The following is a 277344-nucleotide window of genomic DNA, read 5'->3' as shown; positions in this document are numbered from 1 at the left end:
CTGCACTGAAGTACTGTGAACCAGTGTTGGGCTCTTTTTCATTCGTCCTATATTTTTATAAAACATTTGGACCCAATACTGCGGCTTTCAGTTCAATTACTAGAGAGAACAATGCTTTTGATTTAAAAAAAAAAAATCCAATAAATAGATGTATCAACCAACAGGAGGTCCAAACAAGCCAGTATGAAAACGCTGCTGCTGCTACCTTGCTGTACTGAACACCAGACTTCTAATAAAGGGATCTGCTGTGTTAGTTGAAGTGCTGACAGTGACAGAGCTGCAGATGGACCCTGCTCCGGTAAGGACCATGTAATGACACACTCGCAAGTTAAAGTCACTCTCAGCAGAAGCCATACTTCCTCGTCCGTCCAAACAAGATGATTTCTATATTCCTGTCCACGTGCATCATTGTTTATTTCGCTCTGACGGACAAGGCTCCGGCGCTGGTAGCACATGCTGGCTTCCATAAAAATGCACTGCCACTCAAAGGCCATAGTTATGACGTCACCCAACTGAGCCTGAAGCGAAGAGCGGTGGTTTTTCCTATACAATTGTTCAGTGGTTTTAAGGCTACGTTCACTGCCACTGAATCCGACGTCTTACAGCAGAACGGTTTGGAGTTAAGGAGCTCAAATGCCGCAGAGACTAGTCTTTCTGATTGATTTCACTCCACGTGAGGTTTCCACCACATTTTAGTCACATGACTGCCAAATGTCACAGGTCACCTGATCCCCACCTTCGCTCAGTTTCCGTCTTAACCTGCAGATCTGCTTAAGTGGCCAGACGATGACAGTCTGGCTTATTGAAGATAACACCACGCCACTCTGCCTCAGTGTGTGTGTGAGTGTGTGTGTGAGTGTCTTTGTATAGCTATACTTGTTTGGACCAATTCTGGGAAACACACCTGCTTGTGAGGACCTTTTACCGGTCTCCACACAGTTAAGCCTCAGTTTGAAGATTAAAACTTTACTAGGTCATTTATATATATATATATATATATATATATATATATGTATATATATATATATATATATATATATATATATATATATATATATATATATAACTTGAGTTTTGGAGGGAGAAGCAGCAGGACGTCAAATAAAGGAAGCATCTAAGGCTGGGGAAAGGGTTATGGCAATGAAATATCCCCACAAAACATAGAAACATGAGGTGTGTGTGTGTCACTTGGAGAAAAACACAGCTAGAAGTCATTTGAGTGAGTCTACAGGAACCAATCAATGGGATGGAAAAGGTTATTCTCTGCAGCTCCATTGATTCCGACTTCCCGCTGTCCAGAACCGCTGCTGGACTCTTGGCGCTCACTGCTTTTTAACGCCCTGTTTTGTGGTCTGTTCCTGTGCCGTGAAGCAAAAGCCTCATGTTTTCCCTGAAGCTGAAGGACGAATGTGACCACACTTGCGACAGCGCCACCTTCAGTCGAAGCAACTGGCTTCCATTCCGACGTCAAGAAATGTGCGTCGCTCAAGTGAGCAATTCTAAAAGCACTTTGGCTCAGCGTTCATGATGTTTTAATGTCTGAGAGTCCAGAGAAGTCAATAACAGCAACCTATCCTCCAGCATAAGTAATTCCTATTGACTCAAGATTTACCGTCCAAAACAAACTTGACAGTTCAAGTGTGAAGACTTGTTGGTGGAGGGTCTGCGGCGGGATCCCACCCCCTCCCCCAAATTGGACCTCCCCCTGTCAGATACTGAGAGTTCTGTTTTTAATGTTTTCATTAGGAAAGTGGGTGAACCAAGTGCACAGAGAAATTGCAGAGCTGGTGAGCGACCAGGGAGGACACAAGGGGAAAGGAGAAGAGGAGAAGAAGAAGAGCCTGATCTTCATTGTGGACTGCGGCTCGACATGACTCGGCTCTGCTGCTCCTCGCTGGGACTGCTCTTCTTCATAGGCTTCATGCTGGCAGGTATGAGATGTCTTCAGGGTCAGGGGTCAAAGAGTTATGCTGGAAATCTTCTCAGGGGATCAGAGCGTTAGCTAGTTTCACTTCATAGCAATGTGTTCGTTCCCCTGTAAGCTGGTGAACACACACTCTTAAGCTCCTCTGACAACGTGTGTGTGTGTGTGTTTGTGGTACACCGCCACATATGTTCCTCATTTCCCCGCAGCTCTGCTCACTCTTAATCTAATATTTAGTCAACACAGTTTGGGGAGTTGTCCCTTCATCCCCTGCTGCTTTCGCAGCCTGTGCGGCTTTGTTTACGTGGACATGCCACGAAACCGACAAGCATCCGGCGAGTGAGATCCGCCAGTGACCACCCGGGTGAGAAGCAGCGTGACTTCATATCGAAGGAATGGGACCGGAGAGGGGGAGCACGAAAACAAGCTTTCAGAGAGGAGAAACGCTGTCGTCATGGCTGCAGCGTGCTCAGTGACATGACACCTTGAAGATGGATGGATGATGGATGTTTGCCTTCAGTACATTGTGTTCACCAGCTCCGAGGAGAAGGTGATATGTTTCCATAGTTACAATCAGACATGTAGATTTACTTCTGTTTTCAGTGACCTGAATAGACAGAAACTCTGACCTGCAGCCATGGCTCAATTTTACGCCGCACAGAACTTGGAAAACTTTCATGCACATGATGTTCTCCAAGTCTCGAGGGAGTCCGTGTTCTGAATGTTTCTTGGTGTGTGAGACTGAAGCTCCCGCCCGACGCTGGCCAGTGTGCTGAGCACAGAACATGGAGGCCTCCTGTAACCAGATCTACTGCTGGCAACGCTGCTCAGACGGAGATACGGCTACATTCTTGGAAGCTCACTAGCGATTTGTGGCGAGGCCAGATACTGTTCTCTGCGCTCGATAATAGCTCATAAAGTTCCTGAGCGGACAAGATGGAGACGGTTTGATGCCAAGGCAGGATTTTATGTGAAAGACGGCGCTCGGAATGAAAGGCGTGAATCATCTTTCCTTTGGAGATATGAAAGTGTCTGCGGGTGATGGATATAGTTTCTGTGTGAGGTGGGCAGACAAGCGAATTGCTTCGATAAGAGATCAGCGTTCTGTCAGTTTGTGCTCCAGTTGCACCGCCACAGAGACGGAAGGATGCGGGAGTCAAGTCATGTCGTGCTGTTACAAATCTAGTTGCTGCTGTTGAAATATGTCGAAAAACAGATTCAAATTCCTCGACTTATAAAGCCTCAGTCGGCCTTAGAATCTGACAACACCTGAGTGAAGGCAGGGAATTTTCCATGAACTAACTTTGTTGTTGTGTTTGAAGGGGCGGAGTTGGACCGTGCACCTCGAGCGCTTCCCTCAGGTGCATGTCAGGATCACAGCAGCTTCCACAGTCGCCTGGACCAGGTGGAGAAGGTACAGGTGTCTCATCAGGACAATTGAAATCATCCCTTTATAATGTGTCCTGCTATGAGTCTTTGGCTCCTGATGAGTGTCAGGGTCAAAGTAAATATTATTTTTAACTAAACTAGAGGTCATTTTAGTGGAGAAAAAAAGAACAATTTTCGTGGTCTTCAGACTGAGCACTGGTCTCTTCCCAGCAGAAGGTGGAGTTGACAGTGGAGCAGCTGGAGGAGGAGCTGGCTGCTCTCCTCGATGTCATCGAAGCGCCAAAGTGGCGCCCCCTGCTGGAGAACACGGAGAAGACGATAGACATTCTGCAGGATCCAGCTGAAGTGCAGATGGCAACGTGAGGGATGGGATTCGAACCGGTTGATGTGATCGCTCGAAGACGTCGACAACCTTAATCCGGCAATGATTCAGCAGTATGAGTTCTACTACTAAAACTAGCAGTACCTTTGCTGGACTCACACACCTGGGTTTATTACTACCACTGAACTAGAGAACAACGTCCAGAAGGACAACGAGTCACTGCATTTCCTGAAGCGCTTCACTTCTGTTCACAAGTACGATCACGTCTGCTGTTATTACTACTTTACTACCAATAAAACTGTAATACTACCCTGACTTTTAAAGATGCTTCTGTGATAACCTTGTTTTTTTGTCCATTTGGTTTCATGAGTGAAACAAACTCCACGACGCTCAATCCAGGTTTTTCTTTATCAAAGCAGCAAAGCAGCATGTTGTCAAACACAAACGGAACACTTCCAGACTTTCTTTTTTAATACGTTTTTACAGCCGTCATAAATCTCGCCGCACAACACCATTATGCAAAATAGAATCACACTGGGCCAAGAGAGGAGAGGGGAGCAGCAGGAGTCCGTTCCTTCACCTCCTCAGGGCTTCGACGTGGACAGTGGAGGAGACGTGCTGTCGCAGGTCGCCGCGGAGCCTCCAGGGAGAAATGGCATTCATGAACACGTGAAGGAGACACTGTCCCATCCAGAGCCAGCTTCAAGGAACGAAGCCACAGGTTTCAGACTCAGAAGCTACGAGGAACTGGAGCTCAGATATTACACAAATAATTACACCTCAGCCTGCATCCTCCCACAGGTTCTGAAAGATTTTCATGCCGATTATACGATTGAGTACAGCTACAGTTCACAACACTCGCGCCGCGTGTGCATGCACTTCTCCAGGCTTTTGGCAGCAACAGGCGAATACTGTAAAGGTACATGCAGAGTAGCACAGGCAGTCTGAGTCGCTTCGGCAGATCAGGAAGATGCAGCTGGAAATCACCGTCCGGAATCTTAACATCAAGTCGACGGCTTCAGTGAGAAGATTAATCTCTTAATTCGATAAGAAGCTTTTGGAAAGTACACTCGGTGTCAGAGAATGAGTGACAAATTGATGATACACAACAGGAGCAGCGCGGCCATTAGCCTAGCTTAGGGAGCTACGCGTAGCTCAGGCTGTCTCTGGCTAGCTTCACCTAGCTTATCGTCAAAACTGGATGAAGGTGGAACTGCTTCGACACAAAGTTTCTAACTTTGTTCACGGTTGGACAGATGAATCTTTAGTGGCAATTATCCTGGCTTTGAATAATCTCATTTAAATTCATCATAACAGCTGTATAACTATAGCCAGACACTGGTTAAGCTACGCTAAGCTAATCATAGGGATTCGTAATGCAATAAGAACCAATGACAGTTCCTGAAATGTGTTGTAACTTTGTTTTCTGCAGTTAACCCAACACGATCGTAGAAATGATCCGTGTTGAGGGAGGAATGTTGGTTTGCAAAGAAAAAAGACGAACGCACTCTCAGTTCCTCGGCAATGATCATGTCAATGGTAGAAAAGCTTTGGCATCGATTGCCTACAAGTTGTGCCCGCACACTTGGAGCGAAGAGCGGCACGGACGGCATGAAGGATCCATTTCACACGGGCTCTTCTGCTCACGTCCCACATAAAACTGTGGTGAGTTTCAGTACCGACTCTATTTACATGTGTGTTTTTTATTTTAGCTTATTAGGCTAGTAAGGTTTCGAAGTGGACCTTTGCTACATGTTCGCACAACGCCGCGCTGCCTTCAGTCTGTTCTCCACCGCCCTTATGGCGGGAGAGGATGGAGTGTAGTCGTCTCGGGAAAACATCCACAGTTGAAGGATAGGACTTGTGTTTTCGGTTTCCATGGCAACAGCTTTAGCCGCTGAAGCATCGATCAGGGGATACAACGGCTGAAGGAATCTAACATCCGTCCTTCAAAATCAGCCTCTGAGACGCTGGCTGAGATTCGAGTGTCAGGTGGATGAATGAGCTTCTGGTTACCGAGGCAACAGGAACGTGACAGCCTTCACGGGAACCCGACTATGAAGTCGTCCATCATAGATCGACACAGACAAAAATGAATGAAAACTAGAGGTGAAAATGATAAAAACGGTGGGGAAAAAATTCCGCTTTTGCTTGGAGGTCAAGAGATTCAGTTTGAGTTTCAACACGGATTTGTGCTTGTGACTGTGAACATAGCACCAGTGACGTGACAGGCTGAAAAATAACAAAACAAGTCAACGGAGCACAAGAGGAAACCAAATAATAGTCTTTGTAATCGGGCTCCCGTCGCCACTTAAGTTGGCTGCGTCCTGGTTAGCTTCACCGTGACACCTCTTCACCGTTGAACAAGACTTTGACAGACCAGAGCCCCAAAGTATCTCCAACTGCTACACACTGTAATTCACACTGACCAACCTCCAAATTCTGTGTGTGAAAACCCAAAACTGGGCGGCGACAACAAAGCGAGGCCCTTCTTTGACCGGGGCTTCCCACTCAATACCCTCAGAAGCCTCCCACCCAGACCAGGTCGCGCTACTAAACCTCCGCTGAGGATAAACAAATGCTAAACCTGGTGTGTCGCATGCTCTCACACACCAACACGCACACACACACACGATGACAAGCCATGGTTGTGCATTCGGACATGTGTGTGTGAGAGAGAGAGCTGAAGACAGAGCACTAGCTGTGTTGAATTATTCAGGTGTCCCCGTCTGAAGGCAGAGAGGGAAGCCATCTCCACCAAAGATGGCTATTGCTCCGGATGTCATCGTCATCATCATGGCGGCGCTCACTTCCTGGTGTCATCGCTGCGCGGCAACATTGCATAGAAGTTTAGCTAAGAAATCTCTCATGCTGGACCCGAGCTACAGAGGAGTAAAGGAGACGACAGAAGCCGGTTTGTTTTCCGTGTGCGTGGCTCGTTCCGGCAGCTTCCTGGCTACGATGGAGCGGCGTGGTGAGAATGTATCTGTTGGCACGGACACTAGCGTGTGCCGGGGAGACGCGCGCGATGCTAGCAGCTGCCCGGGGAGGAGCACACTGAGCCGCACATGCTCAGCTTGGAGGACGATTCGGGTTCCGGCTCGGGATTGGGGTCCGGCTCAGGTGCGTCGTCGTCGGTGCCGGCGGCTTCGGCGTCTCCATCGCCGCTGGGCTCTTCGCTGCCGGCCTCACACTGGCCCTCCTCCTGCCGCCTTTTTAACCTGTAAACGTAAGATACAAAGTCACCAATAAATGCATAACTACCAACTTAATACTATTCATTAAGATAACTATTAATTAACATATTTATATTTTTATAAATATTTACCGTAATTTCCGGACTATAGAGCGCACCGTAATATTAGTCGCACCCACTAAATTTAAGAAGGACAATAGATCTTGTTCATACATAAGCCACACCGGTCCATAAGCCGCAGGTTCAGTGGTGCCGTCTGCGCTGCAGACTGGTCAGTGGTGCACCGACTTAAAAACAATTTTCAAACGGGATCCAGCATCGAGAGTGAGGAAATAGTTCAAACAAGCTGCGTAATATGGAGCGTCTTGATTTATCTACGCTGCTCTCACTATAGACAAGGTGCTGCTCTCCAGCCGGGATCAAGTCAGCAGCCAAAACCCGACTCTTGTGTTCACATCTTGGACTTTTGAGCCGAACGCACTTTGTCTGGAGACAGCGTCTCACATCTTTTATTCACATTAAAGCCCTCGAAATGCGCAGTTTTCCCCCCGCGTGCCCAAAGTTCCAACACCACTGTTGGTCTCAGCGGTTGCTTCTGGATTCCATGCCTCCAGGAGATCGACTGTGTTGATGGACATGCGGACAAAAACAGCACCTTTGTGTGCTTTAAGGGTAAATGAAAGGCCTCTGATTTCATCTGATTTCAGGCTGTAAAAATCAATATATTAGCCACAATGTTGTATAAGCTGCAGAGCTCAGACCACAAGAAAAAAATTGTGGCTTATAGTCTGGAAATTACGGTAGTTATTTTGTCATGATATTTGATTATATATGGGTAATAATATAATATAATATAATATAATATAATATAATATAATATAATATAATATAATATAATATAATATAATATCATATCATATCATATCATATAACATTATATTATATTATATTATATTATATTATATTATATTATATTATCACAAACTGAAACGAGAAAAGCACTCAGAGAGCACAGACCTCCGCCAAGCTGCCTATTACCATCCATTTAGTGACAGTTCTGACATGTTATTTTTTTCTACATTTATTGAATTGATGCATTTTTAGCATTTGAAATACCATTGACAGCAGTGATTAAAGATGTCGACGGCTCTAAGTAGTTCATGCGTTTCGAGACGTGACCCAATCGCACGTGTGCTTACTTCTCACGGTTGAAGATCATGAACTCCTGCTGCACCACCTCAAGGCACTCCTGGAGATAATCGTTCTCCTGCGGGCAGGAAACAGCTCATCATCCTCGTCGTCGTCATCCGCCGCAACAACATTCACCCGATCGACCATGTGACCCTGGCGGCCGCCAACACTTCCTTCTCCACACGCTCTCATTCTCTCAAAAACCACTCATGAATTGTTAGTGAGTTTCCTCAAATTGGATGTTCGGCCCCAGGCAGAAATAGAAGCTCATATTTCCAGAAGCAGCCGGGGCCATGACAACAGCACTGGAGGCTTCATAATTAAATCATCCGCTAACACACACACACACGCAGGCCTCCGAAATCCACGTCTGTTGGAGACAAACACCAACGCTGACGTTCGCTGATGTCATGACGACGGCTCCTGCTCGTGACTCTCACGCACGTGACAATGTAGTGAGAGGCAGATGAGAAACTGCAGGGAGGAAAATCGGTTGTTCCACCGATAATGTCTCCAGCTTGTCTCCAAAATTCTGAGACCTTAAAAGACTGTTACAGGTCAATGGGTGTTTCAACATAGTGGAGTTTTTTGGTGTGTGTCCCACCTTTTTAAATTGAAACTATTTTTGCCATAAATGTGTTTGACTTTTTACCCGTCAAGATTTTCATCCTCATATTGTGAGATATTACTTTTCTCAATTTGTTTGTTTAACTGGTAATTATTATTATTATTATATTATTACATGTTATGACATCGTATTACAGTACAAATTCAGTAACATAGTTTTGTATATAAATTTATGTCTCAAGAATTTTGTTTTTTCCAAGTTTGATCATTTAAATTTACTTAATGTGTTGTTTTGTGCTCAAAATTTCCAGCTTTCATCTCAGTTTTTTTCTCTCATTATTATTATATATTATAGTTTTTTTTACCCCCAACTTATACTATTTAATGCTGTGTAATTACATGCATTTTTTGTACTTTGGCAATAAATGTTTTGTATCTGGTTTCATGCTAAAAATTGGGACGTGAACATATACTTCAAAATGTACACAAGACTTGTGAAGATAGTGAAGATTGTGTTGCACAACTGATGCTTTTTTCTTGGCGTCATAAGAGCCATTGAGTGAGGGACACAGCCCTCATTTCAATCTGTGAGAACAGAACCAAACCAAAAAACCAAAATGTTTTGATGTTTTATAAAAGCAGAAGGTGGAACTGTGGCGTCACTCACAGACTGCGAGTCCTTGCTGTTGTCTCTGGAGCGATTCTTGGCCAGTCTTTTCTTCTTCTTGTGAAGCGGTCGGGACTCCAGGATCATCTCCTCCAGCTCAAAGGTGGGGTCGCAGTGGAGGCGACCTTTCTGCGGGTCGTTCGGAGCGGAGATACACACTCATAAATCAGCACACGCGCAAGGCCACACTCTGACGTGCGGCTAAACATGTACAGTCAGCTGCAGCTGCATTATTCAGCGGCTACACGTCGCTCATTAGCAGAAGTGCCAGCTTATGCTTTTCACGTGTTTATGGTATGTAATGCGTAGCGTGTTCACACGGCGGCGTCACGCTTACGTTTGGAACGAAACCAGCTTCCATCTTCTTTTCGTACACGGCGTCCCAGTTGATGTTGGCGAGGTAGGGAGCGGTCTGCATGTCCGTCAGGCTGGAGAAACGATGCTCTGGGTTCACGGTCAGGAGCTGCACACAGCAACACACACACACACACACACACAGCTCAGGGCAACGATATCGTCTTCAAAACCCACTTCCCACTCACAGTCAGACACTGCAGGAGGTGAAATCGACTCGGAAAAGTAACAAGCTCCCACAAATCACCCTGAAAATCTGAAGCTATTTTTAGCATCTTGAATTTTCCACCTCAGAAAAGTGAAGGAGTTTGTGAAGTGTTGTCTGATGTGTGTGACACTGGACCTGGCTACACCTTCAGTAGTCAGATTCATTCAGTGGTCAGGTCACAGACACATCGTTTTTTGGTTTGGTTGTTTGTGTGATAAGCCAACTTTTTTCTGATGGTGTCATTGTTATCTACTTTCCTGTCAGACTATTTCTTTTCTTCTTCTTTTTCATCATTCTTTCCCTATTTTGAAGAACAGAGACAATTTCCTGTACATTTCTTGACTTTTTTGGACTATTAACTTTCAACACAAAAAATCCAGTATTATTCTCGTGGTGTTAAACAGCTCCTCTATGTGGTAATAGTTCTGAAGTGAAGTGATTTTTTACTCCATCGTGCTCAAGTTGTGTTGCTGCCTCATGCCATTTTCAAGATTCACTTCAGTCACATGACTAGTTTCTCCGATGACTAATGTTTCACCCTGAACCAAACAAGGACAAAAAAAGAAGCTCATTTTGGGGTGCTTGGTTCTGACAAGCGTGAAAACATCATCGGGCTTCACACTGCAGGATGAATCATCTGTTGTGACACCACCGTTCAATCCCCAGAGTTTTGGAATTTGGCCGGAACCTCTCTGAAGCCATTGAGCGTCTCGTGTCTCCAGCCATGAGTCAGCGCTCTGCTAATGGGTGCAGCAGCTCTCGGCTCATCATTATTGTCCTTCATCCTCGCTGGACGTGGACTTTCTTCTTTGTTTCAAAGATTTCTGAGAGAGATGCGGCATGATGACGCCAACAGGGGGCGGTGTGGCTCAGGTCAGCGTCACTTCAGGGCTCATGGAGGGCGTAGAAGTGATCCAGCTGTGGCTTAGCCTCGACCTGCGGGCAGACCTAAGGAATGGTTTAGGTAACTCTCCTCCAGCAGGAGCCATTAGGTCCGACTGGGTGGACTCCAGATATGTTAATCGATTAGCAGCAGAGCGGAAGAGACCCACCTCGAGCGCACGCTCTCAGACTCTGGAATATCTTTCCTAAAACACAGCCGGGTACTTTTAAAAATATCTAGTGATGAAGCCAGTCCAAAAAACTGATGTGATTTTCAGGCAAAATAACAAGCTTCTAAGATGATAAAGACTCTAAGAAGTAAGGCACGGCACTGACAACAAAACAAAAATGGCGTCCAGTTTGTTATATTTTTGGTATAACTGGCCACACGACTGATGAGACTGACCTTCCTCATGAGAGAGACCAGGTCTTTAGGCCAGGCGGGGCTATACTGGACGCTGACGGTGCTGAAGAGCTGGATCAGAGAGTCCACTGAGTTGCTGGTGTGGATGTCGTAGGGTCTCTGGTGGAAACATGGAGTCACATCAGCAGAGTGACAACAAGAGAACGTGATGTAGCACGAGGACCTCACCCAGCCCCGCAGCACTTCGAAGACCGTCACCCCGAGTGACCACCAGTCCACTTCAAAGGCATAGCCGGTCCCTCCGCTGAGGAAGGACTGGAAGATCTCTGGCGCTGAAACACAAGAGGACACGACGTCAGCACAGAAGACTTTTGGAACATTTGATCTGAAATGCATTCAGTCAAGTGTCAACTCTGTGTTCGAGGGTGAGCGTCAATGTGGACTCAAGTCAGGACAGATTCTTCTTTAGGAATGTCACGTCATCATGAGCTCTACGACACTGTTTTTCATCCTTTTTCTAGCCACGGTACCCTCGATCCACTGACAAAAATCCTGGGGCACATCACCAAAAGAATCTGTGCTTAAAGTCCTATAGAAAATCCCTATTCATTTGTGAAACACTGTAGCTACTGACACTCGCTTGTTATTTTGCCAGGATATTTGCAGAAACAAATTGCAGAAAATGTCTCCAGAAATGGGTGGGCAATATAATTTACTAAAATAACTAAATAAACTAAATAACTGTTTGGATTTTATCACTTCTCTTTTGCATGGTTTTATTGTAGTCGTGAGTTTCTAGACAAATCCTTAGCTACTTTGCCAGAACTTGCGTCATAAAAACAATGATTCTTTCTCTCTTCACATTTTGGAGCACATTTATTTTGTTATGCATTTAGTTTTTTTGCCAACTTTTAAACCACAAAGCAAACTTTGACAGTCCATGAGTATCAATAAAGCTTTGAACGGAGACGTCACGTTAGCCGTTAGCTCTGCAATGCAGACAGTCTTTGGCGTCGTGGCTCTGACAAGGATCCCTCCCTCCTCCCCATGAGTTTGTTCAGCAAAGAAGATCGTCCCAATTTCTTCCATGAGCATCAGCGAGAAGCTGCAAACACACACTCTGCTCCAGATCTGAAGAGGAAACAGCGGCTCCGTCGGCACGGACGCACAGCTCCAGCTCATGAAATGAACTCTTCAATATCCTCTCCGTTGAGAACAAGAAACGCTTGTACTATGGTCGAGGTTTTCATTTCACCCATGGGTGATTTTAGTCATTTTCAGTAACGCTCACTAATAACTGCCATCCAACTCCACTCAGATTTTGCTTGCTCACTCATGTTTACCATCACAGGACACAAAAAAACATATAGCCCAGCATGAGTGCAAGCACCTAGAAACCTTTTTTTTTTGCCCAGGCAGAGGCTTGTGACCCACTGAAAACACTCCCAAAAAGTGGGTCGTGTCCCGCTAGTTGAGAGTCGCAATGCGATAATAACTTGCCATGACCGATAACAAAAGTAGAGCAAAAGCGTTGATGGATTTAAGTTCTACAGTCAACGTGACTCTCACCTTGAACAAAGTTTGTGGCTCTCTGAGAAGCAGGAAAATAAAGGTCTCACCATTCAACCAGGAGAAAGTTTCTCTCTTTGTCAGTGAGTAGGATGTTTGGAAACTGTATTAGAGTCTGAGAGCCTGAGTTGACGCCTGTTTAAGGAGCATCAGTGAGCGCTGGATTGATGAGCAAGATATTAACCCGAGCATCAGATCAGACTGGCGCGAACAATGATTTAATCTGCTGTTTGTCTGACAGTTGCAGAGAAGCGTGCCGAACCGTGTCACCGCCTCCGTCTTGACCTGGCTTCTTCACAAGTCTTTAGCTGCTCAACAAAGTAAGAAAGCAGAGTTCGCACGCTCCAATTAACTGAATTGCTTCTTCTGCTGGTTTATTTCGGGTAAGCGAGTGGAGACGGGAGGAAATATTTGAGAGAGTCCAACTAATTATCTCCACAAAGGACGGCGGCGTTATCGGTTTATTTTCTTTCTGCCTGTGAGTTTGCAGGATTAATGGGACAGAAAAACGGTGCGGGAACACAATCGATCGCCGCGCTGGTCGCTTCTAACTGAGGTGGAGTTGTGAGGAAGAACTTTGCAGTTCATACCAGCAACATTTCACATCTGTGAGGGTTGTTTTGATTCCCTCTCAACTGCTACATTGAAGTGACTCTTGTGTCAAGATTCCGCTTTTATTTTGGTCACTTGAGTCTGTTGCTTTCTCCCTCCTTTCTTCCTGTTCCTGTGGCACACGGCTGGAGCCATTTAACCCCTGCTCACCTGTGTATAAGAGCATCTGGACTCCAGCAGCGTGTACCAGATCTTCTCCTCTTCATCCCGTGGTAAATTGGCGCTTCTCGTTCGTGCTTGCTTTCTGTGCGCTTGTTTGCTAATTTTGACTATTCTGTCTGAAACCCTGGTGCCTGAGTTAGAGTTTAGTTTCCGTGTGTTTCCTGGTTTCTTTTGTGATTGACTATTTCTGTTCATTGTGCTTTTATCTCTCTGTTTCCAGATTTCAGTTTGTTTGATTCTCCCGGTTCAGTGACGCTTTCTGTTGTGGATTTATTGTTAATGATTAAAATATTGTATTTTGACTCGCTCCTGCAACTTTCATCACTGCACTTGGGTCTCACTCCACGTCTTGATACGTAACATCTTGCTGTTGATGTTCAGTTAAACTAATCCATGCTCATCCATGTTTGGAAAATGATCCATAAACTTCTCATGAACATTGTCTCTAAGTCTTTAACTTCAGTTTCTGGTCTCCTCCCATCACATTATTTATCCACTGTGATCTTCTGTTGACCCTTCAACAAGGACAGTTTCGTGCTTCTTTACCTCGTGGCTGTTGCAATGGACAAGGAGCCAACATTCCTGATGGATTGTGGTTTGTTCCCCACAACTGAAATTGGAAGCTCAACTTTGCAGTAGCTCAAAGAAGCAAAAACATGTCTTCCATTGCTTGTTCATCTCATTGTGGTTTGGTGATGTTTTTGGGACCAGCGAAATTGAAGCATAGTGGGTTAAATAGTTAAATGGAAGTCGAGAACAAGTGTGTCGCAAAACTCTGTGGCTGGTCTTCAAGACATCTGACTTCGCCAAAGTTTTGATGTTATCAATCTCATAACATTAATCCTAATGGAGGACCTCAAATGGCCAGACTTGGAGAGCTGCTTGTTTTGAACACATGAATATATATTATGAATATTTATACCCATGTATGGTTTGGTTCCCGCTAAGGCTGTGGCTCTTTCTCCGTCCTTGATGATGGTGGCAATGTTGAAGTCCGTCAGGTGAGCGTGACCTGTCAAGAAGAAAGTCCAAGTCACACTTCTGCTGGCTAAAAAAAGGAGAACATCTGTGATTTCAGGAACCAGACCAGAGTGTCCTTTTGTACCAGACACTGCCGTGACCTCTTTGAGAATCTGGGTCGGCTTGGAGTCCTCACGACAGAGACACCTAACTCACCTTGTTCGTCCAGCAGGATGTTGTCCGGCTTGACGTCTCTGAAAGAGACACAGAGGAACGTCATTGAAGCCGCGACCATCCCACTCATGCGGGGGATTTCCAACCAGCTCATCCCTTCCTCATGCTCACATGTTTGATGCAGTGGACCCTGGATCCTGGGGGTCAAATCGATATGGGCTTCTGAGATTGTTGACTTTAACATAATGCAATGTTGAACAAATATATGTTCGATTTGTTTAAACAAATCGCCCACGACTACGGCAGCATGTTGACATCTGCTCGCTGAGGCAAGTGTGAAGAGCATGCTGTGAGGACCTGAGGGTGCCCAGTCTGAGTGAGAGCTGAGACCCTGGAGATGAATGCATGATGGCCACACAATATTTCCCTCCACAGCCGATTAACACCACATGCCTGCCGTCTTCCTCTTTGATGAGGAGAATCCACTCTCTTGTCTTCAAGGAGAGAAACAAATCGGCGATGAAGATGAGCGCGAGGAAGGATCTAGCAGGTGGAGAGCTCTCTTTAGTGATGAAAGAACGCAAGCGAGGGAAGACTCTTCTCCAGCCTCCTTCATCTCATAAGACTAATTTTGCATCCGCGGGCCTGGTGGCAGCAGCTGACTGTTGCTAGGAGACCAGCAGAAGGGTCTTCCTGCAGTTGGCGCAACATAATAATAGCGTAGTATTCCGCTGTCACAAACTTACAGGGTGGAACCCAATTGTGGAGCCAGCGACGGCAGGATTACAGCCGCGGGAGCTGACAGCATTGTGTCGAGATCTGGGATAAATATGTCTGTTCTGTTGAGAGGTTTCAAATACGACAACCTGTCCACGACTGGACGCCTGCACATCTGACACACAGTCTGTCAAGAACGTCAGCAATTGTAACAAGTGAATTTCATAAGTGAAGTAACATCACTTCAATCTGTACTAGTGTTTGCTGAGTAAGAAGAAGTATTAATGGGACAGTATATATATTGCCATTGACTTGACAGCATTGTGATAGATACCAACTATAAAGAAGTTCCTAAAAAGAAAAAATGATAAAGAATGTGATGGCGCCCCCAACGGTAAAAACTGTTCACCTGTTGGAGCAGTTTTTAACATTATTATGGCAACACTTTCATTTCCAATATACTTAGCTTCCTTAGAGTTTATATATGAAAAAGAAAATATTTTTACAATATTTGGATATTTTTTTATATTTATTTTATTCCGAATTTTAGTTTTTCCAATTTTCTCAGCAGTTAGCATCAAGTGTATTTTTTCCCTTCTTATTTTCTTATTTTCTTTCTTTAAATTAGATGGACATGACTTCTGGTTCTGCTGCTGGTTGGACTTTTCCATGACAAATATCTTTGCGCTGATCACATGGTTTTCATGTTATTTTACAAGGTTTGTTTACATGTCTGGTTATTGAACACAAATGAAATCAGTAATTCTGAATTCAGAAATCAGTTATCGGTGAAATGATCAAAGTGGTTTTCAAGAAGCCCATGTGGTCAGTTTGTGTATTGAGCGTAGTGATGAAGTAGTTGCAGCAAAGGGGTCGACTATAACAACAAGTTTAAAACAGTTGAAAAACAACTTTTATTTTCATTTTTTTTTTTCTCTTAATTATGGTCCAGTATTTTTCAGCTTATAAAAGACAAACAGACATTTAAACAGCAGGGCCAAAAAGAGTTTTGAACAAGGCTCAAACACGTCTGCTGCCATCTGTGGGACCAAATCGGAGGTCTGGCAGGCAGCAGCTCTGACAGGCGACTGGCACGCTCACACTCAAAGCAAAGTGTTTTGGACCAAAGCGAGTCACCACGTGGAAGATGACGGGCGGTGACGACTGCAGAAACACACCAGAGACAATTGTCTTTGGACGTACACAGAATCTGAAGTGGTGGTTCTCAGCAGAGGCCCACGGAAGAGCTTTGATTTACCTTCACAGATTGTTGCTGTGGACAGTGAAAGCAACCTGCATCATTTCCACACCGGAGACGCTTAAATTGGACAGAGAGATGAAACACTCTGGCAGTTATTTTCAGGTGTCATAATGGATCAGGAGCTCTGCTGTTTGAGAGGAGAACGTGTGGCGGTCGGCAGGTCACTGGGCGAAAACACCCGTGATAGACGCTGTGTACTGTCGATAACCCTGTCATCATCACCAAATACACAGCATCAATTCAAACTCTACAGCGCTGTCTGCGTCAACCTTTAGGTAGTGGGTGTCGCCCCGAGCCAACAACAGTGTGTCAGGTGTCTGCAGGGACGTAGGAGGACCGCCGGCAGTCACCGAGCTTATTTTACCTCTCGCTTAGTGTTTAATTCATGGCCAACATTTCAGCTGCAGCCGAGGCTGGAGTGAATCTGGGGTCGGCTGTTAGACGCTTGAGTTCATCGCAAGAGAGGACGGACGTCGCAGAGGAGGCTCGGTTTGTTCTTGTGCTAAAAAATTCTAGTGTCGGTGATGTAGAGCCTCTGGTGGCTCCTGTTATCTCTCAATGGAATCTAAATTATTTTCTTTATCTGTGGCGTCAAATATGAGGCTCATATATCAGGATCCTTTATCCTGGTTCCATGTCGCCATGGTATAATGCGCACCAGAGTGAGCTTGGTTTTCTCTGCAGGGAGTTTGCTCTCTGTTTAAGAGAGAGAAGCTCAGTCGTCCAGGAGAGACTCAAAGTCCGACCGGGCACTGGAGAGGCGTTCAACTGGGGGAGACCCCGAACACACCAGAGGGAAGTCTCTTCTTCGACTGACCTCAGATCGGAGGCTGAAAACTGAAGGCAGGGTTTTATATGTGGATGCGCTCACCTGTGGATGATGTGCTGACTCTGCAGGTAGTCCAGCGCCAGCGTCATCTCGCACAGGTAGAGTTTGACGGCGCTCTCGCTGAACTGCACGTTCTGCTGCAGGTGGTAGCGGAGGTCCCCCCCCAGCAGGAGGTCCACCACCATGAACATGTCCTCCTCATCCTGGAAGGAGTACCTGGCGGCGCCGTGCAGAGGAGGGCGACAGAGTTGAGTGGCAGATCACTCAGTGGGGAGAGTCACATGCTGCGCAGACACCGACGAAGCCCAACGACTCAGACAGCATCACATGATCGACACACGTGCGGACAAAGGCTGCGACATGAACACGAAAGCCCATTCAGTCTGCATGCAGAAGTGTGCAATTCAGTCACTCTGAAACTGATTCACGTACTGGTTCTCAGCTGATGAGAAATGTGACTCACCAGGACTGAACTTAGTTACAGACTTCAGACGCTCTCAGATGTGTGGGACTCAGCGATCGCAAGAGTTCGAATCACTTCCTGTCCGGAAATTTATGACCAGTTGCTGGACAGAACAGCAACTAGAGAGTCACAAGGACTCGCTGCGATGTGGTGTTTCTGTCACATTAACTAATAGTGGGATTCACTGAACCACCTTCTTTCTAGTAACTTGTGTTAGTGTAACAGCGCTGGGCATTGTGGGATTCAGTGGAAAGCACGAGTGGGACTCCAGTATTAAGCACTTAAAAAATAAAAAATGAAAGCAACTTCCTGTCCAGAAACTAGGTGTCACAATGATTCTGAGTTTACTAACTTCAGACCAAGTCCTTGTCCACCCACTTGAGTCACATGACTCTAAAAAGTGTATTGTAGTAGTGACAACGTTTCTAGAAGACGAGCGAAATTTAGTGATACAACTAATCCCATCCACCAACTGGACTCCCATGAACAGTGATCTCATGAGTCAGACTGACTTCCTGTTGAGCAATTTGAGCCACATCACTCTAAAAGTGTGAGATCCTTTCTGCAAAATGTAGCGATACAACGAATCCCGTCCACCAACTCGACTCGACTTACTTCCTGACGAGCAATTTGAGTCATAAAAGTGTGAGATTCTTTCGCGTTCTAGTAGTCACGTCTCTCTGAGACCTGTGAAATTTAGCGATACAATGAATCCCATCGACCAACTGGACTCCTGTGAACAGTGATCTCATGAGTCACACAGACTTCCTGTCGCGCAATTTGAGCCACATGACTCTAAAAGTGTGAATTCTTTTTGCAACAATTGGTGATTCAACGAATCCCGTCCACCAACTCGACTGCTGTGAACAGTGATCTCATGACTCAGACTTACTTCCTGTTGAGCAATTTGAGTCACATGACTCTAAAAGTGTGAGATTCTATGACTCGTGGAGTGTGGGATTCACTAGCTGTTTTTTTCCGAGTCACTGCAGAGATTCAAGTTCAGTTGAATTGCACACCTCGAGCTTTTAAAAAAAGAATCATGCACTTATTCAAATGACTAATGAACGAGATGCGAGTCAAGAACTCCTTGCGGCCTCAAATGAAAGCTCAACCTGTGAGCGATATATACACAGTTACTGCTCTAGAGGTCACATCTGCAACGCGGCCAGATGGGTGAGCAAACTGTTTTGTGGAGGAGAATCTGGACTGAGCCTCTCGCTGACGGCCTCCGCAGCTTCTCCGCCGACTCTTTGCTCCTCATCAAAGCTGTTGTGTCTCTATGAAGCTCTCGGCGGCGGCGATCGCATTCAGGTGCAATTTCCTGCCTGTCTGAGAGTGGAAATGGAAGCCGAGTGAAAATAATTCCATTTCATCCTCAGATCGCAGGAGACACCGCCGCAGAAGAGACGAAGAATCCAATTTGAAGTCAAATTGTTTCCTGCAGCAACACAGCCGGAGAGTTAAAGGTATTGATCTGATCAGGATTCTCACCGATGGATCAATGACCACCGTCAGATGAAAACAGTTCAGTCATGATTTTAAAAACTTCCATTAAACACATTAAAAGTAAACTTTATTAAGATCATATTTTAGTCTTTTTAGTCATTATCACTGTTTTAATTACTTATTTTAGACCAGACTTTTTTTTCTAAAATAAAAAAGGAAAATATAACATATTGTTAAAGATACTCTTTAATATTTTTACTTTCATACATATTTCATGCTGTGCATGTAAATAATGGATTTATATTTTATTTGTTTCAACAAATTACCATTCCACATTTTTAAACCAAAATGCTATACTTTTTTATACATACAGTCACAAATAACCTCAACCATATGAGGTTATTTCCTTCTTTAATTTTAAGTTTTGTATAGTTAGTTTAGTTAGTTATATATAATTTTTCATTTATTTGTTTATTTTCCCCTGCAGTCTGTCTACATGATCTTAACATATTCCCTATTCAAGTTTTTTTCCTTCCTTAAAAAGTTTCTCAGAAAAAAAAGTTCTTTATTTATTTTCCCCTGCAGTCCATCTACATGATCTTAACACGATCAGTCAACCACCTGGTGGCGCTGCCTGCTGATCTGCTTGTGAAACACTAACCTGCCTGCACGACCAGCCCTTGCTTCACCTCACCTCATCCCTGTCGCCCCCTAGCGTTTGCCACAAATCTAACTTGACTGAATAATTCATGGGCTTTTATTTATCGACTTAAGACTCAAGCTTTTGATGAGTGTTTGTTTTCGCTATTTGGGATAAAAAAAATTACCTGGTAAGTGTAGTACCTGTTTGTAGCTTTGCTATTGTAGAGTAAGTTGTCCAGGCAGTCAACTATTATTATTTGTTGTTGTACCGTGGCAATATCACAAGAAACTACTGTGTAAAGTGTCTCTAAATGTGGCCAGATGGGCAACATTTTAAAAAACAAAATGTAATGTCCATGTATGTGGACACTACCATGAGACAGCCAATGTTTTTGTGGTGGCACGCACTGAAACCCAGACGCTGACCTCTGGCATCAGCCCACAGGGTCTCAGGTCTGTCAGCTACATCCTCCTCCAACGGTGTTAAGGTCTCCGGGGAGTCAGCACGGAATGAAAAATGTTGTGTCTGAGCGGGCAGAGCGACAGTCCTCACAGAAGGAAGCATGTCACACAAAACGGATAAAAGTGAGGCGCCCCAGCAGATGGCAGCTGCAGGAGGCAGCCCCGCGTTGGCAGGCATCCTCGCCGTCACCTTTTTATCACCTCATTGTCAGCGCAGCCTCTGTCCCGACACTCGCTATCTCCACCGCCGACATATCTGGGCCTCCCGTCACCGGCTGTTCTGGTTGTCACTTCCTGATGTTGGCGGGGTGACACGACTTGTCAGACCACAGCGGGCGACTTGGAGGAGGACGACTTTCATCACCTCCTTTTAGGGACGCAGAAGAAGTAACTCGCGTTTGAAGGAGAAGAGTGACGGGGACACGTCCGCCAGCATCCTCACCCGGGTCCCTGTGACACACACAGATGTCCGTGCACGGTACCAGAGCCAGACTTACCCCAGACTGTCCAGTAAGTTGAGCATCTTGCTGGAGGTCACAAGGCTATTATGATTATATAATGAATGATAGTTTGCTGTGATCCCTCTTTAAACTGATGCCCATGAAATATAAAGGACACCACACAAACTTTTTTACAATTTTCCTTGTTCCCTTTCTATTCTTTACTGTCTGTTGTACTAAGTTACGGCATTCATTTGTTGAGTCATACATAATCTATCCCTCTTTCAAGCATTAGTATCAAAATATTTGCTGACAAATCCCACCGATTCTGACTGGCCCCGAGTGTATCTTCTTTGAGAACAGCTTGGGAACAGACGTTCTGCTTCAGTGCTCAAGAAAACAGCGTCGTGGAGGGAGGGACAAGAAGGACGTGACAATGGAAAAAAGAAAATTACACTGAAATCTACCTCAAGTGTGTGACAGAAAATCAACACTTCTGAGTAGCACATTTTGCCAAACGTTCGGAATACGTTCCTTGCTTATTCCATAACGTTGGGTGTGTCTGGGGGAGACGGAGGAGCTTCTCTCACTTGCCCGCCACTCTACCTTCTGACTTGCTCGACACGTTGCAATCTGATCTATTTCTAGCGCAATTACATCTACAAGATCGATGTTAGCATTCATGAGTTCGACTGACACTCTGCCTCACTGATCTCGTGCTTAACATGCAACACTCTCCCCTCGGGTTATTAAAAGGTTATTAGCGGAAAGAGAAATCTCGGCGCTGAGTGATCGCCCGGCGTTACTTCCGCCTCCGATGAGCGGTGTTAGCGTTGAAAAGGCAGGAGGAGGCGACTGGCAAAGTCCAGTGCAGTGCAACCGTTGGAGTGACTGGGAGGAATATGAGCGAGCTGGAGTGAGAACAAGGAACAGGCTGAAATAATCAGGCCACAGTGACAAATGAGCCGGGGGAGGCAGGGAGGGAAGTGGAGGGACGGAGGAGAGGAAAACAAGAGCCTGTGATTCTGTTGTTGGGAAAGTTTGAGTGGCCTCAATAAAGTTTAAATGAAAGACTCAATCGTGTGACGATACAACTGGTGAGCTCCAGCGTGTCCTTTTTAAATGCCGCCCTCTTTACAATGACACCTTAAAGCCTCGGTGAGTCAGCGGCAATAACAAGAGGACGCAGCATTAGAGAAACAGTCCAGCTCTGTTGGGAATCGTCCTGTTGTTCGCCGTTTACGAGGATGATTTAACGCTGGGCCCGGCTTGATGTAACTGCTGACGGGGGGTGTAGAGGCTAATTTGTTCCACGGTCTCCAAAGACCTTGTTCTGTCCAGGCTCGAATCAATATTCCTAATGGAGGCTGGGCAGGACGCGGCACATCTATCCTGGCTCTCGCTCTTGGTGGATTATGAAGGGGTGGGGGTGGGGGCAAAGCCCACGAGTCGCCTACTTCGGTGGTGGCTTCAAGCTCATTTGCTGAGCTCTTTTAACTGTTGATGTGGCCAAGTCACGGTTTCATAAGGCAAAGGTGGGACAATTCTAGAATGTTAGACACGCCAACATGAGAGCAGGGCGGTTCGGATAGACTTGGGGACATGCCAGGCAAAAGAAGAGCGAGACAGAGGTTCAAGCGCTCGGTGGATGAGGACATTTAGAAGATAGATGTTTTAAAGGAGGATGATCAAGATAGGGTCAAGTTGGAGGATTTGCCAGGGAAACCCCCGATGGCAAATACCGAAAAAGAATGAAGACGAAAGGAGGAGAAGCAACATCAACACGCTCTTCTGAAGGGGAATTCATGCCTGGTTTAAAGGTCTTCTTAAAGGTCTGTGCTTTCTACTCAGTGCTCCAGTTGAAGGAGTCTTTGCCACAGTGGTGCCCCAACATGGGGTTAACACAAAAGTGTAGATAGGTGGGGAAACGGGTGTAGTGTGTCAGTAGAAGAAACACCGTCACAAGAAACACAGGGCTAAAAGGAGGAGTACCAGGAACAGGCATGAGAGACATTGGCTTGACTGCAAAGAAAAATCATCTTCTAACATGATAATAATGTCGGCCATTCTCCCGCCGTTCGCCGGCCGGTCAGTGGCGGTAAATGGTGGGTGAACCACCCACCGCGTTTCCGATCAACACCTCTTCGTGTGTTTCAGAAGGGCCGCCATCTGCTCTAGATTTTTATTTGGGTGGGTTATCTTTCCACCTCCCGTTACCTCACTTGCATATCGTAAGCATTGCTCATCAGCTTTCCAGGCAGAAAGCAGCCGGACATGAGAGAAGAGGATAACTGACATCAGCGTCCAACTTATCGCAACAGATACCCTTGTTCCTGAAGTCCAACCTCTGCTCTTTGGGATTTCAAACATTTGCGGGAGAACGCAGAAGCCGGTGTCTTTTCATGTGCGACAAATCCTTGTGTGGATTTGGTGGAGCAGCCAGTGATTCTTTCTTCCTCCTCCCGGAGTAATCCCTCCAATGTAACCTCCGCTCCTACACATCATATCTTTGCACCGTCCAGGCAATTACTGTGTGCTGCAACACCGGTCTGGCTTAACGCCGCCTTTCTTCCCGGCTGACGGGACGCGCGCGGAATCTAATGAATTTCCTCTGAAGGTAGACGCGCTCAAAAGCAAAACGTGCCTTGACAGAAAAATTGTGCCCGCAGGTTAGAAAAGAGGAGAAATATAAATCCTCTTAGTCGACTCTTCGTTTTTTGACAGAGCGAATCAATGCCAAAGACTTCTGAGCCTCACCTCCGCTTTCTACTTCCGCTCTGTGATTACAAGAAGCCTCAGTGCCTCTGACAGCTGTTTGCTGTGTTTTCCTGTATTCTGTCTAACTGGGGCTGACGCCTCTTCCAGCCTTTGTAGAAATACAGAGAAGGCAGTCAAATCAAAGGCAGAGTTTCGTTACAGGGACGTCCCTAGTGTGGGCGTAGTATTCCCTGGCTGCACTCAGGCCACGTCCGCTAATAACTGACAACCACGAAAGCCTGCCTAAACCAATAGTAGTAGTATAGGAGCGAGCACGACAACCATTGTCTGATTGTTATGTTGTACAGTACGTGTACTTTAGGAACAGTGCTCGGACATGGCAACCAAATTTCCAACCACCTATTGTCAACCAACTAGTATGGGACAATGACCTCACAGTTCAGGACCACACAGTTTTCACTACTGCCAAGTTGTTTTCATCATTCTATTTTGTTCCATATTTTGACCTTTCCGAAACTGAATTCCTAAACCAACCCCTTTCCTGAACCTAGCCGAGCCCAAACATTGGTAGCATTACCAATGTTACACTTCAACTGCTGGTTCACAGCTGACTGACTTGACAGCTATGCCAGTCTGCTGGGGGGGGCGGGTTTAATGTTAATGCTGAGTCAACATGACGGATCAAAGAGGCAGAATTGTTGTTATTTATCTACTCTGGAAGTATATTAAAAGCTAAAAAAAAAAAAAGATTTGGACGTCACCGTCACAAACATGTCATGGGGCAGCATAGCTGAGATGGTAGAGTGGTCGGCCTGTGACTGACAGGTGGCTGGTTCGATCCCTGCTCCTGATGTGTTTGAGTCCTTGTGTCCCTGAGGAAGACACTTAACCCTGGTTTGACGGTTCAGATGGTGCGCCGCGTCGCAGCCTACTGCCATCAGTGTGTGAATGGGTGACTTAGTGTAAAGCGCTTTGGTTGCTGGATAAGAATGGAAAGCTTTATACAAGTAAGAACCATTTACATCCTGTGCTCCATTATTGCAGTGTTTGCCGTTTTATCGTGGCACTATAGTGACATTATTCCATCACTATTGGAAGTTAACAATTTAATCGTCAACTATTGAATATGTTGAATAGTCATCACAGCCCTACTCTAAACCACACAATACATGTCCATTCAGTCTTCCTGCTCCTCTTAAGTTCTGTAGTTCCACCCTACCTGCACTCTCTTCTTCACCTCCCTTCATCTCTGCTCCTTACCTGCCGTTAACCTGTTGGACTTGCTTAATGTATAATCTTTAACAGAACACAGTTAATGCCGTTGCTAACTGGGCCAGTCTGACTTCCTGCAGGGCCTTGTTCAACTGTATTGGTGAGTCTTGGGAGGAAATATTAAGAAAAGTTTACTGTAAAAGTCATCATCTCCTCTGTGGCCTCTTGGGAAAATTAATAACCCAAGGGCTTCATCAGCAAAATAATATACAGCAAAGAAGCTGGCTAGCTAGCGTGCATTGCAATGAGTTGAGCGAAGAGCGGAGCTGCTGGAGCAGTCACTATGTCTTGTATATTAAATAAATCATCCAGATCTCGGCCGAGGATAAGCTCTCGCACTTTGTCTCGGTTCATCTTCTCCAGATCTACACATCATCAATCCATCACAGTACGCGTGAAAAACAAAATCACCTGGCAGCGTCGGCTCGACCGAGATAAGAACACGCAATATCATTGGAGCATTTACAGGAGTTAAGTGCTTGGTGTAATGCGCCGTGAACACTGTGCCAGGTCCCCAATTACATTTAGAAGCGTGTCCCGCTCGGAGATGAGCGTTGAATAATGAAAGCAGCCTGGATTCACCCACATATCCGACTCTGGGGAGGAGTGAGGTCATTTCAAACCGCAGTAATTATCAAATGTGGGCTCCACGGGCTGCCAGTCAAAAATGAAAAACCCAGTATTCTGCTTATTTTCCCAAGTTCTTGCTGGTTTCTGGAGGACGGTTTTGCCACTCAAGCATGCAACAGCATTCACAGGGAGCTATTTTAAGCAGCGTGAGCATGCACCTCTCCTTTCTCTCTGTTTCAGAGCAAATCTAGGGATGCAGACAGACAAAGCAACGCACATTGAAAGTGAAGAAATGTTGGATAGTCACCAGAGATTTACTAAAAAAACATGTTCAATTTCCTGAAGGATCTCAAGCTCTCTAAAGACGTTTCGGACCTCGTCTCGCTCGATGCACTGGTGTTTGTTCATGTACTTCATGGCGTACATCTTCTCCGTGTCCCTCTTCTGCACGATGCACACCTGCGGGGTGAAGGAGAATTTGTCAAGACAGACTCGTAAAAATGCTCACCATGACTGAGGCACATTTGAGCTGCAACCAGTGCTTCTATGCAAATAAGTTTCCACAACAGCCCACAGCTGTTGATTAACACAGGCGCTTTGTTGAGGCTGAAAACGTGTCGAGCGGCGTCGACTCGGCTTCCAGCCGCCAACCAAATCATCCTGCCGCATGTGTTTCAGGTGTATTTGTGAAGGTTGCTGGAAGGACGACGCGCCAGAAGGGTCTGAATACAGGTATGAAACGAGTGGAGAGGTGAGGTGGGGAAGGGCTGGGGGTCTGTGTGTGAGGCAGCAGCTCATCGATACCTTCACTAACTCATGAAGGTAATGAGTCATGTCCATTGATGTTTTACTTTCTGTCAGCCTCCGGAACAGCAGACTACATTCTCCGGTAATTCACTTGACTGAAGCTACTTTGCCTGGTTCAACCAAGAGAAAGAGAAAGCTCTCCCTCGATTTCTACTCTCACCTGTTGTCTGGATCAGTGGTTCTTAACCAAAGGGCCGGGGCCCATAGTTGGGCCGCCAGCGCATCCTAGAGGGCCTGCAAGAAGGTTTTTGGTTTTACACCTTTGGGCCGTGAGACGCTCAGTTGTAATACATGAGCCACGTATGGTGGCAGTAGTGAGTCACTGAATTAAATTGACAGCTGCAAATCTGTGATAGTTACCAACTATGGAGAAGTTCTTGAAAATAAAAAATGAAAGAAAGTGATGTCATTCCCCAACAGCAAAAACTGTTCACCTGTTCGAGCATTTTTTACAATTTTATGGTGATACTTTCATTTACACTTTACTTGTCTTCTTTAGAATTTATTGATGAAAAAGAATATATTTTAAAATATTGTATTCATGACTTACAGCTTTTCCAATTCCAAACAGTTTGCATCAAGAGTATTTTTTTCTTCTTTTTTCCTTTAGTAAATTTGAAGATGAAGATGACTTGGCTCTTCTGCTGGTTGGACTTTTCCATGACAAATACCTTTGTGCTGATCACATGGTTTCATGTCATTTCACAAGGTTTTGGTTTGGTTACATGTCTGGTTATTGAACACAAATGAAATAAGTCATTCTCAAATCAGTCACCACAGTCATGGATCACTTCTGTTCCTTGAATGGACAGGGTGTGCCCGCAGATCAAAAAGGTAAAGAACCCCTCACCTCCTGCCTGGAATCCTACACAGAAAGGAAAACACTGGAACACCAATGTATGAACACGCAACCCTGAAGGCTGCGTTCGGCGTCAGCATGGGACGCAAACGTCCACTTTCCCAACGTCAATATATTATGACATGCCATGAGAGTGAGAGTGCGCTGCTTATACTTTAGCTCAGTCGTCCAGGAGAGACTCGGAGCTCCTCCAAGAGGAGGTGGAAGTGTCTCCTGTCAGGGGGTTACCAGAATGCCTCCCTTGCAAGGGGTTCGATCATGGCAAACCCAGCACATGCTCAAGAAGGTTTGTCTCCCTCTTTCGGTGTTGCTACACATGAAGAACATGAATTTCCAGCTCCAGTCAAGTAGCAAACGTAAGTTGCATAGTGCTTACAATAAGATCTTTCCATCCAGTGAGGTTCTCATACCTGCGGTCACTCTTCTCCCTCGCTGCTCATCCCTGTGTTCCGAATTACCCACTGCTCTGTCACAGCCTTTTTTCCTCTGCCACCTTGCTGAACACCAAACCTCGGCCACTTGTTGCAGAGCGATCTTCTTCAGAAGAAATGATTATCAAGTTTGTTATTTTGGCTCACTTTAACAGGCATATGTCTGAGTGTACCGGGTCTGGTGACTTGTGAATGACTCAGCTCTGCTCAGGCCTCCTGGCAACTGAAGACACACTCACTCAAGTCTTCATGGTATTACCTGATGCGTCCGAGAGTCTCTCTTCAGACCTAGTTATACCTGTCCTAACAACAAATTTGAGAAAGGCCAGGAGGAATGAAGTGAATTTAATATAAAATTTCTCTGCTGCAGTACTAGCGCTGCAGGAGTTCAGAGTCGCTCCCTATGGTCCACTTAGAGAGCAGATCCTGACACGTACGTGAATCACAACTTCCTGCTGCAGTGAAGTTACACACATCTTAAATCAAACTCCTCCAAATGTCGGCAGTGTTTGTGGATGGAGCAGGATGAAGATGAAGCTCGTGGAGTTTGTTTCTGGCTCTTTCATTCAAAACCGAACAGCGATCGATAGAAATCCATGTGGAGCAGATGCACCGTGCAACACTCCTCAGGAATCTCTACTGAAATACAAGAGAAGTGAACACATGAACTCATGGTGGCCACATTGCTATACAGGCCATGGAGTCGGTTATCATGTCACAGTGGACTCATGACTCACTCTCATGTGAAACTTGACTCTTCAAACTGATATTTTTGTCTTGAAACTCAATTGTTATGACCACATCAGCCATAAAACATTCATTACGACACAACTACTGTTCAGCACATGCGTATCACTCGTCTTGGGTGGTCATTTCACGACAGCAACTCTCCTGATGAAGAGGATCAGAGAAGGAGAGGGAACCACCACCCTGTTAGAACTACACTGAGGCAAATGTACACGCCATAATCTGAGTTAAAGTAAGGAGCTCACCGACAACGGAAACAGGATAACTTAAATAAGAGTTAAAAAAAATATAGTCACAGAGTTTTTAAAAACATATATATCTAAGAGGATCGGCTTCAAAGAACAGGAGAAACTGACCGTAACATAAAGGACAGGACACAGACTCAAGAGGAAGTCAAACGCACCAACAGCTAAGCAAACAGGTTTCAAGATCGGAGTCACAGAGACAGACTATTAGAATAACCAGCACTTAAACTTGACCAGTACTCTTCACTTTGAAGTTGGACACTCTGTGATCCATGACCTTGCTAATCAGTTCAAAAAGAAACAAACAAAAATAAAGGATCTGAAGAGTCAGATCACTTACTAAGCAATTTGGTAAGTCAGACTCGATGTCTGCAACTTGGTATGAAGGAATCAACTCACTCCACATTCCTCAAGTGAACCATTTGCTTTTGAATAATTTCAAGCCAGAGTCAGACTTACTTCCCACTAAGACTCAGGTCACTCTACTATTCGATGAAAACACCTACTTTCCGACACCAGAGGACTCATGTAGAACAGTTGGACTCAGCAAAACAGTCTTTTCCAACCAGATTTGCTCATGAACAAATCTAGCTACAAGCGAGTCTCTATTCAGAACATGACCTACTGACACAATAAACCTCCAACATTTCTCAGATTTCATGTGTCTTCGCGGTACCCATGAAGATCATCTGTCAAAAAAAACTGTCAAACAGGAGCAGGAGTCACCTTCATCTTGACTCTTTTTAGTCAACAATGTCTGAACTCGGTGCCTCAAGCGTTTCTTCATCCCAGTTCTGCGGTTCAACCTCCAACAGACCCAGTTTCTGTTCGCCCTCAGCGAGGCCAGTCACAGCCATCTGCTGCACGCTAGTCATGCTCGGCTAAAAATGCAGAAAACAAGAGTCTTAAACAAAAGCCAGCCCTCCCTAAATATGGTTTCCTCCACGATGATGGATGCCGCGGGCACGATAACAGGATTTGGATAATGACATTTACTGTTCTGGGTCACACAACGCGACAAAACAAGAGTGACAGCAGTGATTCATTTTGCTGTTTTATGATCCGGCGTGGTGTCCTTCAGCCCGTGTCTCTGACTCACTCAATATTTGATACGGCTTCATTCACATGCAGCGCAGCGTTCAGCAGCACCTCCTGTAACTGTCTTATGCGCCTCAGTGCGACCGTCACTTCAGCTCCAGATGTTCAGCCAGCCAATGACACACTCAGTGTTGAGAGGGAGCAGAGCTGGAGCCCATCATTCCACTTGAATCTACACTTCAGCACATGACAACAGGACTGACACCGTCATCATGAATCTCATGGACTCAATCTCAGCTGAGCATTAACCCGTGAGTCACAGCTGTTCTACAGACCCATCGAGAGTCTTCAGCAGTAAACTAGGTTTGGTTTACTTCAGGTTTACAGATTTACTTCAGGTTTTAGTGCCACTGTGGACTTTATGGAAATACCACAACCCCACAGCATTGTGATTCTTGGGGGTTTGATCAACATAAAGCTCTTGTTTTAGCATTTTGATCATTTTCTCTTGTCACAAGTTGCTCTTTCTGATGTTCATTTATATGTTTTTATTTATTTATTTTCTACAATGGGCCACATTTTGAAGTATTTTCACTCACCTTGTTTTCAGTGCCTTTTAGCCTTTTTTAAATTTTAATTATTTAATAATTTTTTGTCTTGTTTTTCAATTCTGTCCATTGTCTAATTTTACGGTCCACTTTGTGCATTGATTTGTTTTTCAAATCATTGTTAAAATTAATGATTCAGAATTATGAATTAGCATATTTATTGTATTTTACTTCTTTATTTTACAGTTTATATATATATATATATATATATATATATATATATATATATATATATATATATATATATATATATATATATATATATATATATATACTTCTTTATTTTACAGTTTTTATATATAACCACATTTATTTTTTTTACCTCCTACCTACTGCTTCTTCTTGTCTGTATTTTATTATATTTATTTATTGTTTATTTATTTTTAGTCTAATGGCACACAGTTTGGAGCAATCTACAATCGACCATGGCAGCTACCGGGTCCCAGGCCCAGATGATGAGTCCAGCAAATCCACACAAAAACATGACAAAAATACCAATGAACAAAACAAAAAAGCTCAGAAAGAGCAGGAGCTGCCCATCCTGCAGGCACTTTCGTAGTATTGCATTAAATTCTTTCTGATTTTAACTGGTTCCTGTCCATTTTATACAGTTTGTTGTCTCCGTTTTGGGTTGCTTTTGTGAGATCAAAGCTTGGCAACAATTGTGTTTTATTTATCTTGCAATTGATGGTCCATTTATTTATGGTGCTTACTATTTTGATGGGACGATATGTGACAGCCTTGAGTTACTACCCATAAGTGAACCGGAATCTGTGGAGCTCTTTACATCTGAAGACCACAGATCTTTTACTTGTGCAGTGACTTCGCCAAAACATTTCCATAATTCATGTATGAAACTCAATGTGGCGAGAAAAAAATAATTTTAAAAAATGGCTTCAGTTATCTATTTCAGTCAACTGAACTCCTGAAACTTTAAATAATGATAAATCTCACGCGCAGCATCAGGAGATCAGAGCGTTGTCGTCAGAGTCCACCTGAAAGCAGAGCCAGTCCTCCTCAATAACCTGAACCTGTCAGTCATGCCATTTGAAGAACCTGAAAAAACGCAGTCAAGCAAGCAAAGCTGGCGATGAAAAAGAAGCAGTGTGTTGCCGTCTCCTGTTGAGAAATGCACGTCTCTCGCGCTCGGCAGCTATTGAGTATCGATTGCATCATGATTCTATTTTTAGAGCCTCTTTATTAATTGTGCAGAAAAAGGCTGCGGTGAAATATCACGCTGCCAGTCGCCCGGCCTTATCAGGAATCCCCAGGAGCCGGTCAGCGCCGCGCAATGACGACTTTTTAAAAGGGACTTATTCATATATTCATGGAGCGCATTAGCAATTCAATGGCGCTGAGCGGTTCCGTGTGGAAAGTTACAGTTTGGAGGTGAGAGGTGTGAGAATGGAGACGCTAACCTGATGCGTTCAGCCCCGTCTGTTTCCGTCCACCAAAGTGCGTTAATGGACTCGCCGACGTTATCTAGCGGGCGATAATGGCCAATTACGCCGTCGGCCAACTTTTCATTGTTTGGGTCTCATTAACAAACACCTGCTGTTTCAACGCTTTTCATTCAGAAAGGTCACTCAGCAAGAACGGAGCCGACGAGCGCCAGGTGCCAAAAGGCTGTCACTGGGAGTGAAGGGATCGGACATGAGTGTGGAGACCAAGTTAGGGAGGGCAGATGGTTGGGACATGAGGAGAGCAGAGACAGTTTTGGACCGAGAACGTAGGAGTTGAAGAGGAGGAAGACAGCCATTGAAGATGGACCATCTGAGGACCATCTAGACAGCAGCTAGAAGCTTATCTGAGTTCATCATAAGACGTGTCAGGCCTCCTAACTAGTGCCATTTCTACTTATTCTTTATAGAAAATAACATCAAGAATAAGTCATTTGAAACACCCACATTATGTAAGACACAAATGTATCTTTATTTTACCGTCCTGTAACCGACAAAGTGCACTCCATTTGGCTATTGATGCATAAGTTTATATCAAAATGTTGAATATTTTGAGGTAAATAAACATCTTCGATTTGATATGAAGTATATGTCAATATTATCACTATGTGGAGGAGGACTACACCTCAGACTTGAGCTATAATGTCATGAAACTGACAGTTTCTGGCTATTGCCTGTCGTGCGGTGTTAAGATGAAGCTTCATGGACTCTGACTTGAGTGATGTCATGCTGTCTGTGATGTCACAGTGTCTTCAAAATAGACAATGCAAGTGTTGCAGGGTGGTGTGTCAAACTGCAGGACGGGCGTAAATCATGATTTTTATATCAGAAAATTAAAAAATAAATAAGTTAGAAAACATAGTAGTATAAAGGGGGAGGCCCCGGGGCAGACCCAGGACACAGCAGAGGGATTGGTGGAGAAGTGGGGAAGCTCCCAGAGAAGTGGGAGGAGGTGTCTGCTGAAGGAATTCCAGGCCTCTTTACTTTGGCTGCTGGCAGATTATGAAAAAAACAACACATTTAAAACCGTGTATTAAAATAAGTCCCTCCATCTTGAAGAAATGTCATTTACAAGGTCAATTTTTCTAAAATCAAGTGGGATGAGATATTTTGACTAAAAATAAGACAAAAAAACTTGAGTTTTTGCAGTGCATCCTGACCTCAGAGGAGTTAAAGAAAATGGGTGGCGGTGTAATAAAATCTTCTTTCTTTTATCACTTTCATCAGAGCTGTTCCAACCTCGACTGACTTTTTCTCAGTGAACAGTGAAATCATCTCAGCCGCTGACGTGGATGAATTCAGCTGCCGATGCCGTTCAACGGCGTAAATGAACAAACACGCTGTGTGCCATTCATGGGTCGCTCACTTTTGTTTACGCTTCCAAGCCCTAAAATTTGTGCCTGGAAGCGGTTGGGATGACAGCGCTGGCTCCGGGTGGGAAGCTGTCACCACTCTGGCTGTAATCTCTGACCACCAGCTGCACACGGCACCTGTTTATCTCCCCTGAAGAGAGCGCTTTAGACACACACACACAGAGGGGCGCGGGAGAAGAAAGCGCATCGATTGCTCTCTGGGCTGTGTGAGAAGCTTGATGTCATTAAAAGCAGGAGGATTCAAAGGCGGAAAACGGGGCGCGTCCACAGATGAGAGCACCTGTCAGTCTCATCGCCGTCCTCAAACACGTCCTACTTTGCATCACAACAAATCCTGTTACTCATCCTTAATGGCTTCGGGCCCTGGAGCATGAAACTAACTTTGTTTTTCTGCCGCACAATCATTATTTAATCAGCACCGCGAAAAGACCGCGTCACTTATAACCCAGAAGACAGTTTCTCTCCGTCGAGCCTCTGAACACCGCTGTTAACAGTGTAGCAGAGCATCTGAACACAAATACAGATTCATGTTTTGTCCCTCTACTCATGCTGTTTTTGGGTCAGTTCGCACCCCCGTGGCAAATGGTGTCATGAGTGGGATGAGCCAAGCAGCAAGGAGCTTTTGTTTGTTCTGCCAGGGCCTGGTGACTGATCCCCCAGCTTTCACCCCTTGGAAATGAATGAACCTAATGAAAATGACGTCTCCTTTCAACAAGATTTGGTTGCGATTTATCGGGAGTCAGTCCGTTTCAAATTCAACGCCATTTCAGATCGTACAAGGCTGAGCTCTGGGCTCCTTCTTGTTTGACAGTTGACAGATAGACAAGACGCCCCTTGGACGATGATGTTTGCAGATGACATTGTGATCTGTGGTGAGAGCAGGGAGCAAGTGGAAGATTAGCCAGAGAGGTGGAGGTTTGCCTTAGAAAGGAGAGGAATGAAGGTTAGTCGCAGTAAGACGGAATAGATGTGTGTGAATGAGAGGGAGCCAAGTGGACAGGTGAAGAGATAAAGAAGGTGGAGGATTTGAAGGACTGAGGCTCAACTGTCCAGGGCGATGGAGAGTGTGAGAAAGAGGCGAAGAAGCGGGTGATGGCAGGATGGAATCATTGGAGAAAAGTGTCAGGTGTGATGTGTGACAAAGGATGTCGGCAAAAGTGCCGGCAAGGATGAAAGTGTCCAAAATAGTAGTGAGGCCAGCAATGTTGTATGGTTTGGAAACAGTGGCACTGAGGAAAAAACAGGAGGTAGAGCTGGAGGTGAAGATGCTGAGCTTCTCTCTGGGAGTGAGCAGGATGATGATAGGATCAGAGGGACGGCACATGTGCTCAGGTGTTTAGGAGACCAAGTCAGAGAGGCTGGATGGAGATGGTTTGGACATGTACAGAGGAGAGAGAGAGAGCCAGTCCATTGGTAGATGAAGATGTTGAGGTTGGAACTGCCAGGCAGAAGGTGGAGAGGAAGGTCAAAGAGGAGGTTGTATGTACATGTACATGTAAAGTCAACGTCGTAGTAACATTTGTTGCATTAAACAATCAAAATAAAAATCTGAACTCCAGCGAAGAGTCAGAGCCAATCAAAGCAAAGTTTTTACAATGACGAACGCATGAACAACGCAAACATTCTTTCTTTTCTTTTTTGCTCATAATATTCTTCCACAGTAGAGGACCGATCCACCATGTTAAATTTCCACAAATATAGTCCTGAACTCCTCCAACCTGGGAAGTACTTTTCACTCCGACGAGGAACCAAGGCTGGAGACGCAGAGGAGCAGATCCTCACTCTGAGTTGAAGAAATCCCTCATTATTTAATCAACTCTGCATTTAAATTTCATCGGATGTTGGCACACTTTCTCTGGCTGATGAATCTTTCATGCAGAAACATTTTTGTGTCAAGTCACTTTTTTGTGATGTTTTAAATTCTCCGAAAGACTGTGGGTCGGTGAGCAGAGCAAGGTAAGTATGGGAAGAAAGTGAAAGTGACCCTATTATAACTAGGGAACTAGATTTTAAAAAATTAATCTAGTTAACGAGAGAATTTGTGATTAATGGTACAAGAATATTTAATTTAATTTAACATTTTTCAACTTGAATGAATTTGGTATATTACTGAATGAGATGATGGACCCATACATACATTTAAACCACAAAATATTGTTTGTTTTGCATCAGTTTGACAACAGCACAATAAATCACCATGGTGGCTATATTCAAGTTTTTATATCACCTTATTTAAACTAAAGCTCTTTTAATGTCTTGAAAATATTTGTATAAGAATTTCAATGTTATAAGAATTTCAAGTCCATTCAGAGTGGTGGAAAGCCTCCCTGAACAAAAGCAAACAGATGCTTTTGTTTGCTTTTGTTGAGGGATGATTCCTCCATGTTTGTTGTTGTTGTTCTCATCCTAGCTGCCACATGTGTTGTGCATCCGTGGGATCAATGGAGCAGGAACTCCTGCACTGACAAAGGTTCCCTGTTGTCTGGAGAGCAAAATGTTCAATTAAATATTTTTTTTTGTTGTATCTAATTAATCGTAATAATGTTGTAATTACTTAATCATAATGAACTTGTTAAAGTCCCACTACTAATTTTAACATGTCCTTTGTCGTGATTTTGGGAGCTTTGTCTGTGAGTATGTTTTAAGAGAATGTTATTCTGCTGTTTTTCTGTTTTTCGAGACATTTTGTTGGTGTTAACAGCATGTAATAACCAAATATTAAATTCAATAGGACCAGGATGGATGCGGCCATCTGCAGGTTAAGCACTAATGAAACTACAGTGTCGCAGTCTTCCCTGGACATTTTCGACTTCCCTCCAAAGCACTGCCAACTCAAGAGTGCTCACGTTAATTTAGTGAGCCAGAAATGGGACAATCTGGCAGCATATCAGCTCTTAAAACGCGATTCTTGACCTCCGTGATCAGCCATCTCAGATGTACATCCTCGACCGCAGCTGCGTGAGCCGTCATTATTTTTGCATACAGCGCCATCAGATCGCTCGACAGAAACGGCGGGGGATGAGATTCACAAATTGTCAGGTGCCAGTGCTCCCTGCAGGGGAGGGAACGGTTAACCGAGGGACACCGTCTTGTTTCACAGAGTCAGGTAAAAAAACCTTCCATCAGTGGAGGGAACGCGAGCCGCCAGCTGCCCCGCCGCGGAGAACAACTCGCCGCCGTTAACAAGACGGCTCTGTCGGGGCGTCAGTCATGCTAATGGCTGGTTTTATCCATCACCACGACGCTGTATTGTGCTTTCACACCAGAGTGTGGCAGATTTATCTATCAAGATGATGGGGAGCATGATATGAGCCGGGCTGTTCCGCCACATTGATGAATATTTATCAGGTTTTTATTGAAAGAAGCAACTGCACATCAAACACCTTGAGTCAAGCACCTCAGTAAGCCTCTCATCTGTTATTGACGTACAGCAGAAATGGGCCATTAAATGTCCTAAGGCACCAGGTTATCTATTGTGACCGTTGAGAGGAGCCGACAAACCCAAAGAAAGGAGCGGAAGAGAAAATCTTTCCCACCAATTTCTGGTGTTTTATTTACTTTAAACCATATTCCATTTAAAGATAATCTCTGTGTTTCATACATTTCAAAATCTACTTTCAATTCTGATGTATTTTAAGAAAGAAGAAATAGTCGGAAAAGACGAACGATTAAGAAAAATAATCGAATGAGAAGTTATGTTTCAGTTGGATCATAATGAACAAAAAAAACAATGCACAAGACAAAAATGTCAGAGACAATATGAGTTTTATAGTTCTACTCTGACATCGGGAGGGCCACATAAATACAGTCAAAGAGCCACATTTGGCCCCCAAGCCACACTTTGCCCCAGTTCTGATGTACAACATGGTTCTTCTGAGTCACAGCTCTGACAATCTGAGCAAGATGTATGGACTACATCAGCCAGCTGATGTTCTTTTCTCGCTCTGAATAAATGCTGGTTTGTTGGTTTTAAATGAGCAATGTTTTTTTTCTGGGACGCACAGGGTCTTCAATGCAGAGGTCTCTGGACCTCATTACTCCTATTCAGATCAGCACTACCAGTCTACAGAACTGGTTACAAATACATGACACTAGTGGGATGAGGACTACTTCCTCAACATCTGAGCCCATGGTTCTCAGCAAAGGATGGACTGTCCTATCTAGGTTGGCAATTCATCCTCAGGTGGGAGAGTTCAAGGATCCTGAGTCTTGTTCATGTGTGAAGGATGGAGATGCACAGGTGGATCGAAGCCGCACCTTCAGTCATGAAGACTCGGTTTCAACCTGCTACAATGCTCTTCACTAACTGGTGGAGTTCTGTGTTCATCCAGGAGAGACTCAAAATGGAACCTCCAAAGAAGGACAGTTAAGATGGCTTGGGCATCATTTCCTGGACACCTCCCCAGTGCTGTGTTCCACTTGGAGGAGGCCCCGGGGCAGACGCAGGACATAATAGAGAGATAATGGGCCAGAAAGAGGTTTTCAGCAGACCTTACGAAACTGGACTTTTTGCTTTCTTCCAGGCAACTTTTTGTTTTTATGTCATGCCATTCAGTTACATACAAAGTGTGTCGTTGCACGACACAACAGATCCAAAACCGCTAGCTTCATTCCAGGACGGGCCTCATGAATGACCATGAAAACGCTATTTATTGAAGCGACTGGGAACGATTTCTGAGTGAGAGTGTTGGAGCGTGTTGAAACAACCAGTGACGTTATTGTTGACGGCAGTAGATCAGTGCACCCTTCATCATTTGGGAATGTGTGCGTCCCATTTCATCTGGTGAAGCAGCCTGACTGTGCTCTGCTGCTCAGGCTGAAGCCATTAGATTATTAACCAGCGCCACAAACCACAATCACTTAATAGCTTCATTGTTTCAGGCTTTTTTTTACACGCAAATACACGACGCAATCAGGTTTGTGGTTGGCTGATTGTGATAACGCAAACACAAACTGGTCAACAATTGTCGTACTTTTTTTGTCAGACAGTCAAGTGACTGAGAAGAAGAAGTCAAACATCAGCAGTAGAACATGTTGGACAGTCGTTTCCTGGACTCCCAGCAAAAGTGACAGCAGTTGTGTGGCAGCTTGTCACGGCACTGACTCACAGCAGAAGCGGTTTTGTGTGCAGAAGCAGGGGGCGCCGCATGTCATCAGTCAATATTGATGACGTATTTAAAGAAACCAAACGAAGTGACGCAACACTCTCTCCACAGGTGGGGAGGGATTGGCGCTGCCGCCTATTGTTTCAATTGTGAGTCAGTGTTTCTCAATAGTGTTATATTTTGAAATTTGGCTTTACTTTTAGTCATGGATTTCTTGTATGAAGGATCAACTTGACTCAAATGAGTCTTCAGTATGTTTGCGTTCACTCACAAAAAACAAGTACAAACATGTAAAGGCGACCATATCTCCATGGTTCATATTTGTCGTTGAGGCTCGATTTGCCCGGACCATTTCCCAACACACTCATCACAGCAAGTCCTCTCACTTCCTTCAGTCACACCTAATTCATCATGAACATCATTGGTTGTCCTCCTCTTCTTCATCTCCAACACTGTTGGTCCACCACTGTCCCTCCTCTCCACGTGTTCAAACTGTGTGACCTCTAACTTCGTCTCCAAACTTCTCCACAGGTCCATCTGATAAACTCATTTCTGATTTAATCCTTTCCAGTCACTTCCAATGGCAACCTCTGAGTCTTCGCTGTGGCTATGTTCATCCCCAGAGGACACTTGAGGGTTGTAACGTTCATGTGTCCACGTATGAGTCCATATTCATCAGGCAACTCTATCACCGTCCAGCCGTCCTCTCTGCAAAGGTATTAAATAAATTTTGTCATGAACTTGTCATGAAGACGTGGATTTACCAACTTACTAACCCACCTAAACCAACTCACCAAATGCCAGAAGTAGGTTTCCAAGAACCAAGTGCTGCAGCCACAGAAACACGGTAGTCGGTTCAACTGCCTCAGGCAACTCTTGCAGTGGAATTGTGTTATACATAACACCCGACTTTCAACCTGCTCGACTTACGTCTACCCACAGTATCCCAGCATCTACCTCAACAGTAGTAGCTATAACCCTCAAGTTGGCCACTTTGAATGGCATTCGACTTAGTAACGTCCAATCTGACTTACGACCGGTTGGTCGGAACCCGTCCCAGTCGTAAGTCGGATGTTATGTGTATTTTCTGTGTGGAGCCTGTACATTCTCTGGTTTCCTCCCACAATCTTGAGGTGAATTGTTGACACCAAAATGTCTGTAGGTGTGAGTGTGTTGGTGCTCTGTTCTCAGGTAACTGGGATAAGCTCCAGCCCCATGTGACCCAACATGGAATAAGAGAAGATGAATTCATATCTAGTGGAAAATATGTGATGTGTCAGGTAATACAGAGGAGGTACATTGGCCTAACTAATGAAAACTTCTCCTTTCAGAGCCAATTCCGACAACAAATCACCGTGTCTGTGCCGCCGAAGTTTCTATGTTTGATGTGATAATTGATTTGTTGTTGTAGTTAGTGGATGAATCGCTGTTTACTTGAGTTGAGTGAACATGTGGCGCCATTCCTCTGCATCGACAGGCCTGGCATTTCCCCCGGTAGCAACAAATCCCTGCATAATTCTCGCTGACTGAGATGTCAGCGTAATAATGCCCTGCTTGTATTTACAGAGAGAATCGAAAATCCTGTTCGCCGCTGTCATGAATCTCAAACGTCTCAGCAATTAGGTTGCGCAAAGTTTGGCTTGACTCATAGACGTCTGATCCACGACGATGCTCATTAGCGTCGTAGCGCGTCCCCCAGCTACTCGAACGGACAGCTGATCTTTGTAAACACTTTCATTTCCTACAGGCTGACAGCAGCCGCTGTGGTGCGCAGCACCTCCAGCGGAATGAAGCAAATGAAAGAGCAAATGATTCCGTCTCTCCACTGGATGACATGTTCATCAGACCCTGAAAAGTCTTTGCCTCGCTCCCTTGAACGGAGCTGGCTAGCATGTCAGCGCCTGCTTGTACGGGACCCTTCCTATCACGGCTCAGGCGCTCAAGTTCCTCAGTGTTGCCACAGTTACTTTGAAAAAGTAATCCGACTACTGATTACTCTCTCAAAAAGTAACTTAGTTACTTTACTGATTACTTGAATTGAAAAGTAACTAAGTTAGATTACAAGTTACTTGTCAAGTTACATTTGGTAGCTGACTACAGCTCTCATTGCCTAAACAATGTCTTTCATGTCAATTTTGAGGTTGGAGTTCTTGGGAGTCCAGTGTTTTTCCATGTTTGGGTCATTTTATAGCACAATCTCAGTTTTATGAATGTCCAGTCAATGTTTTACTTTGACACACTCTGACCCATTTGATCGAAAACCACTCACAAAAAGTGTAAAAAAACAAAACAATATATTGATATATTGCCATTTATATAATAAAATGTCAGGAATGCCCCATTGTTTTTTTTATAATTATTTAGCTTTTTTGCTTTTCTTAAACTACGAGGCAAAAGTTTAGTCAGTCTTAGTGTGTCACCTCTCCTGTTGGCCACCTGGAGGCAGCAGTTGCACTTAAGTGGCTGCTGTTACTCGCCTCTACGCTCCGTCGCGCCGGAGGATGATTTTATTTCCGAATTTTGAGAGAAAATGCAACATCAGTACATCACATCAGTACCGCTTCTTCCTGCACCACAGAAAAAAATAATCTATAAATGTCTGAAAACCTATCATCAGTATCATTTAACTTGACCTACCAAGAGGATTAAAAAAAAAAACTGGTACGTAGTTTTTTGAGTCCGCACTTTCGACACATTTGCGAGGCTACTTTATTTCGATCTCTTTAACCGGTGATTTCTGCGTGTTGCTGGACCCTGCAGGGTTAATACAGTCATCTAAAGCAGACAATAATTCAAAGTAGTGGCTGCATTTTCAGCTAGAAACGTGCATTGCTCTCCTCACGGCTCTGTTATTTACTGCCGTGTAGCAGGCAGCTTGACACGTGAGCTGGCCGCGTGTTGAAACCGTGACTGGCGTGTCCCGCACATGACGTCATGCCCAAAGACACGGATGAAGAAAGCGAACAGTTATATTTCGCTTCCGACAATGGCAACAATAGTAACGCACGGTGACTTAGATAAGTAACTTTAATTTGATGACTTTGTTTGAAATAGGTTGTGACATAAGACTAATGCATTACTAAGAAAGGTGTTACTGGAATGACTGAAGTCACTGTACAAACAATGGAACTGAAACTTATTCAGAGTGAAGGAAGGATGTCGGTGTTGTATTTCCGCTCAACTTAAAAAGTGGGAGTGAGGTTATGTTCTCCCTCCCTTCCCTCCAGCAGCGCCCCTCTATCCGCTCTTGTTTCTCCCACGTGTCTCAGCGAGAGGCTTCTGGCCGACTTGGCACTTACCTGACCTAGAAAACAGAAAATCTGCAGCCTGACGCCGTCCACTGACTTACTCTTTCCCCCTCTGTGTTGCAGAAGCTTCGTACGCTCTGATAACAGTTCCGAGATTCTAGCGAAGGAGCGTGGTGGATTAAAAAGGTAAACAACATGCAGTCCATTCTGGGATTTTAAGCGACTCTCAGCTTCACAGCGCGACATGAAAGAAGCCTTTTCGAGAGCAGAGCAGACGCAGCTAATGTGGATTTAATAGCTGCATGTGTGCACAGAGTTTGGGCAGTGGGATTAACCAGAGGGAGGCCTGGGCAGAAGGCGGTCTGAGGGCACAGTGTCAGGGCCATTGCATCTTCCTGATTTATAGCAGCAGAAGTTCAACATTTTGGGACTCACAAGGACAGAGAGGCCCGAGGGCAGCCTGCTAGTGTATGTGGCAGTCGCAACAAAGTCATCTGATACTCCATTATCAAGTGGTGAGAGTGTCTCCCGAGTCTGTCACCGTCTGTCCAGGGCCATGTGATGTCACAAGCGTACAACCCAAACCACCTCTGTCAGTCAATCCGAGACTCTTCTCACTCACTCTCTGTGTGTGTTTGCTGGAAGTGTAGCACCGTTGATGCACTACGCAGCGTCAGAATTTTCAACAACCTGAGAAACAGGTCGAGTTTATCGACTGCAGATGCAGAACAGCTATCAGACATATCCACCTCTATAGCTTCACTGACTGTGAGCAGAGATCGAGAAAATGTATAAAACTAAGTCACTGGCTATCAAATCACATTTTCCATCCAGAGACAGAAGGGAATATTCAGTCGCTAACAGGGTACGTCGGTGAAGGCAGTGAGGTTCTGGAGATGTGTAGGCGAAAATGTTGAAAATAGCAGGAGCTTTTGCAACACAGCAAACTAAATAAGAAAAATAGACTTACTCCGTAAAATGTCATTGAACCGCTGAGTTTGATTGCTCCAATTTGTTCTTATCTACGTAAAGTGCTACATAAAGCCAGTTCATCTGTCAATGAATGAAGTGCCAATAGGAACACTGTGCTAACAGCTAGCAACAATACGTTCTATGGTTGCTCAAATTGGAGAATCCATTTATGGTTCAACACCATCACCTGCAGCAGTAAAACAGCAGAGAAGTGAGGCAGGTTTCTGTTCCGGAATAGCATGAAATATTAAGATGTGGTCAGTCTGTTTTTTTGTTTGTTAGAATTTAGAGCAAATCTGGGCAAAGTGCAGCCCGGGGGCCATATGCGGCCCGATGCCTGTATTTTCGTGGCCCGTTTAACATCAGACTAAACCTAGAACTAATATGTCCTTTTTTCTGCCTTTTTTTTTTTCTTTCTCTTTTAGTCACCACCACCACTTAAGCAGTAAATATAGCATGCTCTAGTGTTAAGACAAAAAAAATCTTCTTTTCATCGGCCATTTTAGTGTTTTTCTTGTTCCTCAAAATACAGTGAAGGAATACTGAAAATATATTTTGAGATACATTACTTTTTTTTTTATCTTGAAAGTCTGGTCCACAGTGGATTTATATTCGAATTAAGTGCATACAAAATGAAATATTTCAATAAGTTTCCTGGCATATTTGCCCTTCTTAATATCTTTAATTACGTTTAATATTTTTAGGTTCACTTTGTCCTTGTTACTTAAGTGTGTATTTGGGATATTTTTCCATCATGTTTTGTAGTCATTGCTCTCTTTCTTTTGATGATGGCCACTCACAACTCTGTCCCTTTAGGTAATTCAATTGCCCACCTTTGATGTTGAGAGTAGTTCCCATGGCCATGAAGCGAGTGTTGTCTGTGTCAGAATGAAAAATGTTGATGCATGAAATGAGAAATGAGTGAGGCATGGACTGAATAGCAATATTGCTATATAACAGTCCTCTGACAAATCTTCTGATCTTTTTGTGAGAACTAACAACCTAAATCTGAACCTGTGTGAAGGTGGTTGAGCCCAAATCTGCAGATCACCATCGATGCGAGTAATTCAGCTTTAAGGGCCACATTAAAACCATGGTAACAGACAGGAAAACATCACCTCACGTAAGCTTAAGAACAGTTTTAAATATTAAATAATTTGAGGTCATTCCACGTATAATAAATTCACCCAAGAGAAACGTCAGCCTGGTCTGATAAGGTGAAGAACAGCAGAGCTGGGTCTGCGCTCTCATGTCCTGACACCCGCAATGATGACAGAAGAGACGGAGGAAACCTCATGTGAACCGTTACGGCTAAATGAGAGCCATTTTATCACCTTTCTGGATCCGATTTTAATCACAAAACGTCACATTATCCAGTGGGAAAACACTGGTTGCCGTCACAGTTTTGCAATTTATTCTCCACGGAGGCGCAAAGATATCAAAGTTGCGGAGGTGGAACAAAGCTCTCCCTAAAACTGCGAGTGAGGAAATGACACAGCCAATGTCTTCACTCATGGGGAGAAAAGTTAGGTTCATAATGAATGAACCCTTTCAAGATTTCAGCTATTCGCAGGTGGCCCGGGTTTATTTGGATTCAGTGGCTGTAGGGTTGTTAAAAACTGCTTTTCTCCCTTTTTTCCCCCAAGATAAGATACATTTTCATGGTGAGACCTTTAGCATGATTTCAGCTTTTGAGGTCTGAGAGAACAGGATGATTGAGGAAGAGAATCGTGTGGACTATACAATGTGGAATGACATGAATAAGCATCACATGATATATAAGAAGTATTTCATGTATTTACAGCGATCAACTTACACTCCAAAGATTCAATGTTTGTGCCAGTTGACAAGTCAATGTCTGAGTGTTTTGAAGAATTGTGGCAGGGCTTGAAACTGAACTTGAAGTGATACTTGGGCCTGAGTGAGACTCGCGCCCAAACATGTAAAACAACGCTGCACAACCTAACTATAATCATTTTGTCACTGAACGACACTTGTTTTCCATGACAACTGTTGACAAGCGGAAAGCACAACATAATAGCGATATTCCGATACAACTTTTCCACTTCCGATACGATACCGATATTGCAGCCTTGAGCATAGGCCGATGTTAATATCCACCTGATATAAGCATGAATCACACATATTTTTATCATTTGTTAGTCAGCAACAGTAGAAAAACGGACTTCTTCAATTGGAAACATACATTTTAATAAAATTTAAATCTGTTATTAGCTTGTCGATATTTCCATTAATATTTTGGAGATATTGTCAAGAAGTGCTGGAGAAGAAATATCGGAGAGTTTAGATGCAAATAATAAAATCTGATGCTTGTTTGATGCTTGATATCGACCGATATCCAAAATTGACATCCACTATTAATATCAGATCGGAACACCTCTACAACATGCAACATAACCAGGGATCATGTGCACGACTACGAAACACAGACACCGAACATAATCTACTTCTGAGCTGAAATTTGACAACTACGTAGTGCAGGAGCATCGTGGTGTTACCGCATTTGTCACGGTTTACACAGTATTTTGTGGTTGCAGTGCACTCTGGACGTCTTACAGCCATTAAATCCATCTGCCGCTCGAGTGGCTTTTTATCTCCAACCCCATAAAAGGGAAGTTTAGTCGAAGGACAGGTTGTAAACTCCACAAAAGGCAGGTTGTTTTGCAAATTCAGCTCTTATCTAAGCCCTTCCTCCGAGCAAGCACGAGGAGAGAGGAAACGCCAGCAAAGGTTCCATCATCTTCTGACCTTTCTGATGACACGACTAGTGTGTCGCTACCTCTGTGTCTGTCACCCTCCCGCCCACTTACTTCCCAAGCTTCTCCCTCTCCTAACAAGGGTTCTGCTCTCCGGTGTGAGCAGCTGAGCTCCTGTGTCACCTCTGACCTCTGCAGCCACCCATCCACTCTCTGCCACCTTTAGTTGTTTACCTGTCTATTTGACAATCTGTCAGTGGCGACGTCGCTCTCCCAGCTGAAACTCCAGACTTTAATGAGCCCACATGACGGAAATGGATGTCGCCTCTCCACTGAGGAAATGGAGTGACAAAGGGGGGCAGAGTAATGTGATGCCCATGGTGGGGGGGGGCGAGTGAAAGGGAGGAGAGGAGAGCAACAGGGGAGCAGGCAATTATCCTTAGTAGACGGCCATCCAGCCCGGTCGCAGGAGTGTAACAAATGAGCTATATCTTCCACTGCTGGGGAAATAATCGCACCATCTCCCATCACTCTGCTCGCCACCTGGGAGAGCAGAGATGCTTCCAAATATTAGAAGCCGAGCTCAGAGAGACGGAGCAGCCAGTGGGAATTCAAACAATGCCACGTTTTCTTTCCTTTCCTACATCGCTCTGCCAACACAGGTGTCTTTGCTGCTTTGCCCATCAAACAGTCGGATTTCTCCCGAATCAGAGAGAGAAAACGCACAAAAATACAACAAATCAACCAGACAACATGTCCACCTGCCTGGTGTTCTTCAGACCCAAACTTTGTTGGGGAAACTTTCGCAGCCTCACAGTGCTTGCTGGTTTTGACTTGACGGATAAGTGTCTGTCCAACAGACGTGTGGGGGGCCTTGAAGCGTCTGTCTGTTGGCAGACGCTGGAGGAGGGTGGAGGGGGCCAGCGAAGCCCTCTGTGATCCGGGTTGCTTTCCTGATCACTGCTACAAAACGGGGTGTTGTCTTTGCACAGAACCTCTGATTTCACCTGCTTTTTTAAAAAAAAAACTAGTTGGCATGCAGGGTGAAGGACAGTCTGGAGCCAAGCGTCACGGTCACGGCGGGAAGGAAGCTGCAGATGGTGTGAGTTATGCAGGAAAAATCGGGCCGATACTACTTATTTCTCAGAGCACATATTGATTTTCAATGAATCAACCGCAAAATGATTTATAAAGAAAACATGCCCAACACAAACATCATACATCACCAACCAGTGGAACAATGGAATGGAACTTTATTCTTATTTTAATTGAGTTTCTTGATATTACGATTCAGTCATAAATCATTATATTGAGAGTCCCAGCATGCATTGCAGGACCAAACAGATCCAGTGGCCTAGTGTTGGAACATCACATTTGCAAAAAACAAGCAGTTTGGTGAGAATATTTCTTTCTTTCTTTTTCTTCTATTTAATTTTTTTTATACATTTTCTTTTTTATATGCAAGAAAATGGGTCAACAGCAACACTGACCGGCACCAGAAGCTGGTGAGTCCTTCCTGCACCCGGTTGGTGGGATTTCTTTTACACTATGTGACCTACATTTCGTTCCTTCAGTTGTACAGAAGGTGCATCCATGATTCTAATAAAGGAAACTGAGATCACTTCACTGTCACTTTTGTTAATGCCAGTGTACAATGTGAGTATTGCTGACTTGAAGTGAATGAGATGGAAGTAACAGTATCTTCCAGAAGAATCTCCACTTGATTTTTTCTAAACCCGTTCAGCCCATGACAGTGACGCCTTTTTTTAAACCAACAAACTCACTAAATACTTCAAGCTTTGCCACTGAACTCATTAAAAATGTCTTTGAACTTCCAACATCAGCGCCGGGAACGCCGTCTCTTCAAAGCGTCGGGAATAAAGCAGACAAAAATATGCAGTTTTAGGCAATGTTAGCAGCAAAAACCTGGGTTGTAAGTGCTAAAGATCGAAGCTGAGGTGAAAGGAGCGAAGAGGCATGAGGTGTGTCAGCAGAGTGAAGAGGAGGCGGAGGAGGGTTCTTCAGAGCGCCTCTGATCTTCACACTGCTGCCTCCAAGCTGCCTACTGTGCAGGAGCACGTTCACTGCGCTACTGCAGGAGACACACACAGAGGTGACCTCACAAATCACAGCTGCTGTTGGGGGATTATTGCTGCCTCGACAACATCTGGGAGTTTTATCAACACCAGAAATGACACAACTTTCTCACCTAATATTTTCTGCATGAAGAGCTTTACCTTCTGGCTCAGCTCTTTCTTCACCATAACGGACTGCTACTCTTACTGGGGAAGAGCCTCAGCTGTAACCTGGACCCAACGTTCTTTTCTGATCGAGAACTAGAGTGTCAGACTTAGAGAAGATGTGTCTCATCACATTCTCACTAACTACAATTATTTTTTAGGGGACTTTTACATGTCTGGCCCCATGGGCAGAGCGTCACAACAAACAGATGGAGGTTAAGGTTAGTCATGGATTGGCACTCCTTTCGGTCTGATACTTTGTCTCACCTGAAATACAAAGCCACGGGCTTCAGTCATGGAGACCTCACCCAACACAGCCACGTCCCAAGCCCTTAGCCTCCATTTAAAAATGTATGAATCTACATGCAACATGGAAGACTGTCTCCGTCACCTACATTGAAAATATCCTCTATTTGAGTGGTCCCCAACCCCCGGGGCCGCGGACCGGTACCGTCCATGGATCACTTGGTACCGGGCCGCACAAGAAATAATTCACTGCCATTGTTTCCGTTTTGTGTATGGTCTGAGTCTGAAGGATCTTTTATTTTGAAAAATGACTGGATTCTCTCGGTTAAGCCTCGATCACTTGAGAGCCAAAATTTATCCCACATGCTCGCAAAATGAGTAGGAAACAGTTGTTTCTTTGCAAAGAGCCTACAACTTCCAAGAAGAACAATGTTTTTTTTACAAACAATACCAGGAGTCGTACTTGAAATATGGATTTATCGCGGTCATCTACCGTCACTCCCAGATGGGACGGTCTCATTGCAGAGAAACAAGCTCAGGGCTGCCATCGATTTAACAATATGGTGAGCTAAAATTTTCATCACTTTATATTCAGTATTGTGCTGTATCTGTGTGCTGTTTTGAAGGCATGTCTGGGCGTTACCATGGCGACCAGAGTCCGAGCGCGTTAGGGCACAGGTCGAGAGGAGGAGAGTATGTGAGTCTTAGTGGGCACACAAACACGCAGAGGCCTTATATGACTGGACAAAGTGGCAACTTCCAGGCCACGTTCCAATTTACCGATTCGCAGTGATAAAAAGGTTGGGGAGCGCTGCTCTATCCCTGAAACATTTGGAGCGCTTGATGAGAGTTTTTCCAAACTTTTCCAGCCACTTTGAAAGGTCAGCTCCAAATAGGAGCAGCGCTGGTGTTTATACTCCACTTTCTTAATCCTGCAACAACTTTCACAACAATGGACCTCGACTGCGTCCAGTGGGAGGCTGAATATTTGCACGCTTAAGTGTCCAGAAACAGCAGAGTGAGGCCTCAGCGGGCCAGGAACCACAGACAGGAGGACGTGGAACAAGGGCAAGCTTTAACCGGACGCCCCTGAGAGCAGCGCTCTGACAGCCGGGGTGTGTGTGTGTGTGTGAGTCTGAAGATGAATCACTCTCGGCCTCACCAGGACAAAGTTGTCTGACACTCTCACCACTTTTCCTGACTCAAGAACTCAGGAGGGATGGTTGGCAAGTGTCGGCAATAAACGTGAGCGTGTGTAAATCATTATCTCACGCTGGAAAACATTTGTCTCCGAAGAGGGGAGCGCTTCCGAGCCGGTTCCCTTCAGCACCATACAGGAAGTGACAGCAGCTCGGGGGGAACAGAGAAGAAACCTGGCATTAACATAAATTCACATGCTAATGTATTCGGCATCGGGCAATGACTTTCCAGAGAACAGAGGGAGCAGTTTTTGACGGAGCCTTCCTTCTTGAAAGCAGAAATCATTTGCTCAGACATCACCAGGAAACATTAGCGTCGCAATTGGTATTCAAAATAGAGATTAACCATTCTAATCCCTCAGTGTGATTCTGCTGCAACACACAAGTCGATATATTCCTCAGTTAATCTGATTACCAGAGTTTCACACCAGATCACTCGCAGCATAATATGGGACTATAAAAGCACAATGCAGCAGGTTTAATGCGATTCATTATCAGTGTAAATAAAGTTCAGTCAGTTAAGTCGCTTTTTTTTCAGATTGAAAATTCTGCTGTTGACAGCATGGTATTTGAGGAGGAAATTCTTTTTTTTCTGTCAATGTGTGACAATTGTTATGTTTTATTTTGTTCTTCCACTTCCTTTTTTTGTTAAGTTGAGTTTTCAACTTGACAAAACTGTATAACTGTGTGGACCCAGGATGACCTCTTTACAGTGACAGCCATCTATGCTCTTGACATTTTACATCTACATTTTTCATGGAATTTATTTTGTATTACCACTTATTAGTTTACTAGTTTAGAGCTTTTGATCTGTCAGATTCATTTCATGTAAACCTTTTTTTTATATTAGTTTTGCCGAGGCTGACTTTTGTTCAGTCACTGACGTATTTTATGGGTCCACTTTTTTCTGTTGCACTTCTTCGCTGTAGTTTTTCCACTGTTTGCCTCAACAGTTCATACATTTTTTTGCCACCCCCTTTTTGGATCACTATGACTTTATTAATTTATTAATGATTATTTCTTATTGAATTTATTATTGTCTTTGTGATTTATTCTTTTTCTATTTACATGGAGGTAACTAACACACTTCCGGACAGAGTCTGTTTAACTAGAAATGTGCGACATGAACACAAACTTTAGTCCATGTGGGGGGTCGGATTTTGTCTCAGACTTTTCTGGCCAAGTGTGTTTGGTGAACTGCAAGAGGACTGCCATGTTTTCCTCGAGGCAAATCAGCCCAAGACGTAAGTAACAACATAACCAGCAACCGACTCAACAGTGACGCCAAAACACAATCAGAATCAACAACTTTCTCACCTAATATTTCTGTGTTGAGAGCTTTACCTTCTGGCTCAGCTCTTTCTTCCCCATGACGGACTGCTACTCTGACTGGGGAAGAGCCTCAGCTGTAACCTGGACCCAACGTTCTTTTCCGACCGAGAACTAGAGTGTCAGATTTAGAGAAGATGTGTCTATTCATTTTTCACAGAATAAACAGTGGACAACGTAGAACTTTTTCACCTATTGACCAAGTGTTTGGTGAAGAATGCTTCTCCACATTGTTGATCGCAAACAACACAAGCACGTGCCCCGCGCAGCTGGGGCGAGTGAGCACTGGAAAAGTGGGACACAGCCCCGAGAGCTGCGAGGACAGAGGTGTGAGGTGGCACCGACTTCAGCCCTTCTGGGCAGCAGCGGCCTTAAAAGCCTGAGCAGTTGACATTCTTCTGCCTTGTTTCTGTGTCTTTACTGAAGGTGAACTTTATTAACATCCTTTTTTTTCTTTATGCTTTTGTTTATTCAGTTTATCAGTATTCAGTATATCAGTTTATGGATTCAATTCATCAACCGTCTCCTTTCAAAGCAAAGGTTTCTGTGATGGAAACATAAAAAAAAGATAAGTTTGCGAGGAACTTAATAATTAAAAAAAAACAGCAATATATATTAAAGTGAAAAGCCTTTTGAACATAAAGCTACTTTTCTCTCCAAGAATTGCCCTGAAAGTTAATGTGAAATGTCACTTTTCTCCGCGACACAAGGTGATGCCGGCTGCGGGGTTGAAAAGAAACACTGTAATTTGGTTTCACACGAGGCGCACACACCCGGAAACACACACCGAGGCAGACGGTTTTTATTTCCTTGCCGCTCTATTCAGCACAACTGCCGAGCGCGATGACAAATGCTGCCGCAGAATCGTGCAGCTCTGTAATTAAATGGAGATTTGGGGTCAAAACTCCCAACAGGTTGGCTGGTGTGAGATGAAAAGTAAATTGCTTTCCTCTCTAAGTGACTCCCTGCGAAGAAAAATATAAAACTTATTCATAACAATTATTAAAATGGGTGTGCGATACTTCCAAGGCACGTGACCTTTGGCGGTTTGCGCTGCAGAGATAATGAGGAAGCTGCGTAATTGCAAAAACACCGCAAATGAAGGTCATTCTTACCTTTCCGAAGCTGCCCTTCCCGATGGCCCGCAGAATCTGGAAGTGGTCAAAGTTCACTGAAAAGAGAAGAGACAGATAGGATCAGGAACATCCCTACGCCGAGGGAGCGTCGATAGACGAGTGGCACATGCCGACATTTGAAGTGAAATGAGGGTGATAATGGAGCGGGAGACGCTGACGTTAACTGCAGCAGACGGACAGAAGAATGCCCTCATTGATGAGAGAGAGGAAAGGAATTGTCGACAGTCATTATAGCCCAGCGGAAATCCTCCGCTATCAATAAATGGTTGAAGTCCACCACCCGCAGTTGTGAGCAACCATCGCTTTGTGAAGGCTCTGGAGGAAGGAGACGGACTGGGCTGCGTCCGTCAGTTGGCACCGTGTCTGGCTTGGTCTAAAAGACCCCCGTAATAGATGTGAGGACCACGAGAGGGTGCTTCATTCGCAGCACTTGGGGTTGACTTTCTTGAGAGTCTGCAACCATGTGACAAGTGCTTATGAGAGAGTCAACATTCCACCAATATTGAGCGTCAGGTTTTGCAGTATGTAACCATATCAAGCCCCATCTTAGCACGTCTGTTCTCATGGCACCACTCAAAAGGGAGAGCCTGACTCTTCCAAAGCTTACGACACACCTCAACTCCAGCTCCTCCCATTCAGTCAACCAGCTTTAGTCTCAGTGCGATGAATGTCCGTTCCTTCTAGATCAGTGGTTCTTAACCGAACCCCACCAGTTTCATATGCTCATTCACCGAACCCTTCTTTAGTAAAAAATAAAATATGATACACTAACTGCAGACTAGACTGAGGGGTGGACCTCTGCGGCGGAGGCTCCACCGAACCCCTGAGACCGACTCACCGAACCCCTAGGGTTCGATCGAACCCAGGTTAAGAACCACTGTTCTAGATGATGTGATGGTCTCACTCCAGGAATTCATGGAGGTCTAGGTCCCAAACGTGGCAATGGACTCCACAGCAGAGGGATGCCAGCTCTGACTACCACTGCTATTTGGCATCATTGCTGTTCATTAGGGATGGCGACATGGACCAAAAAAGTTATCGTGATACATGTTGTCATTTCGGGGGTAACGATAAATATCAGGATAAATACATTTTCATTGTATTCCATGTGTTGGACACTACAGTCTCTCTTGAAACTGTTTTATGATGAAACCTATTAGTGGAGTTTGTCTCCAACATCATGATTTGTTGTTGTTTCAATAGAATAGTGAACTAAGTGTAGAGATGAGAAACTCAATGTTTCAGGTCTCTGGTAGAAGCCGCTGGTGTCTGACAGGCTGCTCTGCCAGCTTTATTTAGGGGTTAAATGGAGCCGTCTGTCTGCTGTATCTCATGTCTCTGAACAGTTGACTTGAACTACGGACCAGTCTGGACACATTTCCTAGATACTACTGAAGAAACATTAGAAATCAGGTGAAGAAATTTGGTCATATTCTATTCATCGAAATCAACCCTTTCACAATTCTCTCTCCTAAAATGCTTGTTTTCCATGGCCTTATTGAAGATTTCACTCGTACTTAGACGCTTTAGAATTTGTTGATGGTCCCTAACTGATGCTGGGTCGTAGCATTAGCGCTGCCTGTGAGAGTGTGCCCGCGATCAGTGAACCCTAATGGGGACACGGAAGAGGACGCCGCCGCCAATACTGGAGCGGAGCTCCGTCCAATATCGAACTGTTTTCACCAGCGCAGCGGGAGACCTGCATGTGTTGATGTGAACCAAGGCAGAGGAGCGCGAGAACCTATGAGGACCACTCCATCTAATGAAATCAACACGGATCCAGAGACCAGTGTCATGATCAAAGGTTCCCTGGATTAAAAATAAAATAAAAACTACCACAGTGAACCAAAGCCCACCACACTCTCCACAACTGCCACACGGCAGTGTCGGCTGTCAAACACAGCAGAGCTGGAGATCGTGGCGCACCCTCACGGTCATGTTCACGTGTGCAGGTGTGTTTTTAGACAGCGGTTAGCAACAAGACAGTCTCTTCCAGGCTCTCTGAGTTGCTTTGTAATGCTAGCGTTATCAAAGTTTGCCGCCGTGCGAAGGCTAAATTAGCTGTCAGGGGAGCAGGAAACCTTCGACCGCGAGACTTGTTCGGAGATATGTCAGACACATTCCGAGGCATCAGCGCTCAGATATTTATTTAAACACAGCCAGTGGAAGAGACAATGGTTATCTCCTCTAAACATGATGGATGATGGACCGGTCCTCGTCTGTGGTTCCCTCGGAGCAGTTCCATCTCTGATAGGGAAGCATCGGACTACATTACTTCAAGTGGCTGTGATTAATATTTCATATCAACGGTGTATCCAGTGACAATGTGTAATTACAACGGCGGTGCAGATCATGATGAATCCAGGGGGACTCATCCAGTCACTTCTCAGCTACGATTCTGGCGAAGTGTCACACTTCAGCTGCTGTTTTTAGAGGCCACACTCGGCACCAAACCTGCACGCTAGCACACGCGACGGCAGCATTCGCGACTGCAGCATACGGTTTCTTTCAAGTGATAATTAAGAGGGAATATCGCACCTCCAGTTGGAACGTGGCTTCGTGGCGTCAGAAACGTGGATGTCAAATGACAGTTTGTCACTTTCTGCCAGCTGTTTTTACTTTTATTTTTCGGCTTCATGTCGCAGTCCAACTCTGAAGACGGGATTGTTGACTGGTCCAGCAGAGCCGACTCCTTAGCCGCGAGTCATTTGTGTAGAGATACTTGTGACCATGTGACCAAACTCAACCAAAATATCACACAACTCTGACAGAACTAATAATAATTCAGGGTTTTTTTTTCTGTTTTGTTTTCGCAGTTTGTTATCGTACTGTTTTCGACTTTTTCCTCTTACCATGCTTTTCAATTTCCTTTTATTTTTCCTGGTTGTGTTACAGTTTGAGGGGGGTATTTTCCTCTATTGGCAAGTGGTTTGTAGATGAGGTCTGTTAAAACAGTATTGCAGGGTTGACGAACCCGTGTCCTAGTTTTCAGAGGCCACTAGATGGCGCTCTTGACTTTGTTTCATTAGTTATTCAAGTCCAAGCATTATACAGCAGACAGTGTCACCTGGTGGCTTCTGAAGATCAGGACATTGTTTCATGAAACCTCATCGACCCATTACTGGTATTTCTGTTTCAGAGGTTCAAATGTTTTTCACAATTATAATTTTAATTTTAATTTTAAAGAATTTTTTTTTTTACTTTTGGAACTGATAATTATGGGCAAGAAATTCTATGACAGTCCTGAGCAACAGAACCAAAAATTCGTACTTTAAAAAATCTTAAAGATGTCAATAGAAAATGGAACTAGATTATAAAGACAGGACAAGAAAACAGCGCTGCGTGTGGTTTCAAACCAGCTCGATAAATGAGAACTCAAGGTAATATTTCTGCGATATTGAGAAGATTAGCTGGGCATTTAGGTGCTGATAAAGACCGACTCCCTCCTCATCTGCACACACACACACACACACATCTGCTGATGCAAAGTGAAACTCATCACATCTTCAAGTGATGCAATTGAGTCCAACTGGGCAGTAATGAGAGTGAAGGCTGCTGACAGCGGTCAGATGTGGAATGAAGGGTGCGCGGCGAGTAAGTGCACGTGTACCTGTCTGCCAGTGAACGCAGCAGGCCACTCATCCTGATCTGATCCAGCCGCCGCCGCTCGAGACACGGTGATCATTAGAGACCAAACTCACGCTGGGCTCCTGGTGGAAAAGCGCTGCGCAGCTGCTTTTCAAAGTTAAATCTCACACCGGCTTCTGACACAAAACCCACCAGCTCATCTCATCGAGTGTGAATTCCTGCTGCTGATGAGCGACTGGAATCTTCTCTCAGACTTGGTGTCCTTCCAAACACATCGCAAGTGAGTCACGGCAGAATGATGATAAAACTGGTGTTTTTTTATTTTATTCTCCATCACAAGAGAGATGAAGACTCAAGAGTTCATCCTTCTTCTTGTGCCCTTAATTCCTCTCACTCACTCTTGTAGCAGCTGGTAGCCAGTCATCCTCCTCTCCGAATGCTCTGATATACATGCTTTACTGATAACAATGGTGAAGTGTTCAATCCTGTCTAAATTCATCTTGTGATCTGGGGCCAAATAACACGGATTTGGTCCATGGGCCTTGGATTGCAGCTTTAAGTTTGTCACTTTTGTCGTCGTCACCACGGTGTTGGTCCTCAACACCATAAACACGGAATTAGGGGTGGGATTCGATTAAAGAAAATGGGCAATGGTATAAGAATATTTGCCAGAAGAAGCCACAATTGTCAATTTCAATGAATTTGGTATATAACTGAATCAAATGATGGACAAAATATTGTTTATTTGGCATCAGTTTGACAATAGCACAGTAAATCACAATGATGGCTATATTCAAATTTTATTTAAAATAAAACTCTTTTAGTGTCTTGAAGATATTTGTTTCAAATAATAAGAATTTCAAGTCCATTCAGAGTCGTAGAAACCCTGGTCATTGTGTAGCGACAAACATCCCTGAACAAAAGCAAACAGAGTAAACAGCTAACAGTTGAAGTGCCATTTCAAGCACTTTCCAGAACAGTCCTCATTTTAAATTGTCAGTACATGACCAACAATTCCACATAAGGTGGTGTTTCTACCAGGACTTCAGAGGTTTCAGTGCTTGCTAGAACATGTTTTGCATTCAGGTGGTATCGTAGGCTTGATGTGCTTCGGTGGTATGCAGTGGTTTCTTTTTGCACAAAACCACGTTCTTATCGAGGCTTCCATCAGGCAGTTTAATAATGCATAAACAAACATGACAAAATAAATAAAATATAAGGTAAGTAAACAGATAATACATAGATAATGATAAATTATATAAATAATGCATTGTATAGATGGATGGATGGATGATAGATAGATAGATAGATAGATAGATAGATAGATAGATAGATAGATAGATAGATAGATAGATAGATAGATAGATAGATGGATGAATGGATGGATGGATGGATGGATAGATAGATAGATAGATAGATAGATAGATGATAGACAGACAGACAGACAGACAGATAGATAGATAGATAGATAGATAGATTGATTGATTGATAGATAGATAGATAGATAGATAGATAGATAGATGGATGGATGGATGGATGGATGGATGGATGGATGGATGGATGGATAGATAGATAGATAGATAGATAGATAGATAGATAGATGGATGGATGGATAGATGGATAGATAGATAGATAGATAGATAGATAGATAGATAGATAGATAGATAGATAGATAGATAGATAGATAGATAGATAGAAGAATGGGTGGATAGATAGATAGATAGATAGATAGATAGATAGATAGATAGATAGATAGATAGATAGATAGATAGATAGATAGATAGATAGATAGATAGATAGATAGATGGATGGATGGATGGATGGATGGATGGATAAATAGATAGACAGATAGATCCCTCTCACGTTTCAGTCCCTCCGATTTCTCGCTCAGATCTTGCCGACGCTGACAGGTATGGGCTTCCAGGGACTCCGGCACTCTCCTCCCAGAGCAACACACTCAACCGATTAAACCTCATTTACCGGCTCAAACTAAACCACTATGAAACTAACAACCCCAGCAGCCAGCCGAGCCCTCCGCACCAGACTTCATCATCTAAAGGTCAGACTTGTCGGCTACACTCTCAGACGCACTTTGATGCGGGAAAATTCGAGAAGAGAAACAAGTGAGTCAGCGATTGAAGGTTTTGGAGCGTGAGCCTCCGACATGACAGAAAGCACAATTACCCGTCTGCGTCAACTTTTCTTGTTATACATCGATCCCCATCCCCAGATTCCTTGAAGCGTGAGTCATCGGGTGACGGGATGCAAAACAAAAGCAGCTCCATCAGAAGCGGCTCGCTGTGTGAAGCCGCTCTGGTGTCGTTGAGGGGCAGCGGATTTTGGGCTGGATTCCACACTGAGGATGTAATTAGTGTTGATACAGAAAAAAAAAGCCTCGGAGCTATAGACTCGGCATCAGAGAGCCTCTTCCCTACGGTGAGGCAGCAGAGCTCCCACGCTGAGAACAAAACCCATGTGGGAGACACTCGGTTCTGCTGCGCTACTCTGTCATTTTTAACTCAATGAACTCGACTTAGCCAACGATAACCTCAACAGGCAGAGTTCACAGCACGTGCTTCTCAATTATGTTCTGTTGCGCCCCCTGCAGGAAGAAGTTTTGCCCTCCCAACTCTCTCTGTAAATAGTATCATTTGTCCATAAAATTATTATAAATACACCTCTGCATAGCATTGTTTCCTTGTTAACATTAAAGAAACAAAATAAGAAGAAATAACTTTATTAACATTGCTTTTGTCTGTAACAGAAAAGACTTTAAGCGCATCAATTTGCCTGAAATAAAAAGATGGCACTGGGGGGCCAGTTTCCTCTTCCTGTTTGCTCAAACCATTTACTTGTTTCAACTTAAGGGCTCCTGTAACGGCGAATTTCTCCTTTGTGAGATCAATAAAGTCTATTTTATCTTCATAAAAAAATCATGAGAGGATGTGCAATTACACTTTATTCTAGTACAGCAAAAAAGTATGTTCCCCGTGGTCACATGTGCCCCCCCAGACCCCGGCTCCACACATTTGAGAAGGACAGGTTTAACTAAACAACACATGAGTTGTGAAGAGAAGTGCAGGTATTTTAACTCACTGCATGTCATATTGTTTTTATGAGCTATATATAATGTAACTCCTACCTGACTGCTCACACTATATGTGTCAAAATCGAGACACATTCCGCCTATGCAAGTCATTTCCTGTGGCCAAGAGGAGCTTGACGAGTGTGAAATATACGGCTGCAGTTAAATGGAATTCTACCATCACCAGAAAGGACATCTCCCACACTGCTGCGCGGTGTAGGACTTGCCAGTCACACCACGTCCAGGAAACATCCTGACACTTCACGTCTATCCACACGATGGAATCCATCTATTATTTCAGCCTGAAAGTTTATCATACGTTGGCTGGGCCCCAAATTGGCTGCTCTTCACTCAGGGATGCAGTGTTTCTCTTCTGAGTCCTTCCTGGATGACTCAGCTTTTCTCTCTAATAGTGCCATGTATTGTGCGATACGATATGTATCGCGATACAGGAGTTATGATACGACAGATCGCGCTATACTGCAATACTGTTTCAACAATATATTGTTATAAGAACCATCATTTAATGGGAGGAAATCAAATAAAGCAGTGCAATATGATGTGCATGAGAACAAGTGTGTTGTTATAGCGTCGGTCCAGTTACATTTTCAGTCAAATTTCACACTACAACAGAGGAATGAATCGCTCCCTTAATCAGCAAAATAACTCCAAAGAAGAGAAAAAGAAAATGTTAGTGTTAAACACGTCACAAATGCAGCGGCATATCCAAGAATCTATGTACAGAATATTGATATAACCAAGTTAAAAAATCAAGACAATATATAAGTCAGTTGAAAAGTTACTAACACAGTTTTATGAAACAAGAAGAATGATTAAATGTTGTGCGTTCTAATTTTTATTACTTTTTTTTCTTCAAATCTAAAAAAGATAATGATTTAAAGTGCTTCAGGATACATGAACCATTTGCGTTACGCAACACCAGGCTTTTAGCTAGGAGGCCGTCTGGCCGTCTGCATAATGAAATAAATTGACGCAAGATTCTCGACCGTAGCTTGGCCGCCAGATGCGGCAAGCTACGATCGAGAATTTTTTTTGTAGACGCCCAGACGCCCTCCTAGCTAAAAGCCTGCTCAACACCCAGACTCCTAGTTTCTCCATTTAGATAAACATTTTGTGTTTTCCATCTCCTGGTTCTGCCCTTGTTTCTGTGCCTTCTTCGGTTGGATCATTTTTCCACTTGCCACTTCAGCAGTCGCCTTTGTTCTCACAAAGAAAAAGATAAATCATCCCTTCACAAATACGGCCACAGATGTTGATCGCATTGGTGTATCCCAGCCTGCGAAGCGCTGGAGAGCACATCAGAGTCGACACAGACTTTCGCAGCATTTGGAAAACAACCTTGGTCCATGGAGTGAGCCACCAGAGTGTATTTTCCCGGATGTGTCAAAACGCACATATGTCCTCCGATAGCACGTAGAAGCTATCAAGTAAATGGACTGTGGGAGCCTGACGCCCATATGGCTAACGGATCATCACTCGCCGGCTCAGTTTCGGCACAGAAAAGAAGGAGTTGGTGAATTTGACGCGGCTCTCAATTGGCGGTGTAAAGCGGTCTCTTCTTGCTGCCACTGTGGGGATCCCATCATGCTGCCCGGACAAGTTCCGACACATTATCCACAGCTAAGAAGCAAAGGTAACCCGGCAACTCATGCTATGTGTGTGTGTGGGGGGGCCCTCAACTTCAACTTCAAGTGTTTGTTCACTTCTGTTGAGAGAAAACCGACAACTGAAAGTCAAATTTGAGTTGATTTGCACAGCAACTGGTCAGTAATCCCAAACTTCCTTTGGGATTTCAATGGCGTCTCACACCTCTTTGTGGACAGGTGATGATGATCCATTTAGTGTTTAACTATTCGATTTATTGAACTCAGGACCTTTGCTTTCATCACTAGGGTCACAACATCTCCGTCGCCTCTTTTGTGAGCTGACATGATGCTACAAACACCCTGCAGCAGCACAGTCCATCTCACCCGCCCCCCGCCCCCCACCATCACCAGAGCAGTTCTGAAACAGACCCAAAAGGTTTGATCAGAAATGACTCATCTTACAGCACATGCAGCATAACCCCCAGATGAGAGAACTGGATCTTACATCGAGGCTTGGGATGATCAGCAGCATGAAGTTGCTGACAGCAGTGAACCAATATCAGCTGAGCTGGCACTGCTGCAACCCTCAGCAGGTGATTGGTCGAGAGGTAGAGCAGATGTCGGGGGGTTGCAGGAGAAGTGTTAATCCGGCTCATGCACCTGTGACTTCATATGCAACCTGTTATTGATTCAGTTGAACTTTGACATCGGTCTTTATTGAAGTGGACTGGGGTTGGGAGAAGATGGGGGTGAGGGGTTGGGGGGGGTCTCAAGTCAAACACTCTCACACACACGCACACACTGATGAACTATTTAGAGACATCACCAAACCTCTGGGAGGAAACCAGAGTGCCCCCATGAAACTAGATTTATATTGTACTACGTACCAAAACGCTCGCCTCAAACGCTTCAGTTTTGCCACACAGATAGTCGGCGACGCCTCAAAGGGCCGTGAAAGAAAAGCAGTGAGAAAAGACGGTGCAAACACAAACTGAATGAAGCTCGGTTGATTACACGGTGAAAAGAAGTGTTTTGACATTAATGGCAGGGTGGAAGGCGGCGACGTTCATCTCCGTGAAACATGATGAATAGAGCCGGCATCGCGGCTCATTGTTGGAGCACAGAAGAACATGAAGGCAATTAGCCGTGCCGGGGTTATTAAGAGGCAGAACAAGGTGTCGGCTGCAAGAAAGATAAAAACTGGATCAGTATTTTCGATTAATTATGAACTGGGATGTAATTTTCATGAGACGTTCTTTATTAATCACAGCGCCGGCTCCAGGCGTGTGGAGGACACGGCGGCCATCTATCAGGAGAAGCCCATGAAATATGAGTTCCAGCCGGGGAAGGTGGCGCTCAGGCAACCGCCGCACGATCCTCCGAACAGATGCTTGGCACCTGAGCGGCGAGTCGTGAGTTGCTGTTTCTGCACCGTCGCTCTGCTCGGGGAAGAGCCGTGACGGAGGGCGCCTGCTGCACGTTCACGTCGCCCAGAGAAGAGCTGCAGATATTGAAACTAGAGGAATTGCTTTGTAAATATCAGCGGGGAAGAAGGGCTGTTTTTCTTTGAGCGAGTTCCGTGAGGACGGCATCCACACACATTAGAGCAGACTATATGTTGCTGTCAAGCTCATCTGGGGGGAGGTGTTCCCAGTGGGATGTGCGGTGGTGCCGCTCTGAGTCTCTCCTGGATGACTGAGCTTCCAGCTCTTTGAAGCACTCCAAACACGCCGATCTATCAATGCCACTGCTTCACACTGTGATTCCGCAGTGCAGACTTCTGAGTGGCGTTTCTCACGAACATGTCGGCTCACGATACTATGATGCTAGCTTGTTGGCCGATTCTTTACTCGCAGGAATATCATGTAGAAATTAAATTAACTCACTGAAGCGCTGCATGCTAATGTAGTTATTACATGACTCTGTTACGTTTTTTTGTGATTTCAAAACCACATCGATCCTTCAAGGCCTTGTGCGTTTCAAGACACACAACACGACATGCGTTGCATGAGCTCACGAGATTGTGAAGTGATCTCATAAGTTGCCTGACCTTTGGAAAGCCTTTGCTGAGCAGGCAACATGACAAAACTGCACTGCGGAAATGATGTCACAAAACTGTAACATGATCTTGTAAGACTTGCACGAACGTTCAAAAGCATCTTACGTACGTCGTCATATATAACATAGCTAGACCAGAGCGTAATAATGTTTTTTTTAATAAAATATTTCAAAATAGTGGTGGAAGAAATGCCAAAAACATTATCACATTTCTTCTTTTTTTTCATTTTTATTGTTATTTTTTTTAAATCATGATCTGTATTTCATCAAGTTTCTGGTGAGGGCAACCAATCCATTTCTGGTTGTTTTAAAGTTACAAGGATGACGTCACTCGCAAAAACTAGCCAAAAATATAGAGGTTTGCCAATAGTTTCTGCTGCATCATTTTTATTCTAGTTTTGGAGGGTTTCCAGACAAAATCATTCTCTGGGTATTTACATTTCGGAGAGCATCCACAAGGTACTGTGTTGAGTTTTAAGCCAACTATTAAAGAATGAGGTAATTCTTGATGCCCCCCGCTGAGTGTAGAGAAAGTGTTTAGTGGGAGCGCCATGAGCTGTATGGTTAATTTGGAGGAGTAATCTTGCAAAAGTGTAGTCAACTTGCTGGGCATAAACTGTGCAATTTCTTTTTTTAGCTCACAATATTCAGATGCTACTAACGCCGTACGAGTGAATCGCAGTTCACAAAGCACGGTTCTTGTTCTCACACTACATGAGGCGACGTTTGGAGGCGATCTGACCGCTCACGCTGTATACGATCATATAGGACTCGTGGGACCCTTGTTTTCGGAAATGCAACATAGAAGAAGATGAAGAAGTCGGAAGAACGTGAAACTAGAACACAACAATCAAGCGATCCAACAGAGAAACAGAGAAGCAGAGGGCGGAGTTTTGATATTCATTGAATTGATGACAATATAAACACTGCTTTAAATGAATCTCAAGCTGCTCTGCAGCCTTCACCTGGTCCATCTCTTCAGATGTCCAGGCAGGATGCACAACTCTAGTTCTGCAAGGATTTGTTCATGTCATTTAGTTGTGATGTTTTTTCATTAGAAACACACCAAAAACCACCACAATCATGAAGAGCACCAAATTTCACGTGGCATTAAATTTCAGATTTTAAAAAGAGATCATGATTCTGAAGGCACGGTAGCGCTCACAAGCATTTAACCCAAAACCTCCAACCAGAGCAACTGCTAAATCGCACATTACTTCTGTATCTACGTAAGTTTGCACATGTGTAGTGAGGCAGGTTGTGGTAAATTGACTCGCGACTGACTTCAGGAGGTGGTGTTAAACGCTACTTGTTATACCGTGTACAGTACATGGTGCGATCAGTGATCTCATAAGAGTGATGCCATCTTCCAAAAGCATTACTGCTCTGACCAATGATGGAGTCAAACTGCATGAAGAACTACATTTGAAGATCTCGCACGAGCAGTAGATGACCTTCTGAAGCACTCACACCAGTTCCATGATCTAACAGCTTTTCGTGTCACGTATAATGTTGCAAAAGTTTTATGTGAAAATGCCAAAGCACAGTTTACTGACCCTCAACCTGCTACAGTAAGAGCGTGTGCTTCTCAGCGTGTCCCGTAACCAAGTCGCTGAACTCGGGCTGTCACTAAGTATGTGGGCTGGTGCATGAAGACTCCCTTCAGGGTGATGACATCAGTGCATCAACGCATGACAGAACGAGCTAACGTCATTTAGATAACAAGTCTGAAAGCAGGACTCATAAATGTTGCACAACATGCACGCTGAAATAATAATAGCCGAGTCAAAATAAATACGTTTACAATACAGAGGCCTCCGACACAACAGGGAAAGTGAACTCTGAAATGTTAATGCAGAGTACATTTGGAGCGGGACCCACTCATCAAATCACACTAAGCGAACGCACCCTGCGCGGACGAGTCTGTTGGACCGGGATCAAAAAACCTCCTAGCATCGATCCCTTCCTGTACTGCCTTTGGAGAGTACGCCTCGGCTTCTAATCCAATCCCATGCTGTCTGCCTCTGCACTATGTTATCGGCCCTGTGTAGCAGCCATTTCTCAGATTTTGCTGACAGGTTTCCATTTGCATACGCCGAGCATGAAACCACAATGCAGCACTCTTTGGAAGCCTCCTTCATCCCCGGACCGCCGCGTCTTTGCTACAAAAGATGGCATCAAAGTGACAGTTTGCTATGTGGCTGGTGGTAAGAACCGGCCATGAAAAAGTGTTTTCTTTACTGCCGCTACTTCACCCTTGTGATTACTGAATATTTTATGGCGGTAGTAAGCCATATTTCATGGTGCGTAGTAGGCGAGCCGCCACAGGGACAAACTAGAGCCTTTGATATCGAGCACTGAAGCGAGAGCATCGCCAAACGGATGCAGGCCGACCGACAAAAGGACTTTAACTTGTAACAGGAGCTATTGACCTCCATCCCATACATGTTCCAGAGCTGCATATGGGCCATCATGAACTCGACCTTCCCCCGGTCTTTTTTTATCTGTATTGACTTGAGGCTAATTATAACATGGCGGAGGAAAATGCGGACGCGAGGCTTGGACGGCGATTTTTTTACGCTGCTTGTTTGAAGGCTCTCGCGGCTTGTAGTGAGCCTAATATTTCAGCAGCAGTCGGGCAAGCCTCCTCCTGCTCTTCTCAGTCAAGCACCTCTTGAACAACACACCATCGCAGTGGTCATTGGTTTATTATTTATGAAGAGTATCATTTACTCTTTATATACTGGATACACAGAGCTGTTCGTGCGCCATAACAAGGTGCAAGAGCAGCTGACAGGAAACTGCAGGACAGGCCTAAGACGAAAAAGTAAGAGCTATTCCAGGGAAATGTCAAAATATTGTTCAAAGACTTTGACTTGCCTTTAACAACACGACTTCCACGTTTCACTTTGTCATTCACTAAACAAAACGTATGGCATGTGTTTCACCTGTTATTCATTGTTGACGGTGGTGAAGTCTGTTGAAATCAGTGGAGTGAAGATGAGATGCGTCCGCAGCGTCGCTCACACACACAGACCGGGGCCACGTTATTGGTGGCATGAGCCACGTCAACAAATATAGACGTCAGATAAATGGCGCAGACATTTCTATCTACGTCACTTGATATTTCCAGGAGGATCAAGGATCTGTATCATGACGGAAGAATACGACGTAGGCCCTATGGGTTGGGCGCGCTGGAGTGGTTGAATAATCCAACGGAGAGTCGCACAAAGTTAGCTCCTCATTGGAAAGGACCGTTTAAGGTGATGGAGGTGTTTAATTCTGGGGTTGTTCCGGGGGTGACCTACCATTTGAGGGATTATGTTATGTTTGAAGGGTGTTTTGGGGGAATTTTGTAATGTATATCTGGGACTTGATGATTTATTTTTATGAGAAACCGGAACGTTTCTACTGGAAGGGGGGGGACAAATGTAACAGACGGCATGTGTTATTTCTTTCAGTATTAATTTGGGGGCTAAATTGTGTCTTGGGGGGAAGTGATGGGCTGGAAATGAGTTTGTTGGAAAAACGTTGGGGAGTGTGTTATGGTGGATGGTTGGCTCGTGTGTGAATAAAAGAGACGAAGAAACAAAGAACTATTTTGGGACTCTGCTGTCTGCTTCTTTCATTCACCATTGGAATTCGCTCGGTCACACTATGTTGCCTTTTTTTCCACTATTCGGTCGAATATATAGAATATAATGTGATGTCATATTCGTTTCTTGGTAAACAGATGGTGAGTCGACCTCCAGCGCCTCTTGAAGCTACCACAGATGAGTTCAGAACCATGCTCAACAGAGCGGCCCATCCCAAACACAATGTAATATTCATGTCATTTCTCTGTGCCATTAGATGTAAAGACAACAGCACACAAAGCTCTACAAAGACAACGTCTCCCTCCATATGTTGGTCTTATTTTCACTCCCTGTTCACTCGACACAAAAGAAGACGCCAAAGGGGGGTTGACACACAAGAGCGGCCACGACGCGCCGAAGGCCACGTTTGATGAATCTGTTTACTCAAATCACTATCATCAGCGAGCAGCCATCATCATCATCATCGGTTTCTCCTTGAACACTAGAAGACTAATACAGGCTAATTGCAGGCTCTCCAAACATCTCATTAATATTCATCGGCACCACACAGCTCATTGTCTTCAGAACTCCAGCGACGGATCCGGGCTGATAATCGGACCAGCAGAGGGAGGCGCACGTGAGAAGGTGTGTCAGTGCAGCACTGGTCGTAATTGAGACCTCGGGCTGAGCGCTGGCAGCGGAGTCACCCCACAGTGTTTACAGCACACAGCTGACGTGGCGTCTATTAGCTCGGGTTTGGACACTGTTGTGATAGTAGGTGCAGAAAACACAATGAGCAGCGAGGTCCTCTCACAGAGCCGTCTGGAGGGAAGGAAGGTACCGCTCACCTTGACTGGACTTTCATTCATGCAAGAGGAAAGACAGGCACTCAAGAGTTTAACAGGCAGGGAGAGTGTTTGTGCAGAGGAGCAGCTGCAGTATACTTCTGCTGTTGCTCCCTTCATGCGGAGCCGCCGCTTCAGAGGGATAACCTCATTGGTTGTCCTCCTCGTCTTCATCTCCAACATTCTTGGTCCAACATTGTCTCTCCCCTCCAAACCATCGCACACCCCCAACTTTGTCTCCCCAGCTTCTGACATAGTCTCAAAGCAAGTCACTATTTCATCAACAAGTGACTAACTAGTGACTAGTGAGGGATGTTCCGATCAGGATTTTCACTGCTGATCACCGATCACATGGATTGACAATGAATTTGTCATCAAAATTATGAGACCTTCTGTGTCCACGATGTGAAAAATGAACCATTAAATCATTTTAATTCACATGTTTAATATATCTTTTCAAGAAGGCAAAAAATAGAAAAACAATTCGGTCGTTTCCGTCGCCACGTAAACGACACCTGAGAAGGCTGGTCATGGAAATTAATGATTATTTCTTAAGCAGCCTGCTGCTGAGGAACCAGCTTTCATGAGCCTGGAAAACTCTTCATGCTCCGTCAAGTGCTGGAGCTTTACTTGACAGATTGAAAGAACCTCCACAGCAGACATGCTGCTGCTTAGTGAGTAGGGAGGAGGGAGGAGTGGACGCATCACAACCAGCGGGGCTTCATCAGAGCGCCGGCTGTCACATGTGGTTGTGATCGGCAATGACAGGTAGTGATCGGCATTCACCGATCACGCTGAAATCAGCCGATCGATCAGAGCATCCCTAATCATCAGCAAACATCATCCTTGACAGAAACTTCTCCATCACCTGCCTGTTACTCTCCAAAGGTCATGTTATTTCTAGTTCAGCTTCAAAACACAAGCTTTAGTGACAACTAAAAAACTAACTTTGACCTCCACCCAACGCCGGAGCCAGTTCTGTAATACAGCCTGTAAAGGACCAAGCTCTCATTTTAGAACAGGAGTGAATGAGGGTACGTTTTAGTGGCATATATCTGGTGACCTGAAAAACTACTTTTAAGATTTTTTTTTTTTTACATCTTCCAATGGGGGAGCAGGCGAATCTTCTCAGAGGGATTTCCCTGTTCAACATGACCTATTTTTATTTGACATATTGGTAAATTTAAAAAGATACACCACAATAACTCGCTCCAAAGATGTGGGACGTGAGTCTGATGGTCGAAAAGCACGATCATTGGCCATTGCAAACTCAAGATAGCGTAAATAAAACGGTATTCCCTGACAAACAGGCACCTCAGAGAATGAATAAAGAAATGAAACCTGCTCTGTACAAACAGAGAAACCACCATGGGAGTTGGTATCGCACACATAAAGCCTGTCAAGACAAAGAGTGAAGGACGAGAACACTTCAAAAGATGATACAGCGAGGGGACTCTGGCACGCGCGGCATTGTCACAAAGAAACATCATCTGGACCGTGTGAAAACTTCTGAGGTTGCCATGGCGATGTGCGCTTTTGTGTGTTACAGAGCTGCCACATCATCTTCCAGCTCCTGCATTTGTATAATGAATTCACTGTGATTCACAACTCCAGCACATTGTGTCTTCTGCAGCACAGAGACATGATGGTGTTCACGGACGCGCTCGTGAAGCCAGGCGTTCTCCTGTTGTCAACACAAGAGCACCATCAAAAAACACATTTGACATTTGCTGAACTCTTTTTCCTGAAGGCCTGGGGGTGACTTTAGAGGTGCAGAGAGGTCGGCGCCACTCGCCAACTGAGCGCTATCAGCTGTTTTATTTCATGACGGTGTTCCTGGTATTGTCACCTGAGTTGCAACAAAGGTGTAGAAGGGCTCTGTGTGAGGTGCCGCAGCCCTTTCTCTTGACAGAGAGAGACAAATTCTACAATAGACTTGTGGATCCAGATGGCAACCACCCAAATCTGGGCTCACTAAACTTTTTAAACTTTGACATTTGAAGTTGAATTTGGTATATTACTGAATCAAATGATGGAGCCATACATACATTTAAACAACAAAATATTGTTTATTTTGCATCAGTTTGACAATAGCACAATAAATCAGGATGGTGGCTATATTCAAGTTTTTATATCACCTTATTTAAATTAAAGCTATTTTAATGTATTGAAAATATTTGCATAAGAATTTCAATTTTATAAGAATTTCAAGTCCATTCAGATTAGTGGAAACCCTGGTCATTGTGTAGTGAAAAACCTCCCTGAACAAAAGCAAACAGATGCTTTTGTTTGCTTTTGCTCAGGGATTCCTCCATGTTTGTTGTTGTTGTTCTCATCCTGGCTGTAACGTGTCTTGTGCATCAGTGGGATCAGTGGACCAGGAACTCCTGCACTTACAAAGTTCCCAGTTGTCTGGAGAGCAAACTGTTCAATTAAATGTAATTAAATTTAATTTAAATTATTTTTACAATTTGTTTTTTTTTTTCCCACCACTAGCGCTAACATCTTTGAGTTAAAACAAACACAAGTGAAGAAAACATCTCTTGCTAAAAGGTAACTTTTTGAGTGCAAGCGTGCGTTTCAGTCACATAAAACCGTTTACGTCGAGTCACCATCCAGGCTGAGGATCAGAACCCTGGTCACCACGGCCCAGCAGACTTTGAAAGAGCGCTTCAGTAGAAGACGTCTGCCACACTTCTTTCCACTCAGTAGCTCATGTGAGCTCTCTATTTGAATAAGTAAGTATCCCTGCTCACTTCTGGAGGTGGAACCACACAGGGTGAGCGCATCACTTGTGAGTTCAGCTACGTGTTGCGCGCACTTAACTGGGCACACGGTGTTAAGTTAGAGCGATTCAATCAATGGGAGCATCATTTAGCAGAACGAATGCTCAGGAGTTATGCGGAGCCTGTAATGCTCCGTCGAGCAGACAGTTTACCTTCAGGTCTGACTCACTGTCTGAGAACGTTTGAGACAATTCAAAAGGAGCGTGTGGAGACGCAGTGAGCTCTGCTTTTGCAGGCCTTCAGACTCATCCTCTGACCTGCGTCTTCACAGATGAATGAGAAACACTCCTCCATCATCAGCCAATATTCAAGCACTTGAAATTGCAGCGATCGCTCCCGTTATGATTAATGGATGCTGCTAGTTAGCTTTCTTGGAGCGCTCCAACTGATGATGGGACATTATTCATAACCCACAAGGTCCTCGAGCAGGAATGCATATTTTGTGCAGATTCAATACTGCAACATCACGGTGATAGTGTACCAGCAGGACTGTGTGTGTGATCACGTCTGTCTCCAGAACTTCTCCTTCGAATGGCACTTGTCAGACCAGCAGGAAGTGACGCAACACGGCGAAGGAACGGATGCGTGGACTGGAAGACCAGACTCACCTTGTGATCGCTCACTGAAGGAAAAAGAACTATTGTTAGCGCGGTGGGAGGATTCTCTGAAGAATGTAGGATGAGGTGTGAAATAAAACTGTGATAGTGTAAATATACATTGATGTGTTATAAATAAACCATCAGAGGAACGGACGTGAGAATTCAGTGACTTCTGAGAAGATACGTGGACGGATGAAGCTGGTTACACAACCTGAACACATGCATTCTTCTGCACTTAATAGTCAGGTTCCCGTGGGGTCAGAAAGTAAAGAGGCTCAGAGTTCCCACTCCTTCCTCAAGATCTTCTTTGGGATCTCCAAGGAGTTCCCATGAGAACTGAAAGACCTAAGGGGCCTTCACTCTCTTGTTTTGGGCTTTTCATGCTTGAAAATCTACTCGACAAAACACACAATAATATTTACGTTTTCATCTTCCCTTGCATATGAAAACAAGATGGAGCAGCTCTGGGCCGCTACAATGTCGAACACCTCACGAGACAAGATGCCCAAGCCACCTCAACTGGACTCTCGAGCAGGAGCAGTGGCTCTTCTACCTCTGTGAGTGAGGCCACACACCCTGCAGAGAAAACTCATTTGTATGTTTTGTATTTTTTTAATGATTTATTTCTTTAATATATACTTTTAAATGATTATTGTTGTTTAATTCAGTCATGATATTTTAGTCACCAATATTATTTTCGTTGCAGCCCTTAATGTTTTGATGTTTTGTTTGATACTTACTGAGCGAATCTGTCAGGAATTACTACAAAATTACACCAAGGAACATTGCGTGGCTTAACACAAATCAAAACCAATGAAATAAATCCAATGTGATCGCATTCGATTTTGGTGGCTCAAAGCTAGGCCTGGGCGATATGAGCAATTTTCTTTTTTTTTTTTTAATCCATTCACGATTTTATATGTTGTTTTTTCAGCGCCACCTCCAGGGACAAGAGCAGACTGCAGCGCATCGTACGTTCAGCTGAGAAGGTGATCGGTTGCAGCCTGCCACCTCTACAGGACCTGTGTGTCTCCAGGACCCAGAGACGTGCAGGTGGGATCAGAGTCGACCCTTCTCACCCTGGACATGGACTGTTTGTTCCTCTTCCCTCTGGCAGGAGGCTACGGTCCATCCAGACCAGAACCTCCCGTCACAGGAACAGCTTCTTCCCCTCGGCCGTCAGACTGTTGAATTTGTGAACAGCCTTGTTGTTATTTTATTTTATTTATTTATTTATTTTTATTTTACTTTATTTTATTTTATTTTATTATTTATATACTTTTTGACTGCACGTTATTCCAAAACACTTTCCTAGTTAGTGGGCTCCCCACTGACCATGGCAATAAATTTGAATTCTGATTCTGATTCTGATTTTGATTCTGATTTCAGGACTGAAGACAGTTTTTTTTTTAATTAAAAAACACAAATATACACTAACTAAACAGAAATAAACTTGAATTTAGGAGGAAATGTAAACATACTGAATCATACAGTACATAAACAATTGCCAAACATTTTAAACTCCTTTAAAAATAACTTAAACAAGTTATTTAAGCTGTAAAAACACAGGGTTAGGGCCCTTACTGCTCACTTCTAGACTGCTTTAGCAGTTTAATCTCAGCAGCCAAATGTTAGCTTGTTTTGATATCGATAGCTTTGCTGGACCCGGATGGAACAACAGAACACTGAATTCAACCATCCATTCCTGGCATTTCCTGGATATTTCATTTCATATTTAGAGACATGAAAGCAAATGATGATATAACACCCCAAGGGGGAGGTAAATACGGCTTGTTTCTTGGACCTGTCCATTGGCTCGGTAACGCCACCTGGCTCAACACACTCGTGACTGATGCAAACTGGAGTGTAAATACTGCAAAATTACTCACCAAAAAACCCCGCAGGTCCTTCAGCAAGCATGAGCTAGCTAAGACAGAAACAGGATGACAAATAGTGTGTATGCAAACAGTGCCGGTGTATTTTAAGGAAAGGGCAAATGGGCACTGTGGCCCAGTTCTGTCCTTTCACAAGGCCTGGTTCTAGCAGAGGCAGGTGGTGTCCTGGCCCAGATTCACCTGTCTCTTGTCGGCTATTGAGGACGATCGGCTGAGCAGTAAATTCAGGCGAACGCTCACATGATCCAGTCACACCCTCCTTTCCAAGAGTGATTCTGCATTTCCTTCCTCGCTCCACGGACGTGCGTTTGTCTACACACCTGAGCGAAGCAGTGTTTGTTTTCGCCGCTCACTCAAGCACAGAGCGATGCTGGCTTGTTTGCATACACACTCCCCTGGAGTACAGCGGACAGCTGGAAGGGAGGAGTCTGTGTCACATCTAATAGTGTCACATTTCACTGGCCGTCCAGTTTGGAGCTTTGAGGAAATGGATTGGTGTGTGTGTGTGTGTGCGTCGCTGGCGTTTGCTCACAAATCTCTCTCTCTCACACACACACACACACACACACACGAGCAGGTCTGTGATTAAAGTCGCCTGACTGGATTTGGGATGATAACTGGGTCATATTTCAGCTCAGAAGCCAGTTTGAAGAGAGAATTAATAAACATCATCATCGATTGTTGCTGATCACAAAGTGAAGAACAGCTCACTGTTTAACCTCAGACAAAAAAAACTATCATTTAAAAGACACCAGGGGCTTTCAATGACTTTGACCTTTGACCCTTGCGCACAGCGATTACCCTCCACTTTGTTTCACTACTGTTCTGTTTTGATGTTGTGATCGATTATACCTGATGTAGCTTTTAAAATAAAATATGAGCTTCATTTTTAGATACAATTACTGTGGATTAAAGCAATACACTTGTGCCACATTTCTTCCACCTCAAGTACCTTCCATCCATCCATCAGGGAAGCTCTTCCCAGGCCATCATCTCAGCAGGGCGTCCTGGATTTGCCCCTGGGCCTCCTCCCATCATAACACCACAGAAGGCCAGGGAACATCTTGACAAGATGAAGAGTTTTACAATGTTTTTGGACCATTAAAAATCAGCCACCTCAGCTGTCTTCACTTGGAGGAGAAGGAGAAGTTTGTCTCTCCTGGATGACTGAGCCTCTCTCACAATATGAGTGAGTCCAGACACCCTGCAGATAAAGTCCCTGTTCTCTTGAAGGTAGAGACCACAGGTCATGTTAGAGTCAATAGATAGGTCAATAGAGAACTTTGTCTCTTGGCTCAGCCCTTTCATCACAGACCAAAACAGAGTCCTCAAGAGTGAAGACACAGCACAGATCCGTCTCCCGTCTTCCCTAACTCTAGAACACGACCTGGGGTAGAACCCCACCTCCAGCCTGGAGAGAACATTGAATTCAGAGGCAAACAGAACTATGTTGCTCCAAATGCCACTGACAAACAAGATCCTCAGGTCCAAAATACTCTCTGCATTTAAAAAAATCCATCAAGATTATGACCAGAACTGGTGACCATAATGATTGATGATGTTCACGAACACTTTCTGTGCATTAAGAAAAGTCAGGACTAGAAATAAAGGCGATATGGGATCAGGGAATTGCTCTAAAAAAAGGCTTTCACTTCACTCATCTTTTCAGCCAACATGAAAATGATGACTCAGCCTCTGCACATTTTAGGCTCGATCTGACACCCGACTTCATTCATAACTTCTACACACCATTGGTGACTCATTTGAAGTCTCTGCTGCGGGAACACAACAAGAGTGAGGGAATACCATGCCTAGTGAAGACACCATTCTTCCTTCCCAAAAGAGACAAATGCCATAAACAGTTCAGATTAAAACGATCTTGACCACTATGAGGTTTCATAATCTAGTCTGGGTTGGAGTTATAGTCACCACCAACACAATCATTGAGACATTGCCAACGTCCTGTGTTTACTGAGGTCAGCTCTCTACACAAACAAGCGTCTTGTCGATAGTGAAATCTCAACACAGCAGTGATCTTAAATAATTCAATTCCGTATCTGACCAAAGGCAGATGTGAGAATAAATGAGATTACTGGCCTGCAGCATGTAAACATGAGCGGTGGTTCCTCTCTGGGTAACTTCCTGTCTTAACCAGATTACACTCAGCTGTCTTGTCTGGTGATGAGAGCAGTGGCAGAGAGCTGCGCCGCCGTCCTCCGACGGAACAGTCACCTTCCTCTCACCTCATTCTCTAACAGGCTTCCCGAAGGAAGATCCAATCACACGAGTGAGCAGTTACAGGCCTTTAAATTCCTACAAGACTTCTTCATTGGCGGTCGCAACGTCTCCATGATCGGAACCTCCAGAGTGGGGGCAAATAAATCATACATAGTTTTTCATTCCAGGTCAACTGCTGAATTTCAGTGCTAAAAACCACTGCTGGCTCCAGAGGAGGATGGTATTTGGAAGGCTTGACTTCACTTCCACAACAAGTTCTGTCTCAATAGTTTCCTATTGAGATCACAGCTGCTCTCGCTGTGACCTTTGTGCCGCAAAGTGCCACTCTGGTCTCCCAGCAACCGTTGCTGCACTTGAATATCACACTGAGCAGATGAAGTTCTGAATACTGCTGGAAAAACTTTCATTTATTGATGACCCTGTCAACATCATCATGTAAGTCATTGACTCGAAGGCCACCACAGAGGTTTTTTTATGGGAAAGATCGCAGTTGTTATGACAACGCTGGAGCAGCACTTTGTACCAAAATGTATTATTTGATGTTGTGAAAAGTGACGGAGACTATTCAAGTCAGGTGTGTTTGGGGTTTTGGGTTGGTTATATGAAGCATTATCGATGTACAGTATGTAAGTGAGCAAGGGCACAAGAGCACCATTGACCAAGTTCAAAGCACCAAGACATCAAAGGACTTTCAAAATATTTAAACTATAACTCAAGCAGTTAATATGTCGGACATCCTGATTTGATTTTTGACTTTTCATTTCACCATAGTCGTCCATAATGAACTACTTCAACAAATAACTGCCTGTCTGATGAACAATTACTTCTGGTAGATAACATGGAACTTCAAAACCTTGTCAGTCACATTCTCCACTGTGAGTTTGTGTGACGAGCAGAATGGTTCTATTGCTAAAAATGTTGCCGGATTAACTTGCAAAAACCGTTCAATAACCCATTAGAACAACAAGTAATGCAGTCAGTTGCCTGGCCAAGAGCTCTTGGGAGAGAAAGTAGAAATGGATCTATCGCTGATGAAAACATGAATTGACAAAATCAAATCAGAAGATTTTCACTAAAGGCACGAACGTCTGGCAGGCTACATTCTTAACACATGAGGGCACAATTGAAAAAATATCACCAAGGACCGATATGATGGAGGCTGATAGCGATATGAAAAATGGCTCAAAAATGGCGATATATCGGCCAAACCGATACATCAGTCGTCCTCTAATGGCAGCCATAAAGGCTAAGTTTTACTTGACACATGTCGGTGTGTTCACAGAAGTTTCAGAATGGTTCGTTTGAATTTGTAGTATCGCATCAAGATTCAAATCAAAACATGTGATCATGTGAAATCCCCTGCAGTAACACCACTGGTGTTAGCTAAGCTAGCCGACAGCAGCATAGCCCATGATATTTCACAAGGAGAACCACATCATAATTTAAAGATTCTTAAGGTCTAGCAATTCCAACATTCGATTACTTGAATGACTTTGATTTTATTTTATTTACAATGCATTGCAAAACCACCTACACTCTCTAGCCCCATATTCATTTCAATAAGGATTTATGTTGTGCATGAAAATAGCTTTTACTAACTGATGAAGCCAAAGAAACGACCATGAAACATTTGATGTTTTCGTGTCCACAAGGACAAAACTAACTTGAACAGAGCTGGTTGTATTTCAAAGACATATTGGAGGAGACTTGATGTCATGAGATTTTTTGCTATCGAGGCAAAAGGTGTGAGTTGAGCGTCAGCACAAACACTCCCAACAAACAGCTCCAATAGCTTTACCCTTGTAATAATCCCTCACACACACACACAGACACAAGCGAGCGCGACCTTTCGAGACTCTTGTCAACTCAGCATCATGTCTCTTTGAAGACTCTGCCACTGGAGCTGCTGCAACAGCCATCACCTGATGAGGTTACATAAGACGGGACAGGCGGACTGACGCGAGGCTTCCTCATTCTGACTGAAGGAGTCGTGAAGAGAAAAAAAAGAGAAAGAAAACATCCGCAGGCTTCAAACTAACTTGATCCAGCAGTCGACTTTCTTCAATCTTACAATCCATTTGACCCTTCCTGATCGGTTGACTCGCAGGTTCTGGTTTAAACCTTGTTCAGTTACACCATTCTTTCCGCTCAAATGTTAGCAGAATTTACAGAATTCAGCGTTTCTTGAGGGCGTGCTGCCCCAACGCCACGGCTTGGTAACAGCTGCATCAATTTATTTACGGACCATGACGAAGTGGAAAACTACCTTTCCGATAAAATAGCTCTTTAACTTGCTCTTTTATTACATCAGCTCAAAAACTATCACAAATATTTCACATTTACATGTCAACGTGTCATTTCTCCCGCCTCTTTCCGCGGGCATTCATCCTCATGTCCCTGTGCGCAATGGTCTCGGATCAATGGGCGGGCACAGAGACATGGGCAGGCACGGTACATCGGGCTCTCAAGTCTGGGACGTCCAGCCAGTAGAAGAGCAGGCTACTTAAAGTATCAGAGCTGGTTTGTTTAAGAGCCGATTTATGGATTTATTTCATTTTATTTCTGTAAAAGGCACTCATGATTGGTCAAAATGTGCGTATACATTGAGCAAACTAGGGATCGAAGGGTGACACATGTACGTGGTGCAGCTGCAAGGGTACAGGAGTCAAAGAGATGAGAGACGGACCCTGGCTGTACCGGTATCAGGGACTACACGCTGGTCAAGTGAAGAGCTTGACAAAGAACTAAGAGTGTAGCCAGTGGAAGAAACGCATTTGTTGTTCATTTTCACCTCCACAACACAAGCAGGTAGCACTACGGTGGCCTCAACTGGACAAAATGTAAGTCTCACAATAGGCGGATTCATGAGATCAATCAATCATTCTGAGAAAGAATAAATAATATGGAAAAAAAAATAATAAAAAAGTTGTTTCTAGTTCGTTGTCAATGTCAAGATGGCCCACACAAGGTCACTAAGAAAATAGTGAATTTCAAAATAAGTTAGTGCAGTCATTGACATGAACTCCTTTTTTATGTGAAATATTAAAGTCCACTCTCATTGTCTAATTACATACTTATATATTTATTTATTACCTTTATCTGTGGTTCGAACGTATGAGTGTAAGTCAAATACATTTTTTTCTTATTTGTGCTTTTTCTTTACCGTATATTTGAATGAATATTTTTGCTTCAAATCTTGATTTACATTTCAGACTTTTTTGTCTTTTTTTGCAGTTCTGTTCTGTAAGCCGACCAAAAGTTATTTGGATACCAAATTGGCGAAAAAATGATCCAATATCATTTTTAAAAATTGAATCTTGAGGGTGAGGGTGTACACTGGTTTGTGTGGGAGGTGTGTGGAGGTCAGGCTTTTAGCTAGACGGGTGGCAACAGCTGCTGAGTCTTTATTTGACTCAGATGCTTGTTTATTTGTTGTTTATCAAGTTATTTTGGTACAAATAGATGTTTACAGCTTTCTTTTTTACAAAGCAAGTTGTTGGTTGTCAGTCATGGTGTGTCGAGAGTGAGCAGGGTTACGGGTAGGGGGCCGGGTTTTGGACGCCCTGTTTGAAAATCCTAGCTAAAAGCCTGGTGGAGGTCGGACCTGAAAGGGAGTCTAGAGTGGCACGGTCTCCCCGTGTGCAATGTGTCCGTGCCGGTGTTGAAAGTGGCACCAGTTGGCTTTGCTCCAGCAGCTAACCCTTCTGAACTGCTACGCCTGGCAAGTCTCGTCTGACAGACTGTCTGAAGGAGTAAAACAAGTCATCTATTTTGTCAGTATTCTGTGGATACAAATGTATCCATCACTTGTACTGTATTTCTTTCTCCACAGTTCTTGAATCCCCGTGAATCCCGAGGCATAAATGAAGCTCGGTGAGGAACACATTTAAATGCCCGGTGTAAACAAACCCCTCGAGTTGTTTCTTTCTTATTCTCTCTCCCAACACTGTCAGCCAGCTCACTTTTAATCTGTTTTCATTTGCATCTCACTTCCCATTGAACCATCTGTTCCACTAACAAGATGAAAATTCGTAACCGCTGACAACAACACAGGTTTCAGACGAGAAGAAACGGCGAGGTTTCACTGATTTAAGTGACGGGCTGCTGATGCGTCATCACTAAGTGGGCAGATGATGGAAACGCTCTTCTTGCTAATTGATGGATAAACTCAGCAAACCGCCTTCCACACTTCAACAGGCCTCATTTGCATGGTTTTACCTTCAGATGCGTCTGTGAAGCGGAGCCATAAAACACACATCAAATATTCATGTAGAATAAGAGAATTAACTTCACGGCCACCAACACAATAACAGCAGTGGAACAGACTGCGACTTGGCAATAAAGAAACCTCGACTGGCGAGAGACAAACTCACCAAATGCTGAGCCAAACACTCGCTCAAGATAGAGGCAACAGAAAAGTTTGGAGAAACTGGGCGGTTACACATCGCCTGCAGTGGTCAGTGTCTAGCAAAGAGGGTGGTTGCTTGCTTCAACCACGCAGCCAAACTAGTCAAGGTGAAGAAACCTCAGCTCCAACACCAGGCAGGAGTCAGAGAGCCAGTGACCAGATGGAGTCAGTGGGCCACAGTAGTTATGGCAGAATATTGGACGCTGAAAAAAATGATACAACTTTGACTCCCCATGAGCAACACGCCAGGGTCACTACCCTCAATGGCATCAGTGAGGCTGCAAGGTTTAAGGTGTATGCTCGTGTTCTAGAGCTTTTACTGCCCTCAAGTGACGCTGATCCAGATAAAAAGGTGTTGAAATAGACATGGTAGACACATAATAGACACATAATGGTGTGTTCCACTTGTGATCAGGACTAAGAAAATCCCCAATGTGGGACTGTCCAGCTGGGAAACTTCACCAGCCCCAAGTTGACATATGCAGATGGACGCCGCCGCCAATACCGAAGCAGAGCTCCGTCCAATATCCTCCAAAAGGGCCCTAAAGGTTTGTTTTGTTTCACACCTTTGGGCTGTGAGCGCCGCAAGACGCTCAGTTTGAATCCATGAGTCACATATGGTGGCAGTAGTGAGTCACTGAATTGACTTGACAGCTGCAAGCCTGTGATAGTTACCAACTATGGAGAAGTTCTTGAAAAGAAACAATGATGAAGAAAGTGATGCCGTCCCCAACAGTAAAAACTGTCCATGAAAGCATCTGTTGAAGCAGTTGTGAACATTTTGTGGCAATACTTTCATTTACACTTCAGTTATATCTTCAATGGAGTTTAAATAAAATATTATTTTTATTGTATAATTAGCCATGGTTTTATTATATTTATTTTATTCCGAATTTGATTCAGACTCAAGAAGTCTTTTGTACACCATGTCATCGTACTCTGCGACTCCTCACTTGGTGGGGAGGAAGTAGCAGGGTACGCTACGCTACACTACATAGTAATGGACACTTGTTCAATGTGCAATAACCGTCTCTCTGGTGCAATAACCTATTTTAATCTAGTTTAATTTATTATTTTTTATTATTTTTTTTATTTATTATTTTTATTCTCTGTGTGATGCTCTTCCTGACTGCATGTCCTTTCTTGCCTCTATTGCTGTCGGAAATGTACATTTCCTGGAGGGAGTCATCCCAAAGTGATCAATAAAGTCTAGTCTAAGTTTAGGTTTTTCCAATTTTCTCAACAGTTTGTGTATTCTTTTTTTTTTCCTTTTTTCTCTAGTAAATTTGATGGACACGACTTGCACCTGGTTCTGCTGCTGGTTGGACTTTTCCATGACAAATATCTTTGCGATGACCACATGGTTTCATGTCATTTCACAAGGATTTGCTTTGTTTACGTGTCAGTAGATTAAATATGGTTATTGACCACAAATGAAATCAAGAGTCATGAATCAGTTCTATAACTTGAATGGGCCCCGGGCCCATCTGTTCTGGGAAAGCTGGGCCTCGTGATCAAAAAGGTTCAGCACCCCTGTGTTCAGGGAAGCTGGAAGCTTAAATGAAGTTACTTGGGTTTTACATCACCAAGTCCTCTGATTGGCTGGAGTTGGAGAGCAACTGTGACTTTCAAACATGGACTTGACGTGTTCTGAATTGTTGTTTTGCAGCATTAAGGATGCAGCAGAAACTCCAGAGAGTGGGCATCATACCGTCGGAGGATAGTGCAACATGACCCTGACAGTCCTCCTCACCTACTGCCAAGGCCAATTACGGCGCCTCTCCGCAGCGGCAAGAGAGCGCTCGCTGCCAGCAGCCCAGCTGAATAAAAGCAGAAGGAGAAATTGAGAGTTTGTAACAGAGATGAAAGAAAGTGAGTGCTCAGTATTCAGAGCAAGTAATCAGCCATCTCTCTGCGTCTATCTTTATCCTCCACCAAATCTGCTTTCAATGCCTCATACACTTATCCTTGACAGGAAGAGCAGTCATGCACACACACACACACCCGTGAAGTTTATTGTCCACCGAAGGAATCTGCCGTCGGCTTAAACCGGGATGCTCAAAGTAAATAGCTTTATGGCGGGAGACGCCACACAATTAGCTAAGTCACAGTCGTGCGCACTCGAAATAATTCTGTCGGTGAAGAGGGCCAGAAGAGAATATACCCACACAGACACACACCAAGTGGAAGGGTTCCGTTGAAGGTGTCAAGTGGCCGGTCAAGTCTACATCTTTTTACACACAAATCTCAAGAGTTTTTAGGAGCAGGGAGTCAGAAATAAGAGCCTCACTGATGCATGTGTTTTCAACTTAGAGACAGTGAACTGCAAAACGTATTGTGGAGTGGATATTTTTGGGGAAGGAGACTAGATAATACCAGACTCACTGAAGAGACGTCCTGATAACTTGAAACAACTGGTGAAGAACATGGAACCACCCAGATCAAGCCAAGACCAGACTAACAAGAGAGCAAACTTGAGTCAGTGTCGCCCCCTAGGAGAGTCAGGGGTCCATCCATCATCTTGCTACCCCTCCTCCAGCTCTTCTGGGGGAGGACTAACTGGCCAGATCTACTGTGAAACATCATCTCTCATGTCCTGGGTCTGCCCTGGGGCCTCCACCCAGTTGTCCGCTTCTCAAGGATCCAGGTCCAGACACCCGTTTTGACTTGATTTACTTCCCTGACTTTTAATTCTTCGACCAGAAAGCAGCTAGAATGAGGACGGCAGTCAATCCAGCAGCCTCTCTCCACTCCTCACAGCCTGTGCCAAAGAAAAGAGACATCCTGTCGGCTACGCTCGCGCATCAACCTGACCGCTTGATTTTGTTTGCAGGCTTGCAGAGCCAAACGCTGCTCTAATATTCCCGCCTAATGCCGGCACCACGCTGGTTTCCAAGAAGCCGAGAGATACTGTTTCTCTCAGACCTAACAAGCTGCGAGACAGTGGAAGTGAAGCATCCCTTGCTCTGTTCTCACACTGTTGATCATCAGAAGAAGCTTCCAAAGAGAGAAAATACTACACTAAGTCTTATGAAGTAGATGAGCAATGACAAGAGGCCTGTGTACTGTATCAGTCCTTCAAACACTAGTGTGGGAAGCTGATTTACCGATACTGGACATGAACAGAGTCACTTCAACATGAATAAAACAACTGTGATCTGGCAGTTCAGGACCATTTTGAAACCAGCAGAGCTTGGGCTGGATTTTAGATTTGAGTCTGGGACCCGCTTCTGTGAGGGTTTCTGAGCAGGGTGGTGCCCAAGTGCAACATCTTGAAGGAGCAACAACCAGGCAGCGGAACAGTTCAGCAATTTAAAACAACAAAACACAGTTCACAGGAGTCCAACAACAGTCCAAATGCCTCAATTGTCCAAAAAACAAAACAAACAAAGAACCAAGGGAGTCAGTCAGGAAACTCTACGATCTGGCACACAAGACTGGAACTGCAATGAATATAAAGGCCGCCACCTTCAGCAGGTGATTCGAGATTAGTTCCATCTGTGTGCCATATGTATATATACTTGAGAAAACTGGAGACTATCAAAATAAAAGCAGAATAAAATGCAGATGAAAATGCAGAAATAGCAAAATCACAAAAGATAGCCGTGTCTATTCCACATGGATTCCGAAGTTTAAGCGTGTTGAACTTGAATCTACTCATGTGTTACGTGCTCTGCACTTTGGAGAATCACACAAGTGTTGTATGAGTGCGCCCACTCACTCCACTCACTGGCCCTGTCCTGTCAATCAGGAAGGCTTCAGCTGCCAACATGGGCCATCCATCACGCCAGAGAACACTGGCAAGCTCTCTGATGACGCGACCCGTGAGTGTCATGTCGGAAGCACCTTCAACACCGGAAGGACGCGGTGATGCTGTGCCTTCAAAAACATTGCCAGCTATTAATGTTCATTTAGATCTCCTTTTTCTTCTTCTTTCGGCTTCTCCCATCAGAGGTGGCCACAGCGGATCAACTTCCTCCATCTCACCCTGTCCTCTGCTTCCTCTTCTCTCAAACCTACAAACCTCATGTCCTCCTTCACCACCTCCATCAATCTCCACTTTGACCTTCCTCTCCACCTTCTGCCTGGCAGTTCCAACCTCAACATCTTCATCTACCAATGGACTGTCTCTCTCTCCTCTGTACATGTCCAAACCATCTCCATCTAGCCTCTCTGACTTGGTCTCCTAAACACCTGAGCACATGTGCTGTCCCTCTGATCCTATCCATCCTGCTCACTCCCAGAGAGAAGCTCAGCATCTTCATCTCTGCTACCTCCAGCTCTGCCTCCTGTCTTTTCCTCAGTGCCACTGAGGAAACCAAAGTTTCCAAACCATACAACGTTGCTGTTGTTAATGTTAATTTACATGTGTTGGGTTTTTATTTGACTGATATAGACGTCCTTCAGCGCTGTCACACAATAAGGACCAACAGTAAATAATAGGTGAAACACATACCATACCTTTAGTTTAAGGAATGACAAAGTGAAACGTGGAACTAAGTCATGTCAATCGTGTTGATCGCAGATTTGATGACGGTCCAAGTCTTAGGACCGCGACTCACATCGGCATTGAACGAAGCTGGCAGGTCGGGAGGCTTGGAGCACGTGCGGCGATGTTTATTGTTATGTTTCAAAGTTAAGCACAAGTCAAAGTCTTTGAATAGCTCTTACTTTTTTATCTTATTTCCTGTACAAACGATCCTCTCAATAGCAACTTGACCAGAATGCCGCAGTCAGTTTGGCGACTCATTTGTTGAAGGCTTGGTCAGGCCTGCTGTAGTTCATACAGTATGTTGTGTGGTCTTGTTCACGACTAAGGGAATGATGGGCACGGAGCGATAGTACCATTAGTACTATGAGTCAAAAGACAAGACTCTCCATTTCTCCTCTCACTGCCATAACTTTCGCCGTGACCACAAAAACAAAATCACAGAATGGCTAGTGCGGGGCCTTTAGGACAACTAAACTTTGGATGAAAACATGTCCAACAGGGGAACGTGCACTGTCTTCCAAAAACCTGCTTTTTATAGGATGCTGTGTGAAGAGGACGTTCACCGTCTCATCCACTGTGGTAACCAGGAGTGTTCCGTTGGAGCACAGCCGCTTCATCTATAATCACATCAAACACTCCTGCGAGCGTCTACGTGTCTTCCCGATGGCGGATGTGACTAAGAGTAATGACGGCGTAACGACGCAGACGCACCGACTCTTGACATCCTGAATCAAAATTGGAAGTGAAGCGCAGCCAGCGCGGTGTGACTGATGTTTCAGAGGTCGCACATAAGTGGCACCTGTCTGCTGCTGATGATAAGAGGTGATTGAAGCAGCCGCCCGTCTGATAATAAAGACCCTCGCCACCACTGTTTCTGAGCACGGATGCAGCGCAGGAGGCGCCGCGGAGGGCAGCAGAGTCCAGCACGCGTGGTTCATCTGAAGAGGGCCGATCAACGGTTTGTTCTGAAGTGGGGATTTATCAGCCACATGTGGAAATGACCTGCTGCTAACTGAAAAAACCTGAAAGCCTTTTGTTATAGGACACATTTATCATCCAGGAGCCAAAATATTGAGCCAAAGAACTCATGTAAGACAACAGTCCACAATAGGAATCATCAGACACAATTTACCGCTCAAAACAATCCGCTCACGATAACAGTTCTGGCGGGAAAACCCTGGTTCCATCATAGTGTCTTGTCGCTGCAGTAACTACGCCTGGAGGACGGAGAATGGGGCGATATGGACAAAAAAAGTTATCACGATAAATGTTTCTGTATGTGTTGGACACACTACAGTCGTGAAACTGAAACGTTTATGATGAAACTTGTTCGTGGAGTTTGTCTCCAACATCATCATTTGTTGATGTTTCAATAGAATAGTGAGTGTAGAGATGAGAAACACGTCTCTGGTAGAAGCCGCTGGTGTCTGACAGGCTGCTCTGCCAGCTTTATTTAGGGGTTAAATGCCGTCTGTCTGCTGTATCTCATGTCTCTGAACAGTTGACTTGAACTATGGAGCAGTCTGGACACATTTCCTAGATGCTACTGAAGAAACATTAGAAGTCATGTGAAGAAATGATAATTGAGTCAAGTTCTATTCTCCAAATCATGATCCAAACTGTCAGTCCTTTGTCTTGTGGGATGAAAAACCTTTTCACAAAATGCTTGTTTTCCATTACGTTATTGAAGACTTCACTAATACTTTGAGGCTTTAGAATTTGTCAATGGTCCCTAACTGCTTGTAGCATTAGCGCTGCCTGTGAGAGTGTGTCTGCGATCAGTGAAGCCTAATGGGGACGCGGAAGACGCCGCCGCAGCCAATACCGGAGCGGAGCTCTGTCCAATATCCAACTATTTTCACCAGAAAATAGACCTGCATGTGTTGATGTGAACCAAGGCAGATGAGCGCGTCAGAGAACCTATGAGGACCACTCCATCTCATAAAATAAACAGGGATCCAGAGACTCAGAGTCGACCAGTGTCATGATCAAAGGTTCCCTGTATTAAAAATACGTTTAAAACCATGACCGTGAACCAAAGTCCACCACACTCTCCACAACTGTCAAACACCGCGGAGCTGTAGAGAGCGGCACCCCTTCTCGGTCTCCTCATGTTCCTGTGTGCAGGTCCAAAGCAGCAAGTGAGCCGTTTGTTTTTATCGAATTTATCGTGAGATGCAGAATTGTCATGGTGGAGATTGTGTTTGGCGGTACATCGTGTACGTGTCGTGTACAGTGTATTTAAGCAAAAAAATATATATTTCAAAAGTCGGATCCAGGTGGTGTCGTGGCCATGTAAACAAACACTGCACCCAACGCAAAACGGTAGCTTTCAACACGAGATGCAGAGGCTGAAAATCACGCCCAGCTCTATTAACGCAACACCTGTTATGCACATCATTGACTTTGGCTCCAGCGACATGTGTCCACACTGCTGCAGGGAAAACAGCCGGGCTGCGACCAAGTTCCTGTCCGACTGACAGCAGCAAAAGTGGATTCAGTTGAAAGATCCAGTCAATTCACGCGTCACCTCCGAGGAGCTTACGCTCGACAAGCCTTCATGAAGGAACATTATGACCATGCATGACACTAATCTTGTTTTAAATATGCAATTAACTCCCAGACTTTAAACCGTTCCTTTTTAAAGAGGCTCAGCCAGACAGGAGAGTGGATCCTCCCCGTCTGCAGCAGACCTTCCTCTGGGATAATTATTTCACCGCATTTTTAAAAAAATTAATTTGGTCAATGAACTGTTTTACAAAAACAAAAAGCTCAGTCATCAGGAGGGACTCAGAGTAGAACCACCGCTCCTTAGAGAGGAGACATTTCAGCTAGCCAGGGCGTCTTGTGACGTCTCCTGGTCCACTGGGAGGAAGTCCCGGGGCAAACCCAGGACACGCTGAAGAAATCAAGTCTCTCATCTGCCTTCCACCAGAAGAGCTGGAGGAAGGAAGCATGGACCTGTGGAGCAGGCCATGTCTGGACTTGGTTGCAGTAACCATAGATAGCCACAAGGAGGATCTTCCTTTAAACACCTGTGCCAGCGCTAGCTTCAACCTCCAACAGCCACACCTGCTGCCCCCGCGACCCGACCTCAGATAAGTGGAAGAAAATAGAATGCACTTTTTTAATGGACCAAAACTTTACCTTACATAATAATAATAATAATAATAATAAGTTGGTTGTCCTTTCTGCTCTCTTTTATGGAAAGTTCACTCAGCTGCTGACAATATTTCCACCATCATGTAAAGTATATAATAAAGTATTTTGTTCAAACCATGAACTTTCGTTGATGCAAGACGCAGACCTTCCGACTGTGACGAGGTGTGAGCACAACAACAAGGGCGACATGGAGCGCAGACGTCAAACGGAGAAAGTTGTAGGATCTGCATCTCACCATCCTCCTTCTCGTCGAACACGGGTCTCTTCGAAGAACTGTTGGCTCCCATCCTCTTCTTCCACTTGCCCCAGTGAAACATCGATGCTCAGATCGCATTCCTCGCCTCTTGGAAAGAAACTAGCTGTGAGCGCGGGAGAGCCTCCTCCAGAGACGCCAGCGGTTCCCGCACATCTCTCCCGAGCCAGGTCCGTTAGTTCGCGTCCAAGCCGCCGAGATGTGGCGGAGAAACGGAGTGACAAGGCTCCTGGGGAGACGACAACATCAAGTGCCAAGTGGTGGGTGTTCGAGAGCGGAGGCAGCTGTGTTAGTTTGAGCTATCACTCGGCTCTGGAAGGGTTCGGTTCTTCCGTAGTCTTCATCAGAACCAGACTTGAGCTGGTCAGAGCGGAGAGTCGGAGCTGCGCTGGGGTAGAAGAGCATTCCGGAAGTAGATCACTGAGCCCACCAAAATAAAGGTGACGCACGCGCTTTAAGTTGGTGCGCATTCGTAGTATAAAATACCTTAAATTGTATAATAACTTTTTAAAATAATTGCAGCAGCAATCACTATTGCTGCCGCAATTATTTTAAAAAGTTAAAGTAATCTGATAACTATTTTCTCATAAGACTCACTGAGGAAGTTGCACCACTAGCATTCACGGTAATGGTTTTTGAAGTTATGGGATAACATTTAAAGTAGCCATTGTAATGATTCTGGTAGAATAAGAATGGTGTGTTTTAAGATTGTGTGCATTAATTGTGTTCCATCCATGGTTGTATGTTTTCTTGGAGTTAATCATCCAGTGTGATGGACAGAGATGGAGGGAGGTGAAGAAGAGAGTGCAGGCAGGATGGAGACGACCGTGACGTCAGAGTCAGCATCAGCGAGTGTAACAGAGAAACTTTATAGGGCAGTCGTAGTCAATGACAGGATGTAATATTTATAGACTCGGGAGTCAGAAGAGTCAGAGATGAAGGTACTGAGACTGTCTTTGGAGGAAAGGGCAACATTCTAAATGAGTATATTAGATGGACAGGAGTTTGGAGGCATAGTTTGGGAGGCCGAATGGTTTGGACACATATAGAGGAGAGGTAGAGTTGGTTGGTTGGGAGTGTTAGAGGAAGATAGCACATGTGAAGTACTTTAAGTGATAATGCTTAATGTTTTTGTTCAAGTAAAATGTGTATTAGTGGTCGGTTGATGGTGTTAGTTTTTATTGTTGTCAGTAAGTGTGTAGACATACACTATAATTGACTCTGTCCAGGCACTGTCAGTGGTAATGGTAGTAATAGTAACTGTGTTTGTTAATGCAGTCGGGAATGTACAAGCCATAGTACTGATCTTGTCACAGCAGTTTCAGACTTTTTACTGTTGTTCCTCTTCCCTCTGGCAGGAGGCTACGGTCAATCCAGACCAGAACCTCCCGTCACAAGAACAGCTTCTTCCCCTTGGGTCGCAGACTGATCAATTCATGAACAGCCCTTGCTCGTTGTACCAAAGAACTTTCCAAGTTGGCAATAAAACTGATTTCGATTCTGACAAAGCAAACAACCGGTAGTGGAGGTTCGAGTTTTATATTGAAAGTCTTGGCCGGAAGTGGCTAGGTAAACTAGTACCTTTACAACTGTGTTGACGTTGTTGAATCCCGAACTGACAGGAACGAAGTCCGCTCCTAAAGTGCGTTATTCCGATAATATTTCTCACAAATGGCAGCATGGAATACATGCATTTGTTTATACTTGTTTTCGTCATCAGCATCAGTCGTTGTAACTCGAATAAAAGTGTCGTTCTAACGCGAGTCATGTAGCTGTGAGCCGCTGTGGAGCCACCCTGATGACTCGTTCCACACCAGCGGCCGCAGCTCAACACTCACCTCCACCGTCAGTAGAGAGTTGATGGGAGTCGCTGAAGTGTGACGACAGGAATGATGGTGTTTATTCCTGCCTCCCGAGGACCGGCTGACTCAGTCAGTCAGTGCGGATGTCGATTGACTTGGATTCACTTGATCTGAGGACTTGACTTGATACACGGTGTACAGTGTGACGTCATTTATACGATCGTTTAGTTTTATCGATACATTGAAAATGGAAATATCCGCATTTTATAACGTGTAGATCATTGTTTTAATCAAAAGGTTTTTTTAAAAACTTGAGCAGAAAACAAATTGCGACAAAATAAAAATGCTTCAATAATAATTTAACTGAGAATTTAATTTAGTTTAAATAATTTCTTTCACAAATGACACAGAAATATGACTTAAATAAAAATACATTTCAGTTAAATAAAATTAAAAAATAGGAGAGAGGACCAGGACAATAATCACATCAAAATGTCACTGAAATAAAATATATAGATTCTAAAACTAATATGACTGAAATGAAATAATGAATTAAAGAAAGCAGCACCTTTGTTGAACGTCACAAAAGTTATGTCATCTTTGGGACTTCTGACTTCATGACGACCTGCTGTGGATGGCTGAAGGTGGCCCACGGGCCTGTCTTTCACTAGCGTCAGTCAAAGAAGCCAGAAAAGATGACAAACATTGCAGAAGATAAACTCAACACCAGCAACACAGGACGTGGCAGAAGACTCAGTGCTGCACACGAGTGTGTCTGCAGTCACGGCGACACAGAGCGGTCAGAGGGCTAATGTGGCCCCAGGATCCGACAGCCCACTGCCCTAAAAATATCTCTACAGCTGAGACTCCTGCTCCCTTGCCACCGGTGCTCACGTCCCCGTCCTGGTAATATCATCATCCACATGAGGATGATCGATAAGCTGCAGCTCGCAGGCTGACAGTGATCCCGGGGTGGGGGGGGAAACCACCCAGCTGCTGCACGCAAGACATTTACAATCTGCAGAGTCGGCATCTTTTCCAAATTCAATTAGCCACTTTTGTAATTTGGGAATCAACCTGCTGCTCCAACGTTCTGCCTCAGTATGAAACGCTGTAACTGCTGTGATTCATCGCCACGCCGCTCAGTTTGTTCCCTTCGGTCTGGTGATATCTGAATTATACTATTAAAGCTAATCTTGACTGGAAAACAGCCACCGCACCCAAAATCATTCTTCAACCTCCGACTGACTCCAAGTTTCACCTTACACTTCATTTTCTTTTCTTAGATAGACGGATGGACGGACGGCCGGACAGACAGATAGATAGATAGATGGATGGAATGATGATAGATAGATTCATGAGGTCATCTGTACGCAATCTGGTACGCTGAGCTAAAAATGATGGCAAAGTGGATGTTAACAACGCTGTCATCGGCTGAAAGGTCATGAAATAAAACGTAAAAACTGTCTCTGCTGAAGCGCTGAGCTCAAGAGGGCCATAAAAATAAAACACTTTGTTCAACTCTGTTGAAACCCACTTGCCAGGAAGAAGCCGACGGCTGAACCCTCGAGGGTTTTGTGCCGCCAGAGGGACGGGGGGCTTATATCTGGACCTTACTTCGCAAGTTGCTGGATCATATCTCACAGTCAGTGGGTTATATTTCTCAGCCACATCAGCCAAGGCAATGACGAAACCAACTCTAAACACATCCAGAGAGTGTCCTGGCGCTGGTCATCCCTGGTGAGCACAGGAGCCCAGGAGACCTCCTGACAAAAGCCACTTGAAATGTCTTCTCTCGGAGGAGCAGTGGTTCTAGTCTGAGTCTCTTTGGATGGCTGAGCAGAGAAAACTCTTGTGTCTGTGATGTTGTTCTTTTGGTCTCTACAACGCTGGTGATCACAGGTGTGAAACAGATCGATGGACAAACTGAGTTGTGCCTTTTGGCTCAGCTCATTGAGGACACCAGACCAGACAGACAGACAGCTCCACGAAATTCTGTACATAAAGATAATGAAGAAAAACCAGTGAGGATCAGTCCTCAACAATGCAGATCAGACCCTGACTCCAGTCACTTCAGAGTCCAGTGGTCGGTGTAAGTTAATAATCTTCAAGTCATTTATCATGGACATGTAAATCGCATCAAGCTTCCACAGACACGAAAGAGCAGAACAGACATGGGCTTGTAATAACATGACGTCAGAGATAATTACTTTTTTTTTTTTTTTTTAATTCACGTTTGACACACATAGGCCTCCAGTGAGATGCAATTCTGCTTCATTCATCATCGCTGTAATTCAGGATTTCATGTTTATTTTGCGCATGAGTTGAGGATTTTTAAATGGATGTAGGGGGTCGCTTCTGAGCCGCCAGGGGGCAGTAGAACACCACGGCTGTCACTCTGACTCGCGGCCGTCCAAAACAATACAACGATTTCTCAGCAAATAAAGTAAACATTTCTCAATGGGGAAATATAGCAAATTCACTGCTTAGTGCAGAACTGAAGTAGAAGTCTTTATCAGTGATCAACAGAAGAGGAACTGAAAACAAGTGTGTATTGCAAATCACATTTTTAATTGACATTAAATGAATGTAGGGTTGTTTTTTTTTCTTCGATTTATTATCTTTTTTCCTGACCTTTTTTGGTCCAGTATTAGCTTTTGGGAGTATTTTAGCATTATATTTTAATTGTCTGATCACGTTTATTTTGATGATCAAAAAAAGCTTTTCATTAAACTGTTAATCCAGTTTTACAGTAATGTTTGTTATTAATTCTGATAATAAATAATGTTCTTTACTCGCTGTTTTTATTTTTCATCATGATGGATATTGCTTGAAGGTGGTTTGTAAATTCAAGTTATTTGCGAGAAAAGTGCAATTTTATTTTACGACTTTCAGAAATATAAAATTAAAAGTTGTTTTTCTTTTTTCATTAATTTGGAGTCCAGCTGAGCATATATTTATTTTTGCTGTTATTATTTCACTAGATAAATTAATTCTGTAGATCAAAGCATTCTTTCTTTTTACCATTTATTACTTACTTATTCATTTTCCTTTTTCATTGTAAACAATATGGTATTTTTTAAACGCTGAAGACCAGACAAATACATTGATATCAACTTTAAGATACACAATTTATTTGGTTATTGCCTTTGTATTGCCATTTCAATTGCGCGTGAATTAGCGGCATCTAGCGGCGGCACCGTGAACGACTGCTGGAGGGACTCAGCAGTTCTCTTTGTTCTGCCAGAGTCACAGTGTTCGACTGCGAAAACAGACGAGGCGCGTGAGATAATTGACCGCAGAGCCGCCTGTTTGTCTGAAATAGACGATTGGAACACCGCGGGCCGACAACAACACAATTATTTGTGCTGTACGGCTTTCGAAAGCTATCACAACACGGCGCGCACCAACAGGCCTTCGTCCTGATCCAGCCTCTAAAAATCTCATGTTCGGGTCGAAAACAAATACATTGTGATCTAGATTATTAAGGATTGTTATTGTTCCCAACTGTGGACTGAAGATATCTGAGTGTTATTTTTTCCTTGGATTGTATTTAAAAATGCTGCTCTGTATTTTACCTCGGTGATCAGACGCCAAATGAAACTATCAGTGTTTCAGTCCTGTGTTTAAAGCCGTTTTTGCTCCACTGGTTTTGATCAGACGTCAGATTTTCTTGTGCATTTGTTAGTTTTCTCTGGGCTCAAAGCCATTGTATCATGATTAAAGATCTATCTGTGTCAAGTGGCCACGATCGGTGTTGTGTCACAGTGACTAATAATTCATTTTTAATACACAAGCATGAACCAAAAATAGTGGCATAAGTTTGAAATTATGAAAAAAAAACACACAATTTGGTTCATTTTCGGAGCCACAATAGGTCATTTTTATTACACTTAAAAGAGTAAAACACACTTTATACTACATTTAAGAGGCTTTTATAGGCAATGTATTACCTTGATCCCCCCCAAATAAACACATAAATCTTCAGCTCGGACGTCAAATGTGAAGTAAATGATAAGTTCAAGTCATTACAATAGCTTATCCTATAGTTTTCTACATGGACCACAGCTGTCCATACCATCTACTGCCCATAGCCGATGTAGTTGGGTTCAAACATCAAACAACTTGAATGAGAGGATCATTTTTAAATTCTGACAAATCTGTCAGAGAGCCACATTACGAATGATTTACAAGGGAAGCAAACCAGTATCCACTGTATTAATGTTAGAAACTCTTCTTATGCATCTTATACTTCTTAACCTCTTATAGATACCAAATATAGATCGACTTTATCAAACAAAAGATGATGTTCTTGTTGTCAAACTACGTCTGGTTCGTTTATGGTTCATATAGTGTTTAAATGCTGGTGTTGTTTTATATAACTTGGAATATGACAATGTCAATAACCGTGCTCGGGTGCTTCATGTTTCCAAAGCAGCAGCGTTGTACAGCGACAGTGGCGGCGGAGCAACCGATTAAACCTCTCCGTTTGTCGGCCAAAGTGTAAAAAATGAGGCATCAAAGTCGGTGAAAGACGGACAGAAAGGGAAGGCCTTGTCTCCGGCGCACGGAGCGTGATGTCAGCGGTGGCAGTGCTGTTGTAATTGCCTCGGTGGAGGGCTGATGGCGTCATTCCATGCCCCGCTGTAGCCTCCTGCTTCAATAGCGCAGGGCAGACGGATCTTTCGCCGACGCGACCGTGGCTCCCTTGGCCGGGACCGAGCACCGCCGAGCCGGATACCGCACCACGGGAAACATGGAGGCTGCGGCCGAGGAGCTGCTGGCCGGCTCTCGGGTACCTGTCACTATCGATCAAATAGTGAACGACACGCTGGTGGTGACGCTGACCTACCGGGACCGGAGCTACACGGGAATACTACTCGACTGCAACAAAAAGTGAGTTTTTTAAATTTCCTTCGTCAATTTTATTTGACAGAAACTTCAGCGGTTGACGGCGGCTAACGGCTAACTGGGCCTCGCTACAAAGACATAGATTGTAGCTGACAGGGCTGCTAACGAGTTAGCTCCCATGCTAACAGCACTGATTTCATGTTCCCTCAAATGTATTTGACAGTAAACACCATTTTATCGTTTCATCCCCTGCTATGGCACTAACCTCAGCTCCCTCTCATCCTCTGCTCTCGAGCCGTTTTCGTCAAAAAAAGGCGACTGTGGTTTGGTTTATATGTAGCTTATTGTTAGCCTATTAATCAAACACAGCAGCCTCAGAAGAAAAGCAAGGCCTGAGCTGCAGTTTATGAAACATGTCATTTGGGCTCGAATGCATCAGAAATATGAACAAGGACGTGTTGAGAACACTTTAGCTCACCTAGGAGTGATGGAGAAAAGCTGTGGTTTGAGAGAGACTGCTGGCCCAGTCACATTCCTATTTAGAAACAATGGACCATGACATGAAACTCTTGAAAATGTTACATGAGAGATGTTTTGTCAAAGTGCATTTTACTCAGAGGATGATAACTCCTCCAGAACATTTGCAAAGAGCTGATCTGGTAGCTGACAACATGAAGCTGTGCTGTTGATTCCATCAAGTCCAAAAAAGACATGCACTAGTTTTGTCATCAGTATCATTTTCAGTCACGTTTCACTGTCCTCCTCAGTCACAAGCGCCGTGCTGCCGCTGTGCACCGAGTGTATAAAGTCAGTGTATTTGTTGTTGTGAATATGGCTGATTGATTTTTCTTCATGTCTCTTCTTGTGCTGGAAAAAACCCATCCTAAAGGGAAGGCCTGGAATAGCTGAAAATAGGCTTGTATTTCAGGCCTTGTCGCCGATAAGCACATCTCCTTCCTCTAACCGTTCCTGTCGTGGTGCTCTTGGTCGTGTAATGATTTAATAAGCTACACTGGGCCTGGTGTAAAAGAGTGACAGCTGGTCGTCTGCCGTGTCCTTGTTCTGTGCTTCACTTGCACGGCCTGTTCCTCATCATCCGTTTGAGCACCGTCAGTCACTGCGACTGGCAACATTTTGGCTGCACAGAGAGGTGAGAGGCTTTCGCTTCACCAAGGGAGTGTTGTTTGGTGCCAGGTATTACTCCTGGGGTGCTGTGCCAGCTTCCCAAACGCACACCAATTAATAATCTCACCTCACATTAAACCCTTGTCTAAAACAAACTGCTGTCTCCTGGCTCCTCGGGTGTATCTCCGAATCCCAAATGATTCATGGAATTGTTTTTGTTCAGTCAGATGTTGTTGAACGGGGGAGGCCTGGGCATCCTGGAGTCCTTTGTGTCCTGCCTAAAGCAGCCCTGCCATTTTATAGTTGACTGCCAAGCACTCTTAAAAAGACACCTTGGCATTTTGACCGACGTTGGGTAGATTTGGATAGAAACACGAATCTTTCACCGGCATGATTCAACTATGAAAGCCATTATCTTGCTGCAGGCAGTGGGACAGATAACTGCTTGCCTGCTCGCTTGTGTTGCAGTTCCCATCCCCCACATGTTGAGGATTTTCAACATACAGGTGACAGAGTGCACAGCGTCAGTTTGTTCGCCGTGAGAAGCTCCACTTACAAGTTGTTTTTTTTATCTCAGCCTATTCATGAATCTTTTTCATCCCGTCCCTTCCATTTCCATTACAAAGTGACACAACATGAAAAAATACTTTCTTTTCTATCCCCTCTCTGCTGGTTTGCAAAATCATCATTGAATTCTGTTGCGTGCACATTACGTTAAGAATGTCTGCTAGAGTCCAACTCCAAACTCAGATCAGGTTCAAATTCATTTATTAATTATTGTTCTTGTGTTTTTCATTTAGGACTGGACTCTTCTGTTTACCGGAGTTCACCGCGAAGCCAGGGGACTTTCCAGTGTCCAAGTCAACATGTGAAGTCCCTGACGTTTTGAGTGAGATGCCGGTCCCAAAATCTCCCAGCCAAGCTTCTCACAGACCAAGGGACGAAAACACGCTCCCCGAAAGTGATGAACTTGCAGCGCCCCTTCCGTGCCCGGTGCCCACCCCAGTACCAGCTGGACAAACTACTTATCCTCCTTATTTTGAAGGAGCCCCGTTCCCTCAGCCTTTATGGGTGCGGCATAGCTACAGCCAATGGGTACCACAGCCTCCACCGCGACCAATCAAGAGGAAGAAGAGACGGACACGAGAGCCGGGCCGCATGACCATGAGTACAATCCGACTGCGGCCACGACAGGTGCTTTGTGAAAAGTGCAAAAACACGTTGAATAGCGACGAGGACAGCAAAGATGGCATAAGCAACACTAAACCATCTAGAAAAGAAAACACACTACACAGTGAGGACGACGCCGATGATAAAGATAATCCTGCTAAACTGTCAAGGAAGGATAACGTGGTCACACCCAAGGACAATAAGAGGCGTGAGAACGGCGCTAGCATTGACAGCAAACGCTGTAGAAAGGACAAGCGAGGAGACTCTGAAGGGGAAAAGTTCCTAGGAGGTGACGTTATCCCTCACAGTCCTGTCATAAAAATCTCCTACAGTACTCCGCAAGGAAAGGGCGAGGTCATGAAGATCCCCTCGAGAGTCCACGGCTCAGTCAAACCCTTCTGTCCGAAACAACTAGTTCAAAATGGACTCAGAGAAAACGGGAAAACAACTACGGATTCTACCAAGGAACAAAGACACATTCTGGACGCCACCCGTTCGGGCCTCACGGTGTCCATTCCCAAACTGAAACTATCTAGACCCTTTACAAATGTGGGTCAGGACTTGCCCTCGCCAAAGATCTGCTTAAAGACTCCACAGAGGGAGAGCGACGAGGGCGTGGTAGAATATGAGGCAGAACTCGTAGGAGGTGCCAGGAGAAGGAGCCCAAGGGCACCCGACCTCCCCCTCTCTGAAGACTCCCGGGAAGAGAAGAACTCCCTCGAGTTGTGGTCGGGGAGCTCAGGAGAGGAGGGGGAGCGAGGCCACAATGACCTCACGCTTCTTATTAATTTCCGTAAACGCAAGGCGGATTCCTCCAGCTTGTCGGTTTGCAGTAGTGACAGCCTGGATGAGTCGAAGTCCTTCAGTTCGGACGGCACCTCGCCCGAGCTGTGCGACCTGGCACCTGGCGAGGACCTCTCTGTGACCTCTTCTTCTGTGCCCTCACGGGACGACTGTAAGACAGTGCCCCCAATCACAGTGCGTCTTCACACTCGCAGCATGACCAAGTGTGTGACGGAAGACGGCCACGCCGTAGCAGTGGGCGATATTGTTTGGGGTAAGATTCACGGTTTTCCCTGGTGGCCCGCACGAGTCCTGAGCATCAACGGCACACGCAAACAGGAAACGGCCACGTGTGAAGCCCAGTGGCCTCAAGCCAAGGTGGCGTGGTTCGGTTCGCCCACCACTTCCCAGCTCTCCGTTGCCAAACTTTCCCCCTTCAGAGAGCTTTTTAGGTCCCGCTTCAACCGGAAAAAGAAAGGGATGTACCGAAGAGCCATCCTAGAGGCAGCCAAGGCCGTCGGACATATGAGCCCAGAGATTACTTCACTCATTTCCCACAGCGACACGTAGGTTAGTAGACTCAAGCCTTGCTACCTTCTATCCTCACGCACTTCTCTTACTAATTCTTGCGTAGTTCACTAGTCAAGATCTACTTGCAAAATGGCATTCCCTTTTATAATCATGATCTTGTATGTGCTTAAGATCAGAATTGTTCTGACCCAAATTGAGGTGGAAAGGAAGTAGCCTGGAAGTTTAATTTTCCCCCATATTTGAGCCCAAATCTGAGACTACGAACTGGGGTTTGGTCTGGTCTAGATACATTGTGCACACTTGAAATTGAAGTAGCAGAAATCTAGGAAAGAATTTTGTCTAAAATATTTCTCCTCATATACCATTTAGTTACTGTTCATCTTTCTGGTGGTCATATTCCTCATTGTAGTATTATATGAGCGGTTAAGAGGCCTGTGGTGATCGTGTTGTGATGGCTGCCAATAACACTTCTGCTGCAGTTACATCACGAAGCAGCTATTGCAGTGAATTCTGATGGTAAATCTGAGTCCTTCTGCTCACCGTCATGAGGAATGTTCCGTTGATTTTGGGAGGGAGGTGAAGATATTTGTTACACTTGAGTGGAGAAATTTGATAATTTGTGCATAGTCACTTGGTGCTGTTTTGTTTACCTACTGGTCTGTTAGGTGCGATTGGATTGAGGTTGAATGGAAAGGTCTTCTTCTGTGTGGTAACCATGAACCTTCAGCTTTCTGCTGCCGACGTTTTTACCAGTTTGTCGTGAATATATGAAGAGGACAAAGGTCTGGTTGTGTTCTTACATTCCATTCAGCTTGATCAGTGTGTGTGACTCACTGGGCAACAAGTTACACCAATCTGATATATGAACAGCCTGAGTCAGACATGTGTCCGATCAAGGTTTATCAAGAACTAACTTCCTCACCCAGCAAGATCAGGCTCAGGTATGTTTCTCACCAAGCACTGAGTTGTGCCAGCAACAACAATTTAATCTACTAAACAAAATCTACTAAAAATATATATATAATTGCATGTCAATCACAGGAAAAATATGAACCAACCTGCGTGTTACTTTAAGTACAGGCTAGAAAAACTGTTCTGTCATGGAGCATTTATTGACATTCATCTTGGTTAGGTTTTATCAAGGAGATGTTCTGCAGAAGGAGAATGAATTCAGGCGCATATTTGCATGATGATGTTATAGCTATGGAACATACCCTGACTTTGCCATAAAAGTCATTCACCAATAAAGAGACTCACTGTAGAACGAAACCCTCCCACAAGAAAGGAGCTCACCTTTCAGCAAAATAACATTATATAATCAGGTGACAGCCTGGGTCACCTGGAGGTCGGCTGTAGACATGAGCAGTTAGGGCTGTGAGGACTGAGGGAAAAGTCCCTGTGCGAATTCGAACAGGAAAGATAAATCAATGTCAAATTGTGGAGTCGAAAAGAAAAAAAAACCTGCTTCATGAAGACACTCTTGCTCTCCTGCATGGACGTCTGCAAACACCGCCCTCTGTGTAAACAGTTTTATCGTGTTTTTTGGTTCCAGCTCGCCCTCATATACTGTATGTAACTAGCACCCAGGCCTTTAGCTAGGAGGATATCTGGGCAAAACATGAAGAAATGGACGCCCGATTCTTGACCGTAGTCTGGCAGCCAGATTATGGTATACGGCGGCATCTGGTGGCCAAGCTACGGTCCAGAATTGGCCGTCCATTTTTTCATGTTTTGCAGACGCCAAGACGCTCCCTCCTAGCTAAAAGCCTGCTAGCACCTCTGGAATGAAGTCATTCCAAGTTTCTGCTAGATGTCTGCAAACTGTGGAATGGATTTCCTGATCGATGGTGTGTCTTGTAGCTCTGTACCTGAAAGAGACTAGCCTACATTAAGGAAATCCATTCCACAGTTTGTAGCCAGCTCACCAGAACCGCTGACAGGTCATGGCAACAGACCGGACTCGACTCATAGATCGGAAATCTCCGCTTGGTTGGATCGGTTATTCCCCAAAATGTTGGCATCCCCCGCCTGTAGTGCCACAAAAGGAAAAAGAATAAGATGGTGCAGAAACGACTGTCGGTCAGGTTGGCCGTGGATTTACAAACTGTAAACGCTAGGAAAAACGAACCTACAGAAAAAGCCTTAGAGATAAAAAAAAATGGAGAGAGGAATCGGCGACTGTACAAGGAAGGAAGTCAGCTTTCAGAAAGACAGTCTACGATGGAAGAATCAGATGTCACACTTAGGGTTGTGAGGTTAGTTCTACGGTGATAAATACTGTATAAACCACTGAAGCTCTTGTTTTCAGTGCAAACACGTCCAGTTGGATCTGAACTGAAAAATGCTGTCGATGAGTGAGCGGCTGTAATTTCTTGAACTCTTCAGTCATGTGATCAGCGGAGTGACCCCAGGACAGCTTCACCCCTCTCCTCCTGCCACAAACAAAAGATCACTTGTGTGTCCGAGACAGTGAGCCGGGAATGTTTTTGACAGACCGCCTGTCAAGTTGTACTTCCTCAAGAATCTGTGTGTTTGAACAGCACGTACTTGACTGGCTGTTCAAGATTGTCTGAGAGTGATAGGAGGCAGGAACAAACATGACTATTCTGGCCGCAGCTCGGAGGAAAGAAAGGAGCTGCTGACCTATATTTCCTAAAAAAAAAGTCCTCAAAGGAAATGCTCTCTTGCTTGATCAGGACTTATGGAGAGTGGCTGGTGTCGAGAGTGTCTCCGGATTAAACTTCAACAAAGTTGGTAACCTGTTTGCTCATCTGCGTTCCTCTCTTTCATCCGCAGGCCGACGGGAGGTCTGTTCCCTGATCTCTGTCATCCAGACCCAGAGGGAGGACGTGCGGTTGCCACGGTTACTATTTATATGCCTTTTTTTCCCCCCCTTCCCACAACGGCGGTGGAAAATGTCCACCAAGGTGGAGCTTTGTTTAGACTGAAGGGAGCAGAAGCAGGCCGAGAACGACTCTTCCACTTTTTTGTTTTTCTTTCACCATATTTCAGTAGCAAAAATAACTACACTACAACAGACCCGAATGTATTATTTATGTTTTATTCATGTCTGGCTGGGCGGTCGTTATCAGGTGGGCCCGCTCCAGGACCCTCCCCCTGCCCCCCACAGGACTTTCAGCTGCAGATTTTTTTAGAAAGTCTTATCATAAAAATGTGAACGGCTCTTTCCAGAGACAGCGGTGACTGCTCTCGCAACCCACGCTCCATCCTCGTAGCCATCTGCAACGCCAGCTGGATTGTATTTATCACGAACTTTCTCCACCGCCGTGCGTCCCGCTTCCATTTCAAGTCGTCTTCTCACCCTTCCCGAGACCCGTTTCTCCATCCCTTAAGTTATTTAAAGCATCACATTAAGAAAAGAAGCACTTTATCTGTACCTTGGTGGCCTGCTGTTAGCGCACTGTCTGAAACATTATTGCGAGATTCAGCCCTGATAGGCAGCAGGGGAGTCCAGAAATCCTCGACTATCCATGGCCTTGGAAATGGAAGAAAACAACCTTTTTTTTATACTTAGTTTAATGTACGTGTGCAGTCTTCTCTCGCGGAGGGTTGGGTACACTGTATTCCTGCGTCCAACATTGCGACACGGCTTCCTGGTTGCAGGATGGTTTGGTCGGCCTCCACCGGAGAGAACATGCTGTCTGAATACTGTGAATTCAACTGCTGAGATAAAGCTGGCTCCCAGTTATGGAGACATCCGCCAAAGCAAACTGCAGTGCTAACCTTTAGTGACCTTTTTGTTGAAAGCGGCTCTGTTGAGAGAGGGGGGGGGAGGTGGGGGAGAGAGAGCTGTGGAGAGCAGCGCAGATCAAAAAATTGCACACAGTCAATGTCGAGCAACCGGACCGGCGGCTTTCACTTGACAGGAAAGGCTTTTGTCGTGGTGGGCTGCCTGTCGTAGACAAGCAGGTGACCCGCTCCACCACGGAGATGCTGTCAAGTCCCACCGGTTCTACAGCATGAGAAGGGGCAGAGTCCATAACAGAGGGGGGAGGGGTGCGGGGGGGGTATGGTTGTCGTTATCTCCATGTACGAGCAACAATGGTCGTTACAGTTGCCCATGTTGGACAATGTTATTGGCAACTTTTTTGTTGTTTTTTTTTACATGTACTGTACATAAAATAAAATATACAAGCAATACCTCCGCTTGACTCATGTGTCATTTGGTAGGGACCGAAGCAGTTACTCACTCATTCATAAAAAAACATATATGGTGTGTGCTGGATACCTGAGTGGCATTGTTGGCAATAAGTTCATGGACTGGGAACAGTACAACCCTGAAGAAGCCTTTAGAAAACAGTTTTTATAACTACTGGATATCATAGAATTTGACAAATTATAAAATCAAAATGACCTAAATCAGAATCTGAAAAATGTTTGACATGTTTGAAAACAAGTTTTTTTATGTGTGTATGTGCTTGTATAGCTATCTTTGTGTGGACTAAACACAACCTACCTATGAGGACATTTGGTGTTATGGGGACATTTGTGCGGTATCCACAAGTCCAAGCCTCAATTTGAGGATGAAGACTTCAAGATAATGGGGTTATTATAACTAGGTTTTAGTTTGATTCAGAGTCCTGGTTAAGGTGAGCCATGTGTTTTGGATGGTTAGGTCCTGAGAGAGGGAGGTCCTCACAAGTATTGAGCTACAAACGTGTGTGTGTGTGTGGTCCTGTAGTTCCATCTGTGAGAGGCAAAATGTGTTTTTAACCAACAGAGTGAGGACAGTTTGTGTGTGAGTGCGCACAGTTGGGTTTTCATGATACAAAGCAAGTGACATTAGAAAGTACAGCTGTGTTTATCTGATAGTCATCATGCTTGGCGTGCGGAGGCACACGTTTTTCTCTTCTTGTGGATGTGTGTGTGCAGGGTACCCAGCCTCAAAACCATTTGCAATACCATCAGTATAGTTGAAATATGATCCCGATTGAAAGGCAGTTGTGCTGCCATGGCGTGTGCTGAGTGCCACTGGTGGCAGTCGATGGGAACGTTGTTGACATCTGTTCATACCAAATGCATGATGCATGTTTTCATGGGACTCCAATTGGCCCCTGGGCCGTGCATCGCCTGGCAGTAGACGCTGCAGGCAGTTGTGTGAGGATGTCTGAATACTGACTTTGAACCTGAAGGATTCGGGGTGAAAATGATGCTGGTGAGACTCACAACATGAAATCCCAAAGTTATTCTGTTCAGAGTGTGTGTGCCGGAGGCCCGTGGAGGGAAGTTATGTGTGGGATATTTCATTGGTTTTCATAGTGAAGAGGAACGGAGAGAAGGCACTGCCTTGAGGCGTCATCCTGCTCGTCTCCCAGTACCTGCTCAGTCACTTCTGCGCTGCACTATTCTGGGAAAGTCATTTAAAACCTGGGAATTCCTGGCCCCGCGACTCTGAGAGCTGCTGACTCCTGTTGGTGCCGAGCAGCTAAGATGTAACGCCACACCGAGCCCTGGCTTCCTGGCATGTAAATCTGGAGCCTGGTCTAAGTTTGTCTGTTGCATAAGTGGAGAGGGATTCGTGGAGCTGCAGGTAGTGTGGCTCAGAGGACGCGTCCCCTCCCCCCCTCAGCCTGTGCTCCACCGACCTGAACGTTTCGTAACGCTTCCCTCCTGAAGTGTCTGAAGAATAGTGGAGTTACACATTAATACACATGACTCAAGCACAGCTCTGCCTGAGCAGCCACAGCGACAAGGAGGCGGAGAGAAGATGGCCGCTCGCGTTCAGTCCATGAAACACAACTGAACTCAGCTTCACTGCCAGAAATGGCTATTTTATGGGCGTTTTAGCTGGAAGAAGAAGTATACCTACATAGTTTTGGAACAATTTCACTGCCAGAAATAGTAATTTCATAGGAGGCATTTTACTTGGAAGAAGAAATATACCTACATTGTTTTGGAATAATTTCACTGCCAAAAATAGCTATTTTATAGGAGGCATTTTAGCTGGAAGAAGTATACCTACATTGTTTTGGAATCACTTCACTGCCAGAAGTAGCTATTTTAGGGGAGCCATTCTAGCTGTAAAAAGAAGTATACCTACATTGTTTTGGCATATTTTCACTGCCAGAAATAGCTATTTTAGGGGAGGTATTTTAGCTGGAATAAGAAGTATATCTACATTGTTTTGGCATAATTTCACCGCCAGAAATGGCTGTTTTAGTGGAGGCATGTTAGCTGGAAGAAGAAGTATACCTACAATGTTTTTGGATTTATTGTTGGTCTAAATGTTTGCTCACCAAAATGGTAGAGCAAAATTTCACACCTTTGAAGGTGGCATCAGGTCAGGAAAAAAAGTCCACTGTGGAATATGTTAATTCCCTGCTGCAGGAGTAAAAGAGTATCGTAGTAGCAGTGGGAAGCTTGGTAACTGCTTCCACCCCTCTGATCGGGGGCTGAGGGGGGGGGGTTGTATTGTGAGGGGCTCAGTTCCTGAATAATCCCTTTCCCTGACTCTCTGCCCAACTGTCTCACTGGATCGCTCATCCTCATGATTCAGCCTGCACCAGCCAGTTCTGCCATTGTACCGGAACATCTGCTCCTTTGTTGACATGAACACAGGCTCAGGTATTTCCTCCTGACAGGAATCTGCTGAAGCTTCTCTCCTTATGGCTCAGAAGTCAGGACTCAGAGTGCAGCGTGTTGGATGTCGTTTCAGTCTCAGACAAATAGAAAAGTGGGGGTGCACATGGTGGGGTGATGCCGTGTGCAGATACAACTAATGATTTGCCTCCGTACAAGCTGTGGTCGTAATTGGCTGTGGAGCAAGAGGGTCGGAGCGTGGAGCTAAACCTGAGGCCGACCCTCGGTTCTGGCCGGCTGGGTGGTGCAGTGAGAGTAATGATCAGCAGGCGTGGTTCTCTCCAGCCGCTCCGTCTCCTCTGTCTCGTCCTTGTTTTCTTCTACATATACCTGCATCAGACGGATCAGTGCTATGTTAGGAGGAAAGAGCTGAGCCAACAGACACCTTCACCTGCGGTCAACAGACACCAACGTCTGACATTAGTTTTAATGTTCTGGGTAACTCAGTTATGAATGGCTGTTTGCCAGTAAATGTCCTTTTTTCCTACGTGTTTCTTTTCTTATTCACAATTTATATATGATAATAAGCTTCAATTTTATTATTATTATATTGTGCTTTTGTCCTTTTTTTTTAATATAACATTTTTAAATGCAACATTTATTTTTTAGGACATTCGATTTTTTTTATCTCATATATATTTTTGCTGTTCTATTTTATGATGAACTGGCTTTGTCATTTGAAATTTGAGTTTTTTTCTAACCAGTATTTATTTATTTATTTTGCAACTCTTATTTTAAACCACCACCATTGTAAAACAACATTTTTTTTAACATTTAATTACAATTTTTTCCCTAATTATAGTTAATTTTTTTTTGTTAACTGGTAATCTGGTATTATTATTATTATTATTATTATTATTATTATTATTATTGTTGTTGTTGTTGTTGTTGTTGTTGTTGTTGTTAGTTTTATGATTTTATTTTTATTTCTATTCAACTTTTTTAACATTTAATTTCATTTTTCCCTAATTATAGTTTTTTCTGTTAACTGGTAATCTGTTATTATTATTATTTGTATTATAATAATAATAATAGTGATAGTTATTATTATTATTATTGTTAGTTTTATGATTTTATTTTTATTTCTTTTCAACCTTGCTGAAACAAGACGTCTCTTCCATGAAGGTCACTTTCTCTCTACTCCACGTCTCTGGCTGATGTCAGAGCTCTTGTGCTTTGTCCTCGATGAAAACTGATCCTAACCAATGCAATTTATATTAATAGCCACGTCCTTTCACCAGATTTTACGGTCGCAGTGGAAGGTGGTGGTGGAGCTCCTTTCCTCCCTCCCCACCCTCCACCCTCCTCGCCTCCCCCCTCCAAACCTTAGAGCACAGAAGGATGTCCATGAGCTGTCTGTGTGTTGAGCCTTCTGCATGTTTGCTGGAGTCAATACTGGCTCCAGTCAATATTGGTGTTATGTAAGGAAAAGGCTCGTATCCTTGCCGGAGTCTTTTGGAACTCTATCTATTCAGAAAGATCCCCAGATAGCCAGTGCCCTTGACTGGTCAACTAAAAGGTCACATTAATATTTAAATATCTTTTGGGGAACTAAACAAAGGGAAGAAAAGAAATGAAACACAGACTTGAAATAGTCACTGTAGCCATTAGCGCTGTAGTGAGCATCTTAAGAGCATAAACATTTCAAATGTTTTTCCTACAATGTTTCTTCCTTACTGAAAACTATATTTTAGAACAAGCCTGGGTTAGAGACTAGCTTCACTGTTGACGTCACCCTTTGTCAACTGCATCAGTCACTAGTGTCATCCACGACTCCAGTGTGGAAGCTTCATCGATTCCCTGATGATCAGCGTCAGCTCAGCAGAACCGGCTTGGTTCTTGAAGATGACAAATATTCTGGGTGTGGCGCTCTCTGGCTTATTGACTCAGAAGTCAGACGCATGTGACCTCCCTGGGAAGCAGCAGTTGGTAACTTCTGAAGTCCAGCACGAGCAGATTGGGTAAACACGTCTTTGTCCGCCTGTTTTTTGTTTTTTGTGAGTGGCCTCCTGAATCTTCCAGGATGTGGCCGGGCCACAGCGGCAGCCCCGGGCCTCCTCCAGCAGCTGTCAACGGGCTCCTCAGAGAAAGAGCCGCCCTGCCCCCAACTTACCATCTCGCTCTCCCCGCAGGGACTGGAAGGGGGGATGGGCTCTCATCTGAGCGCATGGCAGCCCCAAGTACAGCGCAGCTCTGCTCATATTTGTGCAGTAATACTGCTAAAGAGGCTCAAGGGCCGCCTGAAATCCCTGGTGTCTGTTTCATTACCCTCATCTGAGGAAGGCATAAAAACATTCTTTGTCTCGCTCTTCCCTTCTCTCCTCCGTCCAGGTGCAACATCTGCATGAAAAGCTCCACCACAGATATTTTTGGGCTGGGATATGGAGTGACCGCTGCTGACTCATGGTTGTGTGAGACAGGATCTTAGTTCTCAAGAAATCTTTTTTTCAGGTCAGTTCTGCCGAAATGAAACGGCGGTGAAGATGTGAGGTTTTGTCTGTGTTGCCAGCGTGTTGTGCAGCCAGACAACCACTGACTATTTTAGGTGGAGATCTGGATCCAGATTTGGCCATGTGACTGTAACATGATGTTCAATGAGGAGCAATTCACACGTCTTCACATGTCCCGAGACACACTCACCAAGACTGAGGAGGCGCCATACAGCCACCCCACACCATGAATGGCAGGGTCTTCAGTTTCATTTCATTCTGTCTCCCCTTCAACTCAGTCAATAATGAATTGCAGAATGAAAACTGAGGGATGGATGAACTGGATAGGTGGAGAAGTGTAGTGTCTTTAGTCTTCCACAAGAAAGAGCTGAGCTACAAGAAGCTCTCCAGCTTTTTCCCTGCTGGGCGGCAGGGCTCTCTGTCATCCAGGAGGGACTCAGAGTAGAGCAATTGATCAGGATGTCTCCTGGACCTGCGAGATGTTCGACAGGGATGAGGCACCGGCCGAGGACCAGCTGACCTGGAACACACCCTGGGTTTGTCTGGGCCTTCTTCTCTTGCCTCCGAGAGCTGATCTCCGGAAGGTAAAACATGGTTGTTTCAGTAGCTGCCTCTGTAGTTGCTATATCAAGTAAGGCTTGTGTTTTATTAGCCGTCCACCTGACCGGACAGGGAAACCTCACGATGACATAACTCCTGAATCACACAGTCATTGGCTCATGACGCAGCCGGGCGGATCAGCGTTGCTCACTCGGGTATGAGTGTTAAAATCTCCTGACAAAGCCCTTAAATGTCGAGCTGTTTGTGTCGGGAATGAACGGGACGTGCTGCCCGAACTAAGTAAATAAGGCTTGTTCTTTAAATGTCAGCCGGAGGCCGAGGAAGCTGTCGAACTGCAAGAGCAGGACTGGATCATTCACGCTGCTCAGGGCTCAAACAAACACGACACAGAGGTTAACAGCGAGATGAGGATGTCACTGTAAAGTGGGAGAAGACATGGCAGACACACAGCAAATATTTTTCTGCTTTTATTTGTGCACTTATTTTACTATTACACTTTTTTTTTCCATGTGAATCCAACATGTTTTATGTGTCTGTGCTTCTGGCAGTGTTGATTTATTTTGGATGGAAATCGGCCTGTGGAAAAGGATAGCTATCACACATTGCTCTATAAAATGTAATTTATTTATACAGTTTAATACAAATAAAAAAGGTTAATAAAAAGTAATACTCGCATTTAATATCTTTTGTGATATGTTTATTTTTTCCATATATGAAAATTCAATAAAAAAGAACGATGAAAGAAAAGAAAGAGTAAAACACATGATGTTGAAAGGTAAGACAAGTATTGTGGACATATTTTAATTGTGAACATTTCAGCGTGTTGTTCAATTTCACTCTATAGTTTATGAGCTTTGCCGCAGACTGTCGTCATAAATGTGATGAAAGGCTGCAACAGGCCCCAGGTCAGACTTTAAACAAGCCTGGACTGCACCCCATAAGGAAGCTGAATTGTCGTGCCGTTCAATTTGAATATCTGCTCCAGTCTGGTCGTGTGTTCGCACCTTCGCGGGCGCAGCCACGGACGCATCGGTCACATGACGAGAGCCGATCCACAGTGGTGAGTAACAGGAAATGTGAGCGGCTCAGAGCCCAGTACACGAGCGTCGACACCATCTGTCGCCTCACACGTTCCTCCTCTCATCACCTGATACCTTTTCATTTCTGCGTAATACACCTCCCTGTCCGTTGGCTTTATCTCTCACCGCCATGTGTCATCGCAAGAAACCATCAAGAGGGGAAGGGACATTCCAAGATAGTTGACTCATGCGGACACACACTCCTCAAATCCTGCACTTCCTCTTATCAGGGCCGGAATGTACCGCGCCGTCCAGAGCTGATGTCAGCGAACACACACACACACAGAGCTCCTCTGCCTCACAGCTGATCTGGATCCACTGTTCCCTCGTGTGTGTGTGTTTGTGATCCCATCTGTGACCCCTGCCCCCCTCCTGCACGATCCCCACCACCCACTCCATTGTTTCACTAATCCACCTCCATTAACATTGAAGCACCGCAGAACTCTGAAACTCTCTCCGCCAAACACACTGCAATCTAATTAAGCCAAAAGAAGAAGTGTGTGTGTGTGTGTGTCTGTGTGAGTTAACAGGATACAGCGGATTAGCGCCTTTTGAAAGTGGGGTGGGCCGCGATGGCGGCCAGGGGGAATCTGCTGTACTTGCTGGGTGCAAAATATTCAACAAAACAACATGACAAGATTTCAAAAAATGTTCAAAATAATTCATTTGTTTAAACATCTGGGTTGTGGCCATGAAAATGGACACATGCCACCATGCTAGCTAGTAGCTGTTTTTTCAAAAGTGCCTCTTTTATCAGAATAAAGAGGGACAGAAAGATCTATGGTTGGGGATATGTTCAAGATCCTGGCTTGATCCCCGAGCTAACACTGTTCTCTGTGGAGCAGTGTCTCCACCTGGAGAGCCAGATCCAGATGACAAAACACCGTCACCGGTCTTGAAGAATAAAGAGAATCGGGCCAGAAACTGGCTCCAGTTCTTCTAGAGGGATACAGAAGTGGTGCCAGTTTAAGAGAGAGAGAGATCCTGCCAGCTTCTCCTGGGTCTGCCCCGGGGCCTCCTCCCTGTTGAATACCTGCCTGAAACACCTCAACTGCAGCCAGGAGGCAACAAATGTCTTGTTGTTTTTGTCGAGCAGGTCATGACTGAAGATGAGCCACCGATCCATCTGTCCGTCTCCATCCTTCCCCTCACTTGTGAACAAGACCTGAAGACCCTAATCGCCACCCTGTGCACCAAGGTGTAACCTTTTCAGACTGAGAACAATGGTCTTAAAAATACAGGACCAGATTCTCACCATGGTTTTTTATCACTAGCAAGACAGAAGCTGGGCCAAACAGACCCACGTGAACCGACACTACACCATTGATATACAGCTTGTGTAGCAAGTGCCTGAATATAAAACTACACTTGAGGATAGTGTCGTAGTCAAGACCATGTCGAGACCATAACTTACTGAGTCCAATAAAGAGACCAGACTGAATACAAAACAAGCTTCTAGTTTGTTCAATGATGCCGTTTCTGTTTGTGATTCTGAAAAATGACTACAGTTAGAAATAAAGGTCAATATGACGAATAGACTTGTGCTTTTGTGTCCTGTTTGGTCTCGTACCCCTCATTGGTTTTGGTCTCTCTATGCTCTGTTCTCGACATGGTCTTGACTGCTGCAGTACTTTAGTACCAGAAGTCAAGTACAGTAACAAAATACCTTTACTTCATAGAACAGTAAAGGTAACTTAACTCTGCATAGAACAGTGGCCGCAGCAGCTGAAGCAGTGTTAGCCTAACGTCCACCCGCTTATGTACAGTAACTGATAAGCCATATCAGTGCTGTGGTCATGGGTTCTGAGTTCAGCTTGGGGACATACCACTTCTCTGCACACTTTTATCTGACCACCAGGGGGGGCAAACACTAGCTCCTGATAACCACTGACCCTTAGACAGGATGCCTTCATTGAATAAAACTGAATTTAACAGACTGTACCTCGATGTGCTCCTCTGAATGCCAGTGTTTCTAATTTGAGAAACGTTACAGGCTTTACATACGGTTGAAATAGGGCCACGGGTCTGTGATGTCACCAGCAAAACACGTTTTATCTGCTCAGTAAAGAGAAGTACATAACATTTAGACAATACTGTGTAGATAACAAAGTAATACATTTGAAGTAAAGTATTAGTTTTACTGCATTAGGTTGCAACACTATGAACAGCTGATGTGTAGCGCTGAATAAATGCAGTTGAGTCTGCTTACACTTGAAATAAAGCTTCAATATGTACACAGCTGAGAGAAAGAGAATCCAGAATATGAGTCAATGTGTGTTGAGTCCTTCATGGTCCAGCAAAGATAAGGTCGTGCACAGCTTGGAACACGCTGGTATTTCCTGCTGCAGCTTATATAAACGCTCATGGAAATCTTTTCCTCCTTCATCCTAAGACGTCAGTCAACCATGTTCGATTGCCGCTGCTGATGCAGATGTGCTAGAACCCGTGGACGACCAGCGTGAGGACGGCAGGATCCGTCCTCCCTCATATTTGACATTCTTTGGCCCACGAGCTCGATAAGGAGCAGAATAATAAAAGAGCTGCTGCTGTGGAGTCGCACAGCTGGAAAAACATCTGCAGCCGCCTCGCGCCCTTCACGTCGCCCCGCACGCTTTCATGGTCGGATCGTGCGGCGAATGTGAAGAATGAGTTTCACGCTCCGACACTCAGATTCTCTCCGTCAGGATCATATGTCGACATGAGTTAGTGTTCCGTTGGTTGTTGGGAGGAAATGTGATCACAGCCGTTGATTCATCCGGAGTCTTACTTTTAGCATCAGCGATGCAATGATCACTGCTTATTTCATTTAAGCTAAATCCTTTCTTTATATTACACTAATAAATCCATGGGATTAGGGATTTACTGTTTTTATTAGTAGTAGAAAAGACACAAAAGGGCCAGACCTCATAAGTCGAGCCGTCCAAAATAGCTCGCGATTCCTCAGCAAACGGAAGAAGACAATGAGATATTTGTCAGGTCAGTCGACTCACCCAATCCCCCGCAGTGGTGCCGGTATCTATCGGGAACCTCTCTCTCTCCATCAGCTGCTCCTCACATACTCGTGCACATACACACCAGCAGGGGACAAATCAATGTCTCGCTGACAGACAACAACATCAATACTGAAACCTTTTAGTTTCTGTTTTCATATTGACAACGCTGGGATTATTCCTTCCTTCCTTATCATCCGTTTATTCCCTCGGGAGGGCTGTGCTGCGCGGGGCAAGAGGCAGGGGCCTCCCTGGACAGGTCAGTCCATGCAGCAGCAGGGTCTTTCTGACAGGTCCCATGGACCCATCCTCACACCTGTGTGAAAGCCGACACAAACACAGAGGCAGCGTGGAGGGCTGTCTGGAGGACCTTCCTTCTTTAACACGGTTTTAAACACGTTTTTAAAGGATGAAACTCTCAATACTTACCATAGCAGTTGCAAGGACTCTGAGTAGTGTTGCATTTATTCAGTGCCAAAGGGACAATGATCATCATGTGATCTAGAATGAGTTCAGTTACTTTCATGTGTAAAGTATTTCACACGTATTATCCATCATTGATCACTGAAGTCATTTGAATCGGGCAGTTTCACACTGCGGGTTCTTTTCTTGGTGGCCTGAGTTCGATTTGCCCCCTGCTGTGCAGCCTCGCACCGCTTCGCCTCATGTCCCTTTTTTTTATCCTATGCTGCTACTGCCTTGTTCATTTGTTATTACAGCTTTACAGCGCTAACTGCAGGTCTGGCATATGTTCTGCGCTGCTTTTATGGAGCGCATCTTTGAAACCGGCTGGAGAAAATATCTGATAGGAAAATGTGTGTCTCCATGTGGAGGCCGCCTAGACTCAGCATACACCTTGGGAAGAAACCAGAGGGCGGAGGGAGAGAGTACAGTTTCTCCAGAGTAGTCGCCTCAACCCTCGTGTTGAGAGTCAGCAGCCACCACGGCACATTTCTGTGGCTCTACGACCTCTTTCATTCGGTGAGACAGGACCTTTCAGGAGGGACGATGAGCCAGACATCCTCGGTGCCAGCGAGGTGAAGTGAAGTATGATAAACTTGACAAGTATGTAAGTAAGTATGAGAAACATCCTGTGAAGCCAGTCAACCTTGAGAGGCCTCACCAGGAGGACTATCACCGCCATTGTTCTGATCTTAGACGGGTGATTCACTCGGAACTGTTGAGAGTGTTGTGTGGTCGCATCAGTTTCTAACGCAATAATAGCAATGATGTTTCCGTTCTCCACATGGAATCATCTCCACTCTGCTTGCAGCCAGGTCCAGATGAAGAAGCTCAGCTCAGGATGACCTCAGAGTTGAGGGTGACGCCGACGTCTTGCAAGGAGGATGCTGTGAAGTCAAACAGCAGGATTAGATTTAAAAAAGTGCTTGCTGTGAAGATAATCAAAAATGTAGAAATGAAAGTTTGGTTGAAGGATTTTACAGCCACTAAAAGTCACTGAAGCCGAGACTAAGCAGGATTTAGACACGTCCCTCGTGGCCTGACGTTCTAAGGTGGGAATCTGGCACCAAAATGAATCAAACCAGTCCAACTCCAGAGTGTAACTCCCCGAGGGACTATGTGTTCAGCTAGTTCTGAATTCCGATGCGGAGTCATAGGCCCCTGGAGTACTTAACCGCAAGGCTCCAGAAACACGTGCTAGCTTGGTTGTGAAACCGTCACCAGAGCAGAGTTGAGTCGGCATTTATTTCGCGAACACTGATGCGGCGGACACGGTGCTCTACTGTCGTGCGGGTGACTCATCACTTTGATGGCCTGTTCTGGGAAATCTGTGTCATTCCCATCATTGGATTAACTTCCTTGAATTAGCGGCTCAGCTCTGACTCATCCACAAACCTCATGGTCGCTGTGATGCGCTGGAATGTCAGCAACTTTAGCGAGCAGAACAAACTCAGAGCTGCGAAACCACAGCTCATTTTTGATCACCACAAAAAGATCTCAACTTTTCTATAACTAGAACTTAGATGCTGAAAGGTGCTCACGTGACATGTTTGTTGTGTAAGTATTCTGACGTTTTCTCTCAAAACATCACAATAATCTTTAGAGCAGAGCTCAGTTTCATTATCTCCAAAGCTTTTTCAGACTCATTCTTTATCTCCACGTTGGCCTCAACTGTAGTTCAGTGAGAAAATATCAATGATTTCCGTGGAGGCTGGAAGTCAAAAGCAAAATTGACATTCTTATCTGTCTGCCTGTCCTTCTGAACAGTCCCCATGTTCATGCTGGACACTGACACGCCAGAGGTTTCCAGCTCAGACACAAGCTTGTGTTCCTGAACTCCTCAGCAAAACATTGAAAATTCATGGGAACTGTGATAGAGATTACATGAGGGCGGGACTGTCACATATTTCATCACCACCATCCATCAAGAACACAATAAAACAACAGACTTGCAGCAGGGGGCGATGAAAACAGAGATAAGAGGAAGTTCTCATGAAATCCTTTATTAGCAAACAGTTGATATCGATCAAATTCTGAAACTCCTCCAGCGGGCGAATACACAGCCTTCGATACGCTGGTTATTATTTGTAGTGGTTGTCGTAGTAGTAGTTGCAAAATGTTGTGTTGCCACAGTTATTTTGAAAAAGAACTTAAGGTAGATTACACATTACTTTGTCAGCACCACAAAAACAACAGCGGGTTTTGCCTGCATTTTTAATAATCTCTTCAACAATATCACTTCTGAACATTTGAGGTTGTATTTTGGAAGCCAGTTAACACCACAAAAACATGAAATCTGAGTATGAAAACAAGGATTCTCTTTGTGTTAAAACCACCAACGTTTGTACCAAACCATTTTTGATGAATTAGAACACCAAAACAATGCATCATGTTTAAAAACAATTGAAAAGAATGAACCAAACAATAGAGTTATATGTGAGAGAAAATAAGGAAATTGCTAATTTAGTGTTGAAAAAGTTTGAGAAAGTTCCAGTTCACCAGCCACAAGAGCTTGTTCAGTGTTGTATTGCCTCCTGTTGGTCACTTGGAATCAGTGCCTGCACTTTAGCGACACCTGGCGGGACACCTGTGTCTCTACACTTTGAAAAACACGAGAAGAGAGAAAGCAGAACAGACCTGTAGTTTTACCTGTCCTATGGAGGGAATTGAAAACCCCATATATCTTTTTGAGTTTTGACACAACTGGACACCTTGTAAAGCTGCCTTTTAGTGATGGGTAGATGAGGTATCGTGAAACAGTATTGCAAGTTTGAGGATACAGTGTCCTGATTTTCAGAGTCCACTAGATGGCGCTCCTGGTTTAGAAATGATGTGAGGTTTCATGGAATTAGTAGTTCATATCCAGACGGTGCCATCTGGTGGCCTAAAAAAATGAGGACGCTGTTTCATGAAACCTCAACAACAAATTAACATTGCAGGGCACTTTCCTTTGTAGCAGAGATGAAATCATGGTAGTCACTGTGATTCCAGAAGAAAACCGCCAGAGAGACTTTCAGATTTGACGACTTTCTGGTTTGTCTACAACTAGGGAGCCCTCTGCTGGACCCATGTGTTACCACAACTCTAAAACTTAATGATAGTCCAAACCTTTGTAGTGAATATGAGTCAACAAAAAAACATATTTTGTGACTCAAAGAGAATCCATATCCATTGATATTCAGTTTAGTGAAACAGAGTTCAGTTGTGCGACAAGTGGCATCTGATATTGGCACTTTTTTCGAGCTCAACATCAGTGTTCATCACAGTAGAATATAGTGTAGCATTGACAGTGACAGAGACGATATCCTCTTGTGCATCTGTCGTAATGTCATATGATACGTCATAACGCATGTGATTCCGTATTTCACTTTGAAGCTTTTGTTTGTATATTTCAATTGAATTCTTTGCTCATGAGACACGTCTGTTTTCATTGTTGACCTCTTGGCAGTGCTGCAGTGAACTTCCATCCTTATCACACTGAAAAACTGAGGAAAAAAGGAAGTGAGAAAATGGTACAGAAATATTAAGAACTGTTCTTCACTCTTTCACTTTCAACAACATATAACATATAAATAGCTTGTCGGTATATGTGACGCAAATGTCTGTAGAAATGTAAGTAAAAAATAAGTCATAATTCATTCATTCAAAATGTTCTTAACCAACGTGCTTCATGGTGGAAACACAGCAATGTGACGACCCTGATGTCCTCAGTAGAAACGGCTGACGTGAATCCTCAGGAATGTAATCTTGTTTGAATCTAGATCGAGTCACCTCCACACATGGTCCTGAAGTTTTTCAGCTCTGTGACACTGTGGTGAACTTTGATTTCAGGCCTCATGTGACATCTGCAAGAATGGAGGAAAAACAATCGCACTGGGAAATTGATCATCTAAAGCCAGAACAGTGGAGGTTTTCCTTCCTTCCTTTTGTCCCGGATATTAGTGACAGATGCTTTTACAATCATCGGAATGTCATCACAGCTGCTTCAGCGAGCTGTTTAAATTGTATATATTCACATTTGCTTTGCATATATTAAAATATTTTTAAAGGTGTGGTGGCAAAAATACAATAACTGAAACCTGAATGAGTACAATTGGAGAGCAGGCCTCAACCCTGTGTGCACAGAATTCAGTGAGGCGCGGATTCTCAGAACACAAGTATAAAACAAAGATAACAAAAGCAAATTCCATCTGTAGCTTCATGACCTTAGACACATTTCATCTCACACCTTCATGACTGCTTTCAGCCTGTCCTGCAGGTGGTTTCCATATTCATAGAAGGTCATCATAAAAACAAGTGAAAATTGAAAATTGATTTTTTTTCTTCATCGATCAATAACTGAAAACAGCTTATTGTCATTTGTCTTCTTCAAATAAAATGTGTGTATATCGCACGGATGATCCATTTCACAGTGTGATTCTAGTTCCTTCATTCTTGCATGGAGCCACAACATCCTGATATAAGTCCTTTTTTTCTTGCAGTTATGAACTGGGTTAGAAGAATGGGTGGCCCGCGGTGAAAAGTCTAAATTATCAGCAACTGTTTTTCACGTTTGCAGCCTCATCAGTTACACAAGGTTCTTTGAGTCTCCCAGTGTTCCAACTGAGGGTTTCCTAGTGTTCATCTGATGAAAAATGAATTCCATTCTTCATCAATCATACATGGAATTCGTATACAAACTTCAGGAGCTTGTGCTGGGAGCTCATGATTCGGAAGTGTGGTGCAAAAAGAGGGGTGGGGTGTAAGAGCCAGAGGGGCCCTGACAGCTGTCACACACAAACTGTGTGTGTGAATGGACATGGGGGAAGGAGGGGAGGGTTTTCAGGGGGTCACCTACCTCACCACCCAGCTGCTGCACAGTTGTCACTCATCTGGACCACATAGTTCCACTGGCGTTAGACCAGGAGGAGATGTCGTTCACCCCCTTGAGCTCCTTAGTGAACGATGAGTGGAGAAGCTGCAGTTAATGATTTCAATGGTCCAACTGTAGGCTGGTTAACACTGACATCTAGTGGCAATATGTGAACCGACAAGCGAGTTTATAAAACACACTTTGGATTAGATTAGATCACTTTATTAGTCCCACAGTGTGGATATGAAAAATCACTATTAAAAACTCAGTTTCTCTGCTCACATGCTAAATAAATACAGGTTGGATCTGAATGAATTTTGATAAAATCTAAATCACAAACAAAATTCACTCAAATCGTTCACGGAAAGGGAAAATAATTCCTATTTTGCTGAAGCACAAAACCTCAAATAGGTTCGTCCCTTGCCATTTCCATTTGAAGACAAATATATGAGTAAATAAACGGTATACACATTTTTCAGAGATTAAATCATTTATTCAATTTTCCGGAAATATTTGTTTTATTATCATACGTGATCCTTCGATCCTTTACAAGGATTTCGCTTGTGGTTTCTATCCTACTTTTAGGCAACGAAGTTAAAAGAGGACTCCACTACATCAGACAAAAGTGATGCTACAAACTGACTTGATCTGAAACTTGATCTGTGCTGCCCCCTGCTGGTCACTAGTGGGAATGCCACCCACGGTGTTGCGTATGCCACGTGATTTCTGTGAAGGCAAAATGGGTGCACGTACTCCTAACATGATTTTTTTTCTTACTCTACTGAAATCGTCCTGCTGCATGTTCGTAGACGTAATGTGCGGTGGTGGGGTCTCGCTTATGAAATCTAAAACATAAAACATTTATAGTTTTTATTTTCCTTTGCTACATAATTCCATATATCCTGCTTCATATATTTCTATCTTATCAGTTTACCTGAGACAATGAGAAGGTTGGACCAAACCTTTGACTGGTATTGTAGTTTTGCTGAAATAATTACTGCCAGAGACATAAAAACATTCATAAGCATCATTAGTATGAGTATATAAACCAAGAAAAGCAAAACTTTGACAGGAGAGTTAAACATTTAAAAAAGCTTATTGATAATAATGAATTAAGTTTGACTTTTTTTTTTTTTCAATGAAAGCAAAAGAGTGTTGAATTCCAAACACAAGAGATGAAAGCCAATATTAACCTAACACTGTGGATTTTACATCTGCATATGACAGTTTGTAGTACGACACAATGTCCTCCACCCTGAAGGTTTTGATAAGATCAAAACACATTTAATAACATCAAAAGATAACTGATCTCATTAAATGTGACTTCAAAACATGTATCTATATCTTAGCAGGTATTTAAAAAAAATATTTTTTAAATCCCTTTAAAACTAATGCTGTCCAGAAAGTTGCATCCTTTTGGCACAGTATCACAAGCCCTCCAGCCTCAAGTCCACTGTATACCCACGGAATCTTTCTCCTCCAGCTGTGGGAAAATGTATGTATCATGTAGTGGAGTTAATGCTACGCTTCATACATCCTCTACACTTTTTGTTGTTGTTGATGAATCGTCGTCTCTCAAGCAGAGCGACGATGGATCACATGCATCAGCTTCATAGTGTGTTGGTTTGGTTTTTCACATACCTGATGGTCTCAATCGTACGGAGCCCTGGAAGTGACATGCATGACTTTATTTTTTTTTCCCCGAGATAACAGTTTTCTCAAGATAATTAGTATTTCGGTATAAAGTCATGCATATCGCTTCCTGGGTCCCGTAATATGTATAGCTTAACCACATATGGTATTATTTTGAGTAGAAGGCACTTGATCCGAGTGTTAAAAGCGCACAGACTTGCAGACAGTGACTGACAACATTGACAAACAAGCCACGGGAGACACAGTGGTTCCAGAAGGACGTATACAAAATGCTTTGCCAGAGAGGCAGTTGCGCAGGCGCTAACATTTACAATTGTATCTTGAGATAAAAATTATACGCGTTATCATGAGATAACAGATAGTTGTCATCTCGGGCAAAAAAAAATAAAGTCATGCATGCCACATCCAAAAAAAATAAACAGATGCATGTCACTTCCAGGGCTCCGTAGAATCGTCATTTGAATGGCTATTTTCATGTACCTGTCCCACTTGACTGGGTGGTACTACTGAAAGCATCGGGTGGAAGTGCTGATATTAGGGAGCCACAGGGCCTCTGTACTTCAGTTGCTGACACCAGGACTTGGTGTCTGATTCTTTTGCTGCGTTCCTGGAAGGAAAGTTGGAGCTGGGAATGACATCACAGCCAAGTTCAGTGTGTTCCAGTCATAAAAGTCAGAGAACAAGACAGCAACATCCATGAAAGCTGTTCTCACATCTGCCTTGGCAGGTAAAAGCAACTCCTTGATACATATGAATTTTGTTTAAAACTACTGTAGAAAAGCAGCATATCACATAATGTGTTTTGTTTCTTCTGTATTTCAGTCATTAAAAAAATTCAACTTCCTGTTTCCGTTCGGGGAAGCCATCTTGGATTGCATACTACATTCATCCCCAGACCTGCAAGTTTATAAAGATATTTTGCTTCAGATGCAGGACGCAACTCAACGCTGCAAAACCATGAGCTGGCAAAGGTTTATGAACAACTCGACCAGAGCATAACATTGAGATTCTTTAGCTTTTGGCAGAAAACCTGTTTTACCGAGAGGATCCCACTGCCTAAAAAAAAAAGTTTATTCCGCCCCCAACTGGTCGGACAAAGTACCGGATAAAAAATGTGATAGTATTAGATTTACATTTATGTGAGTGGGGACTGTGAAGCAACACAGGGAATATGGTTTTTGGCCAATGGAAACAGCTAAATAAGGGCACAGATCCAGCTGATCCAGCTGCCCCCTAGTGTCTGGTCCAACCTTACGCATCTAAGTTACATGGTCCAACAACAACATCAATGTTCAACTCAGTCTGAGAACAGAACAGTGATGCTCATTCTAACTCATACCTTCTGGCACGTACACGCCGACGTGCCAAGTCTCAAAGCCATGTCCTGTTCATCATGAGCCTAAAGCAAAGCAAACATCTGCTGGTCACAAGGTGGAACAATTTCATCATTTTCTCTGTGGCTGGCCTCGACAGTTGATGTCAATTAAAAGCCTCCCTCTGCCGGGACATTTACATAAGGCTCTGGAGAGCAGCACAGAGCTCAGTTTGTTTCCCACTTTGGCAGCGCTGGTTTCCTAGATACACTCGGGCCTGTTTTCGGAACCTTCAGGAGCTTTGTGTTTGACGAGCGGCAAAAAAAAGAAACGGGCCAAAGCCTTCTGAGTTTATATTTGGACTCATCGCAACACCTCAGGATCACGCGGCCGTACACTTGACGGATGGCCAGTTCCACAGACGGACGGAGGAGCGAGGCCCCGTGTGGGGTCATCTGGGCTGTTTGTCTTCGGGTGAGCGGAGCAGACCGGTGACGCACTTGTTGGTTTCCGAGCCGCGAGTCGGTCATAAAAAGTTTGTTTTGACTAAAATGGTTAAAGAAATCAGAGGTTATTCTTGTCAGACCACTGGACACAGATAAGAAGTTTCTGTCCAACAGAAGAAAGCACTTATTAGATTTGTGTGTGAGTTAAATTGATGACAAATGTTTGCATTTTTCATGAATGTGTGTCCGAAACAAGAGAGCAAAACTTGACTCTGCCTGGAGAGTTAAATCACATTTGGTCTTTTACCTCCCGCACAGCAGGAGGCGCAATCTCACATGTAAGATGAAAATATAATTTTACTGAATACATTACATTTTCAGAGATTTACAGGAGTTGGGATGAGGAGCAGCTGGGAAAAGTCCAGATCGAAGATGAGGTCCTTCAAGCCTCTTGGGGTCGTAGACAGACCAGTGCAGGGTCTTCACTCATGAGGACTTTGTACCTGCTGTGGTGAAGAAAGTGACCAGTAGATATCTACACTCACTGATGCTCACCAGCTTTGAAGAGATCAAAGAAGCTCAGTCATCCAGGAGAGACTCAGAGTGGAACCATTACATTAGCCCATTAAGCCCAAGGAGTCTCAGTGTTATGGCAGTGATGGTCTTATGAGGCCTCAGGAAACAGTACCCTCATTTTCAGAGGCCTCTAGATGGCGCTCTCTGCTCTAAAAACCTTGGATTTGGTACTGTTTCGTGTAATCCTCTCATCATTTTTAGACTGAGAGCACCACCTACTGAGCTCTGACAATGAGGACCGTTTTATGAAGCCTCTCAAGTAATGCAGGTGGTGTTCCCGAATTCTTCTCTGGTCAAAATCACTTTGTTTCATTGTAGTGAAGAACGGTTAGAGGTGCCTCGAACATCTAGTCACCTGAGGTGTTCGGTTGGGGGGAAGTCCCGGGGCAGACCCAGGACACTCAGAGAGGATGTTGCTCAGTTGACACCCTCAAGCTGTGACTGAAGTCTGGGCATGGACACCATCTTCGCTTCAAGCACCTGGAAGTGAGTCATAAGAAACTAGCATCATCTGCTTCGCTCTTCAGGAAGAATCCACCTGTCTGTGTACTGTAATAAGAGAAGACATGTCATAATTTTTAATAGATGATGTGCCGTATATTTTAAAAAATCCTGCTTGCAACATTTACATTTTTAAACCACGTCGTACAAAAGCTTTTATCTTTGAGTTCACGCGAGGTCACCTTCCATCCATCTCCTGTCTCTCCAATCCTCAGAAATAATTGAGGCCATTGCTCATAAAAATAACTGACCCTGGTTTCCCCAGACGATTGTGCTCCAAATTAATTGGTGAGGGAGGAAGAAATTGGTACACATGATATTATAAAGCACCCAGTGGGAGCTCCGAATTAGGCCCCTCACTGTGGGACTCACTCGGAGCCAAGAGAGTGAAAAATGTTCCGGAGATGCAAAAGAGCAAAGGGAGGCAGCGTTGGTGGAAGATTGAAGAGATGGATGCTTCTTTTAAATGTGTTTCCCAGTGTTACACATTTCCATATAACTCACAAGAGGACCGTGCTGAGTCAGTTCTTAGTATCAGTCCAAATGAAAACCCACTCTTAATAAGAGGAATAAAACTGGACAGACAGAATTCAATAGCTCTTTTTTGTTTAATTCTGTGTATAAATGTTGAAGTCTTGCCTCATATTTGGTGTTGATGTCTTTCATCCTCCTTCACTCATATTCACTTCACCATCTTTCGTGAACCCCTTTCTGCAGATTCTTTTAGACAATTTGGGTTCCACTGTTACTCAGCTCAACCCCTATGCGACACTACGGAGGAAACGCTGACATCTAGTGGCAGGAGGTCGCAATTTCATGGGCGTTGAAATTCACCATGTCAGATCATTAATGAATTTCTTTCTTTTGCACTGAGGGAGGAAAACAGAGCAAGCAAAGAATGGCGAGCATAAAGACAGACGTTCAGTACAAGCGTTGCCTCACACAAGAATCAACTTTATGACCTTAAGTACTAAAGAAGCAAGGTTCTGCTGGTCACATGAAGTGGCATGATGGGACACATTCAGTCCTCAGGCCCTCAGTTGCCACATTTCCAGTATAATTCTCTCACTTGTGTCCTTGAGCGTTAACACGTGAACCAAAGAAGTGTGACGTCTGAAGACATCCTATCACGCTTTAAATCTGTGTTTGTTTTTTGGCATTTGGAATCATGATAGAAACAGGTGAAGTCGGTCTGGTTCTGGTCAGATTATAACGTTCATAATGGATCGTCACTCATATCTTGGCCTAAATTATGTTTCTGGAGCCCTTTGATAAGATTGTGTATCTCTGCAGTGATGAAGGTCAGGAATGCACATTGAGGCTTATCGTGGCGTCAGAACGTTCTTCATCTAGAAGAAGACTTTTGCAGAGTAAAAGAGGAGGAGGAGTGTGGTGATATCAGCTCACAGCTTCTGGCGGCTGCAGAAAGGCTGGGTGTGAAGTTATTTGAACTGAGAGTAAATACAAGAGTGAAGGCGTTTAATGTGAGTTTAGAACTTAAGTTTAGCTTGGCTCACTTGTGGGAGGTTTCAGGCGAGATCCCTCTGGATGATTTTGCTTTTGCTTTTTTGGGGTTCGGACATTTTCTCAGTTGCCGTGTCAGCAGTCCAGTTATGTATTTGGATTAGACGATCTTCTCCAACTTTTTCTTCCATCACCAACATTCTTGATCCAACATTCTCTCCCCTGCGTGTCCAAGCCATCGGCCCTCCCAATGTCAGGTTCTATCTAGTTGAAGACACTGTTCTGTCTGTCCACCACATTTCCCCATGAATCATACCAGTATGACAAGTGGACACTATAGCAACCAAATCCTAGTCTTCTCCCTAAAAGTCCCTGAACTCCATCCAGCAAGACACATTTGTCTCTCCAGCTCTTTCCACAACACAAGTTAAAGAATCACAGAATACACTGAAACTAATGTCTCTTTTTAACCAAATCCCAAGAGTCAAATGAATATCCCACGATGATGAGCTCTGAAGTGAAGACATTCATTTATCAACATTTTTTCTGTCTCTCTGTGAACCAATAATGTATTATATTTATGTTTTCAGGATTTTGAAGGTCACAGATACAAGGGACCAAAACCTGAGGTGGTTAATGCTAGTGTCACTCCAGTGAGTGTCTGGAATCCCTCTCAGCGGTGGAAGTTCAGTCATCCAAGAAGGATAAAACCTCTTCTTGTCTGGATGTGTACTGGATGCTCCTTATGAGGATTTCAACTGGGAGGAAAGACTCAGAGTCAAGCCTTTTGCTCCTCTAAGAGTAGCCAGTTGAGGCAGCATGGGCATCTTATCAGGTTGTCTCCTGAGGTGTTCAACTACAGTAGGAGGAGGTCTATGAGTTGACCTGAAACACCTCGGTATCTTTTCAATTTTCACCGCTAGCAGAGCTGCGATACTGTATGCATGTTACTGCACTGCAGCAGCACTGCTTTAATTCGAGACGGATTAAATTTCTTGCTGAGCTACACGCAGCACCGGGTCAAGTTTGAGTGGAGAGAAACAAACAGACAGGAAATCAGCACGTGAAAAGTAATGTGAATCTGGACAAAAATAGCAGTTGAGGTTGGTCGCGTTTTACAGTGAATCAGCAATGTAAACATTACGGCGTGCGAGGAGCGTGAATGACGACAGAGCTTTTTTGTTGACAACATGGATGGATGTTCTTTTTGAAGATTGAGCATTGGTTATTCTGTATGACACTCATCACAAACATTATAAATACAATATAAGAAAAGAAATAGCTTGGGCAGAAATTGAAAGTGAGTGGAGAAGCTCCACTCCAAGACGCTGCGGTCGACTCCTAGTAGAAATCGAAAACTACATTCGATTTCTACTACTGCAGTCTGGTGGAAATTGGTGGTAAGAAGAATTGGAGGTTTCTGTCGATTGCTCTTGACCTAATTTCTTTGGCTGCTGCCCCCAAGACGAAGTATTGGCCAAGCGTAGGAATGTGGACGAGAATAAAACTTTTATAATAAAACTATTTTTGGGTTAACTTGGGGGAAAAATACCATGATGAACTGATGATGTACTGAAGACAAAAGAAGGGCAGCATCATAAATATGGCTCCTTGACATGTCAGCTTCGAAGAGACACTGCTCTCCATGGTATATCCCAGTTTATACGTCTAAGATTAGTGCCCCCATTACACATGAGGCACTTTTCTCACGGTATATTCTTAAATTTGGCTCTCATGGGACTCATCCAGCGGCCGTGTGATGTATCCCTGAGTAGCTGTGGATGAAACCTCTTGTACCAAAGGTCTGAGCACACAGGCACATGTGTAAATCCTGGCTCCTTGAGAGACAGGACGCAGTATGATCGGGTAGGATTTCTATTTTTAGAGAATTTAAGCAGCAGAGGCAGTGAGAGAAGGGTCAAAGTTCACATACTTGCTTGCAGTCTGGAATTCCAACATAATTTTTCCATTACCCAGAGAGCAGAAGGAGGAGCTCTTGGCCGGCGAGGAGAACTTCTTTATCAGCAGACGCACACTCACACACTGAAACGTTTCCCAGAGGGATATCCTGCCGGGAGAACTAACAGTGTAGTATTCAATGATCATCATGGAAACCGGTGTTATCACTGTGAATAAACAACTCCACAAACGTTGGTCGTCTTTTTTTCCGAGGCATTTTCACTCGCTTTAGGCGGCAAATGAACGTGTCAATGCGGCATATGACTGAATGAGAAGTTATTTGAGCTTGTTCAACAGTTCTTTCTCAAAAGGGACAGATGTTTAATCATGGAGTCGGTGACGTAATACATTACAGAAACGGAAATATCTCAAGAACAGCACAATTTTAAGCCTTCTTTTCCCCTTTATCGTAGTGTTCCACAAGTAATTCTACGTCCGTTTATGTTGCCATCTTAAAGGGCACCTAATATCAGCTTCCTTGTTTTAAGAGTTATCCACTGTGTAAACAAGAAGTTTCGCCTCATGGTGAAGTTTGAAGAACATACATAAGAGTCATTTGGGTGTGAAAATTAGCCCACACATGACAGAATGTTACCCTCTACATACGCTGTTCACTTCATGACAGTGCTACTGTTGGAGTTCACATAGCAACTTTTTAATCGTGGCTAACTACTGTACTGCAAGATGAAAAGTGTTTTTTTCATCCCATTTTTTAAAAACTTGGGGCCATTAACTTGAACATTATGTACGATGATACATCAGACCATAATACTTAAATATTTTTTTCAGGTTGAGAGCCGTAGAGGCAGTGTCAGGTTTTTGGTTTGAAAAAAAAAAAAAAGACTTTTGCAACCTCCCTATCGCCGAGCGTTCAGAACGTTATAAAGCAACAACCTCAAAACAGAGCGCGACCATGATGAGAGACTCACTCCGTCATGGAAAGCAGGACATTTGAAACACATGAGTGATTCAAGAGAAGTGGATTTAGACATCAGTTGCTCTTTAAATCTGATGCCACTGAACATGAATAAGATTTTCCATGCTGCATCATTCCAGCTGGTCATGGCTTTAATTCTCCACCAGAGAGGCCTCTAGTATCCCCAAATACTTCTACGTGTCCCTAAAAAACAGAACATCCTGCTGAGGAAACACTTGTTTTGTCCCCTTATATCTTGTTCATCATTAGTAGGTGAGACTGCACACCTAGAATGAATGAAGTGTTTGGCTCAACTGCAGCAACTGCATCGCCACGTTCAGGACCTCCAATCCCAAATCCTGACCTTCACTCATCAGTTGAACTCCTCAACAGGGAAGGGTCCACTACAGCTTTAAATTACTGTAGTGGATGTGAACCTTGAAGGACACTGTCATTCATCCGAAGGGGTTCCATTTCCCTAACATTTACTTCCCTTTGTCTGCTATCATCACTTGACTGTGTGTAAAGTCTGCTGGTAAGAGGGAAATCCAGCACCAGAAAAGTGCAAAAGTGTTTCATTGCAGAAAACACGATATATATATATTTAACTACAGTTGGGTACAGAGATGGATTTAACAAATGTTGCATCTCAGTTTACCTCAAACCATCTGAGACTGAGTGCAGGCAAAACCAGGATGAGGAAAACTAATCCTTCACATATGTTCTTTGTTGTGTTCTTCAGAAGAAACAATGTTTCCAGTCCAGGTTTTAAAAAAACACAAACAAAAAAAACTGGATTTTCCCAAGCCCCTCCAGCCAGAACGTAAATAAGAAATCATCAGATCAGAGTCTGGTTCTGGCAACAAGGTTGGTCAGGCAGAAGAAGGAAAGGTTTGTTTCCGTGGAGATGTTTTCCAGCTGTGTGCCAAATGTTGCCTGACCGGACTGTTGCTCTGTAAACATTAATCATTGTTTGATAAAGTCCTTTTAGGCTTTGCTGGAAAGGCAACACAGCACACAAACACAGTTGAACTGTGTACTAAACAGTATTTTCATCAAGTTTCCAGATCTGATTTTTCTGATTCTGATGTTGAGGAACTGGAAAACTCCAATTGATGTTTGCCATGTGCTTTGTCTCAATCATTCCGTTTTATGATTTGTGAGCAACATTCCCGTGAACCACAATGTTCCTGGTCAACATTGATGAGCGAAGTGAGGAAAAAATATCATCCTGTCTGTCATCACTTTTGAGGAGTTAAAGAAAAGGGAAACCTTGTTAAGTTTGGCTTATGTCCACGAGTAGCAGCAGCATCACTGTTTTTTCTTTTGGTTTCCTACCCGAATGTCAGTGATTTAACATCATCCAGCTTCAATGGATGAAAATGCTTCTAAAACTTTTTATTAACATTATCCAGTTCTTCAGAATCAAACTTCACAACATTATTCAGCCCAAATAGTAACAATATACACGGAATTTGTCTCATTTGGAATTTGTCTTTTTCACACAAAGTGAAATAGAAGAAGAACAGAGTAAACAAGAAATAATAAAATAAAAGTGTAAAGTAAATATTTTTTAATCACGTCAATCCAGCCCTTCTCAAGGAGTGTGGTGCAATGCCTTTTGCAGTGGGAGGTGTTATGTGTGTCCAGGTTCAGGCTGTACAACGGTGAAAATACATTGATAACGGATCACTTGCTCTCCACAAAAAAAACAAACCCGTTATTACTGTATATTTAGCTCTGTAATTGGGAGATGTCGCCTACATTTTTAAGTTGGAAATAACCAGAAAATCCAACAGCTTCATTGTGGCTCAGAGATGTTGTTTTTGAAAAAAATAAAATACACACTGAGAGGGTTGGGTGTGTTTTACGTATTTATTTTGTTGTTCTTTGTTTGTTTCCTCGCTTGTCTCTTTATTTAAAATGACTTTTTATGTATATAAGGAAAAAACAGATAGCATAATATGTTGCACATCAGCATGTGATTTCATGCTCACAATAAAAATATTGAAATGGAAGGGACATTCCCACAACAGGAGCCAGTGCAGCCATTGTCACCGCGAGTGAGGCAATGGCTACGTCCTCAGTAGACTCTCAGAAATGATTTAGCGTTATTAGATCAGCTCTTTATTTTGTGATAGTCAAGAATTTGACGTTTGAAGTGCTATCTTACTGCATTGTTGTTGATGGATCCAGTTAATTTATTTAATGATCAGAAACGACAAGCAACGGGTTCACTGTTCAGTCTTATTCTTGCTCTGAAACATGTTCTTATTATTATATGTGAATTTAATTTATTTTTTTTCCCCTTTCGCTATCACTTGGGGATTAACAAAGAACAAAACAATAATCTTCAGAGTGCTGTTCAAGTTTGTAAACAAGTAAAATGAACAGCTCTTTTGTTATACGTATCAGTCATTTTTCTGCCACGACAATAAACAATAATATAATAAATTTAAGTAAAAATACCACAGGTGGAAAGGTTTTCTCTCCCAGGATGAATGGGATGAATGGGATGAATGTTAGAATAGTGGCAGGTGTCTGTGGTTCCATTTGCATGTTTACGATTGTTATGGTGGAGGGAAGAAACTGTTCCTGAGTCTGTTTTTGTCCGCAGGGCTCTGTAGCGCCTCAGGTTATTTGCCATAACTGTGGATGTGTACCCAGTTACCACCAAGTACACGAGTACACTGAGTCTCGTGGAGTATTTACACAGCGAAGTTTGCTTTGTTTTCGTATTAATCTTGTGTTGAAATATGGCCATAGTTTGATGAATCATAATTAAAAATAATAATCTATTGGCAGCCCTAGTAAATTGCTGTCCACAAGTGGAGGTGATGTATAAATACATACATACATATATAGCTGGAAAGAATTTTATCTGAAGCAAGCAGTAAAATTGACCATGGTTAAATATAGACTAATATATACTTATTGATGATAAATTAAAATATAGAAATATGCTGGGTCGTTTTCATGAGTATCATGACCATGAGAATTAGTGTTCAGTGCTGGTGTCTGACAAGCTGAACACGTTGCAAAGGGGGTCCACACTACTGTGTCCGAGAATGGATCCAGTGCGTGGGTGCAGCGTGGGTGCAGTGATTACAGTGCTCTGGCCCTTTAAGAGCGCCAAGCGCGCTCATTGGCCTGCTGACGTAAGAGCCGAGCAAGACTCCAGCCTATCCTCTCCACACGGTGAAGCCCATGGTCCTGCCACAGTCCTGCTCTGGGGTACGAGACGTTCGCGCTGCTGGAAGCTCGCTGAAATGACCCGCAGAGACCCTCCAGCACTGGATTAAGACGGTAACTTCAGTCATGGCTCCCCGGGTGAAAGAGTAGCCTCCCCGCAGCGCCGTCGCCGAGAGAGAGAGCGCTTGCACCGCAGACAACTCCTCTAGATGCACCGTTGCTGAAAAATATGCTCCAGCCGAGCTGCCTCAACCCCGGCTTCAGTCGCGAGTCCCCTGCCGTGTAACCCGCCTCGCTAGACCTTCTTCTCCGTGTTCGTTCCACCACCTCCTACCTGTGAAGTCCGCCGTGTCCGAGCCACCTGCGAGCACAGAGCCATGGCAGGGACGACCGCGCAGGGAGCAGGAATACTGCTGGTGACAGCCAACGTTGGATCCCTCTTCGAAGATGTGAGTTCTCCTCCGATTCGACATGCAAACTCTTTCCTTCCATCAGCTGGTCACGACTCGTGTGTGCCAACTCAAACACACACAAACACAGCAGCACTTTGTGTTTGAAGTGTGTCATCACTGACCCACTTCTGTCCTGACCAAGACAGCTGTTGGGAGACTTGAACTTCGGAGAAGGATGTCGCTGCAGCTCGCACGGTCTTTGCATCACTGGAGCCACAAGAGAAAGTCGTGTTGTAGCTGCTTACTTACTGATATACTCTCTACTAAGTGTCAAACTCAAGGCCCTGGGGCCGAATGCTGACCCCCCAGTGAGTCCTCCGCTGTTGTCATTCAAATACTGACAACATTGAGATTTGAACGCATCTGTTTAAAGGTTAAAGTTTGCCTGTAAAGCTTTCTAACTTTAATATAGAGCATTCAAAGGCTGCTAAATAAACATTTACTCAGTTTGGCCCCGGTTTTAATTGAGTTAGACGCCCCGACCCCGGAGCACTTATGTGGACTGGCTGTTTGGTCCACACACACTTTGGGTCTGTGGGTTAGATGTGCAACCCTGTAAACTTGTTCAAGAAACAAACGCTTCAACTGGACCACATCACAATCTGTTTTTATTGTGGCATTCTGACGGAATGTCTTGATTCATCTGTAGCCAACAATATAAGCTTTAAATGAACAAAAGACGACTGTCAACTGTATTGTCTGACAAAAGTGGAACTCTCTAAAAGTCCTTCAGAGAGTCATTGACTCTCTAAAAGTCTAAAGTTGATTGTGTGCGCCTCTTCTCAGCACTAACAAGTAGTAATCAATAAGTAAATCAAGGGCTCCGTTTACCTGTCATTTAATAACATTAACAACTATAGCCTTCTTTTATTAACACAGTGCTCCATGTTTACACAGGTTTCCAACAGATTACATTCATAATCCCATTAATAACTTTGAATAGAAGTGTGTTTACTGTTCAGTTCCAACTTTAAAACTCCCTAGCTGACCCTAAAATAGAGGTGTTGAGAGCTAGCTGGCAGCTGCCACACTGGATGTTGTAAAATGCTGTGAAAACGCTGAGGCTGTTGGGATTATTTGTGTCTCTGTCATGGGATTATGAGCACAATACTCCCCGTGTGTGATTTTTATTTTTGCCTTGACTGGGTTTCAACTTCATTCAGAATATTTCTATTGCAGCGAAATGCTAGCAGCAACATACATTGATCTTGGTTTGCTTTTTGGATTAAGTCTTGTTGGTTCAATCTTTTAATCCTGTGAGACCATAGTTATTAACTAAGCTTCAAGTTGGTGATGCATTTTTTTGCCTCTAGTCCAAGTCATGCGGCTAATGTCCAGACCTTTCTGATTAGAGGGATTTAAATGGTTTGTAGACTGGAAACACAAGTGAAGCCTGTGCAGCAGCTTTTCAGTCAGGGAGGGGTGCCTAAAAATGGGTATCTAATTCAATAACACAAACTGTCAAAGTATGTAAAGTGTGCTTGAGAAACAGCTTCATAGTGATGAAAAGTTGGCTGTGCTGGTGTCTGAATCATTTGAGCGAACTTTGAGATGTTGGTGTCCTGGGATGGACAGGAATGGAAACGACTACCACAGTCTCACAGATATACGTACTTGGCTGGCTGATTCCGTACAAACAGCTGGGTAAAGGCGAATCCACAAACCCATTCCTCTACTCTTTATGAAAAATGGGGGGAAAAATGATAATTCCACCTCTGTGTGAGGTACTGAAGACATTTCTGTTTTAAGTAAACAAGGTTCTCCCCAGCACCATAGGAGCCCCGTACGCAGACATTTTGACCCCGTATGCTCGAGAAAACTCAACTGCTTTTGTCAGCAAGTATTCTCTCTTCTATAAATGGTGTCAGTTGTGGTATGACCTTGTGGAGGTGGAAAAATTACCGTCACATGATTTAATTATGAAGTCAAGTTCTCAGGCTTTTAGCGAAGATTTTAAAACAAAGCCCCGTTCCCAGGCCAACTCTTTAACTGACATAACATCTTGCTTTGTAAACATCTATTTGTACAAAAAACTTTTAATAAAAACAAACAGCTGAGTGAAATAACGAACATATTCTGTGAAATTACCGGGCAGAAACATCCTTTTCATGGACACCAGTGTGGTGCTACAAGTAGGGCATTATACAGGCACTAGTGAAATGTAGGGTGTCCTGCTGAGAATACAGGGTGTCCAATTCATCATGTTTTGCAGTTCAGGGTGTCCCCAGCTGCCCCTCTAGCCTGGAACTCTTTTACTGGAAACATAGAAAACATGATGTTGCGTGACGTATAACTTCAGAACAGCCATAATATTCACTGCCTTACTGTCTCCTTGGTGATCCTCTCTTGCTGATGGGACGTGACAAGAATTCTTTTGGTGAAAATGGTGTCAGGACTAGTGTTCCCTACATAGTGTTCTTGTTTTGTTCGAATAATATTATGAAGCCCGGCATGAATAAGCCAGGAGACTATGAGGGAAGGGTATGAATTATGTTTAATGGACTTCAGAGTGCTGTCAGTTATGTAACATCATCTATCTGTAATTTGAAGACCAAAATTGAATGTATTTTTTTTTTTTCTAAATAGTCGTGACTGAAGACAAAATAGTTGGTCACTACTCGATAAACCTGCTCCGTCTCTTTTTAGTTGAAACCAAATAGCAATAAAGCTACAACAGTCATACAGTCAGTATATTTAAATTTGAAGACGTCATGTTTTCTCTTCAAGTTTATTTGTCAGTGCTTCCTTGTTGCTTTCTTTGTACTCTGAAAAGGGAGTTATGCTGTATTTATAGCCATGAGGAACTTGCTGTGAATATCTAAGTCTTATCAGGAGTCCGGACTCTTGCCTCACCTGCTGTACTTTGGAAGGGAAGCTCCTTCGCTGTAGGAGGGTGCACACTGCGAATCGCTTCAAGTTGAAACACTGAGTGTCACTTTCTGTGTTGTGTCAACAGAGAGTCTCCCTCTTCATCGCTGTCACCTGCTGCCACCAAACACGTGCCTATAAATAGCACGCCTTATTTTCTTTCTTCGCCTCCCTTCCACTTGACTCTGAACAAACCGCGATGCATATTATTTCCTCGTACGAGTGGTCATATCCAGCGTGAGGCTATTTACAGCCTTCAATGAGTCCGCTCTCTCATGATGCAGCTGAATGAGGTCTTTGTCAACTCCTTTTTCCACCATCCAATTTGCTCTTCATGCGAGGATTCAGGGCGGTGTGACTCGATCCCACACACTGTAATTGTAGATAGACTTTTAAAGGCAGTTTCAGTCTTCTCATAGCTTTCTGAAACGCTATAGAACCTTGTGTTTGCAGCCATTACTAATGCAAACTTTCTCGTAACCGCCTCACTGTTTGAACAGACAGCAGCTCCTTGCTACTGTTCACTTTCATTGTGTCCTGAATATAGTTGCCCTAACAGTCCCATCACTTGTCCCGTGCGTGTCAGTCTTCTCAGGTCCTCCTACAGCTCATTAGCTCGGTCTGGACCTGCTGCGCGGGCACCTTTCCACGCTAATGATAGATGCCCACCTGAGCTTGGATTCCTGTCCCTCTCTGACCAATTAGTCTTTTCTAGTCATCTCTGTCATCTGGCAGCTGAGCTGTGTGCTATCTGATGCTGCCGTCATTCTCTATATATAGACACCCGTGCTGGATCTGAATTCCTGAGTTCAATAATGTCGTTTCAGTATTAATAGAACAGGAAGTAGTAGCAGCATGTGATGTGCGACCATGGGGATAAACTTTCACTCTCAGCCCTAAATTAGAGCTCAAACTGTTTATGCCTCTTTTTGTGAGCCCTTGCTGTGACTGTGACTAAAGGCTGCGTCCCACAGTTTCCCTCATGTTGCTTCTTTTGCCAAAGGTTCGTTGGAGTGTTTTGCTGCAGTCAAGAGTGGAACAAAGTTTCAAAGAAATATGTGATTTGAATTTTCCCTCTCTAATGTTCAGGCTGTATTGTGGTCAAATAAAGCAGTACTTTAACAACTAGAAATATGGGGGGAAGAAATTGCTGTCACTCAATTGCAAAAAAAATTCTTTTGATGTCACAAACCCTCATTTCACAGGTGACACAGGTCAAATAACTTGTGTAAAATGAATGAGCATAAATATTAGCTGCTATATGGATAAGTTGCTGCTTATGCATTTCTCAAATGTCTTATGCGTTGGACTTCCACCGTTTTTAAATGGTTGCAAATGTTCCTAACTTACTATGCATAAAACGTTTGCAGGCTGATTTATTTATTTTTTTTGTCTTATTATTTATTAGTTGTGGGCAGTTAGGCAGTTCCATGTACTTTTATGTGGCGGTACTCTACCATTAACAGAACGAACCACAGGACACCTGCATTCAGACAAACACACACAAGCTACGCTGCATCGTCGCTGAGAGAACATACATCTACACATCTCACACCCAAGTCTACTCCAAATTTGTATTGCCTTTATCTGCTTTAGAAATATTCATTTGGAGAGTTCTGGCTTTGACTGTGTTAAAAACAAACCCCAAATTTTCTTTTATCGCGTTCATCACTCCTCTTCTTGTCGGTGGATAAGCTTGGCTGAAAACAGTGCGAGCCGTGCTGCTGTTGATTCTTCGACCATCGCCCTCAAAAGAGCAGGAGACTGCTGTCATGCTGCAGATGCTACCAGTGAGTCATCATGGATCTGTTGTTTCCTGTTGCTCTCTATTTAAGCTCCCTTGTGTCTGCCCTCCTCTTAATTAAAGAGTACAAGCTGTGAGTTGTCTGTATTGTTCCAGGATTTATCTGTTTGGGCCCCGGAACACCAGGTTTATCAGCCTGTTTTCATGAGCGGTATCTCCAGGTGTCTCGCCAGGTCGACGTGCTCTGGACAGACTGTCCTGATACAAGATGGAGGTGTGGAGACTGTGTTTTTTGTAGTGCCTGGGTGTCCCAATTACACAGTACATATATTTGTTTCCATCAGAGCACTGTACAAAAGTCAAGTTACTGTAATTTACGGACTATAAGCCAACTTTTTTCTCGCGGTCTGAACCCTGCGTCTTATACTATGGCACGGCTAGTATATGTATTTTTACATGTTGAAATCAGATGAAATCGGAGGTCCACAGCTAGATGTGAGGAGTTCATGATTCAAGTTCAGAACATTGCACATTTGCCATTAGACAAAATGTTGGTTTGTGTTATTTGAATTTAAAATGGTTCTTATTTCATTTGTGTAAGTGGGATGTGCTAAAAACTTGAGCTGTTGGCCGTATTTATTTAACACAAGTAATTCAACCACCGTTGCTCTCCCACTCTGCTGATGAAACAAAATCAGCAGATAAGGTGAAAAGGTCTGTCAGGCGACACTTTTCATAATTCAGTGGAACCTGCTTTTTTTCTGCTGAACACTACTATTTTGGAAATTTGTACCTCACGATGAGTAATTCTTAGGCAAGAAAGGGCTCTTTCCTTCTAGACAGCTCAAACCTGATGTCTGTGTAAGACAAATGTTTTCTCTTTAGTTTAGAACATTTTTAATTTTTAGTTAATTTAGAACATTGTGTTGTTCACAATGTCATCAACTTCATTCATACTTTTACATGTCCGTCCCATTTGAATTGTTACGGCATTAAACAGGTTATTGACTGCTCTTTTGTGCCTCCAGGACATTCGTTGATGAACTAGTTTTGCAGGACTCTGTCGACTTGTCCCTTGAAATTCTGAAGAAGAATGAAAATTAAAAGTGGCTTGATGAGTATTTCCCTCGAACGTTGCTTGAAACAAACATATGTTTGGTTTTAAGACAGCCATCATTTTGACTGTACCTGCATATTGCGATTCTAAAGACACAAACATCAAGTCTGAACCTGCTGTGATCACCTGAAAATGAATTTCATTTAACTCATGTGATGTCAAAGTAAACTTCACAGGTGATTGTACTTTAATGCTGCTTTTACTGTATATTCCTGGGACAGTTATTTACATTTCATGTATCTGTGAATGTAGCCTTTTATACATCAGTGTCAGTTTGCTTTTTATTTGGTTAACCACTGACACAGATCTACCTCTGAGCTGCTCTACTCTCTATCCAGGCGCCAAACATTCTTCCAGTAATTTAAATACTCAAAGTAAATAGTTGTTAATTTAATTGTAAATGAAGGCAAATCTCGGCTCTGACTGCTTTAAATGTGGCATAATGCGCTGTCAGTCAAAGGCAGAGGGAGACAACACTGGCAGATATACGGGACGAGAGGAGCTGAGAAGTGCATTAAAAAAGGAAGAAACTGTCCAATGTCGGGTGCATGTCAACTGAACACCAAGTTAAACATGGCCGGTCTGTGTTTGACAAAAAGCTAGTTTAGCCATTTTTTGTACAAAGTTTTGTATAAACCGTCAACATGAGAAGTAAAAACGTCATAAAGTGAAATTTTAAGATGATAGTACAGTGCACATTTGGGACTTGTCGGTGCAATTTCCCACATTTATAGTTGGGGCATGAGCTTGGTAATTCAATTCTGCTTTAACATTTTGCATTTATTTTCAATCCAGAATTCAAAAGTGTAGCCATAATTCGTGGAATCTGGAATACAATTTATGATGAAGGATGTAATCTGAGGCCTCTGCTGTCGCAGGTTACCACTGTATTCTGTCATAATAAACAGTCTCTGTCGACAAATCCATCGATTAGCCACATAATTTTATTGATAAATCATCTGAGTACGAAGCTTCGCAAAGCAATTGAATTTTTAACACAATTGTCACGGTCATGTGCCCCCGAGCAAGATGGAGGATGCTGGTATTACAGCCATGATTTATATCTATTAGTTCCTTATGCTATGTGAACGTTTTCCAATACGATGGTCAATATAAACTGTTTAAGGAAATGGCATGTCATTATAAAGTGAAATGTCATTTCTGTTAATTCGTGATTTGTAATATTTGATAGCTGCGACAGTACTAGCCCGTCCTCTTTTACCCATACACACTTGGAGCTGCACACATTCCCAGCAGGGCGACTGTTTATTCAAGTGTGTGTCGCTGATGTCCAGCGTGTAATTCTCAGTGCTGCACTCACCGTCAGAGGGGGAATATTTCCCAGTTAAGGCCATTGTTTGTTTTCCACCCAAGCTCAGCTTGGACGTTCAAGCTGCTCCATCCGAGTCCTGTGCCGTCGTTGCTGCAACTCCTCTTCGTCTGCTACTATTACTGCATTCCTATGAATAGCAGGAAGATTTCATCACACAGTTCTGGTGAATTCTTGCAGTTCTCATTTCACAGATCACTACATACTCAGAGCTATGTCCAGTTCCTCAAAAATCACGTTAAATTGTCACAACAATGTGTTGCAGCGTTCCTCATCACGCTGCATCCATTTGTTCTCCTGAATTGTGGGATCGTGATTTAAGCTGATTTGTGTCCTTCGAACATAAGAGCACAGATCCAGCTGTGGATTGTGCAGCTCGTGTTAATGAATGCATCATTAGTCCACCCCCTCTGATGAATGACAGCTCAGGAAAAATACATGGCTCAAGTCCATGATGTAGAAACGTTTCATTTTGCCTGAGATGACACTATAAAGGGAGAATGAAACTGTCAATGTTCAAACCACATGTAGAATGTTTGGTTAAGAACCTTTTTGATATTCTTGTGATATTTTATATTATATTATATATTATATAAATAAGTTTGTATAAGCGCTTCATCTAAGAATTTGATAGGAATTAACATGTTATGAGAGAGCACAATCGTGAAATAAACAGTTACACAATGAAAAGGAATACTGTAAAGTCTATTTCCACTGACATTTTGCGCTTAGTGTAACCACTTTGCCACAAACATGGCTAATAATATGTGTAGCCACAGCAGTTATGGTGTCCACTGCATGTAAACGATAAGGCCGCAAATCTGCGTAAATTTGTCCTTTGATCGGACAGTCGTGGCATCATAAATGCCCACATCAGCGCTGATAAATCGACTGGCTCATCGATCGGTGCAGCTCTACTCAAGTTGGCTGCAGGCTACTTCTTAGGACCAAAAGCTAATTTTCTGTTAGAAACATGCCAGAAAGCACCATAATATTGTCCACCTCCACAGCACATTATGTGATCAGCTTGTTTTGATGTTTCCACTCAGCTTTAATACGTTTGGTCACCAGTGTATCTTCAACAAAGAGATCATTTTCTGAAGGCATCTCCTTTAAGCTGTGGCGATGTGTCCTTTACGGAAACCCTATTCTGTTCAGGGGGGATTCAGGGGCTCTGGTGTAAACCCTGGTAGTACAGGCTGGCTTAGTGCTCTTGTTACTCCAGCTACATTTTCTCAGCACCCAACCAGCATCTGCCTTTACACTGTCTGAAGGTCTCGGTGACAAATGTGAAACTTCAGCGAACTGTGCGGTCAAATGATTGGTTATGTGAGAGACAGTCAGCGTAGTGATCACCAGTGAAATCTGATGAATTGTGCAGACCTGTTGCTACAAGGATCCTTGAATTCTATTTTTTTCTCCCATAAATCTTTTCTTTCTAACTCTTATCTATTTTAAACAGCAGATCCCATTTTAATCGGCCGATTCCGCAATTCCGTCCGTGATTGTGGAAATCATGGGGCCCTGCCGTTGTTTGAGACAAGGGGAGGATGTTGTTCTGGATGTTGTGATGTTGTGGGTGGGAGCCAACCTTCATTGGTTGTTGTGAATAAGGAAAATTAAGAATGCTCATGTCGCTCATGTGCTACAGTTCATTAGTATTTGCTTGTTAACTCTCAGCTCAAATGTGTGGTTCATATTTGAACTCAATATTTTTTGGGTTTCTGGTTAAATGTGTGATGGTCAGTTTTCAAGTCCAAGATGCCCTTGCACCCTAACCAACGTCGGTGGTCACAGACAGCTCAGTCAGCTGTGCCAGTGGAAAACAACATACTACATTCTGATGTCTCCACAGTAGCTTCTCATTGGAGTAATGAATCTTAGATTTAAAAAGATTATTTTTTCTCTAAGAGCCTAAATGGATTGCAAGAGAGCAGTTTGAACCAGTTTTTTCTCGTGCTGAGTCTTCTGGGAATGCTTTTTTTCTGGTTGGTTAGTTTGACCAACTTGTCTGAGTCCCCTTCTGTTCTTGCGATTTCAGGCTATGTTATGACTAAATGCCATTTATTACCAGACTGGTTTCAAAGAATTCTCACAAATTTGCGACGGTGGATTTCTTTGCCTGTGCTGTGAGTCAAAAGTGAACTCATAGCTGTTTCGTAGAAATGGATGAATACACTTACTATTACTAACACTTGGAGCTGTGTGTAGAGCTAAAATGCTTCATGATTCCTGTTTATTTGTTGGGTGGAGGTCTGACAACTCCCCACTGACTTCCCTCTTTGTTCCACTGATCGACACAGTCTTTTCCACTTCCAGCACATTCATGTTTTTGAGTTCGTGTGTGGTCACTTTATCGCCACTGGCTTATCAGTTGGTCCGACAGTCAAGTTTCCACTGAACAATGCAAAACCTCCCTTCACTTTTATGAACTCTATATATAGACATCCACTTTGGAGGTCGTCACCTTTCTCTGAGGGTTCTTTTTCAACTTGATGACACGTCTACTACTCGAACACTTGAGAAAAATAACCTTAAATAGTTTCACTGGCTCACATCCATGAACTGAGAGTCCAGTTTCTGACAGTTGGTCAAATTGAAGATGACTAAACACAACGACATGCAGGCATTGCACATTTCTTTTGTGGTGATATTAAAACTATTCAACAGTTTGGTCTATCTTGACTTGCCTTCCTAGTCACAGCTGTCATCTTCATGACCTCATTTATCCCCGTACCTTGTTGGATGTAATCTTCTGTTTCTTCTTCCTTCTCCAACGACGGTGGAAGTTGTTGAAGTTGGTGAAGTCGGCTTATAGCAAAACAAGCAGCAGTAAGTGAAATTTAAAGGACACAAACTTTAGTTTTACTTCATGAAACTTTGAAACTGTCACTGCTGAAGTAGTCAGGAATTAAATTGAAAAACATGAGAAAATGGACGCCCAAAAATTTCTGATCATTATTGCTTGGTAGTCCCCGAATCGTAGTGCCATCATACTGGTTTCCATGAAAAGGGTGTTACTGCCCAGTGATTTCGCTGAATTACTTAGAAATGTGTCGATTGTCATGCCTTCGTGGAACCACGGCTCTTCCATCGCAGGTGCCATATTTGCTTTTGGGTGAAATCTTGCGGTTATCCACATCTTGCAAGTCGCATTGCTCTGACTGTGCCGTTATTGAGCACTGCTGTTGACGGGAAGTCACACCTCCAAATTCAAGATCAACTTCTCAGTCAGGAAAGGATGGAGATGAGAACCTTGCCTTGGTGGAGGTCTTCAGGTATCTTGTTCACAAGTGAGGAAAGGATGGACATGGACTAACGGATAGGTGCAACATTGTCAGTCATTACTCACTCTTTGACAACAAGCTTAGCTGAAAGACAAAGCTCTCCATTGATGGGTTGATGTCACCTGTGGTAACCAGCTTTGTAATGACCAAAGAACAAGATCACAGATTCAGGAGTTTTCTCGGCAGGATGTCTGGTCTCTCTCTTAGAGATAGAAGTTCAGTCATCCAGGAGAACCACTGCTCCGCAAAGTGTTCCAGGCACCGGATATGCCTTAGATCTCTTGGTGGACCTGGGAAGATGTCAGTGTATATGTCCTGGAAGAACTTGGACGTGGAATCACTGGGGGGAGTCTGGGTGACTTTCGCTAGCTGCTGTTGCAGTGACCTGAACTTTGAGACGAGGAAGAAATGGGTGGATGGAATAGATCCTGAAAGACGTGTCAGTCCTTCTAGTTCACTAAGGCCCCTCAATTAGAGTTTCCAGAGCACGTTACGTTACGTTACGTTGTACTTTCAGGTTCATGCTATAACAAGATTTTTGCTATACCATGTCTTCCTAAATGTTCCCAATTACACAACGGTGAGTGTCACACTGTCATCTGTCAATCCACCCTTAGGACCTGAGTTCTGTTCAACACCTTGCTCGAGCTAACCAACAGGTTGGTCCAAGGAGCTTTGAAGTCAGTTTTGAGAAGCATGATGTGTTTAATCGTTTTCACAGCCGTTTCCTTCTCAGTTTGGGTGTCCGGAGTGATGAAGTGATGCCTGGGCTTGCCTTGTGTCCAGCTGATCTCTCTGACTCCGGCCAAAAAGATGTCCAGCCTTGGTTCGATCTTAACAGACGGCTCCTCTACTTCACACCTCTTTATCACCCTCTTTGGCTGGCATGAGGCTTGTCTGAGAGAAACAACTCCCTCCCGACCGTCCATCTATCTGCGTGCTAATTCTCATCGCTTAGCACTTTATGGTGAGCTGCTCCGTCTGGGCGACAGATGGAAACCTTGTTAAATTGTTGAATCTAAAATGTTTATTGTTGAACAAATTTCAGCTGATTGCACTGAAGGAAGGAAAAAAAAGAATAGAGAGGCTATTTATAGACTCCCTGTGGACATAAAACTGTCTGACACGAAACAGAGCCAGCGTTTACAAGGTCTGGCATCTGTTTTCTACTTCTGTCTTGTAAAAGACGTGAAAAATGATTTGCTCTGCTCTTCATGGTGTGGCACATTTTCTCTTTACTAATTCCTGTCATGGAAACACTGAGCAGCATAGACGTCGATCCAAAAATATCCTAACTAGCTTTTTTGTTCTTTAAATTTCCCTCACTTCATCTAAACCTCATTTGAACATGAGTTACTAAACTTCACTCACGAGGTCTGTCTGGTTTAAAAGATTTTCTTCTTCATAGTACAATAAAGATTTATAGTTCTTCTTGAATTGTGTGATCCATATAAGATCACAAATGTATCCACACCATCCAATGCTATATTAAGTCTCGCACTGTGCTGGCTGTAGTGTCTTCTACTGTTCTTCCACCAGAAGAACTTTCTACTGGACCATCATCCAGAAGTGTTAACAAGACCTTCTGTTTTCTATATCCCACTGGAGATTCTCTTGTTAATCTCAATTTTGTTTTTCGTTTTTTAGTGGAGTCACATATAATTTTAGGGGCTTTTAATTGATGTCAGATCTCAGATGATCTCCACAGTTGGTTTGCAAGAGAATTTTCTAATTATGTGGAGGAGAAATTTATCTTATCAGCTCTTCTGTTAGTGCTGTGTGGAAAACATTCCCTGAACACGTCCTTTGTGGTGATTGGTCAAAAGCAGAACCAGCATCAGTCCGGGGGAGAATTTGATGGCCGCTGTAAACCACAGTCAAGGAAATATCATGGAATTTAATCCCCTAAAAACATACAGGCTGTTTATAGCTACTCTTAGGATCAGATTAACACAAAAGAACTGTTGCCAGTGTTTCTCTCAACCGTGTTCAATCAGGAAGTCTCAAGCCTCACAGTGCAACTGAAGGAATCCCACAACTGTCCCAGTATTGCGTCACTTGGAACTTAAAGAAAACGAATGTTGACTCACTAAAATGGATCTGTATGTCAATGTGTAGTCTATATAAGCGCTCGATTGCGTACTCCACACCAATATGGGAGGTAGACATTTTTGCTTACATTTTGCTTTTGCACAAAGGCACAGTCTCAATTTAGAGCCAAGATTGTACGCTCACTTATGTGGAGTGGGGAAATTGATCAACAAGAGAAGATGGTAGCAGTCGTTGGCGTTTACAACTCACCGGGCCAGAAGCAGATCTGATGGACGCAGAGACTGCAAATCTTAATTTGCTTTCAATATACCTTCACAGTCAATGAAGGGCATCAATTCTGCCACTTGAATCCCTGTAATTTTAGACCTGTCTCCCCGATTGACCTACTTTTTCCATTTATCTTGATAGATGTGGGGAGGTCTCTTTGTAAGTAGCACAACAAGTGCCAGCCTCCAAACTGTGGGGCTGGTGGAGGAGAGTTAGGCGGCACTAACTAAAAGTAGTCTGTGCAGAGCTGTCACAGTTGCAGAAGGAGGTACAAGGGTTGGCTGTTTGTGACTACGGGTTTTGCATGGTCAGCACATGGACATGCGCGTCCCATTAAAGCAACACAACTGTACATCCTTTTCTCAGCCTGCTGCATGTGAATGAAATGTTGGGCAGAAGGGTGTGAGCTTGTTTTCACTCTGGAACTCGGAGATTACAAAGACCACCGTCTCCCTAATTCCTGTTTACGTGTGTCTCAAGAAGACCAGTCTGCACTCCTCATCCTGTGTGTGCAGACGGAGTTTCCCTGCTTCGTCCTGTCTTATTGTTCGCATTCGTTCCCCTGAAAGGTCTCTGGAGAGTCGCTCAACGAAATGATCGAGTGATTAATGATAGATGTGACCTCCTGAAGGCATCAGTGCTGTTTGAGAGTTGAAATGGGACTGAAATACATGCAAGTTTGGGATGTTTTCCTCAGGTGAACTCCAGTTTTCATCATCAGCCCACATCTCGGCTCCCACTCATCTACATGCTGCAGTGTTTCTGCTCGCTCCATTCTCAGGCCTTATCTTCCAGTAGCTGCAATGTAAAACATCTCGGACTGAAATGACTGACCTCTATAAGTGGATCAAACGTGGTTTTCAGGGGGATCAAAACCAAAGGGATGCCATAGTTTTATCTTTTTCCTGTTTTTTTTTTTTTTTTTTCTGATGTTTCTGTTCAAGTTCAGACTTTTTCTGTTGATGCGGGCTAGATTTAAATTAATTGATACATTTATTTTTGATGTTAAAACTGTATCCTAACTGTTTTTCTGATATGTAACCCTTTTAGGTTTTATTATTTTTGTTATTTTATTCATTTAATTTTATCTAATTTAATATTATTATTGTCTATTATTGTCAACTATTTTCTACGCTCTGCTTTTTCAGTACTTGAGTAGTGACCTTTTAATGTCAACCATAATCTTTTTTCATTTCATATCTGAATGGTTAATAAAAAAATGCATTTCATTATTTTTTACTAAAATGTTTTTTGTCATACTTTTGTCAATTGCCTTTTCAAGTGTTCTACACATTTTTTTATTGCCTTAACATTTAAGTGTTTCACTATTGAGTTTAGTGACGGAATCACGGACTACTCTTGAGTTCCAATGCGACCACCTACAGATGTCAGCTCTTCAATGCAGTTTTTGAGTTATTTTGGTCATGATGTTGAAAACTACAGTGGGATCAGGACTTCCAGGTGGATCTTCACATCAGCTCCACAGAGCAGCAGATCTTGTTCTTAATATTAACAACACGCCTTCCATGAACAAAAACCTGCCCCTAGTGTTCCACTGCGTTTTAAATTCCATGACAGGTTTTCTTGACTGTTTGAACTCTGTGGAGATCCAGCAGCTCGTCCAGTGTTTATTTTGGAATCCCAGATTTTTTGGCAGGCAGCAGAGGTCAGTGCTGGGGGCGGTCGTGCCTGGGAGTTGTACTCTAGATTTGGACATGCTTTGGATCAACTGAAATACAGTCTGGTTTATTTTGGATTTACCTGCTGAAGTGTTCGGGGGGCTCCCTGTTGTTGGACGGAATCGGTGTGGTGCTTGTGTTGAAACAGTTTCGTGGCGTTTAGGTATCAAAAAGAGGCCAAGCCCTCAATTCCCAACCCTGTCTTTCCCTGCTCAGCCCTTCCTCTGCAGGAAGAGTCCAATTATAGAGATACTGGACCATAGTGAAAATGTGGTAGTCCATGAAATGTCTTCGGCGTCACACTGAGACGATGTTTGGCCGGCCTCAGTGCAAACAGGATGCTGTGTGTCGGAGAGCGCGCAGAGATAAGGAGGGATGGCGCGAAAGAAGGAAGGAGCAGAAAAACAATGGGGTCAAGGAACAACGGGGCAAAAATAGAGCAGACAGCTGATCCGAAGATGATTTATTAATGAGGTGGGGAGAAATGGAGCAGCACTTGAGTTACAGTACCAGCAGTTGAACAGGAAGTCGAAGGCGACGCTCTCGTCACCTTATGGAAACCTCATTTGTCTGATAGTCTTCTCGGCTTGACACAGACGTTTCCTGTTGCGTCCTGTGAAATGATAGCCTTCTGTAGCTTTGTTTGCCTACGAAATTAACTGGGTTCGTCTTATGCTGCAGTCGTAAGTGCACAGCCGATGAACACACACACTCTCACTGGTTTAGTGAAAATTTGTCGTAAATATGCACACTCGCTCGCTGAAATGATCACACGCACAGTAACAAACACGCCCTCGCTCTCACGTGGAGTCACGAATGCACTTTTTCACAGACGCTCACACACTACGCTGAACTTTCATACACATGCTGATGCACGTAATTCCACGTTCTACTGACACACAAACGTACACACACTGACACACATCCTGTCTCACGAATGCCAGCGCTCTGAGAAGAACATACTTTCTCTCAGTGGCTGCTCATGCAGACGTACACAAATGCACATGGACTCATTCATATATGCGGATAGACAAAGTACAGAAAACCAGCATACAAGAATCACATGTTCATACAAACTCAAAAAGGAATGCAAGCACTCACCAACAACCAGACTCAAGTGGGAATACACACAAGAAAGCCAGGGCTCACACATATGCACGCATACGCTAACACACAAGCATTTACACACAGAAACATAGTATAAACACAAAAATAAAGGCAGACAAACTTCTTTGTCTTAAACTAAATTGTCTTCACTCTTTGCTTCTTTCTGCACAATTATTATAGAGCAATTTCTGCTTTTTTGTGGCCACTTTCTTTTAGCAGGTTGGTGCAAGTCGGGCAACTAAAATAAAAGACACAAAAAACAGGAAGCTTATAGACGTGTTAGAGCCAGTTCCTCACTGAGGTGTCATCGATTGAGCCGATCATATCAGTGTCCAGAATATGTTAAAATGTCTGGTTATTAATAATGAAATCTTTTTTTGTGTATAACAAATTGTTGCATGTTATGAAAGAATGGTGTAATTTCCCTCTTTTACCAACCCCCCCAACCACACACACACACACACACACACACACACACACACACACACACATTAGCATGTTTCTTGAGGACCTCTCATTGCAATAATGCTTTCCGTAGCCTCTCCCCCTAAACCTTACCAGCCAAAACAAATGGCTAATCTTAACCAGCACTCTGAACCAAACTTGCAACCAATTATTTAAAACAAACTACTTTTATGGACGTTTTAACCCTTTAATCGTTGTGAGGACAGGCCAAAATGTCCTCACAAAGCAATCTGTCCTCACAAGAAGGTGACTTGTCAAGACTTGGCACTCACAACTGTGGCAAAACATGCCCACACACACGTGACTCACAAACGCATATACATTGTGTCTCATTTATTTATTGACACACAGGAACTTTCTGTACATATATACAGAAAGGCAAGCTCAAACAAACAATTGTACACAAGTACATAGAGACATATCTCTTACATACACATATTCTGTTGCTCAAACACACCCAAAGAAATGCTAGAACACATGCAAATTTGAACAGAACTATGACAATATGATCCCTAACAGCCATCTTGGAGTGTTCTGTGAAGGATGTATCATGAAGATGGACCTGATTATGGTGGTTTTTGTCGTGTTTTAACGGAAAAATCCCAAAAAGGACACTCATAAAAACAGTAGTCCGTTGCTCGCGGAACCGGTTGGATATATGAAGAGACAGTCCGGGTGGGGACGGCTGTAGATGGGAGAGAGATTTACTTTACTCATTTGATTGAAAACCACCATTTTTTCTGGATAGTGTGAAGGTCACAAGATTTGTACACGTGCTGCCAAGACCAAGGTTTCAGAAACACTGCGACACGAGTCTGCTGTGTTTAAGCGATTAGCTCGGCTTCACTTTGCTTGTGGCCTTTGATAAAGGCGACGATTATGGTCATTCAGTCCTAAAAAATGCAGTCCACTGAGTCTCAGAAACCCCAGCAAATTCACCAAAATCATAGATCTCTATTTAATCGCATGACAAGCACTCGTGTTGTGCACTGAAACAGCGTTGGGAGATGCGTTGCTCCTCAAGTCTTTGATAAGCAGCCTCTTGTGTACTGCAAGGTTGCAGGCTCTTCAAGCTGGCCTTGAACTTCCTCCACACTTTGATATCAGCTTCTTTATAATGATAGAGACGCCTCTCAGGAGTCAGCTCTGCTTCCTCCCAGTGGAGGTTTGCGCTAATGAATCCCATAATAGAGCTCTTTAATGTATGGTTACATAAAACACTAAAGGGTTACACCTCCGCCACCACAGAGAGGCAGCTAAAGGATGCTGGTGAAAGAGCACTCACGCAAGCCCATTCTGTGGATCACCTGATGCCTGCTGCTTCTCAAGTTCTTCTTCCTCCCCTTGTCTTCTTGCTCACTTGGTGGTCCTCATACTGCTCATTCAGGCTTCCCCCTAATGGCCAACAACTTCTCTGTTTCTTTCCATTTCTTGTGCAGCCATGTCTGAGCTCAGTCACAGGACCACCAGGAACATTTTTCAATTCCGGTCATGTTCTCTAATCCTTGCCTATAACAGGCTTAGTCACCGTGTATGATTGTATGCCTTTCTTGGACTTGGTAAATGGATTTCAGCGAGTGACTGAATAAGATGAAACACCAATACACAGTGCGAAAATGTCAATCTCCTCTTAGGATAAGAAGGAAGAATCTTATCCTAAGAATCGTATCCTTTTGCTGGCTGTGTTGTTTGCACTGGTGATAGACTGATTTGGCATGGGAAGAGAAGGACTGAAGATAAGGTAGTAAAGTATTTGGGGTCCATCATCTGGTTGAATCGCTTCGATATGTTTACTGGAGTTTGCATCAGGGCCCCTCGGCTGATCACTGATCCTCCAAATTTAAAGATATTTCTCCCAATTGATCAGTGCATCCCTTGTCACTTGACTCCCTACTCAATCATAAGTATTAGGGTTGGCTCCAGTTCAAATTGAAATTATATGTTGGATTATACTGTGATGCAAAAACAAGTTCCATTTGGTGTATTTGAATGTCTTTCCACTGTTGTCAGGAGATCTCCTTGTTGGTCAATCAGCATGAGCCCCTGCTGACTCAGACTCCACGTACCACCAGCACACTAGGAGAGAAACTCTCAATAACGTGTGGACAAATATGGTTTCCATTTACAGGAGCTTTTACGATCCTTTGTTTGTATCAACCTGGTGTCTCTGAAATCATTATCCTTGAAACGGTGGAATAAATTTGTCGAATACATTCGTAATTTTATTTCTGATATTTTTGCAAATAGATGCTGACCTAATCTTATTTTTCCATCTTAAGATCTGTCCAGTGTCACCAAGGAACCTCTCTTTCAAAACAAATAAAAAATAGAAATGTCAGTCTATTTTTGTCACAGGTCAGACTGAGTTCAGCTTTGCTCCATTTTCCTCATGCCGCCCAGCAGTTCTGTTGCAAGGTTGAAGAGCAGTGCGAAACAGCAAGCAGTCGTGACATGAACCGGCATGCTCTCGAGGTGGGATGGGAGTGGGTGTGTAGAGGAGCCTCACGTGAGGACCATGTGTTCCTGCAGTTTACCATTGGGTCTTTAACTGGGCGAACCGTTGACATAATCCCCCCCCCCTGCAATTACAGTCAAGTCTCCTGCTGTTTTAGCAGCGGGACCTTGGTTGCTCTGAAATGCTCCCCCTCCACATGTCATCAAGAGCTGTGCGCTGTTGAGGTCTCAGTATGTCAGGGGCTTGTCTGGATTTTACAGTTGCAGGACTTGTGAAGCCTGTTCCTCTTGTTTTATGTGTATATAGCATATAGATTTGTCAACTTCTTGGCTGTACCTTTGGAATTGGCCACATTCTAGTTCCTTACCATGACGGTTTCTAGATTACCTGGCTATTGTGGATGTGAGGCGGCATCAAACTAGTTACCATATAGCGTTCCTAGACCTATGGTATCTTTCAATCCATTTATTGTCTTCCACTTATCCTAGGCCAAATTGGAGGGGGGTTCCCAGTCCAAATCCGATATGTGTGGTGATGTCCCGTCAAGATGTCTGACATAGGGAAACAGTGTTTCTACTCTGAGTTTCTGCTTCAATCTCTCAGAGAGAATCCAGAAACCAGGAGAGAAAACTGAGAAAACTCCTGAGAGGGGGATTAATGGTGCATTTATCATTATGGAGGTAAACTAGCCAATTTATCGTGATATTGATTTGAGGTCATATCGCCCAGACCTACTATTTTCCCAGGAACCAAATATTTGAGAACAGAACTGGGTGCCAATATTAACAGGGTTTGCACCCCATACTCTCCTCGACCACCTGTGGACATTTGGGGTAGCACTGTGGAACACCTTTTCAAAATGCCCGAAACATATGTAAACTGGTTGGTCAAACTTCCCACAAGTGTCCTGCTGAAGGTGAAAGCTTGTTTTGTGAAAAGTAGGCCAGCTTGGACACGACTTGAGCAGAAGGAAGTGGAGGTTTATTTTTATCTTCGTGCCCATCTAGTCCGACTTTCTCATTAATTGTGAATTAAGTTCAGGCATTACAAGGGCAGAGAAGAGGAACCACCGCTGTAGATCTGGCTCGGTAGCCCACTTTCTTTCTTTGGCTCTGGCCTCCGGGGGATTGGTCCAGGGGGCCACCTCCTCATGCCCAACATCTGTTTGCCGGCGTGACGGCACGTTGAAGCGGGCATCTGAGTGCCGTAGAAAGCACATGACACATTTTCAAGACCTCTCAGCCCCCGCCGAGCTGATTTTAGGACATGTGTTTCAGTCTGAGAAATGGTCGTCAGATCTCCTTTGACGTATGAACTGGGTCACCTCTTTATTCAGCTGTTGCTCGTGTGTAGCAGCCAAGAAGCACGTTTTGAAGCATTCTCATGCAGACTGATCAACCGTGTGATGGAACGTTATCATTCGTGAGACCTGGTTTTTGAGAGACCTGACCTTGGGGGAAGCATATGAAGTTAAGAGGCCTAGACATCTCTCTTGCAAGAAACTTCTCCTCATGTCCCCCAATTGGACATGGCGAAACACCTGACCCCTTTGGGTATTACATATTTATCAGGAAAGGGTTTTACTTTAAATCTCCCTGGGGTGACTGGCCTTCCATCCGGTTAGGACTGGGACTAACATGTTAATTTTGAAAATTTTATTTCAAGGAAAAAAGCAATTGATCCAAATAATGCATAATAATCACATGTAAAGATTTAAGGCCAGGTCATCGCCACATCATCTAAGCAGCAGTATATGAAATTCACTTTGTAAATTATTTTAATGGAATCCCGCCCTTACTGGGTTCTCTCTTAATCTTTGGGCCACCATCCAACTTGAACTCCACCGGGTGAAAGATCTCATCATCAAAAAGCATTGGTGAGATCTAAAGTAGTCTGACCATGTATTGATAAAATGTAACATAATGAACAAGTACAAATTCTATGAGAATCAAAGGAGTGTTGAGAACACTCTACTGTACTCTGATACCACACTTGCTTTTGCTCTACAGAGTCGGGGTGTGGGGGAACACCTACCCCAGTAACACCAGACGAGTGGTTCTGCTACAGAAGAAGGCTATTAGAATAATGCACCAGGCAGATTACAGAGAACATACCAATGACCTGTTTGCTTAAGCAAGAGTACTGTAGTTACCTGAGCTAGTAGAGAGACAAATGCTGTTGGTCAAGGTCAAATTGAATGCAAGGCCGAGTTGTTATGCAGTGTATCTACTAATAATGGCAACACAGTGTCTCAGAGGATTGGAATTAAGATTTTTTTTACATAATACCATGTGATGTTGTTCCGAATCCAATGTAATAATCTTACATTTAGTGACAGACTCGAGGAATACTTGACAGACGGCTACTCAGCTACAATAATGTGCTTACCAGTAATTGTAAGTTGGTGAACTCATTATCTGTGAACAATATTTTGAGGCAGCAGGCGTGGATGTGTCTATGTGGAATACCACTAACCAGAATTTATACCTGTTTATTATATTTTATTTTTAGGGGATTTTCCCCAGCCTCTCACCCTGTACCTAACCATCCAAAACACATGGCCAACCTTAACCATAACCAACTTGAATCCAATTATAATGACCTAGTTATTTTGAAGTCTTCATCCTCAAATTCATGATTGCTAGGACTGAAAACCACCCTCCATCCCCTCTGCACGCACGCACGCACGCACGCATGCATTCACACACGCACACCCACAGAGTGAGAGAGACAGAGCCTAGTTATCCACATAGGACGATCTCTCCTTAAATGGTAGACAGCACTGGACCCTGTCTCTGTTTCCACTGCACCACCGAAATAAAGTCCAGGTCTGGGAATAGCCTTTTAGAGCGGAGGTGATGAGGGAACATGGGAAATCTGGATACACATGGCACAGAATGAGGTCATGGTGAGAGCTGGAGATGATTCGTGGTGGATGATGGGTGACCTTGAGGTCGAGGCAGAATACAAAGATATGCTTTTCTGTGTCATCCCTGTCTGGTCACATGACTGACTTTTCTTCTTTTCTTCTTTCAGCCTGACAATCTACAGAAAACATGGCTGAGGGAGTTTTACCAGGTGAGTGATCCTGCTTTTCTCAATGGAGCCATCTGAAGTGTATTCACATTGTGTGTCACTGCTCTTTCGGGTCAGGGGTTTTGTCATGAAACATTGTGTTAAGATTTTTAATGTGTTTTAAAAAAAGTTAATGAGGAAAGGAAGGATGATAAAAGTATAGCCTTTGGGTTATGAACAGTTAAAGTGTCACTGACATGCAGAAATATGCATTGCATTGAGCATGTGAGCCTAGAGTTTTGCACTTGTACTTTACCGTGTTGCCGTCGTCGTCCGTCCGTCTCCCGGCCCTCCACGTTCAGACATTCCATCCTCTCATAATAGTTGTCACTTTCTCAACATTATGATTTGAATCAAAACCTGCTGTTCTTACTCAAACACTGTTGACAGGTCCTTCATTATTCGCTGACATTCCACCACATACTATTTTTTGGTAACTCCAGTGACCTCACCAGATGCCAGCGGCGTTTGACCCACTCATGACCCACTTGTCAGAATGACATTGTAATTTATGGTAGTATATGAAATCTAAATCGAATTGAATTTCTTGTTTACATGAAATGAAAATTCAGTATTTATTCTTTCTCATTATATATTAGTTTATGTCGATAACAAAAAGACACCAGTGTTGACCCTTTTTAAAGATTTTTTTATTTTATATTCAGATTTACTTCAGGTTTAAGACTTTAATTTTGATGACTTGGGTTGTTGCAGTCAATTATGGGACTTGTTCTATAAGCAGTTGGTGCTGGTGCTTCATACCGGTGGGCCACACCAAGGGGTACTGTGAGCCACGTATCTGAAGCAAATGAATTATTTCTTGCTCCAGAAGTGAATGAACTATTTTGTTTCCAACTTCTGTTGGTCTTATCATCGTCAGCAACCATTCATTCACCATTAGCCTCATTCCTGAATCAGTTCTGCTGCTGCTGAAATGCGGTCGTGTGTGCCATGTGTTTGTCATGAGACTGCGACACCAACCTCAAGTCTGACCCACTTGAAGCTCCTTTAGTGATTCGACCGCTGACGCACGGCTCGGCCCTTGTAGCCGCACCGAATGACTTATTGATGAATTCTTTTTTTTTTTGCTTATTTCAGTAATGTCATGTAGTGAATTCATGCAGCGCTCTGATTTCGATCATCACATTCTCACCCACAGACAGTATCGTTATTAAGAAAAAAACAGCTTATGTTTCGTATCGTACCCTTTCATCTGTCTCTGACAAACCACAACTCTTTCCAGTGGTGCGACTGTGAGAGAGGAAGGGAGGATGCAAGTGAAGGTGACGGCTTACAACCGAAGTAGAACCAAGCTCAGAGGTGTTTTCAACACACTAAAACAATCAACTTATCCTGTCGTATCACATTTGGCACTGATCTTTGTAGCAACAGATGACATGGCAGAGCCACTTCCGTGGCTTTAGCAATTTTTTTTGTCCACAATGGCTTAAAACTCAAAATAAGCTTTTATGTAGTCATTAGCACAGTAGTCCTATCTTGGCTAAATGTTGTGTAATGTAATGTTGGGCCTTGATTGTTTCAATTTAGAATCAGATTATAAATTCAAATTACTTTTGCAAGCCTTTTAGACATTTTGTTTTCAGTTCCTCTGGAGTCCGACTTGTTTCTAGTGGTGCTTCAAACGATTTTCGTGAAAACGCCAGTAAATGCTGGTTACTGCCATTCATCACCGATCATAAAAGCGATCACCTGTGGCAGTCTGCAAAGGCCTTGTGTGCTGTGTTGTGCCACCTCCCCCTTTCCCTTACACTGTGCAGGCGAGCCATGGATGGAAGGTCACCACAACAACCATGTCAGCTGTGGGGAACTTTTATATAGTGTGTGATTTCTCCACCATTAAAAGTGGGAGCACTCGTAAAGTATAGTGAGTTTTTGGAGGCACACATCGGAAATGAAAGACTGCTGGCTTAGCAGCATTAAGGTGGCAGTTAACATTAAGCCCCCGCTTAGCAAACACTCGACTGTTTGAGTCTGAGAGTCAGAAGGTCACATAACCTGAAAAGTAATTAATTCCACTGGTCTAGATGACCAGCCTTTCTCAGCTTTGGAAGACAGTGGCTCCCTCGCTTGGAGTTCTGCTACGTCCTACCAGGACGTATATTTCTCTGACATAGCCATCTGACAGGTTTTCTAGTTTTTTTTTTTTTTTTTTTTTTTTCACTACGTGGTTGCTGCGTTGTGCCTTTCCTCCCCCTTGAAAAACACATGCACGCTTTTGTCTAAATTAAGGTGATTTTATGACTGATTTTTTTTCCCACATCATGAACCCAGTATCACTCATCAGAGTTATATTTTGATTACTAACTCATAGCCAATCCGTCAGTAATCTTCGCCATAAAATATGATCACAGTACTCTGCAGGTAGTTACGGCTTGCAGGAAGTGCTCAAAATCATGTCTTATTTTTCTTCATAAAAATAACTTGAATTGTGTCACCAACATGGCACTATGAGAGCTTTGCCGTGTTTGAGCAGGATCTGTGCTAGAAACATGAAAATCCAAATGATACCCAGTAGTCCCATCGTGTGAAACCATTCATCATTTGCGCACACATTTCAAATGAAAGTATCTCCAGGAAGGTTTATCCTCTCTGGAAAAGTCATCTGAAAGTCGTTACTATAGCAACGGGAGCACAGACTACACCCGGACGATTAGTTCATTAAAAAAATAGTGTGCAACAGCAAGTTGGAAAGTGATTTTGAAGTTGGAAGAAAAGCTCCAGTGTTTTAGTTCAGGAATTATAATAAGGCCTAACACACTTAAAACAACTGGGCATTGACCAGTCAATTACAGGAAAAACTGAGTATCAACCAAAGTCTAAGGGTAAAACTCTTTTATGTAAGTTTGTTCATCTCAGCTGTGTTATTAATGTCAGAGTTCATAACATGCTGCAAAGTTGAGAAATCCCTCTAACCCCCCACAGCATTTTGAAAGAGTTATGCAGACATGAAATCATAATAAAACCCTGAGAACCTGCAGTCAAAAAGAGTTACATGTTACATTGAAGTTGTTGAACCCTCATCCGCGACAAATACATACTGGTCTGACAGGCACCACTCAAAGTAACAGGGTCAGTAGAAGGTGCTACACCGTTTTTGCTTTTTTTGTTTTTTTTTGTTTTTAAATGAGGAAGTGGTTTGACAATTTTCCACTCACGCTGATACTCCCTTTATGTCACCGGGGCTTGTAAGATGTAACAGTTGTGTTAGGTTAGGCGTTGGTGGTTTAGTGCTATCGCACCTAGCTTCTTTGGGACCTCCTTTTTAACTTGAGTTTTCTTGAGGCTTCAGATTGGAGTCTGCTGTCTAGTGATTCTTCTCCTGCCATTATTCTCCTACTAATTATCCTCATCAACATACCTGCTCAAACATGCCAGGTGATCGCAGCATGCATGTGTGTTGTGGCCTGCTCTGCTTTGGCTGTTGAGGAATTCTGTTTGCATTGCGATGCAGGCTTGTGCGCCTGAGAGCAAAGTGTGTGTGTGTGTGTACAGTGGGAAACGGAGAGGGAGAGAGAGGTGCGCCCCTGTGTGAACCAGGCAGGCCTGTAGACTCATGCCAGCTCCTCGCTCCTGACGTCATGGAAAAAAGACTCTGAACTTGGACTGTGCAGACTTGCAACCCGAACAAACTACAATCATCTACGCTGCGCTCGCTCATCCTGACCCGATAAACAATACGCTCACTGTGATCCGCCGCCGTTTAATCATCCGAGTCGGACGATGCGACTCGCTGTAGACTCTGGAGACTTCAGCTTTAAGTCAACCTGAAACCACAAGAGCTTGAGCGTCACATTGCTGCAGCACTTCCTCTAGACACACAGAGAGAGGCATCTTGTAATGCTGAAACATTTCTACAACCTAGAAAACGGTGCCTATAATGACACGTTTTCCTTAATGTTTTAAAGCTACTACACCTTCCTGGAGGGAAAAGTTGTCCGACTGGCTGATTCTCTGTTTGCCTGTTCCTACTTGCACATATTTGAAGTGACATATGTGTGTTGCAATTTGTTCAGTGAGTGTGCAGAAATCCTGACACGCCTAGATCATAGTTCATCAGCAGAGATGGTAGTCTAATACTCGTGCACCAACTCTGGGTTATGTGGCTCCGTTCGTGTTGTGCGGTTTCTCTAATTTGCCTTTTCCCTCTCCCTCTGAGTTGAGCGTTTCTAAACAACCCTGGCTGTGTCGTCACAAGATGAATGAATCTAAATATTATGTCATCTGCTAACTCTGAGGATCTTAGATCTTTTAAGTGGCACAAACATGCTGTTTTGCATCTCCATAAATCTGTTCCTGTTGCTGAGCACAACGATTATGTGCATATTTGTATTGTAGTTGCGTAGCAGTGTAGTTCTGAGACCCGTGCCCAGATGGTGGAGTGCAAACATCAAAAATGAGGGAAGATTGCGGTGCCGCGCTTTAAGTCACAACGACTCTGTATCTGTGGTGAGGAAAGAGTGGAGTTAAAAAATTTCAGCTCTCCATCAGCCGGTGGATTTCTGCTCTCACCCATGGTCACCAACTTTGTAGATACCAAGGTACTGGATCACACATACACAAATTTTCTTTTAACTATTGAAGCTCAGCAACTCGGGAGAGACATTGCTGCCTTCTTCATGAGGTCTTCCATTCAGGTCCACTTTCAAATGAGGCACCTGGAACGTGCTGGAGTGGTATAATCTCTGTGTCAATAACAGGGAAGTCTGGGCCATGGCACTACTTCATTTGTTTGTCATTTACATGTAGTCGTCATCTCTGATGCGATTCACTAAGTTTCATAACAGGGGCCACCAAGGGTGTTCACGGGAGGCAAAGGGCCCGTTCACATGATGCCGACTACAACTGGCTGAGACCTCTTTTTATCGTTTATACTTTGAAACTGGCTTCCATAGCCTCCGTTCAGTGATGTCGGTGTTTAAATGTAGCCAATGTCTGGTTCAGTTTGGCGAAAAGGTTACTTATTTTCCTGAGAGAAAGGTGAAAGAACTCACATCTGAGGCCAGATTGCCAAAAGGGCTTTCACACTCCAGACTGTGCCACTCTAGACCTCTTCTTTTGCATTGTTTTTTTCCGTAGTCGCTGCGGCAAGCTGTGGGCAGTGTGTGCACAACTATTGTTTCAGAGCCACTAATTTGACAATGAAGAAGTCGCCGCCTCAGCAGTTACAGGTGAAGTGGCTTCATTGTTTGGTGGAAGCAAACTATTTTGTGACAAATGCTGTCGATGCAGGTGAAGATCTCTCTGTTTTGCTCTATCTAATTCAGGGTTTCCCACTATGATGTTAAGGCAGCTGCCTTGACTACGTTCGCCCTCTCCATCCAACAGTCTCAACAGATGTTGATCCTGTGAGACATATTATTTTATAAGATCTATGTCAGCTCTTTAGAAAGGGCACATCTTAAAATAAATCATAAAATAATAAATAGTGGTTATCGGTTGTATTTCAGCCTTTTCAGCTTTTCTAAACACAAGATTCTCTTGTTTGCTGTGGCAAACTCATCTGGATGTTCCACCACTGCCAAGTACAAGAAAGTCAGCCTGCTCTATGGAACCCAGCAGAAGTAGGTACAGAACCACTCCACTCAGTCTGGAAAGTCCATGTGGCCAAGCGTACGAACTTGGGAGACCAACATGGATGAGCATGAGCGGGGTAATGGCACTAACCCACTAGCCCAACAACGTAGGAAGGTAGAGGTTTGATCGACTGCAGTGTACTTAATCTCAAATGCACAGTGTCTGGGCTTTTATCACCGTATCAAACTACTCACTGAGTTTGTCCTCTGCCCATGAGCCATTTAAACCTAATCAAAGCAGCTTATTTGCCTGTCCTGCAAATTCAGTGGGTCCAGCGGGAAATCCATCGATACCATAGTGATGTTTGCATAGCATCCTTTGCTATCGAAAAACCCATCAGGGATTTGCATGGGAAACCTTCCCTGGGTGTGAGGGAGGTGGAGATGACAGATTTGCGTGTGTGTGCAGATCTTGAGCAAAGGTGAAGGGCAGTCTGAATAGAACAGACACAAGGTACATGTGATGTGGTCACCCCTGGACCACGTCTGGCACCGTCACCATCCCTGACATTAGCCAGCCCTTACTCAAGTGCTAGCTACACGATCGGAAGGCTCATGAGTAATGCTGACTGTCAAATAACCACCAGTTCAGCATACAGTGAGGTCATCCTTTCCCTCTCTCTCTGTCAACAGATTCAGTCGCTCTCTGGTTTGCTGCAGCACCTGGTGATTCTGTTTGCATTGCGGTTGACTCTGCTAATGAAATTAGGGCCAGGATACCTTGTGTTTGCCTGCGCTGAGCCCTCTTTACGGCTTGGAAAGACAAATAGATGGCGTTTATATGACACACTCTTTTAGTCCTGACTGGAGCGACAAGCTCCTCCAGTGAGTGACCTCTGTCACACAGAGTTGATAGGTCCACTAATCTTTCCAAGTTTAATCCAATGTTGCCCCCCTCGTCCTCGTTCTGGGGTCATCCAAGCTAAGTGACAAGCCATAGGTTGATGGAAAATCCATACTGTTATTGCCATACATTACTTTTATTTGATTGGGCCTGTAGGGGGTGTAATGCAATGCAGAGGTGGACTGGCGGTGAAGTGAAGCGGGGGCTGTTTGAGGGTCTCGGGACCATTTGTAGCTTCTCGACCTCCCTCCTCCGACACTGAGTGACACTGATGTATGGCCCAAACTCAGGAGTGGCGCTGAGTGCTGTAAATCACTGGGCGCTATTGATTTTCCATTAGAGGTCGGCCACTCTGGCACCTCTGACAGGGTGCTCACAAACACCTCACTGTGCAGGAGAGAAACACAAGGTCATGTGACTCAAGTGGTCGGCAGTACAGGAACTGACATGGAGGCTAACCCAAGATGGTGTCCAGTTAGATGAATTTACCCCCAAGTTCTTAATCCGTCTGTGTTTCCAGTTTAAACAGTGAGGTCATTGAAGTCCTCTCTAGAACGCTTTAAAGAAGGGCTGAACTATTATGGCAAAAATGTAATAGTGATTTATTTCAACAGTATGTCAATTCAGCATGCCATTTTTTATGGGGGGGGATTTGTTTACTGTATTATTCACTAAACACCAGCAATAAGTCACTACGGGTCCGACCTGCAGGCCTATATATGAACACGAAATGCGATGAATTGATGCATACATTAATATTGATAACATCTCTAAAAAGAAACACTGTAAAAATGTTGATTTCCTCCCTTGAAAACATGTAGTATAGTTTTCATTAATTTAAATAACATCAGAGAATGGAAACAAAGGTCTGCAGAACATTGAAATTAAAAAAAAAAATAAAACAAAAACACCCCCAAAACTCCCACACAAGGTACTTCTATTTCTTTACACGTCCTTACTGCGTTCCATGATACTCCGGAATACGCTGGATCACGCTGGCAGGGAGTCAGCCGAATGAAAGCCAAGTGGATCCGGTAAAAGTTTCCAAGTTCAGTGCTTGGAATCATATCATCACCATGACGACAGAGCCGGCCACGCTGATGATGTCAATCGGTACTTGAATGTAAACCAATAAGGAGCAAATATGTGAGACATGGACTGGACGTTCCAGATGATCATTTACTGTCCATGAACTGCTCCTGCTTGGTCCACAGTCACGGTGCGGAGCCTCTGTGACTGGTGGAGCAGGTTCCCAGACTTTCTCCCGTGGAACTATGCTGCGTAGTTCTCTCTTTTGTTTTTCAAATCACTGCCTTTGCAGCACGGAAATTGCATGCTATTACATCGCAAGAATCTAAAAAAATGTTCAGGCCAACTTAAGAGTGAGTACTTTTAATTAGTAGGTTTTTCTGAAGAACTCAAACTTCACAAGACGTGAGAAAGCCACATATTTTCAGAGCCAGAGACGCAGGTTTATTCAGTTTAACACACGTTTATGCTGCTCATGTTTTCTAACGGAGCCTCATCCTCGATCACTCACCAACTTGTCGTGGTGAGATTTCCTCTTGTCATGATGAAACTGTCTCACCTCTTCTCTCTAGGATCAGCCACCTTCCTGCTTGGGTGTTTTCACATGTGCTGCGTCAGGCCGTGACCTCTCACTTTGAGAAAGTTGCTACTGTTGAGCTGTTCTCACGAGCACTGCGCATTTCAGCGATGACGTGTGATGAGCTGTCACTCGCTCACATGCTCACACCTCTATGTGCACACACGGCGACTGCCCTGCAGGCACAGCCCGAAAAGATGAAGAGCTCGTGGAACAAGCTCACTAAGTGGCTGCTGCCGACATTAGCCAGTCACTTAGCCGTGTGTAAACAAAGTCGCGCTGACACAGAAGGACGGTGGAGGTCTTCTGCTCCACTGGATAGCCAAACTGAACCTGCGGCTCTAATGGGCCTCCTGGATTAACATGTTGCTTTCACCTGAATGATTTTGTGTTCCTCTCTCACAGACGGTCCAGTCGCAGAAGCCGCACTTCCTCGCGGTGCACTGTCAAGAGGTCGGAGGGAAGAATTATGAGGAGTCCATGTCACATGTGGACAGTTTTGTCAAGTAAGTGGACCGCTATTGTTTTAAAGCAGTGATCAAAGTGAGCTGATGACTCCCTCCGGAGGTGAAAAAAAAAAAACCCTATTGTTAGCTAGGTGGGGCTGCAGGAGGCTGGAATCTAACCCAGCGACTTAAGGCAGAGGCTGGAGTCATCAATGAGCCATCAGGTTTTTGGACTATGGGAGGAAATCAGAGTGCACGGAAGAAACCCACACAGTCATTCGGAGAACATGGACGCATGATTAATCCAAATCTAGAGTTATTCGTCCCTCAACATAGCTGGAGCTGTTGCATTAAATAACGGCTTCATACTTGACACTGTCACTAGATGGCGACAAACACTAACTCATTTCCATTACTGTTTATTTTAAATCGCTTCTTTTAATGACACAGTGGCTCATACAATTTCATATTTGATGATAGTTTTGGAAAAGAACAGGAGAAATGTCATTACCTATAAATCATGACACAAAAAAATACAATTCTGATTTTCACCATCTAAAAATGTTATTACATTTTAGACATATTAATCCGTATGTTAAGCTTTGACGTGTCCGATGACCCAAAGTTTCTGTACCGTAGGAGACCACTGGGTGGTGACACTTTCCCTATTTGTTTTTGATTCAGTTTAAAATATGAGCTTGTTAGGTGAAGAGGGAAAGTGTCATGACCTTGTTCAGCTGTGTTCAACTATTTGGTAAATAGTCTCCCCTGTCCATCTCTGAGAAAACACTTGTATTGCTTGCTTCTATAAAGCTTGTGACCACAGGTGAGAGTAGAGATCGACTGGTCACCTTATCTTCTGGCTCAGCCCTTTCTTTACCACAACATGTGGTAACTGAATACTCTGCAGAGATCCAGCATCTGTCCTCCATCGTTCTTCCACTCATGAACAAAACCCTGCTATTTTCCTAAGTCCTCCTTCTGAATGTTTTCATCTTCAGTGTGGATAGAACACCCAAACCTTTTTCTGAGTGAGAACCCTGGTTTAGAAATAAAAGAGTTAACCTCATCCCAGTGTCTGCCAGAGAGTGAAGTACTTTTGGAATATTTTACGAATGCTGCATACTGTGTTCCCAGAGAGCTGCTGTCCAGTGATGCCATGAAGGAGTACAGCCGAGCCCGCGTCTACCTCGATGAGAACTACAAGTCCCAGGAGCACTTCACAGTGAGTGTCTTTGGTGTGACCTTTCTGAAGCCGTCGTTGTATAACGTGGTTGGTTATTATTATTTTTTTTGGTTCTGCTCACAAAAACCAATGTGAACATATTTTGTGGTTGTCATACAACTCATCAAGTGTGAATGAAACAAAAGCATTCACGGGACATTTAATTTTTTGGTCAATTTAGTTTGTTATCAGATTCATGAAATGTATTTTAATCAGGTTTATCTATATTGAAATTTCACCATGCAGCTACAACCGATGTCCATAAGATGGCAGTATAAGCCCGGAAATGGTCTTTAGTCGCTTTACTCCGCCAATTTTTATTTCCGCTTTAATTCTCTTCAAATGGACTGATCAGTAGTTATTGAAGATTGTGATTGACCCCTGTCAATTGATAAAAACTAATATATAATATTCATTTTTTTCGTATTATCTACGTTTATATATATATATATATATTTTTACATATGATCTTTTAATGGCTTTGGATCCATTTAGAGTTTACTTCACTTTTAGCGAAAGTTTGTAAAAAGAAGAGAGGAAGTATTTGGTCTGAAATGTTTTTAATATTATCCTCATAAAATAAGTCATTAAGATCATTAAAATGGTCACACACTCTCGTCCGTGGTCAGAGGAAGTCATATTGCCGTATTTTGGACAGATTATAGTAATAAATAAATCATTAAATCATTAACTCATCAGTCAAAGATTTGTAGATAAACCCCTCATGCGGAAATGAACTGATGCATAAGGATAGCATTCTATTACAGTAGAATAAAATGATTGCATATCAGGATGGAATCATTGATTTTTAATCCTTTATCAAAAATATTTTGAACAATTATTTTAAGTATTCATTGCAAAGAATAGTCATGTTAAAAACGTAAGAAAGGTAACAAACCGAATCAAAGTCAATAAAAGTCAAAGTCAGACAAGACCGTCATTGACCACTAGGTGGCGTTAAATACTCAATCCACAGCTGAAACCTGGTCAAGTTTATCAGTCGTGCATTTAAATTCGAATTAAGATATTTACTTTTACAAACGATCACTGGGACGTTCCTTCCAAACCTGATGTTCCTGGTTCTCCTCCATGTTCCCGGTCCCCAGCCACGCTACGCTGCACCTCCAGCACGCTCATAAATCACAGCTCACACTCTCAGTCACATTTGCTCTTTTAAAGAAACTATGTCTCAAACATTGGCCTTTCCAAAATCTAATTATCTGCCATTTCACATAGGCGCTGCTAATATCCCGCCGTCCTCCGACGTGCTTATTTAATGGTGTTTGTGTATAGATTAACCTTTGCAGTTGTATTCTCACGCTCATCAAATAGAGATCACAGTTTGGAGAATCAGTCAGTGGAAAGAGAAACATCTGCTGTCCTTTTCTGTGATGTTGATATTGAAATGTTGCCGACAGTAAATACGGAGACTCTTCAGTCCTCTCACACAGGACTTGCCATTTAGGTTTTGATGACATCACTGTTTGTTTTCTCAGTCTCCGATTTCTCCTCGCTCGGGGGATAATTGTTTGTTGTCTGACCCGTCTGTCAATTTCCAGATAATGTAAGTGGCGTAGACTTTTCTGGAAGCCGGCTCTTGTGCGAATGCGTAGTTGCTTTGGATGTGTGAGCGAATGTTTCAGAGCGAGTGGGAGTTTTAGTAATGTAGCGAGTGCGTGTTGAAGGCCGCAGTGTTTACTCCCAGTGTGTGTTTGTGGGTTCATGAATGAACCGAGGGAAAGGCAGGAATGAGATTAATACTCAAATGTGACGCAAGAAAATAATGACTAATGCCAAACCGTTCCTTAGTGAGTAAAGTAAGGTATTTAAGATGAGGATGCTGTGTATTTATTATTGCGTTTGGTTGTGGGGTAGTGACTGGATGATTGTGTATTCAAGTGGCTCACGTTTTCTCTGCTGCTTGTTTAGATTCTTATGGTGATAGAATCTCAGTCATCCAGGAGAGACTTGGAGGAGAACCACTTCTACTCTGAGTGGAGCCAGTTGAGGTGACTTGGGGTGAGATGTCTCCTGAATTCCTCCTCAATGAGGTTCTCAATTGTATGGAGGCCCTGGGGCAGACCCACAACCCACTGGAGAGGAGACATGTCTGTTGCGGTGAAGGACTGAGATCCGGGAGAGCCTCAAAGCAGAGCCTTCAGCAGTTTCTGTTATCATGGAGCTGCACTGTGAGATGATGAGCAGCTACAGGGATGAGCGGTTTCCTCACTTTGATTTGTAGAAAATAGACTTTAAAGTAATTCCATTCATGGTGGATCAGTTGAAAAAAAATGTGTATACAGTGAAGCAAGGTGTTCTGAGCTTCCTGGAACACAGAAGTATTCCCCGAGCTGGAGGAAGCCTTTGGTGAGAGGACAGTCTGGGCTTCTCAATGTAAAGTGCTGCCCCTGCGACTTGACCTCAGCTAAAAGAGAGAAATAAGAATGTTGAATAATCGCTCAGATTATTTCGTAATTATTCCCATTAGAGGGCGGCTGCTGACATCTGGGCTGTTACACTGCGAAGAGCTGCACTGTAACTGAAACTGGACACTCATGGAAGCTTGCAACTTCACTTCTTCCTGAGGTGGAAGCTTTGATGGAGGGTAGTTTGACTGACGTGCCCCCCTCACTCCCTCCTGTTTTACAGCCAGGTTAAGGTATACAGCAGGTAAAATGTCAATTAGGAAAGCCCGCCCTGATAACTCAACTCCCAATCCACTTGTTCTCAGCCATTAATATTTATCGTGGGGCCGCCCTGGAGCCGCCGCTCGTGTCATCACGACTGATGTGCGGCTCTCCGACACACTCGGACGCCGTGATGTGTGACGCTCGGCAGAAACGGCAGCAAACCTTTGCGCACACACTGTCACATGTTGTAATCAAGCCTGTCCGCAGACACACACGCTGCCTCCTCAGTTGTCCCAGGGCATTTTAATGGGAAATTAAAGGCTTCCAGTCTGAGGTCTGCGGGACGGGAAGCAGAGTGGCGGCGGAGGATAAATCAGCCTCACGCCGTGACAGGATCCTGCTTTTTCTGCTCTTGTCAATGTGTGTGCGTGTGTTAACACACTCTCCCTGACATGGCGCTGGAGTGTCAGCCACTTTGTCCTGTTCACTTTGTGTCAATCGTGTCATACACACACCGTGGGAATTCCAAACAAGCCGCAGAGCAGTGTTTTATGGCTTCATATTTTACTGCACACAAATATGGCCGTGGCAAAGACTGTGAATAAGAATTAGACACCAATCTTCCTTTAAGACAGAGGATCAGAGCCATATACGTCCTGCTAAGGTCATGTGTCAGTGCGCTGTAGCGCCAACCAAAGGGGAGGAGAGGCTGCAGTCTGGATGAAAGGGGTCTGCAGGTGAGTGGATGTGCGGGTGATCTCTACAGTCTTGGCTGTTCTTGTACTGCTACTACTACTCTTGTACTGGCGGCAGTGACAGAGGCGCTGACAAGTGGAAATAGAACTGGACCAGCTTCTCTTCAGGGAGGGTCTTCTATCAGTACGGTCTCTGCTGAGTCTTCTTCATGATACCTTTGATGTTTGGGTCCACTAGGGGTTTTGGAGGACTTGGTCTGTCCTTGCTCATAGCTCATCAGGTCATCTGTGTTTCTGATTAAGCTGTGATCACTATCTGTCACTTTCCTTTTTTTTCATAAAATTGTTCAATAACGGTCAACATTACACCACAAAACACAAAAGACACTCCTTGTTGGTTGGTCATAGTCTAATGGTCTCCGAGTTCCCCTTAACGTCTCTCTCTTTTCGCGTACATGTTCATTTTGAAGTTCCAAGCAGCATGATAGTTCACTTTGTCATGTCAAACTCAAGGTTTGGGACTCAAATTCAGTCTGCCAAGTCATTTTATGTTGCCGGAAGCGCTTGAAATGGATTAAATCCCAAATTAAATCTCAAACTAATTCCAGTGTGTGATAATGTCATCACAGGAGGACAGTGTTGAAACTTGTTTATCCAGAGAGAAGCTGATGCAGATGACGTGGGATTCAAAGAGTGTTCTGAGAAAATGTTTCTGGTGTCGATGCTGAACGATCTGTGGTCTCTTTGCCAGTGGTGTAACTTTGACCTTAGAATTTAGTTATCTGATGATCACTTCTGAACGTCTCCTTTTCTCCTTTGCCATCTGTCCTCAAATTTTGGCCTGTTGTTTCACCACTGAGTCACCTGCAAGTTGAATTTTATCACAGGTTGGGAAGCGATGAACAGACTGCTGACTCACAGGTCATTGTTTGGGAAAAGGAAATGAATGCTTAGATGTCAGCACTTATAGTGACTTCCCTCCATATTCTATGTGATAGAAAACACCTTAGAAAAACAAGAAGCAGTTATTTTAAGTAATTGCTTCGCTGTCCTCTGTGAGCCTCCATGTTCTCAGACCACGTCCTGTCAGCAGCCCCAAAGGTGAGCTCCTTTAATTCTCCTGTGAGACTGTAATGCAATCATCAGTTCCTCTCTGCTCCACCAGGAATTTATGAACACTTAGTGTCCCTCTCTATGGTGACAGGACCGCGGCTCCAGTGTGTTTACAGTATCACCCAGAAATGCTTGTCACTCGCGTTTATCGCCTTTTTAAACGCCGTCCTATATCACCTGGTTTTTTACGAGGAAACAAAAGCGGCTTGCATATCGGTATTATAGAACCAAAGTGGGGTCAGAGAGAAGAGGGTCTCTGTGTACAGTCTGTTAGTTTTACACACAGAGGTTAACTACCTGGAGCAGATTTCCTCCTCCCCCTCTTAGGCCGCTGCCTCTCTGGCACACAAGCAGGTTAAAATATTGCAAACTAAATCTAAGAGAGCTCTTATTTCAATATGGTGAGAAGTACGCCACCGCTGAGGCCACTTGAATGGAGTAGATGTCAGCTCAGTAATATCGCCAGGCCATAACTCTCCATGGCCATCACTCATACACTCAGGACACTCACACACACACACACACACACACATACAGTAGTGTCAAGCGCACGTTTTGGACATGCGTTGAGCGGCAATCAATGAATCTGCCATCAGCGCTGAGTTATGAGCGTAAGAGAGCCGCCATTGAGAGTATTTTTGAGTGGAAATGTAAATATAATTAATGGATTGTGTAAAGAGGTGGAGAAGTGATGCATTTATTACAACAAGTTCAATCTGGGGGAGTGAAGCCCTCTGCCCTCGCCGTCCACGCCGCACTGGACGTCCACAGTTATGCTCGTAAAACGGTGTGTGTTTTTGTTTTTAGCCATGAGAAGAAGTGCCGCGCTCTAAAGTCTGCCAGTGTAATGCATCGTAAAACTATGCTCCAACATGCTACCCAGCGCTCTAATGTTTGGGCGTACTTAAAATGCTTATGATATGGAATTATAGTTGACTCTTTAAATGGTAATTTTCAAGAGTATGTTTCTGGGGTTGCTGGAGTCTATCCTAGTTACATGGGGTGAGAGATGTGGTCAAAGAAAAGATGTGCTTTGCATCCATATTAGTACCATTGTAGTATCGAAAAGGAACAAGTACTGAACTATTAACTCAGTTTTTTTGCTTGTAGCTTATGCAAGCCCTTATAGACCAATGCCCACAAATTGAAGTTTGGTCAGTCCATAGTCAGCACAGCAGGTTGTATAGTGATGTTGCTGGTTATCAATTGCAATTATCGAAATACACGGTAGCATTGAATATCAATTAATAAATCTCAGGTGTGCGCTGCAGAGTGTTGCTGCTGGCTCTGTGAGGAGGTTTGAAAAGCAGAGGTAAATATAATTAATGGCCCGTGTAAAGAGGTGGAGAAGTGGCGCATTTGTTACAACTATTTCAATCTGGGAGTGAAGCCCTCCGCCCTCCCAGTTCATTTCTGCCCCGCACATTCCACAGCATCTTATCTTCGTACTCAACATATCGACGCATTACCCGAAGAAGTAAATCAGCTGTGTTAGAGGTGGCGGTGTTTCCGGGAGCCACGTGTCTCCGGCCACAGATAATGATCTGATTCCAGCGCAGGGCGGTCCCGTTTGTGCCTCGCCTCCGTCTGTGATGATGTGCAGCCCCTCGGCCACCAAAGGGGGCAGAATGAAGGTGAGCCTGTCATATCGATCTTTTTAGTGCTAAAATATGAGCCACTTTACTCGGCTTCCGGACGCAGTGATGTGAAAAATAATAACTTGGACCCAAATTAAAAATATTGATCGGCTAGGAGAGCAAATAAACACCCTAGGAAGCCCCCTCCTTCCTCTCTTGCTCAGTGTGGGTGTCGCTAAACACATCACACTCTATATAAAACCAACCTCTTGGTGTTTTTCTGCACAAATCAACGTGGAACACCTTTATGATCTCACATTAGCGCTGCTTCATTCAAGCTCCCCCTCCTGCTGCCTTGAGTCATAATTTTTTGCACATCTGACTTGACTTCTTTATCCCTCTCTGCCATAACAGATGAGCTGACACCAGGCCATCAAACGGGTGGGAAAACAATTGCCACAAGGTTAATTTTATTGCCTGCTCTGTGCATTTGCGAGCAGGCGGGAGGTGTCCTCTGCCTGGGCCCTGATGAATGGCGGCGTCGAGGCGGGCAGGAATGAAAATGAGAGGGGTGAAAGGCCGAGCCGAAGTCCCGCCGCCGCACCTGATATTGAAAATAATCTGACACGCTCAAATGGTATTCTGATATATACAGGAGGGTCGTTTCAATTAGGCCCATGTTCAAAATGGTCGTCACCTCCACTTGATGTCGCCAACTTGGTTTCAGTGTTACATTTATTGTCAGCGTGAGAGTGAAACATGCAATTAGTCATCTCCACTTTCATGTGGATTGTCAATCCATCCATGCAATATTCAAAACTACTGAGCAAAGAGTCAGGTTTTGCTAGCCTCTTAGGCCTTCAAGCCTTCAAGCTTTTTTTTAACACCTCAATGGTCCTTATTCTGTATAAAACAAGGTCACAGTTCTGTAGTTCATGTCTCACCGGAACCACCACTTGTCACTTCTGAATCAGCTTGTCTGGGTTGAATATCTTAATCATAGTCTTCTTTGGGTCTGAATTCTGTCTCACTGTTTGATCACCTTTGCCGCTTCATTATTGATTGTCCACAAGGACATTCAGTCCTTTGCTGGTCCACTCGAGGATGAATAGATCGCTGCTGTATCAGAGCCCGATGTGTCGCTTGTTGACATCAGTGAGAGGAAGCAGGGAGAGCGATATAACCCGTTCCCCATTTGAGCTTGGGTTCCTTTTGTTGAAAGCTCACTCCTGCCTGCTGGCGTCAAGCCCTTACACCGGGTGTGTGTCTGTTTTTGTTGTCGTTCGTGTCCGCCATTACTCATGTAGCGCTATTGCCGGCCAGCATTTAGTCCATATGTATCGATCCGACTACAGCCGCTTCATTTACATGGCCCAGATGACCCGGGCAGTCACCGGCCATTATATTCCCATTAGCTAATCTCCTCGCTTTGATTTCCATAATCCTCTCTCTATTGAGAGGCCTCACAACTCTCCCAGTCCTTGAAGGATAAGGAGAAGCCCCTTGAACAACCCCACAAGAGCACAGCTCTGCAGCACTGTCTCTGCAAGCACCATTTACACGCATTTATGAACAAATAACACACAATTGATGTTCACTATATGTTCATACGGACGACAGTCCATCAGATTCTGGAAGAGAATAAGCTGCTCTACATTCATTGGCACTACTGTAGTCCAAAGAACGTGTGTTTAGAGGAGTGGGAAGAACAGGAATGGCATCACATCTTGTGATAACATCTGAGTTTCTCTCAGCATTTCTAATGCATTTTTGTGCTGGACACACAAAACTGTTCAATAAGAGTCAGTCAATTTATGTTAAATCTTTTGATAGTACATACTTTTTATGCATTCATGAGTTACCATCTGGTAACAATATGTCAATATGTATGTGAAAATCTGTATATTTTTGTCATATAGAGCCAAAATGGTTTGTATGTTTTTCCCATTTCCATTGCATCCATTCCATTATATAGCTCTGTGTATAAATGTTCTTGCATTTTGTGTTCTTTTCAATAACATTGTTTTTAAGTTATGATTCGTTTTAAAATCATACAGATCAACTAATTCTACTTAAACTTCTGTTTATTCCATGCATGTGCGGACAAAATCAAAAAAATTTTGATCCACAAATCTTACATCTATGAATTTACCTACTGTGAGACAAATGAAGGACTTCTAATCTAATCTGATATATTTTAGCCATGGACATCTTAATATTCTTCAACAGTTTTCTTTTTATTCTGTCCTTGTCGCGAATTGTATGACAGAGAAAACAACCATACCAGTTTGTTTTCATGTTAGTTTGAGGCCCTTCAAAATGGTCTGTAAAATAAACGCCCCATATTTGCTATTTATGCGTAAAAAATAAAAGTGCCTGCCCTCAGTCTGTTCCAGAAAAAAAAGTTTCTGGCCCATTTTATTTCTCCAGCTGTGAATTGGTAATTGTTGTGAAAATTTACCGCTAAAACAGTCTTTTTATTTTGTCAAGATGGAAGATAAGCGCTCATGAGATTTAACAATCGTCATGTGGAGCGTAATCGTGTTAAATCCCTTTCCAGTTGGTTTTCAGTCTTGGCCCCGACATCTTTATTGAGTTCAGAACGGGTCATGAACTGTAAATGGGAAAGATCTTTATCAGTCTAACTTCATCTCTCTCATCTCATTATGACATTAAAATCATGTTCAGATTTTACGTCAACATCTTAGGAGGCAATCGAATGTCAACCAAAAAGTTTTATTTGTGTATGAAGATGATGAGCAAGTATGGAAAAAATATATCTTTAAAAAAAATGTATTATCCTTTTGAGGGTCGAAGGTCCTTTCTCTGATAGGCTAGGACACCTGTTTTGTGAGTTGGGCTCACGTGAAATTAGACCTGGATTACGTTGTTTTACATTGACCAGTCAAGGTTTAAATGAAGCAGAGTTAGAATAGTCAGCGATGCAGATACTGAGTTTGTCATTAGGAATGACTAGAAATGAGAATATCAGAGGCACAGGTTTTGAGAGAGAGTGAGGAAGCCCAGGTGGTTTGGATGCATGGAGACATGAGACAGTGTTGGACCAACAATGGTTGAATTAATGCCTCTGGTTATTCAGTCATCATCGAACCTGAAAACCTGTTTGGCTTACTGACTTTCGCTGGAATCAAACATCGACCTTAATCACCCTCAGCGGAGTTTTCTTGGACCCGCCGCTTCCATCGATCAAGAGACCTATCACGCCCCCTGCTCTCCAAACGAGCTGATAATTAATAAGAGCTGCTTCTGCAAACACCAGTCAACTCACAACATGATGGATCAGACAGCTTGGATACAAACCAACAGGACGCCCAGCGCCCTGCGGCCTTTTCCTAAAGCTGCTGCTCGATCAGGCATTCACAGGAGCGCCCCCTGCTAATTAAATACCCACAGGTTGCCCTTGTTTTCCAGCAGCAAAGCTTTCTATCTGCCAGCTATTGGCACTAATTTAATAATTCATGGCACGACGGTGCTAATGGGACAGTGACCAGAATTCTTGTAGCAAGTGCGGTCAGAATTGTGTCACTCACTTCTTGGTGATATCTTTGACGCCAATTATTCCATGGTAGGATCTGAAGAAATCCAGGTGCAAGAATAGAATTCATCTGCACTTCACACTTGCCTTTTACTGCGTGACATAAGTATAGCTGATGCTCTGAGCTATCGACTATAATGGTTGCGCTTGTCGCGACATGACTGGTTGGTACTAACTGTCAGTCATTACTTCAGCCGAGAGAATGAAGTTGGATCATTACAATAACAAATGTCTTCCTTGGGATGTTTCACTGTTGCCTGCTTTACAAGCTGATGGTTGCAATGCTACAATGCTCAAAATAGTACAGTGTTGCAGCAAGTTCTTTGTTTTTTGATTGTTTTCTGGTGGCTCTCATTGTTTGATGGTAATTTTTGTCGGTTGTTAATGTTCCTTGCTCGATGATGAGAGGTTTGAGAGAGGGGAGTCTACTCGATTAATGGTCCTTGGATCCACGATGCACAGCTCATTGACATTAGCTGGACTTGCGTTAACAGTCTGCAGGGGCCAAAACCCTCTTGCAAAGGGTCTGAGGATCTGGTGTGAACTGTTCTTTGTCTGCTATACTGGCCAGAACTTTTGAGACACCAAACAGGTGTCTGAAGGCTATATAAGTAACATCCGACTTACGACCTGCTCGTCTTGCGTCCACCCGTACTTACGACCACAGCCAGCAGATGCTTATTTTTTTTTATTCAATGTCTGGCACCGCAGCACGTAGCAGCCCGGCAATGCATACGACAATTATGGCAGTCAGCTGGTATCGCGTACGACAGTTATGGCAGCGCAGTATCCCTGCATGTCACTCTCACACAGTGCTCTACCACTACAGTAGGACCTATAAGCCTCGCGTTGCCTATTTTGAGTGGCATTCAACTTGCATCCAATCTGACTTACGACTGGTTGGTCGGAACCGATTGCACACTAAAAGCTCATTTAATAATAACTAAAAATAATGTTTTTACAGTGCAGTCAGATAAATCAATAAATATATATGAATGTGTCATTATTTTTTAGTTGTTGGAAATGTTGCTTAAAGTTCATTAATTTTTTAAATATTTATGAAAGGAACAGTTTTCTGTCATCATGTTGGCCTTAGATTCGCCTCATGCTACTATGCCAGATGATGACCAATAACCAGTACTGAGCGCATTAGAAGCCGAGCCCAACTGCATTTGAAGCGGGATGTTTGTGCGGTAAAGGTTGCTAGGTAATCTGCTAAATGTGTCGGAGCATAACCTGATCACAAAAATGCATTCCTCAAACAGCCAGGTGTGGTGATTCTGCATGCATGTTTGGATAAATAAGGAGTAACTGAATCTTCTGCTCCCAAATCATGTTACCGGTTCAGTCCTAACTGCGAGTGGGCTTGTGCGACGAGGTGTAATTGGTGAATCCAGTGTGGGAGCAGCAGAGGGGGGTCGCTGGCTATAGGCTGTGAGCCTGTCATAATAACAACCAACAATGTGATCATTTAATTTCCTTTTCACTTACACATCACCTCACCTCACTTGAGACACACAAACACACACACACGCACACACAGGGCCAAGGTTAATGTTGGGCCCCATTTATTTCACTCCAAGCCTCACAATGACTCTAAATAGCCTTTCAAAAGCAGAGTGAGGAGGGAGCCGAAAATAATCAAATCAGGCAATTACTGCTGGGCTTCATTCTATAGTTAAGTGCTTTTTTATTGTGTAACGTTTCTTTTTTGCCCTGCGCCCTCTCCCGCCCCTTCTATTTTCCCTGTCTTCCTCGTCGAGCATTCTCTCCCTGCCACTTTTCATCTAATATGGCCGTAATTGGGTTTGGATGTACAAATCAAATTTCAGCAATTGGGTTACCCTCCTCTGAAATTGGAGAGGTCTCAAGGCCGGCATGGGTGGAGAGTTAATCTGCTTTTTTTTAAGCCCCTTTTTTGGTGTCTTCAGCGACAACATTGTGCTGCTCCAGTTAAAGCTTTTTACCTGTGACTGTGGACATGGACACACACACGCACACACACACACAGGAGAGCCGGAGCCACCCCCTTCGTCTCCTCTTTCAAATAATGACATTTGAATCGAGCATTAACAGGCTTAATTACTTTAAAATTGTCATTTTAATTTACACTGATATAGTATTGATCACACAGCCAGAGATTAAGGCCCTCGGTGGAGCAGCTGATGTGGAATTAAACCGAGCCGGGGTCCTCCTGGGGCCCGCCTGGCCTGTCCTGCTGCAGCCAGAAGAGGAATGACATCCTCCCCTAATGAACTGGCAGCATGCGCAGACATGAATTTCAGGCCTCGCTGGAGAAGGAGGGAAATAATGGGGTTTGGGGAGCCATGGCGGGTTATTCATTCACTGCCATGCACCAATTCTCCTGTGATTCATCCCCAGACCCCTGGACCCCCACTGCCTGTTTGCCAGCCACATTCAGCCCGCTGACCTTTCTTCTTCTAAGTGTGTATATATATATTTATCTATATCTCCTGCCTCCTTTGGGAGAGCCATTCCAGGTATCATGTACAAGAACAAGGCAGAGGAAGCGACTAGCAGATAGATACAGGGGCGGTGGGACTTTTAGCAAGCCACCAACCTGTTATCCAAACACCCCCCCTCCCTGACTAGCGGTTGAAAGTGCCAGTGCGTGATTCTCCCTCTTATCCCATCTCTTCAAAAGACACTTTCTCTGGGAATTGATCTCCTGGCTGCAGCCCTGTGTCACGCACATATGGTTAATATCAGGGGAGGACGTCATTCCATTATATCCCCGCAATTCCTTGTTTTGAAGAGTCATTACAGTGGTGGAAACAACCCCTTGACTTGTCTCCCCTGAACACACTGGGAGAATTGCACTCCAAACAAGTGCCTTTAATGAGCTGCTCTAAATGATGATCTGGTGCATAAGAACAGGGACTTGTGGACCAACAAGGCTGATTGTGTGTCTCAAGTTTTAAGCTTGCAGACACAACTCAGTTGGTGTGTTGTGATCAGCTGAGCTGTGGAGAATTACATACGTTAGAATTACATAAAAATGTCACTGCAACTGAGGTTCAAATGTTTCAATACTCACACAAACCTCTACATAATTGTTAGAGTGGATTTATTCCTCTTCCTCCACCCCTCATGTTAAACTCTTAGGCCTCACTCAGTCACGTGTCCCTTATTCTGCTCCATTCTGTGTTCACAAGTCCTTAGAACTTTTGGTCTGGTGTCTCTCGTGTCCCTCATGCTGAAGTTCAATATTCCTTAGGGCTGACGCGCATTAAACTCATGTCTTCACATGCCACTTGTGATAACATTAATCCTGCCCTGCTCCTAATGGTGACCTAAAGGTGAAATTATTTGTGATGTTGTGAGTGTCTGTCTACAAAGGGCTGGTTACATGCCTCACACCTCTCGTCCCACATAGACTCCAGCCATGTGGAACCCCGTAATGGAAACACACAGATGAATGAATGCGTTCACAATAAGTTGTTTTTGCAAAGGTCGGAGAATTGTAGAGCTGCTATCAAATCGGGGATGAAAATGAAAGGAGAAGAAAAGCCACTAGAGCTGGAACCAAGTCCTGACAATATCATTATTTACTTGATAGCTGTTCGCTGACTGTCTGAAGTCGGTTTCACTTACGTCCATCTATAGATTGCAGAGCTGGTGAAACCAGGTTTTATGTGATTGGTCTCTGTACGTGGTTGAATTGATGTAGAAAAACGCATGGAAGCCCAATGTTGCTGAACACTAACTTGGGTCTTTCATCGTCCTTGAACCACCTAAGTGCCAGAATCTCCTAAAACACACCGAAGACCTCAGAGCAGATTGAAAAAGCGTTGTTGGGGGGGGGGGATTGTTTGCGACGGTTCTCATTTGATTGCATTACTACACCTGGATGTCGCGAGGTGGAAGCCATCTTGAGGATGAAGGCTCAACAAAACCACCACCTCTCTCCTCCTTGTTCCCCTCTCTCGCTTGGCTGGCAACTTTCCCCTGACGGATATCATGTTGTCTCCAATACGCGTAATGGACTTGGCAAGGTCCGGTGGTCGGGCTCAGAACCCGCTACTCCATTCCCTCATCCAATCACCTTATTCTAATGCTATTGCATTGTTTAGTCAACCAGCCGTCCATTTACATCAACCGGCAGCCACGCCGCCGCACCACAGAGGCACTTAATAGAATTAGCAGGTATTGTGCAGCACATTTTAAACACATAGGCCGTTTTAAACACTCCGTCACTCCACCTCCTGATGATCCCTCGCTCGCTGTCAGATTAATGGCACTACTGGCTCCCGAGGCAGCCGTTTCCTTCGACTCTCAGATTTGTAAAATTGTGTCTAATATCGTTGTCATGTCTATGTTATAGACTGCATATTAATGACTCATAAACCAGATTTGCTACTTTATCAAATCACCCACTTTTCGGAAATATCTTGGCAGCAGTGGAGTCTCATATTTTGCTAATCTAATCAAAGTCTGTTTTTTTGTGCGTAGAAGCAGAAAAGTCACGTCACATGCCTATGACTGAACTGAATTCATTTCAGCACTCCACTGCATTTAAAAAAAAACAAACAAGTTTTTTATTCAAAAGAGGAAGTACATGTTCAATACCCCCGAAATTGTCTTTGAATTTTCTGATGTTGTTAAGGCAGGCACATGTTTATTTGCTGTGACTCATCTTCAGGGGTCAGTGGAAATGAGCACACCCTTTGTGTCCCGCCGCTGCCGCCCCCTGTTAAATTATTACCTATAAAAACAGCCAGCCCGCCAGAGGGTGTGTCCTCCGTGGTGTAATAACGAGGGCCTTCCCTCTTTGTCCTCAGCCGATTGATTTTTGTTTGTTAAATTAATGTTGCTAACGTAAAGCTGTGGAGGTCAGAGGTAGACGAGCTGCCGGGGATGAGGGGAGGAGTCGGGCAAACGGAAAAGCAACAAGGAACTGTGAGAGCGCCGGCGGCTGCTTGATGAAACTTAGCGTGGGTATGTTTCAGGGCGGAGCGGGCGATAGCTTATGATCTATGTCTTCATGTGGTTTACCTCACGTAGCAAAACTCATCTGCTATGATTGACTTGCATATATATTGGCTTGTTTATTGACTTCGCTCAATGACCTCTTTGTTTATTCAGATTGTCCTTGTTTTATGTCATTTCTCGCCTTCAAGTGGACCATCTATAGGGGAGATTCTGGAAAGCAACGCTGTGGCTGTTAAAAGAGGACAGAGTCCAAATTTCCTCCTGACCTCTAGAACATACCCAGACAGCAGACTGAAAGGAAATATAACCATATTTCAGTGATGAATTGCTCCCCAGAGGGAACCAATCAAACACAAAGGGTGGCCCAGTCAACAGGGTCTCTGCACAAGTTCAACCCCACAGTGGCACGCTGTGTGCATCACGCTGTTGCTAATTACCAGCTTGTTAAAGAGCCCTCTAATTAGATTGGATGTTATGCTGTGTCGGTTAACTCAAGCTCTTAGTTTTAACTGCGTAATTGCATTTTGAAGGGGGATATCAAAGTGGTCATTGGCCAACTGGAGATTGAGCAGTTCAAGTCGATCTTCTGGCTCGGAATTAACCTGCATCTTTTGGTTCATGTGTCCTGTGCTATATTTACGACGTTGGCCATTGAAATGCAGATGTGATTTCACTGAGCTTCTGAGACCAGATATTTGATTATGACCATTAATTTAGTCATAACAACATGGTCTCAGTGAGTTCAAGACAAGAGTTTAACCTTCAGGAATCAAGACACTTCGAGCTCATTGTTCATCAACTAACATAAAAAAAAGAAAGTTATGGTCTCAATTTGACCAGTCCATTGTCTTCTCGTCTCAGATCTGCTTGTTAAACTATCAAGCCTGTATGCTGTGTGATTTTCAACGGTTGTTGACCTAAACCAGGCCAACGATTATGATGATGATCTAAGTGTTCCCTTTGCTCGCTTCCAGCCACAACCTTTAGCTGTTACTGGAAATCCACTCACCCAAATTTGAAACCAGAGTTCTGAGGTTTGAATCTACAATACAAGTCGGCAATGTGACCTTTCTGTAGTTGGAGGAATTCAACGATCTTGGTGTTTTTATGTCCGTAGCTGTGCTGTAAGGAAAAGCTATCACTTCACTGGTTGACATATGTAGTACAGTAGTGACCAGGAAAGAGAACTCAAAGGGAAGTCCTATCTATGTTAAGAGATGCCTGTTGAGGCTCATGCAGTTGCGTCTCAGACATAAATACTTGGTGAGGTGGCCCGAGCAGCGGGGCTCTGAATTTGGGACAAACCCATCTCACAATTATGTGAATGCGAACAGTACAGCAGTGAAGAAACGGTTACAAATAATAAATGCTTGAGTGAGTTTCAGATCTCTAAGTCACGTGACTCTTCTCAAAACAAAGCACGTTGAGTATTTGTTTATGTCCGCTGGAACGACAGGCTTGTTATGAGTTGAATTGGACGCACTCATGGATGAAAGATGTACATTTGAGCCGCCACCTGGTCGTCTGTCGTGGACTCAAAAGAGCGGCCCTGGAGACCTGACACAGACTTGCCAAGGCGTCCAAATCTGCTTTTCCTCCCACGTTTCTGTGGGTTCTACTTACAGGAGACATGCCACTCCTGCCCCTGGCACCAGACCCCCCTGTTCAGTCACACATCCTAAAAAAGTGGTCCGGATGCTGTGATTGTGGCGATAAAAAGAAACATCTGCGTAAGAAAGCCCCCTGTCTTTTATTTATTATAATAATAACACAATAAGTTGAGAAAGAACCCATGACATAATTTCTTGTTATCTAAGAAGCTGGGGCTGCATTTACATTTGCTTTTCATGCAGCGTCCATGTGCTCTTAGTGGCGATGCACTGGAGTATAACTAAGCTAGCATGCAGGATATCCAGCCATTTAAATCAGGCCTGTGGGATTTTTACATAACACATCATCGGCCAACATCGGTTTTTACATAAAGACAAAGAAGGACACAAAGAGTCACTGGACGGGCGTCTTAGCCAGATACGATTTTTAGCCGTTTTTGCAGACTTGCCTAAAGCTTCACGGTCCTGTGGTCACTGTTGTGCAGCGAGAACGCCTCTGCTCAGACAGAAAGCTGCTTATTTTTTATACTTGGCGGGAAAAAATGATTTTTTTTTTCCTTTTTTGTCTTTTTTTTTTTTTTTTTTTTTTTTTTTTATGAACATGACCCCAAAACTGACTTTTTCAGCCTGATCCTGGGAGGATTGCTATGCAGTCTCTGAGCCAGCACAGATGAAGCGCCATCGATTGTCCCGGCTCGGGAGGGAAGCTGTCATATTTTATAGATGTTTCATGCTCATGATCTAGACGATGTTGCCTTCATTTAGGAAGAGTTGTGTCTGTAGTAAGGGAGGAGGAAGGACTCTTATTGCAGAGGAATGAGTGCCCTCCTGATAGATTCTACTCGCAAGTGACAAAGTAAGATGCAGCAAACTGATGTATTTCATTATCGTTGCGTGCGATGAAGCTGTATCTCATTGGGCAGCCAAGGATGCCACTTTGTCATTACAAGGCCACATGACTTGGTCAGAGGCAGGAAGGGACGGACACTGGACTGCAGCTGACTGATGACTTTTCCGACTGACATCACTGCTCGGAGGGTTGAGTGAGTTTGCACAATAGTGATTGTTCGGTCAAGAAAGTTGAGGATCGTGCCTCATCTTGATCAAGACGCTGTGTTTCTGGGAAACAGAGTAAAGATTATTGGGCGAATTCTTCGTTGTGTTCCTTTTCTTTAAGTGAACCTTTGTCTCAACAAAATGAGAGACGAGCAGATGAGGCATCATCTCTCCTGGTGTCTTCTGGGTCTACACTGGACCATCGATCAGTTTACCTGTTGATACTTTGAGCCTCTCACGGATGATCGACCCTCTCACCTTATCTATTGCATGTGTGCCAAAGTGAAGGGCTGGGGGCCGCATGTCCACGAAGGCTGGAGAATCACCAAATTTTGATCTAATTCAGTAAAATTTCCAGGGATTAATACCGTTTTTGTGGAAACCAGTATGATGGCTCCATGGTTAGGGAACTATATAGACACCAATGATTGGATATTTAAGGTTTTTAATGATAGGGGGTGCCAATATGTTTGTCAGAGCCATTGTTGAAAGATGACATTAGATGAATTTATATATTTTATAACAGTGTGTGGAAATTAGCCTTCAAGAATTAATGCAAAACCCGATCGGTTTTATTTTCATGTCAAATGTTTGTCCCCTCAGATGAGTTCAGCACCCCTACTCTTAGGGAAAGCCTAACCGTCCAGCGACCACAATATTGTTTGTTTGCTCCCAAATGGTTGTGGAGATGCTTTTGAAAGTAGTTAAAATAAGTGCATTCTGTAACAAATCCAAATTACAAATATAGTTATTATCTTTAATGGGGAAAGGAGGTTGTTTTTACAATGTCATAAATGTCTTCCTGGAGTCTTTCAATGCCCAACTTCTTTCCAGCCGTCATTCAACCGCAGGCATCACTTAAAATGATATTCCTTCCCTTCCGCCCTACAGTCAGGATGACCTTAATTCAATCAAAAATGAGGCCACATGAATAGGCGCTATATTAAATCAGATAATAATATAGATTGATGAACAGTCCATGACAACATTAGCGGCCTCTTCAAGAGAGGCAAAAAAAAGAAGAAATCAATGAGCTTGGAGACTCGTCATCTGCTCGGGCCTCTTCCCCTAATGGGAATACTTTTACAGATGGGAAATTACAAGTTGAAATATTCTTTTTGATTATTGGACATCCATAACCAAATATGATTTACATTAATGAGCATAAGTATATTAAAGGCATTTGATCCCCCGGCATCCGAAACAATTGAATAATGGTGCTGGCAAGACGAGCCGTGGCCCGAGTGAGCGCGGAGGAGGTAATGTCATTTTAATTACTAATGGATACCTCAATTGTTCAGACTTTGATTTTTCATCCGGGGATACAATCTAATAAAGCAAATATTCATCATCTTCGTATCCTCGTAGGGAAACCGACTTGTGTCGGAGCCAGACGTCGCGGTTATTTGCAGAAAAATGGAGCTTTAACATGCTCCCCACAAAAATCAACAAGTTTCAGGTTGGCTTTTTGTCAGGAAAATCCCTGTGTTTGCAGGCTGAAAATCTGGGTTGAGAGCGCCTCCCCGTCTCCCACTAATTTTATTTGTAGAGGTCCTGATTATGTAGGGACAGACAGTTTGGCCTCCAGTGGGAGTGCGTCATGATGTCAAGTGATCATCAGAAGATTTATTTCAAAGGAATTACAATGGCACTAAAAATGCATGCTTTAACCTTAAAGAGAGGTTTTCATTGGTTTTTCATGTAACTTCATGTGAAAACACGCCGGTCCTTTTTTTATGTTCCATTTTATTTTTTGGGGGGTTTTTTTTGAGTCCACAGTTCAAATGTTCAATCAGAATGTGGCAAAATCAACTGGATAACTAGAGAAGCATTTAAAGAGTGCAAACCTCCGCCAAGCAGCTTCAGTCCACCAGCAACACACTCTTCCAATGTTAATGTATCCTTAAAAAAAATCCTGGATACAGACAGATCACTCCCAAAATTGAATTTGTTCCCTGTCCCATTTCACGTATCCCTGAAAATTTCATCCATATCCATTTGAAACGATTTTTTGAACAGTGACAGACAGACAATGCAGTTTGGCGAGGTAATGGTCCGCCATTTACTTTTGTTCTTTATGGTCATGTTTTTTTGAAAGAGAACTTACTTTTTTTCATTCTGAGACTCTGCTAGTCAGTTTACTGAGGGCTAGAATTGAAGCATACAGATTTGTGGGTACACCCTGTCACCTTGTCTTGTCTTCCAATTTTCTTTTGTATTACAAAGTCTGCTGAGAGACATCTTTCCAACGTGTCCTGGGCCTGCCCCGGTCCTCAGTTGATCACCTCACTTGTCTAAGAGTCATCCAGCTGCCTTAACTTGTTGGAAGACTTAGAGTCTCTCCCGGATGAGTTTTTATTTCTAAGAGAGAGTCCTGACACAATGCAAAGTGCTTTACGGAAAACAATTTCTTGGACACATCAGCAGCCCCTTCTGAATGAATGAATCTGGACTTGTCTGACAATGAGGCATTACCCGTCATAGTCCAAATGTCATGTAATGCAGATGAAGACTGCAATGCATACATTACATGTTAATTTACATTAAATGAATCCTGTGATTATTGGGACTGGCTGCCTCATAAGAAAGTGGCCTCGGCCTCAGCTGTCGTACACCTTTTTTGTCCTCGTTCAAACCTGCTGAAGAAGCGACAGGCGGGTACACAACTGTGTTTATGCTTTAAAACGCACATTGCTGTCACGTAGCCCTCTCAGAAATAGAAATATCAGTTATCGGAAGAGCCAATGAATTGATCCGGAAATATTAAGGAGCTTCTTTGAAAGTCATGCCATGGATATTGGCTGTTCTTTTTTTTTTTTTGTTGGACGTCTTTGCTATGATGGTTTTATTGCTTTAGACCCTCCGGCGGGCAGGTTTGAGGAGGCACGGCACGACTGATGAGCATGGCAGGGAATTGGCAGATGGAAGCATCCATTTCACCGCTCATTAGGGGGTCCAGTCGCCCACAGACTGACAGGGTTCAACTGGGCAATGTAGTGCCTGCCAGCTCTCATCCCGCGCGCTTTATAAAATGCTCTTTAATTCCCCGGCACAATATCATTAACTTTGTAAGTGGATGAACACAATGGACAAGCAATTTAATTAGCTTCTAGCATTGAATGTTGGAGGAGAGACTAAATGAAATTAATGCACAATATTTCCCAGCGAGGCAGCCAACCTTGGGAGCGGGTCCGGATGGTTGGCAGGTCAGGCGCGGCCGTGGGTTTGGCCTATTATGCCTTGTTTAGACCCATCCATAATATTTTCCTCAAAAGAAAATAAAATCAGTGGTTTTGAGATCAATCATGAGCGCATGTCGCTCTGCATTCGCGAGGCCTTTGGAATAATGAAGTGGTGGCCAGGAAACGCTCTGCCAAAAGCCTTCTCAGGCCCCGAAATCGAATACAGGTATCGTCAGAGAGCCACACAGAAATGGGTGTTTACCTAGAATAGATGGACGCTGATGCTGCTTTTGAGAAGGATGCTAATGCAGCGCACTGCTGGGATGCTCGAGGGGTCGTCAGTTTGAATTTAAATGTCAAATTCAGGGAAGAAAAGATGAACATTTTCGTAAATCCTTTGCATTAGCATATTTAAGATTCGGTTTTGTGTCCGAGTCGCTCGCTTTGATCCAAAGGAGAGGCTGGATTTGTCATGACAGAAACAGAGTGTGTTGTGATTTCATAAATTCACTCAGCTTCAACTCACATTTACTGTTGCCTTGTTTCAATGTTTCCACTTTGTTTTGGTACGTTTGATCGAGTGAAATTTCATCTTTAAAGAAGCCCTTTTTTTCCCTGATGGTGGGGTTGGATCATTGGGGCAGCACTAAAGAGTCTACACTCCAGAAGGCATTTGCTGCATTTGCCAAGAAAACATTTCACACATTTTGTGCAATTAAAATGAACATCTCAAGTTTAAAACTACATTTATTACAATACAATACAAGTGTACAACATCCATTTACATAGTTTTAAAAAACCTACAACACTGCAGTCTGACACGTGATCATCAATCCACACAGCTGCAGACTAGATAGTCTGCGACGTGTTGACTATCAAAATAGTTGCTAGTGGCTGCCGTTAATGATAATCTGCTGTGGGTGTCGAGGAATCTACACTGAAATCTGACATTCACCTTATTAGATGGCAGTGATCTCTGTAATGATGCAGATTGCTATATAAGACTAGTTAATGAATCATTTCCTCTGTTAATGTCTGCACCACTGAAAAAAGTAATCTGCGTCCTTAATGGTCTTAACTTGTTTATGATGAATAGTGGTTCAGATGTCGGTCCTGAAAGACTGATGTCTCCACCCGGCACCTATTCGTCTCGTCTTCTTTGCCGCCGTGACACTAAAATGCTGCTGATGTATGAAAATGCCATTTCCTCTCGAGTGTGTTTGTTATTGACCTTTTAGACCGGGCTGAATATGTATAAGAACAATTGTCTCATATGCTTGTAAGTTGATGGACGAGTGAGGCAGGTGAATGTGTTATCATTTAAAGACATCTTATTCAGGATTTTTAAACGTTTCACTTTTGCCCTTCATTTGTTTATCGTAGAACACGTCTCCATTCCAGTCCAGCAGTTGAGGGTTCACAGCAAGGACGTCCCGCCGCTGGTCCCTCGCGTATTAATGATATTATTCTTCCTCTGACCCTTTGAGCAACAGACTCCTCCTTGTGTGTGTTTTTATACGGATGGAAAACAGGCAATTTCAAACTAAACCTCTCAAAGATTAAACTTGCCGTCGTCCCGTCAAATCGCTCGATCCATCACTATATCAATATACAAATTGCCTTCTCATCTCTCGCCCTGGCAAAGGAACTGTCGTGATTGATGAGGAGTTTGTTTGACTCTCGCTTGTCGGCCTTTGAAATCCCAAATCTCTTTTAGGATTTGTTCATCACATCCCCCTCTTCTTTTGCTTTTTATAGGGACATCAAGTCCAATATTCTGTTGTCGTTTTTTAAACCTTTAGATGAGGTTTCTTTGATGCTTCTGGTAGATCCTAGTCTGGTCAAATACTCGTCTCATCCCTATAATCCAGGGTCCACATTGATTTGTCAGGCTCTGGATACGTTGATGAGATTGGATTAGATCCAACAATTGTTCTTCTTCTGCTTCTCATGCTACATTTACTCCTGCCTGTTCTTAATGGTCTTGCTCTTCTCTTTATTCTGTGCCTTGGTATTTTTCTTCTCATCCAGCTTTTGTTCTTGATCCAAGTGCTTCTTCTTTTTGAATGCTCTTTGTCCATTTTTGGTTCTACCATATCCCTGTCTTTTCTGTGTCATTGTTTTGTTAGTTGCCATAATCTTTATGGACTTCTTCTTGGCCTGTGCGTCTTATTCCTCATGCTATTCTGATTCTTTTCTATGACTTGATCTTTTTCTGGCATCCTTTTTGGGTGCGAGTCCTTCTTTGGCTTGGTCTTTTTCTTAAACATCCTCGGCTTTGATCTCTTGTTCTTCATTTTTGGTTGTTCTCTTCCTCATATCGTGCTTATTTCATATATCAGTGTTTTCATCATTGTCTTCTTAGGTTTCTTTTTGAGCCACTTGATTTTGTTCTTTTTCCTATCCTCCTTGTTGTTCTAGTTCTTCTTGAATGCTTGATGGCTGAAAGTACTTTAATGTACTGTATGTCTCACAAGTGTGTATGGCGTTAACTTGCAGAAGCTTAAGTGCAGTTTTATTATTATTTTAATTTCCATACGTTTAATTGCACAATATCATTACATTCTCAATGCATCAGGAGTTTGTTTCTCGTCGCCAAGTGTCTCTCTCTCTGACCTGAACCCGAGTCAGATGATGGAGGCAACCTTTACGAGTTGACCATCCATTTGTCCCGACCGCACACCTTCTCTTATTACTCTCCTCCACAAACCCATAAGTGCAGACTGCTACTAACTGGACAGAACATTACCCTCTGAAGTTGCTCACTGACACCGCCATGACACTGGAGTGTGTACGTGGCAGCACTCCTGGGACTGTCCGCATTCCCTCAGCACAGATTGGAGGTGAGACCTTGAAGAAAAATTATTACTTTTATGTTTGCTTTATGGCTCATTTTTCACATTAAACGCAGAAAATCTATTCAGAGGTCACAGGAATCCTGCTTCTCTCGGCCGGCCAGAACTAATTTTTGCAGCCCTCGGTATCGATAAAGCATTCAGCGGAGTATGCGGGCTATGTACTGCAGCACTCAAGTCTCTATTTTCCAGCAGACAGTCTATTGGGACTTGTTCGGCTCCTATCTGCAAGGGTATTGGAAATGTCAACGGTGCATGAACGCGCACACATACACGGGAGGTATTGTATCAGCGTGCCCTTATCTGTTCTGCCGCGCGATAAGAGATAGCATTGCCAGATCGAGTCATAAAAGCCCGGCTTTTATGGTGCGGTTATTGTCTTTCTGTCTACAATTATGGTGATTACTCATTTCCCCTTACCTTCCCCACGGCCCTCGCCGAGCACTTAATAGACTGCATTTTACTAATGGAAAATTAAGTAGCCGCTTTGGCAGAGAGGTTTATAAATATGTAAAATATACTTTTAATTATTTCAAGTGAATCTGGCAGCTGATCAATAAGGAGGGACGTGACAAACATACACTTGACACGGGGCATTGTGGAGCCGCCGGGGGAAGATAAGCGCAGCCTGTCAGCGCGGCCCGGCCCTAATGAATATTTTGAGCGTGTCATGGAGGGAGACAAATGGATTAATTGCGCGGGCTAATATAATAGCGTCTTCATGTGGACCGCACGGAGGGAGGAGAGGTATAAATATTTATTAGGTTTGTGGGTTAAGTAGATTGTTGTGATCACATGGAAAGCCACTTAAGCGGAGTTATCATTTATTTGAACGTTGATTAGTGCAGATTTGTTTGATGTCAAATTAATTTTGTGTTTTAAGCGTTTAGCGGTGACCTCTGGAGGGTTCGGCCTCAGACAGACGCGGCGGTATTTTCAATTAAAGTCCAGGGTTTAATCACTTATTGATTTTTATTTGAGTCCCAGCAGCCATCCATCTGGCCGGGCCACCGCCTGCTTATAAATACATCAGTGTTTCATCAAATAATAATCCTTTCTGTGTGGAGTGGTTTTCTATTGCCCCTGCTGTTTAATTCCCAAATACACTGAATTTATAATAAAGTGATTCGTCTTGGTGGTTGCTGATGGATCTGTTGAAGCAGGAATGTTTTTTTATTTTTAAACATTTGAGGCTCAAAATTCACAGTTGAATCCCACCAAGCTGCTTTGAAGACCGTTACGTTTCACCACTCATAATAACAACGTGTTTGTTGTCTGACTGGAAGACTTTATATCTTTAAGACCTCAGTAGCAAACATTGTTACATTTCCATTAATTGTTATATACAGTATAAAACTATGTATAGTTTAAGCAGTACAATTAATTTAGAAAAAAAAAAAAATTCTCACAAATTACAGACTCTCAACTTTTGCTCCCTAGTGATACCAACAGTACATTCTAATCTTCACTTATGTCATCTCTCGCTCTCAAAATACATGTGCAGCAGTGAGCCTGATTTTGAAACCCGCCTCTGGTTTGAAACAGTTGCCTCTATGAAACTATAGGCAAAATTCATACATGCCAAACACATACACATATATCAAACACATATTTCAAAATATACAAAACATATTTTCTGGTATGTGCCATCTATTTACTCCTAAATGCACCTACATGTGTTACTACATCTTACTACATATTAGTAAGATGTAGTTGTGAGTATTTCATTCTGCTCTTTGGAACACAAATGGATGAGCCCAATTTTTTTCTCAAGTTTGGACTCATAAATGACCATATATGTTGCCGCCATATATTCTCAGCGAAATCAAATATAGGCTTCGGTGTATATTATACTACAATCTGAGATCTTTGAAAAATAGATTAAGATTAGATAGGTTTAGATTTTATTTATTTAACTTTTTCTCGTTATTCTGATGGTGTTTTAACTCTGACACCTGTCTTGTTCACCACATCCATCACTATCATTGGTTGGTGTTCTTCTTCATCTCCAATATTCTTATATTCTTGGTCCAGCTCTGTCTCTCCTCCTTGTGACTCCAAACCATCCTAACTTTGACGCCAAACTTCTCCATTTGTTCTGATCTGCTGGACTAATTTCTGACTTGTTGTTTCCAGCCTCTCCCATTAAAAACCTCAGTAACTTCATTGCTGCCAGCGCTGGACGATATGAAACATTTGGACTTGTGCTATTAATTTCCCAAAACACTGGTTCCCTCGCTACATCTGGTACTCTGACAGTAGACCCTTGGAATGCTGCCTGGCATCTCTGTTAAAGTGGGGTGGTAAAAATTAGATGAATGCCAGTTCTACTCAGAGTCTCTTCAGAACGACCAGAAAAGGGAAAAAAGTTGATCTTAATAAGTGTGTTTCACCTTGCAGCAGACTACCTCATGATGATAGAGGAAGTGGGTGGACATTCTGGCGGTCTTGACTTGCAAATTAAATATATTTTTGAATTGAGATTTTTTCCTTTCATTTGCAAGAATGTTTCCCGTGTTTACTTCTGATTAATTGATTTTAACTGATGGAACAGGAAATTTATTCGCCACACTTCCACTTGTAATAATTTTCACACACTCGGCGGCAGCAGTTAGAAAATGCCAGATTGTTTGACAGATCGTACAGTACACTGACATCCATCTCTGTCTGCAAGTCTTCCTCTGGCAGTTTGAGGTGAAACTTCTCATAAAGACAAGCGAGCACAAACGAGTGGAGGTGGGTCTTCCTGGAATCCACTCCTGCTACCAGGCGCTCTGACCTTGAGTCCTGCCTCTGTCCAACTTCGGCCCCCCCTCCTCCGTCGGAAGGAGGGAAGTGCTGCACGGTTTGGGTCAGCAGTCGCTCCTCTCATCAATTAAATGTGCGACAGGGTTTTTTTTTTTTTTTTTTGATCTTGGATGTCAAGGAGATGGGCAGGACCTCATGTTTGTGCTTTTGACAAATCAGCAAATGTTTAATCTCAGAATGAACCAGGACTCATAAATAATGCAGGCCGGCCCAAACTCTGGGATCAGACTTTTCCCATGAAGTTCTTTCCAGGTTTTTTTTCCCCTAGCCTTTGCTGTGTGTCATAGACTTAATCTTAAAATACCAGTATGTTTAAATGCCAATGGATACTCAGTGGCTCTCTCTGGTTTGAACATAAACAGAATGAAGTGAAATGAAAATTTGTTCTATAATTATACAGTCTTGTTCGGGTCATTTGCCTCTTTATTACGAGATTAAGTTATAGTAGTTATATTGAGTTTATGGGTGAGAATTTATAAATAATTATTCATGGTTAAATACATCTTAACTACAGAATGATTGTGTTTTAAGTTTTTTTTTTTACTAAATTTTCCTGGCTGTGATATCAAAGAAAGTTTTTAGTGCTTTTGTAAACTTTTATGTGTAATTTTCTCTACTTCTCTAAAAACTTGCTCTGTAAATATGGAGTTCTTTCAGGCAACAGCTCACAAATCGTGGATGAGGCGGTGTGGTGCATGAAAGCTTATGGTTTGCATACAACCACAGAGCAAGAGCAACAACATGAACATAGTGGGCCAAATGAAAACAGATTTAGTGGTCCACCATCGTTGTTCTGAACTGACAGTTTTCTGGGTTAGGGATTGTCCTAATTCCAAAAAGTTAGTCTATTTATACAGACAAAGGCGTGAAAACCAGTGTTCTACAAGTATTTTCAGTGGCTGAAAACATTCTTGTGAATAAAGAACTGCAAGAAAATTGTAGATATGGAATTGCAATAAGAGATACAGGACATACTTCTACCAGACTCTGAAGGAGACAGGACAGTTGAAGACACGGGCCATGTGACACACAAAACGCTCTCCGTGAATCACAAGTGCACATATGTTGTCCTATCTCGTTCTATTTGAGGTTTAGGATCTGGGTTTGGTAGAAAACAGCCTGTTTCACAGAAAACTTGAAACACTGTAATCTTGTGAGCCAAAATATCGACGTGCGTTAAAGGGTGGTCTAGTTTTTTGTTGAATTTAGTTTTGAGTCCGCTTTCATTAATGTGAGTTCCCGCTGCTCCCATTGTAACAGTGCTCAGCAGCCTCGTTCTCTCCTCCACGCTGATCTGGGGTCTGCTATCTCAAAGACGGGATTGAGCCGGGCTTTCCCTCCATTTGCCCTCAATGTAAAGAGGGCCAAGAGAAAGCAGTGTAGTGGACTGTGAACCGAGTCAAATCCCCCGGCAGCGCCGTTCTCACTTCTTCTTCCCACACACTTTGATTGGCCCGTCCACAAACTGGGAAAGTTTCCTGATTGTTCGCCGGGAAAATTAAGATTTTAAGCCTATTGAAGTTGATCTGCGGCAGCCGAGGAGCGCTTGTGAATGCTTCCTTTTGGAGATTGTTGACTGGCCACATTAGCCTGAGCGGCGCATCGGGCAGCCTACTGTACTGGTGTTGCACCTGTCTTTGAGCTCCTAATTGAAGTGTGTGGCGGAGTGTGTAAAAGACTCGGAGTCCACTTTATCAGTGAAGGAGTCTCACTTGGCTCAGTCAATACACTAGAATGCTCATGAACTGGTGAGGATTGGGAGTCGGGACGTGCTGTCGGTATCTGATAAAAGGAGTTTGGACCCTCAACCATGACAGCAGATGGAGTCACTGGAGAAACACTAGTTGGGTCATGTCTGATTTGTGTGTGCAGAATTTGAGGGGTAAATGCCATCTGTTCGTCTGTTGAAGTGGTTATTATCTTATAACTTATTTTAAATGGGACAAAGACGAATAAAATCAAACAGACATAAGTTAGAAATAAAAATTAACAGCCAAACCATTTGTTCTGTTCATAATTTTGACTTTAAAGTGTGAAATACAATTTAAATTTTATTTCAAAACTTGACAGGATACAAGACACATCTATTAATTTTTTAATGTAGGCATAATCATACTTGCAATACATCTGAAACCACCTTTACATTGTCACATGTAGACACCTAAGAAACTACCTTCACTCTCCTCTGCTGCTTCCCTCCCTCTGCCCCCTTCACTTGCCAAAACTCAGACATTTTTTAAAGCAAATGTATTGACTGATGGCTGACTACTTCTATTAAAATAGCTTGCATACATGGCCGAGAAGTTATGCTAATAATGATTCTACAGATTGTTGACGATTTTGTCATTGTTAAGGCAGCTGTTGGGAAACAATCTGGTTGTCAGTGGTGCTAGACTACCGAAAATATTCTTTGTTGTGGTGAGTGAGGCCAATGTGGAGGATAACTATAGGTTTGAGGATGGTCCAGATTGGTTAAGGTGGCAACTGCTGATGAGCGATGACCAGAGGTGCAGTGGACAATACTGGCAAGTGTGCCACATGGAATCCAATCAATGTCTGGAAATGGTCTCCGTGTGGGACGGTGGACACGTCTGAGCTATTCTTTAGGTGATAATAAACAGGTGTCAGACGTACACGAATTGACCTTCTGTCACTGAAACAAGTGTCATGCGAAGCTGAAAAACAGATCCTCTCCTCTAACTTGTCTCTCCTCCTCTTGCAGGCTCTGGGGAGTTTCTACTTTATCCATGAATCTCTGAAAAACATTCACCAGTTCGACTTCAAAGGTGAGTCCCTCAACATCCCCACACACTCATACATCAATGTCCTGGAACGAGAGCCGCGCTCGTGGCCCCTCATCACACCCCTGCATATCGCATTCAGCCATTTGCAGGCAATTCCATCAGAACCGGCCGAGATTGGCTTTGAGGATAATGTACCGACTGGTAATGCTTATTAATATTAGGATTTAATTCATAAGATTTCGGGCCCACGGTAATGGCGTGTGGCGGGTTATTGGACAGTTACCGTGGTCTCATCAGCCTGCGGTGTCAGAGGGCCCCGGGGTCCGGCAGATGCGCTAATTAAAGGAGGGATATAGATGTGGAAGGCTGCCTATTAGAGGCAACTAGTTACCCCAGTGAAGGACAGGACGACGGGAGTGTAAGGGGGGGTCAGGAGGGGGAGACCGCTCTTCTGATTCACATTCGCAAAACTATTTTTATTTATTGTGAGGTACGCACCCGAATGATTTCATTCACTTAAATTGAATCCATTTCATCTGATAGAAATTTCAATTTTAGCTGCATTGAAATCAGGCACATAACCTTTTTATTTTATTTTTTAATATAGCACAATAAGTAAAATACATGCCTCTAGATTTCCAAAAATCAATTATTAGGACTCTGATTCAGAGTGTTCTTAGATTACGCTGTTAAACCAGAGAACTTAAAAAAACCAACCCCAAATATTTAAGTATAAATAAAAGATTGTTGTAGTATTTCACTTCATTTTATGAAAAGCTCAAATTAAAACTTTTCCACCCCTGAGACAAAATCAAAGTCATTTTATCGCTAATAAATTATACAATGTGTCATAGCAGTAAGTTTGATTCCAAGGAAAGTCTTGGAGTGAACCCGCTGCTGTGAAGCTGTTTCTGTATGTTGAATGGCACTCCTCTGGTCTCTCTGGTTTCCTCCCTCTGTATCCTGTGATGCACTGGAGACCTGTCCAGGATGTGTCCTGCCTCTCAGCCCAATTTTCTGACCAATCCTCGCCTACTATAGACCACATGTGGGGAATAGGTAGAAACTAATGATGTAATGAATAAAAAGAAATGTCCAATATGTTTAAACAAAAATCTTAAAAATGCATTAAGTATATTTTTTATCATTAATTATATTTTCTGTGTTACATATTTGTCCCAATTATTTAGAAGAAATGTATGATTTAAATGATTTTGAATTTCATTTTCTCCCTCATTTTAAATTCTGATATGACCTAAACATACATGAACAGTATTACTACATTTTTAGCGTTTCCCCAACAGTTATTGTTATTCATTTTTACACTGACCACCTGTTAAAATCATATGAGCTAACTGAATTAAGAAATTTAGGAGTGGAATATATTGTAATATATGGGTTGACAAAACAAGACAAAAAGTGCTGTGAAAAGTGGCTTATTTTTTTGTCTAAATGTAAAATTAAATTGAGCTTTGTAGTATTGTGATATTGTTTCTTCAACATTAAATCTATTTTCCTAGTAGTCCTTATAAAATGTGTCATTGTCACCTTTTTAGCAGGGGAATGTTAAAATCAGATTTCCCTTCCACATTGAATTTCACATTGCGGTCAGCAGGTGGCGCAGTTGTCTGCCTTGCAGCCTGTGCGACTTTTATGTCTCATTAATGGTATTAGGAGATTATCAATCACACTTGTGCTCCTGGAAATGAACCTCCCATGTTTGTAACAATCATCCCACCGCTTTGTCTCTCGCTCTCTCTCTCTTGCTCGCAGCCAAGAAGTTCCGGAAGGTGGTCGGGAAAGAAACCTGCTCAGAGACACTAGAAAGCACGCCCATGCTGGAGAAGGAGAAGTTTCCTCAGGACTACTTCCCTGAGGTGAGCGCTGTGCTGCGGGCGATGCCTTTAGAATAAAGTATTCAGATGACTTTGATGGTGAAATAAAAAATATCCATCCATTCATCTTGTTCCTCTTCCATCAGAGGGGAATAATCTGAGGGAGTGTGCTTCACACACGCTAGATTTAAAGACAAATCAGTCACAAAATTCAAATCTTGTTCGGAGAAACCCCCCGCTGAGCGATTCCCTGCTCGCTCTGCTGTGTTCACTTTTTTTCGGAGGCGAGCGAGCGGCGATGCTGATATAGTAATAAAGAGCACGACCGCCCGTGTGTCATCCCCGCACTCCCCACTCATCTGTCAACCATGCTCCGCCGGCCGCCTCCGAAAATGTATGCAAAACAGATGGATCCAGCCCCCGTCGCATGCTTCCCCCAATTTCCGCCTCTTTCACAGCCCCCCCTGCCCCCCGTGCTCACCTCTCCTCTCACCCCCCGATCCAGAGATGATCTAAAACCAATTAGACTGATTGTGGCGCACTGCCTTTTAAAAGGTTTTGAGCAAAAACAACAGAGGAGTGATGCCGGCGATGAGAAAAGTTTGCTGATTTATGCTCCGCTCCCGGCCGGGGTATGAATCTGGGATGATGCTCCGGAGAGCAGCACTCCTGATGATGTTAGCCCATTTAAAAAGAGCAGATTTGTGTAGTCTATCAGGGTCGCCGAGTATTTCGTCTCCCTCCTTCCCCTCCTGGTAGTGAGAAATTGGTTGTTATCATAGATCACAGATACTGCTCAAACCTCTTATGAAAGATGAATTAATTTCACTAATGCTTTAATGCAAAGCTCTCATGAGGGAGGCAGACTGGTGATAACCCCTGCCTCGTCCCCGCTTCCTCCGCTGGTGATTTATGCCCTCTTTTAGTAGATGAAACCGCCTACATTTGCCATCCATCTGCGACTTTGAGGAATCCTATTACACGGGGATCTTGGACCGGACACACCGGCGCACGCCGGCCTCTGAAAAAGCAGCTGTAGATAAAGAGCAGCATCTTGTTTACATGCTCATCACTGCGGATAAAATCTTTATTTGAGATGGGTCCAGTTTGTCAGGCTCGGCGGAGGAGTGATGGCCGACAGCTCACTTGACTGGAGGAAGACGGATTTGTGTTCCCCTGCTGCGTCCTGCCTTTACAGTTCCCATCAATAACGTGTCAGCGGGCGATAACTGATGACATCATGCTGTTGATGTCGTCGTGTGGGAGGAAAAGACAAAATGTCACCGGGTTCTTTTTGAAAGCTTGTTTATGTTTTTCCCGCTGGTCCTCCAACGTTGCGTCGAGTCTCCCTGATGAGATTTTGACTGAACAAGCAAATGTGAAAAACTAACGTGAACTTTGGTAACTGGTCATGTTTAAAATGGACTGTTATTAAACTGCTACTATACAGTTTGAGAAAACACGTTTAAAAAAGTTACTGAACTTTGTTTGCGATACTTTTTGTTTTGTCATAGTAATTAATATAGTGCCTCACTTTATGCTTATTTGAAGATATAAATCAAAATCTAAAATTCAGACATGAGAATATGCTATAATATGTTTATATGTTATATTGCTTTAATAACAATGACATTATTGTATGAAGTTGGTAGTGAAATATATCACATGTTCTGTAATATATAACAAGTACTATATGCACCGCAGTGCACTGATGACTCTGAATGTACCGGGAAATTGGATGAAATATGTTTCCATACCACTTGAATACTTTAATTACAGATGTCCAATGTCTGGTCTGGGTCCCTTATGGTGCTTGATCAGATTTGATGCGGTCCTCAGAGAATGTTAAATCACAAAAGCTTTGTTGTTTTTATCATACTTTAAGATGAGCTTTTGAAGGTCAATGTTAATTCCTAAATAGTCAAACTTTTTCATATCTCAACCCAGTGTGCCGCAATAATCTCACATCTGAAGGAACGTCATATCATTTAGTTGAAAACTTGTTTGCCTTAAACCGAAAATAGGTTTCAGTATTTTCGTCACTGCGTTCTCATGTCTGCTTTGTACGGAATTTCTTTGGTTGACAGACCTGGTGAGCATCAGGATACAAGTAACACTTTGAATGTCAGACAGTCTGGTTGAGCCTTGCCCAAGGACTCGACATGCCCCAGAGCCGATCTTCAGGCTTATATGAGAAAAGCGAATCAGAGCTGCTGAAAGTGAAAAAAGCATGTGTGTGGTTATTTTCTGAGAGACCTGCTCATCGCTCTCTATTTACAACATTTATTCACAATAGTTCTCAGTCCTTCTCAGTTTGGATCCTCAAATGAGCCTGGAGCTTTAAAGTATCACATTAAAGTGACACTCACTTTTCCCTTCCACCTTCTCTTCTGATCCTGATTTAAACGGCGCACGCTAAAGCTTTCATATTTTATTTCATTCTTTTCGGTAATCCCACCGTGAGTTATGGCCATAAACGAAAGGCAACGAAGCGGGAACGTTAATTGAAGTGCTGAATAAGAAGGAAGTCGACCAAATTGTGGGCGCATTTCTTTTGAAAGGTCGCCGTGATGGATTTGGCGGCCCGCCGTCGCTCCGTCAATCTCTCCATCTCCCTGGTGGGTATTAATATATTTATTTGTTTGGCGCCTCCAAAATAAAAAACATTGCATCATGTGGATTTGTCATTGCCTTATATAAATAAAGTATACGACCCAGACCTTAATGTGCCCTTGCTATTGATTGTTTCACACAAGCGCGGGGGGGAGAGAGATGAAGAAAATAGCTGTCAGGCTGTAGATCAACATCCATATGAGTTTGTATTTGTTGTTTGGCACCGCCAGCATGTCCATAAAAGCATTGACTTTTCATCCCCTCTTAGCGCCCCCTGTAGTTAGCTGCAGCGCTTCCAAGTTCTGCCCTGGGTGAAAGTTAACTTGCTTCCCTGGCGGCGCTGCGTTAAACGGCTGGTGTGATTCATAGATGCCGATGAACACACGTTAAGGAGATGAAGTCATTTAAACTGGCATCGCTTGTTAAATTCTCCTGCCGTTTATCACTTTGGGACACCTGTGACACGGACGGCGTGACAGCGGTGATCCATGAGACTGCATTATCGGCTCGTAAACGAGAGAATGAACGGCTAACGAAGGTTTCCGATCTACACTTGCATTTACCGATGCTTGAAAACACCATTTGCTTTTGGCTGCTGTGTTACCCTAACCGTGCCACTTCTCATTTCCTGTACCGAGTCCCCCCCCCCCCCCCCCCGCTCGTGTCCTGAATGATGGAGTCCAGATAAATGCGACTGTCCACCACGGCTCCAATCAATCAGCGTTTGTGTGCATTACTTATTATTCACAGTGCATTTCTGTCACGCAGCTTTTGTGTGACCCCCCACTTCTCCTGTCACCCCGCCGTCAGATTATTTATGGGGGTGCGACTTGAGCTGAAATATAGGAAAGGTCAGAGATTGGCGCTGGATGGACTCGACAGCACAGGCTGTGAACCATAAGCTGTAAAACATGTTTCAAGTTTTGGGCCCTGACAGATCTCAGCGAAATATTCCATTACATGTTATTAATATGAATTATCAATCTTTGAGTGCCATCTTGGTTCTGCCTGGAGGTTAAACCTGGTCAACAGTCTGAGCGACTCATGTCCACAATTATGTCCGGGTGTGAGTCTCAGTTTCCCTCCACTGCCACTCTACTTTTGTGATTTTCTTTTGATAACCAAACTGTATCACAAGACCTCATTTTCTATGAATAAAGTGGGGGAAATGGACTTGGTTTACCTTTTCGGTACAGTTTGTGAACCAAGGTTTTGCTACAGTACTATAGAATTTGTGGAAGTCTAGAATTCTATCACCACCGACAATTTACAGCGAAACTTTAAAGCTTTTGTTAGCCCCAAGACATACTGTAGTAGCTAAGTGGCTAGTTTCTGTGAGCATATGGAAGGTTTTAATATTATATGCAGTGGCGCAGAGGAAAGTAATCCTTCGAAATATTTCATTTGGTAGTATAATTGTCAAGGTCATGTAGTGTTGGGTTAAACTAGAATGGATAAAGCAAGGCTAGGTCCTTCTTCAAAATAATGCAGAGTTTAGTTAGTCTGTCTGTAGGTGCCTGCGTTGCCTGTCCTCCTGTCCAGGGTGTCCCTGACCCCTCTTGCTGGGATAGACAGCAGAACCCCTGAAGAGAATTTTACCCGACTTTGAATTTTAAAAAAGATATTTCTGTTTGTTATGTTGGCCATCAAAGACCAGATAGCTGGTCAAAATTGAATGCATCCGGGGGGGTGGAATGGACTCTGAATTAAGTCTGGTTCCGGTTCCTGTCTCTCTTCCATCACCCCCTAAATTCTGTCTGTGTGTAATGTGGTCAGGGTGCGTACATATTGCGGGACACAGCCAGTTGTGACCCACTGTGCCGCCACCGTTCATCACTGTCATGGGCGGAGACGCCATCACTGACCTGTGGACGCTTGGTCAATGTCACCCCGAGCCTTGACATGTTACCGCTGACCCTCGACCCCTTGCTCCCTCTCATATATATATATATCCGCAGCAGGACTCCCCAAAATGTCCCCAGTTTGTTTGTCGAGGTTGATGATGTTTCAGCAGGAGATTAAATGGATCATCAAATCAGCGACAGCGAGCAAATCATGATGTCGTCTTGTCAGGCGGCGGAACGAGACGTTTCCCCTTCCGTCTGTGATCGATGGTGCTAAATAATCACCTCAACCCACTAGAAAATAAAAACAGTTATGTTAGGTAAAGTAGATGGCGGTGTGTTTACTGACACATGGATGCACCCGCGACATCTAAGTGATGGCCGTGTGTGTGTTTACCTCCTCAGTGTGTGTGTTTGTGAGCGAGCGAGCGGCGAAGCAGCGGGTCAATCAGTCATACGTGGGGGAAATGGGGCAATCTGGGGCCGGGTGTCAAGGAAGTGATGGATTTTAATGCTGTGATTGTAGTTAATGGCTCTTTAAATTAAATCGAGATTAAACGTCTCTGGCTGCGGTCAGAGCGTGTGCAGCCCTCGCACCCTTCATCTTGTCCCTCATCATCCTCGCCACTTTCTTTACACAACTTTAAATAAACAGCTGGGAGAGGAAACAAGTGCGGTAATGGCTGCCTTCTCCTCCTCGTCCTCCATCTTTATTCTTTTATCCTTAATCTTTTTAATGTATTCTCCTTCCGTTTGTTTCCCAAAGCGCTTTGTTGGAGGCCGATCAATCACGGCGCCGTGTCACACTCTCATCCAATCCCATTTGCTGCTTTCAAAGTCACAATATTTGGACGGCGAGTTATAATTGGGCCCATACATCCTGGCCCGGGCCGCATGGATTCATTCACGTATGCTAATGTAATTCAATTTGATACAGTTAATCTTCTACTAATGCAGATTGAAGGATGTGGGGAGCAATCAAATCGCTCTTAGCCCCTAATCTGCATCTGAGCTGAAAAATAAATAAATAAAATTAGTCAATTTGTAATTATGTGACCCGGAGCATAATTAGTTTATTCATCACCGCAGTTAACTCCCCATTAGAGAAAGAGGAAGAAGAAGAAGAGAGGCCGAGGCAAAGGATTCATCTGCTCTCAAGTCGAGCGCTCACAACATCAATTTGTCTCTTATTTACTTACGGCATGGAATCATGTGCTGTTTTAGGGCCGTTTTTTGACTTGAGATTGGATAACTAACTGGAGGCTGGTGGCATCTGATCAAACCGCCGTGTGAGTCTGAGCGACTCAAACAAGTGACCGACGTTGTTGCTGCTTCTCGTACGATTAAACAGATGAGTTGAACTAAATGGTGTGGTTTGCTTTCGACGTCCAAAAACTTGAAATGCAAGACTTTCCTGAGAATCTTTAAATTAGATTCACCTCACAAGGTTCGACGCTCAAGACTCAGACTCAATATGGTAGACGCAGTGTAATAACACAGTTGGTTCCTTTGAAAACTTTTTCATTCACATTGTTTCTTTTAGCTTCAAGCTTTTGTCACCATGCTGCAGTTAGTGTTATCAAGTTTTTAGAATGAGAATTATTTATGACCTTGTGTTTAATCTCGAGGAATGTTTGTGCAGCTTCTCTTGTTTAACTCATCATCAAATGTCATGATAAGCTAACTTAATGAAAGCTAGTCCTGAAATTGAATCTTTCACCAGAAGAAAAAAAAAACCCACTCTACTCCATGTCTCTGGCAGATGAACAACCCTTCCTGTAAGGGAAATGCCTGCAAAGTTTTTCGGTTATTATTGGTTATTTTATTGATGCTTTGTATTAGTTTAGAGAAGTCAAAGCCCATTATTAAGCTGATCATACTTAATATATAATAATAGTAATAGTAATAATAATAATCTTGCCTCTTTTTATTGCTGCCTTTCTGAATTCATTGATGTATAAAGTCATGTTATAATATATAATTTCAGAGACGGCGAATAAAAATAAGCACTTGAACATTCACTATATAGTCTGTAGTAAAGCATTTTGTGTATGTATTTACTATTTATTATTTACTGCTGATGTTTGTGTAGGTTGTTAAGAATTTGTAATGTCTAATGTTTCCAATGCTTTTATATTGGTATGTGAAATACTAACTAATACATTGTCTTCAGATCATTTTTTTTATTTAATTGATGAAATATTCTTTGTTATGTAGATTGGATATCTACTTTGTGATTTTTTTATTTTTATTTGACTGAGTTAAATTCAATGTCAAATTTTACAACAGTGCCACTTAATCTAGCCTCTTGTGTTCCGCAGTGCAAGTGGTCCAGAAAGGGATTCATCAGAACTCGATGGGCCCTGCCAGACTGGTGAGTCCTTCTAATAAGTGGCCGCAAGGATGCATCCCACCTCATCATTGTTCATTACGGCGGTGCGACTGTGAACGAAGATGAAGATCTAACTGTGTCAGTCGGCTGCAGCCTCATCGTGGCGCAGTCCCCTTCCCGACTCACTCCCCGGCGAGCGTGCAGCGCAAGCTAGCTGCGATTTGATTAGACGTAATCACGTTAGCCGAGGGGCTGCATATGACAGATGACACAAAACATTGCATTCAATTGAACCTGTATGGGATGAATACAAATGCCACCGTAGAGCAAAGAGAGGAGGGGGTCGGCTGTGAGTGAGGGCTGGATAGAGAGAAAGAGGGAGGGGGGGTTGTAATCTAATAGAGGGATGACATGAGAACTAAAGAGCTGAAACGGTAAGCATTTAATAGGAGCATGACGTTTGACAAGAGCGGCAAGGAGAGAGGGACTGCTGGAGATCAAAGATGGGTAGACGCAGATAGAAGAGGCCATGCATGTATTCATTTGTTCTGGATGTCACTGCAGAGTAAACTCCCCCCAATGGGAGATAAGAGCAATCCCTCGGGTCTCTCCGCTCAACTCCGTGCTAACAAAACGCTGCAGATTGATCGGATCAGCTGGGAGATGTTCATCACTCCACATTGAGCTGTTTGCTTCTCACTGACAGGGCAAACTGAGGGGAAGCAGATAATGTTTGTGGGTGTGGATTTGAAGGGAAGACCCCTTGACCTCTGTCCTGCTCTTCTTTCTGATCTTGTATGGAAATAACAGTCAGATGTAGCGCCATCATCTCAGAGCTTGGTGTCCGCCTGAGGGATACCAAGACGGTACTAGTCAGCAGTAGGAACATGAGCGAGGCATCCTGTTCCTGTTACCGTGTAACAGCATTAGAACCTAAAAACCTAATCCTCAAGTCAGGGAACCCAGTCTACTTCAGGTTCTACTCCTATCCTACTCTCCTCACCCAGCGTTGTCCACTTAAGAAGAATCCAACGCAAGTGCTCAGTTTATCTCAATGTTATCTCAAGTTCCATCCATTGTCCTCACGGAGGGAGGACCTTAATAACAAATTCAGAATGAAGAGGACACTCTTCCTCATCATCTTCTGGAAGACAGCCACGCCATTGACCCAGAAGTTGCTTGGTTCTGAGTGCTCCTTTTCACTGGTGTGATCTGTGGTCTCAGAGTTGGGTGTGACTGCTCAGCTCAGCTGTAACATTCCATAATCATTTCTCTTTTTCTTCCCAAGTGCCTTCGATCTGGTCAACATCCACCTATTCCATGATGCTTCCAACCTGGTGGCCTGGGAGAAGAGCCCGTCTGTCTACTCTGGGACCCGGCAGAAGGCCCTGGGCTATGTTTTAGACAGGTAGGACTTTTAAGCTCATGGAAAACTTAGTGTTACATGTGTGACTGTTTGATGTGCTTGATCTGTGAGCTGTTGCGGGACAGTTTGATCACCAGAGTGTGCAAAGTTTGGATCCTAGATTACACAAAACTTCACTGTAACGTTGGCTTTGGTGACGACTTTAGAGTCAGCAGGTGAGTAAAACTGCGAAACAAAACTTGAAGAAAAGTGGGTCTGAATGTGACTGGCTGAAACCTGTATTGATATTGTAATCGAGGATTAGAGCGAGATGTTTCAGTGTGGTACTTGCAGGATTACATCCAACTGTTCAAGTGCAGGGGAGGGGGCCCATCCTACCCTCAACTACACGGTCTGTAAACCCCCGACTCTTTTATGTATTTTCTGAGTCCCATCCCCCGAAACCTTTTCGACTTTTCAGGACATTTATATGGTGCAACCCCTTCCTCCGTCATGTATAGATATTTGAAATAGTAGAATCCCGGTTCGTTTTTTTGTGGTATTTATGTATCTAGTCAGAATATTATTATTAAAGTTCGCAATTTCTTTCTCATTTATAAACTTCATCAAAGTAACTTAGTGTTAGTAAAGATGGCCACGCTGTCAGATCAAGTTCAAAGCCAACAAATAGAATTGGGCAAGAGTCAGTGAAGAAATAAATAAAGGACAATGAAAAAAACTCAGTGGAGATTTTACCATTGAGAGATAAGTTTAAAGAACTGAAACGTGAAAGACACAATTTAAGGTTCTCAGAACAGCATGGCTGACAGACAGAAAAGTCCTGGAAATGAAGGTAGAGGCATGTAAAGAGAGTTTGGTTCCTAGATGGTACAAAAAATCTACCAAACCCCAGAAGAGGCAAATCATCACGCCTACTGCCACATTACCAAGGGAAGATGAGCAATGGCTGAGAGTGACACCTTCTGAAATTGTGAAATAATGGACAAATCACTATTTTTTTAGAATGAAAATACGTTTTTCTCTAAGGTATTTTGCCCGGTTTCTTATTACCATTTGAGTCTTAAAAGAGTCATCAGCTTGCTGTCTACATTGTTAACTCCCATAATGAAAGCTTTATGTGATGGTATCGGTCACTTGTTTGATGCGTGGTGTAGAGACTTGGAAGACATAGCTAGACTCCAGACAAGGACAAAGTCGCAAATGAGTCCAGCAGAGGGACATGGAGAAGTTTGGAGATGAAGTTAGGGATGGTAGATGGACTGGACGTGAAGAGAGACTTGCTGTGGCAAATCCTGATGAAAATATATGACAGTTTATACGCACATATACATATAACCGTGTGTGCAGTATTTTGATCGAAGTGGGTTTGTTATGACTTCTTTTACTCCTATTCTTTTACTCCTAAAACCCTCCAGGTCTCAATGCATCTCCGGCAGGATGGATCAGGTGACATTGTGAGAATCATTGAATTAAGGTTAAATATTCGTGTGTACACAAACAGTCTTTCTTACAGGCCTCAGTAATGTGATTTATGTGAGATCCATTTGTAGCGGCGAGGAATGATAGAGTGCACAGTGAACCCCGCGCTCTCTACCTGACCACGCTAGGGCCGAATAACAACATAATAGCGGCCCTGCTCGCAGGTGACCTTCCATTCAAAAGGTATCTGAATGCAGAACATGCGCCATCGCCCTCTCGCTGCCTCCACTTTGACTAACTACATGTCCATATGATGGTCTTGTCGACGTTTTTGAGTTATGAGCCACTTTTATTATTTAGCTGTTACTTAATTCTCAGATGGATGAGAGAATTGTTTGTGTTTAATGGACAGAGGAATAAGTGTTTTGGGGATCTTGCAGCTTTTGCATCTTTTTATTATGCTGTAACTCACCTGGATTTACTGGCTTAATGAAATTTGAAAAGGACACTGCTTTTCTCCCTGGCTTAAGTGTATTCATCGTACTTCCTCTGCATTCGGTGCCTCTGCAGTTGATGTGTTTTTAAGGGTTGCTTGTAAATAGACCTACATAGTTGAGTCTCTGTATTTCGGGGGGTTTAGAGGCTGAATGGGAATGGTGCTGGCTGAGTGGCAGTTTCCACGCTCCCTCTCTCTAAATCCTCTTGTTGCAAGGACGCTTACCGTGTAGTTACTTCTGGTCCGTATCACTTAAAGGTTCTGTTACGAGTGTAGGGATGGTGGTATGTGATTTGAGGCGAGGTAGTAGTTGGGAGGTCTTGTATGTTGTGTTCAGCCTTGCAGTATTTCATGCAAGGGTTGAAACATGGGGAGGGGGCAATGCGCCTGACTCACTCACTTTGGGGAAACTGTCGGGCGCAGATCCGGAGCACCGGAGTGAGAAAAAGCTGGCAGTGCTCAGGGAAAGGAGGAGGAGCACAAAGGGTGCTTGGGCTCTGTAAAGGGCAGTGAATAATGGGTCGGTCCTTTCACAGAGGCTGCTAACCTTTTGGCAGCCACCAGCAAACTCCATTCTCCACCGCCGATCTGGGAGGACAATGTGCCCGGGCCGGGCTTTGAATGAAGCGCTACCACCAACAGTGTTCCCATTCAGCGGCTGGTTGGGAACCATCTTTTTGGCCATTGTCCTGAGTGTGACTCCTACCCCCAGAAAGCAGAGTAGGAAAAGGAACAGGGGGAGTATCTAAAGCCAAACTCCCCCTCTCCTCTCTCTCCCTCTCTCGGCTCTAATCTCTCATTGCGGATAGCGAGATCATGAGAGGGGGCCGTTGAACACACCACCAGCTGAGATCCACTCTACACAAGCGCCTGATCACATAGCCACACTGGGGACTGAGCTCTGCTGCTGGGTTTCAAACTTTAGCCTCCACCTTATCTGAGGCCCAGGCCTAATAATGCAGCTTACAGCCCATTGAAACAGATCTGATAAGCCTTTTCCTCCGTGGCTCTTTTAACTGCTAAACACTGTTTATCTCCAAAGTGCTTCAAGGCCTCCTGGGAACAATACTGAGAAGAAACCGCGTTTAGCCAGCCGGACTGACTATTGAGTCACAGCTCTGTTGCGTTTTCTTATGCGCGCCTACTTTCATGAGACCAAAGCGGAGAGTGGAACTCATCTTTGGCCTGCTTTCCTGTCCTTTGAACTTTACCTTGTTGACTCAGTCAAGCCTTGGTGTGTATTCATCAGCTTATTCAAGTATTTTGAGGTGAAGCGGTGATTGATTTACTAGAGGGCAGAAATTAATACATTCACCAAAAGTGAAATTTTCATTACAAATAATGGATGCAAAATATGAACCTTGATGAAGAGAAGTACCAGTCTCACATTTTAATGCAGGTGAAACACAGGACAGTGAAGTGACCAAGTAATGAATAGAGCAATAATATGGTAATGAAATACAACAATTGAATGTCTCTATATATATTGGTGCTGTTGTCCCGATGATGCATGATCCTGCATTGTCCTACTCACTTGCTCATAATCCACAACACTAGCACAGCGGGCTACAGGGCTACTGATTTTGTATTAGTTTAGATGAAGAAATACAGTGGTATAAGAACTATTTGTTATGATATATCAGTCTTATTCTTCCTGGCTGTTAGGATAGGTCGAATGACACGTGCATTCAGCTTTTTGGTAAATATATTTTTTTAATAACACTGAGAATCATTAGATAAAATGTGGCTTATGTTCTTCTATATTTCTCTGCAATAAAATGCAGAGGATTTTGAATAATGCACATATTTTTGCGTGTATTGTAATCTTATAATTCTTGATTCCTTATAACAATTTGATAAAAAATGTGAAATTGGGGAGAAAAAGATGGCAGTGTTAGCAATTCCAACTTCAAGTTGGCTCACAAAGCTTGACACTCTCTGCTGGTCCTTTGGAAACGCTCATGTAACGATAGCATGAGATAAAATCAACACTTTTTCTTCTCTTCCTTTAAGAAAATCCCTTTGTCCATCAGAGTTTGTTTCCTCCATTCAGGCCGGCTGGTGCAGTTCAGGGGAGAACAGTTTTACATTACAACTGTGAAATCCTGGCATAAAGGCGTCCTTTGTCGCGCGCCATTATTTTCACACAAATATAGTCCATTGTCAGAGTGCTGAAGTTAATTTGATCAACATTGGGGACATTTAACTGTTTTGTTCGCTGAAAAGGCTTGTTTCATGCTCATTTTCGGGGCATTGAAAAGCCGTGATTGGCAGAAAAATAATGTTGCCGTTAACAATTCAAAGCAATTAGTTTCCCATGGGGAGGCAGTGGGCCGCACTGGCCGCCACACAGAGATGCTTTGTCATTTTATGGACGGTCATCAGTCAACTGTCACGGCGTCTCAAAGAGCCCCGCAATCTAAATGTTTCCCTTTAGGCTTTTCCCAGAACAACAGGCTGAAAGAGCAGAGAAAGGCCGGCCAGTTTCCAGCCAATAGACTTGTTGAGCAGCGAGAGGGAGGACTGGATAATCGCAGCAGATCCTCTGTAATGCCTACATGAATTTATTAGTTTGTGGTACCTAGAAGTCCAGCACATATCTATGAAGGAGGTAAGGTTATTGCACTTTTAGCTGTGGCTGCAGTGAGACTCCATCCTTGCCTTTGGGAGGCCATTCTGAGCAGAGGTTAATCTTCCTTTGTATCTTCAGGAATCTTTATCCATCCAATTCAGTCACCACTAGGCCTTTCAGGGTTTTTTTGTAACTAGGAGGATTTTGAAGAACCTTGGGGAAACATTTCTCTACCCATCATGTGAGTTTTTGGAAACAAAGCACTTCTGATGATTCAATACAATTTTGGCTAAACCAGATTTTACTTCTTTTTCTGGATGGTGTTGCAAGTCCTGCCGTCTATTCCAGCAGAATTGAGTGAGGGCCAGGGGGCACCATGGACAGGTCACCAGGCCCAAGAGTCATGAGAGTTTTTGGCACAACTGTTGCGGAAGCATTGTAGGTTGACGCCACCGCCAGGTACCTCTTGGCCATTGCTGCTTTGATTTTTGGGGCAGAATCCTTAACAGAACCAGGCTGCTGATAACAAAATACTATATTGTTAATAAATTCTTAATTCTATATACTTAAAATACTTATAATAATTAAGACCCAAGTTCAATTTCATAAGAATGGAAATTCCTCCTGAGTTAGACTCACAGACTCAAAGAGCAGGGCAGCTGGGTGGAAGAGGGTCTCTGTTTCTGTCTGTACGCTCACCTGGAGGGACAGTCTCAACATTATCCTTAGTATTCTTAACCTTTGAGTGACCGCACCCCTCCACCACGCCAGTGCCCTCTCTGCTCCTGTGAGGTGCTGTTGGTGGGGTGGGCGTTGCAGAGGAGCCGAGTTACTAACATGGGGACGTGGGGAAGGCTGTCCTGTGGTGTCAAAGGTCCTGACAGGGGCCACCCCAGACCCATTCAGAGAGACGTCAGCAAGCACATTCTTCACAATGTTAACATTCTCCCAAATTCTCAACATTTACTTACAATGGACGCTGGCGCTCACCCGGGCCATTGTGTGCAAAGTTGAATCTGGCTGCTAACTTATGGGAAGTCATCTTGTCATATCATCATGACATGGCCCCCAGTTGCACCCTCATAATCCCATCCAGACTGTCTATTACGGCTCAGTTTAGCTGTCAATCACAGCCCGTAATCTGAAATGGTTTGGTTGAGTATGTGTGTGTCAGGATGAGATGGTGTGTCTTTCTTAGCCGCTTGTGTGTCACTAGCTGGAGTCTTAAGCATGATGTGTGAGCGAGAGAATCCCAAATAGAGAATGGTGGCGGTTTAATAAGGAGCCTGGGAGCAGAGTCAGGGGCCATGTTATAAATTAGCGTCTGACCTCAGTCTTTGTGTGGCCCTGAGCAAGGCCTTAACGAAGGCCCCTGCCTGGACCTCAGTGAGAACGGCCCTTGTGAAGAGGCTCTTTCAGGGGTGTCACTGCGCGATGAATTGGCCGGGAGAAAGCATGTTTATAGACTGTGTAAAGGAGTGAGTCTTTGTGGGGGAATGTCACTGACACTGTTACAGTTTGCCTCAATAGTTTGCCTGAATGAACTGTGATGACGAGGCTAATGGGGCCCCAGCGGCGGGCGAGGGTCAGCAAAGACCCCCCCCCCTCCTCCTCCTCCTCCTCCTTCTCAAGCTCAGGACCCCCCACCCTGAGGACTCCTTTCACGCCCAGTAGCTGTAGCTAATGTTGCAATTCTTGGGTTCCCCCCCACAAAGGCCAGCAAAAAAGTCAACTTTCACACCAGCGGGTCAGTGTGAGTGCTTTAGGAAATGATCGTGTAAACAGAGTGTTACCTTCTGACCTGTGGCTGATACCTTAGTACGCCAGACAAAACCGCTCGGCTTTGGGAATTAGACATGGCTGTTAGTGGGATAAAGCTGCACCAGGCAGAGTAGAAAGACCTCAACCTCGGAGAAGCACAAGTGCTCCTTGTCTCGGTTATTTCTTGATTGTCCACCAGCAGGGAACTTTTCATTTCCTTCCATGATTCACAACTTTTTTTGGTGCAGCACAAAGGAACCGGGATTCATGAAAGTGATATGCAACTGTTAGGTTTTTAAGCTTGAATTTTCAAGTGTGGAGGATAAGTTTTCTACAAGTTTTTGAGCCAATATCAGACTTGTAGGTCAATGTTGCAGTGCTTTATTTGAAAACGTAAAACAACAGTGGACTTGACAGACTTAAACTTGATTTATTTATTCATCTATGTTTTTGTATTTTGGCTGCCGATGTACTTTCTCAAATAATGCTGTAATAAATGAAGATCAAAGTTGTTTTCCTGAAAAAGATTCCCATTTTAACAAATTGTCAAAATCAGTTTTTTTTTACCTTTCTAACGTTTAGCATCATGAAACTTTTATTGCATTTATTTGATTATTTATTAATTATTATATATTCTCTTATAATAACAATAATGCCGAATAATAACGTAATTGATTTTAATTACAAACACATAATAAGAAGTTCCACTAATGGCAGTTTAAAAATTGCGTGAAAAGTTCAAATCGTTACCTCTCATGAGGGAAAAAGTTAGCAATGAAATTTCAATAATCCTAGTGTTAAATATTGACTTTTTTATGATAAATGTTAAGCTATCTACCAACACAAAGACGACTTAAAATCCTTTTCTTTATCGATTAGCCTGCAGCTACAATATTCTGATGCAACATTGTGTCTTTGCTGGAACTGCTCCACTGTAATATTCACATTATTTATTTGTAATATGTGTTTGTTTCAATTTGGGGTGGGACTTGACTAAAAAAAAAAAAAAAACAGAAATAAAACAAGAGCATTAGCATAATAATTTGTTGATTGCGATTGATCACATTTTAATATTTGACACCGGAGATATCAAAATGATGTTCAATCTGTCCACAAGAGCTCAGGGTGGAAGTGAACTTTTCGCTGCCCAGAACAATATTTGTTGTGCTTCCATTAATCTGTTATTTGGTTCGATTTTTTTTTATTTATTTTTTTTATAATTGATAAATTAAACGTAATCTTTTCTAATCTGTTCAGCACTAGCTTTGCATCTCTCTTAGCTAGAAGGCTGTTGTGCTGAAGGTTGAAGCTCTTACTCTGCTGCCTTCCCTCCAAATTAATAATCCATATAATTCTTCACCTGCAGGATGTTTTTGAAACCCAAACTGAAGCGTGTATTTTCGCTCCCCTCAGCTGCAGGAATGTGGTAAAAGCCCGACTGGCACACAGATAGATGAGTTCCCACGCATACAACAACAGCAGTGACGCCTGTGTGCAGCTCCTCTTTTACGGCCCTGCGTTTTAGGGCGACAGGATAAACTGGCCGCCGACCCCGTTTGAATAGAGCCGAGTCTCTTAGCACCAGGATGTCGGGTCATTAACGACATCAGTCTTCGCTTGAGTGAATTAACGAGACACTGACTGAACACGTCGTCCAAGTCGTCATAAATCTGTGATTACTTTATTTATTTTCAACTATTGCAGTGTTTTTTCACACACAGTGGCGATGTTTGACTGTTTGAATTCCAAAGAACCAAGAGTTAGTTTCATCTTCCTGTTTACTCCATGAATGCAGAGAAGGGTCCAGAGCACCTGTCATGTAATCCATTACCTGTCCTCATGTACCCGGACACACAGAGCCTCTCAAGTCTGAGTCTGACTCTCAAGACTTGAGAGGCTCTGAAACACCGGAGCATTGGGATTTTTTTCTGAGGCCATGATGGTAAAGCAAGTCGTCAATCATGGAGAAACAAAAAATAAAACAGGATGAAGAAATACTCTGATGTACCTGTATGCAGGCAAGATGGCCCACCTCATTCCTCTAGGCTGGATCCTCCATGCCGGATCTTGATGCTCCATGCATGCCTTGACCAGGAAGCTGGAAGCCCGAAGTGGACATGGCAATAACCACGATACCAGATCCGACTAGGAATAAATGCAGCTGTGAGCCGTATCTGGAATAAAGAAAAACATCAATGCAATATTATAGTGGCAAAGAAGAGTTCACTTGTTTGAAATAACTTTATTGAACATTTCTGTGTAAGAAGGTCCACCTTTGTGGGGCAGTAGTCGGCTTGGGGTGGTTCCGTTACAGAGGAGATGGGTGGATACAGTCTAGAAGAACATGAAGAACAGACAACTAATGAAAAAAATGAGTACAGAAAGGAAATTGTATAATAGTACAAATGAATTAATTCCATTTCCAGGGGAGTTTCAGGAAGGAATGCAAAACAAAATCTCGTACAAGTGAAGGAATGGGAGAGAAAAGGATATTGTGTTGGCAAGGGAAAGGCAGTAACACAAGAAAACATTGTTAATATTCACAGGACCAAAACTCAACACACAGGAAAGGTGTGGAGGAGAACTTACAAAAAATAGAAAAAAATCATTCAGTTATATGATTTAAAGACGATCACAAACATTGCTACAAACAAAAGCAACATTTAATGCTGAGTAATTATTCGATTGTCACAAGTAGTTGATTTTATTTAACCAACAACTCCAGCTTGAACACGGCTGACTGTTGGGGTGTAAAAAAGTTATTACAGGAAAGCAAACGTGTGGGGGGTTATGTACTTTTCAGGAGCTTATTCTTGTCCTTTATTTTTTTCTTTAAAGGCTTGTCATCGTTGTCTGAAGATTGTAGATGGCAGGTCTTTCCTAAATGATGAAGAGGAAGTGGCGTGAGATTTTATTCATTTTAAAATCGAGATTGACCGAGGTCTTGTGTTGTTGTTGCCGTCTCCCTCTGCTACTCTCGCACCGTCTCATCGCCACACACATCCTGCCTCCGTCCGCGGCTGCCAGATAAAGTTGACGATAGTTTACGATGGCCATGCTGATCCCCAGACCCACCACAGAGAAGAGGCCTCTCTCTTTACAGCCCCATAAATAAATTGTTATCAGGTCTCCGGGAGTCCAGCCTGAGATTTATCCTCACGATTAGTGCGTACGGCGAGCCAAGCATCCTGAATCATTAATTACAACTTCCCAACCTTCGGTCCCATAGCTGGCTCCACTTTTAAGTAGCTGACGGAGTTCATTATATGTCGCTTAGGTGCATTTTTTTGGGGATGCTCCAGAGATCTGGAACCGAGCCATGATCGTCTGTGATGCGTCCGTTTGCTGTGCTCTATCTCAGGAGCAAATATTGGCTTATATGCATCGGACGGCCTAGTTGGGTCATCAGCTCGAAGAGCTTGTAGGTTTGTTGTTGCCATCACCACATAGAGTTTATCCGCCGGATGCTTCCCTTCAGCTTTGATCACCTCAACCTCAAAGTAAATCTGCCGTCAAAGTAGATTAGTGAATGTGGTTAATTACTAGATCTGGTTAAGATTTGCATGCTTCTTGTATTTATCAGAAGCATGTGCTGTCTCTGAGAAAAGAAGTCTTTTTTTCTTTTTGTTTGCATCGATGCGGTGCCGATCCACTAGCGGTTGAATGTTTCGAAACCAGCCGTGCAACACCTGGCAGGAGGCCCTGGGGAGATTATGTCTCTCTCTCTCCTGGGAAAGACTTGGCTGGAGAAGAGGTTGCAGAGAGGGACGTCTTGAGAAGGATAACCCGCTTCTGCTGGATGGTAAAGGGCATACTGATGGCACGCTGGAGTGATAGCTGCTAACCTATTAAGGCCTACGTATTTGTCAGTCTTTGATGAGAGGGATGTCTGGCCTCCTTTGCCTCGGCTGCTGCTCCTGCGATCTTGCTCTTTCATTCCCTTCTAGAAACTAATGTGAGTGGAGCTCCACCAGTCAATTCAGAGCTAAGTCTTTTGGGTCAGTACACTCTTCACCATGACAGTCCCATACTGTGTCTTGTATCCTGCTGTCAGCTCATCCTTCCCTCACTCCTGAAGAAAACCCAAGCTCCTTAACAACTAGCTCTGCAGTCTGAGAGGATATCTGTGTGTAAAAATTCATACAATCTAATCACAAGTCCTAAAATGTGACCAGAAAATATTAAATTTGATTTTGGCATTCGTCTTTGAACCGGATTGACCCGTCCAGCCGCTCGACTTTATCTCATGTTTTATCATGGAAGATCATTTTGATAAACACTGGGGGCTCTTATTCTTTTTTAATGTCCAGTGATTTGAATAAAAACTCATTCCAGCAGTCTGAAAATGACATTTATTCATTACTTGTTTTCCGATGTGAAGTGATGAAATATTTTCTCTCATCACGGGAGATTGCAGGACATTCAGATGACATAATTATATTCCATAATGTTGTCAGGCTATTAACCGCTTAACGTCGGCTCACTCCCGGCCTGGGCTGCACAACGAACTGCTCTGTCGCCCATCAGTGTTCATGGCCAGCAGATGGTGCTGAGACCCTCATGAACTGAAGACCCTGGGTCACTCAGCTGCTCCTTGTGGGGGTGGGGGGTCTGAGTTATTGGGGTTATCTGGTTCTGATTGTTATCTTGGTGTGCTTGCAGGATCACGGACCAACGCTATGACAGAGTGCCATATTTCGTCTTCGGTGACTTTAACTTCAGACTGGACTCTAGGCAGGTCATTGAGGTGAGTCTTGTGGTGCTTGTACCTCATAAATCAGGCTTTAAATTCAGACTCAATCTGGTCTTTTAGGTCTTGTCTCCATCTCAATAAAATTTTGACTTTTAGAATGAGCAAATTATTTCTATAAGTAGCATGTATGTAGTGCTGCGTGTGATTTGACCTGAGTGTTACAGTGTTCATTTTAGGTTCAGGCTAATTCAATTGAGCTTCTGAGTTCGGTCCATTTGGTCGAGTCACATGACTTCCTTTACCCTGTAAACAAGACTTACCCTCATCTTCAGCCAACTTGTCTCTGAATTTTCTTCAACCAAACTAAATGGGCTTCAAACTGCTGTATTCTTCAATGTAGCCATTAGCGCAACAGAGCTACGGAAATCGAGTTTAGGTAACCCCCAGTTTTCTATAGACTTGAAGCGACGAACCAAACCTCAGAAAGATGCTCCATTTCATCTTTTAATATAGAAGTTAAATCTTCATATTTGCTTTGTTTATCCCTAGAAACGTACTAGGAGACTTAGTTGCCAACATGTAGCCATTAGCATCATGTTTTTGTCTCGCTGAAAACTTCATAGGTAGATTTTCTTTAGCAGTAAATTGCTTAAAATTTTTTGTTTAATTAAATTTGAAACAGAATAATAACAAGGAATAATATTTAAAAATCAAAATAAACGAATTCTTGAAAATACAATAAATAATAATCAAAATAATAACATGGTAAATGTTTCAATAAATATATAAACAAGATTATTCATTACTCTTTATGTGAAGCTCAAGCCAAATGCCAAATTTTTAAATGAACTCCATCGCCTGCGTCCTCAGCCAATAAGAGCTCATTTGGATTCACAACAATAAAATCTCTGCGTCGACCTGTTGGGTGCTGTTCCATGGGTGTTTCTCAATCCGGCGTGGAGATTGATTTGTGAGCATAAATGAAGCCCACAATGACATTGTGTAATAATCCCCCCTCCAGCGATGGACTCTGAGTGCATGAGCAATGTCATAAAAATAGCTCCAGTGTTTGGCAGAGTTGTGACTCATTACTGTTGCTGGCCCAGCTGTGTTTGCCAACCGAGCCTCCGAGTGCATTGTTATGTTATGGTGCCATTCATCCCCCTCACTCTTGCTGCGACCACTGAGAGCGAGTGCAGTATTCTCCAGCGGGCAGATGAGGGGGGTGAAGTAGCATCACTGGTCATAAAAGCCCTCTGCAGACAGTGGTGTGCTATGATAACAGAGTGGGAGAGCCACTTGTTGGCGGACCCTCGCCCTCCTCTCCAGCACAATAGCCCTCGAACCAGTGGGCCTGTTCAAGGTGTGGGCATTGTTCGCCTCAACCAATCCATTCATGGGAGAAAGGAAGGGGAGGGGAAGGCCATTGAATGGAGGGTTTTGCTCAAATGACTTAGGAAGGACTTCACTCTGTGTGGTGTTGGAGGGGCGTTCGCAGTTCGGTCATGCGACCACTAGGGGCGCTCTGACATGTCAAATCAGCACTGGGATTCAATTCAGCCGCTCCACTTCACAAATGACTTTCATCACCTTGATGTGTCATTGTGGAGTTCCAACTATTTTCTTTCGTTCTGTCATTTTGTGCTTTCATATTTTGCTATTTTTTTTCTTGGTGTTAATCACAAGATTGAATATATAAAGCACAAAAAATAATATGCAGACATTTGCAATGAATGGAAAATGGGCTGTCAACAGTGTATAATAATATGAATTATGTAAATTCAGACTGTATTCGTAAACGTTAACTTCCGAGTAGAAAAGCCTTCTGAAATACTGCAAACAATACTACGAATGAATAGATGAATGATAGTGAAAAAAAATCTTTACATTTTTATGTAAATGTATTTATATCTGTAAATGTAAATTATTATTAGTTATTAACATTTATCATTTATCTTGCACAATGAGTTAAGGCGGCAAAATGAAGAAAAAATATTTTTAAAGTGTAAAATGTTAAGAACACCTGTTGCTGTTCATTCATTTTCTTTATGAGCATGAAGTTCAGAAATGTATGTATAATGAAAAAATATTTATTTTTAAACGCCAAGGAAAACTTTTTTGTCTATGATTTGGATTGATAATTCTAAATGAATGGTTTTAAATTTTTATTTAATGGATACACTTCTGTTACTAAATTACAATTTATGTAGTGAATAGAAAACACAAATTAATTCAGTAAACAAATAAATGAAAAATCTGTTAAACTTTACAGTTAGATGTTAAAATATTTTTGTCACACTTAATTCTGATCGTCGACTTGAGTGCTTTTACCTAAATGATCCAAGCAATGAGAATAAAGCACACATTTTAGGTGAAAATAGTTTCATGTGTTTGCGATTACTTCTTGGGTTCATTTGCAAAGAGAGGTATTTCGTGAAACAAGTTCCTGATCCTAAATGCCAGCTGTGATCAGGTAAAAGTGGATATTTAATGTCATGAAAGTCACATGAATGAATCCTTTAATCGCCCCCAAGTTGGCTCAGAACATTCAATTTAGGGTTTTAATCAAGTTTACTGCCCGGTCATGTGATCATGCAGGGACATCCAGGAGTCAGATATTGGCACCAGTGCTGCAGGATTCTGAGCCATATACAAATAGCAGATACGCAGAACACTGTTGATGTCTCGCTCTGTGGTAGGTCAGCTCTCGCCCACTCCTTGTCTGTAGCGCTCTCCGGCGCTGTTGCAGTGCAGGAGGGGTCGCGACCCCTTTTCCAGGGATGTGTTGGGCCCGCATCCGTGTGTGTCCATCTCTGCCCCCTCTCCTATCGACACAGCTCTTTTCTTATGCACCTCCAAGCCCATTCACATACACATTCACAAGCGCAGTGAATACACAGCAACCAATTTGTTAGGCCAAATGATCCTGATTGATTCTCTCTGTTTAGAGGGGCGCGGCCGCTGAGCAGGGGGTCTTTTTGGCCCCAGGAAGTTAGAGATGCAGCCTTTCTTCATGAAAGTGAATGTACTCCCATTAGTGCTTGACCATACACTGATTCGTCCCTGAAGCAGATGTGTATTTTCACCTCATCTGGAATGGGAACAAACATTAGAATGATGTCATGATGCTGTGGCGCTGTCATGGTCGGCCATCATTATTGTTCCTATTGAGCTTTAAATGTCAGACTCTAGAATATCTTTAATCGATATACACGTTGGCGTCCAAATTGGCCGACTGCAAAGTTTGTTTGTAGATCACTAGCTCAATCTGTTTTATTTTTGACTCCATAGAATTGGAAATGTTTTTGACTGCCCAAAGTCGGGATGATAAAGGGCAATTTATTGCTCACCAGTCATTTTTGTCTTGCTTTTCTGGTTAGTTTATTGTATTTTTGACTTTCCTTGGTCACATCCAACATCGGGCATTAAATATGTTGCTTTTATTCTCCCCCCAAAACAGAGGCCAATATATATTCACATCATCATGGCGGAAGATATCAGCTGACAAATATCATCACATAAATATGCACATCAGGTTGAAATACTAGAGTCCAGTTTCCTGCCCGTGTCCTGGTTTAGAGACAGTCCCTCCCCTAGCGGTGTGGATCGTAGCGTTCTATCAACTGATTCCATCGCTGATGAGGAGGAAGGAGTCAGATGAGACAGTGAGAGGAGGCGGCGGCAGCCTCAGAGCTGGAATCAATCTTCAGATAAGTATGGACCATCGATCGGGCCTCCAGTCCATCTACAGTTAAACACTTCAGTGGATGTGCACTAATTGTCCTGCTGACATTAATTGTCATTAAAGGGCTTCAAATGCCGCGCGGGCTGCTGTGCTGGGGTTGTAACCCATTTGTTTATTGGCGACATCAGAGCGCCGCCTGCCAGGTCACTGTTAAATCAGACCGCTTGACCGCTGAGCTGGACGCTTTATATGAAGCTGCTCTCAGCTGTAATGATGAGGCGATGACATCATAGGCTTTTATTCTGTTGCCGTGACGACAAGGATTGATTGCGATCACCGCTGTTCGGTGAGTGGAAAACAATATCTCTTGTCACACTTCGGGGTAAGATCAGTCAGTAAATCTGAGTCCGTGATGCTCAGCCAAGTCTGTCACCGAGTGGTTTTGGGTAACGTCGGAGGAGACATGCACTTGACGGAAGGGAAGATTAAAAAGACCTTTCATCCGTTTTCTTCATATAATCTGAGGTCAGGTCGCCGGGGCAGCCTTTCACATCGTCTTCACCTGCCAGTTTAGAAAAAACTGTAAAAGGTGCTGGTTCATAATAATGAAAAAACAGCTGAATATTTTGTGTTAATATTTACAATATGCTCAGCAACCGTTATCCAGCGAGCTCTGCACTGTAGTCTGCTTTCATTGCCAGAGACTGGGCAGTGACGTCATCATTTACAGTAAATTTAGCAGTGTAGATAGAAACACAGATTAAGTTACCAATGTGGGGCACAGTTTCCAAAAATGTCGTCCCAGTCTGTTCAAATGCTGTGTTAGTGTAGATGAACGACTCATCTGACACAGAACCTGTGCTGTCAGGGCCTTAGTTAGAGTTCTCTCCTCAAAAATGCATTTAGATTTTTGTCATGAAATTGAACCCAAATTATGCTAATAATATATCATATAATGATAATTCATGAGAAAATTTGATGACATTTCTCAGAATATACAGTTTATAAAGAATACTGCGAAAACTGTGTAAGAGAGAATTAAAATTGTTGAGAATCCACGGGTGTGTTCATGTTAGTTTAAATGAAGAACTAACAGGCAGACTCCTCTTGGACCTCCCGCAGGCCAGTCTATTGGGGGTCCAGGTCTGATCTGGACTAGTGAGGCCAGAACTGATCACAGGATTTTCCGTATCTCCGGGCCATTGGATCAGAACCTGCTGCATCACTTGTCTACACCTCATTGTAAGGGCCCAGACTGTGGACAGCCCGCGCCCACTCCCTGACGCCTCCCACCTGCCTCCCCTTTGGGTGGCTGGTATCCTTGGATGTGTTCGGACAAGGAGGTGTCTTCAGAGATGGCTGGGTTTGTTATTGTCGCGGGGCAAATTCCAGGTGGTGAATTCTTGGCATGCTTGTGCGGCGGGATCAGTAACCAAAGGCCCGCCGGCCCCCCTCCGGTCCAGCCTGGGCAACCCCATTAATTGTGTCCGACAGAGGGAATTGGTTTCAATTGACCCCCATTCAGCGGCTCTTTGACTGGCAGACAAAGGACACAGCCACGTGGAGACTAATGTCATTGCTGAGCAGCCTGGAGGTGGTCCAGTCCAGACCGGCCCACCTCTCCACTGCTTGGGGGTCCGACCAGGATCAGGGCTTGATCACGTTTTGCACCGGTGATGATGAAACAAGGTTTTGAAGATGAGTCGGCTGAGTCCTCATAGTGAACTTTTCATCTTATTGACGGCCGGAAAGAGACTGTAAGTGGTGTTTATGGGCACAGTGGAAACCCGTCTTCTGCAGGATGCTAAACACTTCCGTAGATGAACACAGAAATGGAATGTTTATAATGTTGATGGCCTGTGGTCCTGGTTCAAGGCCAGCACTCGCCAATCCTCGTCTTCTCACCAAGCTTGTGCTTCCAAACGTCCGCCGAGGTTGCTTGGCGATTCTCAGACAACGCGGGGTCTGAATGTGTTCTGTGATTGGCTGGCTCACTTGTGCTGCCTCCATTTGCCTAAATAATGTTGATCGGTACATTTTTGCAGCTGCTGCTATTATTGTTCATATTAATAGAGATTTATTTTCGCTCCTGTTGCAACATCTGCTTTGTTATTGCTTCACTTAGTTTTTATCGGCTTTTAATGACGCCCTCCTGCAGCTGTAGTTGTCTTCTCCTCCTCTAATAAAGAGTTTTTAACTGTCATAAATTCTGGATCACAGCCTCAGATGAACCTTTGATGAGTGTGTGAGGAGGCTGTCACAGGGATAGATGGGGTTCCTGTGCAGAGCAACATCATCAGACACCAATATACAAATGGTGTTTTCCGCTTCCTTTAATTAAGATTAAAGGCTCAACACCTTAGCCGTATCATCATCTCTTCGGTTTCCTCTCTCTCTTTGTTGTTATCTCAACCTGATCGCATTCAGTTTGAGCTTCCAGTGCGACGGAGCAAAGTAAAGTGTTCCGTCTTTATAGTCACCTGTGAGGTTCCCTGTATCGCAATCTGATGGCTTCTGGTCCCTTACTTTCCAGGAGCTCTTCTGCTCAGAGACAATAAACAATTTGAACTTGAACACTCCGCCTGCATCCGCATCTCAAAGGTTCATCCGAATTTGTGAGCAGCTTGAAATGTGTGACATAATATGGATGATGAAGTTCCAAACACTGGCTATTTGGTCCCTGAGTGACCGTGTTACTACAGCCAGGTCTGTGAGGGTTTTCATTGTGGTTACTTGACATTCTGATAGTTCCTTCAAACCCTTGTTAGCCTCTGGTTAGGTGTGTCATGTGCAGGATGGGATGACAAGGTTTCCTGGTGGAGGAGTTGAAGAGTCTTGGTGAGAAAGGGGTGAAGTACGAATGAAAGGTGTAGTGCCTTCAACTGTCAAGACGCTACATCAGTCTGTCTTGATGAAGAAAGAGCTGAACCAAAAGATGCATCTCAATTTACAGATGGATATCTATTGTCGTTTGTGCTCTGCAGCTCTGCAGTTTCTGGAAGATCAAGGATAGGTGCTGCTGACATGAGTTTCTTGGCAGGGTGTCAACTCTTTCTTTGTGATAGGAGAAGCTCAGACAGAGGTTCTGAGTGGAATTGTGGAAGGAGGCCCTGGACACACTGGGGAGATGGTGTGTCTCAATTGACCTGCTTTTACCCCAGAAGAGGTTTCTGGATGGTCTCATCTCTGACAAGACAGTTGACCAAAGGAAACCTTTCACTCTGTACAATCTTGCTCCAAAGATCAATATACAACTCTTGTGTGGAAATCATTTTTTTCACAAGTTCTTCACTCATTCTTCGTACTTTTTCCTCATTCATTTCAAACCAATTTATGTGAAGTATAGTGAATATTTTAGGGAATAAATTGGAAAACACCCATTTTTATTTGCCTGTATGTCAAATGACAAAGATGATCCTATAAATGCCTATAGTTCCGTGCAGAAGTAAAGACACCGTCTCCCATTCGTCCAGTCACTGTCGGGGAGCTAGTTTCACTTTCAGGCGGCCGGTACAAGACGTATCAAGATGTGTGAGTGTGTGATTGCCCCTGGAGGTGGCGAGCAGTCATGAATCAGAGGTGGCGATGACAGGCTTCGGGCGCGGCGCCTGGACTCCCAGTATATTTAAAATCCCTCCTAATTAAACTTAATAGAATGTAAATTTAATATCTGCCGAGATTGTGTGCTGCTGGCCGCCTTGCTCCAATTTAAGGATTGATAGAGGCCAGCAGGAAGGTTAATTGCTGACTTGATCTACTGTCCCGGTGACACGTGTGGGGCCGTTTTAATTGGGCCTGATACGCCGCTACATGGATAGATTTCATTAGAGCCTGTCGCTTAAAAACCAGCTCCCCCTTTCTGCCTGTACTGGAAGTGCAGGGGAGCAGGCGCGGGCATCAATCTTCCTTCCTTTGTCCTATGTCCTTTCACTGGCTTGAGAAGCATGAAATTAAAGGTGGGGCCCGGGACGAGCCCCTCTCCTAATGAATGCTGTAAAATGCTCAGTAATGACAGACCGGCTGATAGATCTTTCATTTTTCACACTGCCAGACACTCCATGCACACGCCCTCAACAACACATGCACGACTCAAGAGCATGTTTGGGCTGGCTAACATGCTAATTCCTTGCTTATGAATCTCAACATGGCTTCAGCTTTTGTTCTTCATTACAGCTCCTTGACTCCATTGAGAGTGTTCGAGCATGTCTGAGTTGCACTGGGAAAACCATTTAAGAACAGACTGTTAACCAAAAATTAAAGAATAGACTCGGTAAACTAGAGTCTTCAAATCAACTTGTAACAGCTTGAAATTGACTTAAACGTGGAAGTCCAAGGCACACTGGATTAACCAGTTTGTCTCAAAAGAAAACCCGGGAATTCAAAGATTCACCTGGAGACATGGTGGCGAGAGCTCTGAATCCTAACCCCGACACCATGTGGGAACATTGAAATGACGTATATTTTGTACACCCTTCATCAGGCCTCATATTAAAACCAACGTTGCTATTGAGAATAAACCAATGAAACCGCCCTTTTCTTCATCTAGACTTCACACACCAGCTGCCGCGTCTTAAACAGTCTGACTCTAGCTAATCGCTGAGTCGCGGACGTCATCGCGGCTGCTGAACCGGATCCTGGTAAATAATTCCCTCCTTTTTAGCTCAACTTAAACTCCCATGTCTAAATCATCGCCAGCTATAAATCAAACAGCGGCCAGCGTAATTAAGTGTACACTACATTAGTCAGGCTAATTAATTTTGGGGCCATCCATCCATTAACCAGCGGGCCAGCACTGATTGGGCCTCTGTTCTCCGGTACCCTCCACACTTGGGAACCGCGGTCCCCCCCAGGCTTATCCAAAAGTCACTCATGCGTCTACAAGGATATGTACTGGCACATCAGCGTGATTCTGTGAGCCAAATAAAAGTTTGACAGGCCGTCTTTAAGCTGAATAGAGGACTTTTTTTTTTCACAGGTGCCACGTTTGACATGTTGATAGCTAAGAAATTTAGACTGATTTAATGTCACAGTGGTGAATTGAAGTGCCTTTGTTCCTGTCTCCTTTAAAAGTCATCTAAAATACAGGCTAGTTCTGATCATCCAGTTGAAACATTTCCAGACCGTTGTTGTTACATTGTCTTTTGTTGTAATTATCACCTTTTTTTCCATTGTAGTTATTGAAGCTTATCTAGCGACGGCCTCCTGTTTCGATTAAAGTAAATGCCCAGTCAAAGTGTTTTTTCTTTAACCAGCCATTTAGTATTTTCAAACCTTTATGGCCCTCTAAATCAATGCACTTGTCTTTGTATTGCAACAATGCTGGCACTATCTCAGACACCCTAACGCAGTAAACTCCGCCCATTTACTGCACCAGTCTTTGGCACCTGCTGTTTGACCCGCGCCTGTTTATGGCCTCGTAGGTGAAGCCTGTGATGGAGATGTTTCTTTTACTCAACAATAAAGGCATATTATCTGGTTAGAATAGTCCAATCTATCACAATGAGGGCCTATTATATCACAGATAACCCATCTGGATATAGAGGGAGACTATTCCCTGCAGACAACAGCGCCTGTTCTCTCTCTCTCTCTCTCTCTCGCTCTTGTTTGCTTTTGATGCTAATGAATACAGCCATAGGAGAGTTCAGCGATGAGGCTGCGATGTCCATCTCATTAAAAGTCCCGCCAATGAACAACAAGCAAAGGCTCCTGTTGGTCCTGGTCATTAACAACAGGCTGTTTGAGGACCGCGCCGGCCATGTTGCTGCATTGTGCTTGGAGGAGGAGCCCGCTGTGACTGGCAGCTGGGATGAGAGCAGAGCCTGGCACCAAGAGGTTCTGAGATGGAGCCGTGTGAGCTACTCAAGGGTCGACCCTGGGTTGGGGTTGCGGCTCAAGTCGGACCTCGATTGTTCAGTGGTGCCGTCTTCCCCAGCTGGACCTATTGTGAGGAACCTGTCTCGAACTTCACTCCCCGAAATAAATTACTTCTTTGTGATGGAAATAATGAGATGGATTTAAATGCTTTATGGGCAGAGGTGGAAATGGGATGGAAAAGCTGTTTTAGGAAAAAAGTTATCTGCTGTGAGATGTGAAGTTGTCAACCGTCTAGTACAATACAAGTACAAGTCCTCTTACAGATTTAGAAGAAGTTTCAGTCCCAGATTAAACACATAACAACTCTCCCGTTTCAATGCGGGTTCAGGGATGAAAAAGTGCCCTTCTCCATTTAGAATGTCAGCTTACAACATACTCATCCAGCTGAAATATGTTTTGGATCAAATCTCAGAAGTTTATTAATTTTTCTCAAGTAATAGGTTTTTCTTCTATGTATGTTTTTTTTTTAAAAAGGACATAACCTTGGTTTCTGGTACTGTAATAAATAGTATGACTGAATTGTATTTGCTCACAACAAAATGCATCAAATTATAATTCTCTTTGCTGGTTTCCATGCACCAGTTGTTGTCCTTCTCTGGATTGCTCTGCAGCGCTAGACCTTTTTCTCACCTTGGTCACAAGAAGGCTGATTCAGGCGTATGTTGTGTGAAGTTGTCCGCTTTCTATTGCATTTCAATAGTACCGCAGTCGTATTTTGTTTTCCAAATACCCTCATTTACCCATGTCATAATTTTTGAGTTTCTGAATTTATTTATAAATATGCTAAAAATGTATACATCCAATACATGTATTCTCTTAGTGATGTAGTTCAATGCGTTTATTTCCCCACTGATGTACTGATGTAATTTATCTAACCATGCACATTTATTTCCCCCTTTCCACATATATTATGTTTATTAACAGTAATTATGATAACAATACTTATTGTTTGTGGTGTCTCTTCTTTTATATACATACTCTTAAAGTGCTTCCTTAAACATTGGAGCATGAAAACACATTAAAGTTCCAACATCGTGCATTATTTCTGTATTGGCAATGACACACAGAAAGGGAGACACTGGTTTTCATTTCAGTATAAATATTTTTTAACTTGTATTTCCATATTTATTCCCTTTCAAATGATGTATTTATTCATTCTTTCTTGAGTGTCCTGTGATTCCATGAAAACCCTGTTGACAGTTAACGTTTATTCAGCTTAGATAAAAACGAAAACGGACAAGAGCCTCTTTATTTTCTTGCTTATTGAGTTTATCACTTCAAGACGTCAGTCAAACGCTTGTTTTCTCTGAAAGATAAATGTGATGTGTTTCGCTCTCCACACTCGCAAGTGCGTTCCATTCCCCAGACGAATAACAAAAGAAGCTGTCTCTGCAGGAAAAGTTTCCACTCAACAAGTCGGTTAAATATCTCTGCTGCTGGTCTTTGGCTGCGGTTCAATCCTCCACATAATTAAAAGCGACTACAGATGATAAAATGTGCGGCTGTTGCTCAGGAAGCCATTGTAAAAGCGGAATTGATATGATAATAGTAATAACTTTGGCTCAGGGTTTCCCAGCATGCCATTAGCAGAGTTATGTGGCTGCAGAGCGGCTCATTGTTACTCAGCTATAAAGCCAAAGTTGGCACTCCTGCCTTTTAAACAATCCTGCTCCATCATATTAAAAGTCAGAGGGCTGTGTTCACACCCACACGCAAATATCCCATCATATTTAAGAGGGCCCATTAAGAGGCACATTAAGAATTCATGGGGCTTTTCTCCTCGTCTTCCTTGTGTGATTTATCGGTGACGGACATATTGCCAGGCCCTCTCCGAAAGGGCTGCTCCAGGTTTTGTCTTAGAGGAGGCCCAAAACAAAGCTTTCGGGCCCATTTCTCCGACGGGGCCTCCTCTTTCAGGGGGCCGAGTGAGCCGGGGTTGGCCTAACATCTGTTTGTGTCCAGAGCCAGGCGGGACCAGAGCACAGTGTGCCGCAGTGGCCCCCTTCTCCTCTCCCTGGGGGTCTTTGTTCCCGATTTCATGCTATCAGAGCGGCAGCATGTTTTCCTGCGCAGAGCTGTCAGGGGCATAAAAGACCCTGAGTGGGGTCACATCAAGAGGGATGGGCATGAAAAATTGGTAAATGTATCACAAAGCCCACCCACCAAATGGTTGCCTAGCGCCCTGTGGTGGGGTGTCAAGAACCCCCCGCCCGCACCTTCCTCTTTTTCACCTCTCTCTCTCACCCCTGTGGACTAGAACATCATTTAGATGAAATGGTGCAAACAAATTTAAAGGGTTGTGCTTCAAATGAGTCAAAGTTCTTTGTGTGTGTGGAGGGGTTTATGACTTTTGGGGGTCTTCACCTCATCTTTACATGGCGGAAATGGCTGGTCCGAATCAGCCTAATACTGATTGAATAACTTTTGCTGATTCAAAACCTTCTAATGAGTTGTTTGCTTGTGGTGTTGAATGTCTCACACTAATCCTTGGAAACTGTTTATTTAACAGTTTGTTCAACTCTATTCCAGCAAATTCTTTTTATCACAGGTGTCAAACTGGTTGCCTGCAGGCTACACAGCCCTTTAGGGAGTCAGTTTGAGACCCCTGCTTCATATATACTTTTGCCTGTGTGACGGAGCTTCTTGACTTCTTTTGGAGCTTGAAAGATTGCTATATCTTTTTTGCGGATCATTATATGCAACTCTTCACAAGCTCTTTTTTTGTAGACATTGCGCAATGAAACGAGGCGAGTGCCGGAGAATGAAGTGTTACGATGACAGGTTCTGAGTATTAGGAAACTAAAAGGGAGTTGAACAAGCCCAGAAGTTGCCCCTCTGTTTTTCCTTGCAACAGTTGCATCCAACCTTGTCTTCTACCTGACCCAGTGAAATGCCTTCACTTGTGTCAGACTAGACTTTGGACCTCATGAAAGTCACTTCAGAGACTGAGTAAGTTGCAGTATGACAAGCCAGATATCCTTATCCGAGCTTGCTGGGTCCTTAAAAGTCAAGATTTTGTAGTAGACTGTAGTAGACACATTGTCACTACTAAGGCATCAAATATTATGAAAATTGCACTTCACATGTTGACCGGAAGTAGGAGGGTTGGATAAATAAGGTAGAAATGGAGGTACCAGCTTGAAGAAGAAGCGGTCCAGTCTGTTGTGGTGAACTAAGAAGATAATAGTCTCAGAAGACGTACACTACTGAAACCAGGTCACCTGAGAAAATGGGCAGCTTTAGTCTTAATTGTTGAGGTTCAATGTTGGTCTCCAAAAGGTGCAGATATATATGCTCCTCATTTTTCACTAATTTTGTGATGTGCTTGCTTTAGTGCTCATATGTCAAAACAAATTAAAATTTTACCTGTCTCTTATTTAAAGAAATGTTGAAAAGCTACTTCTTGCAACTTCAGAATGAACCTGTTATTTTGTTGCATTTTTTCTTTTACATTTGTTCATGGCAGTTATGAAATTTCTCATATTAATAGTTGGGAAGATTAAACTTGGGAAGATGCAGGGGAGAATCCATGTCCATCATATTGAAGCGATGCATTTTGCTATTATGTAAACATTTCAAAGAAGACTAAAAACAAATGATTAATTCCTGTAAATTTTTTGGTTTCAACAATGACTAATAACCTTGTACAGAATTTTCAGTCACACATGCAGGTACAGTTGGTATATGTAAATAGCCACCATAAAGTTCATTGAAATAAATAAAAAGAGAGCTGAAGGATAATAAATTGAGTGGTGCATATTTGCTCGAAAGTTGGAGGGTTATCACAAGCAACAAGTGACTTGGTGACTTTCTCCTGCAACTGAACGCGGTCCAAGAATGGCTTCCCAATATTTATGTATGTTTTTATGAATGAAGCTGAATTAGGAGTGTCAGAAACTGCTCTTTAAAACTGTAAAAAAAAATCAAAGCTGAGTCGACCTGGCATTCTTTGCTCATCTCTTTTTGCCTGAAACAATTAAACCTCCATTAAGTGATCAGCGAGGTCTTTATCGAATCGCCCAGTAATGAACTCGGCCGCCTCTGCGTTCCCATTGGCTGCCCGCTAATCACCCATCACCCATCCTGTCTTCGATATCCTTTAATTGACTCGGCGGCCACAGATTGCCTCACTGTGTGTTTCCTTTAATTGCTTTCCCTGCCTCCGTAGGTGGGAATAAGTGAATCAAAGATGCTCGGCTGCTGTTTATTCTGCATCCATATGGCGATATTTGAAAGCTCTCTGCTGCTTCTTTCTCTTGAGGACACCATTTTGTTTTCTCATTAACAAAACAAATGCTCTTTTTAAGCGAGGTGTTAAAAGGAGCCATGAATGACAGTGTCGCCACTGGCTGCTCCCTCACCTCACAAAAGGCCTCACAGATGCAGCCAGCAACATTCAAATGAATGTCACATGAAGGTGGCCATTGAGCAATCTTAGGAGGGTCCGGAGGAGCGTCTGCGTTAAACAGTCTTGCGGACATCTGCCACAGTTGGTTTCAAAGTGCTGACTAAAAGTGTCAGGGGAGGAATCTCTGATGAAATCTCTCATTAGGTTTCTTTGTACAGGTGGCAGTAATGTGTCATGAGCCTGGTCTGAGACAATGTCGCTCTCTGAGTGGGACTAATACGCCTCAGAAGGACCCTCCCTCTTTTTACTGCCTTTACACACTGGCACGGCCACAATGCAGCATCTGGTGGCCTTTTCCTGTGGAGCGGCATTTTTTTTTTTTTTTTGCTGGCCATTGTGTTGCGTGGAAGAAAGTGTGCGATCAACAGAGTTGCTTTTTTACTTTTTCCCATGTCTTCCCAAACTTGTGCATTTCTGTTGGCGCTCCCAACATGAAGTTTTATAAAATAGGCTTTGAGGGAGAGTTTTGGTGGGTGGGCGTGTGTGTGTGTAAGCCCCCAGCAGTGGGAGGTCGGCGGGGTCAAAGTGATGAATTTTTATAGGCCTGTTCCCTGTGTTTCAGGCCTGTCTCTGTCTCTGCGCGCTGCACTGCCTCTCAAAGACAACCATGCAGGGCAATTTGTCCTCCGGGGCGTTGCAGAATGGGCCAGCAGAGAAGTTAAATACCGGGGGGGACACACACACACTCTCTCACACACACAAAACATACACATACATTCACTTTCTCTCACAAACCCCCTCGTCCTGTTGTCCGGAATGATTTGTGGCCTGTCCATTATCCATTCCGAGGGGACAAATGCTTCAGGATTGTGAAGGTAAAAACCAGAATGGCAGCTCTCAATGCGTGCCATTGTTTTTAGAGAGGTTTCCCAGATGTTCTGATGCACAAGATAAATAGGACGCATTATCGCTACCTCACACGCCCTCTTACCTCGCGGAGCTCATCTTTGGCGAGGGCGTGGCAGGTTAGCAGACCTCCAACGTCGCCCACATCGCCATCAAATCTCAGTGTCAGCTCTGTCACCCGGCCCGGCGGGTTCACAGCAAGGGTTGAGAGTTTTTGTGTGCGACTTGCTGTTAAGGGCGACACACTGTGAGTTTACAAGGGTCAACCGCTGACCAGTGGGTCACACTTGGGCCACCGTGGCAAGTGATAATGCGTCCACTCTCACCTCGCTGCCATGTTGAATACCCATCGTTTGCTGTTTGTCAATGATTAATCCACGCTAGGAGGCATTAAATTAGCCGCCACCGGCAGAGAAGAGTAGATAACTCTGGCTTGTGTCCAGTCAGTTTGGGTGCGAAGGGTCATGGCTGATTTACTGGCTGTGTAATGGCTGGCAGGAAAGCAGGAGGCTGAATTTGTTGTTGCCTTCTTGATGCCCCCCCCCCCTTCCCAATTCCACCTCACTCGGGCAGATGTCGCAATCATGTTCATGGCAATGGTATGATGAACGATGTGTGGACGTAGAGAGATGCCAGCGTAAAAGCAATTGCGCCTGATCCTGCCAGCCCCGCTGGCACACCTTAACTCGGCTGCCAACCTCATTTTGCATGGGAGAGAGAAAATAATGGCGCATTCTGACAATGCCACTGCCCCGGCTGACACAAAGGCGAGCCCCTGTCCTCGCTGGTGGCGATGAAGAATGGATAGTTAGCTCATTGTCCACCCATCCCGCGTCTCTCCAGGCCTCATACAGTGCCATTTCTACCTAATTGATGTTTAATCACCGATTCTTAAAAGCACTGTCAGGGTTGCTGTGCGGATCGTGTTGAATTAGAGTGGGATGACGTGTAGATCCCCAAGGACTTTCATTAATTCTTCATTCACTGCTGATCATTTGCTACAAGGGTCTGGTCAGAGTCATTTAAACAGACACCTGATCAGAATGAACACCGAACACCGGCTTGGAATTTCTGTCTTTTTCTCAAAACGTCAGACGTAAACGCTTCGTATCGTGTGAGGCACGCACTTATTTGGTCCCAAGTTAGTCAAACTAGACAATTATGTGATGTACAACTCAATGAAAGCGTATCATTTTAACTGCTTGAAGTAATTGATGAGCTTGTCCCCATGAAGATATTCATATCGGTCAATTGTCCTTCCACTATTTTCAGCTTTGGTGTTCTTCCAGCAGCATTAGTGAAGGAAGACCTCAAGCCAGAAAGGATATATTGTTTTTCCATCCGAGCTCAATTGAATGTGTGGTAGAAGCAGCGCGACTCTGAATCTCAGGCTGTTGAGCTTTTTTAGCTTTTCATACGGAAGTCAGTTGCATGTTTTGGTGTCAGCCGTTCAGACTGTTGTTTGAAGGTCACTTCTTCTGATTCCAGGGTGGGTACACAGAACAGGGAGTGGTTTTATGTGTGGATTTTCCATCTCTATTGCTGAGATGGACTGATGGACTTGGGGAATCACTGACTTTCAAGTTGTAAAATGGGATTGAGATTTGCGGAATTACACCCGAGAGCCTATTCGTTTCCTCTTCTTGTTCTTGTTACACTTGACATTAAGTGGCCTTTAGCTTGAGGTGTCTCATATCCAACTGATTCCCTGATCCACAGGTTGAAATTTGCTTCCTGCTCTGCCTGTATAAGCAGGTTCCACTTTCTTGCGTATCTAATGCTGATTATCCAAAACTCATTTGCTTCTGCTATTAATGTTTGATTGGACTCTATTTGAAACTCTTGTTTTTACATTTGTTTCATTGAGAATCATTTCTGAGGTTGATAGTTGTGGTTGAGTAACTTGTGTGTTATTAAACGTGTAGGATGAGTCTTCATCTGTGTCTTCATCCATCAAAGGTGGAGTCTCTTTTGTTTGGGGTGTCAGGGTGCGGTGGGTGGGTGTCTTAGTGTTTAAGTTGGGCAGTGGATCACCTCCATCTGTTGGGGAGATCTCAGGGCATAAGGAGTGTGTGTGTGTGTGTGTGTGTGTGTGTGTGTGTGTCTTTGAAGTGGGACAAATTGCTTTGACTTCACTTCTAAGGAGAGCAGCTGGAATAGAGAGCTCCTTTAAACAACCGCTTCCTTCTTCGACAGTCATGAGATTATCCTCCATTGATGCACAAAACCATCGCCTTCCTCGGCAACCTCTCCCCCCGCAGCCACCCCTCCTCTCAACAAACACTTAGCATCGACCTCTGACCTATAATGCAGAGATGCAATGCTAAGTCACTGTTCTATCGGGCCCCCAAAGTAGAGAAACTGTCCTTCTAAAAGTCTGCTTCTCTCCCGAACAGCTGTTTCTAATATGTTCCCACCGCATTCCTTATTTCCGTTAATTGGCATCAAATAACGGGCCAATTGCGGTTAAATTAACTATGCTAATGTGGTTTCGGGTGGTCAATGAGAGCGTGTTGACGTGTAATTTACTTACAGGGCTGAATCTTTGAAGGCTGACAAATCCATTTAAGTGATTCCCCACAAACATAGAAATTCATAAGCGGCAGCCAAGCTGGTCCTACTTCTGCTCTTCAGTGTTGGGAACCTTAACAGTAACTTTGCCAAATTTACATTACAAAAACAAGCACATTTTCATGGTAAAATATTGAAACAGGATTTGTATATGTGTTATAAAGCTGTATACCATGTCATAGGAAATATCAATGAAATCACAGTGTGTGGACAATACATTTTTAGACAGTGCTTTTGAGCTTATGGTCACATACTGTATTTCATCACACAGGCTCAGGGTGATGCAATGTTTGAACCCTGGAGGGAAAGATGTTCATGCATTAAGGTGAACTTGTCTTTATATGAAGCCGGCGGTCATAATGTTACAGCGCATTGTCTATTAGCCAACCTATCCTCACCATATGAGGTGGAATAAAAGCAAAACAAAAAACGAAAGGATGCTCATGGCGACAGCAAGTGACGAAGCGTTTTTTTCACGACAGCAGTACGAGAGCTGCGATCTATCACCGCAGTCATCTGATCGATCAGTCGATGATCAATCTGGTCTGGGTCCAACTGCAAATTTGACTGGAGGATGTGGTGATGTACGTCATTCCAGAATGTGATGAAATAAAATTGTATTATGATTGGGATTTGGGATTATACTGTAATCTGAAAATGAAAATAGCAGGGAGGGTCTCAAGGTCCCGCAACGTTGAAGCCTTGTGTGCCAACTCATGAGTGACGGTGAGAAGTGGCCGGTGGCAGAAGGAGGCTCGTCCCGATCACAACTCCCGTTACCCAAATTCAGCTGCATTGTTAATGTAGGGCTGTTGATGTCCTGAATTATTGGAGTTGAATCTCAGGCAGATGAGTCATTAAAGATGACTTTGGGTGCTCGCCTCGACACAATGACTCTCTGACAGGGAAAGTATCTCTTGGCCTTTTCAGCGGCTGCTATTCATTGCAAAAAGCTGCTTAAGCGCACTTAAGCGCATTAGCATTTGGCTGCCAGGTGACCATATTGACCCTCATTTGGACGGCCTAAATGAGTGAAAGATGGAGCGATTTGTTAGGGCTTTAGAAAGTCGGGAAGCAGGGGGGCCTGAAGAACCGGGCTCCAACCAGAGGGGGGGAAGTTGTTCCACTCGCTCTCGGCACATAGTGTTTGTTCTAATCTGCGCTGCCATTTGTGTCGTTTCTTCGCGGCTGAAACGGGACAGATTTGTGACATTTCAGTCTAAAGGGCTCTTTTCTGCTCGCTATATTGGCTTGACCCGATTATCTGATCTGTGCTTTGAATTTCAATCAGGTCAGCGGTGTCTGTGGCGCGGTATGGGAACCGGCGGTGGGGAGATTACCTCATTCAAGCGTCTTCAAACACAGATGGTCGAATGTTTAACTAATTGTTAAAAGAGTCCACAAAGGGGAATTTAAGCATGCACACAGTCCGCGGGGTCAGTACACAGAACCACATGAAGAGGGGGACAGTGAGGGTGCACTTTGTGCAACAGCATTTAAATGACTGAAAGATCATTGTATTTGTGTCGCTACATCATCAACGTTACTCTTCTGTGAGAAGAGATGAGCTTGAAGTCCATTTTGATTTCAGTGAAGTTATTTTTGACAAATGTTCTTTTTATTCTGACTTGCACTTGTGTTTCTACTTGTTTTCATTTTCCTTTTGTTCCTGTAGTTCTGATCCATAATTCTTCTTTTTCATTTGGTTGCTCCCCTTCTGCTTCCTTTTGCTGTTCTATGATATTTTAATTTTACATATATTTTCATCTGTTTACATTCATCTTCACCTTTTTTCTTTATTGATCATAATTGGTCCTTTTGTAGGTGCTCTCCTGGTTCTTTAAGATTGTGTTCTTCCCTTCTGATTTTCTTCATGAGCTTTGACCGTTTCTGCTGAAGTTTTCTTCAAGTGCTGCTTCTTTTCTTCTTACTCTGGTTCTTATGCAACTTCTCTCCAATCTTGTCTGTATACGTCTTATTTTTTCTGTTTTGTATATTTATTTTCTCTTTTCTTCTTTTTATGTTCTTCTTATTCTTATCTTGCTCTATCTCTCCTCCATCACCTCCTTCTTTGTTTTTTCCTCTGATACTGTTTGGGGGTACTTTCTTTCATCTGTTCTCCTTTCTCATCTCCATCTTTGTCTTTTCATCTCTCCTCCATCCCCTAGTCTTCATTTTATCCTCTTCATCTCCATGGCTGTGCACTTCTGTTTTTTTTTTTTGTCATCCTGAGCATCTTCATGTTGATCATCCTCTTGTTCTACTCCATCTTTCCTTGTCATTGCCTGGTCCTCCGCTTCTTATTCATCTACTACTCCTTCCTCAGCTTCTTTATCTTTTTCATCTCACCACAATTCTTCCATCCGTTTTCTTCTTGATGATGGTCATTGTGGTCACGTTCAAACATCTTGTTGACAACCAGATTCTTTCTTTTCCCTCACCTCATCATCTTCTCATGTGGTCCTCTCTCCAGAGTCTGTGCTCCACTGCCACCATGCAGACAGTCAGAACCGCCGACACCAATGAAGTCGACAAGCTAATATTCCGTGAAAGTGATAACGACCGAAAGGTAAGTTGCTCCTCAACGCTTCCTGTCACACAGACATCTTCTCTTTTTCTTCCACAAAGAATACACTCGGCTGGAATCAAGACCTGTTGTTGCACTGTGTCATGACAATTAGGTCGAGGGGGAAGCGTGTGATGGGAGTAATTAACTTGGTCAGTTGTCGAGACTGAAGTTCACGGTTCATGGTTAACCTGACAGGCTGGTCACGTTTGTTTGGAATCATCTGAGTTGCGACTGGAAAGACAATTTATTACTAAAGCTGCTGTGAGCTCACTGAGAGGGAGGGGGCGAGGAGAGTGGTGTCGGAGTGTCGGTTAAACTTTCAGTTAAATTCCGAATGAGCAGCTCCTTTATTCAACAAAATAACTCCAGTGAAGAGAAAGAAAATGCTAGTAGTATTGAACAGATCCCAACTGCAGCAGCATATCCAATATCCATATGCTCAAGACACTATCACACACAAGGATTGTGATATTTCAGCAAAAATATTGATACAACATTGTGCAATCAATATTTGGCATATCGATATTTTCTTACACCCTATATATTATGGTTAAATGACCAGTTGGGCAATGTTATTTCACATTTCTTTTTTTTGTCTTTTAAGTTATCACAGATTGAAAATGTGACAAAACCACTCACTCAGTGCATTTGTTGACCATTCCACAGCTACAAAATCAAAATAAACCCAGGACACATGTGCTGAATAGTGGTCATGACTAACATGTATGTGCTGTTTCATCTTGCAGGTTGTTCTTCAACTTGAGAAGAAACTTTTTAGTTATGTCAACCAGGACGTTTTCCGGGAAAACAACGGGACCTCGGTGAGTCACCTTGTGTTTTCTGGTCTTATTTAAACACTGGTCCAGGTCGGTACCTGGCTTATCTTAACTTGTTGGGACCAGTCCTCGACAAAACCCCTGTGGAATCTAATGTTATCTGTGGCAATCAACTCAATTGAGTTTGGGTTTCCTTCTATTGGATAACTGAGTGATGTATATATTCAGATGTGTGAGAGGAGCAGCAAGACACGCAATTCTTTACAAGCGCTGGCTGTGTCCCTACTGACAGGTCAAATCTCTGCACAATAACTTTAAGATGAGGTGAGTGGTTAAGTGTCTGCTGATGACAACATGTGACGGCCAAACTATTTTTATATGTGGCTAAATTATATTAGAGAGGATTAAAGTTGGATCTTTAAAAGTCTCGTGAAAGACACACACACGCACAAACCCTCTCGGCACGCAGTGATTTTATTTAATACTTTACTTAATACTGAAGTAAAACCTGACGTCTCCTCATTCTGCAATCCTTGTACATTATTTTGTGATACCACCCTTGTGGTTACGCTGGAAAATATAGTCTTAATATTATATTTAATGAGAGTCAGCAACACCAGTTCACTTGGAGCATAGTTTTTACCTTTCCTTTTAGCACCTGATCAGGTCCAAAAAAAGAATGAGTCCGGTGCTTTTGAGGTGCTGATATTGAAGGTCAAAAGGTCGGGGATGGTCATGTATGGTCAGGTCACATTTTGATCGAAAAGCATAACATCACATTCAGGCTCTCGATGACTTGCTGAGCTCCCCTCCATTCTCTGTTTGACTTCTCAAAACAGAATAGACTTCGATGAGTAACATCTAAAGCAGACCATGTCTCTGGGGAAAAAAAAAGTGTTATTTTGCTTATTTTTCACAACAGCACTTTAATCCATAGCACTTTCCTGGTTGGGGGCATCCCCACTGACCATGGCAATAAAGTTGAAGTAAAGTTCATTCTGATTCTGAAAAGAACATTAAAAAGTGTCGTATATTTTAGCATTTATTTTTCTCTGTGCTCCTTTGTGGTCATAAGGTGGATTTGAAATGAACTTTAACTTAAATACAAGTTAAAGAAAAAACAAGAAAAATTGCTTCCTGTGTATATCAATAAATAGTTTATATATATATATATTCATTTCCCTAAGTGAGATGAGTTTCAACTCGTTTCCAAAGCCATTTATGATTAAGTCTTGTGCAAGTCTTCCATGGTAATGCAGTGTTTAAGACAGAGAAATTGATGTTGGTCTGCTCCTAAGGCCAGAATTCAATTTAGCCAACATGTGTTCATGTTGTTTACCACACAGCAGAGAAGCAGTCGGGTCAGCAGGGAGGATGCTGTAAGTGTGAGTCTGAGGCGCCCCCCCACCCCCACTCTTCCTCCCAAACATGATAGATGGCATAATTGAGGCCTCAGAGATAATCTGATGGTCATGGTCTAGTTAAACACAGCATGTTATGATCCTTATAAAACAAACTACCTTTCCAAAAGGATAAATGTCTCTCCCCTCACTCCTCCTGTGTGGGGGGCGGGCGGGGGCTCAGGGGGAAGAAGAAAAAAAAAATCCATTGCATCCTTCATCAACTACATGACTTGTACCAGCTTGACAGAAATTTAATTCGAGGCAGCTCTTGAAAATAATTATAGTATTTTGAGAGGAGTAATCATTGGCCGGGACATGATTGAATGTGTCCATGCCTATTGACTTTTGCGATGATTAATAGGTTTGTTTAGTCGATATTCCCATCGAAATTGTATAATTAATTATCCCCGGCGCTGTCATGGCGGCACGATGGAGAGCCCTGATGAGTATTTGGGAAGATTAAATTTTCCGGGGTGCTCTTGGCGTCAAGGGGGCACAGCGGGGCCTCGCTCCGCTGGAGAGATGGGAGGCGTGCATGTCCCGCGTTTGTGTGCTCGGTGCACGAGCGCCTGCCCCCCTCCTCCTCCTCCGTCCTCCATTGATTTTGTTTCAGTATCTCTTTATTGTAACTTTATCAGTGTGCTGCGGGCAGATGTGAGCGCGCGCGCGCGTGTGTGTTTGGAAGTGATGAACCTTTCTGTCTGGCCGGCTTCTCCTTGTCATGCTGGCAGCGTTTCCCTTCCCATTACTCAAAAGCCCTTTAAACATGAGAGGGGACATTTTTAAAAATGTCATTCCAGCCCCAAATCCTTTCATATTCGCCCTGTCGGGGTGTCGCAAAGGGAGAGAGAGAGAGAGTTGGTGGGGGGGAATAGGGGCGGGATTAAATGGATCTGATGGGATGTATATTAATTGATGCTGTTTGGGATGTGTAACTCACCTGCATTATGAGCCTATAAAAGGAGCCTTTTAATTACCTAAGACGTCCCTCGCTAGTGAGGGGTGCTGTTTACTTGAACTTTTATGTATGTACTGGAGAAGCCGGCTTCTGTGCAGTCAGACGTGTGTCCTAAACCAGATCTATGTGTGAATTTACTGGCCACGTAATTGTCTCACCGTCGCTCTGATTGCTTCTTTGGTTATAAAAGCTTCGCTCAATCGCCCCTGAGCTCCAGAGTTTACTGCTCTTTACTTTGGTCTTGTTGACCCGTAACGGGACTTAACAATCCCAGGTAAATACGTCATCATCTGGAGTGAGGTGAGGTGAAATGTGACCAAAGCATCATAGCCATGAGAGGAACACGGTCTCCTATGTTTAAGACATGAGGTCATACGCAACACTCAGATAAAAGGAACACATTCAAATCCAGGTTTTTACAGGAGCGTCGGTTCTGTGTGGGCAAACTAGTAGCATCTTAAATGAAATAACTGGATAAATACTGGTCTTATAACGTCCTGAATGTTTTTTTTTTTCATTGTAAATTTTCGTCCCCTTTCTCACACTGCATACATTGGCTGGGCTAGCTAGCATTAGCAACCTTTCAGAATAGTCGGACTATATCCGAGGAGTCTGAGATGTCAAACCTGAGTGCGCAAACACAGGACATGGTTGGTAACCAGATCACCTGTCAAATGGCAGGTCTGGTCCCGCCCACACACTACAAAATGGTCTATTTTCAGTCTGTGTATCATAAAACTTGCAACAACAAGAAACGATCATATATGAGCATCTCTGAATAAACTTTTACTGATACTTATATAAGTAACTTTGGCCGTATATTCTCATTTAACATAGTTAGACTCTACATTTGCTACTCTTTTATTTCACAAGGTAAAGTTAAATAGAATCTTCCATAGCCATTTTTGCGCTTCAACTGTGTCTCTAGTGACTACTGTATCACCAGCCACATTTAGCCTGCAGTGTAGACTGCGCTAAAAGTTTTCATGTCTGATCAAATATGTATCTGAACACAGTGATTATGAATTTTGGAGTACATCACTCAAAAATGCACTGACAAATACTAGGTTGTGTGCTGGTCGACAGCAACATGCGAAAAACTTAGCAATTCTTTTGTTTCATTTTGGACAAGCCAAAATTTATGGTAAAATTCCAAAACAAAAATTGATATAATCTTTAGACTAAGAGTGAAAAGGTGCAGCGTGGCTCTACCCCACGTCTCTCAGAGATGCCTGAACTCATTCAACCGGTCTTGAACATCAGCTAATCTCCTCACTTCAGTTGTCAGACTCACCAAGATTCAATTCCCTGACGTTTTGGGATGGAAGAATATTTTTTGGTCCGTCTGGAGCGTGGTTTTGCTCAAGCCGTCCACCCTGTCACTGACAGTTTATCGCCTCTCCACAGGAAGTAATGAAGCCGCCATAAAAAGAAGAGAAAAATATGGGTGTCTGCGATGAAAACCAAGTGTGAGGTGTAAAAATCAAATTAAATGACCTCTCACCTCTGTATTTATTGATGTTTTTAATGGGAGCAGGTGTTGTGGTGCGGGGTGTTTGTCAACACGTAAATCAAAGCTCAATTACAGGTGCTGGACACTTATTGGTCAGAACACTCTGGGCCTCATATCCACTCTTTTTTAAGCCTAAACTATTACCGGCGCTCTGATTTAGGAGGACGCCTATCATGAGGGTGAAGTCAGAGCCTCTGACACACTCCTCCTCTCACCGTGCAGCAGCGCCTCCTCGACTCCAAGGACGTTTCCGGTTGACAAACTACGGCCGGCATCATAATGTCAGGAGGCCTTGAACCAATATAAGCTGTTTTTTTTAAAGCACTCGGCGGCAGAGCATTATGCTTAATTGACCCGCGATGAAATGTAGTGTGAAATTTCAGGCCGCAGGGTTTTTTCTGTCTGCCTGAGTGAATTACTCGACAATCACTTAACACACAGCGGACACACGCGCCCATATGTCACTCATCTGCTTTGACTTTCGCTGTTTTTAAAGCCCTTCTCCAAATTGTCATCATAGCAGGTAATGTTTTAGGGTATTGTCATGACCAGTTGAACTTCCATGCTTGTTGATGGTACATTGATGCCATAATTCTCCTAAAGACACAACAATTTGAGTCACCTGATCCATGCACGTGCAAGGTGAGCCAGCAAAATCCACACAGTGTCAGGAAGTTTAAACCCAGAGTTCAAGAGAGTTTGTTATTTCTGACATCACCTTTTATAAATACAATCATTAATACATTCAACTTAGTGATTGAGGATTAATCTAAACGAAATGAAATTAATTTTAGTGGAAATCACAAGCAACACTTCACATGGAACTACAAACACACAAGAGAACAATTTGATTGAACGTCAGTTGTCATGTTAGTTGTTGGGTTACAGTATCAGTATCATCTTATTTGGAATATCGCTATGACAATATGGCAGTGCTCTACACAGTTAGCTGAGAAAAAAAAATCATCAGAAATTGTGATGAAGCAATACATATGCTTAACATGACAACATGAAGTCACTTAAACTGCTGTGACATTGAACTAGTATAACAAATAAATTATTGTTCTTGTTTCTCCTTGAACAACTTACGGAAAGAGTCATTACTTGAGGAACAAAGTACTTTTAAGGTCGAACAAATGTGTTGGTAGTATTTTGCTTCTAACACAGCTTGAATATATATATATATATTTTTTAATCAATATTAAGAGATGAAATACATATTTTTGATCCAGTATATGTGTCGTATAGAGATAGATAGTTATATCAGCGGTCAATGTGTTGTGTTATATTGGTATATCCAATACTTTTCACACCTCCAAAATGAACTTGGTACTGGCCGTGTGTCTGTAACTTGTCTAACTGCATGCTCCTGGGCCAAACTTGACCATTGTGTTATTTCATGTGGCCTGTGGATAAAAAAAACAACTCTTAAATCTAAATGAAGTCAAGGTCTGTTCAGCTATGATAAAAAAAAAATAAAGAGGATCTTGCGGCATACTGTTGTCCAAACAGTGCAGAGAAAAAAGTCTATTTAAGAACTAAAATGTAGATAAGAACATATGCAGCATCAGATAGTGTAGATGTTTGGTCTTCATTTAAACATGAAGAGGAGAGGTGGAGGACTGGCTGTGGCAAACCCTGTCTGGAAATAAAGATGTGAAATGTAACTCTCCAGACCTCCATGGCCAATTGTAATGAATTGACCGACTAAATATGCACTTAATTTGGAACGTCTCATGTCAATGACCAGAGTGGGACTCTTTGATTGGGTCTGGATCATCAAATTAGATTTCATTTTCCGGCACTCACAAGGCTCACGCAGCGAGATGCACAGTGAAGCGTGGGGTTGCATCCCCTGCTCCTCCATCCCTCATCCACAGTGTGTGAGTCTCTCCTCTGACCCCGCCACTGTGAGTTTGATGAATGCTGCACATCTGCCCTCCTGAACCGCAGAGACTCACACTGGGAGGCCCTTCTGGCTGCACGTAATGGCCACTGTTCTACACCACTGACACATAATCACACACGGCCACGAGCACGCCTCGCGGCCGCGCTCGGCCCTTGTTTGGACTCGACGGTGATGGGAGGACAAAGCCATTCACACGCAGTCAGACATCGATGGCATAAATATGTCAGTGTAGATGGAGGACAGCAGTTACCTCGCTCTGATATCATCACGCTCACATGTCAGCCCCCGCCTCCTGTCTCCACTCGGAGAGGACGTCCTTCCAAGTGTTATCCATGTGTCATCGCTGTTGATATTTCATCTTGTAGCTATCACAGCGTGTTCTACACTCATGTAATGCCATTAATGTCCGGCTGCTATCTGGTGGCTGTCACGCTGGTCCGGGGCATCATCAGGACTTAATCGACGCCGTGTGTCTAAAACCTGTACGACAGTCCGAGTTACCGACAGAACATGAGTTCTGTCAGGGCGGCGCTGGCTGCCGGGGAACGTGGCTGTCACTCTCTCCGGGAGTCAGTCATGCAGGTGTGCTAGCTACCTGTTCATCTCCCAGATAATTAATGTGTACAAGAAGCTGCTAATTGCACTTTTCACTAATGATTTATGGCTTTTGTGAACGGCGGCAAATTGGGGGAAGTGTGTGTGAACACTCTGGTGAGCGAGTACAGCTGGGTGAGGAGACATGATTGATGAATGTGTGGACACGCTGTCGGCGTGGAAGGATGGACACCCCCGTAGGACAGGGCAGGAAACGCACTCTTCAGGAAGCGTTTGCCAAGTGAGCGGCCTTCCATTTGAACTGGGGATGATGTCCGTGCATCAATACTACTCTGTACTCACGTTGAAGTCGTTCAGTTAGCTCTTTCATGAGCAACTTGTGGTTCTGTCCATATGAAATTCCTCATTGTTTGCTGTTTCTTGTAAACAAACCAAAAAGCTGTATCAGATTTTTGTGATATAGTCTGTAACACTTGTCTTATGAGGTCTGTAACTTCATCTTCTTTCTTGTTGTCTCAGCTTTTAGAGTTCGACAAAGAGCTGTCAGTGTTCAAGGATCGGCTGCATGAACTGGAGATCGCCTTCCCGCCCAGGTAGGACCCTTTCACTCATCCCTTCATTCCTTTTGACTCTCTGCAATAAGACAAAACTGTTCTCCAAGTCCCAGATGACTGTTTACTGTCACTGCAGTCCATATGAGTGCCTCATTTTCAGTTCATCTAATAGCTAACTTGATCATGGACAGAGATGAAGAAGAGAGTGCAGGCCAGGTAGAACAGATACATTGCTTGGCCAATGAGACTGCGGGAATTTAGTGCACTCAGTAGTCAACGTGTGACTGTTGTGGTCGGATACCAGTCATAACGAAACAAAGAAAAGGAACAGTCTTTGCTGTGAAAATGACATGAGAGTGGCACTTGCCAAGGTGAAGCCACGCATATCTGAACTGGTCTCTCGAAGGAAACAGTCACACTGTGTTGGTTTTGTTCTATGAACAAGGTGATGCTCATTCATGGTTCATTTTGTGCAGAAGTTAAAAACATATACCTATGACTTGAATTTGTAAAAAATCCTGTTTATTTTTTCACCGAATAAGGTTTCAGTGAATGCACATATGAATTTGGTGGGGTTCGGAACCACTGGTCTAGAGACTCAGGAAGGTTCCGAGATGAAGATACTGAGGTTGCGATTGGTGGTGACTAGACAACAAGGTCATGAATGAATTTATTGGAGAGACGTGGAGAGGTTTGGAGACTAAGTTAGGGAGGACAGTTGTTTTGGACACGTGGAGAGGAGAGACAGTGTTGAACCTAGAGTGTTGAAGACAACCAATGAGGCTCATGAATGAGGACGTGAAGGTGCGACTAGAGGAAAGAAGATGAATCACATTAAAGACGTTTACATCACAGCCATGGTCTGATCTTAAATATATCTGTGTATTTGAACTGGCAAATATCAGAGTCGGATGAAGGAGAAATGATTGACAACATAATTTAGGGCGGATTATCCGTGTAAAGGAGTCAATGAGCTTCTCTTTGTCCCCAAACTGATTTTTGAGCGCTGTAGGACGAGCGTTTGATGATTATCAGACGTTAAGTGTGATTGGATACGCTCCCCAACAGCTCCCATGTGGACCTGTTTTTTTTTTCCCCCCCCCTCCACGCGTGTGCCGAGAGAACGCCGGCTCACCATTAATATTCCGTCTCGGTGGGACTTGGGGGAGCAGGCGGCCCCGGCTCCTCTTCCTCAAACAAATGCATTTGCAATTAGCTCTTTCAGAGGAGAGGGAGGGCAAACACGCCGCACGCCGTGGAAATATGTTTCGGGAGCAGCGCGTTAATGGCGCTTGACCTTTGCCGCCGGTTGTGACTCAATTAGTGCAGATAATGAAACGCTGTAATCAAACAATAATTACTTGATAAACTGCTCCGGTGGCGAGCGAGGGGCGACGGGGGATTTTAGTGTTAGCCAAGCGTGTGTGTGTGTCTACGTGAGCCCCTTTTAGTCTCCCACTGAGTCATCACGTGTGTGCGTTTCTGAAAAGTCGGAGCTTGAGTAGGTGGGCTTGTTTATACTGCCTCGTGGGGACCAAGTCCTGATAAAACACTATCCTTGTGGGGACCTTTTGCTGGTCCCCGCAGCTCCAAACCTGCATTTGAGGATGAAGACTTCAAAATAACTGGGCCATTATAATTTGGTTTGAGTTCAGAGTCCTGGTTCAGGTGAGCCATGTGTTTTGGATGGTTCGGTTTAGGGTGAGAGGCTGGGGAAAGGGCCCCCAATGTCCCCACAGGGATAGCAATACACTGTGAGTGTGCGTGTGTGTGTGTCTACGTGAGCCCCTTTTAGTCTCCCACTGAGTCATCGTGTGTGCGTTTCTGAAAAGTCGGAGCTTGAGTAGGTGGGCTTGTTTATACTGCCTTGTGGGGACCAAGTCCTGATAAAACACTATCCTTGTGGGGACCTTTTGCTGGTCCCCGCAGCTCCAAACCTCCATTTGAGGATGAAGACTTCAAAATAACTGGGTCCTTATAATTAGGTTTGAGTTCTGACTCCTGGTTCAGGTGAGCCATGTGTTTTGGATGGTTAGGTTTAGGGTGAGAAGCTGGGGAAAGGGCCCCCAATGTCCCCACAGGGATAGCAATACAGTGTGCGTGTGTGTGTGTGTGTGTCAAGGTTCTGCTGGTTCCTGTTTTTTAAATGACTCTGTGTCTTAATCATGGAGCCCATTTACATCACTTTGCATAAGTGACAGGTGGATTTATTGTCCTTTTACACTGGCTGACTTTTGCACCTTTCCATATAATACTGAATCATCTCCCCGAGGAAAGTGCCGCCGCGTTGGAATACAAATGATTCCCGCACACTTGAGGTGATGATGAATCAAAGAGATGAAACCCGGAGCAGCTTATGAAAGTTGATTTGATCTACTCGCTGTGTGTAACAAACCACATCATTGTCAGCCTTGTAATGGCGAGCTGGCCTAGTTAAACTTAAACAGCCCCCTCCTCCTCCTCCTCCTCCTCCTCTTCCACTCACACATCCTGGAGCCCCTCCTCCTGTCAGGTCTGCCTTGTGCTCCTTGAGCAATCAAGCCTCAACGATTGTTCTCCATCACATCGCCTGCTCCGGACCAGCCCCTCACCATCTGTGAGGTTATTACTCTTTTTAATGCAGGCCATCGCTGACGCACACACACACACACACACACACACAAGGTCCACTGGTGTTCAATTCCATAAATCAATACTGCTCACAAACATTTAATCTGCAAGTTGATTCTGTCTGATGGAGGAGAGGAAGTCGTCGACCGTCCAGGAACAAGAGAGAAGACTTCAGGTGTGGGCATCACACACACCAGGGAAATATCCAGCGATCCATAAAGTAGTGTGATCAGCCAAGTCTTTTCTTCATCTCCAACATGCGGTAGAGATTTTACACAACATGATGTTATCCATTTTGGTTCCTGCCTAGTCATTAAAATTGAAATATATTTTTTTCATTTCGTTTAAGAAATATTTGGATCACACTTTACCCATTTTCTGTCCATCATCCCTTGTCCCTCTGTCATTGGGGATGTTCCAGTCACGGGGGCAGCCGTCTGAGTAAAGAGGCCCAGGCTTACATCTCTGAGACGCTCCCACCTCCTGGAGGCCCTTCGTGACCTGGGTCTGCCCCGGGGCTTCCTCCCAGTTGACATCCTTGGAGATGACCTCACTAAACCACCTCTGAGTGATGACTGAGCTTCTCTTCCCACAGCATGCAGAAAAAAGCTCTGGTTCTTTGCTCTCTATCAAGCTTTTATATCACAATCTGTTATGCTGTGCTGCATGACCTTGGAATTACATATATTTTTTTATATAATTCAGACAAATTATATTGATATGGAAGGAAAATGGGCCCCTTATTTACTTTTTTTTCTGTTTTGTTGTTCCATTTTTTGGGACGCATTAATAGGGATTTATGTGGCTTTTCATAATCAACAGTGTATTGATTTAATTTACTGAAATCTAACCTTGTTTTATTGATTTACCAGTCTGGAAATCTTCATTCTTCAATAGATTTTGATTCTGATGCTAAAGGCACATGCTCTTTTATCATATAATTATAGTCACATGTTTTGTCTTTGCGTAAATCCCTGATATGTTTTTATCCGATCATGTTATTATGTCATTTTCTCCTTACATATCTCCTCAGTCAATGAAACTGAGGTATTTCTATCTTAAATCTAACATTACTTTTCATATTTCAGCGCTTTGCTACACTGAGGTTTTCTACTTTTCTGGAAAATTTAGATTATCCATGTAATTTACTCCAGAACAATGTTTCCCCAAAAATGTTACTGACATTTTTTCTTAATTCGCTATGAATCCATTTAAAAAAACCATTTAAAAAAATACTCTATTTATTTCCATTTTCTAAAGTAATGGAATATATAAACTCACCACAGTTTCCAAGTGTGGTGTATTAGAATAAATAAAGCCTAATGTCAGTAGCAGCAGAGCAATGAATCTTAGTCCCATCATCATGAACAAAGTTTTGCTCTTTACCTTTTTGATGCAGAGTACAATAAATTCAATTTATTTTGTTAATTAAGAAAAACAAAGCTGGATTCTATTGTCTCTCAGATTGTCTGTTTGTGCATCCGTTAACTGCGTGGCTCTCAGATGATACATATCTCTTCACGCTCCATCGTCGTCCATCAAAGACGTCCGTGACAAGTCTAAGTACTGGCGCACCGAGGTGAGGAATTTGCCCAGGCCTTGTTACAGCTGGACCTGGAGCCAGGCGGCTGCTGTGCACCGAGCGCCCGCGGGGCCACGCGTACACACAAAAATGTAGTTTTCTTAACCTGCGGTTCAGAACAGTCCATGAAGCCCAAACCACTTATTGACTCCACAACAAGCGTCTTGAGATTCGACTGGAAATAACAGCTCCACCATAATGACTTCTTGTGATGTCATATCTGAAACGACATAACAAACCCTAAAACATACTCCAGCTCCAGTAAGTTATTCATGCATCTTGATTGATTTACGAGAAAGCTTTTAGTTCTCCTCTGATCCGATTTCTTTGTCTTTTTTTTGCGTGAGATCGATGCAAAAATTGAATCGTGCTTGGAGCTTGGGGGAGGAAATGCGGTGGACAATGAGGGTGCAGTGGAGGAATAGATTCTTCCTCTAACTGGGTTACTGTGAATGAACTTTGAGGGAGGTTTTGTGGGACGTCAGATTAGTGGGACGACTCCACCAAGTAGGAATTATGAAGGAGGAGAAGCTGTGGAAGGATGAAGGGAAGAGAAAATGGTGATGGATGCAAAACGCTAAGGCTTGTGGCTCACTGGCTGCTACTCTGACAGATTTTTTTTTTCCAACAAAGGACACTGACTTTTTTTATTTTCTTATAAATTGATGTATATATTGATTGAAGTTTTATATTTTTATCTATATTTTTATTTATTCATTTTCTCACACTTTTTAATCATTTACACTCAAATTATAAATTGCAGTGGCTAGATTACAAGATGACTTTTACTTTATTCTTTCAGCTAATTCTAAATACTGTATCTCACCAAGTTGCTAAATATATTCGGAACTCTGCGGTGACACTGAAATGTTGGCTGCCATGGCTGTAAATTAGATCCAAGGCCACATGGCCAAATGTCACCTTGATAACTTTTTTGTTTTGACCTGTTTGCAGAAATATAAAGTAGAATGATGCATCTCCACTACTACATTACACAGCTGACGGAGCTAGCCAAGAGCTGTTTTACGTTACCTGAAAATTTGTTTCTAAGGCACAACAGAATCATCGTACAATTTCAATTGAAATTTCGTCATAGGGCAGGTTTTTATCGAGAGTCAAAAGTCAAATCACATTCCTTGGACTCTACGTAGTAGACATGTGGTGTGCATAATACACCAAAATAATGCTTCTTTTATGGACAAATGCCTTTTTGTACAAACAACAGGTAAAAGATTTGATGTTTGGGCATCAAACCCGCAAGTACCCTACTGGCGTGGAGCTCCACCAGTCCAAAGATCTTCATCACATCCTAAAAATCCACTGAGTCTGTTCATTGGCTGTGGAAGGAAAGGTTCCAATGAGTCTATGTTTGTCGAGTCTAGACGTAGATGGGGCAGGATGCCGGCCTGAGGGGTCAGAGGGTGGAGACACTGGTGGTCAGTAACTGTGGTGTTCACATGCTGCTGCAGAAGAGCCTGCCAAACATCTCCCTGGTTCATTCAGAAGTGCTGGTGATTATATGTTTCGATGTGAGCAGCGGCGACTCAAAGGAAGTGCCGCACTCACTCGTGGAGACTGACGCTCCTTGTTCTTGGACTCTGTACAAGTGATGTCACCCTCTCGTTGTGAACACATTAGTCCAATAGCTCGACTGTTTGCGCTGTCTGTAAAAGAGGCTGCTTGTTCTGCAGTGAAGCAGCATGTGACTCTTGTAAGAGATTCACTGCAACAATAGTTAGCTCGTGTGATTGTGCTTCATTTGTGGCGTCCCGTTACACACGCCGACGTAGTGACCGGCAACATTGTTCAGCCATCATCCGCCCATCCGTCATCCGAACCACTGCCGAAGATGATGAGCGACCATTGTGGTGGTAATGACTGAATATCGCGTGCCTCTTGTCCCGGCTTTGTTGAAGACATGCTGAGCTGTAAATGGACGCCATCTGTGTCGCTTCACAGTGGAAGCCCGACAGGCTGTGAGCCATGAGCTACTGGTGGCATTTCACTCTGTTTGGACTGCTCTCTGCCAATGTTGTGCCTGACTCCACAAACATTCCGCTTTATTGATGGCTGATCTTTTTGAATCTGTGCATCGGTGTGTGGTGTGTTTTGCCTCACCTCCCATGGTGATGTCGAACACATTTGGAACCCGTTACGCTTGGCATTTTTTAAATTCAGTCATTTTGTCAGTGTCCTCATGCTTTACTATCCCTCTCTTCTCCTCTATTTATTTAATCAGACTCATTCTGTGTTTCAGATCTGTGTGTCTTTGTCGTCACTGTCTTTAGAACCAGGTTTGCTTCCTTCTCTACTTCCTGTGTGTGGGCAAAATTGGTTTATCTATACCTGTGAGGACCAATTGTGGGAAAAGCTCCTCCTTGTGAGAACATTTGGCTCACTTTTCCAGTCATAGCAAGGATATGCCTCATTTTAAGGTTAGAACTTGAAAGTCGTCGTAATAAATGGGTTTAAGTTTGGTTAGAGTCCTGGTCAAAGTTAGACATTTGTTTTGGATGATTAGGTTTAGGGGGAGAAGTTAGGGAAGGGGTTATGGCACTGAGAAACCTTACAAAGTCCTCACAAGGATTGAAATAGATGCGTTTCTACCAATGTGTTTACGTGTGTTTCCTTTGTGTCTCTAAGTCAGAATATTTGCATCAGTGTTTGTTTATCTTCTGAGAACATCCATGTTTTTGTATGCCTTGGTTTGGATGTCTGTATTGTGCGTGTCTGGCTGCACATTTCATTTTCGATCTCTAAAGCAGCACACTCAAATTAAAGTGCATTTTCTTCATGCTGAAGTGAACTTCCTGTGTAAAATAGCGTAATTATGCTAGAACGATTTGAGTCCAGGGTCGTGAGAGTCTTCTCAATGTGGATAAACCAAACCAGGTGTGAAGGCTGTGTTTGAGTTGTTGTGTTGATACGGATTATCTAGGCCAAGTGTGGCCCGAGTGCCAATCCCATCAGTGCTGTGTTGCTCATTAGCATCCTTGACCCGGGTCACTGATACCCTTATCTCCCAGCCCACATCCATCAGTCCATATCCCAGTTATTAAACACTCCACAGCTTATTGTGCTTGTGATAAAGGCAACGAGGAAGTGTGAATCTGTCCTTCTGCTGTGGATTTCCTACTCTCTTACTCGCATTAATGTTCAAATAAAGACTTCTGACTGTATCCTGTCGCGTCGGCCGCTCCCTCTGCTGGGCGAGGCGCGATGACGCACCTTACCAGGTTACACAAACAAGCTGTCGGTGGCCGGAACGCAAGTGAGTAATGTGTCGGCAGCCAAGTCAAACATTAAACTCCAAACCAGGCGTGAGTGAAGGAGCCCTGGATGGCGACTCGACGGTTTGATATGTCATCGTGTGCACACGTGTCATTGAAGATGTGCCGGGCAACACAAGAGGACAGACAAACAGTGACAGCCTTGTTGCAAACAACAAGGTGACACACTAAGATTGATGACTGGATTCCCTGATAGTGGTCAAAGATGTTCCCCAGAACCAACTTCTCCTTCATACAAATGGCTGCAAATAAGAGTAATGTGACTCTCATTCTATATGTTGAAGACATGTGGAGCGTGTTCACTTTTAATAGAAAATCTTTAGCATCATCTTTTGCATTGTGTGCTGGCATTTGTCTGTGTGTTACTTTCTGTGTTTGAATCTCTGATGTCTTTCTCTCTGTGTAGACTGATACGTTTTATCTTGGTATTTCATTTTGTGTGAACGTTATCTCCATGTATGGTGTATTTGTTTGAGTATTTGTGTGTGTTGCTTGCTTTGGGTGCACCAATTTACTTGCATGTCTCACGGTCTTTGAGTGCATGTTTCTGTGTGTGTATCTTAATTGTTAACATGTGTGTTGTCTCTATGTGTAGATGAATGTGCATCTGACATTACTTATATCTTTGTGTCATCTGTATCAAACCTTGAATTTCTGCATTCGTCTCAGAGAGAGAGTTTTTTTTTCTTGTATTTGGCTCTGTGTACTAGCTTATACCACAGTTTGTGTTTGTACCAGTGTCTGTTGTGTATATTGCTTTGTTTCTTGTCTGTTTCCATGTGTGAATCTATCCATCTTTCTATAGCTGTGTATACAGCTACTTGCATATCTTAGTTTTTCTGTGGTGTGCTGTCTGTGTCCATGTATGTCACTGTTAGTGTATCTATGGGTGTGTATGTTGTTGTGTATGTAGCTTTGTTTGTTGTGCACAACCATGATTTGGTGGCATTTGTTTAATGTGTGTGTAAAACAGCTTGCATGTCTGTCCAATCTCTGTGTGTTTTTACACGTGTATTTTGCTGTGTGTATTTCTTTGCGCTCATACTGTATTGGATGAATGTGCGTCAGGTTTTGAAGACCATATTGTCTGTGTGCGTACATTTGTATCAATGCGATTGTGTGTTAGCAGCACTACAGTGTGCGTTTATTGTACCTACATCTTGACACATGTAAGGAAACTGCTATTTATTTTCACCTTTAAAACTCAACAATATAGTCACCAGCGTTCTGTCTCACAACGTGGTGGTCTCAGTCCGCTTCAGTGTCCCTGCTGCCAGTCTTCACTCTCATAATTGACTTTTGCCGCTCTGTATTGAGTTAACAAGAGGCACACGAGGTGAGCCACGCTCCAACACAGAAGTCCCCCACGTTCCGACTTATCAGCTTGACCCATTAATGAGCACACTTAGTCTTCCCGTGAGCTACAGGGGTCTGATATGAGCCGACGGCCCGCGCCCCCTCTTGGACGATATGTTTGTGTGCCGGCCGAACAGCCACATCAATCACCGGCGCGCCACGCCAGTGTTTGCTGTTGCGTTAGACTTATCAGTGCATGGCACCAAGTAAGGGCGCGGTGGCGCTGAAACCAGGTCGCGCGACACTTGAGGGGTGCAGAATGGCGCTTTAATGGTCGCCACCATGATCTTTAATCAGCTTTTACTGCTGCCCTCAGAAAGTTTGCTATCAGGTGGGAGTTCATTGTTTGAAGGAGGCCAGGAGGAAAACCTCATCATCTCTTTAACAGCAAAATGACCCCCGGCTTGTTAGTCAATAAAGCTATAAGAGAGTTGCTCTGATAGGAGGGTTGTTGAGTGTGTAAGGCGGCGGGGCCGTCCCTCAGGAAGCGGTGGGGCATTCAGGCCACCCTGAAGTCAAGCATCTCCACCAACCCCTTTGAAGACTTTGCTCTTTTCCACCTTCTCTCTGTCTGATCCGTCTTTATCCCCTCTCTTCTGCCTCCCTGTGCATCTCTGTTTCACTCACCCTATTCTTGTGCTCTCTTTTATCCTCGGATCACTTCTTTAGCCGGCTGCTTAGCATATCAAAGCCTCTGTGCATTTCCCCCATGGTTTAAGTGCTATTAATGCTAATTGGAGGCAGGGAACTTCTCTAAGTAGCTCTCTGCAGGTCTGTTTGTACACCTGGTGGGGGGGCTCGGTGCGTGACGGTGCGTGAGCCTGCTCGCGGCCCAGCCTTCACCCCATACGCACAAACCTGCTGCCTCCATGAGCGTCCTCTTTCAGAGGTTCGCGACTCGACTGCAACAATACAATTTGCTAAATTTGTCTGCTTTAAGGTCACAGATGGATTTTCAGCTCTGGGCTTGGCTTGTCTCCAGTCAGCCGAACAGAACCGTATCACAGTGGCTCGGCTGCATATATGGCTATTAAGCTAAGATGTTAAAATACGTGGTAATCCTGACACTCTATCGATGTCAGCTGTGATATTTTCATCCAGCTTTTTTCATCCAATCACGGCTGGGATTCGCTTGAAAGTTGGAGTCATGTTGAGAAGCACATTTGTCTGTGACTGTCACTATTGTTATAACAGAGTTTCCAGCAGGATTGAGGATGAGTTCCTTCTGGATTTTTCCATGAAAAACATGCCACGTTCATGTGCACCTCCATGATGTGTTGTCTGTTTGTTTCGATTTCGGACTCCGGAAACCCTGTAGCATATTTTGTAAATCATCCAGAGGAAGGGAAAAAATACCGTGAGTAAATAGGACAGAATAGTTTTTTTTTTTTTATAATGGATTATAAACTGGACAAACAGGGGAAACGTTATTGCAGAAATAATGATGTTAACAAATAAGAGAAAAAGGCATGGTTTTGTGCAGTTGGCCGCTATAAGAACGGCGCCAATGTCCCTTGCTTAGATCACCTTGTTTACTAGTGTCCAAGCACGGAGGTGTTATTAAAAAGTGGAGGGTGTTTAGGTGGGCCACTTTGAAGACCGTCCCACTGCACGGTTTTCCATTACACACACAGCTTCACTGGCTCCCCTCCCATTCTACCCATCCTCAGTGCCTGCGATTGATACTCTTCACATCACATACCGACCGCTAGATGATGGGTTGGTCTCTCTGCAGAAGCTGTGGATGTTGGCCACAGAGTTATCAGAGTTGGACTGTATGTTTTGGGCTCTGGAATGGGCCAAGCAGCTTACCATTATTTCCAATGGTGAAATGACAGACAGTATTTGAGGTTACGAGCGTCCGTCCGTGCAGGACTGATGATGCTAACAGGTGCAGGGGCAACAGTGCTCTCAGTTCTCTTGTGTTTTTGTTTACACAGATATAAACTAGTGGTTTCTCCCCGTGATGAATCTGTCTCGCCGCGCGATAATCTAATGTACAAAAGGCACGCAGCAGACTAATAACGTAAAAGCAGAGGTTAAAAGTAGTATTTCGTTGTGATTAATTAGCCAATTGAAAAAGTACCTTTAGCACCGAGTGGAAGCGAGCAAATGGTCCGATTGTTGTCCTGCACATTAAGTTGCTATAAAAGGTCCCCTCTAAATTGTCTTCAGATGAATTTGTGGTGAAGCCGCCCTAATGCTGTTAGTGTCAGAGAGAATGTATGGACACGGACGCCGCAACAAACGCTCATTAAATGCGTTCTGCGCCGGCACAAATGAAGCCATCACAGCCGGCCTCTGCTGATGAATCTGAAGCGACGCTCCTGTTTATTTTATCATTAGGACTCCTCGCCCAGCAGCCACTTTGTGTTGTGCTACGGTTAGCACGCGTGGCACTGAAGGAGCAAATTGGATTGGTATTACAGTACGTAAGCCGGCGCCTACATCCTGATGAGCGCCGGCAAACAAATTGGATTGCTGGTGTGTAAATCCGACGCAGTTTGATGAGCCGAAGGGGCAAATTGAATTCTCAACAATGTAAATCTGTATCAGCTCGATGGCTCCTCGCCTGACTCCATCCCCGCCGCCGCTTAAATCACACGATTGTTCCCTTCTGTTTCCAGATACAATCTCTCTTGGCCGTTCGCCGCCGCACCTAATCTGTTTTTGATGACTGTGTGGGGATGTAGCCATACATATGTGCGACTGACTCTCCCTCTGGTCCACTCCAATCTCTCTTTTATCCCCTCGCTCTTCCTCTGTCTGTCTTCAGCCTCACAACCTGTACAGTTGGCAGGGAACGATCGCTTTGATTAAGCCATCCATGTGTGTTGATTCTGGAGATTACTCAGATGATTGGACACACAAATGGACCTCCTGTTTCCCCACAAAACATCTCTGATCTGTGAGGTTTCATATCTTTGCTTGTGCTGCTGTAGGCTGCGTCCTTTGATCTGCAGCACATAGATCTTTATTCAGGAATGGCAGCTTTGTCGTCTATCAGAGACTGGAAGAAGAACTTCTGTTTCTGTCTTGGTCAGAAGCGCAGCTGCTCTCCTCTGGACAGCTTCCAGTTACTAAACCAGAGTGGAGACAGCCAGTGACCAGGTCACACAGTGGACAGAAATGAAGGAGGTGAAGAAGAGAGTGCGGGAAGGGTGGAGTTGACTGCTAATGGCAGCAAGAGTGAAAGCGAAGCTTTATAGGACAACAGTAGTCAGTGCTGTGGTGTATGGTATACTGACACAGGAAGCACTTAAGAGACAAAGGTGAAGATGCTGAGGTTGTCATTTGGAGTTCAAGATAAGAAATGAGTGTCAGAAGGAAGTGTGTGGAAGTTCTCACACCAAGTTAGGGAGGACAGACGGTCTGGACTCATGGGGAGGAGGGTCGGTGTTGGGCCAAGAATATCTACTTGCAACTTAAAAAAACCCCTAAACCTTGTGAAGTGACATGTGATCATTGCAAAGATATTTATTTGTCATTGAAAAGTCCATCCAGCAGCAGAAGCAGATGCAAGTCATATTCATCAAATTTACTGAAGGAAAAAAAGAAGAAAAAACACTTGATGCAAACTGTTGAGAAAATCTGAATAAAATAAAAACTGAATAAAATTCTCAATAGAATAATGATAATAAATCCAAGTCTAAATATCATATCATAACATAAAAATAATATATTTAATTTGAACTTCAGAGAAGATATAAGCAAGTATAATTGAAAGTATCGCCATAAAATGTTCTACTGCTTCAACAGTTTTTACTGTTCATAGTGTTCATACTCGACTGGGGGGGTTCACTTTCTTCATTTTTTTCTTTCCAAGATCTCCTCCATTGTTGTCAACTGTCACAGATTTGCAGCTGTGAAGTCAATTCAGTGACACACTACTTCTACCATACGTGGCTCATGTATTAAAACTGAGCGTCTCACGGCCCTAATGTGTAAAACAAAAATCTTTTAGTGGCCCTTTAGGAGGTGCTCGCGGCCCAACCATGGGCCCCGGCCCTATGGTTATGACTGACTGGACTAGAAGCTCAAGACAGGTGAAGGTGGAGGCCTTGCTGTGATGACACTCGATGGCTAAAGACAAAGATCTTGTGGTGTCTCACGACTTACTAACATGATCAGTGGCGCAGTTCCATGTGTGTCACTAGTGTTTGATCAAACGTCCGTATGTGTCCACAGTTATCCCTACAGTGAAGACTTCAATCAGGGCAAGCAGTACATGAACACCAGATGCCCGGCCTGGTGCGACCGGATCCTCATGTCTTCTTCTGCCCGAGAGCTGGTCTTGAAGGTGAGTCCTGGCCTCTGTAAATATTTTGACATTTTCATCTGATGGTTTTGTATTTTTTAACTTGAAATGTGGGCTGTTTTGTTCTCGCTGTATCTGGTTCGAACAGGATCGGACAAGACATTTTTTTAACTTTAATTTTTATTATTTTCTAATAACGATGTAATTGAAGATACTTGTGATTGTTGTTTTTCATTTTTTTCTAAGCATTTGACTGAGGAAAATTCCTGAATTATGATTATCAACCAACATGCTTGAAATTCTTACTAATATTCAGTCACACTTCTCGTAACACAAGCTAATATAAATGACTAACTCAAAACGCTAAAGTCATGTCATAACTAGTGACGTATTGTTCCCAAAATGATCCCACTTCTTCCTCAAAATCACTAAACTGTCTTTTTTAAACGTAACAATCGAGTGTATTAACCCCAGCGTCCTTGTTCCCAACTGCAAGTTCTTCTTTTCCGCATCATCTTCCAGGTGGAATGGCAACCTTTTGTGCATATTAATTCAGACGTGTGAGTCCTGAGTCTTTGACGCTGGATTTAAACCCAGATAATCCTCCAAGAGTAGGTTTCTTACTTATTTGTGGGACAAACACTTTGAACTGTTTAGTCGCACACAAGCCTGCGCACACTCAGACAAAGCTCCTGGCAGGGGGCTCCTCAGGAAGTTTGACTTTCCTTTGAAATGAGAAAATGAGAAATTCCTTCCTGATCTTTCTTCTCTCTGACTGAAGCCCTTAGAAACAATAACCACAATATAATAGAGTTTGCTGACTCCATTCAGGAGGGCTGGAGCTGAACTGCTTCATCAAAGATTGTCGCTCACTCGCAGAGTCGCTTGGAGAAGTAGATCATTATGAAATCAGTGTTCACATTAAGGTTGCATTTAACACGACGGCGAAGTTTAGAACACCAGTGTCTCATCTTGGACGGATCAGTTGATAGCTTTAATTTTCAAGCGACTGATTCCATTACTTTACTAGCTTCAACTTATGTCACCCAAAACTATCATGTCTTTGTGTTTCATCTCAGCAAATTTATGTATTGAAAGATATCCATGTTTGATCTTCTGGCAGCGGGAGCAGATCATTGCTCCTGTATTAGTCCCAGTTTATTACGGTCCTTTTTGGATGCACCTGAAATCACAGGAAGAGCCTGTGACATGAGTTCAACCAAGACATTTTTAGAAAGAAGACGTACTGTGTTTTCATCCTGTGCATATACAGTATAAAGAAGTGTCCATATGTCGGCGTCCCCTTATGACGTAGTCTGAGGAACCAACTCTGTAAATAAGTGCGACTGAGTGTACTGAAGCAGAGGACGTTGTGAGTAATATCAGTGGCTAGAGTGATTTGTTTTGAGGAAGAGGCGCAGCGTTCGTGCTGACGGAGGACTGCAGCCTCTCTGGTGTGTACACACACGTTGATCACAGCCTAAAACAATGGGATCTACTCTTTTCCGGCCGTGGTTGAGGCTATTGCTTCACTCCACTGTTGAGATACGTTGCTATCTTCTTTGGCTGTTAGTTTAGTTTGAGAACGGTCCGTTTGTGACCGACTTTCTCTTCTGGAGAATACAGGTCAAATGAGGGACGACATCCCTCCTCAGACCTGGGGCCTCCTCCCAGTTAAACACCTCACTTGTCTGCAGGGAAAAATGTTGTTTGTAACCGAGATCTTCCTCTTTCTGCACTGGCAAAGCTGGTGACCCCAGGTGAGAGTAGAAGTCCACCGGACAGTGGAGAGCTGTGTCTTTTGACTCAGCTCTTTCTTCACCAACACGTATTTCTGTCTTACTCAGATGTGTTTGGAAGTTACACGACTGAGCGCAGTCAGACCTCATGTCGGTGGGTTAAGAGATAGGAAAGGTAGCATGTGAGGTTTGGTACAGCTCAGGTGTCACTGCAGGAGCGTGACCCCGGCACCTTCCGCTTCGTTGCTGTTGAGTTATTGGTGATGGACGCACAAACACACACACACAGCCAGCATGTGTTTGCTTAGCTAAAGCTAATTGCTTGTAGTGCGGGCGACAGTTAGTGTGTTTCACAGATTGGCCGATGATTCACTGAGCACACGCTCGCCAGCTCTCAGCGTTACAGATTGTGGAGACACGGCCCGTAAACAGCCCGGCGCGTGGCGTCATCTATCATGGCACGCTCGGTTAACTCGCCATCATGTTATTTTCTGCTCGCCGAGCCCTAACACGCCAAAGGTTGCCCGCTGGCTGCGCGGTGCGCCGCCGGCTCCTGGAGTACCGGTAATGAATGTTTAGCCGAGCGAGCGCTCCCTTCCCGCCGCGGGGCCCGGGGTAATTTGTTTATCTGTCTAAAGATTACGCAGCCCGAAAATCCACAATTTTATGCCGCCTTTGTAAATGATCAAGTGTGTGTTTGATGAATGTATCTCAGGTTTGGCAGGCGGACAAATAGAGAGGTGCCGGTGCATGGCCAGCTGGAAGAGGTAGAGCGAGGTGGCGCCGGTGTGCCTGCTGACCCCGCTCTGTCACGGGATTGGTGTGAAGTTAATTTGGATTTCACTTTGTGGTTCATTCTTGAGCTCTTTGTCTCTTTCGTCTCAAGTGCCAGAGTGGAATCACAGCTCCAGACCTCAGCTGGGAGGTGGCTCTTTAAAAAGTCTTCAGTTCAACCAGCGTGATTTATCCTGCCGCGCGAGCGGCTAACGCCGTCGACGTGTGCACACGGGGAAATTGAAACATGATTCCCTCAGATGGGCACTTGGATTGTGACGGGAGTTTATCTGCCGCACAGACAAATGCCCACTTTATAAATGACTGCCCGCTTTTCATCTCCGTTCGACTTCCGGAGCAGAAACATGCTGAAGGCGACAGAAACAGCAACTGTGTGAGAGCCAATAAATCTCCGGATACACAGCGAACGTTGGAGATGGAGGAGGAAGTCGAGCCGAAGAATCGGAAAAAGTTTCTCTTGGGTTTGACTCGTATTAACAAGTTTATCTCCTCACCAATGTAGGACGTCTCCTGCCCTTCATCCTCTGTCGCTGGGATTGTTGGTGGCTTTGGGTATGAATTTAGCTACGAATTAAGTTGCTACATCGGAGGTTATGTAATTGCCACCATCTCCAGTACAGCGACTCTCCTAGGTGCTGGGGCCTCCTCCTTGTTCAACACCTCAACACCCACCCCCACTGTCTTCTTGTGAAGAAGCAGAGGTTCTATTCTGAGTGTCTCCTGGATGCTTGAGCTTCTCTCACTGTCCTGACACCCTGCGGAAAAGAGCATGTGTCTTTGGGCGGTTTGGCTCAGAAGTCCGAGATGTGAACACAAGCGGGTGGCTGAGCTTCTCACCTCAGGCGACTCGGTGCTAGATGCCGGAAACTACGTGTACAGCCCGACTCCACACAAACACGATAAATGCCGGGCAGTGAAGGGTCTGATCTCTGTCTGGCCGGACAACATCGTTGAAATACAACTTTGTCTCAAGCTCCGTCATCAGTTAATATCTGAGGTGACAACGACTCGTAGTACTAGGAATTGACATAGAAATAAGGTGGTCAAACCGATGGTGGTAACTCGGTTGTCGTGCAGCTCATGACGACTTCCTTGGGACATGCTTCGTCGTGGGTCCCCAGCTGAGGAGGAAAAAAGGGACATCGACTGAGGCGCAGACGTGCAGGCTGCACAGCAGGTGGCGCATTGAACTCAGGCCACCTGAGACAGATCCTGCAGTGTGAAACCCTTATGTGATATTTCATTTGTTGAATTACTGATGACTGTGTCAGTCTGGAGGGAAAACCGCTCAGTATATATAGTCAGTTTGAACATACGCAGATGTGATGAACCAAGGAGCAACTGGGAGCAAATTGAAAATTAGTCTTGGGAAAGTTGTGTATGATGATGAAGCAAAACAAATTGAAATTAAATGACAGAAATAAGGCAGTACATGTGATTAGGCAGCGGGGCAGAAAACAATGTCATAGAAAAATACAAATAAAAAAATTCTCTCAATAGTGACGGTGAAGTTTTATTTTCAGGCTTGATGATCGATCTGGAGTAAAGAGTGGGGTTGATACCAAGCAACTTTTTCAGAGCCGGAAGCACAATGTCCTGGAGAAAACTGTGTGTGCGACTTGTGCTGTTCGTGTGCAGACATGGTTAATTAAATTGATGTATTCATGGAAAAAAAGTCAAAGCAGCAAAATCTTGCTCAACACTGTATTTTAGGTGGAGCAACTGCAAATGTGAGCATGAAACATGGAGCTAACTAAAGTTCCAATGATGGTCCTCACTTTAAATGTGAAGTCATGTTACTATTAAAGCGCTCTCTCCTGTTTGTGAGTACACATGTGGAACTCACACTTTTCTCTTCATCTCATCATGTAATCTGCTCTCACAGTTTGTCCACTCTTCTTTCTGCAGCCTGAGAATGAAGACAAGTCGATAGTCTATGATAACATTGGACCCAACGTCTGCATGGGGGACCACAAGGTAACACCTCCTGCTCCTCCGCTATGTGTGTTGTTGTAACTGTACTTGTGTTTTTGTGTGCGTGTATGTCCCAGTGAAATACAGTAATCATTCCTACATTTGGTGATGTGACTATATTTGTGTAAGTTCTAACTTGTCAGCTCAGTGTTTTCTTGCAGCAGCAGTAGTCTAAAGTCACGAATATGCCTCCAGAATTTGAGCAGGAACAGGAAGTCATGCCACAGAGAACTGTCCTGTCATGTTATCGTGCAAAGCCGTCATCTGATTGGTGGGAATAGAAACTATTCAAACCAAACAAGTCATTTTTCACTTCAAAATTAGGGCTGTGACAGGAGAACGTAAAAACCATTAGCAGGTTTGTGACATATCTTTTGTTGGACGAACATATAAATTCTGAATACAAGTCTTTTTTTGTCTCTTATTAGTCAAATAAGCAGTGAAAATCTGCATCAGCTTCTCCAAGTGAAGTTCTTTTGAAGTTTTCTTTAACAGTTTGATAACTACTTTGCAGTATTCTGGGGGATTTATATTTGCACTTTATTTCACACTGTTATTGGTGTGATCAGCCCGAGAAACATGAAATGTATCGATGTGACGTCTGATTAAATATCGACTCTTACTTTCTTGCGAACATGCAAATGTCACTTTGGAAAGTCGTAAAGACTGTTCATGAGTCTTTATGACTATTGGGAGACGGTGACGGAGCGGCGCCTCCACTTGGGGTTTTCATCACCCCTGGTGTGACACCGACGCTGGTGTGTGTATGTGATCTGACCCCCAACACACTGACGGACAGAGCCGCAGCTTCACCTCCAGTCGTCCACACTCGGGCGCTAAAATCACAGCTGCTTATGTTTAAAAAATGTCCGACATAGTTAGCACACAGCTCCAAAAACACACAGCGCTGCCTTGTGAGTTTAACCTGTGTGTCACAGGAGCAGCAGGGGGAGGGGCTTGTCCCACCAGGGCCGTCAACCGACCCGTCCCGGGCCCAGGAGGTCATCCAAAGACTCGTCCTGAGACTTGTCTTTGTGATTTCTGAAAACACATTTCTGCTTATTTTTACATTTTTTTTGTACTGTATTCTGCCACTTTTGTCATAACTTGAGTTCAGTTTTTTGCCTGCTGAAAATTCACGTATTTCAATCACATATAATTCACATCATACTCAATATTTTATTATGTATTATTAAATTAAGTATTTTATGTACAGTATGTAATAACTGCTTTTAGATAGCATAAGCATAAATAAATTAGTGCATGCATTTGTGCAAGTGCATTTATTTTTTATGAATGGACTGAAGTACTCTTAAAACTCATTTTAAATGGTGTAAACTTGTTGAATATATTATCTTAATAGCTAGTATATTGGTGTTTTTTTTATAACAGTATAACCATACAATATTTTCTAATCTCATAAATTGCCCCATTTTTCCATTCCATTTTGCCATTTTCATCTTGCGTAAAAGCTTTCATTTATTTGTCATATTAACAATGACACTTTTTTTTTACATTATAACTTAAATATTTTAAATAATGATTCTGTACATCTGGTTAAAAATCTATCTAAATCACATATTTTTGTATATTTATATTCATGGATGATTTGTTTTATTTATTTATTTAGACTTTTCTTTTTTCCTTTTAATCTAAACTTTGTTTCTTTTATATATTATGTAAGATTTTCTGCATGAAATTGTGAAACTCTTTTAAATGTTAGTAAATGTATGGTTTATATTATTCTTACATTTTATAATTTCTTTAATGAACTCTTTTTTTCTCATTTCTCTCATTCGTATATAAATAATTTTAGCTTCTTTCTGAGTTCAAGAGTTTTTCTTTTTCAATTCTTAGTTTGTAAAAGACAAACACTTGTTATAATTTGTCTCTGTCTTTCATGTTTCATGTTGTCATGAAATATTCTTGATGTATCCGTTCACTGTTTTGGGAAACTGATGGTTTCCTGTTTAAAGTGACCAACTTCATTCACTGGCGTCTAACTGTCTCTGTCTCTTTCCTCGCCAGCCCGTCTTCCTGTCCTTCCGAATTACAGCGGGGGCAGGTAAACCTAATGCAAATAAGCACAAGTGTTGTGTGGTGCAGTGATGTCGTGGTAAATATTAATTTTCTTCTTCATTACAATTCACTCATTCATTGCAACTGTTTGTTTGATTTGCCTTCACGACCTTTTTGCACAAGGTGAAGATGCTTCGACCTGAAGAGTCACGATAATCTCACCAGCTCAGAGCCTCTTGAAATGTTAAGACACTGATGTCCACCGCGTCACGTCACGACTTTGTTTTGGGAAAATGAGAGTTTGTGAGTGAAATGTCTGAGGACAGAACGATGCAGGGTTGTCAGTCGTGGTGAAGAAAGAGCTGAGCCAAAAGACAAAGCCCTCCGTTGATTGGTGGGTTTCTACTCTCTCTAGTGGTCACCAGCTTTCTTGGTACTGCATGGTGTCTGGAGAAGCTCAGTCATCCAGAAAACAAGATGCAGTGCTCCTCCGTGAGGAGACTTCTCTCAGCAGACATTGGTTAATAAAGTAAATTAGATGTAAATAAAGTATTGCAAAATACACAAGTTAAGGAATATTTTCTTATTCATTCTAATTCGCTCTGAAATATTTGTGTGAGAACTTACTAAAAATGTCAAATATTTATTATTATTTTATTTAGTTATTCATCAGGAGTTGCAGACGCATCGGCTAAAAAGAGACAAATGAAAATGTCAGTTATAAATCCAAGCAGTAGAGACAGACAAGCATGGCTGAGGACCATCACCAATAAACATAGATGTGGAGGCCGTGTCCACTGTGGTCCACCAGGTCGACTCCCTGAAGGTTGAGCATCTTCTGCATCCTTCATGACCCCACCTTCTCATATTCATCTGGAAGGAGGCTGCGCTGCTTCCTGACGGTCACTTCAGCGCTCTTCACCTGAAGGTCTTGGGCTGTAGCTCCTCCTCAGCTGTGACTGAGGCGTACCAAGATGTTCTCAGCTGGCAGAAGTCATCCCTCCATTTGCCACAAGACCACGAGCAGGTTGAGTCTCAGACGATTCCCAACCACCTGACCTGACTCGTCGTCTTGTTTCGTGTTTCTGCGAAGGTCCTCCAGTCGTGGGGTGACGTGGTGACATCACACACAAACTTGAGCTGCATCTTGGAGGAAAAAAAAAAGTCACTCTCACACCAGGATTCTAAAACTTCCCTTTCTCTCCGGCTCCCCAGGAAAGAGTTGCCAAAGGGGGGATCAGATATTCCGTGAAGCGCCTCTGTGAGAACACGAGGAGAAACACACACTTGCATACACACTCCAGCACACACACACACACACACACACACACACACACACTGAAGAATCTACACAGCAGTGCTGACCAAGTCGTCCTGACGCCTCATTCACCCTCACCCTCCCCCTCTCCCTTCCAAAAAGTCATTTTCTCTCCATAAAACACTTGTTGAGATGTGGACAAGCGCCCGACTCAGACACATCGCTGACCTCACCGTTGCCATGCAACCCCCATTCCCCTGGAGAAAATCAAAAGAAAGGATGGCCGACTGGACAGACGGGACTTTGCCAAAACTCTAATCGAACGCTACTACATCATTCACCATCGTCTGTGTCTCCGCTCGTGTTTTAAAGTAAAAAAAAAAGAAAAGCAGTGCAATGCAAAACAGTTGTATATTCTTAGTTTATTTGTACAGTGGACAGTGTCACGTAGGTTTTAACGCTTTTGTTGTCCAGGCTTTTTTTTCGTTTGGAATGAGAACACCTTGATTGAAATATATAATTCTATTTTGTCGTGTGCACAACACTCTGCTATGCCTGACACAGTCTCGTTTTATATCCTTTTTAAGAGAGATAATTTATGATTCGTACCAAAACGGAGTCGGTGGAGCCGCCGTGAATGTTTTCAGCAGTGCCATAGAACCATGCGAGTATATACATATATATATATATATAAGATGTTTCTCTCTCACCGTATGTCGTTATAACTCTAACTTATTTCTACTTAATATTATGAATGTGATATTTTAGTTAGCTTGGGTCTCTTTTTGTTACCGCGTCATGGTGCCAAGCTCGCAGACGACCGTCGAGGTGTTGATTGTGTTAAGACTTTTAGGAGCCGAGTTTCCATGTAGCCTTCGACACTACAGCCTGTGTGGAGTGATCCTCACCCACTCTTTCCTGCAAGTGGACTTTCTTTTCTGTCGTCTTGTGTGAGTTGTTTGCAAAAATCTGCTTGTTTTTGTTCCCGCCGCAGTTTTCTTTCACTCCATCTTTAAGAGTCAGATAGAGATTTTTATGGTCCATATAAACGCCTCCGGACTCGACTGTAGGTGATGCAGTTCTCAAGCAATAAAAACCGATAGAGCTCAAATGTTTGTCTCTTATTTCCACCATAAATGCACGTAGAGTTGCTTGCGCTCACTTTCCTCTTAAACAACAACAAAAACTAGTGTTTACCATTGATGCACTTATAAAAGTTGATGAGGCACATTTTCTTGCAGTAAGGATGTTCATGGTCAGTTTTCATGACCATAGCATGACATGAGGAAAAAAAATGACTCGAGTAATTGCTGTGCAATTCATTTTGCTAGGATTTAATCGACGGAAATGTGTGGTTGAATAATAATAATCATAATCTTAATTCGATTTTCTCTTTTTACGAGAGGTTATTGTTTTAATTTTGTTTATAATGTATATGTAATATGCGTTCCAAATTAAATGTAATTTCATGTCTGCTCTATTTTAAATAATTGAATATATTTTATATTTTCCCAAGTAAAAAAAATATATTTATTCATTAGTTAATTAATACGTCATTCTCCGTCTCATAATTGTAACATTCGTTTCTTCATTTTAGACTATTTTATTTAATGTGTCCATCGTCTTTCTCCTCCTGTTTCTTGAATTAAAATTATTTTGCAGTTAGACACGTAAAATTCACTTCGATTTTTTTGTTTTTTTACAGTACAGACAGTCGAAAGAAAATACATTTTTGTCAGTCAGAAAATAAAACCTATAAAGAAATCTCCAAGTCATATGAAATTAGAGTTCATGTTGCATTAGGTTTTATTTTCCTCTAAAATGACACTAGTATTTCTCTTCTTTTGAATCTAAAGATGCCTGTCTAGTGTTGGTTTGTTCAGTGTTGTCTTCGCTGTCAAACTTTTCGTGACTGGTTACGTCAAGTTTGATGAACAGTCCATTCATGACTGAAATACACTTTTCTCACTGTACACACAGACAATAAAACTTTCCAACTTCGTGTACTCTATTTTTCAACATGATGATTTGGAATATTCCGATTTTTAATTCTGCCTCTATTGCAAACGAACTCTTGGCTTTCTGTCGTTGTGGAATTTCAAAGAGCGTAACGTAGATTCTCAAATGCAACGAAATAAACGCGTCAGTGCTGGAAGGTAAAAACATTTAAGTGACTCTATTGCGCTTTCACGGATTGACTTTTCTGTCCTATATTGTTGAAGCTTTTTAAATGTTTGAATTTAATTCAATAGTACAGTTGCTGTGGCTGAAGACCAAAGTTCGTAATGTAATAAATAACTATACAAATAGGTTTTGTATTCCAAAAATATTCGCATACTAAAAAGTAAGTGAACCATTGGACAATTTTGCATTTCTGGACATGATCTGCGCTCTCGCGTGCACCGATGCACTGCTTTGTTTGATGGTCAGTTTTCTACCCCGTTTACTCCTCAGAAAAAACAGCCATGCAATAAATATAATACGCAACTATTCGTTTTAAAGAGTTTCACCCGAGCATAAAAAAATATATATTTTCCGTTTTTAGCCGAATACGAGTCGAATTAAAGGAATAAATCTCATACGATCGGTGTGGAAATGATGGTCCAGTTTTGTGATAGTCATGAATTTATCTTTAATTAAATTACATTCATTAAAACCCATCGTAACACAAAAATAAGGCTTGTTAAATAATTTATTCATAATACAAATCTCCTCTGACTCTCTGCAAAAGCAACAGAAAAGATGCTCCGGTTTGTTTCCGTCCGCAAACACAGTTATTATTTATACACAGTATTTATGTACAGCGCGCGCGGGCGCCAGAAGCAGCAGGTGAGGAGAAGCACATAACTTATTCAGTAGAAAATCTATATGTACACGTGACCCTGGTTCTTCGGAAGCCTCTCACACCCGGAGGTTTAAAACATGCGCGTTATTCTGGGAGAAATGAACGTGAAGCTGCCTGGACATTCATGACGTCACGCCTTTTGCGATTGCGTAAATGGCCTCCACCGATCCAGTCTGTGTGAGAATATACATTTAGAACTCCTCGGGAGAAAGAGTCTTCCTCTGTTGTTGGGGATACAGTTCCTGGGCTGGTCACAAGGTGTCCGAGCTGTTGCTGCAGGGGCTGACCAGCGCCAAGCTCGTGCTCTTGTGCTTCTTCAACAGTCTCGTGATCTTCTCGTCGTCCGAGTTCGGGTCCAGGGGCTTGTTGTACTCGTCGTCCTCCTCGTTGTCCGAGCTCTCCTTCATCTTCTCCGTCTCCGAGTCGTGCTTCTTCTTGGCGGAGGCCATTTCCGCCGCGTGCCGCTTCCGCCACTTGGTCCGGCGGTTCTGGAACCAGACCTGAGGAGGAGAGAGGCGCCACGTGAGCTCAACAGGTCCGGAGGACGGCGGTGGCACGCGACCCGAAATCGAGCTCTTTTTTTCATTTGTTTGATCGGTGGAAGACACCGGAAGTTCCTTCATTACCATGTATTAAAATTGTACTTTTATTAATGATGATGAAAAGCAATGCAATCGAGTTTAATGTGCGTCATTATTATTTTAAAAATGTTTTACTTTGGATGTCGAAGCCCCACGCGTTATAATAAATAGAATTGTTATTATGGAAGTGTGTTGTTGAATTAAAGTCTGGAAAAAATCATGTTCATTTGCAGAAGTAAGCAAGAAATACAATAAAAAATAAATAACGCGTCGAAGTGTTGAACCAGCGAACCATCCTTCTGTAGATATTTTTGTCACGCCTGATTTAGGTTTTTCTATTTTATCTGCGCTCCAAACCGTTCAGGTGAACCAACTGACTGTAACATTTAACGGTCTCTGTTTAAAAGAAAAGTAAATGCAAGGGAATTCACTCTTCATACTTTTAATTACATTTTAATAGTTTTTTTTTTTTTACATATTTAGTCTATTATAATTTTAAAACACAATAAACGACAGATAAACGAGGTAAATAAAAAGGTATTGTTGTTTTATTGTTTTAAAATAAAGGAAGCAATATACAGTTGGTGAAACGAGGCACAAACAATTTTCTGACCACTGATATTAGTGTTGTTTTTACGAATGAAAGACGCTCACTTTTGAAAGTCAAGTAATTATTGAGGCCTCTTGTAGATGAAATAACTATATAAATACGTTATTTATTTTCAGTCTAATGTACTGCAATTGCATTTTTAAAAAATGTATCGATCAATTATGTTCTTATTTTTCATATATAGTTCTTTGTAAGAATTAAAAATAGTTGAATAAGTTGAATGTGGAAAAAGTACAAGTCGCACAAAGTACAATTTCAGCCCAAAGTTCTGACGTTAAATGTGAATGTTTTGCATGGGGAATCTTGTTTTCGTATTTACGGTGCGAGAACGTTTGCGCCCACAGATGTCACGACAATAATTGGCAATAACTGGGTGTGTAATTCTAAAAGGCCGTGGGCTGGAAATGTTGTCAGACTAACACGGCAGCACCGGGTCCCGTACACACCTTGACTTGGCTCTCGGTCATCCCGAGAGAGTAGGCCAGCCGCGCTCTCTCTGGTCCCGCCAGGTACTTGGTCTGCTCGAAAGTTTTCTCCAGGGCGAAGATCTGCTGCCCTGAGAAGGTCGGTCTGGAGTGTTTCTTCTTCCCGTCCTTGTCCACCATGAGGTTGGCTTGAGCTGGAGAGACAGCCACAGTTAACACCCGCTTCTGAGGAAGGAGCGAGGGTGACAGAGTTGGAGTGAAGGCTCCGCTACTTACAGGGGCACGGTACTCTCGGGTCCCTCCACGGGGAGCCTTGCATCACCCCGGGCCAGAAGATCGGCGCCCTCCCGGGGAGCTCGGCCAGCGGCTTCGGGTACCGCGACACCGCCGGGCTGAAGTACATCCCCGCGGCGGCGGCGGCGGCGGCGGCCGCGGTGGTGGCGGCCAGCCCGTTAATCCTGGGGAAGCCGGAGAGAAGCTGGCCCGCGGTGGTGATGGGTCTGCCCAGGATGTCGCTTATCCCGTGCGGGGTGGCGCCGGAGATCTGGGAGTTGAGGCTGGACAGCGACGGAGCCTTGAAGCCAGCCGGGCTCTGCGGCAGCGCGTACGGGAACAGCGACGTCTTCATCTCGGTCATGTTGTGCAGCGCCGCCAGCGGCGTGCTGCCCAGGACGAAAGCGCTCTGCCGGTTCGCCTCCATCTGCCCGACCGCTAACATCTGTCAGCGCGAACCAGCGGAGCTCGCGGCGCGGGGAAAAGAGAACCGGCGCGGCGCGGCGCGGACTGCTGGTGCCGGAGGTCCAGTCCCGGCGCTGCCAGCAAACTCTGGAACAAGTCGGAATAAAGTTGCTCAAAGTCCACAACGCGTCTCGGAGGTGGCAGCTGGGATGAATCCTGGCTCGGTCCCGACTGACCTGCGAGTGCTGGCCTGCTTGTGGTGGAACCATGAAAGGGTCCGTCTCTGCTGGGAGGGACGCGGGAGCGGCTGATAACCGCGCCGGCCACCTGCACGCACCTCCTTCCTATTGGCCGGCGGCGAGCAACGCCGCGCGCTGATTGGTGGAGCGTGGGCTGGTGCTGCCTTGACGGGCTGTCGAAAATAAGAACTTCCAAGCGATCTGCAGCTAAATAGAAGCGAGTGCGTTTATTTACGAGGTTCACCTGAAACACTCACAGGCGCCTTCACTCGCTCCCAACGTCCCCAGTCAACGGAATTTAATTTAACAACTTCAACACTCTGAGGAACCGTTTTCGTGTTTCATTACACTTTTAAGAGGCGTTTTAAGGTGCACCTGAACGCACCAGATGGTCTGAAATATTTGTTTAGAAAGCAGAAAATAAAACCAACGCTTTTCCGTTAACGTCATTTTCTTTGGTTTATTTAATCCACGCGACTCCGATGGTTATTATTTGGCTGGATAGACCGTTTAATTTGACGGTTCAAGTGAAGGCGTGTGAGAACTGCGGCCTTGGTCGTCATCACTCTGAGTCCAGGGGAATATGAAAAAAAAAAAATATGATCCACAATATCCATCAAGATCTGCATTTTTTTAAAAATTCTACAAACTCTTGATTTTTATTTTTTATTTTTATTTTTTTAATTCTACAAATGGTCTTTTTTTCATTGCTCGTTTGAATGGGGCGGCTCTGACCCAGACCAACGACGGAACCACTGGCACCGTCTCCGGCCCGCGGCCGAATCATTACAAACTCCCATCCGGTCATTTTAAACTCGAATTTTTTGCGATTAAAACGGAAGATTAAAATCAGCCGTCTGCCGTGTGTGACGTCACGGTGTGATCCAGGGCCAACAGAAGAGGTTCATGAAGGAGATGATCTGGTCATGATGTGGGAGCTCACTGGACTCATGTGGAGATGGGCTGATGTTTGAACACAAACACAGCGCAACACAGTGCAGTAAAACCGATGAAAACATATTGAAATGTTGACTGACGCCAGCTCATCCTCAGAGTTCAGCATCTGAGAACATGAATGAAGCGGAGAGTTGCTTGAGTCAGTCACTTATAAACTGTCTCTAAAGTGGTCAACAGCGTCATCTTGTGGTTAAAAACTGAAACTGTATCTTCTTGTTAGTCACCTTAAGGCTACTTTTCTTTTCCTCCCTGGAACTTTGTATTGACGATTATATATTGACGATTATATATTACATTTTTTTAACATATTTATGTATTTTAAACTCATTATGTATTGGAAGCATCGAAAACTTCCAATTTCAACACTAAACAGTATTTCCTTCCACGGATGAGGATAGTTTCAAACATTTCCACATGTACATTATATTTATTAAAAACGATTTGGTGCGTGTATCCTCCCTTCAAACTCCCTTATACAACCAAACCTTTAACCACAATGTTATTGTTACACGTGGCGCATTTTTGACAATTTATTTATTTAAAAGTATATATTATATATAATATTGTATTAATTTATTTAAAACTGTAAACTGAAATGATAAAGGACGATTATAAAGGTCATATCATCATCCAAATCCAATCCAAATCCAATCCAACAACGATTGCCCAAGTAACAAAATGAAGTTAAAGAATCCAATCGCGCTCATCAACATTGATACTGACTCACAACTTTGGCGTAAACACAAATGCGTTCACACAGTTCACAGTGAAGAAACCTGAAGTGAATGTGCGTCTCCTTTCTTTCTTTTGCTTTTATTTTTTATAGAATTTAATAAGAGGCCTATTTGACATTTCCTATTCCACGACTGAAACTTGGTCTGGAAAACATAGTGGCTCAAGGTTTTTTTTCCATTTGGAGCCTTGGCTTCAGGAAATAAACAGTTATGACAACAATCCTTCACGTTATTTAACACCAACTGCGACAGATAAACGCCAGAATTTGTGGCTTAGAATGCGCTTCATCTACGGTTCTGTCTGAGGTCTGAGTTTGTTTTGTTTTGTTTTGTTTTTATTGTAAAAATGTAAGGTACAGTCCTGAACAAGCCCATCACAATGTCAAATCACGGCACATGCATATATGGACGGACGACACGAGCATAAGAAAGTGAAAACGACAAAAACAAAAAATAAAATATAAAATAAAATGCACAAATGAACGCTAGGGGCAAATTATTCAGATGTAAATTTTAAATTGAGAGCAAGCAGCTATTAATTTTTGTGCTTTTTGTTTGGTGGAATGTTTAATTGAATTGAAATATTGTTGAGTTCCAATGTAGAAACCAACAGAGGAGGCGGATCTGTGAGCAGACTTGGATTTATGGATGTGGAACTTGGCTGAGATTATCATGAAATGAATAATGAAATAACATGGACATAAGTGCTCTTCACACACTTTCAAAATATATATAAAAAAAGTTATTGTTTTGTTATTAATGAAGTGTCAGACCTACAGCCAAAAGAGATGCAAAGTGGGTCAGGAGGTCTGAGTGAGACAGGCGCAGACTTGCTCAATGACGTCACAGTGCTGCACACAATAGCCACTAGATGGCAGCAGATGCACGTTGAACAAAAGAAACATTTCCGAGCGCTTGTCGGATTCGGACGATGGCAAATGTTCGGGACACGTCGAGCCATCAAAGAGTTCCACTCGTCTTAATGCCACTTAGAAATAAATGTCATATATCGAGTCAAATAAACATTTCTTCTCCTAAATGCATTTCTATGAGTCATTGAATAAGTGAAAAAACGTCAGATTTTCTTGCTCTCGTTCTTCTAGTTTTCTAAGACAATTGAAAAAAAAACTTCACAAAAAGGTGAATTTATAAAACACTTGATGATGCAAAGCAGAACTGCCTTTGAAACCCTGGGATACAACCAAGGAGAAGGGCAGTTTCAGGTCACATGGTAGCGTTTCAACACCTTGACCATTCTTGCACTCCAGCCATGTTCCTCCACCCTGTTGGTGTCTTGAAGCTCCCTACCGACCAGACATGGCAGCAGCTGAGCTCAGAGCAGCAGAGACAATAACAGAGGAGCCAAACAGACAGCTGGAGCCTCGAGGAGGCTGCTGTGATCCCCAGACAGTGTGGCTGGGTGTCATGTTTATCACACGCATCGATCAGCCGCGCTTGTCTGCTGTGACATAACTGCGTCTGCATGGAAATGTTTCTGTCTCTCCGCTCTATTTCTGGACAGCATTTTCTTTCCCTCGTTCAAAGCGCTGGAAAAAAAAGACGATTTGGATTCATTACAGCTTAATAACCGGCGAAACGGCCACAGGCTGTACTTCACATGACAAATGGAGGGGGCGCCGCTGACCTTACTGGTTCAATTCCGGTGTGAGATGAGAGAATAAAGCTGGACACCCCCTGAGGTTCTGAGGTAATGTGCAGCCGGTGGCTCCAGAGAGGTGGTCTCACGCCGTGAGTGAAGACGGACTCTCGACGTGGACTGGAGACGATCGGAGAGAATGACACACAACTGATGAAGAAACTATCTTTATGTTCTTGGCTAGTTGTGATGAATGTGTTCACATCTGGGGTTCCTCAGGGCTCCATTCTTGGGCTCTGTAAAGTGTTACCAGTGCTGCCAATTCTCCTGCAACTGGCGTGAGACTTGTACAAATGAGGCGTGTCACGTGCACACAGCACAACTTGAGCTACATTCCATGTGAGTGTAGCAAAGCAACAGTCAGCTGTCGACGTTATGCTACGCAGTTTACACAGGTTTTTGTCTCGCGTACCTCCACCTGCGGCTTGTATATTTCAAGTCCTCTTCCTGCTCTGGTGCTTGTTCTCTCTCTCCTGCTTGACAGGCAGATGTCACTGTTGTTTGATGTATTGCTCTTAGTGGCGTGAGGAGAAGAACGACTTTCAATTCACTTGTTTCGCTAAAACAGCCACTATGAGGATGCAGTGATAGGTAGATGAGGTGTCGTGACACAGTGTTGGGGGCTTGATGAAACTCTGTTCTAATGGTGTCTTTTTAGATTTGCCACTAGATGACGCCCTTGGTTTGGAAATGATGTGAGATCTCATTGAATGAGTTTCATTGTGTCTGATTGAAAAACTAAAATATGTATACATTAAAAATGTCAATTACTTTAAGTTCAATTCTATAAATCTCCAAAACCAGTCTAATCCAGATCCGGCGATACATTTTATCGTTTTTATTTTATTGTCGGCGCCCTCAAGTGGCAACTGCAGGAGTCTGCTGCTTTCAGTTGAATTAAAAAAAAGAAAAGATAGAATTTACCTGAAGTCCTCATGATACATTTTATTTTATAACAAAAGCTTTAGTAAAAATCAGTGAAGCACATGAAAAATACATTTATTTACCATGTCAAAAATGTGAACAGAACCAGTCTTTGACCACAAACTAGACAGCGAAAAAGAGACCAAAAACCTGTCAATAAAGGTTGGATACAAAAAAGGCAAGAACAAAAAAAAAATGATATAAAAGGGATAGAAAAAAGACATTTACAAACTACAGTAAACAGTCGGCAACCAGAGACAAACTTATCTGGGAGAACAAAGAGAAAAGCAGTTGCAGTTGTTGTCACTAAATACATTAAAATGAAAAGCTCACTTCCTGAAAGATGGTCATAAACGGCAGTGCAGAAAGAAAACTACAAAACAAATCTAAATGTTACTTCTCCTACTGCAACTGTTATTACAATATGCAGTGAAGGAAAATTCATAGAATTATTCGTAAAAAAGGTCGACAGCAACAAAACGTCAAACCTCTTTGCTCGCACTCACAGACTCCACTCTGAAACAGATGTGGTTTTTATTGTTTGTTTTTTGAGGATTCCCCTTTAATTCCTCTCCTGTTTGCAGCTGTCAGTCATGAAGCATTACCCTTTCCCTAAAATGTTAACGCCTTGACAAAACCAAGCTGGGGAGAACTGTGAAAGATCATTTGTCAATGATGTCCAGGAAATGACATCTGTGTCCTTTTGATGAGTCACGTTGTTTCAGCTGAAGGAAGATTTCTTCTCTCTGTGATGAGTTTATTGATCTCAGCAAAAACCTGTCCGTTTGATTTACGAAGGTTTTTTTTTTTTTTTCTCGACGTAAATATGCATCGGCCTGCAGCCGTCGTGTGACGCCGAGGCATTTGCATGTCTGAAGGTTGACTTCAAGCGGCCGGGAAGTCGGTGGGACTCGCTGAGATTAATGGAACTCCTCCTGTTAGGCAGATATCAAGGGGACGGGTCGGCTGTTTTGGAGCGACCAGACACCCACAGGGTCGGGCTGATTGATGGCGCCGACAGCCAAAGGTCAGCCCCACGCCTGCCTCCGCCGCCGCGCCACCGTCTCGCAAGACTTGGTGAGAGAACCTGAGGAGGTTCAGGTGGCTGCTGATGACACAAGAGGCAGGAGAATAGAGGAGTTTGCGGGTGTTCTCCTCTTCTTGGCCTCGGTCTGACATCAACCTGAGGAGAAAATCTGAAATCAATGCTTTTTAAGTGGCTTATTAAAGCCTGTGTTTTCTTTAAAGAAGCAATTAGTGTCTGGATTATCGACCGCAGGCTCAGAAGAACCTGGTCCTGGGGTTGACAGGGGTTTCGCCAGAGTGGTTCCACGCTGGCTCAGCGCTTTCTTTATAGGTCCGGACTGGAGAGTGCTCTCCCCCTGCTGGTCCTCGCAGCGAGTTCCTACTGTTGCCGGCGCAGAAAACCCCGCCGCACTTGGCTCAGCGGGAGGGAGACCAAACTTGTGCTCCTGAACCTGCGTGGCTAAAGGTCACGGCGCTCCATTCTGGGGCTCTGTAAAGTGTTACCAGTGCTGCCAATTCTCCTGCAACTGGTGTGAGACTTATGCAAATGAGGCGTGTCACATGCACGCAGCATAACTTGAGCTACATTCCATGTGAGTGTAGCAAAGCAACAGTCAGCTTTCGACGTTATGCTACGCAGTTTACGCAGGTTTTTGTCTTGCGTACCTCCACTTGCGGCTTGTATATTTCAAGTCCTCTTCCTGCTCTGGTGCTTGTTCTCTCTCTCCTTTTGGCTGTCAGCGATCTATTGCTCTTAGTGGCGCGAGGACTGAACTCCACCAGAACGTCTTTCGATTCACTTGTTTCGCTAAAACAGCCACTATGAGGATGCAGTGATGGATAGATGAGGTGTCATGAAACAGTGTTGGGGTCCTTGCAGCGAGTCGCTGCAGTTGCCGGCACGGAAAACCCCGCTGCACTTGGCTCGGCGGGAGGGAGACCAAACTTGGGCTCCTGAACCTGCGTGGCTAAAGGTCACGGCGCTGGAACATCAATGTCTGAATCATTAACACGAGCTAATACGATGAGATCATGAGCGGCGGTCACCGCCGCAGATGCAGGATAAAGAATGAAAAGCTTTTCTCCCCTCGCTCTCATGTTCTGCCCCATTGTGCGCTGCAACAGTGAAAAGCAGCAGATTGGCTGGATTGTGTTGAAAAGGTGGCGGTAATTAGAAGAGCACAGTGTCCGTCATTTTCGCCCAGTAAACACAGCAGCGCAGCGGAGGCTGCGGCTCGTGGCGCCATTGTTCCCTCAGACCAGGTGCATGGAGCCTTTCAGGCCTATTAGTGACCCCAGATCACGCTTGAAACCTCGGGTTTCATTTGCAGAGATGGAAGCCGTGTTTGCTGTGTGGAGGACTGGGTGTCCTCGACTCTGTGGCCAGGACCTGGACAGGAGGTGGTGAAAGTCACATTCAGCTACTGAAGATTGTTCTTCTGAGTGAAGGTGGTCCGCTTCAGGTCTTGGATCATCCTCCACTGACAACACTGCTCTGGAGGTGAGAGGGAGCAGGGCAAGAGGGGCCACTCTCATCTTCATGGGGTTTGGCTGGAGAACAAGAAATCTTATGGAACAAAGAACTGACTAGTTCTGGGGTGGATTTCTACTCCTCCCTTAATCCTCAATCCCTAACCCTCAATGGTTTTCAGAACATTTGTATCTTCATTTGCAAAAAAAAACTGACATTTGTATCTCAATCTTAGTCCTCAATTTAACTCCCTGGGAGTCGGGACAGCCCCTGGCACTCGACATGTTTGAGGCTGAGGGTTAAGGAAGGAATTGGAATTCACCCTTAATCCACCTTGTTTGACACAGACATTTTGGACGCAGAAGTGACTAGTTCGGTGGAGCTCACCGTTGTTTTGCAGTTCCTCAAGACTTACTCCCCTTTGACCTGCCCACCAGGGTTCAGCGCAGTACAGTGGTACAGAGTCGAATACTTCTCCCAAGGTTTGTGGGGCTCTGCCACTAGATTAACCAGTGAAGTCTCACCTCAACAGAGCTTCTCCACCACAAACATGGAACTGCTACATTTGGACGAAGACGAAGAAGAAAAAGAAGAAGAAGAAATGGAACATGTCTTTTACCGTGGTTGTGAGTAGTAATGAGTAGATCAGGTGTCATGAAACAGTGTCCTGATTCTCAGAGGCCACCAGATGGCGCTGTCTGCTGTAAAATGTTTGGACTAGAGCAACTATTTCAATGAAAGCTCACATCATTCCTAAAGCAAGTGCACCATCAAGTGGCCTCTGAAACTCTCCTCTGTTTCGTGATACCTCATCCACCCACAGCCGTCCGGGTTCGACATTCAAGGGTAGCCTTGGAGCCCAGGTGGGCTCAGGAGTCCGGGCTCAGTACATGCGGTTACTAAATATCTGAATATCCAGCATGGATTGCAATATTACCTTCAGAAAACATCCATCATGACTGTGTGAAAACCTCACCTTGACAGCAAACTCTCAATGTCACTCTTCTATCATATGCCATGTCATGAGCTTGGGAGCCTCTGCAGTGGTGCGTGCCAGTTGCTTGCTAAAATGCATCAAAGTACCTGTTACATTGATGTTTTTTAAACTTTATTTTATGATTTATTGAAACCACAAAGTAATATTTCTGTTGTTTTACCACCAGTGGTAAAGCCATCTGCGGTTTCAAAGCTCTTAAAGTGCCGGGCACCTGAAATAAACACTGTTTTTGCTTGCTGGTCTGCGGCGCCGGGAGCCTCGCAACTTTGTTATACGAACTAATAAAACGCTGCTGCCGCCGCCTGGCACTCGGAATGAATGGCCTTTACTTTGCTCTGACACTTCTCTGATTCTTTAACAATGGACAAAGACCAAGATGAGACGGAGGCCATGGATTTTCCTCAACCCTCATCTTTTATTGTAATGACACTGCTCATCCATTACTGCGGATATCAAATACTCCGTGACGGTGATGCATTTAGAGAGAGGCAACACTCAGGGAGGGGAGTTGATACGTCTCTGTCGGGGGGTAAACCAGAGTTCACACACCTGTCATTCAAATCAGATGTGAACTTCAGGTTTTAATCACGAAGAATTATACTTTTTATTTTTTATTTATTTTTTTATTTTTATTTTTACAGTGGTACCTCGGTTTTCGAACAAATTGGAGTTCAAATAAAAATTTCTAGATTTTTTTCTTTGGATTTCGAACGAAAATCCAGAACTCGAACGCCCCCGAAAAAGCCAGAAAAAACATCAGCTGTCAGCTGATCAGCTGACCCACGATGCGCTTTGTTATTGTGTATAACGCAGCCTCTGTATGCAGACGTGTCCCGTTAGCTTCATTTACTGACTGTTTTTTCCTCATATTGAGGTGTAAAACCTTTCCTGTCTCCGCACTGGACTGGTAGAGGGTCACAGGGGAGGTGCTGGAGCGCTCACTCCAGGGTTTGATGTCCTGTTGTGGGCTGGAGCTGGGACAGGGATGAGGCGAGTCTGGGACAGAGCGTGACTTGGTTTATGACTTTGTCACAGCCAAACTGCACAGAAGCGCACATTCAGAGCTGGACACGCACCGGGCACCTCTTCCCTTCTGGAGAGACCTCACTCACTCGGCAACCCCTCCCACATGCAGCGGCCACACACATAGAGGAACAGCCACCTGCAGCAGACACTCTATTTTCACTCCTACAAAAGCCTGTTTTAAGGCTTGTTTGTTTCTTTTTCCATTCATTGTAATGGGAAAAATCGGTTCACATTTCGAACAAATCGCTTCTGGAACGGCCGTCTGGAACGGATTGTGGTCGAGAACCGAGGTACCGCTGTATTTTAATTTTAATTTTTATCTATTGGAGCAGGGGAAAAAAAAAGAAGAGTAACAAGTGTTCCCTCGTGATGGCCCAGTTTCCCAGAGCGTCAGGCGCTGCCTTGACTCTATCTGAGCCACCCTGTGAAGTGATCACCCTAATGACCGCAGGAGGGGTGTGACACCGGTGACAGCCGATCCATAAAGCTGCCAGGGTGACGTTGACCCGCGCAAGGTCACTTTGTTTATGAGGCGGCAAGGTAGCAAGACCAATATTTAAGTTACTGTTCCGAAGAAAGTGGCCGTAAAGCCTCCCTGAAAATGACTTTTTCAGCAGTCACATGACGTGTGTTTTTGCAAGACTCCAGTCATTTGGCTCGACTCAGAGGTGACCTGAGGGCTGTAACCCTGGAGTGAGACACTTTAGCGGATACAACTCAGTTGAGTGTCACTTTGTTTTCAAGCACCCAGAGGTTTTGTTTCACATTATTTGACGTTATCGTCAAATAAAGCTGAGCACTGGGATGTTAAGGGAAGGTTCATGCACCTGCACTCAGGACATTATTGGTGTATATGGAGTCTGTTTGGAACAAGGAGGCAGCCTGAAGATTCGCACCTCCATGGACATGTTAAAACGTGTGCTCATATATTGTATTCTTCTTCATCTTCTCCCACTGTCTCTCTTGTCTCCACGTCACAACCATCGGAACTTCTCCCTCTGAAAAACTCACTTCGGATCTTGTCCTTTCTAGTCACTCGCTGAGGAGATGCTCTGCAGCTGGAGTTCCAGGAGGTATTTTCAACTATACTTTATTTTAACAAACAGTTTACTTAAAAAAAAAAGGCAACATTTATTGGTTTTAAATGGGAAACCATTTGGACGCTAGAACTGGCAGGTGAGCGCCACCAAAATAGAACACGACATCATGAAAAATCCTTTCACTTTATAAGCTAATTCCCTCCATAAGATGTTACGATCAACAATCTCCATTAGATTAAAAGAGTGAATGTGCCAACACTCCCATTTTTACATGCGACCTTCATTGAAAAAGCCTGAATGGAATGTCCCAGAACCTTAGAAGACTTGAGAGAAGATTCTTTTACCTGTTGCTTTTCCCTAACCTCCTGCAAAAAGTTATTCTGTTTGGTTCTGTAAATTACTAGCTGTGTGTAACCAGGTTATTCTAGTTGAAATTCACCTCATCCATCTTTGCGTGTCTTACTTTTCATTGTTTTTATTGTGCTGAGTGTTTCATGTCATCGGGTGTGGAGCTGACGATTCACATATTTTATTTTATTTTATTTTGCTTCATTTGGTCTCTTTTGTTCAGCGATGTCTATTTTGGTATTTGAGTTAGCGTTGCCTGCGGAGTAGTGTTGACACTGCTGAAAAGAAATAAGCAAGAACGTCACGAGTCCGTGGTTTATTCAATGGTTATTCAACACAACGCAGAATATTGACAGCTGGAAAGACAATATTCAGTATCTTCATCTCTGACTCTGGTTCCTCGGCCTCCAACCATCCATCGTGGCAGGTCTCATGTGATCATTCTAGCAAATGTTTGCTGCTTTTAATAAAATGTCATCTGGTACCAACTGTTCAGGGGAGTCCAGACAAGCTGAAAAACCTACTGATCTTCTTGTTTCATCGTAAGAATCCCTCAGTCATAACTCGATTGGTGAATGAAAATTCGGACTGCAATCTGCTCATCTAATGTAATTCAGCATTAGATCATTGACGCAAACCAGCGTGAAGCATCTCCAAATAAGATGAGAGCAAACATTGTTGGTAAATCCGTTGTAATAAAGCGCACGGAACCACGGAGTCACGGAGAAATGACGGCAGCAGCAGCCACGGTTCTGAAACACGGGTTTCTAAATAAGAGCAACATGGAGGGATTTGTACCGAAGACCTGTTATTGCAGAGTAATGCACCTTTATCTTGGAGTTTGCTCGCAGTCCAAAAAAAGTCCTGACTTAATATACTGATCAAGCATAACATTATGACCAGCTGGCTAATCTTGTGTGGGCTTAAATAAGGTCGTAGGAGCTGGTGCAGTTTCTCAGCCTGAAGTGGTCTGTTTAGCTCGGCTGAGGAGAGATGTGTCAAGTTGTTCTGTCAAGACACCTGTTGAAGTGACACTATGTCCAAGAGTTCACTCTGCCTTTGTTAAAGTCAAGGAGTGAGGGCCAAATCTGGACAACCTCTGTCATTTTACACGGCCGGTGAACACGCTTGCTCGCGAATGACTCTAGACATTTCCACACAGTGAAGGCGGCATAGATGGATGGTCGTTCCATGTAAGCACCAGGGGCGTTTTGTCAGACGTGGGAATAGAAGTTTGGCTCCGACAGAGAAGCCAACTGTACCACAGCAGTGACCAGAGTTTGACTCGCTGTTTGGATGAGAAGCTCTAAAGATTTTTTTCCGATGCCTCCATGGTGGGTTGTTGTTGGGCAAGTCCAGCCAGGAGCAGGATCCTGGGCGGTTCCAGGAGGCATAGGCGGGATAAAGCTCTGGTGAGAGACAGCAGAGAGGGACGTCCGAGAACTTCACCTTCAGGCGCAGAAGAGACTCATTGAGCACCAGGGATCGGAGAGTTCTTGCAGAAGGAAAAGCATTTTCTCCACAGTCCTGCTGTGTCTCTCTCCACCAATAAAAGTTGTGAGTAATGCCTGTTAAGCCCGAGCTGTAAAACTTCTGGAAGTCGTGCCTTGATAAATCTCAGCTGTCGTCTCGGTCCAAAAGCCCCTGGGAGGCCTTTTTTTTTACAGGTGTAGTGATCTGGGCTGACACTGGGACGCACCATTATCCCGCCTGTTACCTGGGCTCCGCTACAGAGCGACGTCAGGATTCAGTTTCATCTCCTCACGCGGCCACCCTCCCGAGCATGTGCTGAGGCGCTCTCCCGCGAGGGCTGCCGCTCCTGGCTCCTTCTCTCCAGGAGAGCTGTCACCAGAAGAGTCACTCCCACCTCTCCCTGCCTCATGAATTCACATGACTCTGCCGAAATGCTCCGCCTGTGTCCATCAGACAGACAGCAGTTGCAGTTTGCGCTGCTCTCCAGCGACTCCACTGACCCGCCAGATGGATCTCTTCTTCCAGCAAGGTGATAAACAAGGTGGTAAATGCCATCCATCTCGGGCGATGCCACTGCGAATTAGCAGCGAATATATTGACATTTAGTCATTAAGACGATAAACATACCAAATATTTTGCTGGGTAATTATGAATGCAGAAGCTGCTGTTTGTACTTATGATATTAAGTTCACGTGGAAAACTGTGGACTGATGAGAAAATGCTATAAAACCTTGTGATCGGCAATGAGTGGATTATTAAATTCTCCAGATTTCTATCACCATACTTCCTCAGGAAACAGACACCGTCCTTGTATACGCTCATGGGGTCACGTAATAACCCAAAAGTTCACCGCAAAATTCCCATTTTTAACCCATTTGCAGGATCCTCGCACATTCCTGTATAGTGCATGACTTGAGTGAATGTAAGTGGACTCTGTGTAAACACGTGGAGCACAACCTGATGCTGTTGTTTATTGATCATATTCCATGTTGTTGGGCACAACATGATGTAATACAGATGATATAGAATATAATGTCCTCATTGTGTTCGCAGCAGGTACAGGAAGTTGTAAGGTGCAGTCCACCGGCGGTGGCGTTACAAAATGTAGTATAAAAGAATGTTCGGAATTAAAAAACAAGTACATAAAACATTAATAAAAAGGGGAATAAAAGATCAGTCAAACGTTACTAAACGTTACTACTATTCCTTTTGCTTTTTTAAGTCACTTTGTTGACAGTACAATCTGAGGAAAATAAATGTGAGTCACCTTTGAGTTTAGATTTGAATAATTTAATTTTATTATGTTTGGTTTCCAGTGAGATTAACTTCTTTTCGCATCCTTATACACCTACTTTCACCATTTTAATCTCTGAATCCTTGACTTCCAGCACGATCACCAAAAGTAAGTGTGAGAACAGGGAAACAAAATCTAACCCTGGGCTGTCAAACTCTAGGCATCGGGGCCAAATCCAACCCAGCGTATTGTTTTATGTGGTCCGTGACAGCAGCCCATCCTCACTAACACGGTGAAATATATAGACGTGAAAGTGAAAGTGGACTTTTGTTTTTGCCAGTGAAATACAACCTCCTTCATGTGGTGAATGACTCAGGTCTTTTTTCCTGACATGGTGGAGACAGAATTAGAGAATGGAAGTTCTGATATCATGCATGTGTTTTTGGAGACAGAATCCAACTAAGACGCAGTTGTTTTTTTGAAAGAAAAACACGTCCATGTACGTCACTGTATGTCACCTTCAAGACTTTTTGTCTTGCCATCGAGCGTCGCCATGTTAAAGCTCAAACGTCTGGAGGACATGGAGGTCAGTGGACACATTAGACACTTGATGTACTTTGCAAGTCACTTTAATATTTTTTCTTCATCTTGGATGAAATCCTCTTGCACTCGTATGTAGGTCTCCGTCACGGATCCTTCATCTTAACCATGCGTAAGACCTGGATGTCGACCGAGAGCTTCTCTGGAATTTGCTAAATCACTGTCAAACATGCAGATGAAGTGCCCGCAGCATTCGCGCTAACAGCCAGGCAGCACTTAGTTCATGTCCCCGGGTCAAATGAGTCGACTTCCTGTTTGCTCTCTCAGGCAGGTTGTCCCCTCTGCTGAGTGCACAGAGCGCGCTCAGAAGGAACTATGGCTCTTTCCTCCGGTTTTCTACTTGTGTTGTCTCTGTGGCTGCAAACCTCCTGTTCATCTACGTTTGACGGCCTCCTGAAAGAGTCCGGGCGTCAGTAGTGCGGTGTGTTTCACATGTTGCCCAACAGAGTAACAGGTTTATTCTGCTTGGTTAGTCGACGGATTCCAAGAAGGTTCGTGAGGAATTAAGCCTTAGTTCATCTGATGGCCAACAGGAGAGCGGCTCCTGACACATTTCTCCAGAGGATGTCCACTTGATTGGCGCATTAGCCTTTAAGCTGTTCGCCTGGACTCTGAACTTGGACTCTTTTCAAACCGACCAATCTGCGTTTATCCTCGGTGCTGATCACAGGTCCGATTTTCTGCTCAAGCTCCTTCATTTCTAACCGAGCAGTGGGGATAGTGCGTCGGGGGAATGTGATTCCTGGTCTGGTGGAGGATGAATATTATCCATGTATCACTTGTTTTGAATGGTGGTAAATTCATCTGACTGTCCAGCTCAGGGTACGTCATTTATTTAGATCGACAACATCTTTTTTTGCCATGAGAATTTCTGCCTCCTTCAACCTCCTTCAGCTGACCACGATGCCAAACTCTTCTGATGGAAGAGAAGAAGATCTCATGTCTGCCTGGTCCCCATGTGGCGACTGAAAGGGGGAGGTGGGGAGTGTTCTGGAGGTGACACATGGCTATCTGTGGCGCAGACAGACCGACATCTCTCCGGCCTTCTCTGGGCTCCGGGCGAACAGCTGTGACTGACCTTGTTTTTGGAGTTCCCGACGTCGACTGTCTCGCCCTTCCTCTCTCCGCTTCTGCATGATTTGAGCTGCCAGTAAGGTTTACTGGAAAACTGTCGCACCAATGGAGGGTCGTGTACTTTTCCTCTGGGATGAGAATTTGCTATAAATAAACACAAAGGCTCTTAAACTTTATATTGTTTTCTTATTCTTAAACAAGTCCTTCTCACTCACTGCTTGCTCCAAACACTGCAACAGTTGAAGAAAGTATGTTTTTGTCCCTCATGTAATGATCATGATCACAGGTCCGAGTTCGACAGATTCGATCATCTGGATCGACAGGTTAATTATAGTCTCCGTACCAAAGAGGGAACATCAACATCTGCGCTCTTCATGCTGAATGTTGAGACTGAGCTGATCTACTGTGACGTGAAGCGTGAACGAGCGCAGACGCTCGTGCGTGCGGCGGGAATCATCCGCTTGATTTTCTTGGAAGTGCCTGTCGTCTCACGCACGCCTCACAGCTTCCAGACTGGATGTTGCTGAAGGACCCAACAGCCGCCCAGCTGCTCCAAAACATCCCTAACCCGAGGGTGCACACGTACATA

The 277344-nt window shown here is 43.6% G+C and overlaps 4 protein-coding genes across 5 annotated transcripts; 2 read left to right on the top strand and 2 right to left on the bottom strand.

Moving 5' to 3' along the window:
- Positions 1-4017: 4017 nt before the first annotated feature.
- On the bottom strand, positions 4018-86116 carry LOC128764507 (serine/threonine-protein kinase 32C-like). Its single transcript, XM_053874273.1, has 12 exons — positions 85698-86116; positions 51104-51159; positions 25672-25823; positions 17391-17564; positions 14584-14621; positions 14330-14419; positions 11293-11396; positions 11107-11223; positions 9594-9719; positions 9257-9385; positions 8031-8098; positions 4018-6856 (listed from the first exon to the last, which is right to left on the bottom strand). Exons 1-12 carry the CDS (start codon positions 85777-85779, stop codon positions 6667-6669), a joined length of 1326 nt encoding a protein of 441 aa, XP_053730248.1. The 5' UTR covers positions 85780-86116; the 3' UTR covers positions 4018-6666.
- Positions 86117-91952: 5836 nt separating this feature from the next.
- Positions 91953-99992, top strand: pwwp2b (PWWP domain containing 2B). Its single transcript, XM_053876036.1, has 3 exons — positions 91953-92413; positions 94294-96016; positions 98774-99992. The coding sequence occupies exons 1-2, from the start codon at positions 92274-92276 to the stop codon at positions 96014-96016; spliced, it is 1863 nt and encodes a 620-aa protein (XP_053732011.1). The 5' UTR covers positions 91953-92273; the 3' UTR covers positions 98774-99992.
- A 27004-nt stretch (positions 99993-126996) lies between these two features.
- Positions 126997-258130, top strand: LOC128764591 (inositol polyphosphate-5-phosphatase A). Of its 2 annotated transcripts, none has more exons than XM_053874493.1 (16): positions 126997-127440; positions 148851-148892; positions 157339-157439; positions 158517-158604; positions 187362-187425; positions 189157-189260; positions 195997-196049; positions 197296-197415; positions 208284-208368; positions 228172-228267; positions 229014-229088; positions 235901-235974; positions 248962-249073; positions 253474-253542; positions 255568-255655; positions 256774-258130. In XM_053874493.1, exons 1-15 carry the CDS (start codon positions 127369-127371, stop codon positions 255646-255648), a joined length of 1236 nt encoding a protein of 411 aa, XP_053730468.1. In that variant the 5' UTR covers positions 126997-127368; the 3' UTR covers positions 255649-255655; positions 256774-258130. The 2 variants fall into 2 exon arrangements, with proteins under 2 accessions (XP_053730468.1, XP_053730467.1); XM_053874492.1 differs by having other exon boundaries at positions 255568-255604; positions 256774-258129.
- Positions 258131-259441: 1311 nt separating this feature from the next.
- nkx6.2 (NK6 homeobox 2) lies at positions 259442-262202 on the bottom strand. The gene is made up of 3 exons (XM_053875503.1): positions 261554-262202; positions 261299-261471; positions 259442-260161 (listed from the first exon to the last, which is right to left on the bottom strand). Exons 1-3 carry the CDS (start codon positions 261993-261995, stop codon positions 259913-259915), a joined length of 864 nt encoding a protein of 287 aa, XP_053731478.1. The 5' UTR covers positions 261996-262202; the 3' UTR covers positions 259442-259912.
- Positions 262203-277344: the final 15142 nt, after the last annotated feature.

The sequence above is a fragment of the Synchiropus splendidus genome, chromosome 9 (genome assembly GCF_027744825.2).
Source record: "Synchiropus splendidus isolate RoL2022-P1 chromosome 9, RoL_Sspl_1.0, whole genome shotgun sequence".
Lineage (NCBI taxonomy): Eukaryota > Metazoa > Chordata > Actinopteri > Syngnathiformes > Callionymidae > Synchiropus > Synchiropus splendidus.
This window is presented reverse-complemented; position numbering and strand designations above follow the sequence as displayed.

Coding starts and splice junctions, on each gene's coding strand:
- LOC128764507 (XM_053874273.1), bottom strand. CDS start 85,779: ATGTTTCACTGGGGCAAGTGGAAGAAGAGGATGGGAGCCAACAGTTCT. Junction 11,397..14,329: donor GGGAACCAAACCATACATGG/GTATAAATATTC, acceptor CTTGTGTTTCAG/CGCCAGAGATCTTCCAGTCC. Junction 11,224..11,292: donor TCGAAGTGCTGCGGGGCTGG/GTGAGGTCCTCG, acceptor TGTTTCCACCAG/AGACCCTACGACATCCACAC.
- pwwp2b (XM_053876036.1), top strand. CDS start 92,274: ATGGAGGCTGCGGCCGAGGAGCTGCTGGCCGGCTCTCGGGTACCTGTC. Junction 92,414..94,293: donor CTACTCGACTGCAACAAAAA/GTGAGTTTTTTA, acceptor TTTTTCATTTAG/GACTGGACTCTTCTGTTTAC.
- LOC128764591 (XM_053874492.1), top strand. CDS start 127,369: ATGGCAGGGACGACCGCGCAGGGAGCAGGAATACTGCTGGTGACAGCC. Junction 196,050..197,295: donor CGATGGGCCCTGCCAGACTG/GTGAGTCCTTCT, acceptor TTTCTTCCCAAG/TGCCTTCGATCTGGTCAACA. Junction 208,369..228,171: donor ACTCTAGGCAGGTCATTGAG/GTGAGTCTTGTG, acceptor TCCTCTCTCCAG/AGTCTGTGCTCCACTGCCAC.
- nkx6.2 (XM_053875503.1), bottom strand. CDS start 261,995: ATGTTAGCGGTCGGGCAGATGGAGGCGAACCGGCAGAGCGCTTTCGTC. Junction 261,472..261,553: donor CCCGAGAGTACCGTGCCCCT/GTAAGTAGCGGA, acceptor CTGTCTCTCCAG/CTCAAGCCAACCTCATGGTG. Junction 260,162..261,298: donor TGACCGAGAGCCAAGTCAAG/GTGTGTACGGGA, acceptor TCTCCTCCTCAG/GTCTGGTTCCAGAACCGCCG.